General features: G+C 37.2%; 8 protein-coding genes and 4 long non-coding RNA genes across 23 annotated transcripts; 2 read left to right on the forward strand and 10 right to left on the reverse strand.

The window, feature by feature from the left end:
• Positions 1 to 8,313: 8,313 nt before the first annotated feature.
• LOC115920989 lies at positions 8,314 to 10,546 on the reverse strand. Its single transcript, XR_004062651.1, has 3 exons — positions 10,430 to 10,546; positions 9,470 to 9,624; positions 8,314 to 8,982 (listed from the first exon to the last, which is right to left on the reverse strand). It is a non-coding gene; the product is annotated as an uncharacterized LOC115920989 (long non-coding RNA).
• Positions 10,547 to 33,331: 22,785 nt separating this feature from the next.
• Positions 33,332 to 35,810, reverse strand: LOC115920990. Its single transcript, XR_004062652.1, has 2 exons — positions 35,193 to 35,810; positions 33,332 to 34,010 (listed from the first exon to the last, which is right to left on the reverse strand). It is a non-coding gene; the product is annotated as an uncharacterized LOC115920990 (long non-coding RNA).
• Positions 35,811 to 90,300: 54,490 nt separating this feature from the next.
• On the reverse strand, positions 90,301 to 125,704 carry LOC754516 (protein Aster-B). 2 transcript variants are annotated; one of them, XM_030977857.1, is made up of 19 exons: positions 125,592 to 125,704; positions 123,391 to 124,026; positions 120,558 to 120,596; positions 114,921 to 115,083; positions 107,195 to 107,279; positions 105,783 to 105,886; positions 103,627 to 103,722; positions 102,858 to 102,938; positions 101,908 to 102,108; positions 101,269 to 101,377; positions 100,423 to 100,569; positions 99,476 to 99,594; positions 98,091 to 98,236; positions 96,776 to 96,879; positions 95,956 to 96,096; positions 94,825 to 94,915; positions 93,473 to 93,586; positions 92,179 to 92,299; positions 90,301 to 90,592 (listed from the first exon to the last, which is right to left on the reverse strand). In XM_030977857.1, exons 2-19 carry the CDS (start codon positions 124,002 to 124,004, stop codon positions 90,464 to 90,466), a joined length of 2,604 nt encoding a protein of 867 aa, XP_030833717.1. In that variant the 5' UTR covers positions 124,005 to 124,026; positions 125,592 to 125,704; the 3' UTR covers positions 90,301 to 90,463. The 2 variants fall into 2 exon arrangements, with proteins under 2 accessions (XP_030833717.1, XP_030833716.1); XM_030977856.1 differs by having other exon boundaries at positions 90,302 to 90,592; positions 125,597 to 125,704.
• Positions 125,701 to 127,936, forward strand: LOC584740. The gene is made up of 2 exons (XM_784590.4): positions 125,701 to 125,999; positions 126,319 to 127,936. Exons 1-2 carry the CDS (start codon positions 125,938 to 125,940, stop codon positions 127,799 to 127,801), a joined length of 1,545 nt encoding a protein of 514 aa, XP_789683.1. The 5' UTR covers positions 125,701 to 125,937; the 3' UTR covers positions 127,802 to 127,936.
• Positions 127,937 to 129,883: 1,947 nt separating this feature from the next.
• On the reverse strand, positions 129,884 to 133,318 carry LOC115920991. 2 transcript variants are annotated; one of them, XM_030977859.1, is made up of 4 exons: positions 132,779 to 133,317; positions 132,347 to 132,489; positions 132,012 to 132,115; positions 129,884 to 131,669 (listed from the first exon to the last, which is right to left on the reverse strand). In XM_030977859.1, the coding sequence occupies exons 2-4, from the start codon at positions 132,419 to 132,421 to the stop codon at positions 130,187 to 130,189; spliced, it is 1,662 nt and encodes a 553-aa protein (XP_030833719.1). In that variant the 5' UTR covers positions 132,422 to 132,489; positions 132,779 to 133,317; the 3' UTR covers positions 129,884 to 130,186. The 2 variants fall into 2 exon arrangements, with proteins under 2 accessions (XP_030833719.1, XP_030833720.1); XM_030977860.1 differs by lacking the exon at positions 132,347 to 132,489 and having other exon boundaries at positions 132,779 to 133,318.
• A 6,013-nt stretch (positions 133,319 to 139,331) lies between these two features.
• Positions 139,332 to 156,217, forward strand: LOC763178 (intraflagellar transport protein 46 homolog). 2 transcript variants are annotated; one of them, XM_030977861.1, is made up of 10 exons: positions 139,332 to 139,410; positions 140,475 to 140,595; positions 141,160 to 141,233; positions 142,286 to 142,324; positions 144,690 to 144,850; positions 146,329 to 146,497; positions 152,403 to 152,540; positions 153,596 to 153,705; positions 154,428 to 154,641; positions 155,211 to 156,217. In XM_030977861.1, the coding sequence occupies exons 1-10, from the start codon at positions 139,378 to 139,380 to the stop codon at positions 155,301 to 155,303; spliced, it is 1,152 nt and encodes a 383-aa protein (XP_030833721.1). In that variant the 5' UTR covers positions 139,332 to 139,377; the 3' UTR covers positions 155,304 to 156,217. The 2 variants fall into 2 exon arrangements, with proteins under 2 accessions (XP_030833721.1, XP_030833722.1); XM_030977862.1 differs by lacking the exon at positions 142,286 to 142,324.
• Positions 156,218 to 158,987: 2,770 nt separating this feature from the next.
• LOC100893127 (zinc finger protein 91) lies at positions 158,988 to 165,392 on the reverse strand. The gene is made up of 2 exons (XM_030977863.1): positions 165,303 to 165,392; positions 158,988 to 161,581 (listed from the first exon to the last, which is right to left on the reverse strand). Exon 2 carries the CDS (start codon positions 161,507 to 161,509, stop codon positions 159,194 to 159,196), a length of 2,316 nt encoding a protein of 771 aa, XP_030833723.1. The 5' UTR covers positions 161,510 to 161,581; positions 165,303 to 165,392; the 3' UTR covers positions 158,988 to 159,193.
• Positions 165,393 to 166,089: 697 nt separating this feature from the next.
• Positions 166,090 to 172,007, reverse strand: LOC115920992 (zinc finger protein 62 homolog). The gene is made up of 2 exons (XM_030977864.1): positions 171,944 to 172,007; positions 166,090 to 171,122 (listed from the first exon to the last, which is right to left on the reverse strand). Exon 2 carries the CDS (start codon positions 171,103 to 171,105, stop codon positions 167,401 to 167,403), a length of 3,705 nt encoding a protein of 1,234 aa, XP_030833724.1. The 5' UTR covers positions 171,106 to 171,122; positions 171,944 to 172,007; the 3' UTR covers positions 166,090 to 167,400.
• Positions 172,008 to 178,647: 6,640 nt separating this feature from the next.
• On the reverse strand, positions 178,648 to 215,753 carry LOC763356 (glucose-6-phosphate exchanger SLC37A2). Of its 9 annotated transcripts, none has more exons than XR_004062653.1 (17): positions 215,562 to 215,753; positions 208,548 to 208,629; positions 207,484 to 207,607; positions 202,687 to 202,765; positions 201,186 to 201,398; positions 198,873 to 199,039; positions 197,691 to 197,749; positions 196,357 to 196,461; positions 195,242 to 195,332; positions 194,074 to 194,222; positions 192,863 to 192,911; positions 192,139 to 192,212; positions 191,182 to 191,370; positions 190,708 to 190,802; positions 189,955 to 189,981; positions 185,054 to 185,184; positions 178,648 to 178,792 (listed from the first exon to the last, which is right to left on the reverse strand). XR_004062653.1 is itself a non-coding variant. In XM_030977866.1 (17 exons), the coding sequence occupies exons 1-16, from the start codon at positions 215,627 to 215,629 to the stop codon at positions 185,089 to 185,091; spliced, it is 1,620 nt and encodes a 539-aa protein (XP_030833726.1). In that variant the 5' UTR covers positions 215,630 to 215,753; the 3' UTR covers positions 178,648 to 178,792; positions 185,054 to 185,088. The 9 variants fall into 9 exon arrangements, 6 of the variants coding, with proteins under 6 accessions (XP_030833726.1, XP_030833725.1, XP_030833729.1 ...); XR_004062655.1 differs by having other exon boundaries at positions 185,054 to 185,137; positions 189,955 to 189,989; XM_030977866.1 differs by having other exon boundaries at positions 185,054 to 185,137.
• A 6,154-nt stretch (positions 215,754 to 221,907) lies between these two features.
• LOC115921291 (zinc finger protein 551-like) lies at positions 221,908 to 228,503 on the reverse strand. The gene is made up of 4 exons (XM_030978630.1): positions 228,470 to 228,503; positions 227,069 to 227,143; positions 225,762 to 225,872; positions 221,908 to 223,388 (listed from the first exon to the last, which is right to left on the reverse strand). Exons 1-4 carry the CDS (start codon positions 228,501 to 228,503, stop codon positions 222,166 to 222,168), a joined length of 1,443 nt encoding a protein of 480 aa, XP_030834490.1. The 3' UTR covers positions 221,908 to 222,165.
• A 19-nt stretch (positions 228,504 to 228,522) lies between these two features.
• LOC115920993 lies at positions 228,523 to 230,212 on the reverse strand. The gene is made up of 3 exons (XR_004062656.1): positions 230,065 to 230,212; positions 229,624 to 229,695; positions 228,523 to 228,612 (listed from the first exon to the last, which is right to left on the reverse strand). It is a non-coding gene; the product is annotated as an uncharacterized LOC115920993 (long non-coding RNA).
• A 369-nt stretch (positions 230,213 to 230,581) lies between these two features.
• LOC115920994 lies at positions 230,582 to 234,657 on the reverse strand. The gene is made up of 3 exons (XR_004062657.1): positions 234,509 to 234,657; positions 233,517 to 233,610; positions 230,582 to 230,772 (listed from the first exon to the last, which is right to left on the reverse strand). It is a non-coding gene; the product is annotated as an uncharacterized LOC115920994 (long non-coding RNA).
• Between the last annotated feature and the right edge of the window lie 6,202 nt (positions 234,658 to 240,859).

Consider the following 240,859-nt stretch of genomic DNA (forward strand, 5'->3'; position numbering starts at 1 on the left):
GTTAAATCAGTGACATAAAATGATTGTTTTTCATACATATTTTTGTCTATTCTAATACTGGCCCAATGCCGAGTAAACTTTCAACAGGAATTCTTCGTTTCATTTGTGTAGTCTGCTCGTGAATTTATGCGATTAAAAGAGCGTGCTAGTTATATGGTCGTTCTCGTACAGGGAGCTAGCCTAGCCGAGGCCTGGGCGAAGCGGACTCTGGACGAAGAGCTAAACTTGATGCATGATGAAGCCGAGCTGAACTCTCATGCCTCGTGACGGGGATAATAAATTAACTATCAAGTTAAAGTTCACCTGAATCTATTGTCTTGTCTAATCAAACCATAAGAAAAGAAAAATGAATAAACACGTAATTTAAGAGTCTTACCTTTTCTACATGTATATAACTATTGTGCTGTACACGAATAAATTTCATGATTAAAGAAGTCTGAAAGATATGTCCGTTTGGGTATGTCAGAGCTATACGAAGTAGTGCTTTAGATCGTTCGCGCTTGTTACTTTGACTTTGAGGCCTCGTACCTTAAAGTTGAATTTTGATTTGTTACTAAAAAATGTCGTCTTTGCAATTACAGGATTTGTTCCGATTATAAAAATGAAAATTCCATATAATTTTAATTACCATACATCTATCTTTATTATTATTATTAATGTTCGTATCTGAATAATAGTTGAATCAAACTATAAAATAAATGTTTAAAAGAAATGAGTCTCAAAATTAAGCCTATACTTCAAGATTCATGAATTAACTGACGCCCGTTGATGGTAGGCATAAAACCATGGACCTACTTTCCATGACCACCCAGGGGAATCAAATAAAAGGAGAAGGTTGGTGGTGGCGGGGGGGGGGGGGGGGGGGGGGGAGGGGGTCTGGAATTTAACAGCATTTTCTAAGTAGGAGTTCATGTACTTTTATGAAATTCTCTAAATACATATATTGTTTCTATTCATTATTATAGCATGGATGGCAATGAAAGCAATCATGACATGACACTCCTCCAGCTCAATGATCCCACAGATGACCCTATCATCACGCATCCATCCACCAGCACATCTTCTTCATCTAATCCATCCACCAGCAGCCTTCAGCCCTCAAAGCCTTCAACAAGCTTATCTCATAGATCACAGGCATCAACCAGCTCATCTACCACTCACACACCCCTACCAACTGAAAGGTAGTGATATACATTTACTGTAATGTGTCTATTTCTTTCAAACAAATCCTCATGAATATTATCTTGAAAAAATGGGGAAATAAATAACTCTAGATAAGATTCAAGTAGAAAATTATATATATTGTACGAATAATTTATAAACAAAAATATAGAAAGTATTCAAATTATAATTCATATTCTGCAACACACTTTGCATTATCTTTCCAAACGTTCAAGGACCAAGAGACCATGAACCAGTACACCGCCTCCTGCAGCCCATCCATCAGCAGCCTTCAGCCCTCACGTCATCTATTCCAGGCATCAACCAGCTCATCCACCACTCACACACCCCTACCAACTGAAAGGTAGTGATTTACATTTACTGTAATGTGTCTATTTCTTTCATACAAATCCTCATGAATATTATCTTGAACAAATTGGGAAATAAATAACTGTAGATAAGATTGTCGTAAATGGGGAAATAAATAACTCTGGATAAGATTCAAGTAGAAAATTATATACATTATAATTTATTAATAATCAATAATAAGATAACAAATAATTTATCTGAATTATAAATCATATTCTGCAACACATTTTGCATTATCTTTTCAAATGTTCAAGGACCAAGAGACCAAGAACCAGGACACTGTCTCCTGCACCGAACCCATCCATCTCGTTTGATGCCTCACTGTTAGAGTTTGCTCAGAAAGAGCATGATCTGAAGGTCCAGCATCTCAACCGTGAGCACGAAAAGAGAATGGAGAACCTGGAGCTGAAGCAACGGTTCCATTCCAAATAAATGGAGCTCTAAGTTGTACCTTTTTTCATGATATATATATGATATAACTATGCATTTTTCATGTTTATTCCTTACATGTGTTAAAATGCATGAGAAAAGTGCATAATAATTCATGAAATATATTCAAATACCGTTTATATGTCTTAACTATTCCAAGTACTCATCGGTGAAGAAAAGCAGAAAAATTCAAATAAATCAAGCTTATTTCAGAATGACCGAGCTAGTACTGTAAAAACTAGTAAGATGTAAATTGTCAACATAAATAAAAGCTCTAGGTTAAACTATCTCTAAACTGAGCCTGACTGTATATTCTACAATATGAACTATTTCAAATGTGTCATTTCCATACAATACGACTGGAATTTACAAAGTGTTTGTATTACATGCTTGTAATAATTTTAAATGCTTAATGAATAGGGTGCCACATGTATCTGTAATATCTTTGCACTATCCAATTCAATGAATTACACTTGGATTATTATAAAAATAATAAATGAGTGCACATTGATACATTAACTCCTTGAACCAACTGTTTGATTTACATAAATGGTGTATGGAATGAGTGCTGTCTCTGTCCCTTCACACTATGCTAAAAAAGCCGAACATAAAGTAGTGCATAACAGCTCGAGACAGTCAATGGTAGACTATATTGTATATAATGGTAGTTGCCTATATCTGGAATCATTTGTCAGATTTTGTTAAGAATTTCTTGACGAGTGTAAAAAATACACCTAGAAAATACGCTGACCAAAGATTAAATCAGCTTAAATTTGACCATTACAAGAAGCAGGTTATTAACGTGTACAAATGCTCATGTACCCTCTACAACTCATTACCAAATTTTAAAAAAAGAAGCCGATCAGACACCCAGTAGTCTGATAATGAAGTCTAGAAAGCAAACAGTTTTCTTAATTTGAATGCTAGGACACTCCGACACTCCTAACGTTTCATTTCACAGATAGGAGGTACACAACATATTTATAAATCCTACAAAGGTTCACAATAGAAACTTGGCGACCTGTTACCGCCTTGAAGAATTAAGAATTAGCGTCATTTCACATAATAGATTCAAGTTTCAAGATTCAAGATTATTTTATTGGTCCATGCATGCAAACATTAAATAGAAATTTTGCTTCCAAAGGCTTTTTTACAGTGAAAATACAAATGATAGAAAATACAATATAACATTTAACAATAGAAAACTGTGTACATAAATATGGATAATTATTTAAAGTGTGCATGTGCCCCTTAATTTCTTATTGCCTACATTTAACATGCGTCATGAATTAAAATGCCTCATAATATAATATAGTATTTCTCGTCAGCTCCCCCCCCCCCCCCTCCCATCCACTAGCTCCCGATCCACAGATGGTTTTGGATTTGCAGAAAATAACATAATATAGAATGAACTTTTCTATAATAATAATACGCTAAGGCTCCGCGGGGGGCGCGACGTCTCAGCGAGCCTTTGTATTCTATTGTTTTTTAATGAGATCGCCGACCCAAGTTGGTGCGGCTATCTCCTCCTGAACCCTCCCCTCGGGGTACCCGTGCCCGGTGCCATCGTCCGCGGGAGAGTCTACTCTGTGGAATTGGCTATACTCCGCCTGAGGTCCTCCTCCGTGTCGACGTCCAGGGCGAAAACAGACGCGACATGCATAATGCAGGATATGCGTGACGACAGAGATACCTCATGGATATTCAACATTGCATCCGTAGACACACGACCGATGACTATCCGTATAAAATTGTATACACAAAAATCGGTCGTAAAAAAAACTCGAACCATATTCCATACCTTACCTGGCTTACCATGTCGCACGCAAGTACGCCAAAACACGTACATTTTCGCAGTTGCGAGATCGAGACGGAGCGTAGGGCTCGAGTTTTTGGCGGTCGATTTTGTTTTAGTAGAAGCTGAATCTAGACCATGAACCACTAAACATCGCGAAACTGCAATCAATTTCCATCACGAATTCACGATTGCTGCAATATTATAAAGTTTCCATAAATAGAGGTATGAAATTAAAGCCTATTTTGTGATGTTCTCGCCATGTTTACGTAATTTTGATAATCATTTCTTCAAAGTAAAGAAAATCAGACAAAATCACCGTAACTGACAGTGCATTGCCACTGTGTAGTGTGTGTGAGATGAGCTGAGTTGCAGTTGAAAGTGTGTGAGTTGAATTCGAGTCGAAGAGATTTGACACTTTGAAATTGTTATCTGTTGGTTTGCATCATTATTGCCGCGATTTCAATATAGTTTCGTGAATAGATTTACGAAATCTGAGCTTAGAATTAGTAAAAGTATTACTAGACTCTAATGTCTAGAGGTCTACGTTTTTAAAAGACTGTTTGATTTTCTTGTGAAAATTTTACTTTGAAAAATGATTATCGAAATTCATGGTCAAAAATAATCACAATCTAGGGTCTATTATGTTACAGTTCTTGCATCAAATCAATGCATGAAAACTTAGTTATTGAACTAGAAAAATGTTTTGTTTTTTTACATAGGCAATTATGAAGTAGGAAGCCTGAAACGTTAGCCTACTAAACAAATCTCAACAAAGTGTAGGCCTATCCTTATATGAATTAATGAAAAAGTAGCCCCAGAAAAAAGAGCCCCCGAAAATTTCCCTAAAATTTGAAATGGAGCCCCCGAAATGAAAAACTTAATTTTTTGCCTGTGCCCCCCTCTAGAATCCCGCGGATTTCCGCGGGTCCTGAGTTGAGTGTATCCCAGGTCGAAAATCCCATAGAAACCAGTAGAGAAAACCAGTACAGATTTCTAACGGTTTCTAGTGGTCAATTCTCTACTGGTTTCAATATGGAAAGTGGCGCTTTTTCCATTAGAAACCACTAGAAAAAAATCGTACTGGAACCAGCAGAAGACCAGTAGAAGACCATTAGCAAAACCTAATGGCACCATTAGGAGACCAGTAGGAATCCCAACTGGAACCATTAGGAGACCAGTATGAAACAAGTACAAATCCCCACTGGAACCAGTAGGGGACCAGTAGAAATCGATATAAAAACCATTAGAAGACCAGTAGAAAAGAAGTGCTGGAACCATTAGACAAGTAAAAAAAGAAGTCATGGAACCATTAGGAGACCAGTAGAAATCCATACAGAAACCATTAGGATACCAGTAGAAAACCCCAATGGAACCATTTGGAGACCAGTAGGAATCCCAACTGGAACCATTAGGAGACCAGTAGGAATCCATACAAAACACATTAGGATACCAGTAGAAGACCAGTAGAAAACCCTAATGGAACCATTAGGAGACCAGTAGGAATCCATACAGAAACCATTAGGATACCAGTAGAAGACCAGTAGAAAACCCTAATGGAACCGTTAGGAGACCAGTAGGAATCCAAACTGGAACCATTAGAAGACCAGTAGGAATCCATACAGAAACCATTAGGATACCAGTAGAAGACCAGTAGAAAACTCTAATGGAACCATTAGGAGACCAGTAGGAATCCCAACTGAAACCATTAGGAGACCAGTAGGAATCCAAACAGAAACCATTAGGATACCAGTAGAAGACCAGTGGAAAACCATTATGGAACCATTAGGAGACCAGTAGGAATCCCAACTGGAACCATTAGGAGACCAGTAGAAAACAAGTATGAATCCCCTATGGAACCAGTAGGAGACCAGTAGAACACAAGTAGGAATCCTCAATTGAACCACAGCATTGGTTACATTACATGGTTGACATTTTTTTGATCAGTTTAAATTCTACTACATCAATGCACTTCCAACACAGTACTCCTCACAAAATCTGCCAGCCCTTGTTTTTTTTTTTTTGTACTTTAAAAGGGCATGCTGGTCTGCAAAGTAGACACGAAAATGACAGGAGCTGGCATGAAGTTTGCTTCCAACACAATTAACTATTTTCTCGAGGTTCAGCCATTTCTCTCGCAAACGTCTGTTAACAAAAGATATCACGATCATGTTGGTTCATCTTTATCATATTTAACACTTAACAGTGTATCCTTTAATTATCTGTCAGAATATCATACATCATATAGTGATTACAATGACATGAACGTTTAAAAGCAAAGTTAACAGCTTAAATGAAAAAGGATTTTTCTTTTTACACATTTCAACAACAAAAGAAGAAATATAAAAAAAAACAATGTTAAATTGGCTAATTATTGTCTAGAAATTATGGCCAGTTTTAACAAAGAGAAATCAATCTTGAAAATTTGGAGTAGATGTTTAAAAGAGTAGGTTTGGCAATTTGCAATAGTTATCTTACGGTAGCCATCATGAGTAGAAACAATGAGAAATAGTTTTTGCTGAGAAATTTCGTTAGTAATTTTCCACCATGGAGAATAAGTTCATTTGCACAAATTTAAGTACTTCATTCATGTATATTAAATAGAGAATAATTCACAAATGATTACGCAAAGCATGATTTTGACCTGTAGATTGTCATAGTACATGTAAAAGATTGATATGAAGTTGCAGCAATTGGAAATGTAATATTGTGTACTACATAATATAAGCCTACTACATTCACAAGCAAAACAAATTCATTTACGGTCTTACTATTTTGACAAGTGCTGTGATATGCTGTTCATCAATAAATGTAACTTGATAGTACAGTGTATTATGACAAATTATGACAAATCGATAAACAAATGAAATATGGTCCATCAGGGAAAAAATTAATATTTATTTTTCGGGGGCTATTTTTCAAGCTTGCCTGCATGAAATAACATTCTAAAATTTGTTTTGCATTGAACTCTATGCAAACTACAGGGGCTCTTTTCTGATTTTCGGGGGCTCTTTTAGGCATTTCGGGGGCTAATTCGCCCCGAGCCCCCGTGTATTTTTTCACTGTGGTCCATATTTAAGAAGGGTTTGAATTTAAAAATGAAATAGATTTCATAATTACGAAAAATATAAATGGTGCATAATTCTGGAATTGAAAAAGGGGCGTTAATAACGATATTGAAATAGGGTTCATAATTCGGCAAATGAAATGGTATTATTTTGAATATGAAATAGGATTCATTATATTGACGGTTCGTAATTCCAAAAAGGATAAAGGGTTCTATTTGCATTTTCAGAATAATAAACTTTTGGAAGTATATTGAGCCCTATTTAATTTTCTGAATTATGAACCATATTTCATTTTTGGAATTACGAATCCTAGTTCATTTTCAGAATTAGGAATCCTACTTCATTTGTAGAATTATGAACCCTTTAGAATTTATAAAAATATGAACCCTCAGAAAACGACATAACAGTTCAAAGATTTCCTATCCATATGAATACATGTACTGTACGTAGGTCATTTTCGTATTGTAATCAAATTTAATGAATACGGTATTTCCTTGTTAAGTGCCTCATTACCAATTATTAAATTCACCTGTTACGAATAAATGTATTTAAATAGTCAGAATACAAATTGAATACATTACGTGTTGCTAGTACTATAGGTAGGACAAACATTATGTCTTGCCCTACCTAACAACACATAATGTTTGCATATCGCATTCTGACTATTGAAATACAATTATTCTTAATAGGTGAAAGAGATAATTTGTACCGCGGCACTTTGATTTGATTTATAACGAAAATGGCCTAATCACATTATGTTACATAGGGCTTACCCTTTACACTTTTTAAAGGGAAATCCAACCTTAACAGACAACTATACTTTTAAAAAATAGCAAATTAAATCTGACAGAAAATAAGGTGGTTATGGATTGTTGAAAGCTGTAATCACTAAACCTAAGGGCATTTTAAATTGGCTGAATCGGTAATGTCACTATGACGAGCTGCTGGACTACTTTCCCTTTTATTTCAACACACAAAATGATTTAAATATTTTTTTTCTTCAAAATGTATGATCCACGAGTGTCTTTTCTATGTAGAGGACTTGTAATAATGTGCTATTCATAATATATTTTGAGTAGTTCTCAAAGGGAGAAGGCACTTAAAATAAAAAGAGAATTTATTATATTTCATTAACAAATGGGAGAGTTGTCCCATGACTACAGGTGTAATAATAATAATAATAGTAGGTTCTTGTGTAGCGCTCATGTCAGTCAGATTTGACCCTCCTGGCGCTCCTGATTATTACCCTGGCTTTAGCACGGCTGCCATACGGCGCTCTAGCATTTCATTGAGATATGCATGTATTTAGTGATCTCATATTTATATATTATCACAACTCCCTTTATATTGGCCCGATTTATTTCAAACTTTCGCCTTTCTATTTCTCTTATTTTTCAGCTTCCATTTCAATGAACTTATTACAAGGGTTGGATTGTCTTTTAAGGCTCGTTCAGATATGATGCTGGAGTTGACATAAAGTTCTATATGCTTTACATTTCTATATATTATAATACAGAGATCACTGAATATGCGCAGTCCAAAATATACAAAAACATGTAGGTCCTTTGTTACCGTTCACTTTAGACATAAAACAAAACTGCAGCATTTTTGGAATTTTTTGGGCGGTTCACGTGCCATACCTGAATAAAGTCTTAAGTGCTTAAGATTGGAATCAATTTGTATTGCATCTACCTCATTCAATTTTTCTCTATTACCAACTTATATAATTAGCCACAGGTTTTAGGAATTGACATTGTGATATGAAGGGGGTGGGGTCGAGTATGAGACTGATCTACTACATAGCATTATGAAACAGGTCTACTTCATAAATAGTAATAACAAATTTACGCAAATACCGAGATCTTTTACCCAAAGGGTTAATATGTATGTTTGTAAACCCTGTAATTCATCAAAATGGCAAGTGACATGGATGGGCATCTCAGTTCTACATCTAAGCTATTCAGGTTCGTGGCTATAACTCATCCCCCCATCTCTCTCTCTCTTTATCTCTATAATGAAGGGGAAAGTAACCTGTGTGTGTGTGTAGACCTCATTTTGGAAATATTCCTCTTTAGCTTGGACTCATGGTTTAGATTTTGGGTGGAATCTCCTGTATAATGCAAGTGCTGCTTGATCCAGGGTACATACACGCAAAGAATTCTAATGCATGAATATAGAGCAAAAAGAAAGGAAAACAAGTTAAGAAAAACTTTTATCCATTTTAAAACCAGAATGTAAACAATGAATTAAATAATGAATTCTGTCAGAAAAGTGCAGTTTCAAAGATTTATCAGAAATATCTCTCATTGCTCACAAACATAATATAAAACATACCTTTGTATTTTAAACATTTGTTGTCAATGCAAACGTGAATCAGGATTTTTTTTGCAAATAATTATCAATACAATCTAGTTTGCTGATGAAAGTAGAATCAAAGCTCTATTGTTAAGGAGGGAAAAGAACACTGTTTGAAACTCACAAAATATGGTCGGTTATTGCAATATACCTGCAGGTTTTAGTGATCTAAAATTAATTGAATTTTATATATTTGAAACTTAGGAAAAATAAGCATTTCGAATCAGTGTCATGATCAGGGAAAAATTAAAAATATATGTACAGAAATAATACAAGTACATCTACAAATTACCGATAATGGCTTCAACTGTGTCACGAGGCTGCTGAATGCTGATCCAGGAGGTTGAGAGAAAGTAGCATTTTCTGCATGGTCTCACGTCAATATAGGCCTACTGTGTCCACAATATGCTTTGAATCCACTGTTCGGCAAAAGATGTCAAAAGATGCCTACAATTAATAAGAACAAAAATAAAGTTAAAACAAATTGAACGGTTGATGCATGTGCAACACACATACATGTAGGCCTACTACAAAATTATTTGTACAGCCTGCGGGGGAGGAATTTTGTTTACCATTTACGGGTCTAGCTGTTTATTTCCAGATGAGGGCTTCTGTTTATATTGTGCGAAACTGCGAACACACCATAAAGTGATTAAAGCCCCCTTCCCCGCTTGTCTTGAAATTAGGGTGCGTTGCAGAAACGGAGTACCGACTTAACGCACTCTTTCGGGATAAGCGCGGGGGGGGGGGGGGGGGGGGGGGCGGCGGCTTGTCTGATTATCAAGATATTTATGATTGGAATTCAAAATTTCAAAAAACGTTTTCCCCAATGGTTTTATAACACTACAGTCTATTGGGGAAAATGAGTATGGTAAAACCAGTCACTCAAAAGTCAAAGATTTTTACTTTTTGAGGCACTTCATCAAGTTCATGATCATTTTGAAGCGCAATTTTGTTAGGGCTTCAATATTACACCATATCACTGACACTGATAATACGTAGGGCCATGCATCATAGATTTAACTTTGTTAAACGATGCCTTTAAAGCCATGTGTAGGTGAATGCACAAACTTGCATCAAGATCTAACATAAAAATACATGCATGGATGGGACAGTACAATACATTTCTCATCTTTGCGGCAGGCGTTGAAAGCACTCCTAGTAGACACGATCATACATTAATTACTACGTTTCAAAACAGAAAACAGTTACTGCACATATTGCAAATAAATTTGGTAAATCTAAGACTTACCCATATTGAAGAATAGCAGGGGAAAACAAAGTAATAACAAGATTTTGTCTCTCTGCTCTGGCTCCTGTAGCTGTTCAGGATAGGAATGGCTGTCTTGTGTGTGTGTCACATAAGGCATGGTCTGGCTGGGTACACGCACACACTGCATGCACTGATTACATGTGCACACACACACACACACACAGTGTTAGTGTAGCCCAGAGAGATGCCAGCTGTGTAGCCGTTTAAAAAAGGCGGCAGTCGCATTTTGGGGTTTGGGGGCTTGTATAGTCTTGATCAATATTGCAGACCTTACAGGGCATATGTCAAGATGTTGCACAATCTGTAAAATAAAACTATTAATATAATGACTAATGACATTTTAGAGTTTCTCATCCCTGTTTTGGGGTTTTTAAATAAATAAAGTCAGACTGATTCAGAGGCGGCGCTAGATCTTACTGATTTCTATTTGTTTCAACTGGTTTTCAAATCCATTGACATATGGGCTCGATCTGCTGGTTTGTAAAGGTTTCTAATGGTAATTGACTTAAGATTTTTACACCCATGTTCAAACCATTAGAATCTACTGGTTTCTATCGGATTCTAGTGGTCTTCAAAACCATTAGGCTCTACTGGTTTTGTAAAGGTGTCTAATGGTTTGACTTAAGATTTGTGCATCCATGTTCAAACCATTAGATCTTACTGGTTTTTATTGGTTTCTACTGGTCTTCAAACCATTACAGTCTACTGGTTTGTTAAGGTTTCTAATGGTTTGACTTAGGATTTTTACACCCATGTTAAAACCATTAGATTCTTCTGGTTTCTATCGGACTCTAGTGGTCTGCAAAACCATTAGGCTCTACTGGTTTTGTAAAGGTGTCTAATGGTTTGACTTAGGATTTTTACACCCATGTTAAAACCATTAGATTCTTCTGGTTTCTATCGGATTCTAGTGGTCTTCAAAACCATTAGGCTCTACTGGTTTGTTAAGGTTTCTAATGGTTTGACTTAGGATTTTTACACCCATGTTAAAACCATTAGATTCTTCTGGTTTCTATCGGATTCTAGTGGTCTTCAAAACCATTAGGCTCTACTGGTTTTGTAAAGGTGTCTAATGGTTTGACTTATAGATTTGTGCATCCATGTTCAAACCATTAGATCTTACTGGTTTCTATTGGTTTCTTCTGGTCTTCAAACCATTAGGCTCTACTGGTTTGTTAAGGTTTCTAATGGTTTGACTTAGGATTTTTACACCCATGTTAAAACCATTAGATCCTACTGGTTTCTATCGGATTCTAGTGGTCTTCAAAACCATTAGGCCCTACTGGTTTGTAAAGGTGTCTAATGGTTTGACTTAGGATTTTTACACCCATGTTAAAACCATTAAATCTTACTGGTTTCTATTGGTTTCTTCTGGTCTTCAAACCATTAGGCTCTACTGGTTTGTTAAGGTTTCTAATGGTTTGACTTAGGATTTTTACACCCATGTTAAAACCATTAGATCCTACTGGTTTCTATCGGATTCTAGTGGTCTTCAAAACCATTAGGCCCTACTGGTTTGTAAAGGTGTCTAATGGTTTGACTTAGGATTTTTACACCCATGTTAAAACCATTAAATCTTACTGGTTTTTATTGGTTTCTACTGGTCTTCAAACCATTACAGTCTACTGGTTTGTTAAGGTTTCTAATGGTTTGACTTAGGATTTTTACACCCATGTTAAAACCATTAGATTCTTCTGGTTTCTATCGGACTCTAGTGGTCAGCAAAACCATTAGGCTCTACTGGTTTTGTAAAGGTGTCTAATGGTTTGACTTAGGATTTTTACACCCATGTTAAAACCATTAGATTCTTCTGGATTCTATCGGATTCTAGTGGTCTTCAAAACCATTAGGCCCTACTGGTTTGTAAAGGTGTCTAATGGTTTGACTTAAGATTTGTGCATCCATGTTCAAACCATTAGATCTTACTGGTTTCTACTGGTCTTTAAACCATGACAGTCTACTGGTTTGTAAAGGTTTATACTGGTTTTACTTCACAGTTCCTCCTGATCACCATTAGACTCTAATGGTTTCTTGAAAACCAGTAAAACCATTAGAATGTCTCTACTGGTTTCTACTGGTTTCTAAAGGAATTTCGACCTGGGATATATAATATAGGCGTGGGGTCCACGGGTTTCAAGGGGCCATAAACCCCCAAAAGCTCGGGGGTTACGTTCTTCAAAGTTGGGGGGGGGAGAGATCAGATCGCAGCGAGTTGAGTGTATATATAATATAGGTGTGGGGTCCACGGGTTTCAAGGGGCCATAAACCCCCGAAAGCTCGGGGGTTTTAGGCGTATAGGGTCAGATGAGCGTATTTTTAATACTTTATTTGTGACACTTGCGGGTCACTAATTGGCGTGGGGTCAATACGTAGAGTTGCGTAGTGTTGCGTAACAACTACACTGGCCTACGTTACTATATGCTGAGGGACGGAAAGGGGTACGCAAGATGAACGAAAACAATTCAACCTGTTTAATTTTTTTCGCCAGCCTACGCATAACCTACGCAGGGACTATTTTCCCATTAATACGCAGCCTAATTTCTGCGTAGTCGGTACGCCACACTATGGAACTCTACGCAGTTCCAGTGGCTTAAAGAAAAACTACCGGTACAGTTGGATTGTTTTTTTAATTTTTATATAAGGCCAAATTAAAAAAAAAACATGTTTAGCTTCCTGTTTTTTTTCGAAAAATGGGAAGGAGGAGGCCCTTTTTTTTTTCTTTTTATTTTCTTTCAAAATGGCCGCTCCGTACATTTTTCCTGACATTCGGGCTATTTTTCAAGATGGCGGCCGACAATTTTTTTTTTTTTCTTTTTTAAAATCAGAAATACATTTTAGCAGTGCTTTTCATGTTTTTTTTTCTTTCAAAAAAAAAAAATTAATAAAAAAAAAAAATAAAAAAAAAAATAGGAGGCGGCCCCCAAAAAGGAAGCAGGCGGGGACGCTGTTTTTTTTCTTTCAAAAAAAAAAAAAAAAAAAAAAAAAACTTCAAAAAAAAAAAAAAAAAAAAATAGGAGGCGGCCCCCAAAAAGGAAGCGGGCGGGGTCGCTTAACATGTATATTTCTTAATGGCCTGAATGGCAAATAAAGTTCTTGGTGGTTTTAATTTAGACAGTCTCTATATATCTATTTACACCCCCCGCCCCCCTCTAGGATCCCGCGGATTTCCGCGGGTCCTGCTAGTTTATAATTAATATGAATATCCTATTGCTATCAGTATCTTGAACATTATCATTTGCATGTTAACATAGAATTAAAACATTTCCCTGTTTGCAAAAACATAAAAATAAAGTAGTTATCAATATCCAAAATTTGTCGCACAAATTTCTCATGCAAATAAATTTACCCCTAATAACACCAAGCCAGACTTCAGAATACAGGCCTATGACTCTTACCTGCACATTTATAGAAAAGCGACCTTTACGACTGAGAAACCTCTGTGCATTGTCACCACCTGAGCTCCTTATATGAACATGCGTGCAATCAATTGCCCCTACTACCCCTGGAAACTGACAATAGTATACAAAAAAAAATGTTGCTGAGTTTGCTGAATCCGGAGAGGTGTAGTTGGAAACTGGATGTACTGTGGACGTAAATGGGCGATTTGAGTTGACACATCACTGATGATCCTGGAGAGAGATGCCTGTGAAAGGTAGCCTCATCCCCATGCATCAGTTGGAAAGTGCCTGTAAAAAACAGACAATTGAAAAATTAAAATTCCTAATCAAATATTTACAGTTGATAGATCTATAAAAAAAAAAGTTTTGAAAATCATTGCAGAAGTGGGTTTTTAATGAACAAATTTAACTGAAATTTTGCCATCATATTTTGGGGATTCCCATAACTTCAGAGAGGCTTTAAAAATTTACATCTTATAGAATCACTTCAATTTATGATTAATGCAAGTAGATCTAATAAGACAAACCTAATCACTGAAATAAATAATATTTAACGTGGCAAATTCAAATGTAGATCAATGTCTTGCCCAATCCAAAGGACATTAGTTAGTGGGACTTGGACCTCAGACCTTGTGATCTACAGTCCGGTGACATATCCACTCGACAACGACACCTCTACTAAATGCAATTATGCCCCCATGGCGCTAGTTTGGTATGTTTTATTAGGGTATCTCCACGCCAGAGCTACGGGTCAAATTTTGGATAGGCTTCTGAACTAGCGCCATGCCCATTTTGGGTTACTTTATATCGTACTGGTATAACAGAATTTCATTCTCATAAAGCCTAGGTCAGTGACTAGGGTCTAGCTAGCGCTATAGTCAAAGAAAAGAGTTTTCATAATACTAGGCCTACGGTACTAGATCTACCACTACTACTATTAAATTGGACAGGAATACCTACTGCTGAGAACACAGCATTCTTATAGAATCTGTTCTTCTTCTGTTCAAGTACAGGCCAATTAATTAAAGGTAATCTCTGATCTTGCATTCACAGCTCTGCTCTGAGCTCAGCTTCAAAGTTCAAACTACGTGAACACAACGTCAAACTAAATGTATGGGGCTGGAAATATATTTGTTTTCCTCTGCAAGTACGTGATACGTGTTGATTTACTTCGGGCCTTGGGCAACTTTTTAGTTTCAAGGATTATCGTACTATATAAATCACACAAATTTACCGGAAATATAAATCCCTGAGATTCCGAAAATATTAAGCATTACATTTCAATAAGCAGATAAAGTATCCAAATTAATGTTCAAACTTACCGACAGCATAAAATCGTAAGGCGGTCAGCACTTGCAAATATACAGGCAATGCATCTGCACGCGATGTGTGTCGCTGAAGTGCTGGAGTGAGTTCGTCCGTGATGAAAATTGCCGTTTGTTTTGTGAACCGGTATCGTTGCAAAAATTTGTTGTCGCCATAAATGTGAAAGGGGTTTTTCCTTTCCACAAGAGGTCTCTCGGGTCTCATTATTTGTTGTAATAATTCGTTGTAGTGGTGTCTTCTTCGCTGTATATCAACAAATACGCCATTGCAAAGAAATAGTTTGACCCGACTTAAGCCAGACTTAAACTAGTTGTACCCCAGGTTTAAATATGTGTACAATTTCTACAGAGTTAGACCAGGCTTAAACCTAGCTTTAAGTTAAACCTGACTTCAGAAACGCAATGTTAAACCTAGGTTTAAATCTGAGAGTTAGGCGAGGCTTAGACTAGACTTAAACCTAGGTTTAAAGTTAAACTTGACTTCAGAATACTGGCCAATATTAAAAGCCAACATCAGCATTGTCTGAAATACGACGTAAAAGGCGCTATTTCATTTTTTTTTAACGGCTTTTTCAAATGATCTAATATTTGTGGTGGTAAACAAGTATTAGAAATTGTTATATTTATGGATATTTCACCCGTCTCTGAACCGATTTTGATCAAACAAAGATGATTTTGTCATTTAAATTGTATGTTCTTTCAAATTCGACACTCAGTTTTTCATTATCTCACAACAAAATTATTTTGTGTTGCGCCCTCTGCAACAGAACTCAACTATCCCTTTAACTCAAATAGCACAATATCTGTGAATAAATAGGCTTGGCAGCTATAATTAGCATGGCAGCCTTTATTTTTATGTAAAACATTACACACATTGAACAAATATTGACTGTTGCATATATCATAACTCCTTAAACTCAACTCGACTGCTACATTCGAACATGGATCGATATAGAGTACAAACACACAGACATACCCGTAAGGTTGACGCCTTTGCATTCAGTATAGAATAGAACTCCTCCTGGAAATCCTGTCCACATAGAATCAGGTCAGTCAGGTTTGGCATGGCACACAAAGCATCGATTAGGTGATGTGAAGAGGCTGATGTTGGACACCCCAGACTTACAAGATTGAGAGTTTGAACCTACATGTATACAAACATTACCAGAGTACATATTTTTCCCTGAAAGATTGCAAATATAATGAGTAATGCGATTAAAATGTATGTGTATGGCAATGCTCAGGTGACAAATGCTCTACGCTTTATTTATTCAAATTTATAGAATTTGGATAAGGGCTGCAAACAGGTTTGAGCTTAGGTTTAGCATTATGTATACTTGTTGGTGCATGGATAAATATAAGAATTTGGTTAGTTCAGGAGAGTAGGCACAGAAAATTGTTGATGGAGCATGTGTCAAAACCAGGAGTACTGACCAATACAGCCATCATGCATTTAATTACTATTTACTACATAGTAATAAATTCAAGGAATACACATACCAGGTACCCACCTTCTACACCCAGGTTTAGTGTGGCAAATGAAGAATAAAGTGCTACGTACGGCAGGGATTTGAACCTCATACCTCATCCAGAGACTTATCCACTGGACAACATACATCTCTACATGAACCATGATTGATGCCCATTATTTAGATTGTATGTTATTCATATGATTGATTTAACTCTTATCCTGCCACAGGGCTAATCCCCCCAGTGCCAGATTTATAACGAGATAATCGGATTAACGCGATGGTACTAACAATAGCGCGTGCAAAACACTAGGCACAGTCCAATGGGCATGAACAATAACTGCTATTACGAATGTTTGCTAGCATGCAAGAAGCAGCGTAACAGTAGCGTGCACGCAGCCTCATGGCAGGCTATGAGTTAAATAAACAGAGTTGTATTTGTGTTTGTTTTATTAAATAATCACAGAAGTAACTATCGCTTTGACGATTATTTAAACACATTTTTGACGCTGCCTAATGCTATATAATACATTCATGACTAAAAGTATGCATGACACATGAATGTATTGAGTACATGTAGATTTGCTTCAAAAAGTACACTGTGATCTAGATCTCCATTCTTGTTTAGTGAGTATTGAATCTGAAGTGCTGAACCTGAAGTATACTTCGATACTGCTTTCAGACCCATCACATAATTCCAACCTTATGAATCACTTTGAACTATAAAAAAACAAAACAAACAAAAATATTTGTATCTATTAGTCTTTAGAGTACCTCAGTTAACTATTTCTACTTAAATTGCTTTACTGCATAAGTAGCAACCCGACACTCCCCTTCCACATAATAAGCTTACTCAAACATGTCTAATTAGTCCCCCTCAAAAAAACAAAATGTCTTTTCAAAGGCAAACCCCTAAAAGTGACGTTTTGTTTGCAGAACGTTATACTTTCAACTCAAGCTTTATGAGTTCTTTATCATACACTGCAGATGAAAGACCTCTTTAGAACTAGAAATATTGCAATCTGTAATGCCGCACAATGGAAATGCATCCGCGGCAGTTGCAGCAATTTTTGTGTCATCCTTGTGTTTGAAGGTGGGGCAAATATCCTCTCTACCCTCCCTGAAACAAAAGGATGACGTAGAAATCGCCCTAGTGGCTAAGACTTTTGTCAAGACTAGGAGCAGCATCACCAAAACAATATGTGTGTAGATTAGAGTATATGCATCTGCATAGAAAATTTGAAAGAAATCTGTCAAGAAAGGTGGCAGTAAGAGCACACAGAAGAGACCTATGACCTTTGACCCTATAAAGGATGGAACAATGAGGGCAGCATCACCAAAAAGTAAAAATATGTAGATGGTTCCAAGATACATCTCTATACAAAATTTGAAAGAATTTCATCAAAAATGTGGTCTGCAGAGTGCACTCATGCCATCCTTCAAAATATGTTTGACCCTAGAAAACACAGGACGCTTGTGGCAGCATCACCAAAACTTATTGGTGCGTAAATTTTACCACCATACACTTCCATACACAATTTGAAAGAAATCTGTCAAGAAATTATGCAGTTAGACCGGACACTAGAGTGCACACAAGCAGTTTCTATCAAAATATAACCTCTAACCCTATAAAAGATGGAACACTGAGGGCAGCATCACCATAAAGTATAAGTGTGTAGAGTATACTAAGATACACCTATATACAAGATTTGAAAGAAATCTCTGTCAAGGAATGTGGCAGTTAGAGCGCACACAAGAATCTGACGTGGCAGACGCGAGGGCGGCGTAACACTAATGAATTCAAATTATCCCCCGGCATAATGCCAGGGGATACAATAATGTTTCTTTGTCTGCTAAGACTGTTTTATATTTTCATCCAAACATTACACACATTGAAAAAATATTGACTTTTGCCAGAATATCATAACTCCTCATTTCCACTGCTACATGGGTACATGAATTCATCATGGCATAGATAAAGGGTACAAACACATATATTTACCTGTAAGTTTGATGCCTTTGCATTCAGTGTAGAATAAATCTCCTCTTTCAACTTTCCACATAATGTCAGTTCAGTCAGGTTTGGCATGGAACACAAAGCATCTACTAGGTGATGTGAAGAGGCCAGTGTTGGACACCAAATGTCCTTGAGCTGGACAGTTTTGACCTACATGTACAGAAAAAGTGATTCATACAGGTACATTACCAGAGTACATATTTTATTGAATGACTGTATGCAAATATAACTGGGTACCCCAATATACATGTATGTGTATGGCTATGCTCAGGTGACAAATGCTCTGATCTTTCTTTAGTCATATATAGCATTTGGACAAAGGCTCCAAACATGTTTGACCTTAGGTTTAAGGTAATACAAAGTTTTGGGAAATTTTGAAAATTGGGTGGATAGTGATTCTTTACAATTTTGATATATTTGGATGCCCCTGTGGATGTATTATAAGCACTAAAAGATTTAGACCCTAAAACACTTTCTGCTTTCGAGAAAAATTGAATATACAAATTTACTGGTGCTCCCGGTAAATTTCAAAACATTTCTAATAGCGCCTACGGCCGTACAATGGTAGCTGCGATCATGAAAATCTCAGAACATTTAGTTGTGATATATAATTTCCAAACAGGAAAAGCTAATCGGTCGATTTTAGTCAAGAAACATTGTTTTATAACTTAATTTAAATCTTGACCTTCAGAGGGTTTGTACAACATAAACAGTTTATTATTTACAATTTCATAACTTTAGCATGATTTCAACCGCGACAACGATCACTGAAAATTGTAAAATCGCATATGCTTCCAATATGTTCATTTGATCCAAATTCATGACCCCGTACCAAAACTTTGTATTAACTTTAAGTAATAGGTATACTTTTTGGTGCATGGATAGAGTTAGGAATTCAGTTAGTTCAGGAGAGTAAGCATGGACAATTACTGACGGAGCATGTGTCTGCAAACAGAACTGACAATTACAGCCACAGTGCATTAATTACTTAATACTCCATAGTGATGCATTCAAGTAATATCTGCAAACAGGTTTGAGGTTAGGTTGAGTGATAGGTATACTTTTTGGTCCATATCTACACTTATTTTCACAGACTTTTCAAAAGCTTTTGATCGTATAGACCATAATATACTTGCCAATAAGTTAATCCACCTTCATGTTTGGCCTTGTATTATTTCATAGATCTTAGATTTTATTGAACACCGTCAACGTGTGAAATAATTTTTCAGACTGGTCAACGTCTCATGCCAGTGTAGCACAGGGTACAAAATTAGGACCAATTATTTTCCTGATTAATGATGCTTGTTTTAACTCAGAAGTACCATACTTCAAGTATGTAGACGATCTGACATTAGTTGAAAGTCGTAAATTATCACAACCATCTAAATTACAAAATACTTTATCTGATTTGTATCAATGGTCTCTTCGTAATAACATGACTCTTAATCCATCGAAATGCCATTGTATGTTTATTTCTTTTTCTAAGAATATAGCTGATCAGAGACCTTTGTTTATCGGGGATGAGTGCTTAAATAGTGTACAAAAAGCAAAAATATTACCCTTCTGTGATCTAGTAACAATTTCCAAGGGATACATTCGCCCAATATTGGATTATGGAGTACCTGTTTTAACGGAAACCTCACCCAAAGTCAAATCTTAAGTTTGGAACGAATCCAGAAAAGAGCATGTAGGACCATATTAGGTGATCAATAAATTAATTATGACAAAGCTCTTGAAGTGTGTTCTTTGCAGACCTTGTCAGATAGACGCAAACAATTGTGCACTAATTTTGCTTCATCTCTTGCCAACAACCCACTTTGTAAACATTGGTTACCTGTTAACAATGATGTAGATTATTCACTGCGAAGAAGGACTAAGTATCGTCAATTTCATTGTAAAACGAACCGCTATAGAAATAGCTCAATTCCGTACCTAATAGACCTGTTGAATGCATGAATGAATCTTAATTGTCTACCTGTTGAATGGTCCGGAATCTCATTGTCTGCTTACATTTTTATATTTTTACATTTTACGTTCCGCATTCTAAATTCTACACTATTATGCTTCCATAATTACTTGAAACATCTTTTTAAAATTTATAAATGTATATTGAATGGTGATAAGGTTTTGTAGCAATCATGACATGGCAATTTAGATCAGATGGTGTTCAAGTTTTTAATTCATGTGCTTATTTTGCCCCAATGTACGAACATCGGGAAGGAGCTTACTTGTTTTTTTGTTTGTTTTTTGTTGTTGAAATATCCGACACTTCTTGACACAAGAGAAGTCCAAGGATGAGCGAGCAGATCGTTAGCTAGTGTATGGGAGTGTGAATGGGAGTGTGTATAAGAGTGTTAATGTGAGTGTTTATGAGAGTGTCCATGGTACAGGAGTGAAAATAGGAGCGTGTATAGGAATGAGAGCGTGTCTTAAAGAGCAAAGGGCCTGCTTGCTCAAGCATTGACCCACTCTTGTGTCCCCTCACAAAATATATTTTAAACCTGACTTAATTTGCCTGTTATTGCCTTACCGGTAGTCATATTGGTTATGAATTTTGTTATGAATTTTGTTATATACCGGTACTGTATATTATACTTTGTGAGAATGTCAAACCACATTTGTATGTATTATTGCCAATGGAAATTGTTCATAATTCAGCCAGATCTGGCTGCGAAATGCAATCAATACATAATTTCCGGTTTCTGCTAAAATTATCATATATTTTCAAATAAAACATTGCACACATTTAACAAATATTGACTGTTGTTAAAACATCATATTAAACTCCATAAACTCATCTCCACTGCTACATGAATTCATCATGGCAAGGATATATAGTTCAAACACACGTACATACCTGTAAGGTTGACACCTTTGCATTCAGCGTAGAATAGAACTCCTCCCGGAAATCTATTCCATATAGTTCAAGGAAAGCCAGGTTTGGCATGGAACACAAAGCATCTACTAGGTGATGTGAACAGGCTGATGTTGGACACCTAACACCTTCAAGGTTGACAGTTTGGGCCTACATGTATACAAACAGTGATTCATATAAGTACATTACCAGAGTAGATGTCTTAATTGAAAGAGTGCAAATATATCTTGGTACCCCTGATATATATGTATGTGTATTGCTACGCTCAGGTGACAAATGCTCTGGGCTTTATTTAGGTGTCATGTTTTTGCTTGCTCTCAAAATTGGAAACAAATTTGCCCATAGGTGTATAACTGGCCCTTGATAAGTTTCAGAGTGGTGTACAAGTAATATTATGAGATGAATTTGTGAGTGGGGTGATTCAAACCTTTCATTTCTGAAAATTGTGCAATAACTGAATCAAAGGTTGAAAAACGTTCCTTTAGAGTGCTTCAGTAATCTTTAACACTGAAATAATATTATTGCATAAGGCGTGACATTAAATATGTCTAAACATGCCTCTATTATCTCTGCATGCTGTCTGTAGCCGGTATGCCTACATCCTGTTTAATGTAAGCTACAATGCCAGCCTTGTCTGGCATGGCCTCGTTTATTTTATACGCTGCTTGTAAAAAATAATCTGTCACGCCTATAGTGTCTGGCATGACCTGCTTGTCTACCTTAATCCATCATGCTGATCGCGACCGGCTGTGTTTATCTATCTTTTACAAATTAACTACCATGCCTCTCGCGTCCAGCCGCGTTTCCAATCTTGTAAAATGAATCCACCAGAGAGAGAGAGAGAAGAACAGGATGGGGAAGACAGAGAGACAGACACACCGACGCACATGGATCACGCCATTGTATTCTGTGGAGCTATTAATAGCTCCATGCTAGTACACTGTTGCTGTGGAAAATAAAGCCCCCTTGAGCCTTCTCACGGGGGCTCTTTCAGTACTTACGGGGGCTCTTTTTTAATACAAATTTCCATTGAATTGGTGGTACTCATGATACTATATATGATATAACATGCAGCTAATGGTCAGATCTCCTCCCTCTGTATACAAAATTTCTGGTCCAAGCTCGTACAGTCGCCTCTTCGCCAACTGGTTTCCTTTTACTAAATTTAGCTTTCGGTTGATTTACTGGTCGAGGTTCATTATTTTCTGGGTGCCAAAACATGGTTCGGTCGGTTAGAAAAGTTTTTATTTTATTTTCAGATTTGAATGTTTTTTTGTTTCTCCTTTTTTTCCAACTCTCTCTTGGCTGATATTTCTCAGTTTTTAATGCTTTAAAGTAGATATTCATTGATTTTAAAAACTAACTTTATTCTTATTATTGCAAAGTTGAAAGTTTGATTCGACAAGGTTATCAAAATTCAATGCTTGGAAACATTCGAAGTAATGATTATTATAAATTACAAAACGCTTAAATACAGCCCCGGCATAGCAACTGAAGAGCTCTCCGAACGCTGCTGAGATGTGTGAGATCACAGTATGGACATGACTTGCACAAGCAGACGATGCCCCATGACATATCAAACATTTTCAGTGCCTGTGTTTTCATCTTCTCTTGAGTTCTTTCTCTTACTTCACTACCGTCAGGCTAAATGTATAATCTATTGCCTCACTCTTAACCCTGCGCATGTTTTTATTTTGATGACAAATGCAGCGATACAAAAATAAAGAAATCTGCAGCTTGTAAACAAAATAAGACGCCATTGTATATTCAGCTGCACACACCGGGGTATGTTCGGCGTTTCAAGAGGGAACAAATGCCGTTCTTCATTCATTCCGGGGGTTTTTCAATTTGAAAGTCTGGTTTCTTTGATTGTTAATTAGCCCATATCCTGTGTATTTACAAGCAAAATATTTTAGTTATCAGAATCGGGTCATATCCCCTTTTGAATGGTTTGACATGCCATTACATTTATATACACTTAACTCATTATAATTTGAGAAATAATAGCTTGGCAATTATGTTCATTCTCTATGGGATGTCGTCTGCTTGGGCAGTGTTGGTCCATATAGTGACGTCATTAAAACATCGTTATTTTTCCGGCGAATCTCTCGTATATCCCAGCTGCTATGGAGGTGGTTGTATTTGTATTTTTATAAATCACCCGATATGTAGTTGACCTATAACTTGTACGATGGCCATCTGTTAGCTTACCAGTTTCTAGTTATACATTAGTTGACATATTTGTGATTTTCTTTGAATTTCACCTTTAATACATGTGTTTCAACGTCATCATTTCATTGATATCTTTTTTCACCTCATAATCATCCATGGTTTGCAAGAGTGACAATTTAGGAATAATTTGATTTCATGCATTTCTATCCCATTTAGATCTAAACAAACAAAATATTCATTAATAATTAAAGAAATCTAAATAACGGTTTAAATTTTATTTTTTTTGTTAAATGCCGACCGTAGATTTTCAGATTTTTGGGTCGGTCGCAAAGGGCAATGCAACAAGTTTTTATTTTAGGCCTAATCATCAGGCATGGTAATCACTATAATTCCTAATATGTTTCTTATTTGTGTGCAAAAACTGGCCCATTATTATAACTGGCTTAACTAGAGGCTTACATTTTCTTAATTCACTATTGAAGTACATGCATGTAAACATGTATACATATAATCAGGTATAAGTACAAAAGAGAATTATCCAAAATATCAAAATATTGGCATAAATATTATGAAGTAGGCAGCAGGCATACATACAAACACCAGCCCTTAGAACTGACGAAGTCGGAATGGATTGCAATGAATAATTTGTAATAGCTGCAACCAGCTAGAATGGCTGCAAATCTCACTCTCCATCCCTCTTTTTGTTTTCTCTCCCCTATATTTCATTGGTATTTTAAGTACATAATAAGCATGGAACTTATTTGATGTCTGCATGATGGCGACTCTTTATAGTTTTGTTTAATTTCGCCTCCTTCCTACCAGTTGGCCGGTACATCAAATTTCTTTAAATTAACATTTTATTTTGCGTTCTTACTTTGATTGTAAGAAGTAATTCAATGTTTATTATTGAATATTGAACTTTGAATCTTGAATCTCGAACCCCCCCCCCCCCCCAGTAATAAAGCACTTCAAAACCGGGAGAGGGAGAGGGTAGTGGTCGTGTTGGGAGAGAGATAGACACACAGACCATGGAAAGGGTCTGAATGAATTTTTATTTCATGTGTTTGCGAAGCAGCAAACCTTGAATGAACTATTTGTTTTGCTTTAATTCCAACAGCCTATTTTGTAACATCAGATAAAGTAATTATACATACTAGAAATTGTATTCGTCATGGGGACGAATTAGGTGGTCTGTCTTCAATTCTTATGATCAGTGAAAGGTCAAAAAGACAAAAAAAGTGAAGGAAAAAATTGTTGGAGACGCCCGGACTCGAACCAGGGGTCTCGAGGTCGGGAGTCAAGTGCGTTACCGATGTACCAAAACATTTCCCATAGCGATTACACGTAAACAGAAAATGAAATTCTCAAATCCTACTTTGCAAATGAAATATGAGCATGATCCCGGCATCTGATCGAGATATAAATGGCACATTTGTGATAGCTTATTGTCTCAGCTGCAACATACTCAAAGCTCAGTGAAAACGAAGCTGAAACAAAGGAGATATTGCTTGCAAAAGACGGGAATGTAGAATCCAGTTTTGAAAAAAAGTCATGTCCTATAGAGAATACACGCAAAATGTGAAGAATACACGCAAAATGTGAAAAATTGACATGCCTCCTTTAATCGCAAAAATACGCCATGATCTATTTGTCAAAATGAAATATCGTGACGACTGTATTTGTAGATAATTGTCTCAGCTACAATGTATCAAAATTTAGAAGAAAATCGATCAACATTTACAGAGATACAATCAATTATCCAAAAATATGCTGACGTCATAATATGCAAATTGAAATTTTGAGTTTGGAGGCCATTATGATGACGTCATGAGTTAATTGAGGGTCAAATGAGACATGAAATCATATCTCCGATTCTTACTCTATCAAAATATGAAGAAAAAAAACTTGGGGTCACCTTGCATCCTGAAGCGCTACAATGGATTTTGTATAGGTATGTTTTTGCCCATGTATTACAAGAGCTCGCACGCACGGATGTGTATCTTAACGGACGCTCATCCCGTTATTAATGGTCAGAAAAAGGTGAACAAGGTATCAAAATGCTTGGAAAAATGTGTCAAATATGATGACAGAGAAAATTTGTTGATTCTATGTTGAAAAATGCCAGTATGCGCGGGAACACGCACGCATTAGTGCGTGCGAGCAATTTTTTTCAAATGCTTAAAATGACCTGATTCGTACTCTCATTTAATAGTTAAGTGATTTTGAGCATTTTGAAATTTTGACGCACGCGTACGCGCGCGTCATGACCTTTGTTTGACCTTTGATGACATGACATGTTGACCCTTGACCTAAAGTATATGTGATATGAATATGAATAAACTTTGAGTAGGCATCAAGAAGATATGATGGATAATGTGATTTCACAAAATGGCGCCTAGATGACGTCATGATAATTTGATGACCTTGAAAATGTTCCTGTCACGTCTCATGACAATGACCTATAATTGTGCCAAAATTTAATGAAATTAACTAAACCAAACTTGAGTTATCCTGGGCACAAAAAAGGGGAAGAAAAAAAATTAAAATAACTAGAAATTTAATTCGTCATTGGGACGATTTGGGTGGTCTGTCTTCAATTTTCATGATCATTGACATGTCAAAAAGTAAAAAAATTGAAGAAAAAAAATTGTTGGAGACGCCCGGACTCGATCCAGGGACCTCGAGGTCGGAAGTCAAGTGCGTTACCGATATACCAAAATATTTCACATAGAGATTACACGTAAACGAAAAATACAATTCTCAAATCCCACTTTGTAAGTGAAATATCAGCATAATACCGGCATCTGATCAAAAATAAAGGGCACACTTATTATAGCTCATTGTCTCAGCTACAACATACTCAAAGCTCAGCGTAAACAAAGATAAAACGACGGAGATATTGCTCGTGAAAGACAAGAATGTAGAATCCAGTTTTGAGAAAAAGTCATGTCCCGTAGAGAATACACGCAAAATGTGAAAATTGACATGCCTCCTTTAATCGCAAAAATACGCCATGATGCCATTGTCAAAATGAAAAATACGTCGTGACTTTATTTGTAGAGATTTGTCTCGGCTAGAACATATCAAAATTTGGATGAAAATCGATCAATATTTACAGAGATACAGTCAATTTTCCAAAAATATGCTAACGTCATAATTTGCAAATTGAAATTTTGAGTTTGGAGGCCATTATGATGACGTCATGAGTTAATTGAGGGTCAAATGAGACATAAAATCATATCTCCGACTCATAATCTATCTAAATATTAAAAAGAATTGGGGGTATCTATTAATTCTGAAGAGCTACAATGGATTTTGTATAGGCATGTTTTTGCCCATATTTGCCATGTATAAGAGCTCGCACGCACGGACATTTACCTTGAACGGAGGCCATCATGATGACGTCATTAGTTAATTGAGGGTTCGAACGGACATTTACCTTGAACGGACGCTCATGTCGTTATTAATGGTCATAAAGAGATAAACATGGTATCAAATTGTTCGGAATAAAATGGGCAATACTACGATAGACCAAAAAAGGCGATTCTAGGTTGCGTACGACCATTACGAACACAAACGTGCGCGCAAATTTGCAAAGGTGTGCCCACGCAAAATTTTCGAAATGCTTGAAATGGCCTAAAACGTACTCTAATTTGATCAAAAAGTGATTATGAGCATTTTTTATTTTGGCGCGCACCAACGCGCGGACGTACGCGTCACGTCTCATGACAATGACCTATGACTGTGCCAAAATTGAATGAAATTGACCGAACTTGAGTTATCCTAGGCACAAAAAAGTGTGGGAAATAAATAAAAATAAAGAATAATAATAATAATAATAATAAAGAAAGAAAATTCTGACGAAAACAATAGGTGATCTGTCGATATCGACAGACCACCTAATAATAATAAAGAAAGAAAATTCTGACGAAAACAATAGGTAGTCTGTCGAAGACAGACCACCTAGTAAAGAAAATCCTGCAAAGTTCTAGAAAATGTGCAATTTCAACTTTCAATTGAAAATTCCGACATGATCCCAACACCTGATTAAAAAACAAAGTACACCGTCTTTGTAGCCCATAGTCTCAGCTATAATATACCAACATTTGGGATAAAATAGAGCACGAATAAGCGAGATAGTGCTCAAAGATGAGTGTCATGTAGATTCATGATGTGAGCGAAATTCACCTTCCATAGAGATAACACGCAAATTACGAAAATTCTGACATGTCGCCTTTAATTGAAATTTTCACCATGATGACGTCATCAAAATGAAAAACAATGGACACTAATATCGTAGAGAATTGTCCCAGCTACAACATATCTAAGTTTGGAAGTAAATTAATCAATATTGACAGAAATACAATCAATTTTCCATAAATTTGCTGACATCATAATATGCAAATTTGTTTTTTGAGTTCCAAGGCCATTATGACGATGTCACGGTATATATAATGGCCAAATGAGACCTGAAATCATATTTCCAACTCATATTTTATCCAAATATGAAGAAAAAAATTGGGGATCTGTGGACTTCCTAAAGAGCTATAATGGATTTTGTATAAGCAGGGACAAGCATGTTATTGGCCATATATGCTGTGTATTACAAGATCTCGCGCGTACGGACATGTATTTTAAACGGACGCTAATTCCGTCAATAATGGTCATGAAAAGCTGAACATGGTATCAAATTGTTCGGGATAAAATAAGGAATATCCTGTCAAATTTTAGGGGTTAGGAATTATTTTTTGTTTTGCCGCTACGAACGAAAACGCGCAAAAATGCGTGTTTTGCGTGATTTTTATGAAATGCTTAAAATGGCCTGAAACGTATCCAAAATGAATTTGAGACGATTTGGAGCATTTTGAAATTTTGCGCGGACGTACGCATGCGCGCGCGTTTTTTGACCGGAAATTGATCGGACGGATATTGACCTTGATCGTGCTGAATATGAATGAGAAAAAACTTTCCGTTATGAAGATATGATCATGAGTTTAAAGTACCAAAAAAAAACACAAAATGGCGCCTGGATGACGTCATGAAGACTTGATGACCTTGAAAAGGTTCCTGTCACGTCTCATGATGATGACCTTTGACTGTACCAAAATTGAATGAAATTGACGAAACCGAAATTGAGTTATCGTAGGCACAAAAAAGTGTGGGAAATAAATAAAAATAAATAAATAATAATAATAAAGAAAGAAAATTCTGACGAAAACAATAGGTAGTCTGTCGAAGACAGACCACCTAATAATAAATAAATAAATAAAGCAAGAAAATTCTGACAAAAACAATAGGTGATCTGTAGATATCGACAGATCACCTAATAAAGAAAGACAATTCTGACAAAACTAATAGGTGATCTGTCGTTGACAGACCACCTAATAAAGAAGAAAGAAAATTCTGACGAAAACAATAGGTGATTTGTCATTGGCAGACCACCTAACTAGGAATTATTTTTGAAAATAATTGTTTTGTTGATGGTAAAAGATGTCATGATGACTTAAAATAAGAAGAATAGATTTTATTGACGAAAATTAAGGAACATCCAAGGACATTAAAGAGGGAGAACGAGAGCCAGAGGCTGGAAAGGGGGAGGGTGAAAGAGTAGAGAAAAAGAGAGACAGAGACAGAGGGAGCAAGAGCAAGAGAAGAAGAGGGAGGCAGAGCAAGAGAGGTAGACAGGGAGAGGGTGAAAGAGTAGAAAGAGAGATACAGAGACAGAGCAAGAGAAAGAGAAAGGAGAAGGGGTAGCACAAGAGAGGGGACGGGAAACCAAGCAAGAGAGAGGAGAAAGAGAGCGAGATGTGAGTAGATAGATATATAGAAAGAGAAATGTATTGACATGTAAACAATTCTTTGTCCGTGGGAGAGACGTAAACATTGCGTATACATGGGCTGGATAACTGGAAATAACTCATCGTAGATAAAATTATCATTTTATGTATTAATGCTTACAATCATGACAGGGCCCGAACATGGAAATTGTGAGTATTTTGAGAGCTGTTCTAAAGAATAAAGCTGATTTTCTTTGCAACGTGAATATATTTTTGACGAGCCGAAGGCGTATACAATCGCCGGGTTAGCAAGCTATGGTTAGGGTTTTGGGTAAGGGTTAGGGTTGGGTGTTTTATAAAAGCATAATTAATACATAAAATGACAATTTTATCTCAGACGAGGGATTTTAGATCATGAAATCATGAGAAAAAAAAGTTGGTCGAGTTGTCCACGGCTTTGGGACGGGTTGTCTAGAATTCCAAAATACTCCACATAGACATTACACGTTAACGAAAAATAGGATTCTCAAATCACATCTTAATTGTCGTTAGAATATTGCCATGATCACAACATCTGATTTAAAAAAAAAATTGTGACCTTAAGTGTAGAGAATTTTCTCAGCGACAACATATTCGAAGCTGGCAGAAAATTGAGAAAAAATAATCGAGATATTGCTCAAACAAGACTTGAATGTAGAATGCAGATTTTATTTTTACCTCCCATAGGCATGACACGCAAATTCAGAAAATTCTGACATGTCGCATTTAATCGAAATTTTCACTATGATGACGTCATCAAAATGAAAAAAGGTGAGATATAGAGAAGGAGAGAGGGAGACGGGTTATAGTCATGTAAAAATACATGAGCTGGACCAAGGGATGAAAGAGGAACTAGAAATGCAATCGTGTCACAACGATGTGCGTGCAATGACGCCATGTTTCTACTTGTCAAACGAAAGAGCAATTTGTACGAAGTCTGAAAGAGAGTGGAGCAAAATTTCCTGAAATATTAATCAAAATTACTCGACTGGGCATGTGTGGGCACTAATCTGACATATAACATCAGAACTGTATATAAACAAGTTCATTTTATATTTGTATTATTAGTAATCAGAAAAGAGTCAAATTGCAGGATTGTAAAATTTTAATATTTTTCACAAACTAAAACTGCTATTATACCAATTTCTTAACACAATTAGGCTTGTGTAGTCATATGTTATCATCTCTTTGATCTTTCCCTTTTTAGTTCAAATAAAAAGTGAAATATTAATTTTTCTTTGAGAAAAAAAATCACTACTCAATGTTTGCGGCATCGAACCTTTGATATCAAAGGTAACAGCACACCTGTAGATTCTATTGTGCGATCTTAGAAAATGCTTGAAATAATTTGTTGACAGTTGCAACTCCAGCTCTGAAGACTCCTTCATATCATGGATCCTTGAACTCATCTCCATTGTTATATGTGTACATGTGTTCGTCATGGCATGAATAAAGGGTACAAACACAAATACATACCTTTAAGGTCGACGCCTTTACATTCATCGTAGAATAGAACTCCTCCTTGAAATCCTGTCCACCTAGTTTCAGTACAGTCAGGTTTGGCATGGAACACAAAGCTTCTACTAGGTGATCTGCAGAGGCTGACGTTGGACACCTAATCTTTATGAGCATGACAGTTTGGACCTACATGGTACAAACAGTGATTCATACAAGTACATTACAAGAGTGCATGTAATTATTTAATGACTGTAAATATAACTGGGTGCTCCGATATACAGGTATGTGTAAGGCTGTGCTCAGATGAGGAATGCTCTGATAAATATATATGATTTGGATAAGCGCTACAAATTTAAGGTTTAAGGTCAGGTTTAGTAATACTGATAGGTATAGTTTGGGGTATTTTTTCAACTCAAGCTTTATGAATTATGTACCATACACTGAACATGAAAGATTCTCTTTATAATAATGTTTATTTGTCTGCTAACAGTATTATATATTTTTGTATCAAACATTACACACATTAAACATGCTTAATTAAGAATCGTAACTCGTTGAACTCAACTCCACTGCTACATGTGTACATGAATTCATCATGGCACAGATAAAGAGTGCAAACACATAGAATACCTGTAAGGTTGATGCCTTTGCTTTCAGTGTAGAATAGAACTCCTCCTGGAAATACTTTCCACTTAGTGACAGTTCAGTCAGGTTTGGCATGGAACACAAAGCATCTACGAGGTGATGTGAATAGGCTGATGTTGGACACCCAGCACTCAATAGATGATTGAGAGTTTGGACCTAAATGTATATAAACAGTGATTCATACAATTTCATTACCAGAGTACATGTTTTTCCCAAATGACTGCATATATATAACTGGGTGATATACATGTATGTGTATTTCTATGCTCAGGAGACAAATGCTCTGAGTTTATTTAGTGAAATGTATAAGATTTGGATAAAGGCTGCAAAAAGTTTGAGCTTAGGTTTATTGATAGGTATACTTTTTGTTGGTGCAAGTAAAGAATTTGGTTAACTCAGGATAGTAACCACAGAAAATTGTTGACGGAGCATGTTTCAAAAACAGGAGAACTGACAATTCATTTACAGCCACAGTGCATTAAACTACTATATACTACATAGTGATGCATTCTAGGAATATCTCCTACCAGGAGCCCACTTACTCCTCCTAGGTTGAGTGTGGGAAATATAGATTAATGTCTTGCTGAAGAACATTAGTGCTACGTACGGCAGGGATTTAAACTTCATACCTCTTGGTCTAAAGTCCAGAGACTTATCCACTGGACAATATACACCTCTACATGAACCATGATTGATGCCCATTATTTTAGAATGTGTATTATTCATTATGATTGATTTAAATAAAGAGAGTTGTATTCGTGTTTGGATAATTAAATAATCAAAGAAGTAATTATCGCTTTAATGGTTATATATAGACCGCCGGGTGAACCCTCAAAAGTGCCTTAGTTTTTGTGTTTTGTGACCCATGGTCGGCATCTACTTGAAAATAACCTCTAATGTGTAGAAAAATATACTGAAGATGATGGTGCAACTCGTCAGTAGAAAAAATTGCACACAAATTAATAATGTCCAGATTAATTTTTAATAAATATGACAAACGCCCTCTTGGGCCCATTCTGAGACAGCTGTGTATTATGCTATGTGAAAATGACTTGTATTAATATCGAGCAAAGCTGCAGTGCACTCAAAATATTCCCCTTTCCCTCTTTCCTCATTCCTTCCCCTTCTCTCCTTTCCTAATCCCCCTCTCTTTCTCTCCTTATCCCCTCTCATCCCCCACCCATTTTTCCTCATTCCCCCTCTCTCTCTTCGTCTCTTTATTCCTCTTTCCTCACCCTCCCTCTCTCTCCCTCACTCTTCATCCCATTCCCTCCCTTTCTCTTGTTTCCTTAACCGCTCTCTCTTTCCCATTCCCTCTCCCCCTCACTCTTTCCCACCTCTCTATCTCTTTCTATGTCATACCCTTCAATATATATTTCAGGGAATGGCATATCTTTAAATAAAATAAATCACAATTTAAAACAAAGTTTGTAAGGCATGTTTGACCAATTATAATCTGGTTTCACATCAAATATATGACATATTACATTTTCAAAATACATGGTCAATAAAATTGTAAGCCTGCTTGACTACATGGATACTGCTCTTTGGGTTGATGTAGAGAAATGATTCATCATCAGTTATACAACACATTGTCAATTCACATTAAAATATTTTCAATAACAAACATTCTTTCAAGCGATCACATGTATGTATGTTTTAGCAAAAATACACATAAAATATACATTATAGATAAAAAAAAATAATTATATATTCATGGATGGCAGGGTCGCAGCCTCTGCTATTCATCTTCAGTTTATCTAAATCATATTCTTTAACATTTCCAGCAGGTAATTTCATACATTTGTCCAAATGCCATTTAGTAAAAGTTATCTGCTTTATCGAATCTGGCGGAAATTGGCAAAATAGAGCATCGAAATAAAGGTCTTTACATTGAATTTCCAAAAAAGGCTTTACATTTACAAGTAATATTTTCAATAACAAACATTCTTTCAAGCAATTGCTCAAAAAGCATTACAACATGTATGTACCCGTATGTATTAGCAAAAACACACATAAAATATACATTGTAAATAAAATTTAAAAATTCATGGATGACAGGGTCGCAGCTCTGCTATTCTTCTTCAGTTTATCTAAATCATATTCTTTAAAATTTTCAGCAGGTAATTTCATACATTTGTCCAAATACCATTTGATACAAGTTATCTGCTTTATCGAATCTGGCGGAAATTGGCAAAAAAGAGCATCATAAGAAAGGTCTTTACATTGAATTTCCTAAAAAAAACTTTACATTTACAAGTAATGTGACATACAATGATTTAAATATTGTTCCTTCTTTGCCTTGATCTCATCTGTGCTCACTTGTTTGTTGTAATGTTGCAGAAGTGCCTTTAGCAGCCCGCATGGTATCCTGGTTGGACATACCTTTATTGAAAATAAATAAAAGTAAGGATCATTTAATATCATTTATTAAAAAAGAAGTATTCATCACTACAAAACCTACAGTATGAGTCGAATCTAGCATATAACTATCATCAAAATACAAATTTTAAAAAATATCTGTGCTGACTGGTTACTGTCTCTAACTGGAAGCGAACAGACTGGACATCAGTGACACTAGCAGTGGAAATTATTCAGAACTGCTTATTAGAAAACGTAAGGAGATGTCTCATATTTTTATGAAATGTTTTTTTGTGTGTAGAGCATGGAGGGCATACGGTACTGTAATACATTTTTCATCATGAATAAAAAAAGATCACCAGGGCAAGGGCAAGGCTCATTCTCCAACACAAGTGGCGTATTAATTTAAATGTGTCAAATATTGACGGGGACTGTGGGCCTCACCATGCAGAATTTTTCAAACATACAACAAAAAACCACCTTGATTGTGGAAATTTAGGGGGACAGTGGCCCCTCACCCCCCCCCCCCCCCCAAAAAAAACCCCTACCAGTACGCTGTTCTCAGACGATACCGTAATCAATATGTGGACAATAAATACCCACATTAATTATGAAGACCTGATCTGTACTAATGTAGTATAGATCAAGCCTGTCCAGTATCCAATTTGACTTGATCAACCACTTTGATCAAGTCAGCTAGGCCTCAATTTCGAGAGCATAGCCTTTTTTTTAGAAAGTAGAAATTACCCGGTAGATATTCTAATCTAGATTCTCTTTTTTCTTGATTCTAGTTGTAACGTTTAGGGCCGGGAAATAGTCATATGACATCTAGAAGTAGAAGTAGTAGAAGTAGAAGTAGACAAAGATCCCGGGTTCGACTCCCACCCAGGCGGATGACCGAGGCCTGCGTTGTGTGTTAACGTGCCCCTTCCCTTTTTAGACGCAGGTTATGTCAAGTGGAAAACACTCCGTCCCTCCGATAGGACATTAAATGGAGGCACGCTAAGAACCCATTGCACTATTCGTATAAGACTAGACCTAAGACTAATTGCAAGAATCTTCACTTCAGTATTATTTGAAGGAGGCAGATTATCTCGAAGAAGAAGAAGAAGAAGAAGAAGAAGAAGAATAGGATCAGAGTTATTCTGAACATGCTGAAATAATTAATACAATCATTTCTTCGGAATGATATAGATCTAGGCCTACCTCTTTTTTGTTGAACTTGTTGCAGTTCGAACACGGCCTCCCTGGTACACTCCTCCGCGGCCGCCCGAGGCGCCGGGCGAGTACTGCTCTGTCTGCAGCTCGAACGAGTCGAAGTCGAAGTTGACCGCAATCGCAGCAATTTTGTTTTCTAGTTCAAACCCAAAACTGACGTCCTTCCAAAGATCTGCACACTCCTTGAATTTTCTGTAACTCTTCCCACTGAAAGATATCACCTTCCTGTGAGTCGAAATTGTATGCATACAGCAAAAACCTGTGTTTTCCTCTGAAACATTCAGTTGTTGACGACAGATTACTACACCTGAAGCTCGAAATAGCGCGCGCCAGTGGTACGTGCACAACACTGCCTGTGATTGGCTAAAAAGCTTGAAGCGCTGTAACCTTTACTTGATACATGCACAGTGATTGGACAACCTCCGTGAAAAAAAAGAAAGATTTTAGGCACCTTTTTTCCATTTTTTGAGCTTATTTGCATTTTTTTCGATTGACGAGTTGTGACTATAATATCAAAATATATTCTTTAATAATATCCACTATTAAGAAAGTAGATGCCGAGCCGAGGTCACGAAACTGACGAATTTTGGGGCTCACCCGGCGGTCTAATATACTCAATTTTGACATTACCTTAAAGGTATTACAAAGTTTTGGTATGGGGTCATGAATTTGGTTCAAATTCACATATTGGAAGCATATGCATTCCTACAATATTCATTGATCGTTGTCGCGGTTGAAATCGAGTCTAAAGTTATGAAATTATAAATAATAAACTCTTTATGTTGTATGGCTCCCTCTCAAGGTCAAGATATTAATTTAGCTATAAAACAATGTTTCTTGACTAAAATCGACCGATTAGCTATTCCCGTTTGGAAATTATATATCACAACTACATATTCTGAGATTTTCATGGTCGCAGCTACCATTGTACGGCCATAGACGCTATATGAAATTTATCAAAATTTACTGGGAGCACCGGTAAATTTGTATATTTAATTTTTCTCGAAAACAGAAGTGTTTTAGGGGCTAATTTTTTTTAGTGCTTATAATACATCCACAGGGGCATCCAAATATATCAAAATTGTAAAGATTCACTATCCACCCAATTTTCAAAATTTCCCAAAACTTTGTATTACCTTTAATCCTATATAATACATTCATGACTAAAAGTATGCATTGTAAATAAATATATATTATGTATACTCGCGAAAGGGCCACCTTTGGCGGTCTTTCGTGCGCTTTTGTGGGAGCGATATAAGGTGTTGAAAGGACGATCTTGAGAGTTGACACAACTCTTGTACTATATATGCTTATATAGCGCCTAACACTTACTTTATCAGAAGTCTCTATTAAAGCGCTCTACAATAATGCAGCATTATTACCCTGCATGGCTTTAGCTTTTCAAGGAAGAAATTTCTACCCGGTCCCCATTTACTCCACCTGCCTGGAGTGCAGCACAATATGGATACTTTTCTTGCTGAAGGAAATTAACGTCCTGGAGTGGGATTCGTACTCACAACCTTATGATTGAAAGAAGAGAGTCAGAACCACTACACCATATGTCGCTTCCAGATCGTGTGCACCTAATACATGTACAATAATAGATCCATTCTTACTTTTAGGTGATTTGATGCGGTCTATACTAAAAGTAGCCAATTAATCTCCCCCCCCCCCCCCCCCCACAACAAGAAATAAAATAGTGAAATATATCAGGTATTCGTTTTGCATTTTTGTGTTTTTTATAATTGAAATTTGCCTAAAAGAAAAATGATTGAAATGAGCCAATCTGTTTAAAAATGGTAACACTACATTTACACATACATGTAAACAGAACACAAAAAGTAACTACTAACTACCCCCTAAAGAACTGCTCATAATTTCATAACCCTTAAAAAGTATCACAATGTCATCTTACCACAATATTGGTACACTTGGTATGTACATTTTGTGTGAAAATCAGAGATATTCATCTCTGTGTGGCTGAATGAGCACAGATAAAAGACATAATGGCCCAATTCAAAAGTCACAAGACATTGTTGTGTGCCTGTACATTAAGTGTTTACATTTAAAGTTGGGTGTTTAGGGCTGGTGTAAGTGTTTAATAAACACTAACACCAGCCCTAACACAGAAATGGAAATCAGCTGGATACGGTAGCTAGTGTTATCGATTTTGGAAAATTGTCATCTGCTGAACCGACCTTTGTGGCTGGTGTTAATATGTTACGTACAAATGTCCTATTCACTAACACTAGCCCCTAGGGATTAACCAAATGTTATGTCCAGTTCGGTGTTAGTGTTGTATCCCACAGCAGGCAGCGCAAGAACAACACTAATTTATTGCCTGACGAAGAAATACAAATATGTGAAACAGGTCCTTTACTATGTGATTCATATATTCTTTTGTGTAAAATTTATAAGACCAGAGAAATAAGTGTAAATTTATTCTGTGCTTTTCATGATATATTTAGTTTTGATGAACTATTTTTTTGGCTGTTTTTAAATCTTTGTCGTGAAATCAAATCTGTCTGGCAAAGTCACAGTGCCCATGGTGGTGTTAACCTATCGATATTGATATCAATATCGGGCTCTTAATTTCATCAGCAATTTTTTTTGCTTGATTTAAGAGTTCTTGACTGCTCAACACTCAACACTAACACCCAACTTTAAATCAGTCATTGTTGTGAAATAGCACATGACTGAATGCAATGATTTATGGTTTATGTAACAATGATGTTGATATTCCATCCATTTTTATTTTTAAATGGCACATGTGGTCAAATGGATTATTTGCAATTGTAAAAGAGTGCATTTTGAATTTTTTTAATACTCAGTATACTGCAATGACAATATTACTTTTGCAAATTTTAAAATATGAAGAAAAAAATTCTTTAATGTGTGCTTACTCAACCACGGATTAATGGTAACCCCTTTTTTTTACACATTGTTTTCCTATAATGACCATAGAAATATTTTTGCAAGACGAAATCTTGAACGATTGTAGGTTATAAAATTATGAGCAATTGTTTAGGGGCTTATTTACCCTTTGTTCTGTTTTTATGGACAATCAACCCTCAAATAAATTTATATTCCAAAGGGGCCCTTTCTCAAATTTACAAAAAAGAGCCCCCCTTAAAGGGTTAGTTGAGTTCTGTTGCAGAGGGCGCTACACAAAATATTTTTTTTGTAAGATAATGAAAAACTGAGTGTCAAATTTGAAAGAACATATTTAAATGACAAAATCATCTTTGTTTGATCGAAATCGGTTCAGAGACGGCTGAAATATATCCATAAATATAACGATTTCGTACCACCACAAATATTAGATATTTTGACAAATTTGAAAAAAACGTTGAAAAAACGAAATAACGGCTTTTACGTTGTATTTCAGCCAATGCCGATGTTAGCTTTTTGTTGGCATTTTCGTGATGCTTATATTACGCACAACCAGCCGGACCATGTATTGTTATTTTAATTAAAAAATTAATTAACGGTCACCGTGTTTTTTTAAAAGTGGAGCTGTATTGGTATGTTCGTATTGGCTATATTCACACACTTTGGGGTCTAAAATTAACCGTTCATAGCAATTTTAGGTTCTAAAAGGGCACTAGAAATGTCATAGATAAGAATAAGAGCAATAACCATGCACTTTGAAGGCATTTGCGGTCTGAAAACAGAACTCAACTATCCCTTTAAGATTTCTCATTCAAGATTCAAGATTCAAGATTGTATTGTCCATTATATAATACAGAAATTTGTTTTCCATTGGTGTAACATGTAATATATGAAACATAAGACAAAAACAGAGTGTCGTGTGCTGAAAGCCAGAAGGGCGTCAAGACTCTATAATCAAAAGTCTATGAGCAGGTACGGTCCTCCGGCTTTCAGCACAAAACATGACAAGACAGTTATATGACTTGTACATAGCAAGAATTTTAAATACAATTCTGAATCACATCATGAATGAATTCAGGTATGAATATAAGTGTGAATATGAAAGTAGAATAGGAGCACCATCACAATCGAAATACGAGCAGAAAGAGAAAGGAAAAGAGAGCTCAAGCCCGAAGGACTGATAAAAGAGAGAAATATAGTGAGAGTTGGTAAGGGTCCAAAGGGAAAGGGGAGAGATAGAGAAGGAGAGATGGCATAGTTTCCAATCAGATTATCATGCATGACAGAAAATACATCGCCATAGTAAAGAAGAAAAAAATCAGAAGCAGAGCTAAACAACGAATGTTTTTGACACACAAAGGTGATAAGGTGGAAAACTTTCCAACCCAATCCCTACAAATTTATTTTATTGGGTGGGTAGAGAAAACGTTAACAAATAATCATAATCGCTATTATCGCTATTATTTCGCTTAAAGCAGAGAACTTTGTGTTATTTGTGCATTATAGATGTGCATGGAATTTGGAATAAAAGAATTTCTGTATCTGGCTCTACAGGTTATTGGTACACGCAGGCGGATTCCTGAGCGGTTAAAAGTAAAACAAGAAAAAAGTGGATGTGATGAGTCTTTCATTTATTTTAGTCAATAAGCGATCTTCAAACAAAACTGATAGGGGTGGTAATTCAATGCCGATAAGACGTCGAGCAATTTTCATGATGATAGGGGCTACTTTTTGTAATGTAATTTGCTTTCTTAATTTTAGCCTGTACCTTAAAGACAGCATTCATAGAATCTTACATTTCAGTTAATGATTCCATCCACTTTATTCAAATGGTCATGTTGAGCTTCTTACTATTAGATTCATGACGTGTGTAGATATATGTCATGTAGTCACTATCTTAAGAATTTATCATTTTGAGCTCTGTCAAAAAAATGTCTCAATAATAATTATGGCATAACTTTGTAAAACAATGAATTTGTTGATAGATATATTTATTGATATTCAGCTAACTGTTCATGTAATCTTGAAACCATGATTAAATTAAAAAGGAAGACAAATAGAACAAATTAAATTGTTTTATTTGAATTTCATTTTAAACTTTTGTCCTTTTTGTTGAACTGTTTCTCATCTTCATTCTCTATTTCACTTATCTGTGAGAACATTGCTGAGACAAAAATCCCATAGAACAGTACAAACATTTTCTCTCGCGGAACCATTCTTTTATACATGCTGAAGGTATCGCTAATTTTATTTTTTCATTATAATTCCAACCTTATGAATTTGTTTTGAACTTAAAAATACAGAAATTACATACAAAATTATTTGTATCTACCGGTATGTGTACTTGTCTTTAGAGTACTTCAGTGACCTTTATATTGAAATTGCATTACTGCATAAGTAGTAACACAACACTCCCCCTTCTCGTACATGTATGCTTACATACATATCTCAAGTGAACATGAAAGACTCTCTTGATAATAATCTCCTTTTTTTTTGCTAAGTATATTATATATTTTGGTATAAAACATAAGACATATTGAACACATATTGACTGTTGCTAAAACATCATAACATCTAAAACTCATCTGCACTGCTACATGGCAAGGATATAAAGTAAAAACAAGCATACATACCTGTAAGGTTGATGCCTTGACATTTAGTGTAGAATGGAACTTCTCCTGGAAATTATATACACTTAGTGCCAGGTCAGTCATGTTTGAAAAGCAACACAAAGCATCTATTTGGTGATGTGAAGAGGCTAATGTTGGACACCCAGCACCTTCAAGGTTGACAGTTTGGGCCTACATGTATACAAACAGTGATTCATATAAGTACATGACCAGAGTTGCCCTTTCAGAGAAACCGATGAACATTGTCTGATATACATGTATGTGTATGGCGATGCTCAGGTGATAAATGCTCTGGGCTTTATTTAGGTGTCATGTTTTTGCTTGCTCTCAAAATAAGAAACAAATTTTCCCATAGGTGTGTAAATGGCCCTTGATGAGTTTCAGAGTGGTGTACAAGTAATATTGTGTGATGAATTTGCAATTGGGGGATGCAAAACCTTTCATTTCTGACAATTGTGCAATAACTAAAGAAAAGGTTCAAAAACATTCCTTGCTAATACTTCAGTTATCTGTTTTACTGAAACAACGTTACTGCGTAAATAGAACCCAACACTCCCTTTCCCAAAAATTGTTTAATTAAACAACTCCACTTTATACATATTAGCCTCCATCAAAAAACAAAATACACCATTAAGGTGAATGTCATTTTGAGAACATCATAATTTAAACTCAATGTTTACACATATTAAACAAGTCAACACAAAACGTAGTATCCCCTCGCAGGGTACAAATGGCATATATACGTCAGAACAAGTTACCTCAATTGGACTATACTATTATACTACTAGGCAAGGAAGTTAAAGATAAACTTGAGTTATGGTAAAAAAAAGAAAATGAATTCTCACAGAATCTAACGAAACTTACACTGAATGTTCAAGATTACAAATAATTGTCATGTGCCAAACAATTTTGGAAGAAAATATATACTGGCTGAGTAATGAGCATAGAAAGATAAGGAAATCAGGGTAGTACTAGCCTCGACACCATGTGTGTTGTCCCATATACATCTTTCTGTGTAAGTGATTGTTACTTTATCAAGACTCTGCCAAATTTATGATGATTTTGATGAATCCAGAACCTTGCATTACACACCATTACTTACATGCTATATGATCAACTTTTCTGATCCATTCCACACCTTTTCTTTCACAATGCAATCGCATTACCAGAACTCAAGTTTATCTTTAACCACAGTTTCACATATATAATAAGGTGTTTTTGCACATTTAATGAGCTATGACCTTTCATCTTTGACCTACATACTCAGAAATCGAACTTAGGCTGTACATGTATTTTGATACCATGTACCTTCATATTAAAAGTCATTAAAATTCATCAAACATTACTCAAGTTATCCAATGACACCAGATTCCCATATTTAATGAGTTATGACCTTTGACCTACATACTCCGAAATTGAACTTAGGCTGTGTTTTGATACCATGAACCTTCATATCAAATTTCATTAAAATCTGTTAAACAATATTACAGTTATGGATCGGAAACCAGATTCGCATATTTAATGAGCTATGACCTTTGACCTACATACTCGAAAATTGAACTAAGGCTGTGTTTTGAGACCATGTACCTTCATATCAAATTTCATTAAAATTCTTCAAACACATTACTCAACTTATCAAATGGAAACCAGATTCGCATATTTAATGACCTATGACCTTTGACCTACGTACTCCAAAATCAAACACAGCCTGTATTTTGATATCATGTACCTTCATATCAAATTTCATTAAAATCCGTCAAACATTACTGAAGTTATCGATCGGAAACCAAATTTGTTACGGACGGACGCACGGAAGGAAGGACGGACGGCAGCATTACTATATCCCCTCCGACTTTGTCGGCGAGTGGATAATAATTGTTGATCGAGCTAATATATCAAGGATAGCTAAACTCATCTCCATTATTATATGTGTACATGTATACATCATGGCATGGACATCGTGTACAACACACATACATACCTGTAAGGTCGAAGCCTTTGCATTCAGTGCAGAATAGAATTCCTCCTGGAAATCCTGTCCTCCTAGTTTCAGTACAGTCAGGTTAGGCATGGAACACAAAGCATCTACTAGATGATGTACAGAGGCTGACGTTGGACACCTATTGTCTTCGAGCACGACAGTTTGGACCTACATGTGCAAACAGTGATTCATACAATTACATTACCAGAGTCATGTTTTTATTGAATGACTGCATATATAACTTGGTCCTCCGATATACATGTATATCTATGCTCAGGTGACTATCGTATTTGCCCACGTTAAGGCCGCAGTATTTTTAGAAGAAAAAATATCAAACCGTCTGCCCGACTGCGGCCTTTGCCCAACAACTTAAAATAAAGCGGTCAAAACAGCACGTCTATTTGTACATATGGGACTACAATGACTGTACAATGGGACAGGACATTTCTAGAATACTTTCCACACATCTTACCGACAATTTTATGTTGCATTGTTGACATGAAGACGAAAATAAACTGCATAACTTATTTTTCTAACAAAATCTGCAGGTAGATCTAGATCCAAGTCCGTACCATTGCATCGCCAAAAAGTAAAAGAAGGGACTGGTCCGTTACGGAGCTCCCGAGCATTCAACGCAACTGCGCATTCAGCCAAAGTGGCAATTTTGTATTATACTGCACATCGTGGTAGGCGTATATGTAGGATAACAAATCTGCCTGCGATACAGTACTAGCTTTAAAATTGATGAAGATCTGCGAAATTACAATCATTTTTTTAGGATAGCTTCCTGTACATTAATAAGAATATTGTTGAATTTGGTATCAGCTTGTAGAATAAATAGTGTTCTACGAGAAAATTACGATTTTTTTTTTTTTTTTTTTCCTCTACGAAATGGCAAAGTTGGGGGTGCGGCCTATGCGGCGCTGCGGCCTTATCGCCAGCAAATATGGTATTGCTCTGAGCTTTCTCTACTCAATTTTATACGATTTGGGTAAGGGCTGCAAATAGGTTTGAGCTTAGGTTTGATTGTGATAGGTATACTTTTTGGTGCAGGGATAAAATTAAGAATTTTAATGCAGGATAGTTAGCACAGAAAAATTGCTGACAAAGCATGTGTCAAACGACATGAAAACCGACAATTACAGCCATATGGAATTTAATTACTACATACTACATACTGATTTATCAATACTCATTCATATTAAGTTATGAAAACAAAATCCAAGTCTACTGACCTAAAATGACCTTTGACCTTGCCATTGTGACCTAGAATTTGTATCATATGATTTGTGATACTTGATAACCCTCGGGTAAAAGTTTCATGCAATTTAAACGAACACTTTTGAAATTATGCCAAAAATTTAAAATCTTGATGTTGATGCCTCAACAAAGTCTAAGGTTGCAGACCTGAAATGACATTTGACTTTGTCACTGAAATGATGATTTCCTTAATGAGTTGTGAAACTTGATAACCCCTATGTTCAAGTTTCATGGAATAGGAATGTATACTTATTATGGGGGGGGGGGGAGAGATTGCATCGCAACCGCTTGGAATTATGAATTGTCGCTTCATGACTTTTTCCCCTCAAGTCTTACACACATTTTGATACCATTTTCGTCGAAATCAGATATATCTTTACGGTGTTACATAACAATTAGAATGTGCATGTCATCAAAAAGTGCTATAATTGCATATATTGATGTACAAGCAGAAATGTGAATACAGGTTTAGATGTATTTCTTCCTAAGTGGGAGATATGAATTGATATTAAATTGCTTTTATAGGTTTCTCAAAGTAACTTGATGTATTCTAGAAATAATACATTAGAAATAAAACAATAGATATAATAAGAAATAAAAAACAATAATATACATAACAAAATAAAATGACGAATTTTGAATGTGTAATTTGCGTACCGTATTCATAATTTATGCAAATTAACCTATGCATTTTCAAGTATCATAAAAATAATGAAACCTCATGAATCAGAGATAAAGGAAACATTTATTCAAAACATTTTCAAGATTCTTCACAAGTTTCAGACAAATATGTAGAGTTTTCTGCAAATGCATAAAATTAGCATTTTGCATAATTAAAAGTTTGCATATTAGGAAAAAGACTAATTGTACCATCTTGTTCCTTACGTAAATATCTACAAAATGCTAATTTTCATGTTCATCAGACATTCGACGGCCGAGATCATAGGGGTGGGGGAGGGGCCTCCCAGGCCACCCCCCCCCCCTCCCCCGAGTTAGTGAGGTGCTCAAAATAGCCCAGTACAGTAAGGGTTAACCTGAAATGACTTATGACCTTGACTTTGTGACCCGATTTTTGACTCACATGATCGGAGATACTTGATAATCCTTTAGTCCCAGTTTCATTGAATAAGAACTTTACTTTCAGAAATATATTACAAATTCAAAAACTTAACCTTAGGTTAAGTTTTTGATGTTGTCGCCGCCGTCACATGAAAAGCAGCGCTTAGGTCTCGCTTTTGCTATGCGGCGAGACAATGACAGACAAATTTTCCTCTAAGTCCTAACTGAACATTGGCAGCTAGTTTGGTTCTAGTTTCTAAGTGATGAGTTGACAGTGACACCCTGTGTATGATTGAGCTGGGAAACATGTTTAATCACAGTACCATGCCGGGGGGCTCTTCTGGGCATGGTGAGCGTTGGCCGGCACAGTGCCAGGTGATAGGCATATTAAAACAAACACTTAAAAACAAAAACAAAAACATTGCGGCCATGTATACAAGTACAAGAAATCATACGCGTGAGGTTGTCAAACGTACTCGTACATGGATCATCCGTGGGCTCGTCGCAGCCTTAATAAGTAGCAAACCCAACACTCCCTTCTCCCAAGATGCTTACTCAAACACATCATTTAGTCTCCGTCAAAAAAAACAAAATACATTTTCTGAGGCGACCCTTTAAACGTGAATTTTTTTTGCTGAACATCATATTTTAAACTCAAGCTATATGAGTTCTGTATCATACACTGAACATTGAAAGACCCTCTTTATCATAATGTTTCCTTGTTTATTATAAAGACTTCTGTCATTCAGTATGGTATACCACAAAGATCAGTGCTTGGTCCTCTGCTACTTATAATTATTGTAGGGTGGTCTATTTATACCCCCTAGCTCCAAATATTGGACGCCATTACAAACATTTCTGCAATAGAGTGAACAAGTTTCTCATAAGCTCTCATAATTTTGGCAGAAACCACCTTAAACATACATAGGATTTTTTGTAATCATTATATTGGAGTCATTACACCTTAACCCCCCTGTTAACGGACTGTAAAAATCTAGGTTAGCTGAAATCTGATTCTGGATTCGATGTTTGTTGTGAGTTGTGTAGACAGCAACCTGCCCAAACTTTCTGTACTAACGATAATAGGTTAGTAGTAGTATCAAATGCATGCAAGTTACCCGCCTGAGCTAGGCTCATATTCTGCGTTCTAGCCGTTGAATTAATTTTGTCAATGTCCGAAGTTTGACGGTCTTACTCTATGCTCAAAGATTTCTTGAAGTGTTGGTGTCATATGAAGGTTAAGATATATCCTACCCAAGAAGGTTTTATTAATATTATACAACTGTTTTGTTGTCCCTTATCTTACGTATTGCAATGTTGCATGGGGTAAAACTTTAAGACTTATATTGATAAACTTAAGATATGCAAAAGAAATTTATTCAGCTGGTAACCAACTCTAACTTCAGACAGCCTGTTAGGCCATCATTCCTTGAGATGAAATTGCTGTCTTTTGATGAGCTTGTGTCATTCAGTACTTTGATTTTTGTGTTTAAACTTAGTTTTGTCCTCAGGCTTGCCTGGTAAAAGACCTACTTTCCTGTAACTTCCAGATACATAGGAACAATACGCGTCAAAGTAACCTTGTGCATCAACCTCATGTAAGGACAAATGTTGCATCGTGTACAAACACACATACATACCTGTAAGGTCGAGGCCTTTGCATTCAGTGTAGAATAAAACTCCTCTTGAAAATCCTTTCCACTTAGTGTCAGTTCAGTCAGGTTTGGCATGGAACACAAAGCATCTACTAGGTGATGTGAAGAGACTGATGTTGGACACCAAACATCATGAAGCGTGAGAGTTTGGACCTACATGTATACAAACAGTGATTCATACAAGTACATTAAACCAGAGTACATGTTTTTATTTAATGACTGCAAATATAACTGGGAGCTCCAATATACATGTATGTGTATGGCTATGCTCATGTGACAAATGCTGTGAGTTTTCTTTAATCATATATAGGGCGAGGATAAGGGCAGCAAGTAGGTTTCAGCTAAGGCTTAGTGATAGGTATAGTTTTTGGTGCAGGATATAGTAAGCACAGAAAAAATGCTGACGGAGCGTGTGTCAAAAAATAGGAGAACTGACATTTACAGCCATAGTGCATTAAATTACTACATACTACATAGTAAATTCAAGGAAATATCCTACCAGATACCATTTACTACACGCAAAACTAAATAGAATATTGAGAGTTTCGACCTGCATGTACATGTATACCAAGAGTGATTCATAAAAGTACATTATCAGAATACTTTTTTTTTTAATGACTGCAAATATAACTGGATACTCCGATATATGTGTATGGCTATGTTCAGGTGACAAATACTCTGGGCCTTCTTTAGTAAAAAAAAAATATAGGATTTGGATAAGCTCTGCAAATAGGTTTGGGCTTCGGTTTAGTGATAAGTAGACTTTCTGGTGCAGGGTATAGTAAGCACAGACAACTTGCTGACACAGGATGTTTCACACAACAGGATGACCAGCAATTACAGCCATAGTGCATTAAATTACTACATACTACATAGTGAATTCAAGGAATATATCCGACCAGATACCACTTAGTTCACCTAGGTCGAATGTGGCAAATGTAGATTAATGTCTTGCCAAAGAACATCAGTGCTATGTGCGGCAGGGATTCAAACCCCATACCCCATGGTTCACTGTTCTGAGACTTATCCAATGGACCACAAAAACCTTTTCATGAACTATGGTTAATACCCATTATTTTTTAATGTATACTATTTATATCATTGATTTTAATAAACAAAGCAGTATTTGTGTTTGGAGAATTAAATCAACAAAGAAGGAACTATCGCTTTGACGATTATTTAAACAAATTTTTGACATTGCCTAAATGATATGTAATACATTCATGATTAAAAGTATGCATTATACATGAATATGTATGTAGAGTGAGTACATGGAGCTGTGCCTAAAATGAAGACACTGTGATTTAGATCTCCATTTTTGTTAAGTGAGTATTGAATCTGAAGTATACTTTACTGCTTCCAGACTCAGGATGACATCCTTATCATGTCATTCTGCTAATGTGTCTTCAAACTTTGTATAGGGTATTAAATTTAATGAATAATCATTATTGCCAATTTTATATTGAATTAAAGTACCGTGTAGACATTTTACTTAAATTACACACTTGTTTATTATATGAATTTTAAAATAATTGAGAATGAAACAAATTTGATATCAATTGAATTTGTCTGGATTTATTTTTACGAATAATGCATTATTCCACAACTCAATTTGGGTTTACTGTCTCTCTCTTTCTGTCAAAATCTTCATCAATTTTAATTGTTCTGAACGATACGTTGATGTCAGTTGATATATGATTATTGGTCCATATAATTATTTGAATTTGAATTTGAATTTGAATTTGAATTTATTAACAACAACACATCACAATAATGACAGTACATATGAACAATCATACAATGCAAAAAAAAAAAAAAAATAATAATAATAATAATACTGATACATGTATACAAGTACATAACATAAGAGTAATGTCGACTGAACAGTAATGGTTTTAAAACAATATTTTTTAGACATACATCTGCATACTATTAAATGTACAAAAGATATATACTTAAATATGCATATTACTATGTTTAGGTGAAGTTGTTAATTGGAACTAGAAGTTAGCACAAGTGCTAGTCGAGCCTAGTTCCATTCTTTGGCAAGTTTTTTTTTCTGTTAATTTGTTTTTACATATGAATGTAAAACTTGTTTGTTTTGTATTTACATATATACAGCAAAATAATACAATATCATGTAACTTTTTTTTCTTTACTAAAATGAAAAAATAAAAATAAAAAAGCTTGAGCGTAAAGCATTATAATGAAAGAAAACAAATCTTTGAAGAAATAAAATCATCAATGTGTTCATAAAAATGAAAAGGATGTATTAATAAAAATAATCATACACATGTACGTACATGCACAAATCCTGTAAAAGCTTAAGGCCGCTATAAGTGTATACATATATAAAAGGAAGACAAGTAATATAAAAGGAAAAAAAAAACGAAGGGGGTGGGATTGAGCCCATGTCATTTACATAGAAGGTAGGTGGAAAGATGTCTCCGAAAAGATAACCTTGATGTTTTTAATCTAATTTCATCTGGCAGATCATTCCACAGCTTTGTTCCTACAAACGAAATACAAAATTGCCCTTGCGTTGTCTTACATTTTGGTTGATAAAGTAAGCCACTTTCTTTTCTCCTAGTTGCATATCTATGCTGTATCATCTGACAATAATCCACTAAAGAGTGTGGTAAAAAACCTTTTACCAAATCGTACATAAATGTTGATACAAGAAGTTCATGAAGTTGAAAAATATTTAAAATGTTTAGACTTTGGAAAAGAGCTTTGGAGTCTGTTCTAAGTGGACTGAATGTAATTGCTCTCATTGCCATTTTTTTACTTAAATATATACAATTTAGATTACTTTTGTAAGTGCTCCCCCATACTTCTACTCCATAAGAGAGGTGAGGCTGTATAAAAGCCTTATATAATAACACAAGTATATTCTTGGGAACAAAATGTCTCAGTTTAAACAGAATACCTACTTTCTTTCTTATGCATTTGTTTATCGTCTGAATGTGTTCTTTCCATGAAAGGTGACAATCAATTTCAATTCCTACAAATGATGCAACAGATACCTCTTTAATATTTGATCTTGATATTCTCACAGATCCCTTTTTGTCTATTGATCTAGCTTTGGATTTCATAATCATATAGTTTGTTTTCTGTAAGTTAATTGTGACTTCATTTGCATTACACCATTCCTGCACCTTCATTAAATTTTCACTTACAATTTCTAAATCAATTTCTTTTTGTCTAGGATTAAAAGTATGAAAAAGATTTGAGTCATCAGCAAATAATCTGAAATTGAAAAAGTTTGTGGAGTTAGGTAAGTCATTTATATATAGTAAAAATAATGTTGGTCCAAGAACGGAGCCTTGAGGGACACCACATGTTATATTCAATTTCAAAGACATTTTGTCTTTATAGTGTATAAACTGTGATCGTTTACACAAATAATCTTCAAACCATTGCAAGGCTAACCCACGTATTCCATAGTGTGACATTTTTGTTTAAATCTTATTTTACATATTTGTTATTATTATACAACACCGGTTTATTAGTATCAAACTTGGGGGTACTTGTATTCAAGCTTTGTACAGGGTATTACATTTAATTAATAATCATTATTGCCAATTTTATATTGAATTAAGGTGCCGTGTAGACGTTTTACTTAAATTTGCACACTTGTTTATTATATGTATTTTAAAATAATTTAGAATGTAACAAATCTGATATCAATTGAATTTGACTGGATATATTTTTTACGGATAATGCATTATACCACCACTCAATTTGGGTTTACTGTCTCTCTCTCTTTCTTTCAAAATCTTTCTCAATTTTAATTGTTAAACAATACGTTGATTTCAGTTGATATTGGTCCTGTGAAGTCCCATGTCCCTTATAATTATGTTTAAATCTTATTTTACATATTTTTCATTATTATACAACACCGGTTTATTAGTATCAAACTTGGGGGTACTTGTGTTCAAGCTTTGTACAGGGTATTAAATTCAAGTATTTATAATTATTGCCAATTTTATATTGAATTAAAGTGCCGTGTAAACGTTTTACTTAAATTACACATTTGCTTATTATATGAATTTCAAAATAATTTAGAATGTAACAAAATTTAATATCAATTGAATGAATTTGACTGGATATATTTTTAGGAATAATGCATTATACCACCACTCAATTTGGGTTTACTGGCTCTCTCTTTCTTTCAAAATCTTTCTCAATTTCAATTGTTGAACAATACGTTGATGTCAGTTGATATATGATTATTGGTCTTGTGAAGTCCCATGTACCTTATAATTATGTTTAAATGCGATTGCTCTTGAGTGTTTTTTTTTCTTTCCTTTTTCTTTTCATATCTATGTATTTAAAGTGTCAATTTATACAGTTTTATTGTACAAAGTATATATACATATAACTATATTGTGAACCATTTTTATGCCTGCCTTTATTACTGTATGAAATCCAACTCATGGTTGCAATAAATGAATGAATAAATAAAAATGTTTCTGATTTGTTTTTGTCTCGTTTAATTGTTTGTTTTTTATTGTCTGTCATGTTTTTTTGATTCCGTAATGTTTTCAAAATTAAGTTATAAATGTATAAAGTCTAATTATTATTGTGCGAACCTACACCTAACAAGTATTACTTTCAAGTAGGTTCATTTTTTTTCATTTCCTGGAACCAAATTATTTTACATTACAATTATCAAAAACAACGTCAAAGATATTTCAATGCTCATTTCTGTTATATCATTACGTTTATTATTGTCTGTCATTGTTTATATTAAGTGAAAAGAAAATTTTAAAAAATAGATTCGCTCTGTAAAGAGCTAATACTATTACATAGTGTAATTCCAACCTTATGAATCTCTCTGGACTTGAAAATATAAAATTTACAAACAAGACATTTTGTATCTACTAGCATATAGAGTACTTCAGTTAACTTCTACTTAAATTGCATTACTGCATAAGTAGTTAACCCAACACTCCCCTCCCCCTGAAAACACATCCACCTAGCCTCCTTCAAAAAATCAAAATACCTTTCTGAGGCGACCCTTTAAAAGTATTTTTTTGTGCAGAATATCATATTTTCAACTCAAGCTATATGAGTTCTGTATCACACACTGAACATGAAAGACACTCTTCATAATGTTTCTTTGACTGCTACGACTGCTATACATTTTCATACAAAACTTTAGACAATTTGAAAACATATTGACTATTCTTAAAATATTGACTTTTGCTAGAACATTATAATTACCTAAACTCATTTCCACTGCTACATGTGTACATGAATTGATCATGGCACAGATATAGAGTACAACAAACATACATACGTGTAAGGATGATGCCTTTGCTTTCAGTGTAGAATAGAATTCCTCCTGGAAAACCTTTCCACTTAGTGACAGTTCAGTCAGGTTTGGCATGGAACACAAAGCATGTAGTAGGTGATGTGAAGAGGCTGATGTTGGACACCAAACATCATGAAGCGTGAGAGTTTGGACCTACATGTATACAAACAGTGATTCATAAAAGTACATTACCAGAGTACATGTTTTTATTGAATGACTTCAAACATAACTGCATACTTAAATAAACATGTATGTGTATGGCTATGCTCACATAACAAATGCTCTGAGCTTTCTTTAGTCAAATACTGTATTTGCACATGTTTAGGCCACAGCGCCGTATAGGCCGCAACCCTGATTTTGACACTTCGTAGACAAAATATTTAAAAAATTAAAAAACAGAAGGAAAAAAAAACAGGGGTAAAGATGCAACGCTACAAGACCAAACAAAGTCATCGTAATTTCCTCACAGAAAACATTTTTTTCTACAAACCGATACCAAATTCATAAATATCCTTATAAATTTGATTGTCGATTTTTAAGCTTGTACTGTTTTGCAGGCAGTTTAGGTATCCGATATATACTCTACCTACCACAATGCAATGCGAAATTGCCTGAAATGGATACCAAGAAAAAAAGACTTTGTGCAACAGACAGCGGATGCGCAGTTGCGTTGCGGGGTAGCTCAGTTGCTGTCCCTACCTTAGCAATGCTTTGATCTTTGATCTAATTCTACCGGTAGTTTTTGTTTTAATATAAGTTATAAAGTTTATGCACAAGAGTGAACAAAACTTCATGTCAACAATGCATGTCAGTAAGATGTATCAAGTAATTCTAGAAATGTGTTGTACCTCTGTACATTAACTGGTGTAGTCGTTGAAGTCCCATATCTATGCATATGTGCTGTTTTGACCATTCAGGGTTTGAGATGACCAAAATTTTACTGTTGTTGCGCCTATGCCACACCAAGGCTTTTTGATATTTTCTCTTCCGAAAACACTACTAGCTTTATGCCGGCATATATGGTATATGGATTTGGATGAGAGCTGCAAATAGGTTTGAGCTTAGGTTTAGTTATAGGTATACTTTTGGTGCAGGGATAAAGTTAGGAATTTTAATGCAGGACATAGTCAGCCTAGAAAAATTGGTGGTGGGGCATGTGTAAAACGACAGGAGAACGGACAATTATAGCCATAGTGCATTAAATTACTACATACTACATAGTGAATTCAAGGAATATATCCTACCAGATACCACTTACTTCACCTAGGTTATGTGTGGCAAATGTAGATGAATGTCTTGCCAAATAACATTAGTGCTACGTGCAGCAGGTATTCAAACCCCATGACCCATGGTTCACTGTTCTGAGATTTATCCAATCATGGACCACAAAAACCTCTTCATGAACTATGGTTGATACCCATTATTTTGGAATGTATACTATTTATATCATTGATTTTAATAAATAAAACTGTATTTGTGTTTGGAGAATTAATAAAAAAAGAAGGAACTATCACTTTGACGATTATTTAAACACATTTTAGACATTGCCTATTGTAATGTAATACATTCATGACTAAAAGTATGCAATATACATGAATGTGTATGTAGAGTGAGTACATGGAGCTGTGCTTAAAATAAATAAACTGTGATCTAAATCTCCATTCTTGTTGAGTATTGAATCTGAAGTATACTTAAATACTGCTTCCAGACTCAGGATGACATAATTCAAACCTTAGGAGTTGCTCTGAACTTACACAAATGAAAATTACAAAGAAAAATATTTGTAACTGCTAGTCTTTAAAATACTGTAACGATTCCTACTGAAATGGCATAACTACATACATGAAAGTAACAACCCAACACAATACCCTTCCCCCAACAAATACTTACTCTAACACATCAAGTTAGTCTCCGTCAAAAAAACAAAATACATTTTCTGAGGCGACCCTTTAAAAGTGAAGTGTTTTTGCAGAACATCATATTTTCAACTCAAGCTATATGAGTTCTGTATCATACACTTAACATGAAAGACCCTCTTCGTAATGTTTCTTTGTCTGCTACGACTACTATATTTTTTCATACAAAACTTTACACAACTTGAAAAGATATTGACTATTCTTAAAATATTGACTTTTGCAAGAACATTATAATTCCCTAAACTCATTTCCACTGCTACATGTGTACATGGATTGATCATGGCACAGATATTGAGTACAAAAAATACATACCTGTAAGGTTGATGCCTTTACTTTCAGTGTAGAATAGAATTCCTCCTGGAAAACCTTTCCACTTAGTCTCACTTTAGTCAGATTTGGCATGGAACACAAAGCATTTACTAGATGATGTGAAGAGACTGATGTTGGACACCAAACTTCATGAAGCGTGAGAGTTTTTACCTACATGTATACAACAGTGATTCATTCAAGTACATTTCCAGAGGACATGTTTTTATTGAATGACTGCAAATACTGGGTGGTCTGATATACATGTATATGTATGGCTATGCTGACGTGACAAATGCTCTAAGCTTTCTTTAATCAAATATAGGATTTGGATAAGAGCTGCGAATTGGTTTCAGCTTAGGTTAATTGATAGGTATACTTTTGGATTCAGGGATAACGTTGAGAAATTTAGTGCAGGATAGTAAGCAAAGAAAAATTGCTGACAGAGCATGTGTAAAAAAAAACAGGAAGAACAGACAATTATAGCCATGGTGCATTTCCTTACTACATACTAAATAGTGAATTCAAGGAATATATCCAGATACTAGTTACTACACCTACAACCCTGCCAATATTTGAAAATAAGAATTAGGAATTTTTAGCACGGTATGCCTTCAAAAATAAGAAATCGCACTTGCAGCGGCAGTGTAACTGGCAATATGCAGTAAATCTGTACCAAAAAGCAAATACAAATTCACTGCTCGATCATGCAGCCATTCAAAGTACGCAACTCTCAAAATCGCGGCACATGATAAAACAAGCTTAATTTGGCTTTAGCACAATAACAAATACAAATTTAAAAAAATCAGAATATTCTGAATTTTCAGGTCCTTATAACTGAATTTTTTTTGCAGAATATCATATTTTCAACCTTGAGCTTTATAACTTCTGTATCATACACTGACCATGAAAGAACCTCTTTATAATAACGTTTCTTTGTCTGTTAAGACTATTATATATTTTCATACAAAACATTCCACAACTTGAAAAGATATTGACTTTTCTTAAAATATTGACGTTTGCTAGAACATTATAACTCCTTAAACTCATTTCCTCTGCTACATGTGTACATGAATCCATAATAATAATAATAATAACAATAGGCAGTTGTATAGCGCCGTCTATATAGACAATGCTATTCCGAGGCGCACAAGAAAAATAGAAAGAATGAGAAAGTTTGGATGAGTGTCATAGTGCCAAGTACAGGTATTGTTAAAAAAGATAAGATTTCAGCTTGGATTTTAAGGTACTATGTCCCTTTTGCAGCCAACCTCAAATGCTGTAGAACTTTGCAGGAATTATGAATATGTCATGTATGTCCTATCTGTGAAATGTAAACGTTAGCAGTGTCCTCATATTCAAATTATGCAAGGAAACCCGTTTACTTGCTAGACTTCACTGTCAGACACTATTAAGTGACTGACTGGCTTTTTTTCTTCTTTGGTAATAACATACATGAAAAGAGTTGTAAAGGGTACATGAGCATTTTTCTACATCAATAACCCACTTCTTGTGATGGCCAAGATTAAACTGATTGAATCTTTGCGCAGCATGAAACGTATGACGATTCGGTAAAATTGTCTGAAAATCAAGACTAATACTTTTGGGCCCTATAGCCCTAAAGTCGATTTGACATCTAATAGTCGTTATTTTCCCACTTGAAGACATTTTTGGGGCCTGCAAATGGGACATAGTACCTTTAAAGGTCTCTAAGGAAGTTATGATTCTCAAATTAAATGGTAAATTATTCCAAAGACAAGGTGCTGCAGATGAAAAAGCCCTTTCACCACAGGCTACTCGTGTCTTTGGGATCTTAAGAAGATGCTGGTGTGATGATCTTAGAACTACGAGCTGGTGTATAAGGCATAACAAGGTTTTGTAAATAGTTTGGTGCTAATCCGTTTACAGCCTTCCATGTGAGAAGGATTTTGAATTCTATGCGCTTGCGGATTGGCAACCAGTGCAGCTTTTTGAGAGCAGGAGAAATGTGATCATATTTAGATGTCCCTGATAAAACCCTGGCAGCTGCATTCTGAGCATGTTGAAGTTTGTCCAGATTGCGTGAAGTAATATTGAAAAGAAGAGCATTGCCAATATCTAATCAAGATAAAACAAATGCATGTATAAGCAAAGCAGGGGACTTATGGTCAAGGACCTTTCAAATGCTATTAACATTATGGATGTTATAAGACACCGATTGATAGATCTTCTTAACGTGGGCATCCATGCACATGTTCTCGTCAAATATAACACCGAGATTTCAAACACACATACATACCTGTAAGGTTGATGCCTTTGCTTTCAGTGTAGAATAGAACTCCTCCTGGAAATCATTTCCACTTAGTGTCAGTTCAGTCAGGTTTGGCATGGAACACAAAGCATCTACTAGGTGATGTGAAGAGGCTGATGTTGGACACCCAGCACTCAATAGAAGATTGAGAGTTTCGACCTTCACGTATACAAAGAGTGAGTCATGAAAGTACATTATCAGAATACTTATTTTTATTGAATGACTGCAAATATAAATGGGTGCTCCGATACATACATGTTTGTCACAGTATGTGTATGGTATGTGTGTATGTATGTGTATGTTCAGGTGACAAATACTCTGGGCTTTCTTTAGTCAAATATATAGGATTTGGATAAGGGCTGCAAATAGGTTTGTGCTTCGGTTTAGTGATAAATAGACTTTCTGGTGCAGGGTATAGTAAGCACAGACAACTTGCTGACACAGGATGTGTCAAACAGCAGGAGGACCAGCAATTACAGCCATAGTGCATTAAATTACTACTTACTACATAGTGAATTCAAGGAATATATCCTACCCGATACCACTTACTACACCTAGGTCGAGTGTGGCAAATGTAGATTCATTTTTGCCAAAGAATAATAGTGCCATGTGCAGTAGGGATTCAAACCCCATACCTCATTGTTCACTTCCCCAAGACTTATCCACTGGTCCACAAATACCTCTACATAACCATTGTTGATGCCCCTTTGATTAAAATAAAGAGAGCTGTATTTGTGTTTGGAGAAATAAATAAACAAAGAAGGAACTATCGCTTTGATGAATATTTAGAACAATTTTGACATTGCCTACATGCTATACAATTAGTCCCAGAAAAAACGAAACCGAGAATTATTGATGTTTTATCATAACTTAATCACAATGATAAAATAATAAATGACACATATTTGTAAAGCTTAGATCCTCCTCTTTCATTTAATGCAACTCATATTTCACGCATGAATGATTAAAAACAATTTGAAGAGAGGAAACTAAAGAGTCATTTGGCGGGCGGTATCTGAATTTCAAAGAGAAAATCACATTTCTAGAAAGCTCATTTTCTGGAAGGTGAAAACGAAGTACAGGGAACAGGTTGAGGCATTATGGACCCAAGATGGCCGCATCCTCGCCATATCAAAACAAACGAAAAAGCGAATCACCATGACGACGGAAGGTGACCTACACAAATTGAGCAGAGCTTAAATTCTTCGTCATTAGCCATCATCCTACAAGAATGAACTAAGCGCTCGTCTTAACGCTAAGCGGATCCTCTCTATTATTCAGTTAGCCCCTCCTCTTTTGTTGGAGGAGAGCTTTTTAAGTGGCCCGAAGTTCATGCCTGTGTAATGATATGCCAACTAAATTGGAGCTATCGCAATGTGCGTGTATAGACGTAATCTTCTTATTGACAGATCCTGGGTGTATAGCTAGTCTGTGGTTCACGCATCGACGAACGGGTCAGTGCTTCGAATGACAACCAACGATTGAAAATACCGGACAAACTCTCTTTTTCACGCCACTAACCATGCACTGCTATAAGTGAATAAATTCTTTGCAGATACAATGAGACATGGTCTTCGATCGATTGATCTCCTTATTCCTAACCGATCTTTTAAAAGTAAATTGAAGAACTCGAACTGACTGTATTTTTTTTTTTTTTTTAATATTTAATATTGTATCTTTTTCTTTTTAATTGTAATTTGAACTGTTTACGTATGGTCTTTAACGCCTACAATTACCCATGTGCCTGTTGTATGAAACCTGTCAAAAATAATCAAAAGGGATTGAAGTGTACTAAATGTAACCAATGGCTTCACATCATTTGTGCTGGTATTTCCTCCCAAATCTATGATGATCCGTCAGAGGATTTCTTTGGCTGGCAATGCAACATTTGTATTCTTAAGGAATTACCTTTCTATAATGAACTGGGTCTTTCCATTAATCCAGAGTTAAATAATGTCCATTTTAATGCAAATAGCACAAGAATGGACACCTTTAGTGGTTTATACTACCATAAATTGCAAGGTAATGGTCTTAAGATTGCTCAATTAAATGTTAATAGTCTTCTCAAACATATTGAAGAAGTAAGGACATTTGTAAGATCAAATAACATTCAGGTTTTTGCTGTAAATGAAACCAAAATAGATGTATCTATTTATGATGATGAAGTCATGATTGACAATTTTAACTTGGTTCGCAAAGACAGAAATAGACAGAGAGGCGGGGTCGCCATATATCTTCACAAATCTCTACATTTTGAGAAACTAACGCATGAAACCTTAGATGATTTAGAAGCAATTGTAATAAAGGTGTATCTTAAGCTTGCAAAACCCCTCGTCATATCAACTTGGTATAGACCGCCCTCTTCAGACGTTGGAATCTTTAATTTATATGAGCTGTTTCTTAGCTTTATTGACATAACGAACTGTGACACAGTTTTAGTAGATGTAAACTGTGACCTACTGGCCAAACCTTTATCAAGTATGAGTAAGAAATATATGGATACCAATATGTATTCTCTAGTTCAAGTTAACACAAATGAAGCAACCAGAATTACAAATGCTTCTGCTACATTGATTGATCATCTCTTAACTAATAACTCCCGAAACGTAAAGAGTTATGGAGTAATTCATAATGGAATGAGTGACCATTCTATTAGTTATTTAATTTGGAAAGCCAATGTTTCATCACACCCCAGATTTATTAACTTTAGAAGTTGCAGCAAACTTATTGGTAATGAGTTTAGAAATGATATTCGCAACCAGAAATGGGAGTATATAAATCAGTGCAATTCAATTGATGAAGCTGTTGAATTATGGCAAAATCTGTTGTTACAAGTTGTTGACAAACACATGCCATATCGTTCAAAAAGAATAAGTACTAGGGGCTCTCCGTGGATGAATGCAGGTATTTATAAACTCATGAAAAAGCGTGACAAACTGAAAGGGAGAGCGTGTAAACTTAAAGATGAAAAACTCATGTGTGAATATAGAGTACTACGTAATAAAGTTACTACTGATGTAAGAAAAGCAAAGAGAAAATACTACTCTGATAAATTCTCACTTTCTAGTGCTAATCCAAAACAGACTTGGAAGACATTAAAATCTATCATTCCAAATAAGAAACGTGACACGCCAATAGTTGCGCTTAATTCAGAAAGTAATGTTGATACTGCTAATCTTTTCAATACCTTCTTTGCTGAAGTAGGAAGTAATTTAGCAAAAGAAATTCCTGATACGCCTCTCCCTATAGAAAACAATATACCATTAATTAAGAGTTTTGAGTTTACCCCTGTAACCGAAAATGATGTGTTGGGAGTTATAAACAAATTGAAAAATACTAAATCTGTAGGTGTACCGGTAGATAAAATATCAGTTTTTGTTTTAAAAGCATGTGCTACCGAGATATCACAGAGTATTGCCAACCTGATCAACCGCTCTTTATTGAGCGGTAAATTTCCTCAACAATGGAAAAGGTCCAAGATTATCCCAATTCACAAAAGTGGCGATAAGAGCTCTCCTTCAAATTATCGGCCCATCTCAATTTTGCCCTGCGTATCTAAAATACTGGAACGGGTTGTCCAAAGGCAAGTTTTGGAGTTTCTGCATGAGAACAATATTTTGTCAGCCGCCCAATCTGGTTTCAGGCCACGTCACTGAACTAGTACCACTCTCCTAAAAGTAACTAATGACTGGCTTCACGCAACTGATAAGAAAGAGTATACGGGGGTTGTATTTGTGGACTTAAGAAAGGCCTTCGATACCGTGAATTGTGATATTCTTATGAAGAAACTCAATATTTAGCATAGGAATTTCTGGCACTCCATGTTCGTGGTTTAAAAGCTACATGTCAGACAGAGTTAGTAGGACACTTATTAATGCAGAGCTTTCTTTCGAATCAGTTTAACTCTTCATCGTATATATAAATGATTTAGTAAAATGTATAAAAACCTGTCAAGTTCAGTTGTATGCTGATGATACTGTTTTATACTTCTCACATCCTTCAATAGATAGAATTGAATTAGCTTTAAACTCAGACTTAGAAAATATGTATTACTGGATGTGCCAAAACAAATTAAGTGTCAACTGTCAAAAAACAGTTTGTATGCTCATTGGAAGCAACCACATGATATCTAAAAAGAATGTCCTCAGAGTTTCATTGAATGACATCTCCATAGATCAAGTTCATCATGTCAAGTACCTTGGCGTCTTAGTTGATGAAAAGTTAAACTGGAATTTACATATAGACAATATGTTGAAGAAAATTGGTCAAATGGTAGGCTTTCTAGGAAGACTAAGGCGATTCCTAAGTGAATCGGTACTGAAATTAATATATAGCTCACTGATCCTTCCGTATTTTGATTATGGTGATGTTATTTACAGTGCAGCTTTCGGGAAATATACAAATCGCCTTCAAAAATTGCAAAATAGGGCAGGCCGGATTATACTTAAAATAAAACCTGAATCTCATGTCTCTGTTTTGGAAATGCATAACGCTCTTAATTGGCAACTCTTGGACAAAAGAAGAAATCATCATTCCCTTGTTCTTTTGTATAAAATTATGAATAATCTAACCCCCGAGTATTTAAGAAATGAATTTGAGTTGAGAACCCATTCCTACCCTTCCCGAATTGGAACCCAAATAAAACTACCCAAACCGAGAACAAATTACCTCAAAAGATCATTCAAGTATAGAAACGCAAAGGCCTACAACACACTTCCTCCTCATATCAAATCGTCCCCTAGTGTTAATACATTCAAATCTAAGATTGCAGTACTGTTACAGTAGCACATGGTCCCCCCTCCTTATCTTGTTATGATTACTTGTTTTTTATGAATTTTTTTTTTCCTTTATTTTATATTACTTCTTTTTTTCTTCAATTGTATTTACGGTTGTTCATTTATGTATTTATGTTCTGTTTTGTTTATGTAATTGTTCCGGACCCCACGGAAGACCAGCTTTCCCATGTCGGGTTAGCTGAATGTGGGCTATCCACCGTATTTTATGCATTTTTACTATGTTTTTATACGGAAATAAAAACTACTACTACTACTACTGCCATTTCATATGACATCTCAATCAGGAAAAATGAGCCAGGAATAACAAAGTTCTGTTTGTTTAAAGTAATGCTTGCATTTCTATAATTTTATTAAATGAGTTTGTTTTCACTGGCTGCCTGCCGTAGCAACAAGCAGACTTAACAAAAAATTTAACTCTGTTTCGTTGACGATCAGCCATGCATGAAGTCTTTTGTCTTCTTTGTGTGTAAATATGTGTCATTTATCAATTATAATTGAAATTAGGTTATGATAAAACATCGATAATTCTCGGTTTTGTTTTTTCTGGGACGCACTGTATAACACATTCATGACTAAAAATATGCATTATACATGAATGTGTATGTAGAGTATGTACATGTAGCTGAGCTTAAAATTACTAATTATTTAGTAAATCTCCATCCTTTGTTAATGAGTTTTTAATCTGAAGTATACTTTGATACTGCTTTCAGACCCATGATGACATATTTCCAACCTTATTAATCGCTTTGAACTTAGAATATACAAAATTGCAAACAAAGATATTTGTATGTTCTGGTCTTTAGAGTTCTTCAGTACTTGTTTTCTTTTAATACTGAAATTGTATTACTGCATAAGTAGCAACACAACACTTCTTTTCAGCTCAAAATGCTTAAGTAGCTGTGCGAAGAAATTTTATAAAATGGGCAAATCATACATGTAAGGAAAGCTTATATCAATGAGAACATGAATCATTTGCTTTAAGTTGTGTAAATATTAATTAACCACTTCTATCAGCATTTCTCAAGACCCTTCTCAGAACTTCAAATCCTGGCTTAAAAGCGAGATATATGGGTCCTGAATCATGACGTCACACGTTGGACAGGGAGCCAGAGCGCTAGCTTGGTGCGCTGTCGAGAAGCACACATGCACAGAGTTTACATGTACAAGTTGCATAGTGAAAGTGGACTAAAAATCTCTTGAATTCAGGGAACTAGACTTTAAAATTGCTTATTATGCCTTTTGTACAATGTAAGCATTTTGTTGAGATGCCATCGTATGAATGGGGATGATGAGGAATATAATAATTTTCTATGCAGTTCAATCGCTTTTGTTATCAATCCTTAGACTGAAAATCATTATCATGCCGGGCAGTTCCATTCTCGATGTATACCTTATTGTAATTAATAATTTTGCAGGTTTGAATCCAGCATTGATTCGTCTATGATTCAATCAGCTTGAAATGTGCAAAGAATGATCCTAAACTTTCCAAAACTGACAACATATATTACCCAGTGTGGGTCTAGTTCATGTGCAGTACTTTTGCCAACCGCTGCTTTCACAGGTAAACTGAGCCCTTCTCCAGCGCCCACCCGCCGACCCTCCCGTCCAGGTTTATGCGGTTAGGCTACGACTTGCCCCGCAGCTGCACCATCAACACTGTCTTCTTCTTCTCTTAGTCTTCCCCTTCCTTCTAATCTCTCCTACTTCCCCATTATCATCACGAACACTGTTTCTTACTGTTTCTTACTAAATCAAGTAGGACTTCCTCCTCAAGATCGGACATTGTGATGAGATACTTGGTGTTTGATTGGCATTTAAACCTACAATGCAGGCAGCTGACAGTGCAGTGAGGGGGGCTTGGGAGCGCTCATGCACAATAACCCAACTTGATACATCACAAATCGTGCCAGCAAACAGCAGGCTGATCAAGGGCGGAAAAAACGGGTAGCAATTTTATCACTTTTGATAGCAGATTAGTAAAATCTGTTGAAATTTTTGAAAAATATGAATTATAAAGAAGATTGTAACATTCCCTTTGCAATGATGCCAACATTATAATGGTTACAAGCAATTTTAAACCTTTGCTCTGGTACTTTAAATACCCATCCAGTTAGTATATGTCAAAAACAAAACTACCATTTCTGAGACAATCCTTTAAAACTAAAGTTTTTGCAGAACATATTACAACAAAAAAAAAACTCAAGCTATAAGAATTGTGTATCATACACTGCACATGAAAGAGTCTCTTTATAATAATGTTTCTTTGTCTGCTAAGAGTATTATACGTTATCATACAAAACATTACACAACTTGAAAAAAAATATAGACTTTTGCTAAAGTATCACAACTCCTTAAAGTCATTTCCTCTGCTACATGTGTACATGAATTCATCATGGCATGGATATAGAGTACAAACACACATACATACCTTTAAGGCTGATGTCTTTGCATTCAGTGTAGAATAGAACTCCTCGTTGAACTCCTTTCCACTTAGTGTCAGTCTAGTCAGGTTTGGCATGGAACACAAAGCATCTACTAGCTGATGTGAAGAGGCTGATGTTGGACACGGAACATCATGAAGTGTGAGAATTTTGACCTAAATGTATAAAAACAGTGATTCGTACAAATACATTACCAGAGTACATGTTTTTATTGAATGACTGAATGCAAATATACATGTAAGTGGATGGCTATATATACTCACTTTTTATTCTATTCCATTTTGTGAATGAAAAGTTATTGTAATAAGAAGTCCCATTTACAGGAAGATTAGTTGTGAAGGAAATTATATTGTTGAATTTCATAACGTTTACTTACAGGAAGTTAAATTGGTTCAAGGACGTGGTTAATGACCTTGAATTTTAAGGGGAATATTTTCACAAACATCCAGAATCATTATAGTTTATTTTCAGCTACTGGGTACATATTATCTTTGTATGACTTGTGCATTGGAAAATTGGGTAGGATTATGTGGAGTGTCTCCTTGTGATATTTGATTTCTGTTTCATTAAAGGTAAAGACCAGTTTTGGGAACGCCCCCCTCTCAAAAAATGAAATGGAAGCTCTTATTACCAATCATGTGACAGAATATGTTTTGACTAATATGTGATCATACAAATTTTGCTGAGAAACCGCCTACTAATTGATATAATTGGTAAATTATTATATCTATTTGGATCTGATAGATATTTCATTTCATTCATTCATTTATTTATTTAAACACGGAGGCCTACCTCAGCCCACAGACTGTTCTTCTGTAGGGCCGTGCATAAAAACATACAATATCAAAATAACATATATACAACATAATTCAACATAATAATGGTAACATAAATATATACAAAACAAAAATAACTAAAAATACAAAAAAAAACTAAAAATACATATGAAATATTAAAAGGGGATGGGGATTATTCCTTAAGGGCTCTTGGTTCCATATACTTATTTAGATTACGCTTGAAATTTATAACAGATAACTCACGTTTAAGTTCTGATGAGATTGCGTTCCAGCATTTCGCACCGAAATAACTGAAACTCTTTTTTTTTAAACATGTTTTTAATTTAGGTAGTACAAAATTATTAATTGAATTTCTCATATTATAATTACATTTTTTTAGTTCAAATAAATCTAGCAAGTAATTACGACAATTATGATTAGCAATTTTATACATCATGTAAAGGGCATGTTTATCTCTTCTTTTTTCTAAAAAATCAAGCTTTAACTGCTGAAACAGGGAAATTGTAGAATATCTGGCATCAACTTTTAATATAATTCGGAGGGCTCTGTTCTGGAGGACTTGAAGCTTCTTAACAGATTTTTTCATAATATTTCGCCAGACCACATCACAATAGTCAAGTTTACTTTGTAATATTGTTTTATAAAACATAAGTGCAATATTCTGAGATATATAGTTCCTTATTCTTTTAAATAGGTACAGCTTTTTAATAATATCTTTTCTCAGAAAATTAACATATTCATCCCAATCGAGATTGTGATCTATATATATACCTAAGTATTTGCAATGATCTATTTGATTGAGTTTTACATCATTAATATAAATATTAATCGTTCGATTTTTAACTTTGGTTCTAGATCCAATTAACATGACCTCACATTTTTTAGTATTGAGAAATAATTTGTTTGAATTCAACCATTTTGAAAGACGTATAAGATCAGCATTAATGACATTTTCAATAGTTTCTGTTGTTTTACCAGGGTAATATATGCATGTGTCATCAGCGTACAACGATATACTACATCTTTTAATACAATTTGATAAATCATTAACATATATGGTAAAAAGTAGGGGGCCTAAATTGGCCCCCTGTGGAATTCCACAAGTTACATTCAGTTCGTCTGATTTTACACCATTTACAACCGTGTACTGTCTTCTATCAGTCAGGTAGTTAAGGAACCATTCACAAGCCCTTTTGTCAAGTCCAATCAATTTCAGCTTATCAAGGAGGATAGCATGGTCAACCGTGTCGAAAGCCTTTTTAAGGTCGATTGTGACCATTCCAACAATGTCCCCTTTATCCAAACTATCCAACCAGTCTTCTGTGACATTCAGAAGGGCAGTCGCCGTTGAGTGCTGAGGCCTAAATCCGGATTGCTTCACGTCAATAATACTATTAGACGATAAATAACTATATAATTGATTAAAAATAAGCTTCTCGAGTATTTTTGCTATTACTGATAGTATCGAGATTGGCCTATAGTTTCCCATTTCTGACCTCTGCCCATTTTTGTGGACAGGTATAACTCTAGAGCATTTTAGCTGGGTTGGTATTTTTCCCGTTTGTATTGTTAAATTGAAAATATACGCTAAGGGTTTTGAGATGATATTAGCTACTGGTTTCAATAGAAGAGAAGGAATATTGTCACTTCCTGACGTTTTCTTAGGGGGTAAATTTTTAAGCACTTCAACTATCTGCTCTTCTGTGATATCTTCGAAGGTACATGTACAATCGTATTTTCTGATATACTCTTCAAATTGCTTATCGACAAAAGATGATTTTTCTTGCAAGGAAGGGCCAATTTCAACAAAGAATGAGTTAAAAGCATTTGCTATGTCTTTTTTGTTACGCAATTCCTTTGAATCCTTTTCAATACACTTAATTTCATCTGTAGACTTAACAGGCATTAGAGGCTTAAGGGATTTCCAAACCTTTCCTGAATTTCCAGTACTTTCAACAACACTTTTAGTAATGAATGCTGCTTTTGCCTTTCTTATCTTCATTGTAATCTGGTTCCTAAGCCGTCTAAATACATTCCAATCATCTTCATTCTTGGAGACAATAGCCCTTGCCTTTTGACAGTTTCTGGAACGAATTAATACAATGATTTCCTCTGTCATCCAAGGAGATTCGAGTTTCCGAATTCTTTTTTTTCTCAGTGGAGCGTGTTTTTCTATAACCTTTAACAACTTATTTTCAAAGTAATTATATGCGGATTCTACATTCTCAAACGTCTCAACTTCTTCCCATGATATCTGATCTACATCATGCACGTAATCATCCACATCCACTTTTCCAATGTTGCGTGAAATATTATATCTATGGCAGTTCTCGTTACATGCATTATGCTTTGATCCTAAAGTACAATAAACCATATAATGATCACTAAGTGATATTGGAATAACTCCAGAATTTGTTATTTTTTCGGGTCTGTTTGTTATAATAACATCTATTGTTGATGAGGTACGTGGTGTCACCCTAGTGGGTGAATTTATGATTTGTTCCATATTATAACTCTCAATAATGTCAAGCAGGTGTTTTGTCTGCCATGACCTTGTATATGATGCTACATCACAGTTCAAGTCACCAAGTATCAATAAATCAGATTCATGATCATCAATTGATTGTATGACCCGTTCAAACTGTTGAAATACGTCTACATTTGCATTAGGTGGCCGATACCATACAAGTACCACAATTGGTTTCCTGTGTGATACTTTGAGCTCAATAGCTATTAATTCAAGTTCATCACTCATTATATCTGTATAACGCAGGTGTCACGCACATGTGGGGGTAGTCCCATATACATCGTTCTGTGTACAGTGCTCGTAACTTTATCAAGACTGGGCTAAATTTCTTATCATTTTGATGATTTCAGAACCTTGCAGTACACACCAATACTTATATGCTAGATGATCAACCTTTGCTGATCGCTTCCACATTTCTTTCACAATGCAATCGCATGACCATAACTGGTCTTTATCTTTAATTGAAACCACTAATATACTTAGATAAATAGGAGGCAATTTATTTCCACGAGGACGTAGAGGGCGTGCGCATATAAACATTGGATTTAAAGATGGAGGCGCTCATGCCCATGTCATGGTATGACATGTTTCTGGTATTTATCTGTATAAAAGTTTAACGAGTATTCACAATGTATAGTGAAAGTTGTTTAAGTAAATAGTGAATTATGTTTGTTGATCAAAACTCTTTAAAAGGAATGCAAGAGTTGATGCACATGATGTAAATACAAGTACTTGATTTTGTTTAGACAACGACAGTAGTGTAGACCAGGCGCGGATCCACGGGCCTAATTCTTCCGGCCCGGCTATGGCAACCCCTTTGTGTAAAAACTAGATAAACTCAGTTTATCAGAAAAACTGTGTTTATCAATGATAAACTCAGTTTATCAACTGATAAACTGAGTTTATCAACTGATAAACTCTGTTTATCTGATAAACTCTGTTTATCTGTTGATAAACTGAGTTTTTCTTGATAAACTGGGTTTATCAACTGATAAACTGAGTTTTTCTGATAAACTGTGTTTATCTGTTGATAAACTGAGTTTATCTGAGAAAAACAGAGTTTATCTGAGAAAAACAGAGTTTATCTGAGAAAAACAGAGGTTATCTAGTTTTTACACAAAGGGCTTGCCATAGCCGGGCCGGAAGAATTAGGCCCGTGGATCCGCGCCTGGTGTAGACTGTAGTGGATTGAATGGTCTTGTAGTTTAATACGACTGTTTGGTTCTTTATTATTTTAGCTTCACCTGTGTAATGCATCGTGAGTGAAGATGACCTGGTTTCCTGCGGGTTCTGGACGTATAGGTGGTTCATGACCATCAGTATGCCATTTGACTTTGGGAAGGCATTAATTTCTGTACTTGTATTTCTAAATTGTACTTTGGACAATTGGTTGAAAGATGTCAACTGTGTTATATAAATGTTAATTTCAGTAATCAAATTCAGTGAAGACTGGATGTTTCCAGAAATTATTGTTTTGAATATATGTTATACATGTATGCACATTTGATAATGATTGTTAGGTTCAATCAAGAAAAAGTGTTAAATATTTAACATCTGGATGATTTAGTAAGAAATTAATATGAAACATGTGCTATTTTGCATTTATAACTGTTTTATAATGTGATACATTGGAATGATCTGATTTGTCATTTGTATTTTTCTCTGTGATTGCAGGGTTTTACTGTTCAAGCAAACTTCAAAAAATCATGAAGTACAGATCTGGTGTCCCTGAGCTTTCATTGAGTTCACTTTGCTCCTTAACACAGTCCACCTAGGGCATCTAATCCCAACCCAACCCACAACATTTATAACATCAAAGGATTATTTTGTTATTATTTTGATTTTGTGAAACACCAAATACATATATTGTACCGTTTCTGTAATGAAATACACATGAAAGAAGAACCCCTCCATCGCGTCTAGGCCCTTACTTCGTCATTGTTCTTTATCTTTGCTTGCAATCTGTATTGCCTCTTTGATTTAATTTGTCAATTTGAGAAAACCACTCGTACTCCGTATATCCTCGGTATACTTATTTGCCAACTAGAGGACACCAAGAATTCTGAAAGCGATGCAACAAAATTGGGAACAATAATCAAATTTGATTAATAGCCATTATAGCCCCAAATGAAGAAGAGGGCCAAACCTAACTTTATTTCACAACTGTAGTCACAGTTATTTCTCACGATTTTCAAGCGAGTGATGTTCTGTGTCTTGACAAAGCACCCCCTCCCCTTGATAGGTTAGACTACGACATTACAATATGTATTTTCACTCACCTTAGACTTGTTTCCTTCTTTAGCAAGAACTGCATAGAAGTCATTGTGCAAGGATGCCATGAGTAATGCAACAATCTTTAGAGAGGGCACAGAGCATATCATTTCGGCCACATCATGTGATATGGATGGTCCAAATTGTGTACCATTGACGCCAAGATCGATCTTAAATAAAAAACAAGAACAAAAAAAAAAAATAGATGGATGCTCGATTGCAAGCAGTCAAAGATGATGCCTCTACCAAAGAGCGATTTAACTAACCAAGACAGAAGAAACTGTGTAAATTTAAGTTTGATTGTAATCCATTAACAGGTTCTCAGAATATCGTAATTACAAGCTATTTTTCATATACATGTATGACCCTTTGAACTTTGACCTCATGACCCTAAAATCTACTCATTTCATTGGCTTTGCAAGATACATACATGACCCAAGTTTGGCGGTAATCTATCAATTGGTTCTTGGATTAACGCGACCACGAGAACGGGACGTACAGACGTGCGGACAACCAGAAAGCATAATACCTCCAGCTAATTTGTAGCGGAGGCAAAAAAAGTATAAATATGAGAAAACCAGAGTCCATTGCTAAAGTTTAATACCATCTCAAAGTTTGTTGATGCTTCTGTCACTCGGCCTGCATTAAGATTGTCTCTTTGAATGATTACAGAATGTGTATCGTTCTACAGTGGTCCATATCATAGAAATTTACAAGCCTATGACCCCAATTTTTGTTTGCAAAGGAAGGTCTGATAGAACATTTTGTCTGTATTAAATGCAGCATGCTAAAGAATGACCATTTTCAAAGGGCCCTAAATTATTCCCTTCATCAAAAGAGAGACTCTGAGCATCTGAGCATCAAATTATTAGGAAACGATGCAGCAAAACTGCGGTGTAGAATTCCATTTCAAGAAGATGACTATTTTCTGACCATGAAAGGTTGGTAGTCCAATAAACTTATTCAAGTAGTACTGTTCATATTTGATTTTTAATTTTTTTGCTCAAACTGTCACTGACCTGGTTTTCTCATTTTCTGCTTCTATTCATACCAACTAAATATGAGGGTGGACATCCCCTTTAAATAAAAATATTTATTAATGTATGTATGATATTAAACTAACCACATCTTTATATAGTCCAGTGAATACATAACCTGCTATGGTGTGTGCTGTCATGAATGGCCTTATTGTCAGAGATGACATTCCACCCCTCACCAGGACTGCAGTATCTAGGTCCTGACTCTCAAATGACACATCAACCAAGAAATCCATCTCCTTCCGGTTTGGGGTGTGATGACCCTGTAACATGCATTTCATGACATGGTTTGCAATGGTTTTGTCCCGGGATACAGTGAAGTACAGGAGATGCCTAAACTCTTCCTTTCTAGGCAGCACTACTTGCTCAATCAGCCTGTTGAATTCATTGTGATCTAATTCGTACAGGGAAGCAAGATGGACCCCAGCCATGTACTCCTGAAAGAGTTTGTGTGGAAAGAAGATAGTAGACTGCAGGAACGGACTGCTCTTATCATATCTAGATGACAACTTTTTCTCCTGAGACAACACCCCCACTCTGCAAGCTGTTTCCATGGAGTCTGAGCACTGTTCAAAATCATCTTCTTTGAAAATGAGGGTGTTCTTTTGTAGCCCGTTGAAAGCAACTTTGGCAACAGGTTCCATAAACTTCTCTATTTGAGAGATATATGCTTGGAATGATGGGCTGCCTAAATTTGTCATCGCCTTCTGAGCATAATGCACCTTCAAGAATTCAAACATTTCATCAAATATTTGCGAAAAGGTTCGAAATGACTTAAACTTTTCTTGTTTTTCGTCACCAAGTTCTCTCCACATAAGACAAAGCATTGCTATGTAGATAGGATATGGGGCCATATTCTCAGATATGATGTCATTGTCTTTGGTTAATTGGATAAGCTGATCTGCTGTGGCCACATCTTCTTCAAAGTACTTGTGAATGTAAACCTCCACATTCTTCTTGCTAAAACCTTCCACATAAATGAAAGTGTACAGTTTCCTCAGACTATCATCCCATCTAATCTCTGTGACCTTCCACGGGCGACTTGTCACCAACACCGGGCAAGTGGCAATTTCATCTGAGCTAAAAATGTCTCCAAGTGCAATGTTGCCTCTCTCTGAAGAACTTCCTCTTGCCTCGGTTTGATCAGTGGACTGTGGCTGGATACATTTCGACTTTGAGCCAGCTTTCATTTGCTGTACAACCTGGCCACTAAATTCATCTAATCCATCAAACGCAATGAATACCTCTTTTGGATTTGACCGGATGTACTCAGTGATCTGGCAGGCTGTTGCTGGGTTGTCCTTAGAGAGATACGTCTTGGCAATCTCACCAATCGTGTATTGCTTGGCTTCACGAAGAGGGATTACAAGTACCCACACAAACTTTGGGAGAACAGGACTGTTATTTATCCAGTCCCAGGCAATCTTAGCACATAATGTTGTCTTCCCAGCCCCTGCCTCTCCCTGAATCATGATTCGCTTGGGGAACTCTCCATTGACTTTGAGATCAAATAAATCCCTGTACTCAAGTGGTCGCTTTCGATCTCTATATCCCTCTTCCAGGACAAGGTTTGTGTACATGTCGTTGAATGGCACAATAGAATCAGGGTTGAGAGGATCAGCTCTGATCTTACAGAGAGTTGTCCGGTACTTGGATTTGAAATCATCTGCACATCTCTCGATCAGGTCAGGAGGAAGTGGTCGGGTCTGTGATCCTGGCATTGTAGCAGGTGAACCTTTAAATTTAATAATATAAGTGTGACAATTTTCTTCTGAATATCAAAATGTTTTATTTGAGGGTATTCATAACATACACATCAACATATAAACATATTTCTGATGTATTTATTGTTTGTCAACTTTACATTGTCATGGTTTTAATTCTCCTGTTTCAGGGTGTTATCTAAACCAAGATTCAATAACATGAACAATGAACCTCATAAATTACAGCTTTGCAAAACAATTCCATGTGAAATAGAAGGACCCTAGATAAATTTAGTTTTCATTATATTTTGTACAACAAAATTCTCCATTTTGAGGCTGACATAAGCCTTACGGTCACGATGGATAAAAAAAAGACTCTGTAATGGTATGGCCATAATAGTACGGTGTCAAAAGATGAGCACAACTTAAAAATAAAGGTCAGAAAGTGGCTTGGCTTGAAATGCGGTGGTTCCAAACATGAAATTGTAATCACAATCCTTGTACAGCTTTATGTAAAATTAATTTCATCATATGTAAGTGGGTCTGTAACTATACCGCCACAGCCCGTACGACCCACAGCTCACAAGACAGACAATATCTGTCTAGCAAACCTTCTGAAAAATTGTCAGAAGACCCACAGGACCAACGACTCATGGATGTAGGTCTTCTTACAATCATTTTGAGGGTTCACCAGATGGGCAGTAAGAATAATAATAACAACAATAATGATAATAATTATAATGTCAACTTATAAAGCGCACATATTCATTCTAAAAGACAGCTCAAAGAGCTCTGTAAAATATCAAAATAATTACTGGTATACAATTAAAAAACAACATAACATAATTGTACAATAGGGGCCCCAGGGGCCCCACTTACAAGCATACCTTTTTTTTGTCTCAATTTGGATCATGTTTGTTCGTCATGATTGCTATGTCTGGTGTTTTTTAATAAACTGAACTGAACTGAAAGTACAACATAATTATACAATATTATAAGATAGTGACGTGGATCCTAATAAAATGATTGGTTGAAAGCCTACACGTGACCATGCAGGCATTTATTTGGGTGAAGAATGAAGAAGTGTTTTGCAAGTAATGAGTAACAGCTTATACACAATTCTTTTTGAGACTGATAACCAAGAAGAGATTAAGATATATATATATATATATCAATCTTGTGGGGATGTTCGTCTACTGGGATGTGCTGCTATAAGTAACACTATTTGTAACAAATGAGAAAGTGTCCAATCAGTGTTTGTTGGCTGCCTGCAAGAGCAATATATTATCAATTGCAGTAAAGGCCTTCTTGCGGGCAGCCAACATGATTTCCTTCTTATTCTCACCTGTCTGCTTCAGGGCTAGGCTGCCAGCGAGTAGTTCTCCAGAGAGAGACCCTAAGCCACTACTTTCTAATTCCTCTGCAAAAAGAGCCCTGATGTCTGTGCCTGGAGGCTGTTTGTCTCTCCATCTCGTGAACACTGTCATCAATGCATCACTGGTATTTTGGCTATCTTTCTCGATTTGACCAAGCTCTGCAATGGGGAGGTCCAGGTTAATGCCCACCTCTTTGTAGTAGCTAGGTTCAATTCGCTTAGACAGCTTCAAGAATTCCTTCTCACTGACAATCCTGTAATGAAAAAAATATTTTATCAAGCATCTCTCAAATATTGTGTTGTAACCTCTAGCTATTTTACATTCCTTTTAGCACCTATCTTCATACTCTGTAAGTTTAATTCTGTTCTTGATGAGCCTTTGGGTGGAACAGACTATACAACTAATTATACAGAGGAATAAACGACTCCAGTCTACACATACTGTATGTACACTAGCTCCTACAGTTAAGTACTGTCAGTACATGCAGCTTCATACACATCCTACCTGATTTCATTAAAGTTGTTCAAGCTTGGGTATAAAGAGGGCAGCACACGGACATGCGATCCCTATACCATCTTGCGAAATTTATATGCACATGAGCGTAATACCCTTTGGCTCTGTGTTATGTTGTGATCACCAAATTGCCTACTTCGCAAACTACTGAGTCCAGTCGTGCACGTCTCATTGACCGTGTGTAGTTTAGTCTTAAAATATCAAATTTATTGATATATGTGATTAATTGAATGATTTAAAAATGCACATTATTATAGTTCTGTAAAATATATTTATTTACAATTTAATCTTGCAAGTTTTATTTGGTATTTGATGGGAATTCGAAGATTATATTATATTATGTATTACGGTCAATTTCCGTGCGTTGGTAGATCACGTTTAATAGCGAGCACGCAATACTGTACGTATACACTGCAAATGTTCATTCAGACTTCCTATGACTGCATTATGTACGATTATCATAAAACCACTCCAATGTACACACTGCGCATGAGCTTCCTTTGGGAGATTATGGCGTTGTCCGTGTGCTGCCTTCTATAAACCCAAGCTTGAACATCTTTACCCCTTACATATGGGAGGTCCTCCCCCCCCCCCCCCCTCAACATTTTTGGAGATTGCGCCGCAATTACCGCTTGGAATTTTTAATTGTCGTTTCATGACTTTTTTCCCTCAAGTCTTACGCACATTTTGATACCATTTTTGTTGATATACCTGTGAGGTGTTAAAAAATATGCTATAATTGCATATCATGTACAAGCAGAAATGTGAATACAGGTTTAGATGGATTTCTTCCTAAGTGGCATATGAATTGATATTAAATTGCTTTTATATGTTTCTCAAAGTAACTTGGTGTATTCCAGAACAAAAGAATACATTAGAAATAAAACAATAGATCGACATAAGAAATAAAAAACAATACAAAAGAAAATAAATATTTGAAAATCGCATCAAATTTGCATAAATTATCATTATTAATTACATCAAAATAACTATTTTGTGTTAGAAAAGAAGTTTCATATGAATAATAGAGTTTCAATTAACATTCAAAAAGTGGAGTCTGACAATTTTTGTCATGATTCTAATTCCCTGTATATTTCCAGATTTTATATTAATGAATGCGTATAATCATAATTTATGCAAATTAACCTATGCATTTTCAAATATCATAAAAATAATGTAACCTCATAAATTTGAGATGAAGGAAACATTTATTCAATACATTTTCAACACTCTTCACAAGTCTACAGACAAATATGTAGAGTTTTCTATAAAATGAATAAAATGAGCCTCCCAAGCTCCCCCCCCCCCCCCCCCCATTCATGAGGTGCTCAAAATAGCCCAGTACAGTAAGGGTTAAGCTACATCTACTAATAAGATTAAATTAAATGTATATTGAAACATACACACACAAGGCATAAACCTCATTAAACAGTGCCCTTGAGTATGACATACAATTGGCATGCATTTATGTGATGTTAAGCTTTAATAATAAGAAAAGTACTTTATTATCCCTGCTGCTCATTAATATTGTAGTAAAGAAAAGGAAAAAAGCTTCAAATACAATTAGACTGACCTGTCTGGTCCAGGATTGGTTTCAATATCACCAGATCTCATCAGGAGGATCACGAGCAGATAGAGAAGGCAGAATCCTTCCATGGTGCTAGATGTCCTTCTTATTCGACAGAAACTCAGTCCACTGGAAAGGTACATGAATGATAACCCCATCAAGACCTCCTGTAATTGACAAAAAGGGGTATTCTGTTTACTATGCAAATTACTCATATTATATGCAGTTGTGGCGTAGGCCTGTAATCCAGCGAAAAGTGGAAGTTACAAACTGATTCAGCTGAGGACGCAGGTTCGAAACTGAGACATGTCTTTAGGATGGTGACGTTTAAAGGTCGGTCCCCAGACGTAAATAATCATATCTGATTGATACACATTTGTAAAAACCCAATACACACACGATACATAGAATGATTCACTGTTTCTTCTTTTTTTTCCTCATCTAAATATTTGCCTCGCGACTTAAAGGGTAAGTCCATTCCAAAAGTAACGAACTTTCAATAGGAGCAAAACAATCAAACAAACCAATCAAAAAAGTTTGAGCTAAATCGGATAACTAATAAGGAATTTATGAATTTTTAATGACATGAAAAACTTTGAAATTCACAAGACCAATTGGCAACTCACTCATGAGTCTGCGACAGCATTTCCTCACTATCCACTAATTGTCGGAAACATATTCAGCTACTTATGTGTATGTTCCGCCATTTTCTAACATGATGTTTTTTCCAAATGAAGGGAGACGCCTCAACGCCCGATAAGATCGCATTTGTTTGTCGTTGCGATCAGTTGTTAATAACACAGGTCTCTGATCAGTTTCAGTTTTATTTTTCATTTCCAACAGAACAGTAATTTTGACAAGAAATCATATATACACTGTACAATTCAACATTCTTTAATATAATAATTTTACATGGTTTAAAGTTATGAAATATTAAATATACATAAATATCCAGTATGATAGTTTTTTAAAAGTTTTTTTAAGATAAACCTGTGGAAATGGAGGGATCCACTGAAAAGCCGAGCTTGTAAAATGTGGATCCCTCAAAATAATGACAAACATAATTTGTTTAACATGTAAATATATTGACTTGATAGATTACCAAAAAGTGGCAGAATAATAATACAATTATAAATCTGTAATTTGAAAAGTTGTTATGACTCATATATAAGAGACAATGACAAAGACATATACCCTTTTACCATACAAAAGAGGAAACAATGAGGGCAGCATTACCAAAAAGTGTAGATTGGAGTATAATGCATCATTGCAGAAAATTTGAAAGAAATCTGTCAAGAAATGTGGCAGTTCCAGCGCACAAAAGACAGCCACCAAAATATGACCTTCGACCCTGTAACAGACAAAACAAAGGTGGCAGCATAACCAAACACTAAAGATGTGTAGATTGTAGTAAGACATACCTCCATTGAACATTTGACCATATAAAAGACAGAATAATGAGTGCAGCAACGGCTAAATTAAGTGTAGATTAATTTGTACAAAGATACATTTCTAATTCTCTATACAAAATTTGAAAGAAATCCGTCATGAAATATGACCTGCAGAGCGCACACTATGCACCCACCAAAACTTTTTACCCTATAGAAGACGGAACCCCGGGGACAGCATCACCAAAAGTTGAAGGTGTGTAGATTATACCAAGATACACGTCCATACAAAATATAAAAGAAATCGTTTAAGGAATGATGCAGTTAGACTGCACACTAGAGTGCACACAAATCCATATATGTATGAACAAATTTGACCCACATTCGGCCAAAAGATCAATGAGTCATTTGTGTACCTCCCACACAGACGACGAACGTTCGAGTGCACTAGAGCGTAACACCAACCAAGGTACCGGACTCGTCGATTTTTATGAAATAGGGGTTTATCGTATAAAACGGGTGAGGGTGAATATCAACACCACTGTGCGTGCATGACTTGTCAACACGTACTCTCCCTCTCTCTCTCTCTGTCTCTCTCTCCCCTCTTCTTCTCCCGAAAAAAGGAAAACAAATCAGGAAAATATATATGTATGTCTAGTAGATGCAGATGCACATCACAATGCATAAGTCCATTGTCATTCCTCCGTCTAAGATGGGCGGGATCACCCTGCAATATGAATACGCGATTCCTTCACTAGCAGATCGACCATGAATATTTAGATCTGCTCATGCAGCGAGTTCTGAGTGCCATAAACCTTTTTTGTAAAAGATTGTCCATAATATCTAAATTCTTTTCATTAAATTGCTGAAAGCAACGTAAAATGTGTCTTTTCCATCGCCGGAGCCGAGTCAAATTTGATGGTAGAAATACGCACGGCTGCGAGCACGGTGTGTAAGCCTCGATCATTGTCCGCTGTGTAAAAACTTCCCTTACGCACTTGCATATATTATAGAGGTCGATGCGTAATTAAAAGCTATTTTCTATTGGATTGAAATTGGCCCTACTTTCTTGACAACCAATCAAATTATGTGTTACATCAGACGGCAGGGGATTATATACCCTATTTTTTGGCGTCCGAGACCACCCAATAACAAGTAGTATTTACGAGCATTATCTCCTTGAAGTACACAACCCCAGTGAAAAAGGCGAATTTTCCTGTGACCTCCATAGAGAAATCACAAATTGAATGATTGTTGTCCATTTTTGAAGACGAAAAGGCCTATTTTCTAGTCTACAAATCAGTTTGAAATTGGTATCAGTGGAAAGAACGGTGGAAAGACGATTTCACGTGTTGTAGACCGCAGAGCGAGACCGCGTGAGCAGATGCCCGAAATTTGTTCATATGACCTATCAGAATGCGACCTTTGACCCTACAAAAGACGGAACTCTAGAAGCAACATCACTAACATCTATAGGCTTGTAGATTATACCAAGATACATCGATCTTCGTTCAAAATTTGAACCAAATCCCTTGAAAAATGTGGCCTATAGAGCGCACACAAGAATATAACGTGGTGGACGCGGCGGCGTAACACTGCTGAATCTAAAGTACACCTGCATCATACTGCCGGGGGATATACACTAAGATTCCAGATGAAAAGGAGAGGAGTTGGGTAAAAAAAAACTCCTTTACAGAAATATGCAAAGTTGTTTGTAACTCGGTAAAACACCTGGACAGGATGGGTTTACTGCAGAGCTTTTCAAGTTTTTTTCTTAAGGATATAGGGATTTATTTAATGAGGAGTTTGAACGCAGCATATGACTGTGGAAGATTTTCACATTTTCAAAATTTGTGAATTATAACTCTTCTACCTTGCAATCTACTTAAAAACTGGCGTACATCTTTGCTCAATTTCCAATATAAGATGCTTTATAGTTGCATTGCAAACAGAATAAAACCACTGTTAGACGAAAACAAACATAAAGATCAAAAAGCCTTTTTGTCCGGTAGATACCGGTACATTGGTGAGAATATCAGAATAATTTACGACATAATTTCTTATGCAGATTATAAAAATGCTCCTGGGATATTGCTTTTTATTGACGTTGAAAAGGCGTTCGATTGTGTTTAACATGATTTTTTTATGGAATGTATTACAATTCTTTAATTATGGGGATGAAATTATAAAATTGATCAAATTATTATACTCAAATTCTGCTTCAAATGTGTTAATTAACGGTTGTTTAACCTCCCGTTTTAATATTAAAAGGGGTTGCCGCTAGGAGATCTGATTTTGCCATATTCGTTTCTATTATGCATAGAGATTTTAGGCATGTTAGTCAGAAAATCCCACAACAAAGAATACGCTGCTGATACATTTTTGTTTGCTAAAGTTTACTTTATGATTATGCTATGGAGCTGTTAGATTTCTTTTCTCAGGAATCAGGTTTAAATCTTAACATTAATAAGACACAGATATTGTGTATCAGTTCCTTGAAAAAAATGTAAATATTGATAAGACTGCACTTTTCAGGCTGTTTAAGGCATGTTCGTGATCCTCATCCCACACGAATGGAATTTTCTTGTGAAGGAGTTCAAGAAGTGGTGCTGACTTCTCTGACAGATAAGGAATGTATGGTGAGAGGTAGGTGAACATTCCTAGGCATCTCTGAACATCTTCCTTGTCCTTGGGTGAAGGCATTAGTTAATTTAATTACTCATTATTCCTAAGTTTCATTTGAGGTGTTCACACTTGTACAAGCATTGCTTTTTAGTGGACCCCTCTGTTTCCAACATGTATTTCTTAAATTTGTTTTAAATGCTTATAATTAAAATTTGAAATCTATTGAAATATAATCTATTGTCGTGATAGCTTCAACCTTGCTTGGATCTGGGTAGATCTTTGCTGTGAGATTTTCTGACTAACTTGCCTAAAATCTTTGTGCATAATAGGAACGAATATGTCATTAAAATTGTGGTGCCGTCGAAAAGGGGGAGGGAAAAAAGAGAGGGAAAGAGAAGAGAAGAAAGAAAGAGAAAAAAGAAAAAGGGGAAAGGAGAGGAAAAAAGGAAAAGAAAAGAAAGGAAAAGAAAGAAAAAGATGAAAGGAACAAAAAGGAAAAAAAGGAAAAAAAGAGAAAATGAAACAAAAGAAACTGGGGGATGAAAGAGAGAGAACAGGTAAGAGCATGAGAGAGGAGGAGTGGGAGTAAGAGAGAGAGAGTGAGAGAGAGAGAGAGAGAGGAGGGAGGGGTCGTGTTGGGTGGAGTCATCTCGTAGAGGGAGCAAGACAAATACGCATAGATTTGTTGCTGTGTCGGGTCAGCTGTGTCAGTATTCTCACTCAATCCTTGTGTACTATATCAATGCAGAATTTTGAACGCGGTGAGATGTAGGCCTATAATGTCGGTCGGTCGGTGAATGAAAAGAATGAAACAGAGAAAACAAGAAGAAAAAAGGGAAAAAAGAGAAAATGAAGAAAAATAAACTGGGGGATTAAAGAAAGAAGAGAGGGGGGGTAAGAGCATGAGAGAGGAGGGGGAGTGCAAGAGAGGGGAGGGGGGGGGGTAGTTGGGTGGAGTCATCTCGTTGAGGGAGCAAGACAAATACGGATAGATATGTTGCTGTATCAGGTCAGCTGTGTCGGTATTCTCGCTCGATCCTTATATCAATGCAGAAGTTTGAAAGAGGTGAGATGTAGGCCTATAATGTCGGTCGGTCGGCGAATGAAAAGAATGAAACAGAGAAAAGAAGAAAAAAAAGAGAAAATGAAGAAAAAAAATGGGGGGATGAAAGAAAGGGATGATGAAAGAAAGGAGAGAGGGGGGTATGAGAGAGGAGGGGTGGGAGTGCAAGAGAGGGAGGGGGGTGTTGGGTGGAGTCATCTCGTTGAGGGAGCAAGAAAGAAATGGATAGATATGTTGCTGTATTGGGTCAGCTGTGTCGGTATTCTCGCTCGATCCTCGTGAACTAGATATCAATGCCGAAGTTTGAACTTGGTCAGATATATAATGGTGGTTGGACGGCATATTATTTTTTCATATGAACTGTGACTTTTTATCCGCTGTGACGACTTCGAGAGAGACTACAACTATCATACTTGTATTTTCTCGAAGTTTCACCTGCAATCATTCACAATTATTGTCAATTGTCATTGTCATATCAGCAACAACAAAAAAGGAATTGGATGCAGAGCTTCGAACCCGGGTCATTGGTTTTCAAGCCACACCGAATAGTTGCATGAAGCGAAAGCACATTTTTGAGCTACGACGCTGACTAGTCTTGACAAAATTAATCACATATTTATAGGTCAAGGTATAGATAATTCTTAGGAAAAATAGCCCCTGGCCCCGAGTTTTTAGGTTTAAATTTGTAGATATTGGCACATTGGCATTAATGTATTTGTTGGTAATCGTTGGCTAGTTTTTTGGGTAATCAGCGGCCTACACCCCTTTCCCCCCCCCCCCCCCCTTCCAAACGAAAAAGGTCTAGCGATGCCCGTGACTCGAAGCCTGATCTGACTACATGTAGCTACACTGAACAACATTCTTCCAGATTCTTGGGTAAAGCCAACTCCAGCCTCCAGAGAGTTCCGCCGCCAGGGGAGCTCCTTGGAGTTAAAATAAAGCCAGTCCAAACTTGCCAAAGGTAAAATAGATTACCAAAAAAACAAATTACGGTTTACGAGGATCAATGCACTCCAGCAAAGCATAGAGAGTCAATGCCGTAGGCGCCTGAAGTGGGGGGGGGGGGGCAGGGGGAAGCAGTTGCCCCCCCCCCCCCAGTCAAAAAAATGGGGGGGGGCAAAACGCATTTTTGCCCCCCAAAAACACCCCCCCCCCCCCCCCCACCTTCAAAAAAAAAAGAAAAAAGTAAAGGAGTAAACATGGTTTGTATTTTTAATCCAAAAGAACGTAACAATAATAAAAACCTGAATTAAATCACATATACAATTCCATTCAAAGAAAAGGAAAGTTCACAGGAATTAAATTTTATAAACATTGCGCATACCACCTACTGTATACGGTATTTATCAATGGAGGTCTCTATAATAGCGATACGCGCATATTGTGGACATTTTGTGCGAGAATGGGAAAGCGTGTCTGTTTTTTTTGTTGTTATAGGGGTGAGAAGACATGAGTCCCTAAACGCTGGCGTACTGATGGAGGGGGGGGGGTATGTATTTCTTATTCGAAACAAGTGATTTACAAATGTTGATGTTGTGACATGATTTTCCGGCATTTTTCTCCTTTTTTTTTGTAAGTCATACCTTTTTATGCGTTTGTTGGAAAATAAGAAATTCCCAAATTACAGTCAGGCGAAATACGCTAATTTAGAAGCCTTTATGTCATGGTCTGCAAAGTGGCTGGGCTCGAGCCCCCCCCCCCCCCCCCCCCCCCTCCTATTTGAAAAAGTATGTTAAAGACAAGAAAAAAAGAAAGACGGAGAAAAAAAAGGTGACCTGCCAATGTCACAAATAAGGTTTAAAAAATGCTTATCTGACCGTAATTAAATGCTTAAAACCCCAGAGCATACAGGAGCTCCGCCCCCGGACCCCACCAAGGGTTTTAAGGCGGGCCCCTGGATGCTCATCTGACCATAATTAAATACATAAAACCCCAGAGCTTCCGGGGGCTCTGCCCCCTGGATGCTCATCTGACCGTAATTAAATACCTGATCCCTGAGCTTCCGGAAGCTCTGCCCCCTGGACCCCACCAAGGGCCCTAAGGCGGGCCCCTAGATGCTCATCTGACCGTAATTAAATACCTAAAACCCCTGAGCTACCGGAAGCTCTGCCCCCTGGACCCCACCAAGGGCCCTAAGGCGGGCCCCTAGATGCTCATCTGACCGTAATTAAATACCTAAAACCCCTGAACTTCTGGGGGCTCTCCCCCCCCCCCCCTTGGAACACGTCAATTGCCTTACAGAGGGCCCCTGGATGCTCTTCTAACCGTAATTAAATACCCGGAAACCCCTGAGCTTCCGGGGGCTCAGCCCCTTGACCCCCTGCCGAGGCTCATGCCCTGGACCCCACGCCAATTTATGCTCTACCTGATCGATAATACTCCACTTTGTAAAACGTTCTGCGGACCTGCATGTAACGTGTAAGACTGGTGGTGATGCAGATTTTTCAACTGCCCCCCCCCCCTTCCAAACTTTTTTTCTCATTACATCACAGCTGCCCCTGGTATGTGAGCCCCCTGGAATGTGAGCCCCCTGAAATGTTTGGCCCCCCCCCCCCCCCCCAGTCCCAAACTGCTTCCGGCGCGCCTGGTTAATGCTAATGGGTATCGACCTCTAGCACTGCATACATGCTGTGAGGCAGGTATTATTAGACCTATACACAAATACACACACCACACAATATTGCATAGACTGCACACAGTCATGTCGAAGCTGTAAGCAAAGTTTGACACTAGACTTACAATTTGAATTTTTAAATAAGTAAATCAGTAAGTTGCAAAAAATATATTTTACTGCTATTTAGGTGTCATCAATTGTCACTAAAGTACCGATTTTTAGTGAAATCAGTTGAGTTTTGTACAGTGGTGTTTGAAATGTTGAGAATCAAAAGCACTTACATGTACTTACAACACAGCCAGGATACTGAGGATAGTGATGCTCCTATGATGTGTGGATCAATGCATGGTAAACAAACAAAAAAGAGCAAATAGATAATCTAGATCTACATAAGGTTGACAAATGTTATTTTTAGGTGAGATATCGCCATACTTACCAGATCATAATGGTAATTTTCTGTGGCTTTATCAAGGTTTTGGAGACCACTCGTTCGTCGATCCATATACACTTCACTTGTGTGTAGAGTCTGGGATGATGGGTACCATGGAAAACAAATGCGTCGCCGTCTGACGCAATGGCAATGCAGCGAAAGTATAGACTGTCTATACTGTATAGACTGTCGGATGGTGGTCTCCTAGCTATCACGATATTACTGTTTCTATCAACAGTTGTGGCAGCTTGGATGATGGCAATCAAGATTGTAGGTCAATAGTGAGAAATTAGCTGAAAATACGACGCAATGAGTGACTGCGACATTGGAAATGTTTATATCCCGCAATGTTAATGGCTACCGGTACTACACTACACTAGTACAGTATACGTCGTGCGCGCGGGCGGGCGCCCGCTTGATTACCTCACGGGGAATCCCCTAAAATGTATGGCAGCGTGTGCCTACGCTAATCCGCGGTTGAACTTGAAGGCCCGAATTCACAAAGCAAGGTTTGAGCTCAAACCTCCTTTTGTTTCGCCAAACCTCCCTTTGTTATTTACAAGCCAGGTTTGTAAATAACAAAAGGAGGTTTGGCGAAACAAAAGGAGGTTTGAGGTCAAACCTTGGTCTGAGCTCAAACCTTGCTTTTTGAATTCGGGCCGAAGCGTTGAAATCATATAGTAGCTGAACGAGAACATTAGAATAGCTAGACCAGCCCTATACGGCGCGACGGGCCGGCTCGGGGGACTTGAACCCTTCCCCGCCTTTTTGAGAAAAAAAAGTATGTAAAGGGGGGGGGGGGGATAAGAGCACATTTTAGAGAAGAAACCAACCAAGCAAGGCGCCGACGGAAGACAAACTTTTTTGTTTGTTTTTTAATCTGCGCATATAGTTATGCAAATTTTACCGAACAGAATTAGTCTCATCAATAGCGGATTCAGGAGGGCACAGGGGACACGTTCCCCCCCCCCCCCCTCCCCCCAGTAAAAAAAAGTGGTGAAGGGGGAAAGAAAAAGGAGAAAAAAGGAAGGGGAAAAGAAAGAAAAGGGAGGAGAGAAAGAAGAAGAACAGAGGGAGGAGAGAATATGGGGAGAGGAGAAGAAGGACTCTGGGGAAAGGAGGAAAGGGGAATTAGAGAGAGGAGAGAAAAGGCGCAAAGGAAGCAAGGGGGCCGGGAAAGAGGGAGGAGAAAAAAAGGGGGAAGGAGAATAATGAGAAGGGGAAGGGGGGGGGGAAGAAAGAAAGGTGCACGATATTATAAGAAGGTGTTTTTGTGTTCCTGGATCCGCCAGTGCCGAAGAACATCGTTTAATAGATGGCCGGGTCGTTATACTGTTACAATATGGAATGTTTGGACGTGTAATTGAAATTATATTCAATATATGACGGATGCGAAAATTGATTCTCCTTGTGCGTGAGATTTGGTTTTTGGTGCGTCCGGGACGCAAAAATTAACGTAGCACTTGTGTCTGCGAGTAACCCCCTCCCCCCCCCCCCCCCCCGGACCAGAGTCGGCGGAGCCGGGGGGCATATAGCCCCTTTTTATTTCTAATATTATAGCATTTTAGTATTATAGTAGTCTGTTCCACATTCTTATGTGTGCCTCTATTACCACCTAGCTCTGATAATTAAGTGCCCATTCATTTATGAAAATTGCCCCTATTAGAATCTGAGAGGTGCTCATTTTACTTCAACCAGTGCCCTATTCTCACCTCTGATTAGTGCCCCTTCTTATTTTGACATGTCCCCCCTTAATTTTTATTTCTAGTAAGTGCCCTTTTTTCCTACTGATAAATGCGCCCTTTCCTTTGTAATAAAAGCCATTTCTCCTTCTCATAATGCGATTTCTGACATCCCTGATAAGTGATAGATGCCTCCATGAAGATCTCATAGTAGATGCCCTTTTTCATTCGACAAGTGCCCATTTCCCTTTGTATTATGTGCCCCTTTCAATTTTCAGGTAAAAGAAGTGCCCTTTACCATTTCTGATAAGCGACCTGCGAAGATCAATGCTTGAGACGATCGCGAGGGTTGAATAAAATAAGTATCAGGGGCCGATCTATCACCATCATCATCACAATCATCATCGTCACCATCATCACCATCATCACTGTCACCATCATCATCATCATCACTGTCACCATCATCATCATCATCATCATCACTGTCACCATCATCATCATCACCATCATCACTGTCACCATCATCATCATCATCACTGTCACCATCATCATCATCATCATCATCACTGTCACCATCATCATCATCATCACTGTCACCATCATCACCATCATCACTGTCACCATCATCATCATCATCATCACTGTCATCATCATCATCATCATCATCATCACTGTCATCATCATCATCATCATCATCATCACTGTCACCATCATCATCATCATCACTGTCACCATCATCATCATCATCATCATCACTGTCACCATCATCATCATCATCGTCATCAAAGTCTCACTCATGTCCTCTCTTCACAAATATTCTAATCTTCTTCGGGCCACCCTGCTGGCCGGAAAAGAAAAAAAACTTTTAAAAGTCGGGGGCCAATTGATTTTTTGGTAGGGCTTTCTACCCCCCCCCCCCTCCCCCCCGAAATATTGGTCAGCAAAAAAATTGAGTACCCCCCTTAGCAAAAAGCTAGATCCGCTCCTGGACAAATAATCAGAAAAGCACTCTCTTTCGGTTTACCTTTTCATAGGCCAATCAAATCAAGAAATTCCTTTGTTATGTAGTCAACTGTGAGTCATGAATCTCAAGATCCTAAATGTATATTTAACAAGAATGCAAAGAATTTATTTAAACAAATCAATCTAAGAGGCTATTTCAATAGCTTCAAGCGTTATCTCTTGAAATGTGTGAACATAACAATGTTTTATTATACAATCTGAACATGATTTCAATATGCGAACAATAAGCTTGTAATTGTACTGCCCTTAAGTTAATTTTTTGACAGTCGTTGTGATAGTATAATTTGTACCACATAACGTCGACTGTGAAAGAAAGGGAAGTTCTTCCCCTTTAGCAGTGAGTAAAACAGTACAGGATCTTTCTCACAAATAAAAACATTATTTCATAATACAGAAAAAAAAGGAAGAACAAAAATTACCCTCGAAGCACAATAAACTATAACTACACTGCAGCCAGGTACACAATAACATTACTATATAGTACAATAAGACCTGACGTATATGCTGTGTGTATCATATTGCACTTTTCAAATTTATTTTGGCTCTGTCACACTACATATACATAACAAAACTCTACAAATAAATCAACTTCAGAAACTGGATAAAGATTTATCTGGAGCGTAGATTTCATCTAAAACCCTCAGCACACCCTTCTGAATATGAGTCATTTCATCAAAAGGTGTAATCATAAATCATAAATAGAGAAACAGGTTATTAAGTTCATGTACGTGCATTGGAAAGCAACAAAATACAAAAATAAGCATTATGTACCTTATCCATTTTAACATACTATATATCTTATAATAATAATATACATCTTTAAATAAATTCTCCTTGTCCTTAAGTTAAAGGGGAGGTCCACCCTAATATTAAGTGGGTTTTAATAGAAGCAGGGAAATGAGAGGAAACAGTCAGTGACAGATTGAGCAATATCTGATAAGGAATAGGAAAGTTTTCAATTTTTGAAGTTGCGATCAATCAAACACAAATTGGCAACACTTGCGAGGCACCTCTCCAATTTGCTCTGTACATAAAATATCATAAGATTTCCTTTCCTTTGTTATTGATGATGGACTTTTTTTTTGTTTCCATACAGGGGTTGAACAGATACATATTTGTAATAATTATATTGAGGGTTCATGTATGCTGAAAATGTTCTTGACATGAAAATTATCTTGAAGGAAAATAACAATTTCTGATTTTGTTAGTACAGAGCAAAAGGGAGGGGAGCTCGAAAGATACATAACAGAGTTGAAAAATTGTGTTTGATTAATCGCAACTTAAAAAATACATAACTTTCTCATTTTTAATTGGAATTTGCTCAAACTTTTAATGACATGTTCCTCTCATATTTCTACTCCTACTAACACCAAATTAATATCAGGGCGGATTTCCCCTTTAAGACGCTCAGCGAAATGAACTTTTAATGACGTAGAAAAGGAGCATCCAAAACGCAAAATGAGTCATTGTTGAAAAGAACTATGTGATGGCGAAGAGAGATAGACATATAACCATACTGTTAGGACATGGAACATAGCCCTGTCAATTAAAACTTCTTATCAATTAAACCAGTTCCAATAACTGTTATAAAACTGTAATCGTGGCGGTTGATTGTCTGAGACCTAATTTGTCATGGAAATGTTGTTATCGATAACAAGTTTTTATGAACAGGGCCCTGGAAGACGCAGTGAAACCTGCCTTAGCCACTTCCAGTACAGAAAGACCAGTCTTTCACGACCAATCTGTTTTCCTTATACAGTGTTTCCCATTGAAATATGCACTATAGGAACCTGTACATAATGTCCACCTGTCTATAACAAAAATATTTTCAGTTTTCCTTATATAGTGTTTTCCATTGAAATATGCACTATAGGGACCTGTACATAAGGTCCACCTGTTTATAAAGACCATATTTTTGTTCCCATTGAAATATTCTCTGAAGGGACCTGTACATAAGGTCCACCTGTTTATAAAGACCATATTTTCTGTTCCCCTTGAATATGCACTATAGGATCGTGTGCATAAAGACAACCTAGAAAGAATGCATTTTTCTTGTATCCTACGAGCAGTCTTATTTATATGTTTCACTGTACCTCTGATCAACTATTGCTTTAAGTTTCATATCACCTACATGTAAACTGGCAATCATATACATGTGTGTCATATAAAAACTCTTAAGTCACCGACAATATCTACTATTATGCCCTTTGCGCCACAGACGGCTTCATCTTCATGCCACATTTTGCCAAGCTACTTCATGATATGTTATATGTTTACAGCTATGCCACATTAGATGTAACGAGAGAAAATTAAAAAATATACTAACTTTTATAGAGCCTCTAATGAAGACATCACCCTGCAACTATAATGCATGTTTAATAACAATTTTGGTTTACCCAGGGAAGCCTCATCAGCTTCGATGATGTTCTTTTTGAGGGCCCTGCGATTATTATAACACCAGCAATTGCCAGGTACCCATTTACACCTGGGTAGAGAGAGGCAGATGTGGATTAAAGATACTACATGTATGTCCCTTTTGCAGCCAACCTCAAATTCTGTAGAACTTTGCAGGAATTCTGAATACCGGTATGTCATGTATGTCCTATCTGTGAAATTTAAACGTTAGCAGTGTCCTAATATTCAAATTATGCAAGGAAACCTGTTTACTTGCTAGATTTCACTGTCAGACCCTATTGAGTGACTGACTGGCCTTTTTTTCTTCTTTGGTAATAACATACATACAATGAGCTGTAAAGGGTACATGAGCATTTGTCTACATCAATAACCCACTTCTTGTGATGGCCAAAATTAAACTGATTGAATCTTTGCGCAGCATAAAATGTATGACCATTCGGTACAATGGTCTGAAAATCAAACTATTACTTATTGGCTCTATAGCTCCTAAGTCGATTTGACAACTAATAGTCGTTATTTTCCCACTTGAAAACATTTTCAAGCCCCACCTTTTTTAGGGAAGTTCTAAATTAGTATTATCTTTCAAATGCCGTTGGAATTTAACCTTTTCATTTTTTTTTGGCCTGCAAATGGGACATAGTACCTTTAATGTCTTGCCAAAGGATGTCAGTGCCGGGCTGGGATTCGAACCCTCGACCCTTGGATTAAGAGTCAAGTGAATGAACCACTATACCATGATGTCTCCTTATGTAAATGATTTGTACAACATACATCTTAAATGAACGAGTGCAGACAATTTAAATCAATTATCAATATAAATTATGATTGATTGTTGACAGTAAATCAATAAATTCAATAAATTAAAGCTGTCAACTAAATAGAACATTCTATACAGTTACGACAACAAAAGATGTAAAATATGCATTTGTAATACAAACAAATTAACTGAAGAAAATTGTCATCAACGTATTTCATCCCCACTTTGAAAATCAGCGTTCAGAGTAATCGGTAACTAATTTTCATCAATGAAAGTAGTTATGCAAGTTAACTCTTGCATGATTGCTATGATGTCTAGTTTACGGCCGTCCCTCCGTTATTGAACATCGCATTTTCAATAAAGCATTACTATACAGTTTCCCTGTGCTAGCTATTGGGTGTTCAAAATTAGCTGTGGAGTAAAATAGCACCATGCATATAGTACTACTATCTTCCCTCTGATGTCACAGTCATGTTCAGTTTTACTGTTGGACATTGTAGAGTGAAGAAGCTCCTGAATGTTAGGTATGATGAATATATTACTATTTAGTCGAGTCGAGTCAAGTGGTTTAAGCACTTGACTTGAAAATCAAAGGTCGTGGTTCGATCCCCCATACAGCACCAATGTCTTTTGGCAAGGCATTAATCTTCATTTGCCACACTCAACCCAGGTGAGGTAAATGGGTACCTGGCAGGAATTAATTCCTTGAAATGCTGGAGCTCTGTAATGGCAGCTAGGCTAAAGCCGGGGTAATAATTAATGCGCCTCGGAATAGAATTTCTAGATAGACGGCGCTATAGAAGTGCCTATTAATATAAAATTAATATCACCTCTCTGCTGCTGAATGTTCAATTTACAGTGAAATAGTTCATGAATGTTGGTCATGATGAATATAATATTATTCTCTCCATAAAGATAGGAATGACTATCCTCCATCTGCCGTTTGATGTTCAGCTTTGCTGTCGAGCGTTGAAGAGTGAAGCAGTTCCTTGATGTTTGGAATGGCATCAGACGGAGAGATTCCACTGTGTAATTCACCTAACGTAGTTTCCATCTGTAAAGACAACAACAATAACAACAATACCCATTACTAGCTGAGGCCAAGGAAAAGTCATGTGTATTACAGTTGTCAGGAAATATTAGGCAAATAATTACCGTTGGTGAATGTGATGGGACAAACTATCACTTCCGAGGCGATCTGGATGTTGCTATCTTTCCGAAGGGAAGCTGAGGAAAGATAGCGTATACATTCAGATGGCCGAAGAAGTGATAGTTTGCCATCACCTGAAAACCTAAAGGTGATTATTTGCTCTATATTCCACATCGGAAACATTTCACTTCTTCCGTTATTTTAGAGCAACAAGTCATCAATTAACAGCTAGCAAACGGTGTACGAAACGAACTGTGTATGTAGCATGGGGGTGTGACTATAGTTCGCCCGTGACCAAAGTTTGCGTACTAACACTAAAAGCGCTTAAAGAGAGCAATACGCAATGGATACAATTAAAGTGCGTTGCACTGTGTAGACAGGACTTCTATCTTCAGTAAAAGTGCGTTGCACTGTGTAGATAGTACTACTATCTACACAGTGCAACAAACTTTTCTTCTCCCATCAATGATGGGCGAACTATCTTTCATCACGTTATTTACTTTTGACCAATCGTAGAGCAAGATTGTTAGTATATGGATATAAAAAGTGATAACCTTCATCTTAGACGTATACAAATCTGACAAACAGTGCGCTCTGTAAAAATTTGGATGAACAAGATTCAGTAAGTCGTAAAATGAAAAGAATACATCGATTATGATATTAATCCTTATTATTGTTTTTATTTACATAAACATTCAGAAATTATGTAGGATAGAAAGATTAAGGCATTATGGTTTAAAAAAACAAGTGGACTAAAAAATGGCCTTAAGTTGGAAAACAAGCAGTAAATCCCCTGCAAGGATTCAACCATAGACACAAATTTAGACATAAATAATCGGAACCTCACTGAATACTGATCGATCAACAAGTTGAAAATGGGGATTTATGAAGGAACATGTAAATAAATGTATACAAATTTTTATAAATGTATAAAAATTAACCGGTATATAAATGTATACAAATTTAGGGTTTGATACTGTGATAGTACTCCTAACCCCTCCGTGACTTTTGAACACACACACAGAGCATACAAGATTTCAAATGCGCGTTCAAGCCATGCAATTTACGCTGGGCCGCACGCAGTAACTGCATTGCCTTACTGCAGTACCTGTAAACAAGTACAGTATAGATTGGAATTCTGTATGTTGGATTTCTTTTAGCATTGATTTGAAACTGTTTTGAGCTTCAAAAGACTGTAAATATATAACTGTAATGAGCATAATCTCTTGATATTGGATTTATTTTCTAGACCTATTCATGAATCAATGAAAAGCATGAGATACCGGTATATAAAACAAATATGGAATGCTCTGTAATAATCGGATGGTGGAGGAAATTATCTCTCCCTCGGCCATGTTCATAACGGCCCTTCTATCAAGGGCGGGTATGAACACCACCTTGGGAGTGATAATGCCCACCATCATCCTCATGAGCAGTCAATATTTGTATACTATCTCTCTCGATGGGCTATGGCCTGACCCATTTCATACCTGTTTTATAAGTTGTATACAAAGATCCACAATGTCTCTCCATTTCTGCATCTCTTTGGCATGCATCTGTTGTTGCTGTTGTAATAACACTGTCCAATCCTTTTCAGACTTTGGTAACTCCCTGAAATAAATGGAAATATATTTCAAAAATCAATGATTGGGTTGCAGTTTTCAACATTTGATATTTTCAATACGATCGCTTAAAGGCATCGTTTAACAATGTTAAATCTGAGATGCACGGCCCTACGTGTTATCAGTGTCTGTGATATGGTGTAATATTGAAGCCCTAAAGAAATTTCGCTTCAAAAAGAGCAAGAAGTGCCTCAATAAATTAGAAATCTTTGAGTGACCGGTTTTATCATACTCATTTCCCCAATAGACTGTAGTGTTATGAAAACGCAAAATTTGATTTCGATTTCCTTTCATAAATATCTTGATAATCAGACGGACGGTCAGCTTGTAAAAATCATGGGCTCCTGGCTGACCTAAGGGTTTATAATTATCATTGCAGCATGAGCTAAATCCAGGGTTTTGTTTCAGAATCTGAGATAAAGTTACCCAATACCCAAGGTTTTCCATTGTTAAAATCCATTCTATCACAATTTGATGAAGAAATAAAATTGTTACTACTGTGTGTAACAGTAAAGTGTCATATTGTAGATCTAATCTGTTAGAAATTGAAGGGTTTATATTTGGGCAAAAGGCAACCGCCACCCCCACCCCACATGATGACGTTGTCGTCGTTGTGCCAGTACTCCTTTGCACTGAAATGGAAAGAAATTGTCTGTTTTGGGCCAGAAGGGCATTAACTCTGTAGGCCCGTCTTCACTATCTCGAGATTGCCAAATATCCAGCTATTTGAACTATCCCGATCGCAAACTATCCAGCTAATTTGCGTCTTCATCAGACCGAAGTAGCAATTAGAAGGATATTTGGTCGGGATTGTCATCCCAAGATATCTTGGGATAGTTTGCAAAATATCCCACTATTTGGCAAAATATCCAGCTATTTGTCCCGTGCATCTTCACTAGACCGAAGATTCGCAATACGCGCTAACGCTGAGCGAAATATCTCGAGCTAATTTCTCAAGGTCGAGTTTCAAGTTTCGAGGTCGAATCTCGAGATAGTGCAGACGCGATTTGTTACTTCAGGATTATTTCCCAAATAGCGGGCTATTTGGCAATCTCGAGATGATGAAGACGCGCCTTGTGTTAAAGTATATACTGTATGTAAATGCCCTTCTGGCTCCAAACAAACAAAGGGGTGATGCAATCATTGCAATGGTTGTGCTTACCCAAGTTTTTGGACAAACTCTGCGCTGGACCACACCTGCTTTCCCGATGTTCCCTCTTCCAACGACTTCAGTTGGAGGAACAAAGATACATTGAAGACACATAATACAGCCAAGCTGTAACAAACAAAACAAAACAAAAAAAGACATCAAATATTGTTCAGACAAATGGTTGAACCCCCTCCCCCCCCCTCCCCCCTCCCCCTCCCCCCTCCCTCTCCCCCAGCAAATTAATACAATAAATATCAGCCTGAAAAATAGTTGAGATTAACTCATCCATGCCAAGGGCGCAAACCCCAACCAAGAATATCATGTTTCATTAAAACTAATACATAGTTATCCTGAATAAAAGGTACATCTATGTTGAAGGTTGTTTCAATGGAATAAACGTAAGGCCGAATTTAACAATGAAACAAAGAAGTACTTGTATACAACTCTAATTTGACTCTTGAAAGGTTATATGGGACAACCATTCACAATAATAGCAGCACAAAAGGGGCTGTATCCTCTTGAGTTTTTGCTGACAGCAACGCACTACTGTTAGTTCAATGCTGTAAATGTTGGTACGTCTTTTTGCGCCTCGTAGAGAATTTTAAACACACAAGAAGGAAAATAATTTACCTCCGAAAATATAACAGTGGACCCCAGCAAATTCAACATGGACACCCAACATATAATTATTTTGAGAGAAACCTGGTGCATATATACAGATCCCAAATTTTGTGCTCTACAACCCCCCCCCCCCCCCCCCCCCCTTGTAAAATACTTGAAGGTAATGAGAAGCCCTACCACCTATTTTTCCTGGGGCATAATTCATTGTTGGTTTTGTGAGGCAACATAATAATGATGATAATAATATAAATAATATGTCATGTTTATCCAAGGTAGCCTCATGAGTATTCATACTGTTCTCCCCGAGGGCCCTGCAATCATATTATTACCCCTGCTTTAGCTGAGCTACCATGAAAATGTGCTCAAGGGATTTCTTCTTATCCGGTCCCCATTTACCTCACCTGGGTGGAGAGTGGTAAATGTATAATAACATCTTGCCAAAAGACATTACTACCTCGAACCATGCGACCCACAGTCTGGTGACGTAATAATAATAATTAAAGTGCTTATATAGCGCCTAATACTTACTTTATCAGAAGTCTCTTAAGCGCTCTACAAATAATCCCGCATAATTACCCTGGCTTTAGCAGTGCAGCTGTTACGCGCGCTACATTTCAAGGAATAAATACCACTTGATGGGCTCTACAAAATAAAACTACATCAAAGTGTATACAAATTGGCCGAGGCTACCAAACCCTACTCGTATTTGTTTGTGGAAAAAGCAAGGAATTGTAAAGCCTTACATGATAGATATGAAAGCCATGGTGCTGTGTAGACTGAGTTTAGTCTCTGAGTTTGGTTGGAACCATACCGGAGTGAGGTTAGATAGGAACCCTGCAACGAAGAAAGATGAATACTTCATTAGGAAAAGAAATTTGTTTTTATCAACTGATTCAATTCAATTTAAAACACATGACATAAGTCAAAATACTTCTCGTAAGTGTTCCTGTTAGGATGCCCCAAACATCTCTTTACCTTCCCCCCACCCCCACCCACACTTCGCTCTCTTTCTCCCCCCCCCCCCCCCCCCAGATCTTGCTCCCTCTCTCTATCTCTCCCTCTCTCATAACCACTCCTGCTCTCTCTCTCTCTCTCTCTTCTTCTCTGTCTCTATCTCTCTACTTCCCTCTCACAATACCTCCTACTCTGATCATTTGAAATGTACAAGGCTAACACTCTTAAAACCTGTTAAATTCACCAACTCTGTTTAGTACTGGATTGCGGTAATACCTGTTACCTTTTCTTTTGTCTCCCTCTTCAGATGCTGTGATCATCCCTTTTGTTCCCTTTCTTTCTTCCCCATTTCTTTCTCTCTCTCTCTCTCTCTCTCTCCTCTCACAAACCTCCTACTCTGATCATTTGAAATGTACAAAAGGTTAACACTCTTAAAACCTGCTTAATTCATAAACTTCTCTTTTCTTCTGTCTCCCTCTTCAGATGCTGTGATCATCCCTTTTGTTTCCTTTCTTTCTTCCTCCCTCCCCTTCTTTCTCTTTCTCTTTCTCTCTCTCTCTCTCTCTCTGATACACTTACATGTAAACACCTATATATTTACAATCCTGCTTGAGTACTGGATTGTGGTTGAACTTCTGTTCTTCTCTTCTCCTCTGTCTCTCAGTTTGGATGCTGTGATCGTCTCTTCTTTCCCTTCCTCTTCTTCCTCCCTTCCCTTCTTTCTCTCTCTCTCTCTCTCTCTCTAACACCTATATATCTAAAAACCTGTTTGAGTACTGGATTGTGGTTGAACATCTGTTCTTCTCTTCTCCTCTGTTTTTCTGTTTGGATGCTGCGATCGTCTCTTTCTTACTCTTTCTTTCTTCATCCTTTCCCCCTCTCTCTCTCTCTCTCTCTTAAACATCTATATATTTACGGACCTGTTTGAGTACTGGATTGTGGTTGAACTTCTGTTCTTCTCTTCTCCTCTGTCTCTCTGTTTGGATGCTGTGATCGTCTCTTCTTTCCCTTTCTCTTCTTCGGAGGTACTGCTATCTCCAGATGATCTCGAATGAACTTCACTGAAAGAAAAAACAAAACAAAGCACCAATGGAGCGATTCCGTATTAGAAATAATAACACTTACAAAGATTCGATTTTCAAGTCTATTAATCATACAATTCTATTGGAAGGCCATATTGATCAACCGTCACTTGGACTTTTTCATCATTTTGGGGGGTAATTAAATGGCAATTAGGTCCAGAACAACAGATGCCCTACTTCTATTATATCATCAAACTATGAAATAATACTCCTTATGCCCATTGACTTGGGTTCTGATATCACAATATAATATGCACAAAACATTATTTCATCAAATACTTGAACGTGTATGGGTAATGGGCTAAAACTGTTTGTCAGAATTCATTTTTCTGAAACTACCTTAAATCTCTATGTATAAGTCGCACCATATTTTTAGGACCAATAGGTTCCCCCCCCCCAAAAAAAAAAACCCTCTTCCCTTCCAATTAGGAATGTAGTTTAACTTCAAATAGTAGATCATACTCTTTATTCGCATTATGTAAATTCATGTTGAGACACAAAGACTTTTGAAAAGGACTAAAAAGTAGTATTTTGAGGACTGAAATATCCTGTACCTGTGTATAAGACGCACCCCCGACTTTTTAATTTTGTCCACGGCAAAAAGTGTGTCTTATACACAGAGATTTACGGTATATTGTCATACTGGTATCCTACTTACCTAGTTCTCTTTCTCCTTGTTTCACACCTGACTCTACGTTTCTCTCAATGAAATTCTTGACCAAGCCTAGCGCTGACTTTAGGAACTCAATCCTCATGATGAATCTGCAAAAGAGACGAACAGAAATAATATTAATGATAATAGCTACGTTCACATTGCAAACATATAAGTCGCAGGGATTGGTCAAGGCGCCTAGAAAGTACTACTATTAACCTGGCTTTAGCCAAGCTGCCCGAAGGCGATGAAGGCATTCAAGGAATAAATTTTCAACAGGTTCCCATTTACCACACCTGGGTGGAGAGTGGCACATGTAGATTAATGTCCTGCCAAAGGAAACCAGTGCCGCGGTGGGATTCGAACCCCAAGAAAGAAAATCTTGATAGCTCTTTGGCTTCATTCATACTTGCCTCAATCAAGAGCTGGTCGTGGAGATCTTGGTAAGAACATGGCAGGTGTAAACATAGAAGCCATTACAGAAAGGACCATTCACACTTACTTTAATCGAGAGCTGGTCAAGGAGATCATGGTTAAAACATGGCAGGCGTAAACATAGAAGCCATTGCAGAAAGGACCATTCACACTTACCTTAATCAAGAGCGGGTCGGGGAGATCATGGTTAAAACATGGAAGGTGTAAACATAGAAGCCGTTATAGAAAGGAACATTCACACTTACCTTAATCAAGAGCTGGTCGGGGAGATCATGGTTGAAACATGGCAGGTGTAAACATAGAAGCCATTAAAGAAAGGACCATTCACACTTACCTTAATCGAGAGCTGGTCGGGGAGATCATGGTTAAAACATGGCAGGTTTAAACATAGAAGCCGTTACAGAAAGGAACATTTACACTTACCTTCATCGAGAGCTGGTCAGGGAGATCATGGTCAGGACCTGGCAGGTGTAAACATAGAAGCCGTTACAGAAAGGAACATCACACTTACCTTAATCGAGAGCTGGTCAGGTAGATCATGGTCAAAACATGGCAGATGTAAACATAGAAGCTGTTACAGAAAGGAACATTCACACTTACCTTAATCGAGAGCTGGTCAGGGAGATCATGGTCAAAACATGGCAGGTGTAAACATAGAAGCCGTTACAGAAAGGAACATTCACCAGGGCTTAAATTAATCCAAGGCCACCAAGGCCATGGCCATGGATGCCCCTTTGATTGGCCTCAATGCCCCTCTCATTGGCCTTGGAGAATTTTTGTGCCCTTTCCACTTCTTCCTATTTGTGCTGAAATATTAGGAATGTGCCCAACAGAAAAGTGGCCTTGCCCTAAAAACATTGAAATTTAAGGCCTGATTCACACTCACCTTAATCGAGAGCTGGTCGGGGAGATCATGGTCAGAACCTGGCAAGTGTGAACGTAGAAGTAGTCACAATAAGGCACGTTTTTGTTGTACACCTCTTTCTCTACGATGTAGCTCTGCCCAGTCTTACTCCAATTCTTTTGAAACATCTAAAATAAACGGATAAGGAGCAAAAAAATGTGATTAGAGTAAGACTCACAGTTAATCGATCAAACGTTTTTATGGTAAATGTGATCAGATCACTGTATACTACTATGATACGACTGCAATCCGATTTTAGAAGAGGATCCAAATGATATCAGGTATGGGAAAGTTCAACAGGTATGATCTTCTTTGGCTGAGCTAAAGAATAAAGATAAGACAACTCTACATTGAAATTTTGTGCACGTACATTGTACATGATCATCAAAATGTGATGAGGTAAACCATGCCTTTTTTTTTTCTAATGGGAAGTAGACCATGATATTAAGTTGTTTTTAATAAAAAGCAGAAAATGAGAGCAAAAACTTAGTGACAGTTTGAGGAAAATCTTTGAAATTTGTTGAAGTTGTCATCAGTAATACAAAATTGGCAACACTGAGACATATCTTGCAAGCTCGGCTCCAATTTGCTTAACTTTCCTTTTTTTTTTAGTGGGTTGTATGAAAAAGATATTTGCAATAATTATATTTAGGGTGAATGTATGATTTTTCATAAGGGAAAATCTAAAATTTTGAGTTTATTTAGTACAGGGCAAATAGGAGGGGACCATGCAAGATACGTCACATAGCTGCCAATTTCTGTTTGGGGTTCCTGACTGACCTAAAGGTTTATAACTATCATTGCAGCATGAGCATAATCCAGGATTTTGTTTCAGAATTTGAGACAAAGTTACTGGATCTCTTTAAAAGGAGATGGCGGTCAGTTTCCAAATGCAGTAGGTCATAATTTGCTGACACCACTCTTGCGCACAGCAAACCCGCAGTCCCATCAAGAAATACCCTCTGGGTCTCCGAGAGTCTTTGGATGATGGCAATGTGAGATACTCATAACTTTTCCATATGGGGCGATTGGTGGAAATTGCAGAGGGTCTCATAAAACTGAAGGCTAAACCTGATGATTGACACCACCTGTTATTGGGTAAACACCCAAATGGTGTCAAACTCCCTGTGAGAGCCCAGTACTATGCGTCTTTAAAGCCCATCTGCACTAGTTTCGCCAGGGGCGGATTGGACCTTCCTGCAAGGTCGCTGACAGGTGGTTATCTCATCAAATCAGCTCTCAATTAACCTAAGAAAGAGAGGATCATGGGGGACCAACAGGCACTGATTAGGCATGGTTTGCTATATAGAGGGCGCACGTCGCTATAAGTAGTGCAGTGGGTCTTTAAAATCGGTAAATATACTCACATGATTCTCCTCCACACCACAAGCTTTGTAGCCAAGAGAAGTGTTGAGATGGAGCACATAGCTGAGCTTTCTTTTATCACGATCAGAGTCGTGTCTCGCCCAGTCTCCAATCTCTATGTCTGTAGGAAGAAAGGAAATAACAGTTATCAGTCAAATCTTGCGACACAACAGACATGCGCATAGATGACAGAAAGAGAGATAAAAGGAGGAGGAGATTAAAGAGTGCAGAGAGTATAAGTGGACATGTGTGAAGGGGAAGGAGGAGACGGCCAAAAAGACATGTGTAGAGAGAGAGAGAGAGGAGGAGGAGGAGGAGGAGGAGGAGGAGAAGGAAAATAAAGATATAAGAGTGCAGAGAGTATAAGTGGACATGTGTGAAGGGGAAGGAGGAGACGGCCAAAAAGACATGTGTAGAGAGAGAGAGAGAGGAGGAGGAGGAGGAGGAGGAGGAGAAGGAAAATAAAGATATAAGAGTACATAGAGTATAAAAAGACATATGTGAAGGGGAAGGAGGAGACGGCCAAAAAGACACATGTAGAGAGAGGGAGAGAGAGAGAGAGAGGAGGAGGAGGAGGAGGAAAATTAAGATATAAGGGTACAGAGAGTATAAGAAGACATGTGTGAAGGGGAAGGAGGATATGGCCAAAAAGACATGTGTAGAGAGAGAGAGAGGAGGAGGAGGAGGAGGAGGAGGAAAATAAAGATATAAGAGTACAGAGAGTATAAGAAAACATGTTCGAAGGGGAAGGAGAGGACAGCCAAAAGACAGGTGTAGAGAGAGAGAGAGAGAGAGGGAGAGAGAAGGAGGAAAATTAAGATATAAGAGTACAGAGAGTAGAAAGAAGATGAGACAGACAAAAAGACAGGTGTTGAGAAAGAGAGAGAGACAGAAAGTGAAACTGACAGAGGGATATTGAATGAAGGATGTACAATTTGTTGTTGTTTACCTGTACACTTCCTGTATTCCAAGAATTTCTTGCAGAATGGATGCTGGTTGCCGTAGAGGGCGGTAAACAGTCTATCCACAGGAATGTTGAAAGTTTCATTGATTATCTCCTTCCCTCCAAAGTCCAGTGAACTCAAAGGATCCACAACTGAGAGACACAAACAAATCAAAGAATCAAAAGCTATTGAGCCAAACTACAAAATGTTGAATACGTGTCGCAAAAGGATTAAAGGGTATGGGTATCTTTGTCTCAGATTCTAAACGAAATCCTGGATTTAGCTCATGCTGCAGTCATAATTATAAACCCTTAGGTCAGTCAGGAATCCCATGACTCTTACAAGCTGATCGCCTGTCTGATTATCAAGATATTTATGATGGGAATTCAAAATTTCAAAATTCGTTTTCCCAATGGTTTTTATAACACTGAAGTCTATTGGGGAAAATGAGCATGGTAAAACCGGTCACTTAAAGATTTTTACTTTATCAGGCACTTCATGATCATTTTGAAGTGCAATTTTTTAGGGCATCAATATATCACCATATCACAGAAACTGATAACACGTAGGGCCATGCATCTCAGATGTGTACAACTGGAAACATTGTTAAGCAATACCTTTAATACTGATATGCCCACCACGGGTAAACAAAACGCAACAATTATTCTCCTTAGAACTATAAGCTAAGAAAGATAACAAACAGTCCTTTTCAGGACTACACACCCCCAAGAAAGATTACCGAGTCAGAGTCCTTTTCAGGACTCCTCAATCCTCTCTCTCTCTCTCTCACATGGTGCACCTGCAAGCCTACTGTATAACAATTATTCATAATGCTTCCACCAGTCTCTTACATTCTCCGATGTCTTCGCTGGCATCTAATGCACACTCAGGCTCCTCCTTCTTGCCCTGAGATGGGATCGTCATGGTGATACCATCCCCATCATCCGTCTGGGACTCGTCCTTCAAAAAGAAACAAATGAAGTCAAGATTTTCAAGTATTGTAAAATTGTGACATGAAACTTTGCAAATCTGGAAACTCACAAACTCTAAATTTAGAATATATTTACAGATTTTTATGTAATAAAAGTACATGTTTACATATAAATGAGAAAGCGCAACGATTCCAATGTCATTTAATTATGTTGCAAGGGGAGGTGTTGGGGGAGGGGGGAGTTTTGCCACTCTGTTTCTCTTATTTTTCTGCTTTCATACAAAACAAATTATTACAAGGGTTGGATTGCCCTTTAACTTCTGATACCCAATGTCTGTAGAGATGGTGGCCGGCAGTTTCCCCTTGGATGGTCTTAATAAGTAGGTGGATAGTACTTGCCTTTGACCCAGGAAGTACTTCATCATAACTAAGATCTTCTGATTCTATACTTTGTGAAATATCCTCTCTACTATCCTCATTCAATTACATAAGGGGTCACCTGTCTATAGTGGCTTTTTTCAAAGGAGTGGTCTTTATAGACAGGTTTGATTGGACTAACCTTTGACCCCTGAAAGACTTCATCATAGCTCTGGTCTTCCGATCCTAAGCTCTCTGAGATGTCTTCCGTACTATCCTCATTGTCCAGGTTATCCAGACCCTCAGCCTCAAGGAAGTCCGCCGGAAGCTCCTCCCCCTGGATACCGAGGTCACTCCCATAGTTACTGTGAACCCAGCTCCAGTACTCTGATGAGGGCATCGTCTAAAAATAAGATGAAATCATGAAATTCAAAGAATTAGACTAGTTTACACACACAGATAATAGGTTGACACTGATTAAAAACATACATGAATAGGCATTTAAATACATACAGCAACACAAAAAAAGATTTTAAAAAAGAGACTTTTCAATGTTGAGAAAATGTGAATTTCTGTATTAATGTACTACCAACCCAAAGATTCATACTACATAGTTTCCATCAAAAAATTCCTGGCAACAAATATCAACAAGTCAACGCAAAGCAGAACATCCCCTCGCCGGTCATAAATGGCTTATAATTAGCAATTTTTGCATATTTAATGACCTTTGACCTTTGTCGTACATACTCCGAAATCAAACTTGGGCTGTATTTTGGTATTATGTACCTTCATATCAAATTTCATTGAAATCCGTCAAACATTACTAAATTTAATGAACGGATACCACATTTGGACCTATTCTCCGAAATCGCAATTAGGATGTAATTTGATACCATGTACCTTCATTTTAAAAATTCCTCAGTATTTTGACTTTACAGTGTTTCATACTAAACCAGTGAAGAACACATTTTCAAATTAAATATGGACATAAAAATATAATAACTGGGGCCAGTTTTAAGAAACCGTTGCAAGTACAACACTTTGGACATCCAATAGAAACACATGGTAATCTTAATACATGCGTTTCAATGGGATATCAACAAACTTGTACTTGTGATGGTTCCGTGAAACACTACCCTTAAAAATACTGACCTGCTCCAACAAAGCGTTCTGCCAGATTCTGAATAAAAGCAGGAACGACTTCTCTCTCGACATGAAAGAGGTGAAGAAAAACTGAACAAGAATAAAAAGAAGTATAAAACACAAAAAGGTTGATAATGATGGTGATCTCACATTTTCTCCGATCGTTATTTGTGAGAAATGTAGAGGTGCAATTTGATTTCAGGGGGAGGGGGGGTACTTCACAAAGACTAAGATCGACTTTAAGTTGGACATCACTATGGCAGGCCGTTCATGCCACTGTTTGCTCTCACCATTTACTGGTATTGGTCACTCACGGGACGTACAAATCTACAGAATTGACATTTTTTGATAATTCATTATTGAAGGTAAAAATATTGTCTCAAGATCATAATGGTGAGAGCAAACAGTGGCATGAACGGTTTACCATAGTAAAGTCCAACTTAAAGTCGATCTTAGTCTTTGTGAAACACTCCCCAGGTTACGTTTAGAGTACCAGCCGAGAGAACCACCATCAACAAGATTACAAATATGACGATGATGATTACGGTAAGGTCTTACAATAACATTAACTTTGAGGGTGATAATGCTTCTGACACTAAAAATCCAAAGTGTTTAATACAGCATAACTATAAAGAAAAACTGTAATTTTTTTCTCTCAAAATGAGACTTTAAAAATATGTAGGGCATATACTCTTAACGGCATTCAACAAAAGAAATCTGAAAGGACATTTATATGTGTGTTTCTTTTAAACAAAAAAAGACTAAGGAAGCATCTTACCTTCTCGCTGTCTGTACTGACTTGTATCGCATTTGGAATGAATCGTATCGTCCTCTCTTTCGTGATTGCCGTCACATCCTTGAAACGTATTGTCAACTGAAATACAGGCATTGTGAGACATGAAAATTAAATAGTTTTAACAAAAGATTGGTGAATGAAAATACACTGTTGTAACGTTTTAAAACGATGTGCACTGGGCATAATTTCACAGGAATTATGGCCCATCATGAACAGAGAATCGTTTCCAACTTGAATTTCACAGCATAGAAGCACAAATTACACTTTAAATTTGTTGGAAAGACTGTTTCTCATTTGAATGTCATAATAGAAGGTATCTACAAGTACATTGCAAATCAGGGCCAACAGTGCACACACCACCGTTTTCCTTTTGAAGACGTTGGCGAAGAGTCACAAATACACTTCCAAGCGTCATATACAAATGATTACAATTTCATTTAACTTGTCTTTCCAATCGTTTCAATCTCAAGTTACCTTGGACTTGAAGTATTCAATGGCTGAATTATGGCCTACAATGAACATAATGACCTATTATTCCAAAATATTAAGACTAGAAATGGTCTACAAATTAAATTATGGCCTATAAAAAATGCACATACCACTGTCTCCCGTTTGAAAACTGCCTCGCTTAGTCGCTTGCTTAGTCATAGTGCCTTGCCTACTAAAAGTACTATGGACATTGGCAATCTTGGCTCTAGATTTACTTGTAGGGCTACTTCTGTTTTTGGTGATTTTGTAACATGCTGGTACTATCGTTACCTATCAGCCTATCGAATGGGTCCATGTACGCCGTATGGTGGTGTGACAAAAGTTCACGCATGACGTAAGTTCGCTATCTCACAAAATTGGTAAGATTTCAAAAATCTGATATAACCAATGGAAAGAGGAACCTATAATTACCCAGATCGGCAAATTTTGCAATCTTTTGTGTAACTTATCGACAAGGGTCTGGAAATCTTTATTTTGAGACCAGATGTCATCAAAATTGTAAGTAGAAGGTGGTACCAACTGATTGTATGATAGTTTGCCTTGCAAAATATGCAATTGTCTTATATTTGATGGATCGCTTTTTGTGATAATTCAGGTGTAAACTCTCATCCACGAATTAGAATTTCACTTTTTTAATGACTTTTTCTTGAGTTGGAGCGCATTCCAATATGACATTGAATTTTGAGATCCGTTATCTCTGAAATTCTTTGACGATAAATTTTCTAGTTGCACCAATTTGTAATGGAAAACTTTGCAGTCGATTTGGTAATAATTAAACTAAATTAATTTGTATTAGACTATGAGAATTCAGGGATCGAATATCACATTTCCTAATATCTTTACAAATATCTGCAAACTTTGGTCACCCCATCATACCTTCTACATCTTTTTTCCTCAATTTGTAGTCCATTTTCTTTTTTCTGTGCCTTTTCTTTTAATTATATTACATACACACTGAAATTCTCTTTTCCTTAAAGGGAATTAACCTCTCGAATATGGAGCATTATCATGATGGTCATGGGATTGCATTGTGAAAGAAACGTTGTGGAATCGATCAGAAAAGGATGATCATCTAGCATATACATTGTAAGTATTGGTGTGTACTGCAAGGTTCTGGAATCATCAAAATGATAAGAAATTTGGCCCAGTCTTGGTATAGTTAAAAGCACTGTACACAGAAAGATGTGGACTACGCGAGACGTGCGCGATATCTATCAGGTCCAAATAGATATAATAATTTACCAAATATATCAATTAGTATGCGATTTCCCGGCAAAATTTGTATCATCACGTATATAGTCAAAGCATATTCTTTCACATGATTGGTAGTAAGAGCTTCCATTTCATTTTTTGAGAGGGGGCGTTTCCAAAAATGGTCTATACCTTTAAAGGCTATAGAGTGGTGAAGTGTGACGTCATCAAAAATCTATTTTGGGAAATTTCTCAATTTTTTTCTTTATTTTCCGTTATTAAGATGGTCATTTCTCAGCCAATACTTAACATATTCAATTGGTTTTCTATATTTGGACATCATTTTTTATGCTCTTTCGGAAAATGAAGACAAAATTAAGAAATTCCCCAAAAAAGATTTTTATGATGTCACAACTTCGGTACTCTATAGGTTAATTGGAAGCTTATAATGCACTTACCACAGTTTCCCATTTGAAGATGTTAGCATAGAAGCACAACCACCCTTCTGTGATGAACATACGCCCCTGTACAAGAATATCCTTCTGAAGGGCACAAGAATAATCTGAACACAGAAGAAAAAATATGCAGAGAAAATAATTAGATTAAAAGCCCCACTGTACTACTTATACCTACTCGCGCCCTCTCTATTAAACAAACAATGCATAATCGGTGCCTGTTGGTCCCCATGGTCCTCTTTTTTTTATATTAATTGAGAGCTGAGTTCATGAGATAACCACCTGTCCTGTGACATTGCAGAGTGGTCTAGTCCCTCCTGTACACTAGTACAGATGGGCTTAAAAAAAAGTAATTTAACATAACATTCAAAGAGTAACAATTTGATAAGACAGTAAAGAACAGTAAGTAATACATAAACATCTTGGAGATGTTTTACTACACATATAAATTGGTTGGTATTTTACTTTTTCTGCAACCAAGACTCAAACAACAAGGACTTAATAGGCAACAGTGTGCACCCCCTCATCCTCCTCGTTTGGTTCCTAACGGTACGCTGAGGAGTATACCGAAGAAGAAGAATTTTATTTAAAAAAGGAGGAGGCAGGGCATTACTATTTACTATTTTGCTATTTTTTTCCAAGATGACTGCCATGCTAAATATAGCTGGCCAAGCCTATTTATTCACATATGTTGTGATATGTGAGTATACTGATGCAATGTTTGACAGCAAAAATGATTTGTATCACTTTAGAAGCCATTTAAACCAAATGTATATCCCAGGTTTGTTTTTTTTTTTTTTTTTTTTGGGGGGGGGGGTTTTGGGGGGGGGGGGGGGGATTTTTAGTAATAAAAACGGGGCAGACGGGGAAGAGAAACACTTCATTTTTGTTATTTGGCCTTTATACAGCTACATGTATGAGCTTTACATGAAATTTGTTGAACTGCATTATGAATAATCTTATCTTAAAGATAAACTTTAGTACTGGTAATGCGATTGCATTGTGAAAGAAAAGGTGTGGAAAGGATCAGAAACAGTTGATCATGTAGCATGTAAGTATTGGTGTGCACTACAAGGTTCTGGAGTCATCAAAATCATAATAAATTTGACCGAGTCTTGGTAAAGTAACAAGCACTCACATAGAAAGCTATATATGGGACAACACACATGGTGTCGGGGCTAGTACTACCTTGATTTCCTTTTATTTCTATGCTCATTACTCAGCCAGTATACATTTTCTTCCAAAATTGTTTGGCACATGTCATTTATTTGTAATCTTGAACATTCAGTGTAAGTTTCGTTTGATTCTGTGAGAATTAATCTTTATTTTTTTACCAGTACCGGAGTTTATCTTTAAGCTACTTGTCACAAAACTGAAATACAGTATTGTATGTCCAATGGAAGTGATCAACATACCCATAAGCAGCCTTTCATTGCTTGGAATGGTTTTGAAGAGCTTTCTGAACTCCTCACACTTTGACTTGTAGGTTGAGGCAAGCACCTGTAAGAACAAGAAATATATCATGAGGTGTGTAATAAACAGAAAGAGAAAGAGAGAGAGAGAGAGAGAGGGTGAACGAGAGAGAGAGACAGAGACAGAGAAAGCAGGTGGGGGAGAAAGGGAAGAGAGACAAAATAGACAGGAGAGATTATAAGGGAGAGAGGGAGAGAGAGAGGGGGTATTGAAAGAGAGACAAACTAGATAGAGGGAGAGATTATTTAAGGGGGAATGGGAGGGAGAGGAAAGGGGAGGCAGGGAAGAAGGGGGAGGGAGAGACAGAAAAAGAAAGAAGGTGAGGGGGGTAGGGAGAAAAAAAGGGAAGAGAGACAAAATAGATGGAGGGCGATATTATATTGGAGAGAGAGAGAGGGGAGGGAGGGGGGCAGGGAAGAAGGGGGAGAGAGAAGGCAAGGGGGTAGGGAAAAAGAAAGGAAAGAGAGACAAAATATATAGAGAGATTATATTGGAGGGAAAGAGGGGGAGGGAAGGGGAGGCAGAGAAGAAGGGGAGGCAGGGAAGAAGGGGAGGCAGGAAGAGAGAGAGAGAGAGAGAGAGAGAAGGGGGCAGAAAGAGAGACAAAGACATAGACAGAGAGGCAGTGGTAAAAAGGAGAGAGAAGAAAGGGTAGAGGATATTCAAGACAGAATTAATCAGAGGGGAATAAATAGAGAAAGAGATACGTAGGTGAAAAGAAGTGTTGAGTTAAACTGTTATAAAGGGATAGAAGGATAGACACATGTATAGGTAATAATTTAGAGCATAGAAATGGACATTGGAAACACAATAGACCAGACAGACCATTCATTATTTGCAAAAATGGTGTACATTTCATTTATTTCTGACTACATTAAAGTATTCAACCAGCAGACAGGCCAGGCGAGTGGACTGGAAATAACAAAAAAGGAAAGGAAAAAGAAAAAAAGAAAGAAAGAAAAAATACCAAATGTATACTGAATTTCTATTCCTGCATGCTTTTCACCTGTTTGGTATGAAGCTCAAATTCCTCTGACATTTTGACTAGAGCCTTGAACGCAGTGGTATAACGCATTCTACAAAAATCCTGCATTACAGTACATGTAGCTCATTCTTTAATATGGTTTTCCTTGCTTTAAAGAGAACATAAAAAACACAACACTGGGAATCAAGTGGAAAAGTCAATAGTCCTGATGGATACAAATGTTTCTTACAGCCATTGAAAGCGAGAAGATTCAAGCAGCGGAGTCTCAGCAGAAATTAAAAGTAACAAAGTTTCCTGAAAACGTTGAATGCCGGAAGAACTAAGAGTTGCTCCACAACATTGAATGAAAAAATTAAAATTATTGCAGCTCGAGTCTATCAGTCTAATAACGCATTTAAAGAGAAAGTCCACATGATTCAATCTAATGCAAGATTTGAAGAGCTGCGATTCGATTTATAATGAGACCCGTTGTGATAGTCAATTAGGCCTAAACAAAACAAAGATGTTGTATTGTCCTTAATAGTTTGATACTGTAGGTACCAGCACTTGGGTCGGTCAGTCAATTTTCAGAGGTAAAGACGAGAGGAATCCATTACTTAAGCTGCAGAAGCTTCAAAAACTGACAAAATCCACAGTAAATCTGTCATGTGAACAATTTTAAATGCACAATGGGCCGAGGAGAGTAAATTATCCCTCCACACTTTTTATCTCTTCAACATGAATCCCAGCATCAGATAATAAAATAATCACAATCCATGAAGTAGAAAAGCAAAATGCTGCTGTAGTTCAAGCAATATATTCTTAACAATCCGCACATACTGTATAACCAGTGAACATTTAGAGAAGCAATGTTAGAATGACTTGTTACAGTGAAAGTAATCCATCAAAATGATTCCGCACAATGATAACATTGACAAGGAAAAACAACTTGAAATTCTGGCTTCCTCCACTCCGACATGCAAGAGCAGTTCATGGCTAGCCAGCTGGCAATCACAACATCAAGATCATTTTCTGATTGGTTAATAACGAGGCCAATGTGTAGTTTATATCATCTCCATGGCAACTAAATGATTCCTCATGCATATTCATGACCAATGGGTATAACCTCTCCTTGCAGTTGAGTTCTGGAAAAAGTGGAAAATAATTCATGAGCTTTCTTTTTCTTTTTAAGTCAATTTGGGAAAATTTGATACTAGAAATGCCCCCTGAAAAAAAGGATAGCACTTCAAATGCACTCATATTTGAAATACTATTAGAAACAGATGAACAGTTTGGATCAAACTTTCATGTCACATCCATGTGTTAGGCGAATCTTTCAAAATTTATCGGACAACTGTAGTGCCATACGTTGAGTCTGTGTTTGGAGATTGATAGCAGAATGCAGTACCCGAGCCAACAAAATGCGATCAAACGCAAGTTCTTGGAACTCTGTGTTACAACGTCGTCAATCTCCGTGCCAATTCTTGTCAAGGTGTCACAAGTAATGACCTGGGAGTGTGTTGATAAGCCAATAATTAGCTAGCCTTGGTGATTTGATGCACTGAATACCCTATTCTTTGTGAACCTGATAGCGAGTTAAATACACGTGTGGTTCATGAAAACCTGTACAACTTAATTAAAGGTAAAGATCAGTTCTGGTCATGCAATTTATTGTATTGTGAAAGAAACGTTGTGGAATCGATCAGAAAAGGTTGATCATCTGGTGTGTACTGCAAGGTTCTGGTCTTCTGGAATCATTAAAATGATAAGAAATTTGGCCCAGTCTTGGTAAAGTTACAAGCACTGTACACATATGGGAGTACGCGACACGTGAGTGAAATTTGCGCGATATCTATCCAGTCCAAATAGATATATATTAATTAGTAGGCAGTTTTCCCGCAAAATTTGTATCATCACGTACTAGTCAAAACATATTCTTTCACTTGATTGGTAATAAGAGCTTCCATTTCATTTTTTGAGAGGGGGGCATTTTGGAAACTGGCCTTTACCTTTAAAGATTACATTTTTCTCAAATGGATTTTCAAAACTATGTTTTGTCTCCTACTATCTTTTTTACTCAGGATTAAGAGTCTTTTTCTGTCTGTCTGTCCCCTCCTTCTCCCTCTTATGTTTCATTGACTAACACAATTCAAATACAAACAATACAAGGCAAATTGGCAGCATCTGATTGCACTGTAATACATTGTCAGCTGTCCAATAACAACAGACAGAGGAAAGGTGCTTAGTTGGCATACAGTATCTTAGTATTGATCATACTGTAACTGTTACAAGTGCAAGATTTATAACAGGTCACATTTACAAGTACATGTACTGTACATTGCATGTTCTAATTGTATTGTGCATCATCATGTACATGTACATGTATAAACAGACACACTAAATGATTCATAGTTACATACCCTTACAAAGTTTCCATCTAAAAGTATTCAACAAAGGCCCTATAAACTCAACCAGTCCACCTTTCCTTCTTGAGTTAGGAAGAACACAAAAACACATCAAATTTACAAAGGGAATAAATAATTTAGTTGTTAACTGTAGATTAATTATACATCAATGTCAATACATCTACAGTATTAAAATGTACATGCTTTAACAACAAAACCCGCCTACATGTACATGCACATGTATCTTCATGTACTTTGTAGTGTAGAAGTGTTGGGGTCGAGAGGATATTAGTTACTTGACCGTACATTTCATCACAATTAAGGTACAGGGTTCGATTCTCTTTCACGACACAACTACATGTACATGTATACCATCCTTTAGCAAGGCATTAATCTACAATTGCCACACCAGTGACCAGACCCAGGTGAAGAATGTACATGTACCTGGTCAGAGCACACCCTGAGCATTATGGTTGCCATGCCAGAGCTAAAGCCTGGTTGTGCCCAAATTCATTTGGAAGCACATAAAAAAATGTTACAGGTACATGTACATGCAGGGCTCAAATTATTTTTTTGTCCACAGGGGCTCTCCCCCCCCCCCAAAAGAGCCCCAGTGAGCCTTCTCATGGGGGCTCTTTTAGTACTGACGGGGGCTCTTTTTTGATAAAAATTTACATTGAATTGGTACCCATAATACTCCCAAATTCTTTGCTATTTCATCATTATCATTTATTTAAGTCAGCATTTTCCCTCTTACAACTTTACAAGTTACATGCAGCTAATGGTCAGATCTCCTCCCTCTTTACGAAATGTCTGGTCCAAGCCCATACAGTCGCCTCCTTGCCAACAGGTTTCCTTTTACTAATTTTAGTTGTTTGGGCAACCAGTCGCTTGTCATAATCCTGCCCATATTTTGAATTTCCTAATTTTTTAAAAATTGAAAAAGTTCCTGGGGCTTTGCCCCAAGACTCTATCCGTAAAGATAGAAGTGGTTCCCAATACAACCTTTTGTTGTACAACGAATTGGGGAGAATGTGAGTTATGCTCAAAACTTCTAACAAACACTCCCGTGGACCTTTTATTATTTACACAATTTCTCAGAAGTTGCTGTCTGCTGCCTCGAGATCACTGGAGCAAAGAAATGTAACTACGGTATCCCTATTCACTATCAGTGAAGGATTAATCCTTTTTATGAAGACGGATTCTTGACCAGAAGTGCGTTTTAAACTGAATAATGGTGGCAACAGGCGGTGTCTCACAGAAAAATCCCTTAAAAATCCCTTGAAAAATCCTTTCAAGGGAGAATTTTCTTCCTTCGTTAGAGGATTTTTTATGGGATAATTGATGACAGACAGCAGGGTAACTAAAATCCGGATTTTTGGCCTCTGGGTGACACCGCCTATCATCTGATTGAATGTTGATTACAGTATTGATTTCGTAATCTACTAGTACTACTGAACGAGATGGAATGCCTACTATGAGGGCTTTTTTGTACTCTTTAAAAAGAGCACACAATAGGGGCACTGCAATTTAAATTTCAAGGGATGGATTAGAGTTTTTATCGCTCACGACGGCTATGTTAATCAAGGAGTTTTAAGAGCTTGAGGCCCAACTGGCAACAAATTATTTCAAGCAACTGCTGTTTTCTAAGGTTGCACAATAGAATCTACATGTGTGCTGTTACCTTTGATGTCCGAGGTTCGAAGCCACCAATATCATTGGAAAGCTTGAATAGTGTTTTTGTTCACAAAGAAATATCGTTTATATCTCACTTTTTATTCGAACTAACATGGGGAAAATCAAACAGATGATGAAATATGAATACAAAAGCCTTACTGTTTCCAAAATTTGCTAACATTGTATAACAGCAGTTTAAATTTGTGAAAAATGGTAAAATTTTACAATCCTAAAACCTGCCATTTGACACTTTTACGATTACGTCCGGCTCACGAAAATAAAAAGTGCATTGTTGATTTACAGTTCTTTATGATGTTATATGTCAGATTAGTGCCCACACATGCCTAGTCAAGTAATTTTGATTAATATTTCAGGAAATGTTGCTCCTAAGGTAAGCCCTGTGTACTGCTCGTATTATCAGACGAGTGGTAGCGAAAAGTAATTATCATTACAAAAGCATATTTCCCTTTGAAAGTGGCCCGTTAAATTGCTGCTAGGCAGGAATCTTTTGTCTAAGTATCTGCAAGAGAGATCCAGTTAAGCACATGCCTGACATATTTTCTCCTGGGGGTATCAAAGATTGTACAAAGGAAAATGAGCTAGATATAACTCCATCTCTTAAAACTTCATGGTATAACCACTGCTGACGGCCGCACTGCACTGCGAGCTTTCGTTGTTACTCATAGATGTGTAGATGGGAGATCTTACACATTTTATATGATACAGGAAGATCTTGCGGCGAATAAGCGTACATTACACGTTACAATATGGCGGCTTGGATACCGACAAATTCGAGCGAGAAACCATGCACGCTAATCTAACTTCCATAGTTCCATTTCATTGGTTTAAGCTTTGAAAGTTGAAACTTAATATTGTGTGAAAGTTATAACAGAAAAGATAATCTTTATTTATATTTCCACAAGGGCGATTTTTAATTGTGCAATCGCCCCCGTGAGAAATCTGATGGAGGCGATTATGTAGCTCACATGTATTTTGAGCCTTGGGTACATGTACATACATGTATGTACATCACAACAGAATATGTTATGCAAAAACAAAATACAATGTATCGTAATCATTATTGTGCTCAATGAATTTCTTACCTGCCTTTCCTCACTAGGTCCTTCTGCCATTTGTCCTTTATTTTCTCTCCTTCAATATATCGCGCAATTTTACTTGGTTTCTACTTTCTGCGGCTAACTAAAACTTCAATGGATCTCCTCTGTATAAAAATTAAACGCTGTTCGCAACAACTGTCGGAACAGTAATGCTTGAAATAAAGTAGACAAATACCACCAAGGCACACCAAAGTCTATGGAATAATACATGCAGTCACGCGTGACACAGTGTGAGACTGTCTACTTTCTTTCAAGCATTACTGCATATAAATTTGAGAACATCTACATTGTATATGGCATACAACGATCTTCTGCAATGGCTCGTGTATTACGGCAATTAAACTTTAATTAAGCTGCAATAAAATTCCAATGCAATTCTAGTTTCAGTGTATTTCCTCATTGTATACACTCTTCCGGTGCAAAAGCACTTTGCGGTTTTGAAATAAACACCATCCAAGTCTCATAAACAAAATGGGTCTTTCCTGAAAAACATTTTCAACCCCATGAAGGTAGTGCAGTATTTATGAAGCAAATGTAGTCCAGCTAATGTGTTTCAGAATTTAATCACAGAGACGGAGCAAACTCTTCCACAAAATTTTTCCAGAACGATGGTGAAATGTTCAATGTAACATGTACGTAAAAGGTTAATTGCATAAAGTACACTTAGAAAGACAGAGCAAGACCTCTCTCAAGAAATGTTTGAAGGATAATAAACAAACAACAAGTGTAATCCATGTCTTTATGAAACAAGTCAGAAAGATAGAGAACAACCTCTCAAGAATAATACAGTACTCTGTATGTGCCTTGACCATCCCCTGGGTTGGATATGTATGCAATATAAATGTACATGTAGCTACTGCGTTTGAAAATGATCAAAATTGGCAGGTAATACCCTCAAATGACACCCTGTTTCTCAAAAAAAGGAGATAAAAAGCTCAAATTAAATAAATTCTTCTCCAAAGATTATAGGGTCCAAAATCCATCTGTACATGTACCTAAGACTTTGCTAATTACACAGATAACCTGATCATTTCAAACTACAGCCAAGGGTTGCATAATTGAATACATGAGTGGAAGAAGTTCCCAAGTCCGTCAAAATGTGTTATTTTTTCAGTTATTACAAAAAAATATCAAGATGACTTTGATTGAGGGATGTTTTCATCTTCACAGAATCATTGATACACAGGGAAAAAATTAATATTTAGTTTTCGGGGGCTACTTTTCAAGCTTGCCTGCATGAAAATAGCACTCTAAAATTTGTTTCGCATCGAATTCTATGCAAATTTATGAGGGCTCTTTTCTGATTTTCTGGGGCTGTCTTAGGCATTTCGGGGGCGAATTTGCCCCAAGCCCCTGTTTTTTTTTTTTCACTGTTGATACATATCCAGATCCTTTGAATTATAATAGTTGGAGAGCCTTCAGCACCATGCAGGGTGGAACTGTGCGCTATATAAATATCCAATATTATTATTATTATTATAATGATAAATTTGTCTTTACTTACACTGTACCAGGGAGATGATTTGGGTTTCTTTTTGGCCGACTTGGGCGAGCGGTCTTCACGGCCAGCAGGGGTTTGGTAGTCTGAATAGGGGGCTTCACCAGGCTTGAGGAACATGGGCTCCGACTGGGACGGGTGCATCGGGTCAGGGGTAGAGCTTGCCCCTCTGTGGTGGGAGAGAAAGAGGGAGAGGGAGAGGGGGTAGAGAGAGAGAGAAGGAGAGAGAGAGAGAAGGAGAGAGAGGGAGAGAAAGAGGGAGAGCAAGAGAGAGGGAAGGAGAGAGGGAGGGAGAGAGGGAGAGAGAGCGAGGGAGGGAGAGAGAGAGAGAGAGAGGGGGAGAAAGAGGGAGAGAGAGAGAGAGAGAGAGAGGGGAGGAAAGAGAGTGAGAGATGAGTAGACATGGAAGTAGAGAAAGACAAAGAGATATTTGGTATTAAAGGGAAAGATGTAGAAAGGGGAATAAGAGAGGGAGAGGGAGAGAGAGGGAGAGAGAGAGTGAGAGAGAGAAAGAGTGAGACCGAGAGGAGGGAGAAGGGGAGAGAGAAAGGGGGAGGGAAGATGGGAGAGGGAGAGAGAAAAGGGTGGCGCAATGGGGAGAGAGAGAAAGAGGAAAGAGAGAGAGAGAGAGAGAAAGAAAGACAGAGAGAGAGAAATCAGTCTCTGATCAACATATACAACTCTTCCTAGCAAATTCGCACTTTTAAAAATCAAAAGTATAAGACTATTCCTGCTATTTTAACAACATACAAACATCTTTCATGAACTTACCCCCTTAAAAGGGGAAAAGCGGTTGTGACTCACTTAAATATTCTGTAACAAATCTCAACCACACTTGAAAATGTCATGCAATTGAAAGTAATTGAAATGTAATTAACAAGAAAATACAACGACACAAAAGGAAGTTATCTAGAGTGTGGATCACTTTCATCAGACGTAACTTTATCAGTAAGTATTAAGAGCAATTTCCTTCATGTACACGCCAATGTATAGAGTACTTTGTTATTGTATGACGCTTTGTGACAAAATTAGGTGAAAGTTGATATGAAGCATGGGGTGTGGCGACTGAAAAAGAATTATAATGTAAATTAGACAAGATACATATGAAATCTGATTGCAGATCGCTTTAAAGTGTACCAAACTACCAATGACTTAAAACATGTTTTGCTCTATACCGTATTTGCCTGCATAAAGGCCGCAGTATTTTTGGAAGAAAAAATATTTAAAAGTCTGGGTGCGGCCTTTGCGCAACAACTACAAATTCAGCGGTCAAAACAGCACATCCATTTAGCACTACAATGACTACCATATTTGCCGGCGATAAGTGTTTTTTGGAAGAAAAAATGTCAAAAAGTCGGGGTGCGGCCTTTACACTACAACAAAATTCAGCGGTCAAAACAGCACATCCATTTGAAAATATGGGACTAGGATGACTAGACCATGGTACAGGACAATTCTAGAATAACTCCACACATCTTACCAGCAATTTTATGTCGCATTGTTAAAATGAAGACGAAAATAAACTGCATAACTAATTTTTCTAACAAAATAAAGAAGCAAATACCGGTACTCTTTTTCTACTTTGGTTGATGTAATACTGTATTAAGTCTGAGAGATAAATTTTCTAGGATACTAATCATGTAAGCCTTGAGACTTGTCTAATAACAATCAAGAGCTTACAACTAAAACCTCTTCACATCCTCAAACACAAAACATGCAGTGATGTTCACTCAAAAGTTAAGGTCATGGTTTTTATTAAAGGTAATACATCGTTTTGGGAAATTTTGAAAATTGGCTGGATAGTGATTCTACAATTTTGATATGTTGATGCCCCTGTGGATATATTATAAGCATTAGACTACAGGGTGTACATGTAAATATAAGAAAGTTATGAATTTTTGAAAGTAGTTCTATAATGTATATGTACCTGTATGGGCACTTTAAATTGGCTGAAGCAGTAATGTCGATGTGATGTAGTGCCAGACTACAAACTGTACTTTCCCATCTGTTCCAACATATAAAATGACTAACATTTTAATTTTTCTCACATTTATTGCTCAGGATGGTCTATTCTTTTTGTATTGTACATGTATATTTTGAGTACCGTTAGTGCCCCATGGGAGAAGGAAACAAAAATTAAAGATATTTTTGTACACATGCAGCAACAAAGATCATTGAATATTATAAAATTATGCCTCCAGTTCATTTGAACCAAACTCATGACCCCATACCAACAATTTGTATTTACTGGTAGTGTTTATGAGCTACAGTATCTACACAGAGTACATGTTAGTACCGTACATGTATGAGTCATATTGCTCCTTATTCCTTGGCCTTTCTTAGGAGCCCATTCTGGAAGTAGGGTTACAGAGCAGGGATATCTCCATATTCTCATATGTATGTCTCACATGCAAAGCTAGAGCTAGGGTACGGGGCATGACCCCACAAGTGTGTTTGTGAAAAGGCTCAAATTCACAATTTTGCCTTCACCATTTGCTGGAAATACAGTGGGATCCAATTAATTAATACAGGCAGCCAAAACCGTACACAGGAACGGTGAGCGATTTAGCTCTTGAAAGCTCCAAAAGCGTTCTGGTTAAAAAAAATGTTTTAAAACCTTAAAGATAAAGACCAGTTATGGTCATGGATTGCATTGTGAAAGAAACGTAGAATCGATCAGAAAAGGTTGATCATACTGTATATTGGTGTGTACTGAAAGGTTCTGGAATCATCAAAATGATAAGAAATTTGGCCCACAGTCTTCTAAAGTTAAAAGCACTCTACACAGAAAGATGTAGGACTAGGCACACATGCACGACACGTGTGTTTATCTCTCACAGTCCAATAGATTAAATTTATTATTATTATAGATAAACTAATTTACCAAATATCAATCAGTAGGCGGTGTCCCGGCAAAATTTGTATTAGTCAAAACTTATTCTTTCACATGATTGGTAATAAAGAGCTTCCATTTCATTTTTTTTAAATTGGGGCGTTCCCAATACTGGTCTTTACCTTTAATATCACTGTGAGAAAATCGCACTTTCATAGTACTACATGTACATGTATTGTATGTACAACACCAAATCCTAAAAGTGCTCCCGAGAACATAAAAGTATAATTTTACACCGAATACAGGTCAATTCCCATTCCATATTAAACACAGTGCTTCTTTTGTATTATCCTGCACATTGCCAATTTTTGTACGGTATACATGTGTATATCTGACTTGGTGAAATGTATTGCCAGCATGGCCATGCACTATGCTATTAAAGTACAAACACATGTAGAGTATCTTTTATTTTATACTTGGAATGGAGTCAGCCAAAACACCTTGAAACCTTTTAACCACAAGTTGGCTACATGAAAAAAATTGGCTATACAGTCCACACAATAGACACAACCCACCAGATTATTATTTCACAAACTGTACATGCACTGTACATTGAACAATGTACATGTAATGACTATAATGTAATTACTTGGAAGTCATATATTTGTTAATTATACCTACTATAAAATTAGTATCTGTACCAGAATTAAGGAAAAAATGTCATCATAAAAAGGATGTATGTTTGTGTAAATATTGCTTGCTACTGCTAGTTTTTAAAACCATGATAACTATGAAATTATAACATGATTAATGCTTCCTACTACATGTAGCCGCTACTTGCTACTGCCTTCAATCAGCTGTTATAACAATCATTACACATCATCAAGATGGCTATCATTTCTGGCACCATTCACTGTTTAGTTAAAGAATGAGCTTCTACAAGAAATTTGCAATCATTTTGAAAACTCAATTGCACATTATTTCATGCTACTATCTTCGAGCAGCTGTTTATAAATCACCACAAGCCATCACAATAGCCATAATTATTCAGTCACCATACATGTACCGCAATTTTAGTTGAATATTTACCAAAAATGTTAATCCACGATATTGTGCAATTTGATTATCGCTGACTAATTGATACTACATTTACCTGAAAACAGCTGTTTAATCCCTACTGGTCATTACCATGGCCATAATGACGAAAAAATACCCAATCACCATGAAATTGTGAATACTATAATTTCAGGATTTCAAGATATAATATTTACCAGAAAATATCAAAAAATAATAATCTTGAAATCATTTTTAAAAAATCATCTTGAATCGAATCATTTGTTGGCAAGGGACTCAAACAAAACCAATCACCATATACTGTAATTTCAGGATTTCAAGATTAATATCTTCCAGAAAATATTGAAAAATAATAATAATCTTGAAATCACAACAAAAATAATCTTGTTTTCACCAAGTGTCAGCAAGCAGCTGTACATGTACCGGTACTGTAATTTCCGGATTTCAAGTTTAAATATATTCCAGAAAATATTGAAAAATAATGATAATCTTGAAATCATTACAAAAATCATTTTGATTAAATCATTTGTGGGCAAGCGGCTGTCTAGCAAAATTTAGTAACAGCTGTCACTCTATTCCTTAAAATTCTTTATTCTCTATTCTTTAATCATCGTTCATTATCGATCGATAATAGCTCTATTTACACTGCAAGCAACAAACTTTTTTTTCCTTCACATTCCAGACTTTTGTCAGAATTTTTTAGGCGAGTAACCGTAAACGCAAATTTAAAAAAAACACCTCTAGAGTGTTGTGTTGGCTGAAGCTCCACAGGTTTTCGTAATTAATATAATTTATGCTCGCGCTCAAAATACCAGTGAACTATTTTGGTTTTTGGTCACAAGACTCTCTACCCTTCAGTGTTTTAATGCATGCAGTGCATAAACCATGGTTTTGCAACTTGGTTTTTCACCAGTGTAAATGAGTCTCAAATGAGTCTCGAATGAGGCAGGATATCATCGTTGGCTTGCTGTAAAAGCCTGTAATGCTACTGGTAATCCTTGGCTTTGCGGCTTTAGGGTTTCACCAGAAAATTGCTAAAAGATATGCTGCAGTTGAGTATCATATTAGGCCTGTTTTCATCAGCTCGAGATTGCCAAATATCCCCCTCTTTTAACTATCCCGATCGCAGATTATCCAGTTAATTTGCGTCTTCACCAGCCCGAAGTTGCAATTAGCGGGATATTTGGTCGAGATAATCATCCCAAGATATCTTGGGCTAGTTTGCAAAATATCCTGGTATTTATCCGGTGCGTCTTCACCAGCCCGAAGACTCACACTTTGCGTGAACGCTGAGCAAAATATCTCAAGCTAATTTCTTGAGCTCGAGTTTCAAGTTTCAAGGTCATACAGTATCTTGAGCTGATGAAGAGGCGATTTGTAACTTTGGGATTATTTCCCAAATCAGAAATAGCGGGCTCCACGTATTTGGCAACCTCGAGATGATGAGGACATGCCTATTGTGAAGGAAATATCTGGAAGCAGCAGGGAAAGGTAGATTATAATGTAGAAAGTACATGTAATTATTGGTGTAGTCTAGTCTGCAAGCTGAGACTCTAATTTGACAATTGACCACAATTCATACAGCCTTGAGCAAAGCCTAGATCTGTCAGTTTCTGGCTGTGTCAATTACGTGTACGTGTAAGAGCAGCTTAAAGTACAGTACAGAGCCGACGTATCTTTTGTTCATTTGAAATGCAGAATGATAAGGAGCAGAGAGTTTTAAATCATTCCCTTACCTTGGCGGTTCACTCTTGATAGAATCATCTTCCTTGGAACTAAATCAAGAAAAGAAAAGCGAAAAGAAAAGAAGAAATTATGAATAATTCATTAATATCAAATATTGCAGGAACATTAATCAACATTCAGTACAGGAACCTGTTCCTTTCAAAAACAAATATGTACATTTAAATCAATATTCTGGCTTACTCCGTTTTGTTCATGCCTTGGGGCGGCATTCTGAGAAAACGAAAAAAGATGAAACTATTGTTTCTTCAGTATCACATCATGTACACTGTTCATATACATGTACATGTAGGCACAGTTACATGTATCTTCCAATGACAAACAGATGTACCGGTACAGGTAATAATTAATTAATGATTAAATAAATCCCCTCACTCACTTCATTCTCTTTTTCCGCCCACTACAAATGAACATTTAGAAAGATGCTACATGAAATCAATGGCCAAATCCACATGTGTGCTTTCAGACTGTGTACCTCCGTCATCTGGACAACCAATTTTTTTTCTACAGGTCTACAATTATTAACATTGGATAAAAATAGGGTACAAGTTGGCAATATCGCAGGGTAAAGTCCACCATTATTAGATAGGAGATGGGAAGATAAGAACCCTCTGCTTTTTGAAATAATATCATTAATTAGAGATGATAATGATAGACAAGCTAGTTAATATTTCATTGATCATCCGTTAATCTTGCCTGGAAGTGCAGAGTGACAATTTTTTACACAAACTAGTGAATTATTTTGTACATGCACTACATCAGAGTTGTACATGTACATGTATAAGTGATATACATGTGTAAGGTTTGATGGGAAATAATTGGGAAATAAACAAATTAGAGGGATTTTAGCATAACAATAATACTAGAATAATATGAAAAGTTTCAGTTTTATCAAAGAATGTAGGAAAGTGATAATAACACCTGTAGTTGAGAATCTTGTGAAACCTGGCCTCTGTTTCATAAAACTTGTGAATTGACAATAAGTTACAATGACTGTTATAAGCTACTGAAATCATGGCATTTGATTGGCAAAGAGCAAATTTGTCATAGAAAATTTTTCATTTGTTATTGATAACAAGTTTTATGAAACAATGTCCTAGACACAAGCTCACATTAACAAATTGATTGAATGGTTCACGTAGTACAGTGTACATACATGTATGACATGCAATACAGTACACACAATAAACTCATTGTACATGTATGAACAGTACAGTATGTTTTACCTTAAATGTTGCTAAATCTAATTTCCTTGATTTTCATTATGAAATTAACAAGTGCACAGGTACATGTACAGTGCATGTGTGTTCTTTATGAGTGGGAAGGGGGGCACTTGCCCCCTGTATCCACCAATGAATATATCCAGTAGTTTGGACCAACATGTACACAACCATACAATTAACAACTACATGTACATTATTCACACCCTTACTAGGTTTTTTGAATTTATTTAAGGATGTAAACAACTGATTTGTCCTGGCAATATACGTGTATGTTTCTTGAGAATGTTACATACATGTAAGAGCTCTCATCTTTAAAAGTCAAAGGCCCTATAAATTCAACCAGTTTACTTTTCCTTCTCGAATTACAAAAATACAAACAACAACCAAGGAGTAATGAATACATGTACAGTAATCTTGTTCTTCACTGTAAACAATGTACATGTTCATGTACATGTGTACATGAACATACATGTAGGCTTAACTACAGGCGGCACTGTACACAATGTCTATTATGATCCATAACACTATAACATGTATGCCCAGTTTCCCCCAAGCTGATCCTAGACAAATATTTCATGTAATTAAAAATTTCCTGATATTCCATGTAGGGCTGCGACGAGTAGTCAAATGCTTGAGTACCCACTCTGTTGACAACTACCATATAGGCCACACCCCGACTTTTTGATAGTTTCTCTTCCAAAAATACTGCGGCCTTTACGCCAGCAAATACAGTACTCGAGTATGATTTGTTGTACTTGAATATTTGGCCGCAAACATTTTTTTTTAAATAAATAAATCCCGGTCACCTGGCACTGTCCAGGCCGACGCTTACCCGTACCAGGGAGAGCGCCGGCCGCCGGCATGGTACCGTGGGTAAAAATGTTTCCAGCTCAATCACTGTCAACTCACCACTCAGAAACTGGGACCAAATGTCCGGATTTCTGTTTGGACTCGGAGGTACAGTCATCTTTGGTTTTTAAAACAGCATTGTTTACTATTACTATTATTATTAAAATCGGCGCCTTCAACTGCAACTCGAAGTAAAATAGCGTGAGTTTTTGGAGACGGACCTGGCATATTTCTACTGTAGTAGTATGGTGGTGGCCTTAAAAGAGATTAAAAAAATTTAAAATGCCACCACCATACACCACCTACGAAAACTCACGCTAATTTACTTTGAGTTGCGGTTGAAGGCGCCGATTTAATAATAATAATAAAAGTAAACAATGCTGTTTTTAAAACCAAAGATGACAGAATAATCCATTTTCCTCCGAGCCCAAACAGAAATTCAGACATTTGGTCCCAGGTTCTGAGTGGTGAGTTGACAGTGATTGAGCTGGGAAACATTTTTACCTGCGGTACCATGCCGGCGCTGCCTCCTGGGCACGGGTGAGCGTCAGCCTGGACAGTGCCAGGTGCTGGCAAAAAAAATGGTGTCCGAGTACGAGAAGTCGTACTCGAGTAGTTGTTAACAGTGCAAGTACTCGAGTATTTGACTACTCGTCGCAGCCACAGTACAGTACATGTACATATGTATGTGCAGCTTTTAATACTAGTGAAACTGTACTTGGTAAAAACCAACAAAAATCCGTCAGAAATTTACCTTCCATCTTCCCCGCTGGCATTAAGCATAGAACTTGTAGGCACCGTGCATCCTGATAAGGACCCGAAGGACTGATCATTGAGAGGAGATCCAGGCAGAATCCCAGTAAAAACAGCTCCACTCATGTCTGAGGATGACGATGATCCTCCCCTTGGTCCAGCACCACCAGATCCAGGTCCCGCTGGACTAGGACCAGGACTCAAGCTGCTCAGGTAGGACATACTGGGCGGGGAAGACGGGGATTGGAGGACAGACATGAGAGAAGGGGACTGATGCTCCCCTCCTGACGATGAGCTCCCGCCCCCTGCCCCGCCCGTTTGGCTGCCATCTCTACCAGCTGCCAAGGGTATATCAATACCCCCACTATTTGACGATGATGGCGGTTCATGAGTCTGAGACTGTGGCGTAGAGGGCCGAGAGTCTGGCAACACCTGGATAGCCTCCTTTGAAAAGGATGAATTCCGACTGACTTGCCCTTCACTGGCTTCAACCGGATTTGTACTGTTTGGACTGGATGCAGGAACGTTGGCCAGGTCTATTAAACGATTTTGGCCGACGCTTCCAGTAGAGTCTCGTTTTGTAGAGCTTGGCCTGCTCCTCTGCGGGTTCGACATTCTGAAGTTTGGAGTCAGTTGCCTGAAAATGGAGTACAAAAATTACTTATATTTAGCTGCATTTTACACATCAAATTCAAAGTGTTGTATTTCTCACAAAAAGAAAACTAAATTCAAGATGTAAAATGAACGCTAAATTTTGTCAACATGAAACTGCTAACGTTTTTTGTAAAGATAACACAATGTCTGGGTAAGTACAGTACATGTGTATGAACATTACATGTACGTACAGATGCCAAGTGTGACATGCAACAGAGAAAATTAATTTCTGATATATGTTCATTCAATAATTATCGGAATTCTTGTTGGAAATACATGTAGTGTTGTGGGTTGTTAAATTTGTGATCAATGAGTGAATCGGCGACAATGAAACCTCCACGAAAATAACTGCTCATACAATCTTTTAATTTTTGTTTGCAATTTCAAAAATGACACCACCGCCACTTTGTTGTGAAAATAACAGTTCTTGTTCATAGTCTTACAGTACGTCTAGTCTTACTTGAATTCAATGAGATCTTTTTGGAAACTTAATCTTTTGAATATTAAGGGCGCTGGTCCGAGAGTAAGGATATTCTGCATGAGCAAGGATATTGTCTCTGTAAACGCGGACAAACGCATCCTAAAAAAAGGGATTCCGCGATGATGCTCCTTCATGCATTTCACATTCACTTTGCACTGAAAGTTTCACGTTGTGAACGATATATCCTCTGATCATGGGGGCATTTTATTACGCACAATCCGTTTCTCACATTTTCAGCGCGTGGATCAGAAACACTACACACCCCCCCCCCCCCCCAGAGCACCAAAGAAAAAAATGTCTGCATTTTTGTGGACGATCATTATTTTTTTTATGTTTAGGACGTGATTTGTCCGCGTTTACGAGGATTATCGTTGTTGATGAGGACGATCTTAATTCTCGAACCAGTGCCTCCACTCTCTGTACTGATGAGGAATTCTAAGTCCGATCGTGTGTACGGGCTGTAGGCAGGTAGGTCTATCCAAAAAAAGTCTTAAAATAGACCCTAACGTTAGATCTAAATAAAACAATGAGACATAGGTCTAGACTAACTCACAGAGGTTAAAATGCGATCCATCAAAAATAAGGTACCCGGTAGACAAATTCATAACTTGCACAGCAAGATATCATAAAATCAGTCTGTACCACTTATTACTTACAATTTTGAGGATATCTGATCTAAAAATGAAGATTTCCGGTATTTTCGGAACAGACACAATTTTTTATTTTTTTAAATGACCGTAAAATTTGCTGATCTTTTGTCAATATTTTCAAAATTTCACACCCGATTCCAGAGAAAATTCCCACTTTAAGTAATTTTATGTTCCTCTTTTCAATGGTGATATCAGATTTTCGAAATCTTATCAAGTTTTCGAGATAGCGATCTATGGTCACACCGCCGTACATGCTCCCTACACTGAATTAGCTGTGCACACTAAACAAACTGTTTTGCTGTGCAATTTCCCAATTGCCAGCGAATAAACCTTACAAAGTACAATTTAAAAAGTAAATAACACTTAGATACGACAATTTCGTTAATCTATTGTGAACCATACTGATTTCTTACATACCTCACCTATTGAAATCTTTCTTTTGAGTCCATGAATGATTTGTAGTGAGGAATTAGCGGAAATCCTACATCCGTTTTTACGAAAAATATTGGGTTTCTTCAACGATAGGCCTTATCGCAAATAGACTCACGCAAAGGACGATGGGATTGAAAAGGGAGCAAGAGCGCCGCAAACGTGTGATCGCGACCATGCGAACAATAGCAGCCGACACACAGTACGTACATCGCACGTTCGCCCATTCAGCTTTCAGCTTTCAGTTTCACTTTTCAGCTTTCAGCGTTCAGTCTTACTTTTCAGCTCGTGATATTTTGTCTTGCAAACTCACTGATTACATTTATTCTACACGATGGGTGGTGGAGACAGATGTGCTGTCTATGGATGCAACAATGACCGAAGATATCCAGAAAGGTAAGATAGAGTTTTGATGTTTAGTTTACACTCGAGTTTTGTGATGACAAAGTGGAAGGCCCTAGAGTCTACAGTGGAGTGGAGAAGGGAATCGTGTCGGGACAGCTACGGCGTTGTTACTAACAACAACAGCCTCTTAACATTTTTGTCTGGAATTCGGAATTGAAGTTTTCTGCAAAAATAAGTTGAACGAACAATGAGAAAATTAGTTCAATTGACAAGTTAAAATCATAATATAGACAAATCTATGTAATGATGGTAATAATGATGATTATTGATCTATATTATAATTTTTGTCTTCTTTTTCTTCTCTCCACAGATATGTTGTGAAGGACCATGTTAACAACCTAAGGTTTCACAAGTGCACAGATCCCCGGAACTACGCCCAGTGGACCAGGCTACTCAACCGAGACATGTTCCAAGTAACTTCTTCCACGAGAATTTGCAGCAATCATTTTCAGCATGGACAACCCTATCCCGATAACAAGCACCCTTCATTGCACTTGAAAGGTTACGAGGCGCAGCCCAAGACTCCCAGCCGAGCTCCACCAAAGCTACGGGATGACAAGGAAAACGTACCACCGCAGCCAAGTCGTCGAGACAAGAAGTCCAAGTCCGTCGGAGTCCAGGTCAACCCCACTGATTTTGACATCACGCAGAGCAGCGAGGAGCACAACTATGCCAACAGCAACACTTCTCCGCAAGTCTTCTCGCAAGCTCATGTCAACGACATTGAGACTCAGCTGCACGAAGCCACATCGAAATGCGAGGTGTTAAAACAGACTGTGAATGACCTAGCGGCAAAAGTCACCTCACTGGAAAAAACTCTTGGTGCCAAAAAGAGGTTCGGAATCGAGGACATTTCGTCATCTGATGATCTAATCAAATTCTACACTGGAATCCCCACGTATCAGCAATATAAATGGCTTATGGAGCAGGTGCATCCTCGTGCCGTCACACTGCACTACTTCAAAGGAAAGTCATCACTTGATGATAAAAACTACCAAGTGCTGAACCACCAGAAACCAGGAAAAAAGCGATCGCAGTCCCTCGAAGATGAACTACTAATGACTTTGATGAAGCTTCGTCTCAATCTCCGAGAAGAAGATCTCGCATTCCGGTTTGGAGTAAGCCAAAGCACCGTTTCACTAGTGCTTTCAACCTGGATTCCTTTCCTGAGCAAGGAGCTTGAAAGTTTCATCCTTTGGCCAAGTCAAGAGGACACTCACAAGTACTACCCGAATTGCTTCAACAAATTTCATGGAACTGTACGCTGTATCATTGACTGCACTGAGATTCAGATCGACAGACCGACACTGGCAGGCTCACATTCCCAGGTGTACAGCCAGTACAAAGCACGGCCAACGTTGAAGTGTCTCGTTGGAATTACACCAGGTGGGACCATCTCATTTGTGTCAAAGCCAGCAGGGGGTAACACGTCAGACAAGAAGTTGGTAAAAATGTCAAACATCATAGACAAGTTCGAGAAAGGTGATACCATCATGGCCGATCGCGGATTCAACATCCAGGACCTCTTGTTGGAAAAACAAGTGAAAGTTGTTATTCCACCCTTCATGAGGACAACGAAGGCTACCAACCAGTTCACCGAGTCGGAGGATGTCCAGACAAAGACGGTTGCTAATGCTCGTATACACGTCGAACGTGCTATAGGGAGGATGAAGGAGTTTGGCATTCTTCAAGGTCCAATTCCCCTGACGATGATAGACCTGATGGAGTCTGCACTTGTGGTGTGCTCTGCAATCGTGAACATGCAGCCAATGCTGGTACCTCTGAACTCGTAATGTGAGGTTCACTTCAAATGGACAGTAAAGTCAGAAAACAGAAACCCAAAGGCTCTTTTAAGAGCCAACACATGACAATATTTGTGATATTTGCATCAAAGTGAAGACATTGAAATATATGTATGTGCACCTAAATTTCTTGTGTGTCTTTTTATTTAGATTTGTGATTTGCAGAAATTGAAAAAGATAAGAGAATATAAGTCATTTACATGAGGGCGAACGTGTGAAGAATGAGAAAGGAGAGCTGGCAAAATAAAAAAAGAATAGAAGAAAAAAAGGCTACATTACGAGCAGTATGAGATGGAGAATAAAAATGTGAAAGAGAATGTGATTGTGTTTTATAGAGATAAACTGTTGTATAATCAATGAATAATATAAGGCCTGAAAAAAAAGATGTTGTATTTGCCCTTAAGATTCCAAAATATGTGTCGGTCGGTCGGAAATCTTTTTTTTTTTTACTTTAAAAAAAAAACTCTTTGGCTGATATTTCTCAGTTTTAAATACTTAAATACATTTTTTTCTTCTAAAAAAAACATTAATTTTTTAATTTTTTTTTTAAAGCCGTTCATTGATTTCAATTTTCTTTGGTCGGTTGCAAAGGGCAATACAACATCTTCTTTTTGGGGGTCCTAATTGAGATACCCAGCTAGCAATGTAGTAACCAAAGTGGATGAGGGGGGGGGGGGGGTTTGGTCGGTGGGATGTGGCATTCCCATAAGTTTTCTTGGCACATGCATCTCTTCCTCCTCTCCTCTATACTTTTCTCAACACGTACTTCTCTTCCTCCTATCTCTTCTATACTTTTCTCAACAAGTACATCTCTTCCTCCTATCTTCTATACTTTTCTCAACACGTACATCTCTTCCTCCTATCTTCTATACTTTTCTCAACAAGTACATCTCTTCCTCCTATCTTCTATACTTTTCTCAACACGTACATCTCTTCCTCCTCTCCTCTATACTTTTCCCAACAAGTACATCTCTTCCTCCTCTCCTCTATACTTTTCCCAACAAGTACATCTCTTCCTCCTATCTTCTATACTTTTCCCAACAAGTACATCTCTTCCTCCTATCTTCTATACTTTTCTCAACACGTACATCTCTTCCTCCTATCTTCTATACTTTTCTCAACACGTACATCTCTTCCTCCTATCTTCTATACTTTTCTCAACAAGTACATCTCTTCCTCCTATCTTCTATACTTTTCTCAACACGTACATCTCTTCCTCCTATCTTCTATACTTTTCTCAACACGTACATCTCTTCCTCCTATCTTCTATACTTTTCTCAACAAGTACATCTCTTCCTCCTATCTTCTATACTTTTCCCAACAAGTACATCTCTTCCTCCTATCTTCTATACTTTTCTCAACACGTACATCTCTTCCTCCTATCTTCTATACTTTTCTCAACACGTACATCTCTTCCTCCTATCTTCTATACTTTTCTCAACACGTACATCTCTTCCTCCTATCTTCTATACTTTTCTCAACACGTACATCTCTTCCTCCTATCTTCTATACTTTTCTCAACAAGTACATCTCTTCCTCCTATCTTCTATACTTTTCCCAACAAGTACATTTCTTCCTCCTATCTTCTATACTTTTCTCAACATGTACATCTCTTCCTCCTATCTTCTATACTTTTCTCAACAAGTACATCTCTTCCTCCTATCTTCTATACTTAGCTCAACACATACATCTCTTCCCTCTCTCTACTATTCATTACTAAACAAGTTGTATATCTGAATCAATTTTATTTTCCTCTGAATCGTCACTCATTGCGATAGTTTTAATACATTTTGGAATCAAGATATTTCTCTCTTTTTATCTCTTTCATAAATTACAAAACTTTCCATACCTAACAAAAATGAATAGATACAAGGCCATGAAAGATAGTTGTCTTAAATTGAACATTTACTTTCTTTCTCATACATATACATTATGAAAAGAAATCAGTATCATGTACACAACTTTACAGATCATAAAAATAAGGACATGTTTATGCTTCATACATGTACAAGATAACAAACTTCCAATTCATCTTGAAAGTGGAGATTTAAATTATGAATACTGTTGATTTCTGAGACAACCTTTCTTAATATCAATAATTTCTCCCAATTCATTTTCGGAAAGATATTTGGCATTAGTAAGATGTGGAAATTCTTCAAATGTAGATTTAACATCAGAATTCAAATAGACAACCTTTTGTTGCGCAAGTTTAAAGACTCCTCTACACATTTTTAGTTTTGAAGAACGGGCTAAATTTCCATCAAATGAGGAAGTACGGTTTTAGCTGGCAATAAACAACAATGGGTTTGCATGGCACCTCAGATCTAAACAAGTGTTTAATTTCATGAACAGTATTCAATGAAACATGAGAAGGTATCAAACTTGACGGGTCCGTTTACATGCCTTCAGTTTTGAGGAACACGTGTTGCATTTCCATGATGACTTCCTCCGCCTCAGGAACGGCTCTTCTCCATGGATTCCAACACAAAAGTAGTGGAACCATCTGTCGCATGAGTCACAACCAATACTGTTTTTGTCCTCATCGTGTGGTGACTCCTCACATTCGTCATTACAAATGCCACATGGAAAGTTGGCCTCCTTGATTGTTCGAGCTGGTGCATCAAGCTTCTCCAACATTGATTTCATTGTTTTTTGCACTGAATTGTTAATCACAATGTCCTTGACTCGGCCGCTAGCAAATTCCGACACAATCCCTTTGTGAAAGAATGTGTGGATCTTGGGTAGGATGTTCTCCATGTACTGATCATCGAGCAAGATTCTCTCCACGTGTAGATTGTTGACCTTAGCAATTGTCCTTACCACAAAGTCACACCACTTTTTTCCAGACACCCACAGCTGCAATTGTACCTGGGCGAAGTAGGGATGACGTCGATTGAGATGGTTGGTTCCATTTTCGCTCACAAGGCAGCTTCCCTTCTGTGTCACATACTCAGTTATTGTGGATCTTCGCTGTGTGTATGGATTTTTGACTTCTAGTAGCCCTTCGCCACAATATCTACAAGTGACGATAGCATCAGGAGAGGCAGCAATGTATGGAAATTTGGTACTTATCCATAAGCCTGTATCCTCACACTTTGTATTGGAGTTCTTGCATTTGAGTCGATGGTAAGCAGTGTACTGTTTGACAGCTACCTTTTCCTGGCTCTTTCCCCATTGAAGGGCTGAAGACGATGCTGATCCATAATATCCCATCACTCGTGCAACTTGGGAGTGGCCATGGATAGTACCATTTCTCACAGCTGCTGCACAGTCCCCAGCAACACTAGCAGTTATGCGACCAACTCTGTGTTTCTTCCAAAGATTCGATTTCGCCTGTTGTTTTGTTTCTCTTATGATGACCTGTTGCTGGTGGGTACTTATTTCCATAAGCTGGATGTCTGAAAGATCTTGAAGAGCCTCTGCCACAGTCAAAGGGAAATCACAAGAGACTACCTCTTCGTATCTGTCGACCTCTGAAATGTTCGGCGTTGATTGTAGTTCATTGGGCTCCCGCTTGGTGTACGCTAACAAACCACAGTTCCCGTTTGTGATGGAGGCGAGCCAGTCTAGGTCGAAATCATTGATATTTCGCCTGGCACGATGGCAATGGAGTCTAGGGTCAAAGTTCGAACGATAAGGTCTACTATTGTCTAACTCTTGATGCATAACATCCTCTTTCATTGCCACAACTTTAATGTTCTCAGCAAATTGAGGTTGATGGAGAGCCTCTTTCATCCTCTTTTTTGGCGGAAGGCCCCAGGCTTTAGGCTGTGACGTGCAGGATGCGTTGCGACCTTCCTCCACTACTTCTGCTACAGCAAACAGGAGAGCCGCAATGTGCTTGCAGGTGGCCTGTACACTGTGAGAGAAAAAAAATGAAAAGAGAAAAGAATTACTTACAAAGAATATTTTCTCTACCCATCCCTTTTATTGTCATGAAGTCACAAAAACTTGTTACGAAAATTAATTAATTATTTAAAAAATGTTAAATGTATAAATGATGGAAGCATTGGGTAAATTTGAGGCAAAATCTAGGGTTTGGTTTAGGGTTAGAATGAAAATGAAAATTAGCTAAGAAAAGAAACTTCAATATTTGGATCAAGATTCATGCATCTGTGAGTCTAGTCAACGTCAACTTTTGTGGTGATTTATTCTCAAGTTATATCTACATTTTATGTAACTGCATTTTTTAACAGCTTACCCTACGCAACAGTTGCATTCAGCTGTGCAGATTCTTCCCGTCTCTTTCAGCAGTACTAGCCATGTCGAGTATGCCGACTCAGAAAGCTTGACCTGAGGAACGACCTATAAATTGTGAAATAATAGGAATGAAGAAAGAACATAATAATAATGATGGCATGAGTCATTACTTCTTCCGAATATGAACTGGTTCATAACTTAATACATAGTCATACTGTGATTTACTAAGCTGTATTTCTCTTTTACCAATTTCATCATTTAAATTTTATTTTTAAATATGAATCTATTCTAGACCTCTACATGTAGGTCTATTAAAATAATATCACTGATATATACCTTTCCTCGCACGAAGCAGTAGCAAATCTTTGGGTTGATGCCATGATATTGTACTGACTGTACATGACCAGACATGTAAAGACCTTTGCCCAGCGCAAGAGTTCTCCTCCCTTCTGTTTTTACCAGTCCAATTCTGCGGTTTCCTGTGCAAAGAAACAAATAAAAATAATTCCTATATGAATAGACTAACAGTAACATGAGTAGACTAGAACCTAACAAATTTATGACAGTTTAAAATATTATGCCCATGAATTGATGATGATCAGATTCAGAAATGAGACGTGATGCTCCCACAATCCACATTAGATTGCTTCTAGTCCAAGATTCCGAATCTTATCATAGATTTCATATTTATACTTCAGTTAAATACATATTTTTTTAAACCATTTATCCTTTATTGAACCTTTTGATGTTTAAAAAAACACAACTCACCAGCTTTGATGAAACTGTCAATGTGGTCACGGGATGTGTCAGGCAGATTGGTAGGACCATCTTCCCAACCGTCTGTAAGTGTCTCTGGTCTTGGAAGTCGTATTAAACCATCATCAAGTATCAACTTTTCCTGCTGACACTTTAAAATCTCTTGCTCAGCTTTCTGATCAGAAGGCTTTACCTGCAAATCAAGCTTTTCTGCCCAGTAGGCTTTTTCAGCAAGTTCAGCGTGTTTTTCATCATTGACTGGTACGCGCCTATCCCTCAAAACTTCTTCAGTTCAGTGGCTGAAAGCTGTAAAAACCTACGAGCTCCATCCGCCATTATTGCAGTGAAGTACCACAAAACAAAGATTAGTTCTGTAGCTCTGGGTATGAGTATCAAATCGGTTACAAACTGCGGCTGAAAGAGCAGTAAATTTGATTAAAAATAGCTTGGACTTTGAGTAGTACTACACTAAACGTATGGCATTGTATGGCTTCCTGAAAGCGGGGATCGTGTTTGCTCCCTTTTCTATCCCAGAGGCCTTTGCGCGAAGAGCGCCCGCCAGCGACAAAGGCTATTTGCGATAAGGCCTATGACCTTCATAGTTCTTCTCGTTGTAAAATCTCGTTAGTTCATCGCGAGATTTTCAACGAGACAGTGAAGAGCTAAGTTTGCTTTTCATTAAAGTACAGGAATGTCGGGGTGGGGTGCACTCAGTTGTATTCTTCCAATGGCGGATCGAGGGGGCGGGGCCAAAAAACAGGTAACTTTAACATTTAACAAAACAAAAAAAGACGGGCCCCTCCCCCTGGCTGAAGGGGAGGGGGGAGGGGTATTCAGTAAAAAAAAAAAGTGCAAAATAAAATTGTGCTCCTCCCCCCCCCCCCCCCCCCGCTTATTCGCCGCTGAATATTTTCTCACGTATTGGGCCCCCTATTGCTCTCTTGCCGCCGCGGCTGGATCCGCCCCCGTGTTCTTCCATAGTGACACAGGGGGTGGGGGGATGACAAAGGGAGAGGGGTTGCATTTGAATGGTGAGCTGTGAGTATTCGTAACCATATGAAAGCCCCCCCCCCCCACCCTCTATCTCTTGATCATATCTCAGTGTTTTTTTTAATTGAAATCATTAAAGTTTGAATTTGAATTTAAATCCCATCCCATAGTCTTGTCGGCCATGCGCATGAGATCGGGATCTACCGGCGATCAAGATTCGACTTCCATTAAGTAAACACATAATGCCATGCAGGCGCGGATCCAGGATTTTCCAATAGGGGGGGCCGGAAATTTCAAAATTGCGCAGACCGGTTTTTTTCAAGGTCATATTAGAAGCACCATACCGGTACAACTTTTGACATTTTCATCGGGGGGGGGGGGGGCTATGGCCTCTTTCCCGAAAAAGTAATTTTCTGGTTTCACAATTCGGCTAGTGAGCGAAGCGAGCGAGCAACAATTTGAGCATAATATTGTGAAAGTGTTATTTATCACCAAAATAAACGAGAAAAGATATCAACAAACTCATATCACTCCCCCTCCCCCCCCCCCCCCCCCCCATTACGCGCGAAGCGCGGAAGCTTTGCCCTTTCATTAATTATTAGAGAAAGAAGACGATTTGTTTTACCGTTCTCGACTCGTATTCCTTGTCTGAATTCAGTTTTCCGCCTCCCGCGCGAAGCGCGGAAGCTTTGACGTTTCATTAAATTATTAGAGATAGAAGACTTTTCGTTGTACCGTTCTAGACTCTTAATCCTTGTCTGAATTCAGTTTTCCCCCTCCCGCGCAAAGCGCGGAAGCTTTGACGTTTCATTAAATTATTAGAGAAAGAAGACGATTTGTTGTACCATTCTCGACTAGAATTCCTTGTCTGAATTCAGTTTTCCCTCACCCGCGCAAAGCGCGGAAGCTTTGACCTTTTATAGTTTAAATTGAATTATTAGAGAAAGGTAATTCGTTGTACCATTCTAGACTCTTGATCCTTGTCTAAATTCAGTTTCTCCCTTTGAAGCTTTGACGTTTCATTAAATTATTAGAGAAGGAAGACGATTTGTTGTTCCGTTCTAGACTCTTAATCCTTGTCTGAATTCAGTTTTCCCCCTCTCGCGCGAAGCGCGGAAGCTTTGACGTTTCATTAAATTATTAGAGAAAGAAGACTATTCGTTGTACCGTTTTAGACTCTTAATCCTTGTCTGAATTCAGTTTCTCCCTCCCGCGCGAAGCGCGGAAGCTTTGACGTTTCATTAAATTATTAGAGAAAGAAGACTATTCGTTGTACCGTTCTAGACTGTTAATCCTTGTCTGAATTCAGTTTCTCCCTCCCGCGCGAAGCGCGGAAGCTTTGACGTTTCATTAAATTATTAGATAAGGAAGACGATTTGTTGTACCGTTCTAGACTCTTAATCCTTGTCTGAAATCAGTTTTCCCCCTCCCGCGCGAAGCGCGGAAGCTTTGACGTTTCATTAAATTATTAGAGAAGGAAGACGGTTTGTTTTACCTTTCTCGACTCGTAGTCCTTGTCTGAATTCAGTTTCTCCCTCCCGCGCAAAGCGCGGAAGCTTTGACGTTTCATTAAATTATTAGAGAAGGAACACGATTTGTTGTACCATTCTCGACTCGTATTCCTTGTCTGAATCCCCCCCCCCCCTCCCGCGCAAAGCGCGGAAGCTTTGAACTTTTATAGGTTAAATTGAAATTATTAGAGAAAAAAGATGATTCGTTGTACCGTTCTAGACTCCTAATCCTTGTCTGAAATCAGTTTTCAGGAAGCTTTGACGTTTCATTAAATTATTAGAGAAAGAAGACGATTCGTTGTAACATTCTCGACTCTTAATCCTTGTTTGAATGCAGTTCCCCCCCCCCCCCTCCCGCGCGAAACGCGGAAGCTTTGACGTTTCATTAAATTATTAGAGAAAGAAGACGATTCGTTGTACCATTCTCGACTCTTAATCCTTGTATGAATTCAATTTCCTCCCGCCCGCGCAAAGCGCGGAAGCTTTGACCTTTCATTAATTATTAGAGAAAGAAGATTTGTTGTACCATTCTCGACTCTTATAACTTGACTGAATTCAGCCACCTCCCCCCCCCCCCCCCCCCCCCCCGCCCTTCCGCGCGAATCACGTTGACGTTTCATTAAATTATTATAGAAAGAAGACGATTCGTTGTTCCATTCTCGACTCTAAATCCTTGTATGAATTCAGTTTTTCCCGGCCCGCGCGTAGCGCGTAAACTTCTGACGTTTCATTAAACTATTAGACAAAGAAGACGATTCGTTTTACCATTCTCGACTCCCAATCCTTGTCTGAATTCAGTTGCCCCCTCCCGAGCGATGCGCGAAAGCTTTGACATTTCATTAAATTATTAGAGAAAGAAGACGATTCGTTGTACCGTTCTCGACTTGTCAGAATTTTCAAAAATGTTTCTTTGTCTGCTCCTTTTTCGTCCTATGTCATCTTACTGCCCCTACCGCCCCTGGCTACGTGCCTGCTTTAAAGGGAAAATGAAACAATCAGGATTGTGATGGCACACAATTAGGTTAGTAGAAATGAAATGGAAAAAAGATCTATTACACCAACCATGGATAAATCACGGCCGGGAGCGTCACAATTTTGTGTTATCGGGCGAGGGCCGCGGCCGGCCGGGGCGTAGCGACCAAGCGAGATTTTGCAATGTTGAATGCTGAAATTATGCATTCTAGAAAATCCCTGAGCCCAATATGTACCTTCTTTCCGCTATATTTCTTTCTAGCTATATTTCTAAATTTCCTGGGGGACGTGTCCCCCTATCGGGCCCAGGATTGCCGCCCCTGTCCATGATTACTACCAACATGAGTTCAAATACAAGCACAAGCGAGTTGGTATGAGCTGAATTCAAATGAAGGGCAATATAAGAGTTGTGAAGCGGCCCTACCGTTAATCTAAAATTTGACTGTTGAGTATATAACTTGTGCCCTTTCAAATTTCTCACTTAAGAGTGATGACCTTTGTAGCGCAGGGGCTGTTCTTAACGTTTAACTTTGAATCCGCGGCTCGAGATTTTATGCGGCCGGCCCGGCCCCCCTCTATTCAATAATTTCGTTATCTTTTCTCTTCTCTTTTCTTTTCTCTTCTTTTTTTCTTTCTCTCCTCCTTTCTTTTCTCTTCTCCTTTTTTGTTTCTCCTCTTCTCCTTTCTTTTTTCTCTTCCCTTTTCCCTCTTTTTTCCCTCTTTTTTTTTCTTCCTTTTTTTTGCGCCGCCAATAGGGGGGGGCCGCGGCCGTTTCGGCCCCCCCCCCCTGGATCCGCCACTGCCATGGGTGGATCCAAATCGAGAAAAAAAGACATTCTGTTAATACATATAAAATCATTGATTTTGATGTCATAATAACTACAAACAAAACATTAAAATAGCAACAACAACAAATATATTACAAATCATAACATTGAATGAAGAAGATAATAACAAAAAGTTCTCCCTGCCCCACCCGCACCTTGCCCAGGAAACCTATTCTCCCGCCCCTGTGTATTCCCCTTCCTACCCCCACACTGCTCACCCCTCCCAACCCCTCCTCCCTCCCAAATTACTTGATTTGAATGGGGAAAACAAAAGGGCGACCGAGCGAGTTCCAAAGTGGGGGGGGGGGCACCAACTAAAATAGGGCACTTACAAAGAAAAATCTCAAACCGAAGATTTACCATTTTTTTAGACATTATTATACCCCTACATTTTGGTGACATTATCAGGGATGATTTCATTATTTGTTTCTCTTTATACATCATACAAAATACTTTGCAGTTGGGTGTGATGGTCTGAATAGTCATTTGCGAGCGAGTGAGGAAAACATTTAAGAGGTCACTTTATGTTAAGGCTCAGTACTAAAAATTGCAACATATAAGGAAAAAACAATCCTGATTGGGTAATAGCATATTCTCACAACGGAAGACTGAACAGACCTTTGATAAGTAAACATTATATCATCTATTAATGCGAGCGTGCGTGGCGAGCAAGCTTTAAGGGAAACTGTTCTTAGTCCCTTTAAATTAGGGGCACGTTTGATGATGAGAGAAAAGAGGGACCCTTATCTAAATGTAAAAGACACTTATTAAAAAAGAAAAGGAGCACGTGTCAAAGTACAAAGGGTAGTTATCAGAGGTGAAAATGGGACACTCCTTACACTTGAAAAGAGGCACTCATCAAGGATGAAAAAAGGCATTGAGAATGGGAAATGGGCATTTATCGACGGAAAGGGGGCAACCATTAGATTTTAATAGGGGCATTTGTAAGAGGTGAAAAGGGGCATTTATGAAAAGGGTATGGGTCCCTTATTAGAAAGGAGAAGGGCACGTATCCTTGTTAAAAGGGAAGTTACCAGAGGTCAAAGGGTGTTTATCGCATCTGAAAAATGGCACTGACCAGATATCACAAGGGAAACTTATGATTATAAAAAAGGGGCACTTATAATAAAGGAAAATGTGCATTTGTTGAAAGAAAAGGGTCAGATTTTAATAGGAGCATTTTCTGTATGTGAAAGGGGTCTTTTATGAAAAGGCAGAAATAGCTCTTATTAAAAAGAAAACGAGAATTTTTTTTTAAAATGAATAGGGCACTTATCAGAGATGAAAAGGGTCATTATCGGAAGGGGAAGGGGCACTTATTAGAAGGAAAAAAGATAATTTATTAGAAAGGAAAAGGGGCAGCTAATAAAGGTGTAAAGGGGCACTCATCAAAGATGAAAAGAGAATTTATCAGGAGAGTAAGGGGCACTTGTCAAAATAAAATGAGCATCTCTCAGATTTGGATAGGGGCAATTATCGGAGGTGAAGGGTCACTTATCTGAAATGAAAAGGAGTAACTTCCCGTAGCTGAAAAGGGGCACTTACTAAAGGTTAAAATGGACGCTTATTGCAAAGGAAAATGGAATCTTGTTGTAGGAAAAGGGGCACGTGCAAAATAAAAAGGCACTTATCAGAGATCAAAGTAATAGGGGCACTTGTCAAAGTAAAAGGGGCACCGTCTTACAAAGTCAAAGGGGAATTTTTTTTTTCTATATAAAAAGGGGCACTTTTGGGGTACTTGAACAAGTTGGGGAACTGCCCCCCCCCCCCCCCCCCTCCCCGTGAGGGCCGCTTCTGGGGAAACACAAATATTGCCTATAGGCTTATGAAATTTAGAAACAGTGAGTGTGAGGGTAAGAGGGCATCTCACATAGATAATACACGTAATTACAAATAATTCGTGTTAACCCATTTTGTCGTCTCGCTACATCTAGTACCCCCCAAAAAAGTATAGACTCAAAATCAAAAGGAAATAACCGAATTAGTTCCCAATTTCAGGCAATGCATAAAAACAAAAACAATATACCAATAAAAGTGCCTACTTGTTAAACTTTTTGAAGTGAAGCGCTGATGAATTACGTAAAAGTGTTGACTTGCATCTAATTTATCTTGTTCAATCTGGTTTATAGTATCATATTCGGTTGGCGGTATATTTCTTTTCCTATTTAGAAACAGTTAATTATAATAATAATACCCCCCCCCCCTCCCCCCGCGTCCAGTGAGAGTCGACAAACCATAATCTCGTAATTTACGAGACTACACGTTTCTCGCGAGAGATAAATTCCTGCAAGCGAAGAGCGATCTTGCTCTGATGGCGGATGACTCTGACGACGAAAAGCAAGGAGTATGTACAATTCTTTTGTTTTATCACCAATGTCATTGTCGTATTATGATCATCTTTATTCTATGTACGTTCTGAATTCATGAAATTGTGTTGAATTTCATTAGATTCGTAAAAATTCAAATTTAACTTGGCGTGGGGCAGACAGAGACTTGCTCCGTTGTGGCGGCGGTAAGCTGTGGCTCCATTTCGCACGAGCGTTGCGTTGCTAAACAACGCGATGTCGCTCGTCGGACTGAGTTGAGCTGAGCAGAGATTAAATGGATTGCAATTGATGAGCTTTTAAATTCAATATTGTCAAAGTCAGTTCATTTAAAAATCCGGAAAGATCCAATAATACTGAATCGCTATTCCTGTTGACCAAATCAAACATGTTATTGTCTTTATTGATTCAGAAATTAGGGTCTAGATTCTATAGTAGTCATTTTCATTCATTCATCATGCCATGGCATTAATCACATTGTCATTTGTCAATAATAAATGTCATGATTCTTCTGACTGACATGTCCAGTGTCCAGGCCATGGGATTGACAAATGAATGTGTTGACAGCATTGTGCCTCATTTTGTGTGCCTCATTTTGTGTGCACATTCATACATGATGTTGAATTTAAAAAAGAAAAGACAAGCAACAAAACAAGATAAAATAAGAGTCTGCTTGCTTCTGCAATATTTTTTATGATATGAGAGTCAAATAGTAATCAAACTGATCAGTAAAACAGTAGGGGTGCTGGTCTGAGAATAGGGATCGTCTGCAAAAACGAGGATAACCTCTAGACTATTTGCATTTTCAATCAATGAACTGAATTTGCAGAGATCTTTTTATAAACTAATAAAGGAGTCCAAAAAAATTACCTGTAATATTTTTTACATTTCAGACTAGAATCGTGAGTAGAATTAACCTACTTTCGGATGAATCGCTATAACCAAGTTCCTTTCACAGAAACAGTTGCATCACTCTATTACCCGTGTAGCCCTGGGCAGCCTCAGGATTTGTTTAAAAGTAGTTGAAAGTTGTCTTTATCTGTTGTGATAGATGGTGTTCCTTTTTGTGTCTTTGATATTACAGACTAGAATTGTGAGTAACCAACCTTATGATGAATCGCTAGAAGTTCCTGACGCAGAAGAAGTCGCATCCCTCTACTCCCCCAGCCCTCGGCAGCCAGGTGCACTGCCAGGTGGACTGCTAGGTAACGCTATTAAAATCTTATTGCATGTCACATGGTCTGTTCAGAGCCTGAAGAGTGTGAAGCAGGTGTTTAAAGATAAAGTTTCATAAAGCATTTTTTCAATGACAAATTACAGAAAATCAGTGACAAATCTGCTGATAACCAATCAGAAGCACGGATTTCAGAAGTTTATAACAAAAACTGTCATTTGTCACTGATCACAAGTTTTGTGAAACGCCCCCCTGATCAGGCGATTGCATAGTGACAGAAAAGTTGTGGAATCGATCAGAAAAGGTTGATCATCTAGCTTAATTATAAGTATTAGTGTGTACTGCAAGGTTCTGGAATCAGCGAAATGATAAGAAATTTGGTAAAGATACACGTACTGTACACAGAAAGATGTATATGGGACTACGGGATATCTATCCAGGCCGTATCGATATGATAATTTACCAAATATATCAATTAGTAGGCAGTTTCCCTGCAAAAATTAGTCAAAACATAAAGTCGATCTTAGTCTTTGTGAAACACTCCCCTGAAGAGGCACTTGTCTATTCTGATGTTATGTTTCATTGGCTTATCCAGGTCAGAACAGAGGCATCTCACCAGCCATGACGGAACAGAGTGATGACTTTGAGACAGGGCCCATGGAGAACAAGGTAATTACCCAAATTCACTCCAAAATTATTCAATGTTTACCAGGGGAAAAAATACACTTGGGCTTGGGGCAAATTCGCCCCCAAAATGCCAAAAAGAGCCCCCGAAAGTCATAAAAGAACCCCTGAAATTCGCATAGAGTTCAATACAAAACAAATTAATAAATAGTTTTGTTGTTTTCATGCAAGCAAGCTTGAAAAGTAGCCCCCAAAATTGTGTAAAAATTTTTTCCCCTGAGGTTTACCAAATTTGTTTGGTTAATTTCCTAAGTGAGTCTTTCTTCTTTAGGCAGTTTCATATTTTCTACTTTTTTTCTGGAACTATTTTTCTTTTCAAGCAGATTTTTACTTTGAACTATAAATCAGAATTTTTCAAACATCTTTCAAAGCTGTCCAATGCTAAGCTGATCTGAGCTTGTTTCTTTTCAGAGGAAATGGTCTAAATGGACCAAATTATTTGTGCTGGATGAAAGTAGGCATTGGTATCCATATACAGTCAAACTTGTCTATAGCCACTGCCCAAGGGAAACAAAAGCAGTGGTCTTTCTAGACAGGTTCCTTTAGTCCATGTTTCAATGTGAAATCGTTTTCCATGGAAACAAAAATTGTGGTCTTAGACAGGTGGTCACTAAAGCAGGTTTGACTGTATATTATTATCCATGCTCAGTTGCTGATACATTTTTGTAGGGAGATTGAACATCTTTTTTCACTTTCTTAAGTTCCACATACTTGATAAAAAGCATGCTTTAGCAACCACCTGTTTAGAAAAGACCACCAATCTAGAAATACTGTATTTTGGTGTCCTTTAAAATGATACTTTTCATTGAAATAAGTTAGACAAAGGGTATAAATGACACCTGATTAATTTGTTTCCCTTGGGCATTTTGTCTTAATTATTGGGTATTGGTATGAGTCTGTATGACATAATAATTTGGGGGGGGGGGGGGATCGAGAAGCTTGGGACAAGATCGAAATATATGTACGTCATGTACTGTGTACCGTAGTGTATCATGTGAGACGTTCTTTATGTATCTGTATGTTTTTGTTTTGTCTAGTCGCCTGATGTTAACCTAGAAGAGAATGCACATCTGGAGGTATTTGGGGATATATAAATCAATTAATTAATAGTTGTGTTGCTCCTAACATCATTCAAAAAGCAAGCAATTGTGTTCCTTTTCACAGTTCATTCTTTCAACACAAAGCAGAGCTTCTCACTAACTTTTTTTGTAATGGGGACCCAGATTGACCTTTGCCAATCCGTATGCATGAGCCCTAGTGTAAACACTCATGCTTTCTTAGCGGTCAGATAAAATAACCAACCAACCAACTTCAAAATCTTAGGGGTCCAGACATATATTTCGGGCACCCATGTATCACACGCCTGTTTATAGTGTTGAATCCCGACATACAGTGTGGATCAGTGTGGAGAATTCTATGTTCTGTAGATTAGTACATACAGTGTACCTTAATCTTAATTTTGTAATATTATTAGCAATTTTGAGGCAGATTAGAATTGATTTTTTTTCTAAAAATCATTAGGTTTTTCAGCTTTGCATGCATGCTGCTTTTTTTGATTGAATTACTAATTAGAAGCTACCTTCTCCATTTGTAGAGAAAGCAAACTGCTAATTGTAGAGTCTGTAGTACGGTGTAGACATGTTTTTTAAATTAAAGTTATCTTGAATGATAATTATCATTTCTACATGTATTACATTTACAAAACAAAAATTGAAGGATGTTTAAGAAGTTTGTTTTGGCAGAATATCTGCCATTTTATTGTCTGTCATAGGAGTGACAGCTTTCTGAAAACTAAAAAATTGATGTGATAACATCATCTTAAGTGGAGTACGCATATTCACAATGGCTTTGCATTTAATTAAGCACGGCTCATTGCCTCAGCTACCATATAGATTTGACCCCTGTTGACCCGTAATATGGAGAGGTGCGGAAAATGAGATTCTAATTTGCTTTTGTGCAATACTGAAAGGAACATATTTTGTATTCCTTTAAACTTGTTCTACGTCCATTCAACCCTCCATTGGTATAAGTTCAATTTTCATTGGAGTGGGTCTTTATAGATGTCTATCTCAAAATTAACTGCATGAACGTTTATGAACATTTCAAGGATGTTCCTTGGTGAACTTAATTCAATTTGCTGTGTTGTGTTTTGCTCGTCAAATAACTGACAAGTTTGTTCATCTTATTTAGCCTCGAGAGAAGTTCTTTCTGCTTGAAGGATTTCTTTTGTTGTTCTCCCATACTAACATTTCTTGACCTCCTGTAGAAATGTAGAAACCAAGGCTTTAGAGCTTGGAATGCACATGTACTTCAAATGTGTGCACATCACATCATGGGACAGTGAAAAAAATATACATGGGGGCTTGGGGCGAAATAGCCCCCGAAATGCCCCCAAAAGCAGAATAGAACCCCCGTAAATTTGCATAGAGTTCATTGTAAAACAAAGTTTAGAATGTTATTTTCATGCTGGCAAGCTTGAAAATTAAGTAGCCCCCCCCCCCCCCCCCCCCAAAAAAAAAAAAAAAAAAAAAATTTCCCTGTCATGGGATATATAAGAATGATATATAGTACACGCTGTTAAATTTTGTGTGATTAATTTTTCGCGCTGAGCGACCCCAAAACATACTAAAGCTATCCAAAAGCCCAAATGCAATCCTCACCTTGGAGCAAATGCCACTGGAGTATTTCACAAAACTTGTCATCAGTGACAAATGACAGTTTTTGTTTATATAAGCTAGTGAAATCCCTGCTTCTGATTGGTTATCAGCAGATTCGTCACTGATTATTGTCATTTGTCATTGGAAAAAGGCTTTGTGAAACAGCTCCCTGCAGTTCAATGTTTCACTGCCAATAAAGGCCAGAAAGGAAAGAAATGTTTCAGATTGGTTGAAATAGAAAATGAAAAGCATTAAAGGTAATACAAAGTTTTGGGAAATTTTGAAAATTGGGTGGATAGTGATTCTTTACAATTTTGATATATTTGGATTCCCCTGTGGATGTACTATAAACACTAGAAAATTTAGCTCCTAAAACACTTCTGCTTTCAAGAAAAATGGAAAATCAACACTTACCAGTGCTCCCGGTATATTTGGATAAATTTCTAATAGCGCTTACCGGTACAGCCTTACAGTGGTAGCTGAGAGCATAAAAATCTCAGAATATGTTTTGTCATATATAATTTCCAAACGAGAATAACAAATCGGTCAATTTTAGTCAAAAAACATTGTTTAATGGCTTAATAAATATCTTGACCTTGAGAAGGAGCTATAAGAGTTTATGATTTACAATTTCATAACTTGAGACTCAATTTCAACAGGGACAATAATCACTGAATATTGTAGGATCACATATGCTTCCAATATGTTCATTTGAACCAAATTCATGACCCCAAACCAAAACTTTGTATTACCTTTAATCTTGATTTGATATCGATTTTTGCAGCCCATTTCCCAAGCCCAGCAGCCTCTAGCTTTGCAAAGACCGGAGGCTTCCGATGAAGATGATGACGATGATGACGACGATGATGATGATGACGATGATGACTCTGGATCCAGTGACGATGAGGAGGATGAAGAGGACAATGCAGGGTCTAGGTTAGAAGGGTAAGTCTGGTTGATGTAGACTAGTGTTCCATTTCAACAGGATCAAAGGAAATTGACCGTCTGAAACGAAAGTTCTCCACATATTTTCATTAAAGTGTATAAGTCTTCTGAAAACAAAATTGTGTATGGGTAGAATAAAAGATTAACCTCATAAAACTTTCCCTGGCATTCTGTAGGGAAATGGTTAAGGAGTATGAAGAAGAAAAAAGGATTGCATAAAACCCAGGGTAAGTCTGGATAATGAAGACTAGAGACAGGGGTCAATGTCAACAGGGGTCTGATTGTCCACTGCACTCTATACGATGCGATTTTGGAAGGATTTTGGAAGAATTCGATAATAATAATAATAATAATAACAATATTTATAAAGCGCAACATATCCATCTCTAGAGATGCTTAAGGCGCATATAAATAATTTAAATTAATATTCAACATACTTAAAATTAAAAAAATATTAAATGTTAACTTGCATTAGATCATACAAGTTCATGGTGCCAAGGTACACACAATGTGGCACAGTGTTATTGTTTGTTTCGCAAAAAAGAACATTGAAATTTAACAATATGCATTGAGCATCAGGTGAGTTTTAAGCCCAGTTTTGAAAGTAGAGAGAGTGTTGGCCGTCTGAATAGAGAAAGGTAACTTATTCCACAAAGAAGGAGCTGCTGATGCAAATGCTCTATCCCCCCAATTTCTTTTGTTACGTATTTCTTTAAGTCTAATATTATGTGATGAACATAAACCAGAACGACCTGCGGAGTGTGGTGATAGAAGGGATGAAATATATTCTGGAGCTAGATCATTTAGTGCACGATAGGTTAAGAGTAGAATTTTATAGATCACACGCTGTTGAACAGGGAGCCAGTGGAGAGATTTCAAGATAGGAGTGATATGTGATGATCTTCTGGTGTTAGTTACAAGGCGAGCAGCAGCATTCTGAACTTTTTGCAATCGGTTAATTTGGTTGGCGGGTAGCCGAAAGAGTAATGAATTGCAATTATCAAGGTGCGAAGTAACAAAAGCATGTACTAACTGTTGGGTGGATTGAGGTGAGAGATATTGCCTAATTGCACGGATATTACGAAGATTACAATTGGCCAGTTTAACACAATCCCCCCAATTTCTTGTCACTTGAAACATGGGTTTCAAGTGACATGGCAGAATAAGGACATGTGTGTTAAATCTTATCATTTCTTATCATTTCCATCAAGATGTTTTGGTTTATTGCCATGTAATGATTGTTAGACCTTATGGATGGTAGACGAAATGGGCATTAGACAAACTGGGAATTAAACTAAATGATCGATATACCAAATGGGAAGTAGACTAATTGGAGAACAGAACATGCGGATAGTAGACGGGCTGGGTGAAGACCAAATGGGAATAGACTACTAATAAGTGGGTAGTAGACTCACTGGTCCTACCTCAAAGTAGGTAATTCACTGTATGTTGATCCACGGTTGTACCCTTCAATACAGAGCTTACGATCCTGCTGAATACGAGAACCTGGCCGTTACATCGGAGATCAAGGAACTGTTCCAGTATATCACCCGATACACACCGCAGACCATTGAACTAGATCACAAACTCAAGCCTTTCATCCCAGACTACATCCCTGCTGTCGGCGATATTGATGCCTTCATCAAGGTAATGTTGAACATCTTTTGAATGCAATTTGCCACTCTCCACCCAGGTGAAGATAATGGGTACCTAGGGGTGTTTTACTAAGACTAAGATCGACTTAAGTTGGACTTGAACTATGGTAGGCCATTCATGCCCACAAGTTGCTCTCACCATTGGTCTCTCAATTATGATCTTTAGATCATTTTTTATTTTTTTATTAGATCGACTTAAGTTGGACATGAACTATGGTAACCCCAGTCGTAAAAAAATTAGGAAAAAATAGGGGAAAAATAGGGGGAAAATAGTCCCGAAAATATGTTTTTTTTCTATTTTTTCCCTATTTTTTTTAAAGGAAAAAATAGGGAAAAAATACTTTTGGAAATAGGAAAAAAATAGGTTTGAAACAATTTTTTCTATTTTTTTCCTATTTTTTTCCTATTTTTCAGACCTGAAAATAGGAAAAAAATAAGGAAAAAATAGTGTAGAAAATGGTGAAGAAAATAGTAAAAAAATAGTGATAACTAGGTGCTAGTGGACAGTGAAAAATAGTGAGGAAATAGGAAAAAAATAGTGAGGAAATAGGAAAAAAATAGTAAGAAAATAGGAAAAAAATAGTAAGAAAATAGGAAAAAATAGTAAGGAAATAGGAAAAAAAATAGTAAGAAAATAGGAAAAAAATAGTAAGAAAATAGGGAAAAATAGTAAGAAAATAGAAAAAAAATAGTAAGAAAATAGGGGAAAATAGTAAGAAAATAGGAAAAAAATAGTAAGGAAATAGGAAAACAAATAGTAAGAAAATAGGAAAAAAATAGTAAGAAAATAGGGGAAAATAGTAAGAAAATAGGAAAAAAAAATAGTAAGGAAATATGAAAAAAATAGTCAGGAAATAGGGGGGGGGATCACTCATCCTTTACTTTCATGGATTTCTCAAGCACTACCATCTCACACATCCAGTCAACGACTCTGTACATTCAATTAAATCATACAGTGCAAACTTGATATAAAGAGATCAGTTATACCTGAAATGACAAGGTAATTTAACAGCTTTTGGGGGTTAAGATTTCTTGGTTGCACATGACCTCATTGTCAAAAGTTTCCACTGTAGAATAGTCACCCTACTCCTACAGCTCTTTTCTCTGCATCGATGCACCTACTCAGTTTGCCAAATTCACTTCATCCTTTCAGTCCAATCCATTCAGTAGAACATTTAAAATAGTCAATGGGTATATGGAAAATGTTATACAGTCCACTCCTATTATAACGAACATGGATACACCAAGATTTTATTATCAGGCAATTCTCATCAGTCCCAATTTTAAACAAACCAATGTGTTCAGTAACTTGAGTATAACATGATTTCATTTTAACAAGGAAATTGGCTTGGTCCCGAGCACCTCGTTATAATGGCAGTGGATTGTAACAAACAAAAATAATAAAAGGGAATGTGTCAAATAAAATACATGTAATTTATTTTCGAGAGGTAAACACAATGACATGAGTTTAGTATAGTATGTGTGTTCATATAAGCAAATAAATAAAAGAACTTAACTGATATTTACAATCTTTGGTTAAGTATTGTAGTGTACATGTTGTAGTAATAGAGTTGTTCATGGTTTGCTATGATTACTCTAAAAAAAAAACAAGACCAGTGAAAAAAATACACGGGGGCTCGGGGCGATTTAGCCCCCGAAATGCCCAAAAGAGCCCCCGAAAATCAGAAATGAGCCCCATAAATTTGCATAGAGTTCAATGCAAAACAGATTTTAGAATGTTATTTTCATGCAGGCAAGCTTGAAAAGTAGCCCCCGAAAAATAAATATTAATTTTTTCCCTGAACAAGACAAATGCGACTGCGTCTCCTATATGCCTCCGCCTTAAAAAAATATCATCCACCTTGAATGTAGCTTTCTATTTTTGTTCAAATAAAGTATTCAGGTGAGTTTCAGGACTATTACTGAGCCGATGTGGATATGCCAGGCGATCACAAGCTCTCTCCCTCATTAGTAACCAAATAAAGCAGTATTCTGGACATGAGAGTGTTGTTTTCTGTCTCTTTTATTACAATTTAATTGCAAAGTGCTCTTAATAATGTAATCACATTTTCAAACCTCAAGAAAATCATGACAAATAATTTTTTTTTCTCGTTATTTACAAAGATAACAAAATAAAATAAATCATAAAACAGATTTTTCAACAATGCATGCATGCTCTATAGTACAGTTGACATGTTACATAATTTTCTCAATCTCAATTGAACTATCAAAATTTTAATACAATCATCATAATCTAGAAACACTTACTACAAAATCAATGACATGTCATGTCATTGAGATATATATAAACAAGAAAATGACAGACTTACATGCTACTATTTTCAAATAGTTTTACAAAGTATAGGCCTACCATCATTAATTACCATGTATCATAAGTAATGGTCTTATGGTCCTTTATCTTCACAATATGCAGGCACTCATTGTGTACACATACATGTTGTACTTGCCTATGAATCTCAATGATTAGACATAATAATTACATAATAAAATGGAAACAAATACTAATGTAAAGGATACAGATGTTGGTCATGCTGTTCACAGGCATCGAATGGTGGTTGTACGTTACATGTACATTGTAGCTTGATTAGTTTCAATGGATCTGTAAAGATATAAATGAAATGTGAGTTAGGGGTTAGAATAATTATGCATTGGTACATTTATGAACATGCAATTAATACTTAGTACAAGTATTTATGTATTTCATAATGAAAAATTCAAAGGCACAGAACATGTGTGTACAAAAGTATGATAGCAAAAAAGATGCCAGGCTGACGACGAACGGATGGTGAAACAACGGAGTCATCAAAGAGCTGTCAAGGTGCATGAAATGTAAACCACTCAGGTAGGCAATTAATTAGAGTTATTTTATTCTTAGATATATTGGGTGAACATACATAAAATAAAACATAAAACAGAGAAAAGAAAATAGTAAAGGGACAATTTGTTGAAGAAAAAATAAAAAGGAAAGAGAAAAATAATGTAGATCTAGGTAGAAATTGTGCCACCTGCAAATTATTGTTCTAATCTAGCATAATGATGAGGTAAACTACTCTAATATTTTGATGTCAGATCTTAACTAACAAACATGAAATAAATAAACCCAAAAAATTATCAACAATAGATTTAGATTTCTACTTAGTAAGGACATACCTCGCAGACACATGCACTCTCGGACTTGGAAGACTTGCTCTTCTTCTTGCGTGGTGCTTTAGCAGGTTGTGTTTTCTGATTCCTAGAAAAATAATTTGAGAGATAAAATTTAGCCTAAAACCACATCAAAACATTTATATCATGCAAGGCAATATAATTGACAGACGTAGTAATGGTACAAAATCTGAAATTTCTATGTGGATTTATTGTAATCACGTTTGTTTACATTCACTCATTCACTAACAGACACTACACTGCACTTGGAGATGCACTAGGCCTACGTACACTTCACTCAGAAGTTTTGTAGTCTAAGTTACAACCTCAGGCTCAACACTACATGGGAATATTGATACGTAAAATAACATTCTATAGGCCTACTATGTCTATGAAGTAGCATTATATTCAACAACAGACACAATAAAAATATATATATCATAATATAATTAAGTTTCAGAAATAAACGTACCTTTTCAGCTGTTTTCTGGGGCCAGTTCCGCTCGTCGATGTTCCGTCATTCGACAACAAACTCATTTCTCTACGAATGGGACTAGTAATATTTTGAACATTTGTCGGGCTCATTTTCTTGGGAAGAATCACTAAAATGGGATAAGGAGGCATCGGAGTATGAGGAGTCACTATCTCTTGATGAAATTTCATCGCTAGAATAATTGCTGGAAGACATTTTGGTGTGATTTGGAGACGTTTGATGAACGAAAATCAGCAATAGTCCGATGCGTACAGCAGTGCCAGTGGGGAAAAAAAATAACGGGTAATTTTCAAATTACGTACTTGCGTACTGTCCTCTACGTTGAAACTTTGCACACACATAGAACGGGAATATCTCGATCGAATACTTTTTTTCTATTAATAAAGGAGATTTTTTTTGGTTGAAATTTCTATGTGTACATTTTCTTTTTACACATGGTTTATGTATGGTTATCTTTGAGTGCACTAGTCACTACTATAATTTGTAAATAAAATCAAGAATATTAATAAAGGAACAAAATTGAAATTTCGTACATTTTCTTTTTACACATTGTTTATTTATGGTCATCTTTGAGCTCACTATTCAATATGTGACCCCACAGCTAAAACCTAAAAACCACCAATAAGTCGCAAAATGAACAACAGAGATAATGGCAGGAGAAGCGGGCTTTTTGAATAGGATGCCAGTCATAAACAATGAAAATATGCAAGTTTAGAAAATAGACAAAAAATAGTTTACAAATTTGTATCATGTCATAAAAAATTTAAGTGCAAAAAATAGGAAGAAAATAGTACTCGCAAATAGGTAAAAAGAAGTCTGAAAAAGATAAAGGTGAAAAAATAGGGAAAAAATAGTCTGAAAAAGATTAAGATGAAAAAATAGGGAAAAAATAGTCCTATTTTTTTCATATTTTTTTGGAGAAAATAGGCAAAAAATAGTCTGAAAAAGATGAAGGTGAAAAAATAGGGAAAAAATAGTTTGGTACTCGAGAATAGGAAAAAATAGAACTATTTTTTTCCTATTTTCTTTAAAAAAATAGGAATTAAATAGTCCACAAAAGTTGAAGGTAAAAAAAATGGGGGAAAAATTGTTTGTGCTTGAAAATAGGAAAAAAATAGGACTATTTTTTTCCTGTTTTCTTAAAGGAAATAGGAAAAAAATAGTCTGAAAAAAAATATAGGTGAAAAAAATAGGGAAAAAATAGTTTGTACTTGAAAATAGGAAAAAAATAGGACTATTTTTTTCCTGTTTTTTTATAGGAAATAAGAAAAAAATTGTCTGAAAAAAAATATAGGTGAAAAAAATAGTTTGTACTTGAAAATAGGAAAAAAATAGCCCTATTTTTTTCCTATTTTCTTGAAGGAAATAGGGAAAAAATAGTCTGCATTTCCAGAAAATAGGGAAAAAATAGGGAAAAAATAGGGAAAAAATATATTTTCTCAACACACAAAACTACTAGGGAAGTCATTCATGCCACTAGTTGCTCTCACCATTGGTCTCTCAATTATGATCTTTAGATAATATTTGTTCCTTCAATAATGAACTGTCAAAAAATGTGAATTATATAGATTTGAGACTACGATTTGAACATCCCCTGAGAAACCAATGCCAGGAATGGTGAGAGCAACCAGTGGCATGAACAGCCTGCCATAGCTCAAGTCCAACTAAAGTCGATCTTAGTCTTTGTGAAACACTTCCCTGGTGGGAAGGATTCCTTGAAGGCTTAAGCACCATATTATAATGGCTTGGATAAATTTTGGGTCATAATATGATGGTTAGAAATAGACATCTGCACTTCAATCCTCCACTAAATTTGCATCATTCCTTGGCTACGAACATGTTCAATTATCATGCTAAATATATTACTCACTGCGGATGTAGTATCAAAAATAATATCGCTAGTGAAATATATTTTATCACCTGACTAAGTTATGCAGCGGCGCATGAAACGTCGTGATCTTTTAGATTCCTTGTTGACCATACATTGTCAAAGGAATATCACTAGCGATATTATTTTTTGATATATATATATATATACAGTCAAACCTGTCTATAGCGACCGCCCAAGGGAAACACAAAAAGTGGCCCGTAGACAGGTGGTCTTTGTAGACAGGTTCCTTTTAAGGGAAACAACAAATGTGGCCTTTGTAGACAGGTGGTCACTAAAGCAGGTTTGACTGTATCATGCTTGTTATCTTGTCATTGTAGCTTATGGTTTCACTGTTTTATTCAACGACAGATCCCTCGACCCGATGGTGAAGAAGAATCTCTTGGTCTTACGGTCCTGGATGAACCCTGCGCCAAGCAATCTGATCCTACAGTACTAGACCTGCAGCTGAGGGCCATCTCTAAACAAACTACGAGCAAGGCTATGACGGTAAGTATTGATTGACTTGCAAGAGGGTATGGGGAAGAGAGAGAGGTAGGAAGACACAGAAAAGAGAAGAGAGAGGGAGAGAGAAAGAGAGAGAGAGGGAGAGAGAGGGAGGGAGAGAGAGGGAGAGAGAGAGAGAATTAGGAGGTAGGAAGACACATACAAGAGGGATGGAGAGGAAGAGAGAGAGAGAGAATTAGGAGGTAGGAAGACACATACAAGAGGGATGGAGAGGAAGAGAGAGAGAGAGAATTAGGAGGTAGGAAGACACATACAAGAGGGATGGAGAGGAAGAGAGAGAGAGAGAATTAGGAGGTAGGAAGACACATACAAGAGGGATGGAGAGGAAGAGAGAGAGAGAGAGAGAATTAGGAGGTAGGAAGACACATACAAGAGGGATGGAGAGGAAGAGAGAGAGAGAGAATTAGGAGGTAGGAAGACACATACAAGAGGGATGGAGAGGAAGAGAGAGAGAGAGAATTAGGAGGTAGGAAGACACATACAAGAGGGATGGAGAGGAAGAGAGAGAGAGAAAATTAGGAGGTAGGAAGACACATACAAGAGGGATGGAGAGGAAGAGAGAGAGAGAGAATTAGGAGGTAGGAAGACACATACAAGAGGGATGGAGAGGAAGAGAGAGAGAGAGAGAATTAGGAGGTAGGAAGACACATACAAGAGGGATGGAGAGGAAGAGAGAGAGAGAGAATTAGGAGGTAGGAAGACACATACAAGAGGGATGGAGAGGAAGAGAGAGAGAGAGAATTAGGAGGTAGGAAGACACATACAAGAGGGATGGAGAGGAAGAGAGAGAGAGAGAGAATTAGGAGGTAGAAAGACACAAAAAAGAGAAGAGGGAGGTAGAGGAAGAGAGAGAACGAGTGAGAATTAGGAGGTAGGAAGACACAGAAAAGAGAACATATAGCAGCATTTAGCAAGGGTCTCAAAATCATACATATCAGACGGAGAGACAAAGAGAAAGTGATTGAGTGAAAGAATAATAGAGAGGACTGTCGGAACAGTAAATTTTATCCTGCTTTTCCATCGTTTGTCCCATCCAGGTTCGGAGCATCCAGGAAGCGAGCAAGAACCCCAAGCTAATCAACAATTGGATAGAAAGCATCAGTGATCTACACAGGTCCAAACCACCACCTACAGTGCATTACACAAAGTAAGTACCTAGCTTGTAGAATTGATATATTTTCATAGGTTTTTATCAGTCCAATGATAGGCTTTTCCCATTCTCTGAAAGAAAATTCCTTACATACAGTGTATGTATTACTATGGTGTGATGTGACAGACTAAATCCACTTCACCCTCATTAAACAGGAATGGTTTGATGCATACATATTCATGAGAGGGAGAGATAGGGAGGTAGAGAGAGGGAGGTAGAGAGAGGGAGAGAGAGAGAGAGAGAGAGAGAGAGAGAGAATTTTAATCGGTGAAGGTGGGGGAAAGGGTGGATTTTGACTGTTTGGTACTCATGACTAGGAATTGAAAATACCTTAGAATTTGCTTTTGGTTAGGAGTATTGTTGATCAAGACTGGCAAGAGCGTTGTTGGTCCAAACTGTTGGGCAGGTCTTTTTTTTTGGAGAGGGTCTGTCAGGACGTGTTGCTCAGGGCTGTTGCTGATGGAGACGGTTATTACAGAATGTTGAAAACTTTAAAGGCCGGGTGTACTAGTTTGGCTGGGAGGGATTAGACCACACAGCATGGTCAATGACAGGTGTCTATCTCATCAACTCAGCTCTCAATTAACATAAGAAAAAGAGGATCATGGGGGACCAATGGTCACCGATTAGGCACTGTTTGCTATATAGAGGGCGCAAGTAGCTACAAGTAGGACAGTGTGGCTTTAATACAGCAGAATTTGTTCATTTCTTTTCTACAGGACAATGCCAGAGATTGATGACCTGATGCAGGAGTGGCCTGCTGAGTTTGAGGAACTCTTGAAGACCGTGGGTTTACCTACAGCGGACATTGACTGCGATCTGAGTCAGTACGTGGACATGATCTGTTCGATCCTGGACATCCCAGTATACCAGAGCAAGATCCAGGCCCTGCATGTGCTCTTTACGCTCTTCTCAGAATTCAAGAACTCACAGGTAAGTCTAGAGGAAAATGCACAACTTTACATCCAGCTAAATACAATTTTGGGGAGTATTTTGCATTCATTTTAAAGGCATCGTTTAACAATTTTAAATCTGAGATGCACAGCTCTACGTGTTATCAGTGTCTGTGATATGGTGTACTAGTGAAGTCCTAAAATAATTGCATTTCAAAATAATCAAGAAGTGCCTCTTAAAAGTATATATCTTGAGTGACCGGTTTTACCATACTCGTTTTCCCCATCAGAGTGTAGTGTTATGAAAACCGGAAAACGCACTGTATGACAATAAATATGACAAATTAAGAATTGCTGCCGAGCTAGCGCCATGAGCATCCCTGGACGGTGTGTGTGCTCTATAAGTTTACACTATTATTATTATGATGTACAGACATACATACAAATATGATAAGAATGATATGTTGCTATACATGAATTCTATATTATATTGTTTGATTGCATATTATTGTAATCGCTGTGAATATAGTGTACTATGAAAATCGTAACAGATAATAATAATAATAATAATGATAAGAATGTTTGCTTCTTGTTTTTCCGCCTCTACAGCATTTCCAGAGTCTTGCGGAAGAGAACAAGCTCGACAACGCACTGAAGGGAGGGGCTGAAGAAGGGGATGAAGGGGATAGATTAGTTCTATGATACATTCCATCCACCATCTAAACCAGGGGGGTGTTTCACAAAGATTCTAAGTTGAACTTATCTCTAAGTTGGACTTAACAGTTATGAAAAGCCGTTAGCATCATTGAAAATATTTTGTAAAAGTTATTTCAAAAGTCCTATTCAAAATGCAGAGAAAAGGCAATTTTAAGGCTACAAATGGCTCTCCATAATGTTTAAGTCCAACTTATAGTCAAGTTCGACTTAGGATCTTTGTGAAACATGCCCCAGGGCCCATAACACAGAGGTCTACAATCATTTGCAAAATGGCTATGACCAATCAGCAATCGGAATCGTTATTTCAAATTTGCAATTGATAGGAAACCCTTTGTGTTACAAGGCCCTAGGGGTGGTGTTCTTAAAACGATGCTATATTTTTATAAAACAATATTTATTGTCATAACAAGTCGAAATATGGACATATCATTGGTTAATGTCTGCATAAAGCTGGCTACGTTGAAAAAGACATCCGCAAGCACTAATAGTTAGTGTTAGTGCCAAGCAATTTTAATTTCTTATGACAATTCATATGTTTTTCATTCACATAAAAGATAACATTGTTTTCAGAATATGGCCCCATGGACCTCTTGCATAAATGCCTAGTAGTAATGTATAAACACCCCATTCAGACAGGAAATAATTCAACGGATGCACCTGTTAAATTTCTTTGAAACAAAATCCATCTATCGCGTGTCGAAATGAAACACGGATGAAAAGTCTGGCCACTATTTAATTGGTGTTCATAGACCCTTCGGTGTGACGGACAGGCCTAGAAATTAATCGAGATCTATTTACGTTTGTGTGTCAATTCTTTTTTCCTGACGAACTATCTGGAATTTGATGGATAAATCCGGTGTGAAAGGGGTATCAACTTTTATTTATACAAGGGTTATATTGTGAACATGTGAAATAATAGTTGGCAGTGCATTTATTGCAAGTAACCTTTGTTATTTATTTTAAAAGAAAAAAAACACCTTACGAAAATGTCTATCCTTGTCATCCATGAAAATATCTGAAGGTAAGAATCTTAGCAAAGATATTTATTGATACGATCGGCTTGAATGAACAGTTGTGCATCATTTATTATGATGGGATTGATTATCAACTGCAGTTTTGCATGAAGATGTTTTCACAAAGCCTTTTTTCAATGGCAAATGACAAAAATCAATGACAAATCTGCTGATAACCAATCAGCTTATAACAAAACTGTAATTTGTCACTGATGACAAGTTCTGTGAAACGCCCCCCAGATGTAATTTTTCATTGCAGTGAAATCCGATTAAAATACCAATTTGAGCTTCACATTCTGTGGGGGTTTTCAATTCCCTGCTGTAAAGTTTATGCGAGAGGCCCAAAGCAGATATCTGTATTTATGTACAAAGAATAATTATAATTATGATAGTGTTAAGTTAAAATGTTTTATGTGATGATATCTTGACTCTTTTCAGGCGCTTGTGTAAAAGTTACATTTATCCTCAGTTTATGAACACGTACAAGGGCTTAATTACTGTGATATCAGTCTTGTCTTACAAGGTGTTTTATAGGTGTTGTGGTCCACATTTGCCACACTCCACCCAGGCAAGGTAAATGGGCCCCGTCTTACAAAGAGTTGCGATTAATATCAACCCTTTGTAATATGGGGCCCAGGAGTGACAATGTGCAAAACATGAGCACTATTTAAGACTCCACTATTGTTGAAACTGTTATGATCATCACACTCAAATAAAAATCATAATATCTGCATTCTCATTAAATAATAAACCAGAGTTTCTTGACACTCGTGGCTCTTTTTTAGCAACTTTACAAGTTAATAGTACACCTGTAAGTTTTTTAATTAGTTCATAAACAAATACTAATCATGGCATGTCTTTGGATCATCAAGTTTACACCGGCACCGAGATTAAACGAATAAAAAATTAAGATATTCATCAAGTAAGTTGTAGATCTGACATTATATTATTTAATTGTAGTTGTGAACATAAATTATTCCGAGGCTTTTTTGTAGCACATGTCCGTATAAATAAACAGCAACATTCAATTTAATCCTGTCTGTAAATTTTGATCTCGGTAATCTTTCATAAGCTGCCACATGTATATTACAGTCTCGTGTAATGATAATTTGTTTCATGAATGGTCTCTTTGCTATAATAAAAGGTAGACGAGTCTCGATTCATCTCATTTACTCCTAGTACTTGTGTCTTTCATTATCAAAAGTTAATGTAGATTACTTGGAAACAATAGAGAAATGAAAAGGCACAAATGTAGATATGTTTTGTCTTTCTTCCTCCATCTCCCTATCTTCACATCTCTTTCACATCCCCCTCCATCTTCTTTTCTTTTGATGTTGATTTTCTTTTTATCTTTCTCCATCTCATCATTTATCTCATCTTTCTTTCATCTCCCTCCATCTCTTATCATTCATAACCATCTTACTTTCCACTCTTTTACTTTCATCTTAATCAGTCTCTTTTCTCCTTTCATAATCATCTATCCTCGATCTTCCTCTCTCATTCTCCTTCAGGTACCACGCAACTTTTCTTTTCTCTGTCTTTTCCCTTGTTAACTACCACTCCATTATCTTCCTCCGTCTCGTTTTCCTCCTTCCAAGCCATCGTAAAATCCCTGATTATATGAAACTTGCTTAACCTACAATTGCTCCTCAATCAATGTCCTACTTCAATCCATACCAAATTCTAGCCCTACATCTGTGACAAAATAAAGCCTAGAAAATTTGTCGACGAGCAAACGTTGCATTACCCCACTCGCTATTATCTCTCAAGCTTATCACCTCTGTACAAATCAATACTGTGCAACGATTCTTTTCAAAATGAAAGGTAGATTCTTTAATTTATAAATTATAATTATTGGGGTTTCAACTGTAAACAACACTCGTCCATACGAGTAGAACATAAGCAATATATATATACTAAAATATTTACAAACAAAAATCCAGTTTAGGAAACCAATAGCCATGAAAATATTGTTTTGTATGTCCACTACATGCATGTTTATTCAAAATATGGGCTTCAAATATTTAATCTGTAAAGAGATTTTGCAATTTTTGATATACATGTACTTTCAAAACTAACATAAAAGTGACTTGTAAGTAATGGTAGACTACTCAACACACACGTATCATACCTGCCAACCCTTACGAAAAATCCAGAATTTTTTTTAATTAATAGAGTTTTAAGACCTGAAAATTCAGAATATTTCAATTTTTCAAAATTTGTTTTATCATCTGCCTCGATGTGAGAGTGAGCGTATTGCGTTCGTTGAATGGCTGGATGAATAAGCAGAAAATTTGTATTCGCTTTTTGGTACAGATTTACCACGTATTGCCATTCTTATTCTTATTTTTGAAGGCATACTGTGCTAAAAATTCCTAATTCTTATTTTCAAATGTTGGCAGGTACGACGTACCGGTATGTGTGCGGCTGTGCGCATAGAAAAAGGGCACATGCAGAACCCGGCCAAGTCAGACTTGGGTCCCACTTCAGCAGTTTTCAGTTTTTAGAGGTAGCTTTTATGGATTATAGCATGGTAAACTGCTGCAATTAAAAAATAAATTGCATATTAAATTGAATATAAGACTTAACATTTCTGTACCAGTATTTTATAACACAGAGCTTAGTGAATAATCTTCAGACCTCTGACTCTTTGCTGTGCACGTTTACCGGTACTATACACTGACAAGTTATGAAAAGAAAGAAAAAAATCATGCTGCAGTTTATCACTTCATATTCCAAAGAGCCTAAGAGGGCGGATCTGGTAAAAGACCTCTGACCATGTTGGTAGGCCCAAGGGGAAGAAAGAAAAAAAAAGGAAACACTTGCAGTGAGACTTTGCCTCACCCAATCCCTGATGTGAACCTAATAACCTGGTATTTTTTCAAGTACAGTTTGGTTGTACTTTTTCCTTTGCTTCTTCCTTTTCTTTTTAACAAGTTCTCTCTTCTCCTTTTCCTGAGTTTCAATGGTATTTATCAATATCGATTGAGAGTGATCCATAATTTGGTGCATTTTCAAGGACTTGAGCGAGTGAAAGGTAGATGAACATATCTCACATATAAGAAGGACAGGATCGGAGTGAGTGGCAATGTGCTCCAACAAGGTGTTTTGAGAGGAATACATGGCGTCGCACAGGGGGCATTTCAACTGCATGGCATGTATAAGCATATGGCTACTCAACTGCTCTCTGGAAGGGAATGACAACCCGTCGCATCGGTCGCAGTTGTAGTCTGAATGCACAGAGGCCTTGTGGATCCTGAGCTGCGATAGCTTAGAGAACTTCTTACTACACAGGATACATGGAAAGGGTTTGTCCTCGACGACACTTCCCACAGGTCCTGAGGCATTGATATTTACTTGCCCACTTGCTACAGGCATTTGTCCTTTGTCAGCCAAGGGCTTCTTGCTCTTCTTAGCTTGCCTACTTGGCGCAGGCATCAGTTCTTTGGCTGTTGAAGACTTTGTTCTTCCTTTAGGTTGTCTACTTGGTACAGGCAGCGGTTTGTTGGATGTTGAGGACTTGTTGCTTCTTTTAGTCTGCCCACTTTTCACAGACTTGTGCTCTTTAGATGGTGAGGAATTAATGCTTTCTTTAGGTGATGATGACCTAGGGCCTATTTCCTTACTTCTCAGAGTCTCTGCAGGCTTATCGGATATGTAGCCATGTACAACCATATGTTTCCAAAGGCGCTGTGGACGAGAGAACCCTTTATCACACAAACTACAATAAATACGCTCTTTGACTTCCTTTTGGGGGGACTCATGCTTTCCTTCTGCCCCTGACGATTTAGGACTGTATTTCTTACGTCTGGCAGCCTTCAGAGCCTTCTTGGATGCACAATCACTCACAACCATGTGCTTCCTAAGGTAACAGGGACGAGCAAAAGACTTCTTACACACACTACAATGAATACGCTTTTTGACTGACTTTTTGGGGGACTCTGTGTTTCCATTAGATGTCAATGATTGAGAATAATCCTTTTCTCGTTTCAAGGACCACCGCTGGCCAGAGTGTGTAATCAAATGCCTTCTAAATTCTTCATTTGATGTGAATGTCAACCCATCACATAATACACAGCTGACGTTTGAATGTGCGATCATATGAAATTTGAGCTGATTAGGGCGTGAAAACACCTTATCACAGTGATTACATGGAAAAACACCCCATTGCACTCCCGCACCTATTGCACGTTTAGGAGCTACAGCACTTGGTTGCCCTTTTTGTAGAGATTTTGAATCCTTGGATTTTGAAAGGGACTTGGTTCTCTTTTTTGTTGCTGATGATGTGGCATCTCGACCCTTCTTTGGCTTCTGGAATGAAGGAGACTTGGTACTCTTTTTTGTTGCTGATGATGTGGCATCTTGACTCTTCTTTGGTTTCTCAGAATGAACGAGCAAATGTCTCCTCAGTGCAGCATTGGATGCAAATGCCAACCCGCCACATTCATCGCAGCTGAAGCCTGAATGTACGAACATGTGCTTCTTCAGCTTAGCACTGCTTGAGAACCTTTCACTGCAGAGACCACAAGGAAAGCGGCTGTCCTTCGCAGGGCTGATCTCAGGTGCTGACACAAGACTACTCAATTGCCCACTTTTAACCGAGTTTACATCCTTGGCCCTTCTCTTCAGTGCTGACGTTTCTGGATCCTGTTCCGTATGTCCAGCTGTCAGATCCTCTGTGGCTGTCAGATCTTTGGTGGAACTGGTAGACTCCCTGCCCCATCCAGGTGCTGATTTGGGACCCTCTTGCTGATTTCCTCTCACACCAGTTACTCCTCTCCTGTCTCTTCTACGTCCAAGTATTTTGAATCTCCAACCCACAGTTTCCTCATTATCGCTCCCTTCCTTCTTAGCTTTCTTTCTTGGCCTCTCTGAATTTTCAGAAATCTCATCGATTAAGGAGGTATACATGTATGGTGGCAGTAACTCTACGACGGGTCTGCGACTGTCGCCACGATGTGTATTCTTGTGTCGTAGGAGTTGACTCTCAAGCCTAAAAGCCTTTGCGCATGCACTGCACTGGAATTTAGTTTCATGGCTAGGAGTTCCGACATTCTTACTGCTCCCAAGGACTTCTATCTCGGACACCGTCTGAATTTCAACGATGTTCGAACAACCAATTAAACCAGCAACAGAGAGGAATTCCTTTTGGGATTGAGATGGTTGTAAGGGGTCCATTTTCTTTAAGATTTTAATTATCCTTGGTTGGATTATATCTGCTTTGGTCTTGTTTGTGTGCTCCACTGATTCCTGGATCAAATGAAGAAAAACATATAAACAAAGTTTGAAAAATGTACTTCTTCCTTTTCCTAGCATTACTAAGTTCACTCTTACCCATCCTCTTAGAACTTCTTCTTCTTTTGATTATCATTTTCATTATTATTACGGTAGTAGCATTATTATAATTATCATTATCATCATCAACATCAATACATCATCATTATTATTTTTATTAACATCAGAATAATCATCACAGCCATTATCTTAGCTCTTCCTCAAGATCATATATCCTCTATGCCATCATGACGATGGCGATGCACATGAATTCATTTACACAAACTGCATGGGTAAGCAAAAGTACACAATATGTGGTAACAAAAGAATTTGCGTTATATAGAGGAAAACGGCGCTCATTCTTATTAAAAGATGGAAAAGGGTAGTGATACATGTGGTGCTTATTAAAATGGCTACTGAATGTATCTTATCTTGGCCACACATAATATAGCTGCATTACTATCCTGGCCATGGGTGTCGATCCCGGGGGGGGGGGGGGGGGGGGGGGGGGGGGGGGGGGGGGGGGGGGGGGATGGGGGGGGGGGGATGGGGGGGATATATCCCCCCAATATTTCAGGTGGGGGGATGGCCTGTACAATCATCCCCCCCCCCCCAAATAATTCACCATCAAAAAACAAAAAAAAATAAAGAGAAAAATTAAGGATGAGAGCCCGATGAGAGTAGTTGATGGTTATTACTCGCAAGATGACCATCAATATACACATTTTGCTATCTCATTTTCATAATACATACATATATACGAAGTAAATAAGACAAGAATAAATTGAATTCTCGCTCATACGGCTTCATCAGGAATTGATGAATTTATTCAATTTGTTCATTCAACAGCATCATAGAAATGCAGTGCGCCAAATGCAAAGACGCAGCATCAAAAAGCAACGAGCTAAATGTTAAGCGCGAAGCGCAAAAATAGCAATATGCAATGCACATCAGACAATCCTGGACAGTGTAAACATAGATGAACTCTGTGACGATTTTTTGATGAGATTGGAGACAAGGAGAAAGATTTTTGGACATTAGTATGACTTATAAAATAGTTCTCTAGTTGTTATGTTGTTTTCGTTCACCCTTTTTAAAATTCACGTCATTGTATCTTTATTTTTGTATTTTTCAGTCATTTTATTTCCTGATATTTCCTAAAAGATTTTTCATTTTTGGAGAAAGATTATTATGTCACAACTTATTTGTAACACAAATTATTTTCAGTGGCGAAACTGAATTCAGACAAGGATTAATATAGAGAACAGTACAACGAATCGTCTTCTTTCTCTAATAATTCAGTGAAAAGGGCAAAGCTGTTAGGGGGCAACTGAATTCAGACGTGAATTACATGTAAGCGTAATAATCAAATGAAACGTCAAAGTACACGATACAACGAAGCGGCTTCTTTTACGAATAGTTTAATGAAACGTGAAAGCTTCCGCGCTAAGCACGGAATGGGCGAAAAATGAATACAGACAAGGATTAAGAGTAATAATTTATTGAAACGTTAAAAACGGTAGGGGGGAACTGAGTTCATGAAGGATACGATACAACAAATCGTCTTCTTTCTCTAATGTGAAAGCTTCCGCGCTTCGCGCAGGAATGGGCGAAAATGAATTCAGACAAGGATTAAGAGACGAGAATGGTACATAGGATCGTCTTCTTTCTTTAATAATCTAATGAAACGTCAGAAGGGGAAGTGGAACTTGATTCAAACATTAAGGATTAAGGGTCGAGAATGGTACATCGAATCGTCTTCTTTCTGTAATAATCTGATGTAACGTCAGAGCTTCCGCGCTATGCGCGGAGGAAGGGGAACTTGATTCAAGCAAGGATTAAGAGTTGAGAATGGTACATCGAATCGTCTTCTGTCTTTAATAATCTAATGAAACGTCAGAGCTTCCGCGTTACGCGCGGAGGAAGGGGAACTTGATTCAAACAAGGATTAAGAGTCGAGAACGGTCCAACGAATCGTCTTCTTTCTCTAATAATTTAGTGAAAACTCCCCCTCCCTGCACGCAACCCCCTAGGGACCGCGCTTCGCGTGCTCACTACCTCGTGATTACTTTGATCCATTGCCGAAAATATTTTGGCACCTATCATCCCCCCACCCCCCCCCCCCCCCCCCCCCCCCCCCCCAACCACGGATACAAATCGACACCCTTGATCCTGGCTGTGTATTAAGGTACTTAGTAACATTGTGATGGTTGATTTCACAAATCTGTTGAATCAGGATGCAAAACACGTAAAATTATGTTTGTATGTATGGATTATCCAACTACGATGCCCCAAATCCGAAATTAATTCACGCAATATGAAGATTTTTAACAAAGTTCAACAGGTTTTCGAACGGGCGTCGATGTGCGGCGCTTCTGAATCTAAATTCTCCCAACCATTTTTGAATTTTCCCAACCGTTTTTCCATGAAAAAAAAAGACATAAAAACAGGCTATAAAAAATCTGTCAACACTTAAATGTCTGGAATGGAATGTAGACTCTAGAGCCTTTTTATTGCTTTGTGAGATTTCCATTCACGTAAAATGTAATTAAATTGTAATAATATAGGGTCTAGACTAGTTGGGAGAATTAAGGAATCGATCGAATCAGTTTTTCCCAATTTGTACCATGAATAACGGTCCGTTTTCGCTCAAATTTTCAGATTATCTTTAATTGTACATCTAGCATTGATGAAGTCACTACCTTAGCACCACTATCTCTCATCTGAACAATGTTACAAAGTTACTGTTCTATTGATTCTCAACATTTCAAACTCCACGTCTAGACCTACCTGTACCTGTACAAAACTCAACCGATTTCACTTAAAATCGGTACTTTGGTGACAATTAATGACGACTAAATAACAGTAAAATATAATATTTTCAACTTGCCGATGTTAGAAAGAATATTTATATCGTGAGTCTGTCATACTTGCCGATCAGCCACATCGTATTCATTGTTAGCAATATATGTGCAGTGTGTGTATTGTGTGAATTGCTGCCTCTCGACAAGTATACAACGCTAGAGGTCAATACGCATTAGCAATGACTGGAGTGCCTGTACACACACTCCAGCAAAGCATAGAGACCTCTAGCACTGCATACTTCATGAGAGCTACACATGTAGAGGCAGGTACACACACCACACACACAATAGAACCAATGTGGCTAATCGGCAAATTTGACAATAGAAACATGTACTCCACAGCAAAGCATAGAGAGTCAATGATAATGTGTATTGACCTCTAGCACTGCACTACGTGTAATAATAGGCAGCATTCGGTACATGAATAGTCAATACACTCACAACACACAAATACACATAATCATGCCGATCCGGCTGATCGGAAAGTTTGACATTAGACTCACAATTTAAAATTTTAAATTATTCTTTCTAACATCAGAAAGTTGAAAAATTTGTATTTTACTGCTATTTAGGTGTCATCAATTGTCACTAAAGTACCAATTTCGAGTGAAATCAGTTCAGTTTTGTACAGTGGTGTTTGAAATGTTGAGAATCAATAGCACAGCTTTTAATACACAGCGAGGATAGTAATGCAGCTATGTGTGATCGAGCCTAGCTACTGCAGTATATTCACGTAATATTTTGTAAAACCTGCTGCAGCTACCGTACTAAACTGTTATCATACATATTAACAACTCAATATTGATGAAAAATAACAATGAAATCAAATTTACCAGTTTCGTTTATGAAATTTTACTCGAGTTTCCGGTAATTCTAGCAAGACTTCTGCCGACTTTGCACCTCCTTTCTCATAATGTAGGTGGCGCCCTCGATCAATCTACGTACGCGTCACGCACGACGACAAGCACGCTATGGCGCGCCATTTGCCCAATAATTCAGATAAAGAAAATTTATTTTTAGATTTTGTATAATTGCTTTTAATAATCGAGTTATTGCATTTCGACATAAAAATGTATATACTATCAGTCTCGGGAACCGTCCACTCTACCGTTTCTCCCTCCCCTCCCCCGAGTCTATTTCTTATTCCCATCTGCAGGCGCCTCTATTTTCTATTACTCTCCAGGGGCGCGGATCTATAGGTTTTTGACCAGGGGGGGGGGGGGGGGGGGGGGGGGTTTGACCCAGTGGTGGATCCAGGATTTCCCAAACATTGCAACGTTTTCCTTTTTTCACTTGGCCGCCCAAGTGGGGGGGGGGGGGGGGAGGGTAGTTAAACCGCCCCCCCCCCCCAGATCTGCCCCTGCTCCCTGCTACATGAGTAGTACGTGATTGGGGAGGGGGTAAGACTTTCAGAGTATGAAGCGACACTACTAGCTTTATCTCAGCTCACTCTCTTTCTGTCATTTGATCTTCCTGCTCCAACCCTTTTCTCTGTTGGTAAAACAAATGTGATTTTCTTTTCCAACTCTCTCCTTCTCTTGGTAAAATATGACAGTCATTTTTGCCCCCATCTCTCTCTCTCTCTCTCTGTAAAATAAATTCATGATCATTTGCATCTTATTGATTTGTATAAGGTTTATTAATTTGCTCAATAGTACATGCATATACATTCCAGTAGATAATGTACATGTATTTTACTTTAAGATTTGCTGGGGAAGAACTCACTGTGAATCTGTGAAGTACCAACATTTATACAGAACTTTTGGAAAGAAGTGAGGAATTGACATCAATAATTTGTGACAAAGTTGCAAATTTATTTTTGTTAGATAGCGATCATCTTCATATTATGAAAAAACTGTCAAATCTCTCCATAATTTTTTGGGTCAAAATGCATTAGCCCAAGGATAGACCTTTTTAAATACATAAATCAATAAAGTACTAGGGCACCGTTTCATTAAACTTCCTATCAGTGTTATCTATTGCCTTTCTCTAATTAATTGCTCACAGCCAATGGAATGCAATGATTTCAGTACCTCATCGCAATTATTGCAACTTGTTGCTGATACCAAGTTTTTTAATGAAACAGTGCCCATGTCATTCATCAGTAGATATATTATGTGGATGAAGGTTTATCGATAGGTGTTCCAACATTTGCTCTTGAAAAAACAGATCCGAGCTATGGATTGTCAAAAGAAGTAGATTAGTGTTAGGGTAGAATTTGGGTTTCAGGTTTGGTTAAGGGTATAGGGTTAGGGTATTGGGTCAAAAGTTGAAGTTAGGAATTAACTTAGTATGTAGGAAATTACTGTGGAGCAATTGAGGCAGGAGAAAGTGTCGTACATGTGCAAGATATAAATTATCTTTAATCATAGTCAGACCTAAAAATATTTTGAGTTTTTAAAAGTGTATGATTTCTTTAATTCCCTCGTCTGGAAAGAATCCAATAACACGTCCGCGTTACCAAGAAATACATTCTTTCACTGAACAAACTTAGAGAGGTCCCAAATGTTTATACAGTGTGTCTCAGCAAAGTTTACAAATGGAACAAGTATATCATAACATACATTTCAAAACCTTTTCAGGAAATTATCAAAAGCTCTGGATAGATTAGGCTCTCTTTACTATTGATGTCATTTGACAGAAGGGACCATAACTATCCATAATTATGTGGGGAGACTTTTCTAAACCTGTAAACTTTGAAACCTTTTTTTCTCTGAGACGCCCTGTAAAACCATTACCTCCAACCTTAAACACAGAAAGAGGTTGTGGGTGCCACTTTGTGAGTTAGACGGACATCTTGGTTGTTACCTCTTAAAAGATCTCTTTCTATTGCTCTTTCTTCTTTATTTCTAATTGTTTACATGCTATCTCTTTCCTTTGGAATTCTTTGCACTTTTCTGTCTTTCAAGTTGCACTTTCATCTCGAAGTTGTCAAAAATGGTACATAATTTTGTGCATCTTTAAGGCTTTCAAGGAGTTAAAGGCAAGCTCGCATACATCACATATGTTTGGGACCAGATCAGAATGTCTTGCAGTGTGATTTGTCAAAAGCTTCTGAGAGGCAAACTGGGCACCACACTTGGGACATTTGAATTTGTTCGTGTGTCCAAGCATATGGCTCTTCAATTCTGCATTGGATGAAAAGGTCAAGCCCTCGCACTTGTCGCAGTTGAACTCCCTACATTTCAACTTGTGAAAATTCAGTTTGCAGAGTTGCAAGAATTCTTTACCACATTGATCACAATGAATAGGTTTTGTTCCTACTGCGCTAACCAAAGGTTCTGCAGCACTTACAACTGGTTGCCCACTTTGTGAGCACTCTGAATATTTGGTCCTTGAGGAGAATTCTTTTGTTGTTGTTGAATGTCCATGTTGTACAGACTTAATTTTCTTGTCTTTAGAGGACTTGTTGCTTCCATTACGATGCCGACTTTGAACAGACTTCAATTTTTTGTCCGGCAGTGTCTTTGTTCTTCCTTTCGATTGTCCACTTGAGGCAAGGTCAACTTTTTTGGACATTGAGCTTGTTCTAGATTTTCCACTCTGGACAGACTTCAGCCCAGTGGCCACTGAGGAAATCATTCTTCCTTTAGGATGTCCACTTTGTACAGACTCCAGTTCTTTAGGTGTTGAAGGTTCAGTGTCCCCTTGAGGTGCTGATGCCTCGGAACCACGCTTCTCATGTCTTGCAGACTGTACCTGCTCATTATGTAAACCGATAAACAAATGATTATTTAATTCCGAACTCGATGAGAACACCAACCCATTGCACTTATTACAGCTTAACTCTGTATGTAAAGCCTTATGTTTCCTCAGCTGCCACGGATGATAGAACCCTTTATCACAAGCTCTACAAAAAAAGTGCTTGACCTTTCCCTTTGTACGAGCCTTCCCGCCCCACCTAGGTGCTGATTTGGGACCCTCTTGCAGATTTCCTTTCCCACCAGCTCCTCTTTTCCTAGTCCCACTGCCTGTTTCAACATCAGGTTCTTTTATCCTGAACTTCCATCCAAATCTTTCCTCTCCTCTGCTGCCTTCCTTTCCACTCTGTACCTTCTTCACTGTATTTCCAAAGCTCTCATCACCGCTCTCCGAATCTGACCGTTCTCGCTTTGGAACAGGACGTCGACTTTCAAGACGGTGCAAATTTTGGTGCCTCAGGAGTTGACTCCCAAATGCAAAAGCTTTACTGCATGTTGAACACTGAAAGGGTGTTGTTCTGTTATAGGAATTACTGGTCTCAGGTATAGCATCAGATGTGGCTGCGGAATCCAGTACAGGGCTACATCTGCCGAGTTTCATACACCTATGCAGGGCCAATTGCTTGGTGTAGTTGTTAGAAAGTTTAATAAATAACCCACAATATTCACACAAATATCTACGACGACGGTGCAACTTTTCGTGCTGCAGGAGCTGACTCTCAAATGCAAAAGCTTTACTGCATGTTAAACACCGAAAGGGTGTTATTCTGTTGCTTGAATTACTGGTCTTAGGATTAGCATCAGATGTGGCAGCGGAATCCAGTACAGGGCTACATCCGTCGAGTTCCTTACACCTATGCAGGGCCGAGTGCTTGGTGTAGTTGTCAGGAAGTTTAACAAAATAACCACAATTTTCACACAAATGTTTAATATGTGTCCTTGAATTGGAGTTGCCCCAGAAAGAATTCATCTTGCACATGTGCTGTTCAAACCAAACTTGGCGGGCAAAATACTTCTTGCACCATGAGCATTGAGGATGCTTTCCAATCGTACAAGATGTGTTATTATTTTTAAGAGCCATCTTGTCTTCAGGAACGTAATCAGGTCCAGACAGAGTAAACAAGCGTTGCTGCTGATGCCCCTGAGAATCCCCCTTCACGCCAGTCTGCTTAACGATCTCTTTTGACTGCTTTAGTAGAGACAGGACGGATTGCTTCTGAGGACTAACATCGGGTTCTTGAAGCACACCCTCTATGGCAGGTGATCGAGAATTAGTGTTCTGGATAGTCTGCTTGATGTTCACTATAGATTGGGACTGCTGCAACTGATCAAAAAAGTTTTTCTGGCTACTCTGCAAGATTCCATCTGTGTCTTGAGCAGCTCTCCTTACCTTCTGCAGGCACAGGATAGATGGCTTCACTGGAGGACTAACATTGGGTTCTTGAAGCACACTCTCTATGGCATGTGGTCGAGAATTAGTGTTCTTGCTAGTCCACTTAATGATCTCTTTTGACCGCTTCAGTAGAGACAGGGCGGATTGCTTCTGAGCAGCTCTCCTTACCTTCTGCAGGCACAGGATAGATGGCTTCACTGGAGGACTAACATCGGGTTCTTGAAGCACACTCTCAATGGCATGTGGCCGAGAATCAGTGTTCTTGCTAGTCTGCTTAATGTTCACTATAGATTGTGTCTGTTTGTGCAGGACTATGTGCTTCATGAAGTTGCCATGCCGTGCAAAAGAAACTCCACAATACTCACACAAATATGTATTTATCAGTGCACAAGGGTTGGCCTTGCCAGATTTCTTCTTGCACTTGTGCTGTTTAAAGCTCTCAAACTGGCTGAAAAATTTCTTGCACCAAATGCAACGGAAAATATTTCCAAGTATGTTAGTTTTGTGGTCATCTCTAAGAGCTGTCTTGTTTATAGAAGTGTGATAAACGCGTGTAACGGGATGCTGTTTATCCGCCCCTAACAGATCACATAAAAGAAGTGACTGAGAAGTACCCTCTGTAGTCTTCCCAATGCTCTCTGTTGGTTGCTTTAGTAGGCATGTGGTTTCATCAAATACATTTGCCGTGGTATGAAGCTGAGAATCAGTCTTCTCGCTAATCTGCTTGATGTTCTCTGTAGATTGGGTCTGCTGCAACTGATCAAAAACGTTTTTCTTGCTACTCTGCAAGATTCCATTTGTGTCTTGAGCAGCTTTCCGTACCTTCTGCAGGCACAGGGTAGATGGCCTCACTTGAGGACTAATGCTGGTTTCTTTAGGAGCATTCGCCATGATATGTAGCTGAGAATCAACCTCGCTAGTCTGCTTGATGCCCCCTGTAGTTTGCTCTAGTAGGCACTGGATAGATGGCTTTTGGACACCAACATTGGCATCTTCAAAAAGATGCCATTTGTAATGTTCCGTAAGTACAAGGCGATTTGAAAAAAAAGTCCTAGGCCTACACAACTCGCACATGGGAAGTTTCTTTGAAGGTTGTTGCTTTGAAGGTGGTTTCTTTGAAGGTTGTGCTGAATATGTGTGATCGAGCAAGAAGCTCAAGGACTTTGTTGAGGACATACTGCCCACAGGTCTGTTGATAGGGTCATCTAGAGCAGGTTTTGGATTACTTAGTTTCGGCAGTTCTGGTAAGGAAATACATGTAGGACTTTCCAAACCTGGTTGACATTCCGTCACGGTTGGGGCGGCATCGCTGCTGTTTCTTTGATAGACATGGTCAAGCCCTATTGCATCTACGACCTGAGTTTCAGAATTGGGGTTAGTTATTGACGGGATGCAGTCCAAGGGATCCTCAATGACAGCACGGGACTCAATAGGAAGTTCCGTTGTTTCTGATAGTCCACATGCTTCATACAGCTCCCATTCTTCAGATGCAAGATCAGAGTTCATAAGAAGAGTATAATTTGAGCCTTCGTCGGTAGCCATGGTTACTTGGTATGAATCTGCAAGAAATGAAATGTAATGATATAATTATAAGGATCTTGCTTGTATCTAGTGCATAATTTTGTGCCCTGTATATGTATGATACAACGTCCCAATGCACTTCCAAAGAGCTTTGGAATTATCATGCCGGCTAATATACATGTAGCTCAGTAGCCATAAGGCCTAAAATAAAAACTTGTTGCATTGCCCTTTGCAACCAACCCACAAATCTGAAAATCTACGGTCGGCATTTAAAAAAAAAAAATTTAAACCGTTTTTTAGATTTTTTTTATTAATGATTACAAAAATATGTAATTTTGTTTGTGTAAATGGGATATAAATGCATAAAATCAAATTATTACAAAATTCTCACTCGTGCAAACCATGGATGATTATGAGGTGAAAAAGATATACATGTATGATGACGTTGAAACACATGCATTAAAGCAATAAAAATTGGAAAATATTGGCCCAAAGAGGGCGACAAAAAAAAAACTTTTTCTGACCGACCGACCCATGTTTTGGCACCCAAAGGGCAATGCAACAAGTTTTTATTTTAGGCCTTATCATGCAGCACATGGTGCATTTCAAGGAATAATCTTAGTACAGGTACCAGGTACTCATTTAATATTCACCTCACCTGGATGGAGTGTGTCAAATGCAGATTAACATCTTGCAAAAGGACTTTAGCGTTGTGGAAGGAATTTGAACCTGTACCTTGTGGTTCACAGTCCGGAGACTTAACCACTCGACCACAACACATCTGTAAATCAAGTGATTAATCTTAAGGTAAATGTGAATCTTTGTGGAAATATAAAATGAAAAGTTGCTCAATACTTACATCCCTGCTAGACATGTCGTTTTCCTCACATCTGTCCTTCTTCAGGAAGACCAATAGAGATCGTGGCTAGCCTGTGTCAACGAGACCAAATTACAAATGACATGAGGTATAAAGGATTCAAAGGAAAAGTTCAGGTCCACCCTCAGGCTTTAAAAAAAAGATGTTGTATTGCCCTTTGCGACCGACCAAAAATTCTTGAAATCTACGGTCTGCATTTAAAAAAGTTTAAACCATTCAAAACTTAGAAATATCAGCCCAAAGAGGGAGAATTTTTTTTTTTAAAGTCACCAAAAAGAAATTCCAACCGACCAACCCATGTTTTGGCACCTCTAAGGTATTACAAAGTTTTGGGAAATTTTGAAAATTGGGTGGATAGTGATTCTCTACAATTTTGATATATTTGGATGCCCCTGTGGATGTATTATAAGCACTAGAAATTTTAGCCCCTAAAACACTTTATTTTTCGAGAAAAATTGAATATAAAAATTTACCTGTGGCGTGCTCCCAGTAAATTTTGATTAATATCATAAAGCGCCTACGGTCGTACGATGGTAGCTGCGACCATGAAAATCTCAGAATATGTAGTTGTGATATATAATTTCCATTCAGGAATAGCAAATCGGTCCATTTAGTCAAGAAACATTGTTTTTTAGCTTAATTAATATCTTGAGGGTCCCCCTGGATCCCCCCTCCCCCTCCCCTCCATCATTGACATCTTTTTGTAAAAAAAAAAAAGTCCCCAGGGGTGTGGGGCCAGTATTTTTTGTTTAATTTTTTCCAGCCTAAGTTTGTGGACCTAATTCCCACAATTCATGGGTTATGCCTTATGGCCCCCAGAAACACTCTAAATTACTCTAAACTCTCAGTTATAACTCAATTCTTCTTCTTGTAGAAAAACACTTCCGGTAACGTTTTAAAGTAAACTCACCAGGGCAGCAACTTTACCAGAAAATGCAGAGCCAGTACAGAGCAGAGCTGCGAGAGAGATGTGCCCCTGACTTGAGTACGGTTCTCAGGTTTCTACGAGTGGGTAGCTCGCAGCTGCGAGCCCAGGCCCGCCCCGGAGCTACGGGCAGCATCGATCCCACAGACTGGAGACTGATCACAAGTGAGCGGGGAGCCTTGTCGCTGCACTGGGGAAGGAAAAAGGTATTAATCAACGTGCTGTACGTGTCTTGTCCGTTGTAGTACTTCACTCTAGCTCTGACAGATTATATTGATAAAAATGGGGATATATATCGGCTCTCAGTCTACTCTATCTAGCTAGGATATATCGCGCACAACACATGTCATCAACTTGTCGACAAAATTAATCAACAACCCCATAGCCTAGTTGTTGTTGTTGTTGGCGTCTAGATGGCGCTCTTCAATCTTGACAGATTATCTGCGCCTTTGGTGCTTTTATCTTTTCGTACTTGATCTCAAGGCACATTTTTACTGGTGGTGGTGGCGGGGGGGGGGGGGGGGTTCTGCCTTTCCAGACTCATGTTTTCGAGTTAAGATATGGCTCACCTGACTTAGCGAAGTGCTACTGTGCAATATTAATTATATTTAATTTCCCTTCACCATTATAGTCTGACTTTCCAGACTCATGTTTTCGAGTTAAGAGTTGGCTCACCTGACTTAGCGAAGTGCTACTGTGCAATATTAATTATATTTAATTTCCCTTCACCATTATAGTCGTGCATTTTAAAGATGCATCCTCAATGATTTTCAAACATTTCAATCATAATCATATACTCACAAAGGAAAACGCACTATCTATACGAACACGTCAAATCTGTTATAGCTTTAATATAATAAGAGGACTCTAAAATCGGTTAAATTCCCTAATAATTTTACTAAATCCTAATCGTCTTTGCATTCATTCCCTTTTTCTCTTTCATCATTTCTTGCATTCCTATAGTTTCCGCTGAAACCTAATTACAATTAATATAGTCCTAATTCATGTTGATTAATAATGTGCTGATAATAATTTAATTTGCATTTCCCTAGTCTCAACTGATGTATATTATTACTCCTTTTTTCTATTAATTCCTTGAATTCGTTTTTTGTGTGACATTTGGCTAAATTCGCCAAAATTGTCTTCCATGATTTTAATGCATGAGGACTCCCATTGCATGAAATTGCCAGATTTCTTTATAAACTGAAGACATGTGGTTTGTCAACTCTTCCTTAATGTATAAAATGTCTAGTTCTAATTTTTCTATGTTTTCTTTCAGCGCTCCTTTTTTGGCGAGATTGTCTGCTATTTCGTTTCCTCGAACACCGCAATGGGATGGTATCCAATTATTTATCTATTTTTTTAGAAATTTTGTACCAAATATCGTGCAACAAGGGTACGTATTTTGAACTGCTGACAATTAATGAATCTGTTAAGAAAACAACTGATATTCTTACAATCTTCAAGCCTCTCCAGGGTCATGCAACTATATTATGTTTGAATGAAAACATAACTTATTGTTATGCCCAATTCTGGTATATAAAAAGCAGCTTCAGCGCTTTTGTCGTCTAGTTTAGATCCGTCAGTGTATAATTTTAAATAACCGTTTCCATCCTATGTCTTCTTTCTAATACACAGTTCTACATATCTGTAACAGAATTTTTTTTCTTATTAATAATTGTGTGATATTGGGCGCCATATCACCAGAAAGGTTTGATTCAGTTGCTCAACTTTAAAAACAGTACGCGCTCTTTAGATAACAATAATTACTTGACATGGTTTCCAGAAACGTTGCTCAAAATACCCGCATGGTTGTAAAGTTGGATGGTGGCTGTCTTTATTTGACAACAAGTAAAATAAATACTTGTCAACAAATAGATTTCTTCCATTAGTTGAGCCAACAGTGTCTTTAAATCGTACAATTGAAAAGGAGAACAAATTCGTAGCCTATATAGCCATAAACCTTATTGTACGAAGAGATAGAGGGCTAGGATCACAAAGTAGCAATTTTTGGACATAACATATGTCATGCGTTTGTTCAATGTCAATTAGAGCATGCGCTTTGGAATTTGCGTTTCCATTCACATTTGATATTATTTAAAAAAAAAACAGTTTTGGAACTAGTATAATCTATTATTATTCTTTAAAAAAGGAAAACCAAATTTGAAAAAAGGTGGAGAACAAAATATTGAATGTATTCACTCGCATGGTCGGAAGATTGGATATTTAAGCTAAAATGTATAAAAGACAGTTTACTGATCAATTTTACTTTCAAGTTCATGTACAATATTTTGGCAATGCCAAATAATTGGTTTAAAATATGGAAAGTAAATGCCCCTGAGCAATGTTATTATTGTAATCAACCAGGTGATTGTATGCATATGTTCTTTTCTTGTATATGAAGTCATCAAGTTTTGTAAAGATCGAAGTTGAAAAGAATATAAAGAAATATTTTGTGTCTAATTTTAATTTCGAACCACGTCATCTATTGTTTGGTATCGATTTTAATTCAAAGAGGAAAAAAGATGTTGATATTATTTTTAATTATGCACTTTTCAGTATTCAAAAAAAGCTTTGTTGGAAAAGAATTTAAAAATAAAAGAAAACAGAGATTTCTTTATATTTTGTTTTACCTATTGAATTATCGTTTCCAGATAGAAGAAAATATTAGAAAACCATGTATATCCCTCCAGAAATGGAGGCAAATGCTGAACATGTGAAAACGATTATATTATGAGGAAATAAAGAAGACCAGAAATGGTTTTTACCCCGCCCCCCCCCCCCAATAAAAATAAACAGTGTATCCAAGTTTGATGATCAATATTATAGAGCTACAGCTTTTGGTACATGAACAGGAACGAAATGAGAGGGAGAGGCATATAGATCGAGAGAGAGAGAGAGAGAAAGCATGGGAGATAAACAATCGGAAAGAGAGAAAGCTTGATCGAGAAGAGAGAATTAGAGAGAGAGAGAGAGAGAGCGGAGAGAGCTTTAAGGTAATAATACAAAGTTTTGGTATGGGGTCATGAATTGGTTCAACGAACATATTGGAAGCATATGCGATCCTACAATATTCAGTGATCGTTGTCGTAGTTGAAATCGAGTCTAAAGTTATACAATTTTCAATAATAAACTCTTTTTGTTGTATAGCTCCCTCTCAAGGTCAAGACATTAATTAAGCTATAAAACAATGTTTCTTGACTAAAATCGACCGATTGTACCATTCACGTTTGGAAATTCTATATCACCATTTTACGGCCGTATAAGCGCCATTTGAAATGTATCAAAATTTACCGGGAGCACCGGTAAATTCTTACATCAAATTTGTCTCGGAAGCAGAATTGTTTTAGGGCCTAAATTTTCTAGAGCTTACAATACATCCCCAGGGGCATCCAAATATATCAAAATTGTAAAGAATCACTATCCACCCAATTTTCAAAATTACCCAAAACTTTGTATTACCTTTAAAGAAAGGTGAGAAAATTATAGAAAGAACACAAGACAGAGATAGAAAGAAGGGGATGGGGTCACTAATTTGCTATAGGTTTATTTGTGCATACATATTTTATACCATTAATCAGAACAATTCTCTCACATACTCGTAGCATTTTTCAAGAACAGAAAACAGAATTAGGCATGGATGTACACTTGAACAACTGAGACTTTTAATATAATTCAACTTCAGTTTTATTTGCTCAATAATAAGTACTATTTACAGTTGAGTAGCAAAATAATTAGTCATTCTTGCAATAGATTTCTTCGTCTCATAATATATCCATCAAAATCAAGGTTACAATAACATACACATCATTTATATACGCCACATTTCGGATAAAGAACAAGTCCAGGCTGTTTTGTCCCATACATTACCAATAATATCAAAAGTGTTAGTATACGTGCTGCTGTATCTCATGAATTGTATGTAAAAGCTCATGTAGTTTTAATTGGTAAGCCCTAAAAAGACTTTGTCAGATTTCTTTGGTTTTAGATGAAAAATAGGAAGATACAAGCAATCTGAAGCTGTTGTACCATTTTTCCCTCTTAAAGTGAAATATTAACCAAATGAGGGGTAGAAAATAATTTAGATTCCATCTCGAAAGGTAAATTTAATAATGACAAACAGCACAACACTGACAGGTGTGTGTAAACGCTATAAATGCCACTTGGTAATGTATGGGGCAAGACAATGACCAAATACCACTGACTTGACCTTAAAAAAAGCAATATTCACTTTTGAAAATCTTTCACATGTTACAATGGTAAAAAAGAAATTTGTAAAATGATAAAGAAAATGACATGAAGCAATATACGTTTATAAAGAGAATTTGCTGCACCGCACAGCCATGAACTCACATTGCTCAATATTGATATAAATTGCCTGTAGGGCTACTAGCTCTTGACCTGTTTGAAATTTAATAAATTTATTCCCATGGGTACAATTTGAAATAACATTTTCACTCTTTATAACATGACAAGGTAAATTTGGAATAAATAACATGTCAAATGAGAAAGACCATTTACACAACATCAAACATTGTAAAGTGTTAGTAGGCCTGAGGTTTCCCTCTTTTTACACCTGTAATTTATATATAAAGGGTAAACTACTAAATAATTAGATTAAAACAATTTAAATCAAAGCATTGCCTCTGCATGGTAAGAGGCTACATTAGTCAATTGCACAAACCAATTAAAAAAAATGATAAACTGTATATAATTGCAATATCAAATTATTGTATACAAGTATATTGCAGTCAAAATATTAACATAGCACAACCCTATACTTATTCTGCTCACCCATATCAGCCAACAATAAAAAAAATAAGAAATGTGTACCCTTAGCGGGGCTCTGGGCCCGAAGCTAAAGCAATTTGGGCAAAACAAAATGAAATGATATGGGCTCTGGTTAACCAAACTCTGACAGTTGAGCTACGGTCACAAAGGTTTGTACGAACGATGCGTTTGTATGCCGGATCTCCGTTTTTCCATTGTCTTTCCGAATTTCCATTGTCTACGGCATTTGTAGCAGTGTTACTGGCTATACACGGTAAATCTGTACAATAAATCGAATACAAATTCGCTTGATCGTGCAGCCATTCAACACACGCAATACGCAAACTCTCAAATCGTGGCACATGGTAAAACAAGCCATAAATAAAGAAATAAATAACAAATATTTGGTCATTCAGAATATTCCAATTAAATCAGAACATTCCCATTAAATCAGAACATTTGGCAGGTTGGCAGGTAATGTAGCCCTGCATACATTTATATCCCATTGGTCCGAAAAAAAATCCCTAGCCTAAACTAAAAATTAAAACACAATAACAAAGAAAGGATTTAATGCAGCGTGACATATAATACATGTAGTAAACATCTCTAAGTTGCTATATTATAGTCAAACTATGAGCTTTAAGCATTTCTTGTACAAAGACATAAGTAATTTAAATACACTCCCAGGGAACTATAAAACGTCTTGTTAAGTAAACCTCTTAAAGTTGCTCATGCATGGGTTTATAGAGGGCAGCACACAGACATACGCAATGGAGTGTATTACCCGTTGGCTCAGTGTTATGTAGTGATCACCAAGTTGCCTACTTCATGAACAACTATATACCCACACATGAACATCTTTAACATGTACAGTATAGGATCAAAACTACTCTAGGATTCGACCCTCATTTAGGGAACATTTCAAAAAGTGATGTACGCGGATGATGTATGGTGCTCAATGTGACACCCCCTCCCCCTCCCCACCCGGATGTATGAAGTCAAACTAAAAAACAGGTTTACAAATCATGTGTGAGTGTGAGATTTAAAAAATGGCAGCAACCATGGCAGTACTTGTCCTCCCATCTAGCGTGTATGGTCCGTGGTGTCAGTGATCATCCATTAATCCGGAAGACTCTCTGTGGGACACAGTGAGAGGGAGAGAAATGACAACTGAATGACCATGGAAGAGAGAAAGCATGGAAGCAGTGGAATGACTCGAGATGAATATATGGGTAAAACTAAAGTGGTCATGAAGATACAAAGATAGCCAACTATATGCATACATGTACATATAGATGTACAATCATACTTGCAGTATACTTACTTTGCTCCATACCTTTCTTTCATTTCTAGCTGATCATTAAATTTTAATTCAATATATTTCTATTAACTCATCCATGTTTATAATCAAATAATGATGAAACTTCCAAAATAACTATCTTATACATGTATGTATTACTTAAAAGTTGGTGTCACAAACCAAAATTTGGGTATATTTTCTATTCAATCTTGTATAAAAGTGACTGTTTCTTCAGATTTTGTTTTAAAGATTAAATAATGGAACCTTCGCATGCTGAACTGCTTTAGATGGGGTGCCAATTTTTCCCAAAATGATTGTTAATGCATAATGAATGATGCTTAGGTGCAAGGATTTGTAGCTTATTCAATATATGAATCCCTTTCACAGTTACAAACCAGTCATAGACAATTACAGCAAATCTGTAAAACTGTTTACAATCTTACAACAGAAAACATAATGGATTTCACTCTATAACTACTGACAAAAACATGCAGCACAACAGTGTCAAAGAAATTCAGTAAAAAGGCAAGCTGATTATGGCTATGTTGACCACATCGACATGTACTAAATGAACATGATACGTGCCTGGTGGATGATAGTGCAGTTTACAGAAGAAGGAAGGGAAGGAGGAGGAGGAGGAGAAACGTTGGATGAACAAGCTTTACTCTAGTCCTTCGCATTTAATGGACAGTATATTTTGATAGATACTACTCAAGAGTGCATTGATATGACAGAAAAAAATTGATAAAAGTTATCACAAAGCCTTATATGTATATAGCAAAGAAGACAAAGCCTGCAAAGCAATAATTGGAGGAATACAAATGGTTAGTTGATGATCATACTGAAAATTACAGAAGGCACAACATTAAACCTTTATCATATAATAATACAGCTTGATTATGTATGTTTGCAACAACACTGGCAAAGCAAAATACAAGTGGATGTATATCATCTGGAAGAAATACGGTTACGGATTATTAAACATGACTGAAAAGATAAAGTTAGAACTTACACGTAATATTACCATAAAACAAGGTATATGTAATTTTCTTGCTACGTTTCTCCACGTACTCCCTGTGGTATTATTATTCGCAATATAGAGTACCGAAGCTGTGACATCATACAAATCCATTTTTTAGAATTTCTCAATTTTATTCTTCATTTTCCAAAAGAGCATCAAAAATAATGTCCAAATGTCGAAAACCAATTGAATATGATTTTGATTGATTGATTGAAGGATTTTATTGATAATTATCCATTCTCGCAGTCCAAAGACTGAATTGCAATGGTTACAAAAGTTTACAATGTATATACATGATAAAAGCAATTATACAATAATATATTAAAACAGTCTAGGCAATCAACATTGAAATTCAAATAAAAGTGAACAAATGACAATTATAATGGCAACTATCATTAATTTCAATTAATAAGTATGAAATTCTTAACTTGAAACATTCTAAAAATATACTATTGAAATTAATCATTAAAACCATTACTATTACGAATATGGCATGCCGAAGGGTTGATTTTTTGTCATTGGTAAAACATATTGGAAATCTTGAAATTGGATTTCATGATGGATTAAGAAATAAAGTGAATTACATTGCAAATTCGCGAAGAATATTCAAATTTGTTGATAATAAAAATATTAAAATAAACATATTGCACTGGCTAAATACTAGGTGTTCGGTGTGAATTCATTAATATTCAGGTATTACTCGTTCTTTAAAATTCAATGCTATTACTATACATTTTAAATCACAATTAAATATGAAATAATTGAAAAAATTGATTTAAAAATTCAATGATTAAATACCTATTGGCTAAGTACTAGGTGTTCGGTGTTAATTCATTAATATTCAAGTATTACTCGTTCTTTAAAATTCAATGCTATTAATATACATTTTAAATCACAATTAGATATGAAATAATTGAAAAAATTGATTTAAAAATTCAATGATTAAATACCTATTGCACAATTACTGGCAAATACTCCCCACATTACATTTTATATTACAGCAAGGTGAATATCAGACATACAAAATTATTGGCATCAGAAAAAATGTTCGTTCAGAGTCCTTACCAAGTAAGGAAGAGTGCTGTGTCTCAGTCTTTCTGTTCGGCATTTAAAGTCTCTCAATCTATCACTGTGTCTCAATCGTCGATTCGTGCTCTGCATCTCTGGAAGCCAGTCGCGAAAGTGCTTGTATAGCGATTCTGCGAACCTTAGGCACAGATGTTCCCTTCTGTCAGAGAGGGATTGTAGACCTGAAATCTTGAGGGCATGTTCATAGCTGTGGAATCGATCATGAAAAATAATACGGAGGGCTCTCCTCTGGACTCTCTCGATATCATTGGCCTGTTCAGATGTAATGGATGAATTCCAAACTGGAACACAGTACTCAAGCACAGGTCGAATGTAGCACGTGTAAATTGTGAGTAGATCTTCCACAGGAGCGCGATAACGCTTTAGGGCCCGAATAATGTAGAATTTTCGCGATGCCCTTCCTGTGATATCACGAACGTGGCTGTCCCAACGTAGGTTATGCTGCAGTATGACACCCAGAAGCTTGAGCTCTTTCACTTCCTGCAGAGTTGTATCATCTAGCTCAAGATGCAAAGGTGGAAGTTCGGTCCGTGAGAAGGACACTCTCATCGATTTGCACTTTGACGAGTTGATGCGTAGACCGTTATCTAAACACCATTGATAGAACAGCGTTAAGGTGGAGGGCATCATGTTGCAAGACCCTCGTCTGCGGCTTTCTGCGAAGGTTATGTCATCGACGTATTTCCATCTGGATATACCTGCTGCGTCTGTCAATGCGTCATTAATCAACGCTAGGAAAATTGCTGGCCCAAGGCGAGTACCCTGGGGTACACCTCCAACTGGAGTAAGGGAAGATGAAAGTACTCCGTTGTATCTTGTCATCTGTTCTCGTCCATGAAGAAAGCTACTGATCCATGGCAGCAGGGATGGTCGAGCACCCATTGGTGTCTTTTTCAGCTCACAGTACACTTTCCATGGATGAATCTCCATGACACTTGAAGGGTTTATGGGCTGATACGCTGGTAGTTGTTGTAAGTCTAATGGGGGAACGTTTGCTGAGATGTCAGTAAAGTGATGATTGATTGCATTAGCAATGGCTTGGCTATCAGTTATTTCCACTCCAGGAACCCTGATAACATTGAGTGGTGATGAGTTACTAGTCGCAATTTTAACAAATTTAAACCATGCACTTGGGTTCTGGTTTTTCAGTCTTTGGATCCGATTCTTGTAGTAATCTACTTTTGCTTTCTTGATTTCTCTTATGACTTTGTTCTTCAAACTGGACCACTCGGGACTGCAGCTACTGAAAGCAGCCTGTCTGCGCTTGATCAGTTCTTTAACCACTGGTGTGATCCAAGGTTTGTCCTTGCAGTGGACCTTTACTTCTCTTGATGGGAAGAATAACTCAATGGCAGAATTGAGGTCATTGTAGAAGTTGTCACACTTGGTACTGACATCATCTGCATTTGTGACACTAGACCAATCGTGAAGAACAATCCAATTCCCGAACCGTCTTATGCCAGATTCCTTCATCGGTTGAATGGTTCTTGATGTGGTACGGTTAGCATGTTTCACCAAATAGACTTTAGGCAGCCACTTAACCCCTCTATGATCACTGCGGCCCACTGGAGACATCAATTCAATAGAGGAATAGAGGCTTTGCATGTTAGTAAGTATCTTATCAAGGATTGCGTCTTTTCGTGTGGCTTTGTCAACCACTTGTTTTAAACCATGTCCGTTGGTGAGTTGACTTAGATTCAGGCGATTTACATCCCCAAGAATGATGATTCCTGCTTGTTGGAATTTAGCAAGAATATCATCAATGGCCTGTGATATGTGCTGGATCAGCGAGTCACTGTCAGGGTTGTTGGGGGGACTGTATAGCGTTGCTACGAAGATGGAGGACACTGAGCGCGGCAGTCGGTGAGGGCGCAATTGAACCCATACAATCTCATGATGTGATGGTACCGTAATGAGACTCATTGGTGTTGGGTGCATTTCATCTCTGACGTACAGTGCCACGCCCCCTCCACGTCTTCCAGTCCGATTCTTAGAAAACATAGAGTAACCGGGAATGTTATACACTTGATTAGGTATTTCATCAGTGAACCAAGTCTCGCTCACCGAGATGATGTCAAAATCACCTTCTGTAACAACAGTTGTAAACTCATCAAATTTGTTGTTTAGTGACTGTGTATTAGTCATGTACACTGAAGGCAAGGTGACTTTCTGGTGGTTTAGCTGAATTTTTACATTTGCACATGTTCTTTGATTGCGCTCAGTCCATTGAACTGTTGATCGATGTGGTATAATCCTAACTGGAATCTTTCTCTTAATGTGCCTACCAGCTCTCCGGCCTCTTCTTTTCTTCGAAATTCCACAGTCTTGTATTGTTAAATGGGTCTCATCAGATAGTTTGAACGGTGGGCTGCGTAATGACAATAGCTCTGTCCGTGAATAAGATATCCTCTTGACGGCAGTTAACCCTTCTGCTGCCGAATCGATTTCTGGCTGCATTTGGGTAGGGTACTCAGTGGCTGGACTCCCCATTGCTAGCCCGACAAAGTTATTCACCACACCGCACAAAGTAGCAGTTACAATCAGGCACACAAACCTCATAGCGATAAGTTAAAAATACTTGTCAGTTTAATCGAAGTTCTCAGCAAAAACTTACTTCATTATGTCCATTGAAAAATCAAGAACATGAAATGTGACTTCTGAAACTATTTAGACTGCTAAAGTAGTAAAACGTGATGAAAATTATGGAACAGATCGTTGTAGGCGTCAGCATCAAACAGCGCCATCAGAGTAAATAGATATCCTATAGGAACGCAGTGTTAAGTATTGGCTGAGATATGACCATCTGAGTAAATAGATATCCTATAGGAACGCAGTGTTAGATTGCTCTGGTTCGTCGGTTCGTAACATTACGAACCAGAGCAAAATAACACTGAGTTCCTATAGGAAATCTATTGAATATGTTAAGTATTGGCTGAGATATGACCATCTGAATAAATAGATTTCCTATAGGAACTTTGTGTTATTTTGCTCTGGTTCGTTGGTTCGTAACATTACGAACCAGAGCAAAATAACACTGAGTTCCTATAGGAAATCTGTCACATTCAACGTGAGGAAACAACTACAATTCCTTGTTATTGCATGTTCATGGCACAAGAACAAGCCTTTAAAAGTAAAACCAGTTTTCAAGTAGACATCTACATGTCATAGAAAAATCAGAACTCATTACTGGTCAGATTACTTTCAATTAAAGACATTCAAATGTAGTGTATTAAGTAACACAACTCGGTATAGTCACATTACCAGGTTGGCGTTCAACAATAAGGGATAAAGCAACGTCGATCTGGCACTGCTCAGTGGCTGCCGGGCTCACGATCAATTGGGCAAAAAGAATTCCCATTTTCGGTTTAACTTAATCAAATTTGGAGTGGACTTTAAAAGATTGTAATTATTATTATTACTTTAGGCTCATTCAGATATGAAGAATAAAATGCAGCTTTAAAAAAACGAAACGTGTAAATGAATGGCAGTTAAACACAACAAAAGTCCTATGCGTATTCAGCAAGCTCTGTGTTATAAGAAGATACAGGAATGTGCAGTTTACCTTATCGTATCTGAACAAGACTTCCAATTGTAGATACCTGGTAGTAGACATTTAGCCGTAGAGGGGTCAAACTCGCTACCCAAAAGGACTATTATTCATAAGGACCGCTATCCATAACACATGGACAAAATGAATAGTGATCCTTTGTGAATAGCGGCCCTTATAAATAGCAGTCCTTATGAATAGCGAGCAGACCCCATATAGAGTGAACATATAACAACTCATTTATTAGTACGGTACAAGTGGACATCTAGGTGTATATTTATGTAACCAAACTAATTAGTGGTAACACAACTTACAACAGAAGGTAGTAGACATATAGATTGAGTGTATGTACATATAACAATTCATTTATTAGTACAATTAAGTTGACATCTAGGTGGATATTAAAGTAACCAAACTAATTATTGGTCACAATGACTTACAAGTGAAGATCACTATTAAAGAGTCTCCCACGGGCCTAAAAATCAGGGCCCGCTAAACTGGTCTCTGCGTAGAGGGCGGTATTCCTGTTTGAGAGGGAAAGGTGGAGTATGAGAGGGGCGGAGTCTTCCGTCTATGGGTTAGAGAAGGATAGGATAGAACAGATGGGTGAGAAAAGAGAGAAACAAAATAGGAGCTATTTAACTAAAATTAAAATCATAAAGGAGAGAGTTGGTTAGGGGAGCACAGTCGCAAACATTTCTTGATAATCGGCAAAACACAAGGAACAAGAGCACATTAAATTTTTCAATATTGGCCTAAAAGTACTTGATTCACATTCAAGTTCAACACTGTGAGAGTCAATTTTTTCAGAGAGTGTTTGTGACTGTGTTTTGGTGAGGGCATGCTTTGCTTTGTGCTATAAGAACCGGAAATGAGAAGTTTTTTTGTGCACTATTTAACATCATCATTAAAGAAATGCAGCGGTTTTGCCAAATCGTATAACTGAACTAAGAGATACTAATAGTCAACCATATTCTGGAGGAATAAGGAGGATTAAGATTGAAATGTGAAAGGGGTATCAGTATCATAGAGAAAATATAGATGAGTTACAGAAGCCAAATACCAACCAGGTCCAATTCACATTCATGACAACAAACAAATTAAACTTTGAACATTTTATAAATAATTGTACGACCAATGGAGTTAATTGACACGATGGCGAGTCCACAGAAGCTGGGCTTGCACTGGCAGTAAAGGAACCACTAGCATCTGTTTAGGTAGGGGGGCTGGGTACCAGTCTGTGAAAGAGCATGTGCAATGCAGTGGCATTACACATGTCTAGTACCAGTAAAAAAAAAAAAAAAAAAAATCAGCCCCCCCCCCCCAAAAAAAAAAAAAATTGGTTCTGTCATCTGTGGCCCCTTAGTTGGTCCCATGTCTAAGGGATGCATTTCTAGTTCTAAAATGCTAGTTACAAAAAAGAGCAATACAACCAAAATGCAAGATACGCACACAAATTAACAAAATGAATACAATAGAAAAAACCTGTGAAATAAAAAGAAAAGGTTTTCCTGAGAGGAAACAAGTAAATTAATTGGAAACATACATGTGTATAGTCCCACACAACCATTTTTGTACACAGTGCTATTCACTGCATGTGATTTTGATCAAGATTTTAATCAGTTCTTCTATAATTTTTATGATCTGATAAACTCATTAACAAGAAATCATATCTGTACAACAAAAGCTACAACAACAAAAAACACCACAAAAACAAACAGAACAGACATGCAAACTACAACAACCTGTGGTTCTTGAGTACAAAAACCTAGAGTTTTAAATTCAATCATAATGTAGTAATTATTTACTATATCTCATTTCTAGAGGCATGGCTCTGCACTTTTTAAAAAGTGGGGTCATGTAAAAAATAAAAAAGGCAAATAATGGACAGGCCCCTTTAAACCTCACTGTATTGATTTTGATATTTTGGGGGTCGTTTATAATTTATGGAGTCACTCATTTGCCAGGTGCAAAATGCTCTTTATTCGCTCAAAATTATTAGCTGACATCAAGCTTGTCATTGTTCAAAGAAAATAATTTTAAATGATTCACCAAGATTGTGATCGAGAAAATACTGGTTTTTATTTGGTTCGCAGGAAACTTTCAGAATTTTTTTTGGGGTGAAATCCACTTCCTTCCATTCACGTTCATTTGGAGACTGCGTACAAATATTTAATAATAATAATAAAAATAATAATAATAATAATAATTATATTAATAATAATAATATTTTGCTCAACTTTTGTTGACACACAATACATGCAGAAGAAAACATGAACCAAAACAAGTTTAAACTGCAGAAACATATTACCTGGCATACATGTTTACAAATATCTTTTATCCCAGAAAGTATGTGGGGAGAAAAACATAAAGACAATTACATAAATTGTGTACTGGTTATAATGCTGGTACATACAATGTATAATGCAGGTACGTGTAGGGCCTATATATGCTGGTACATATATACATGCGCTGCTTGTATTCTACATGTCCTGCCTTTCTTTTCTTTCTCTTTTTTTGTTGCCATGATATGACAAGGTTTTATTATGACAATTGTTATCATGATATCATTTACTTGATTCCAAAGAAATCGTTGTAACAAATTTTTTTCTGAATTTGTCTTGTTTTTCAGACCTTGTATACTGAGCCAGAGGCGCAATGGCTCAGTGGTATAGAGCAGTGGTCTCGTAACCAGGAAGTCCCGGGTTCAAACCCAAGTCTATGGGCTAGTGCCCTTCGGTAAGGCATTAATCGTCATTACCAAGTCCCTCAAGGAGGACTTACCGATAAAGCCATCGGTCTCCTTTATAACAAGGGAGATTACTTGGCTAGATGGAATTTGTGATAATGAGGTTTCCTTGTACACATAAAGTAGAAAGCATAACAGCCACAGAATACATTTAACTAGTATAGCAAATTACTGTAAAACAATTTTTTTAAAATTAGCAACAAGAATTAGGGATGTTTGAAGTTCACATAAAATTTTCAATTACACAAGTCTGTGTTCATGCATCTTCTAGCTTGTTGAAATTATATAGAATGAGAAACTCAAAAAATTAGCTTACTGACAACTCAATAGAAAACACAATAATAACAGGGGAAAAAAAATACTTTAAACGTTTCGGGGGCTACTTTTGAAGCATTCTTGCATGAAAATAACACTCTTTAATTTGTTTTGCATTGAACTCTATGCAGTTTTTTGGGGGCTCTTTTATGACTTTCGGGGCTCTTTTGAGCATTTCGGGGGCTAATTCGCCCCGAGCCCCCGTGTATTTTTTCACTGAATAATAACCATAACTGTTTCTTATCAATCACTTTACCAAGTACAGTGTAACTGACCAAAACGTTATACAGTACTTATATTGCCCTAGTCACTGGATTCTGTTACGATCCTGCACTTTACAGTGAACACTCACCACTCCCTTTGGAGCATACTACACTTGGCAGGGATCAAAAGTTAAACTTATCTCTAGGTTGGACTTAACAATTATGGAAAGCCGTTAGCATCTATGAAAATATTTTGTATAAGCTATTTAAAAAGGCATGAAATGTTGATTCAAATCATTCATATCTTCTATTATCAAGGAGATTTCATGTGCTTGATGTGGAATTTATAAAAATTCTAAAATACTTGAATTTTCACTTTTGAATATATTTTATTTTAAGGCTACAAATAGCTCTCCATAATTTTTAGGCCCAACTTAGAGTTAAATTTGACTTTGGATCTTTGTGAAACACCCCCCCCCCCCCAGGTCTCATATCTTCCACATTGAAGCAATTCATTGCATTGTCTAACTAATGGGCAAGTTTGAAATCATACACAAAATCATGAGCAGAATAACAATCTAGAGCTACTATCAAATTAACAGAAAAACTATGGTAAAACTTTGAGAGAAAAAAAGCTGCACAGTGTATTTGAATATGAGGCAATGCATTCTTGGTAAATATAAAGAAAATAATTAAAATGCACTTTATATAGGTAAGAAAAAGGGGATTTGATCAATTGAACAATTTAGGAAATCGTCTAAAAGCTTGTTAAATTCTAACTTTTTGAAAGACTACCTTAAAACATTAAGAAAAGAATGTGCAGTGTCTTGGTATAATTCTTGGTATAAATAAGAGACTACAATGTGCATATAAGAAATTACAGGGTGATTATAGAAATCAAATATATATTTAGGGAAATTTCTTCAGTTTTAAAAGCTTGTTCACATGTGCCAAGGTACAACCCTGCAGTATTCCGTAGTGGGTTTATTTTTTGTGTACTAAATGAATGGGGAGTGGGAACGCAACACAAATGGCTGCCTGCAACAAGGGTCCCATGCGTACTCGCTTATCTGTGTTTTGTAAGATACAAAAATGTGAAGCACAGAATGCTGAATAGAAATCCTGCTGTATAATACAGCAGTGGTTTACCAGGGCACACATGCAGCCTAGGGGAACAAGTCTTAAGAAGGGAAAGAGAGCCCTTTTTTAATCCATGGGAGAAAAAAAGGAAGACAGAAAATAAACAAATATAAGCATTTCAAAGCATGCCACTGCTTTATATACACCTGAATAAGTTTGGGAAGACTATACAAATTAGTCAAACCGTGACAAAATTAAGAAGAATGACATCAATTACAATTGCAAATACACCTATTAGGGCTAAACACCATGTTTATCAATGACAAAAATTATGACACCATGACACCAATATTTTGTAGGCCATCACAGGCGTGTACGAGGTGTGTGGGATGGAAAGGCTGCAGCCTGCCTTCCACAGAGAATTTTTTTTTAAATACCATTATTTTGGTAGTGAGGTGCTTGAATAAGCTCATATTCGCCCACCAGGGACCCCGTTTCACAAAGCCTTTTTTCAATGACAAATGACAAAAATCAGTGACAAATTTGCTTATAACCAATCAGAAGCAAGGATTTCAGTAGCTTATGACAAGAACTGTAATTTGTCATTGATGACAAGTTTTGTGAGATGGGGCCCAGATGTGTAAATATGCTCATATTTGGGCAGCGAGAGCCTAACTATGTGATTTTTATATCCTATCTAATGTTCTTTAATGATAAAATGACATTTTTACCATAATAAAGTGACATTTTTTCACTTGCTTGCAAAATTGAGAAACTTTAAAGCTGATATTCATGCATAAAAAAAATAAGGGACCAGTCCCAAAGGAAAAATGTACCCAGATACCCACGTTACACATGAACATGATATAAATGTACCGTAATATTAAGAGACAGAGTAAAACCGTCTTCCTGAAGTTCCTTCCAAATAAAAGTTTGTGCAAAATTTGCAAAGTCTCTACTTTGCAAAGTTGAATCATATTTCACTAAATTTTACCCTGTTTCTTGGAGTAGCGTTGAAGGTCTAATAACCTTAACAAAATGCGAAATAAAAGGGAAAGGAGTGGAAAAAAAAGAAGAAGAAATTATGGATTTTAGAGGATATATTCACAAAAATGTTATGTAGATTATCTAGTACATGTACGTATAGTATACCATAGTGAATTGAGAGAGGTGGTTGTGACAAGCGCATCTAGGCGTACACAACATGGGTCATAGGTCAAATCATGGAGCTCCAAATATTTCCCTCACACGTACAGTCTCTATTGGAGGGGACTCATTTTGGAGCTTCATGAAATGCCTGACCAATCAGAAGCAACTTCCGGTGACGCAACTCTCTCTCTCTCAAGTAACTACGGTACATATGACCAGGATTTGTTTTTACTCAACCAACCCCTTGAGAAAAAAAAAAGAAAAAGAAAAGGATTTGGGGAAGAAAAAAAATGGCATCTAACAATATTCCCCCCTTTTAAGTAAGAAAATTGTGAACAAATAGGGGAAAATAGGGAAAAATCAGGAAAAATCAGAAAAACAGAGGTAAAATCGGGAATTAAAAAAAAAAATTGGTAGAAAAAAAAAATCAGAAAATAAAAAAAGAAAAATTAATAAATCAGGAAACTGATTTAAATTGGGTAATTATCAGGCCTGATATGACCTACTCACATCAATGTCCTTCATTCACACAACTATCATTTCATGCCGCAATCTTTGAAAGGAATCTGTTTATTATATTGCTTTCTTAGCTACTTACCCATCAAAATCATTGGGGGCGGTGTTTAGAGGTTGGTACACGGTTGATTTTCTGCAAAAATTGCGGACTTCTTTTATGACCTGCCGAACCATCAGCTGTAAAAGAAGACAAATTTTTAGTGAAACTCATCACTAGCCCTACAAACAAGCCACTTGCTTGTAATGTTTGGTGATGCTCATTAGCAATATTGCAACTTATGTTTATTCTAAAATAAATTTAAAAAAAAATCAGGCCTTGTATGAACCTGTACAGGGTCAGATCTCTTACGTATATATCTTTCTGTTGGAAATAAAATAAATATGAATTGAATAGCTGCGATATAAGATGAGCTTGAAATCAACTCTTTATAAGAAGGCCCCAGGTTACCATGTATAAACAAGAAACAATATTATATTTATCATCATAGTAACTATATGATCTAACATGAACATACGGTAATATGATAATAATTATCAAATTCATATATTAACTTACCAAAGCTCCAACTATTTCTGCAGCAGCCAACATGAGAAAGACTTTATACCAGCCTTCTGCATCATTGTTAGGGTTTAAAACACCAGTGAGAAGGGGGCCTACAGCTGCCCCTATAGTCCCAGTACCATCTATGATTGCTGAGACTGTTGCCAATGCTTTTGAATTGCCTTTTAAAGATGGATGTGTACCCTATTCACAATGAAAATTTAAAAAAAAATGCAATAACAAATTATTAATTCTGTTATATTAAACAGTGAGAAGTGGGCCCATAGATGGCCCTATAGTCCCAGTACCATCTATGATTGCCGAGACTGTTGATAATGCTTTTGCATTACCTTTTAAAAATGGATGTGTACCCTATTCACAATGAAAAATGAACAAATGCAATATCACATTATTAAATCTGATATATTAAAAGTGACACAGAAGTGGGCCCATGGCTGCCACTATCGCCCCCATACCAATCTGTGCCATTCAATGGGGGCAGACACAAGTTCTAGACAAATATTCCATTTCTCTAGTCATGCAGCAAAAACATACCTAAAAATTGTGGTCAAGTTCCACTTGTTGTAGGCTTCATTAGACAAAAGGTCATGTAGAACAGGAGTTGGTATTTTGATTTGGTTTAGGATAAGGTTTATGTTTAGAGTGTTGGGTAGATAAATTATTTGTCCAAGGTTGAAGTCCTGACATCGGTAAGTAACGTTGCATGCGCCATAGCAACTCTCCCCCCCCCCCCATTTTTTTTTTTTTTACAGGAATGCAACCTACACACACTCCTTTAAATTGAGAAGAAAGCTACTTGATCACATTACACTCACCAGATCTGAATATTGAAATACAATTATTTGTAACAGGTGAATTCAATAATTTATATCGAGGAACTTAATTTTAAATTTGGTTACATTATGAAAATGGCCTATTGAGAAGAAAGCTACTTGATTACATCACACTCACCAGATCTGCTGATACTGCTGTTGTTATCAGAGCATATGGTCCATTTACAAAGAACCCTGTTATAGCCATCAGTGCTGAAAATAAAAAGTGTGAAGATTAACAAATAGTTTGACGAAACGTAACAAGATTACCAGTACTATTTAAAGCCTGTCTGCACTACTTGTAGCTATGTGCGCCCTCTATATATCAAACAATGCCTGAGCAGTACCTGTTGGTTCCCCATGATCTCCTTTTTCTTATGTTAATTGAGAACTGATTTGATGAGATATCCGACTGTCAGTGACCATGCAGGGAGGTCTAATCCCTCCTGGCCAAACTAGTGCAGACAGGCTATAACCTTTGTTTTTCTGCTGCGCAATTTGATCTGAAGGATTGAGAATAGCTAGGTAATATTGGGTCCAAAAACAGTCAGACCTGTCTTAGTGGCCACCTCTCTAGCAATGCCATCTGCCTGTAGTGGCCGTATAACAAGGTGTCTAATTCTTCAAGTATGTGACGAAAAAAAAAAAGAAAAAAAAAATCCTGATTTATGTTTCTTGCGAGTGTGACATATTAAAGCTTAGATCTAAAAGTATTCAACAAAGGCCCTGATTCAACCAGTCCACCTTTCATTCTGGAGGTTCCCCCAAACCACAAAAGACATCAAATTTACAAGGGGCATGAATAATTCAGTTGTGAATAGTATTTGTATAAAAATCAATTAAACAAAATGTTATATACTTACTTATACTGACTGTAAAACTAATATATCCATATGCATTATAGACATAAACCTGGAAGGAAAACAGAAAGGAACTCAAATTATATCAAGTTTAGTCATATATCCACAATATTAGATCATTTCTTTGGCGGGTGTTGGTAATTGTACTTGAAAACAACATCATTTTCGTTGTTCTTTAAGCCTTGGTCACAAATGCCATTACGAACTGCTACGAACGCCGTACGAATGGTTTTCACACAATGGAAATTCGGGAAGACAATGGAAAAACAGAAGATTTGTACGAAATTATCGTTCGTACGAACCTTTGTGACCGTAGCATTAATTACATGTTGTAAGTTATAACCAACATGGCCTCATCAATGGTCAAACCATTGATGTTCATCATACAAGTACTAGATAATACTACAAAGATAGCACAGGAAGCATAATCAATATGTGCATGGAAATTGATATACATGTATAATCCATGACGCAGTCCCAAAAGATGAGAAATGTATTTACTCACAATATTTCGTAACCCATTGGAGAGGCTTAGTTCAGTACTGATTAACAACAATAATGAATACAGTCAAACATGTGTAAGTGGCCACCCGACTTTAATGGTCATGCATTTTCATCTCCCACAGGTAAGACATGTGTGTTGTAGAACCTGTCTAGAAAGTCCACCTGTCTACAGGGGCCACTTTTTCCGTTTCCCTCTGATGGCCTTAATAGACAGGTTTTTTATCTTCCATGAGAGAGGAATGAGTATTGTAAAACCTGTCTAGAAAGGCCACCTGTCTACAGTGGCCACTTAACAGATTTGACTTTAATTTTGAATACGAGACACTTCATGGTCAGCTGGTGAAAGTAAAACTGTCATCCTTACTTGAAGATGACTTACTGAAGACAGGTTTTATCTCCCACTAGAGAGGAAAGTGTATTGTAGAACCTGTCTAGAAAGGCCACCTGTCTACAGTGGCCACTTTTTCTGTTTTTTAGACAAGTTTGATTGTAATTTTGAATAAGAGACAGTTCAGGGTCACCTGGGACCTGTTTCACAAAGCCTTCTTTCAATGACAAATGACAAAAATCAGTGACAAATCTGGTGATAACCAATCAGAAGGAAGGATTTCAGTAGCTTATAAATCTGCCATTTGTCACTGATGACAAGTTTTGTGAAACGCCACCCTGGTGAGAGTAAAACTGTCGTCCTTATTTTGAAGATGACTTACTAAAGGTGCAGCTATAATTAAACTGATGAAAGAAACGGTTGCGCTGCAGTCAGCCATGTCCGATAGGAAACCGGCGAATATTCCCCCTAGGATTCCACCAACGTCAAACAGAGTTGAAAGGTCAGCTGCTCTCTCATCAGTCACATGGGCTGTAAAGTGAGAGGATGGAAGAGAGGGAGAGAGGGAGAGAGAGAGAGAGAGGGAGGGAGGGAGGGAAGAAGGGAAAGAGGGAAGAATGGGAGGGAAGGAGAGAGAACAAGAGAGAGAGGGGAGAGGGAGGTAGACAGAGGAAGTGGGAGAAAATGAGAGAGAGAGAGAGAGAGAAAGAGAGAGAGAGAAAGAGAAAGAGAGAAAGGGAGAGAGAGAGAATAAAGTTCCTTTTCCCACACCCTTTTATCAGTCCTATTGTAATTGAAATTATATTAAAAATAGGAAAGTTGTGAAATTGTTGTATTTGTCATGAGAGGAACACAAATTGGCAACACTGTGACGTATCACGCATGCTCCTCTCTAATTTGCTCTGTACAGAAAATTTCATTAACTTTCATACAGGAGTTGTATAAACACATATTTGCAATAATTATAAGGGTGACCATATGAATAAAGATTTTCGAGGGGAAAATGCAGATTTTTGAACCACTATTAAACATACATACAGAGCAAGATGTATTTGGGGGATTGATTAACTTTAAATTTCATTTAGATCCTGGGCATTGTTTCATAAAACTTGTTATTAAAAAAAAATGCTAAATTTCTATGACAAATTAGCTCTCAGCCAATCAGATGCCATAATTACAGTAGCTTTATATAGAGTGGTGAAGTGTGACATCATCAACAAATTATTTTTGGAATTGCTCAATTTTTTCTTCATTTTCCGGTTATGAGCCAGAGCATTATAACACCCATAGGAAATCTATTTATTCAGATGGTCATATCTCAGCCAATACAGGTGTGTACTTAACATATTCAATTGGTTTTTAGACATTTGGACATTATTTTTGATGATCTTTCGGAAAATGAAGAAAAAATGGAGAAATTCCAAAAATAGATTTGTATGATGTCACAGCTTCGGTACTCCATAACAGTCATTGTAACAAGCTTGTTATTGATATCAATTTTTATGGAACAGAGCCCAGGTTTGATAGTACATATATACACAGTGACTCACATGTTGAATGAATGTACGCAGGTAACCAATACAGGAATGTGTAGCTGACTAGTTTGGCAAAGAAGAGACAGAGGGAGAACTCTATCACACCCTAAAAATAGAAACAAAACATTAATGATATTAGTAGCGAATTAGTTTCTATGTTTTATATTATAAGGCCCTCTGATACTTACATGTACAACAATCCCCGATTACTAATGGGTCTACTCAAGAGAAGACAAAGTACATGTATATACAAAACAAGTCTAAGATGAAGGGGAAGTCCACCTGATTATTAAATTGGTTTACATACATGTAGATGTAGAAAAATATGAGGAACAAGTCAGTAAAAGCTTGAGCAAAATTTATGAACTTTGGAAGTTGCGATGGATCAAAAACAAATTGGCAATAGAAATTGAAATTATTTATTAATAAAAATTTCATCCCAGCCAGACAAAATACATACAGTCTATTCCAGTCACGACTAACATACAATAATATCTAGGTACACAAACTATAGTTTAAGCACATACAAATCAAATAGTCAGTATTTGCCTAGACATTTGGAGAGTTAGGTAAATGTGATGTTTAGGATCAAAGTGAGAAGCATAGGTCAACTGTTTCGGACTAGTTTAGGATAATTTCTCATGAAATAAAATCTGTTCATCAGAACTCAAGTTTAGCTTCACAGGCCCTTTGGTATTTTGGCAAATGTTTGGAGAAAACAAGTAGAATAAAGAATATGCAAACAGTGACAGGTAAAACAGAAAACAATCTTATCAGTACTCTGGTAACTATGTTTAACTTGAGCCCTGGTTATCGGAAATAGGATACACAGAAACAGTCCTGTGCGGGTTATACCCTCCAAAACACTTCCTTTATATGTTATTCTTACTAGAGTTGGGTTCACATGAGAGTCCACAAAATTAAAGTTTAGCTTTAGGTGTTAAAATTTGAGATTTATGTGTCAGGTTAGTCAGTGCGATATCGATCACTAGTATGGGCACTGACTAAATTTTGTGCACTGGAACTGCCCTATTAAACACACTCGAACAGTGCATTATTTGTAAATTATTTGCGGGAGCCTCTCAAAGCTCATAATCTGTTTTCTCTTTGAGAAATACGGATCCACTCACTGGAATTTGAAGAGCTCCCCAAAATGTGATTGCCTTTATATCTTCTGGTTTAGCCTGCTCCTCTCTCCTCGAATGAATTGCTTCTCCATCATCTGAATATTCATTCTAAGAAAGAAAATAAAAAAGGAAGGGAAAACCATTATAAACAAAAAGAAAGTGTAAGATTAATCTTCTTCATCTTTGGAATATTCATTCAAAATTATCGTAATTGGAAACGCTTCAGGATATAAATGAAAGGAAATACAGTCAAACCTGTCTATAATGGCCGCCCAAGGGAAACACAAAAAGTGGTCTTTGCAGACACGTTCCTTTTAATAGTACATGTTTCAATGAGAAACTCTTTTCAAGGGAAACAAAAAATGTAGTCTTTGCCCGGCCCCCCCATTCCGAGAACGGACGGACCCCATGCGTGTTACCAAAATGTCCTTTCGTAACAAAAGAAAAAGGTCGACCCGTATTGACTCTACACACCGGACTTTTGCTGAAAAGGGGGGGGGGGGGGTGCTGAAAAAGGCTTGTATAACAAAAGAAAAAGGTCGACCCGTATTGACTTTACACACCGGACTGTTGCTGAAAAGGGGGGTCGCTTGGAACACGCATATGCATACCCTAAATAACACCGAGTGGGGGGGGGGGGGGGGCCGGGAGTCCTTGTAGACAGGTGGTCACTAAACCAGGTTTGACTGTATACAGTTATATCAATCATAGGAGCCAAATACTGTTTCTCTTTCAACTTCGACATCCTAACAAGGTCTGTGTGTCATTTGAACAGGGCTATACTGAAACTACATCATTTTAACATCTTAATTTGCCTGTTAATTTAGTCTAAATGTCGATGGACTTTCATGTATTAACACGCACAAGAAGGTCATCATAATCAAGTACATGTACGCATGATATAGCAATATATACAATGACATAATATAACAAATAATATAACAATTCGGAAGCAGCAATCAAAATGTGAATTACCATCCACACCCATAGTTTACATATTTGTACAGTTTACATTAAATCTATTATTGGATTGTTTTTTTGGCAGGATGTTCCATAATGGGTTATTTTTGGGTAGACTTCCTTTTTTGAGATTAACTTACTTTTGTCCAACCATGATGTCACCTCAATCAATATTTTGGATTTGAGAATCAATCAAGACAAATATTTAGAAGTTCACTATCACCGTACCATAATATTTTGACAATGAACAGGTGAAAAAGAGTTGACAAGCATGTGCCCATGTCTCATGCAGGTACTTATTTACTTCTTTCAGTATATCTGGTGGTTTCTTCAATTTTTTGCTTCGATAACGAAGAAATGATATCATTGATACTTACAGGATCAGGGGATGGCACTGGTAAACTATTGGTTGGCTTGCAGTCAATATCAGAAGGATCTAAATAAAGAAGAAATAAAAGAAAAAAGAGGGGGGAAAAATCAGATTAATTCATTATAGCGCAGCTACATGTACTACCAGTATAAACACAACAACAACAACCAAAGAGAATGAGACTGCCAGCTCAGGGGGGTGTTTCACAAAGCCTTTTTTCAATGACAAATGACAAAAGTCAGTGACAAATCTGCTGATGACCAATCAGAAGCAAGGATTTCAGTAGCTTATAACAAAAACTGTCATTTGTCACTGATGACAAGTTTTGTGAAACACCCCCAGGGAAGCAGTGTTTACATGTATGCAGACAAGAAGGAATAGAAATTAAATGTCTGAACAAACACTTGACCATTCCAAAGCTAGCTGAGGGAAGGTTACGTCTTTTCATGATTGGTCAGTCATTTTATTGAGCTCCAAATAGTTGACTCCCATAGAGATCGTACATGCGAAGGAAACATGTAGAGCTTCAAAGAGCTTTAAAGGAGGCGTGATGGCTCAGTGGTAGAGTAGTGGTCTCATTACCGGTAGGTCCTGGGTTCGAAACCCAGTCCATGTGCTAGTGCCCTTTAATTAGGCATTAATCCTCATTACCAAGGCCCACAGAGAGGACTTAAAGCCATAAGTTTCTTGGCTGCTCACTCACAAGAATGCAAGTTCTTTTGCAGTCTGGTAAAACAAACAAATCAACCAATAAAAGATAGCTTCGTAATTTGACCTATGACCGCGGTTACACACGTGCATACATGTATGCGCATATTACAACTATCTGTCTTAAGTACGCTCTGGACCATTCCATTCATATCCTGGGGGGTGTTTCACAAAGATCCTAAGTTGAACTTATCTCTAAGTTGGACTAATAGAAAGCCATTAGCATCTTTGAAAACATTTTGTAAAATTTATTTTAAAAGGCATAAAATCTTGATTCAATTCATTCATATTTTCTATTATCATGGGAGATTTCATGGTCTTGACGTGGAATTTATGAAAAGTCTAAAATACTTAAATTTTTACTTTTAAATATATTTCATTATAAGACTACAAATGGCTCTCCATAATTTTTAAGTCCAACTTACAACTTAAGTTTGACTTAGAATCTTTGTGAAAAAGCCCCCTAGAGTGGTTTACTTACAAACTATGAGGAAGAGGAAGATGATGACCCCCATCCCCCCGATGATGAAACCGGGAACGACGAAGGACCAGCCCCAAGCTTTGTCCACGAATATCCCTGCCACCAGAGAGCCTAAGATGTTCCCGAGGCTGGTGTGGGTGTTCCAGACACCCATAATCAGTCCTCTCCTGTTTGGGGGATAATTCCAAATAATAATAATAATAAAAATAATAATAGCTGACATCTATAATGCGCCTAATACTTTGTTTCTAGGCGCAGCACATAATATTACCCTGGTCATCGGATTCAGGTTTACCCACAACACAATGCATGCACATTTTCCACTCCCTGGGGAACATTCCAGCCTGTCGCCATTTTACAAGCGCCACTTGCTAATCCAACCACATTAACTTTCTCATCCTACCGGGTACCCATTTAGCACCTGGGTGGATAGTGGCAAATGTACATCAATGTCTTGCCAAAGGACATTAGTGCCGCGGCGGGACTTGAACCGAGGACCTTGCGATTGACAGTCCGGTGACGTATCCACTCGACCACAACACCTCTAAAAATGTGACGAGGGATCTAGGGCAGGAATTTGGGGTACCTTTTTTATTTGAGTTACCTCTCAAATTTTGGATGGGCACCCAGGTCCCCCAAAATGATATAACAAAAAACACCTGCTAGATCTACATGTTCCTATAAACATGCTTACATTTGACCATTTATAACAGCAAATTATCTCCAGGGCCTTTGTCTTGTAAGAGTTAATATCAATTGCAACTTATTTACAATTGATATCAATCACAACTATGTATAAAGAGATAGGAGTCTGCAAATTTGTGATTAATTGGAGGACTTGCGATTGATTTGGATCAATCGTAACTCTTAGCAAGAAGGGGCCCAGATATACTTGCATACCTTGGTTAATATCGGAATATCTCACATGACATTATATTTATCCATATTTGTTGATGTTTAGTGCTACTTTCATGCTTGTGAAGGTAAAGGGGTAAAAAAAAGAAAGGGAACAAGCTTGCCACCATTTCGATTCGTGCAGGCTGAAAACAATCAGGTTGAAAAAAAGAAGGGCTAAAAAAAAGATTGTCCCAGCTCTAATAGGACCTGAACATCATCAAGACCCAGTTTACAGGCACAAACCCTCGTCACTCACAACATGTAACAGAAGGCACAGAGAGGCTGAAAGGTGAGACTACTGTAGATAGAAACAGCTCTTGAAATCCTAACTATTAATATCTTATGAGTAATGATAAATCAACTATCCATAGAATTTTGCACATATATCATAACATATCAAAAATGTTGGGTGAAGCAGTTCACCCAATGTTTAGTTACTTTTCACAAAAAAGGAGGTAAGTGGGCATTTTAGGCCAGATGCTAGTTTAACATAACACACTAAAGCAAATAGTTGACAGGAAAGCGTCTCCTTGAAAATCCATGTCCATGTACATGTACAGCTACATGTATGAAACAAAAGTCCTCTGGACTGAAACTTTCAAACAAAACTTTTCAGTTTCTATACATGCACAGAAATGAAATTACACACTTCAATTTCAACTACTAATTTTGTTTTAAAAAATCAGTTCCTTTTGTGTAAGTGAAAGCACAACTTTTCCTTTTCATGTTTTTCACTGCTAATTACGTTGACTGTGTAAACTAAACCATACATATGCACTTCGCCTAGCACTTTGATTTGTAGGTTATGATATCACAATTTCTTTCGATTATTGATTTATCATGACTTATGAGTCATTAGTCATTATTTAAAAGGTTAATAGGTTGAGCAGTCTTCGGCTAGTCTCACATGAGGCTCTCCTATGCTTGTGTCAAGTTAACTTTATTTGTAAAAAAAAAATAGAAGATACTGCTGGCTGCTTGCAGGAAGGCCAGTACTGCCACTGACAATAACCCTTAGATTTGAAATTTTCACTGATGTCAACAAAATTGTTGAAATATTTTTTCTCACCTCTTTTCATAAAATGATTGTGCCAATATGATTTATCATTATTTTCATTATCATTATTATTAATATCCTTATAATTATCATTGTTGTTATCAATATTATTATCATTATTATTATTATTCTCATTATCATCCTTATCATTATTAGTATCATCACTATTATTACAAGTCACGTTATGCATGAGCACGTACCTCCCTTTCCCAAACCAGTTAGCGACTATCGCCACCACGCTTGGTCGTCCGGTAGCCTGAAATAGACCACCTATGATCTGCATGACAATGATGATGGTGATGGTAGTGATAATAATAATGATGATGATAGTGATACAAACAATCCACAAAGTACCTTACCTTCCTTTTCCAAACCAGTTGGCGACTATCGCCACCACGCTGGGCCATCCGGTAGCCTGGAATAGACCGCCTATGATCTGCATGATGATGAAGTAGTAGAAGCTATGGATATTCCAGAAGTAAGCCATGCCGACCATCGCCGTCCAGAACCCGGAAGCGATCATCCCGAACGACAGGAAGTAGCGCAAATCCACGCGCTCACCGATGTGACCACTATATGGAATATCAAGAGAAAGATGGATACATTAGAAGTTCTGGGCCCTGTAACATCTTCAAAAAAGTGATTAATTGCATGTTCTCAAATTGATAGCATCTCATTATTCAATCGCAACTTTACAATCAATAGCAACTAAAAAGTCAATTTAAAGTAGAGATGCAATTACTTGCTGCAAGATTGGAGTTACGTTACATTTTCTTACTATCGTTGTAGGTCAATTTTTATGTTACAGGGCCTTGATCATGTTAACCCTATCTAGCCCGGGGGGGGGGGGGGGCCTTTAGAAGCCCCCCCCTCCTCGACATTTTTCGCGAAAATTAAAAAAAAAAAAAATTCTTGTACTGAAATTTTGTGACTTTTTTCTTTCGAGTCATGCGCATCTTTTGAAAGAATTTTTTTGAAAATCGGACCTACCATTACAAAGTCACGTGTCCTTTTGTCTTTGCATGTCAGCCCGAAAATCGCTCATTTTTGTGATTTGTGTACAAAACATAAGGAAATCTCATTTTTCAAATAAAGAGATAAAAAACATTGGTTATTTGGTCTTGTTTATAGTTTAGGTGTTTATTTTGGGGTCAAAATAGTTGAATTGTAGTTGGAAATGAAATAAAACAACAAAAACAAAGAAATACATAAGAAATTATCAAAACAATAGATAACATAAGGAATAACCTGGCTCTTCCAATTTTGTTGGCTGTAATATTATTATCCCAAATGGTCTAAATAATATATGTAGTGAAAATTAATGTTTAAATATGAAGAATATATGATTTATGGATAAAAATGTGAATGTTATTACCATATTTGCATAAATTACCATAAATATGCAAATGAGTGAAATTTTCACAAAAATATGAAATTACCATAGTATTCTATACACTTCACTTGACATGCATGCAAATTTTTGCGGCGATAGGTCATTTCACGGCCGAGATCATAGGGGGGGGGGGGGGGGGGGGTGGGGCCTTAAAAGCTATGCAGTTTCAAAATAGCCCGGGCTATATAGGGTTAAGACTTTTAAATGAATATGCCAATTTCTTTAAAGTATATTATTTAAATGAAAACTATTACCGGTAAAAAAATGATATATAAATTATTGAAACATTTTACATAGAATTATCATTAAAAACATAAATAAATTTTGGATTAACTCTGTTTTCATTGTCGATATACATGTACATGTAGGTCATAATATTTGGGAAATAACTCTAACTGCCAACCGAACGAAAAGGGTTGGCTTTTCAATGACCTTTTAAAAGTACACTTAATCTACGAGGTGTGTACCTTACAAACATGCCAACAGCGTAGGCAAACAGGTAGGCATAGTCCAGACTCCCTAAGAGTATGTTGGCATTTCCACCACCTGAAAAAACAACAAATAATAACAAACAGGTGTTTACAGTATGTACTGTACGTACTACAGGTATTATGGTAAATGAAATTCATTGTATTTAAAGGCCCACTGTACCACTTGTAGCTACTTGCTCCCTCTATATGGAAACAATGCCTAATCGGTGACCATTGTTTCCCCATGATCCTCTTTTTCGTATGTTAATTGAGAGCTGAGTTGATGAGATATATAGCCACATGTCAGTGACCTTCCTGTGTGGTCTAATCTCTCCTAGCCAAACTAGTACAGACGGCCTTTATAATGTATCCATTATCAAAGGCCATTTAATAAAAGAGGAAGTTGAGTTCTGGTAAATAAGAAAAGAAAAATTTTGAAGTTCCTAAATTTCTCTTACAGTATGTTAGTTTGGAAAATCATAGCAGAAATGTCCTTTGAATATAGGATTTCAAGTGACTTGATAATCAAAATGATAAGAAATTGCTGAAAAGTTGCAACCAAACATAATATACACTGTAGATTCAATTATACATGTACACATTTCAGTGTGCTGAGCGTGTGATTTTCTGCAAAGATTGATTCAATTGCTCTACCGTAATTCATTTTGATTTGATTGTAATACATTAATCAACCATTGCTGCTTCCAGACATTTCTTTACAATGTAATCCCAATACTCGTTATGATCTTTTAAGTACACATCGATCCATACAATGTAAAATGATAGAAAGTAATACATGTAAACAATTCTAATTGAACTACTTTACATGTAGATGTATGTATGTTTGTTTGTTGTGAATCACGTATAGGTACCTGCACGATATATTTCTCATGACTTGCACAAACACAAACTGAAACTCATCATCATGAACAGAAACAAAGCATTTTTAAATACTGTCCCTAAACTACACAATGTACACGTACAGTCATTCTTAAAACTACAGCCAACTCAATAATTTGTATTTTCGTTGAATACATGCAGATCTGCATTAAAACATGTACACATGAAGTGGATTTAATACCAAATCATGGATTATAATGATGACTTATGAGTTTTAATATTATAACCATCTTCAGTACATTCATGCATACAGGTCCCAACATGTACATCTCTGTTTATTTTCAATCCCTTAGTAAACAGAATGTAGTACTGTTTGACATAACAGCCAAGGCCAAATTTAGTGTCAAAAACAGAGTAATGTGAGAGAAGAGTTTCCTAAAATAATTGGAACAAGGTCAGTGCTAATCACATGAGCCAACTATGACAGCCATTCAGATTTTATCGTGCTAAGTGTTGCGCTAGTCTGCAGTCATTAAACCCTTTCCACTTGTCATACATGTAGACCAGTTTGTGTGCAGTTACATACATGTACATACATACAGTACAAATTAATTAGACTGGATAGTCTTTGTGTAGTTGTCGATCAATAGATCACCATACATGCCAACATTTGAAAATCAGAAATCTGTACAAATTATGCTATTTAAAAAAAAAAGAGGAACAATCCTAACTCTCCTATTCAATACTACAGACAAATTTGTACAGGAAGAGGAACACCTGCATTAAAATGATAATTATCTTCTCCCAAAAAGAGGAATGTTCCTCTTTAATCTGAACAGTTGGCATGTATGGATCACTACAAGCCTATTTCATGTTTACAATATAACAACATAAACACATTTTCTAGTATTCGGGTATGTAGTCAACAGTTATGACAAATTAAGCAAGACAAAAAGTTACATGGTGATTTTACACAAACCTGGCGCTATTGCTATTAGCCTGTGAAAAAATGATTTGCATACATTTATGTACAATTTGCACATTTGTTTACAAGTACAAACAGTGACCGACTGTACGATGGGCCTTAGAATTAACGCTGACACATTGGCCTAATTTGCATGTGAGCCTAAACTGTCTAGTTTTGGCCTCTGTGTACTAAAATTACTGGTAGCCTACAGGACATGTACAGTACTGTAGGCCTACTGTACTTGTATGATAGATACATGTATATGGCACAGAGGATAAAAAGTTTTTTGCTAAATGCTTTTGGTGATGATTTTGTTTGTACACAATGCAGGTACTGTCCTACATTGTACACGTAGTTGGCAAACTTTAAAAAGCTAGCCTTTTAATAATTAGATTGATTTATATAGTGCAGCTACTACAGTGTATTGTAAGTATACTCAGGGACATGCTATACTCTACTGTGCTGTTATGAAAACAAAACTCCTATAACGGTGCTACTTTACAAACACACATTTAATAAGATTTTTTTCTTCAAACTATTCAAAAGCTACTGAAACAGTGTGTCTGCAACAAAACTTTGAAGCTTTGAAACTTTGTCTCCTGACTATTACTTTGACCTATCATGTTGTGTATTCATGAATGGAGAAAGAAGGGCGTTAGTTCATACATAGTTGTACATGCACCCTTATGGCTCTGAACAAACAATATCTCTTCAGAAGGAACTTTTGGCGGTAGTCCACTTTGGCTGGCAAAATTGGCAGGAAAACAGTTGGCTTAACCTTGACCTGTACATGGGGGGGGGGATGCCTCTAGAATATATTACAATAAAAAGCAATTAAGAAATCTTAATCTCTTGTCAGCTTCAAATCAAATCCATATCGAAACCCATACTCCATGAAACAATGCCCTGTAGGACATAAAAGCATTTGACCTTTTATCGTATTCCAAGAATGAGAAATCACTTGATATGACCACTAGTAAAATACGTTTTTCAAGTACCCCTATATTCAATTTCAAATGGCCATGTACCGGAACACAGCAATTTGTTAGCAAAATAGTAATATGTTTACTAGTGCTGTAACATCACGGATATCTCCAATTCCGTTTAACCGCCTGTCAAAACCGGACGGTTTTCGGTTAAACGATTTATTTAAAAAAAAAAAAATTTTTTTTTTTTTTTTTTTTTGCCGTGTGAAAAAGCTGGAAGGTGATTTAACTGAAGGCGCCGATTTTTGCTTGTGAACTAGTCACAAATAATACTAACAATGTCGTTTTAGAATAATGTGTGAGATCATTAAAGTAAATTAAAAACAGTAGAGGACCTAGGATAGAACCTTGTGGTACACCATGTGTTAAACTTGGATGAATATATATTGAGATCTATTACAAAGATTACTTTCAAACCAAGATGACAGACAAATTGGAGTGTTGTTCTAGTTTCCAAGTGGTAAGTCATCACACCGATTACTGAGCTGGGAGACATTGCCAGGCATAGTGCCAGGTGGAGGGGCATAAATCGAAAAAAAAAAATAAATAAAATAAAATAAAAAAAACGGGAAAACGAAACCGTCCAATTGAAAACGGAATCCACCATGGGCGGTCGGATACCGGACGGTTAAACGTTTGACCACAGCACTAATGTTTACGTTCAGCTGAGTTTTGTAGGTTTTCATGATGGGACTATTATAAGTGCACTTCAGTTGTATGGCAAACACATAGAAGTAAGTTTAATAGTCCATAAATGGACTGTTGGTGTTTTTTTGTTTTTTTTTAAGGTTCAAAAGGGGGGCAAAATAAAGGGAAGATTAAGAAATGCTAATGGAATTATTAAAAAGCTATGAAGTAATATGTCTTGAATGAGCTCTGAAATGAATTTTAAAGATTTTAAAGTTTTAGGTGGTGATCCGTATCATCTCTACCCGTCAAAAAGACTTTCAGTTTCAGTCAGTAGAATAGTTTTAAAAGGCTCGTTCTCATATACAGTGTAAGCAACTGCCTCTGTTTGTTTGTGTTCTGTTTTGTATATAATGACATCTAGGCGTGATGACACTTTCAAGTTCCTATATAGATCTAATAATAAAGATACACCTGTATGTTAGATATGAATAGGCCTTTAGTTGCATGTAGCTCATTTTTGTTTCCCATTCCAACTTGCCTGACGAGCATATCTAATTATCTGTATGTTATACAGTACATGGAAGATACAGACATGTGAAGTTCATTATAAAAAAAACCCTCAACAGTTACTGCAACACATGCAAATGAGTTTACTGAGAATTGGAATACAGGTGACTTTGGTGTGACTTCCTGGGCCTACATGTACCAGCACTCTTGTTCTAGTGTGTAAGCCTATACAGTGGGGTCATTCATACTGTAAGCCTATACAGTAGGGTCATTCATACTGTATAAGCCTATACAGTAGGGTCATTCATACTGTATAAGCCTATACGGTAGGGTCATTCATACTGTATAAGCCTATACGGTAGGGTCATTCATACTGTATAAGCCTATACAGTAGGGTCATTCATACTGTATAAGCCTATACAGTAGGGGCATTCACACTGTAAGAAAAAAACATGGGTTTCTCTCACATTTGATAGCTTGTTCCAAAAGTTTTCTAGGCAACTATATATGTAAACCACAAACAACTGAATATAAGAACCCACCTCTGGAATTTTATTTTCAAATCCAAAACTCCATCGGTTTATTGCAGGGTAGGCTACATGTAAATGCTTGCTTTCAAAACACAGGTAAATCATTTCTGAATTTTCCTCGTGTGACTCTTCTCACTTCTGTGCTATCACATGCAGAGCAAAGACGAGCCATACATGCGCACTACTAAAAAAAAAGAATTGGCAAACACATACTGATATTTAAGGGTTAATTTCAATTGTGTAAATGAATGGTAGTTTAGAAAAGAAAACAGTGTTTTAAATTGTTTTGTTTGTCAGTGTAAATGATCCCTTGTACATGTATGTGTACACTTACCAAAGGGGGCCCAGCAGCACCAGCAGCTATCGTTAACATTGCTGCTGTTACTCTCAAAGATGGGGAAGAACGGGATGCTAGCATCATCGTCATCGTACTTGGAGCAGTTTGAGTGCAGAACACCCTGAAAGATGAATGAAAATATGTTATGCAGGGGTGATACTGGGCACTAACAAAAAATTATTCAAAAAATTCCCCTCAACCACGCCCCCTTTGAGTAAAAAAAAGGAGGATTCGGGGGAAAAAATGGCATCCAACAACATTCCCCCCTTTTGGATAAGAAAATTGGGAAAAAATCAGGGAAAATATAGAAATCAGGGAAAATCAGGAAAATCAGGATAAAAAAGGGAAGAAAACAACAACAACAAAAGTCAGGGGAAAAAAAATCTGGAAAAATTAAAAAAAATCAGGTAATTATCAGGCCTGTATAAAGTACCGGAAATCAGCATTCCTAACTTCCTTTTATGAAATTTTCTTTACTTTAAGCGTGATGAATTCCAATGTTACTTGTTACCAGTAACTTGCCACTATGTCCATCGATACAAACATGTTGTCAGCATGTTACTTATATTGCAACAATTAACAATTGAGAGAGAGAGAGAGAGAGAGAGAGAGAGAGAGAGAAGGATGAGAGAGAGAGAGAAAGGAGGAGAGAGAGTGAAAAAAGAGGGGGTGGGCGAGAGAAAGAGAGGTACAATGTAGGGGGCAGGAGGAGAGAGAGGAAGAGAGAGAGTAAAAAGAGGGGAGTGGGGGACAGAGAGAGAGGATAGAGGGGATGAGGAGAGAAAGAGAGACGGACAGACAAACAGCTTGAGAGGATGTAAGTGAGTCAGAGAGAATAAAATAACAAAATCCAACATAACATCTACAGTGAGGCAGGTTAAGAATGTTATTTTTCTAAATGTAGTACATGAAGGGAAATGAAACGCCCAATCTCACAGCACGGGACAAGAGGAACCTACAGGATGCTGATAGTGTCCTAACATCCTGCAGGCTTCAACAATGTATAAAGTATAAGAAATAAAGATAAACATACATGTAGAATGTCTGTTAAATACACTCACCTTTACAACCCCAATAGGTTTTCTTGATAGATGGTATGTGGTGTAAGCTAGGAATGTCAGTACCAGGATGTACCCTTTGTACCTGCAAAGGAAATTAAAGAAAATCTTCAGTTCTAGTAACGATCAATAATAGTAATAGGTCCATTAATATCTGAAGTAGAGCTACTATATACTGTACCTGTATACTCTACTGCGCTTAATACAGAGTATAATTATTACCCTGGCGGTAGCTGAGCTGCCATAATAAGGCGCTGGAGCCTACAGCATTCAAGGAATTTCTTCCTACCGGGTACCTATTTACTTCACCTGGATGGAGAGTGACAAATTTAGATTAATGTCTTGCCAAAGGACATACATGTACTGTAAGTGCTGCATTGGGACTTGAACCACACAAAAAATGTGATCCGAAGTCCTGTTAGATATCCACAAGACTGTGACACCTCTAGACCTAAACAAAAAAGATGTTGAATTGCCCTTTAGGTGCCAAAACATAGGTCAGTCGGTCAGAATTTAAAAAAAACTTTTTTCTTCTGTTTTTTTCTCCATATTTCTCAGCTTTGAAGGCGTGTATATATTTTTTTTCTTCTAAAAAACAGAAGACAAAAAAAAAATACAACATCTCTTTTTTGTAAGGCCCTATGATAAATAATAACAGTATCATACACAATGATCTAACACAATAACAAAATGAACAATAATAGAAAGAAACTCCTTAAAAAAGAGTTCTGTAATTCAAGTTTAATTATTTACATCACTTGTTTTAATATACATGTACTACTAATATCATAATTCAACTTGGTATTCTAACATTACAAGTACCGTTTATTCCCCTTAACAATATTTAGTGCTCATTTGTAACCATTGCATGTACTGGTACATGTACATGTATATAACGTGCAGTTCAAATGTCTATGGGGCCAAGTCAAGAGAAAATGTTGAAAACACTTTTTTCTTGTCAATAGTGGATCTTTCATTTGTTTGAATGATTGATCTGCAAGGAGTGCCAAATGATTCTGAAAGAAAATGTGTATTTGCTAAGTAAATACACAAGACATTCCCTAAAATGTTGGGACTATTGTCAAGGACATGTTCATTGTCCAACCTTAAACCTAACTTTAACGCTGTCTCATGTTCATGTATATTATCCATGTTTTCACTATTTTAATTGTTTCTAACTGAATACTGTACAGTGTACATAGCCTTAAAGATATCAACAGTAAAACCATCACAATCAATTCAGAACACTCTTTAAATCAGTTTTCTCAAAATGAAGCTTACTGTGTACATTATTCAGTACTTTAGTATTGTAGAAGTTTTTTCTGTATACTGTATAAAAAGATTTCATTACTACATGAAACTTTTTTAGTAATGCACTACATGTATTAAAATGTAATTTATTATCATCAAGTATCATCTACATGTACATAGTGCATGTACATGTTGCAAGTAATAATGATTGGCTTCAGCAGGATTTATTTACTTTGGTGGGATCTGCATACAACTACAGTGTAGATCAAACAAGTGAGAGTATCTGATCAGAACTTCTGTTTACCCCCTATACCAATACTACACCAAAGAAAAATCAAACACTCATGTGTTATATAATGAAAGGGGCTTCCAGAGTCAGTTTAACAAATTCTTATGTTTAAAGGTAAAGACCAGTATTGGAAACGCCCCAATTTCAAAAATGAAATGGAAGCTCTTATTACCAATCATGTGAAAGAGTATGTTTTGACTAATACATGATGATAACAAATTTGCCGGGAAACCGCCTACTAATTGATGTATTTGGTAAATTAGTTTATCTATTGGTGTGTGAGAGATAAACGCTCGTGTTGTGCACGTGTGCGTAGTCCCATATACATGTACATCTTTCTGTGTACAGTGCTTGTAACTTTACGAAGACTGGGCCAAATTTCTTTGCAGAACCAGAACCTTGCAGTACACACAAATACTTATGCTACATTGTAGATGATCAACCTTTTCTGATCGATTCCACAACGTTTCTTTCACTTTCACTATAACTGGTCTTTAATACTCTTTATTCAGTTGATTGCATATGTTCAATGGGCCAAAAAAGTCTGTTAAGAAGATAGATGAGCCCTAGCTGGCTACTTTTCATGGAATCCTACTTTTTCCCAGTTTGCAGACACGAATCCAGGGCCACATTTCACAAAACATTTTTGTTTTGTTAACAGCTACTGAAATCTTTGCATCTGATTGGTTCTCAGTCTCACCAGATTTATCACTGATTTTTTATTATTTGTTATTGTGTAACGGGTCCCACCTTGCGCAACAGATTGTATGAACTAAGAGAATATATGCCGATTGTACTGTCTTTTTAAATGCACCCCATAGGTTTTGCACAGTTTTATTTGACACTGCCAGAAACTGACAGAACTAGGCTCTGCTCAAGACTTGATAGAATTGTCTTTAAGTGTCAAATCAGAGACTGTGCCTGCAGAGTGCAGACTAATTTCATCCTATTGCAATCATGTATATTTGTTCGCGTTTTTTCCTCTTCAGTGTTCCACTCTCACTTATTTCCCAAGCATATTGAATACCGGTATACAAGAGATACAGGATTTTTTTTTTTTTTTTTTTTTACATGTAGAGAGTACCAAAATAATGATGCATCCTACAACTCAGAGAATTAGCCTGCCAGAATCCCTCGTCAACGAGTATCAGTTAAAAAATACAGAAAGATGAAAAAATGCACAAAAGGTAAACACAAAAAAGGGCAAATTTGAAGAATAGAACTCTACCAAATTGAGTGAGTTTTTTTTTTTTTTTGGGGGGGGGGGGGGGGATTAAATTATTGACAAAAACAAATTTTATGCTGAAAAAAAATCAAACTCCCTCTAACATGAAATGGTATTCTGTACACCGGCCATTGTATTAATACTGTGGGCATGGAACAAGGACAGTGTCACTTGATCAGCCATTGTTCCAAGATTGTGCTTCTGCACTTTCAACCCCTGAAATCTGTCAACGTTATCATGTGACGGTTCATGTTTCAGGATATTTCAACAACGTCATATGACAGTTCTGGTTGTAAACAATGTACCTACACTTACTGTGGGGACTTCCCCACATTCTCTTGGTGATATTTCTTTGGGTGGGTCACAAGTTTGTATTAAAGAACAGTGCAATGCTCCATACTTTACATTAGTGTTCATACATAGAGAGCTGACCAAACCATGGACATTATATACTGCTGGACCAAATCATTTTTCACATTCATACCGGTAGTCTACATGTACATGTACATGTATGCATAGATTTTGTCATCGGAAACCTTGACCACAGGGGAAACCCACTTTCTCTGGAAGCTTGGTATTAGATATGATCATGTGATAGTGTTGACATGTGATCATCATGTGATCATCATGAGGAGGACTCTGAGCTTAAAGACGTGGCTATGGTCACTACTAATGCTATTGTCTTGCTAGGGTCAATTCAACCATTGTCTGCTGAATTCCAGATAAAAAACAGACTGGTCTATGGCTTTAAGGGTTTGTGACTAAAGACGACAGTGGAATTAGAAGAAAGTGGTATACAGGAAATTACTGGTACATGTACAGTAGTCTTTGCAAATCAGCCATTTCAATAGTTATTTAATAGTCTTTTCGATCAAAGTCAGAAAGTGATACAGAATAAAGTAGTCTTGTTATCAATATCAGTATTGTTTCTTAAGAAAAAGATAATTAATTATTAAATCCAATACACTATCTAAAGAAAACTTCAATGCAAAATAAAACAGATTACACAATATAGCCACAAGCTATTAAAGGCATCTGTACATTTAGACATTAGATCATTTCCAAAGGGGCTCAAGGAAACATACGTAAAATGTACAAGCCTACAATAATTCATTCATTTTCATTTCATCATTTCATGATCATTTCACAAATTGATTGAAAAGGGAAATGGCATTAAATTGGCTTCCTTTCAAATTGTCCGTCAGTGAATGAGCTATCACGCTAAAGTACTGTACGTTTAATAGAAATGAGAGAATAGGCCCAAAGCCAAACACTATTAGACAATGCCAAGCCTCATTAACACAAATGGTCATGGTACATTGTATTCCTTTTCAAGTTCATATGGCACTTGTACATGTACATGTAGCCTCATGCAGTACTGGTAGTTGGAAAGCAAACATCATTCAGGAATAAAATGATTGCAATATATTCACTGAGATCATAACCTTAGGAACCAGAGCACTTATAACACCGAGTTCACATAGGACTATTTATTCAAATGGTCATATACAGTGTAGTTCTCAGCCAATATATTCAATTGGTTTTCGACAATCAGACATTATTTTGTATGTTCTTTTGGAAAATGAAGACAAAATTGAGAAATTCTAAAAATTGATTTTTGATGATGTCACACTTCACCACTCTATTCTGTTTATGAGGTCTGGGGCGGTATTCTGAAACCTGTGTTATCTCTAATATTGTTGTATCTTTGAAGATAAGATAAAGTTGGTATTCTGAACATTGTTGTAACTTTTGTGTTATCTTTTGTTGTATCTTTTCTCTCATCTTATTGGCCGCGCCTGCGCTCATACTTTGGTGCGCTTGTAATTGTGCGTATTATTAATAAAGTGGCATTTAATTCTCATTTGCATATGCGCACGGGAGATAATATGTCGAGATAATTGGTATTCTGAAAGTTGTTGTATCTTTTATCTTATCTTATCTTGCATGGAAATTTACAACAATATTTACAACAGATAGGGGGTTGTTGTATCTTTCGTGGTGATATAATGGCGGCAATATTTTTTGCCCAGAACCAACTTCGTGCCAATAGACGGGTTAGAAGAAGATTGTGTGTTGACCGGAAACATCACAGATGAGAACTTTCTAAGATATTACATGCTAGGATAGGACTATTTTAATGCTCTCATCTTAACCAATATAGTGAAAGCGTGATTTGTCTTCATGATCAACATTCAACAGCGCATAATGATGACGCGCGTAATAAGTGCTCAAATAACTAATTACGCCCAAGATTAGTATGCGCTAGGCGCATCTTCAGATATGGCATAAAGTATTCCTATTGGTTGATCTACTTATCATGCTTATATAAAATAGATTTTGATTGGTAGGGTCCATAAAAATGGGCGTGTCATCAATGGTCAAAGATAAGATAGAGGCGGTCCTTCAAGAGATAACACAGGGATAAAACAATGTTCAGAATACCAACTTACAACAATATTAGCGCTGTGTTTTCTCTGGAAGATACAACAAAAGATAACACAAAACTTACAACAATGTTCAGAATACCACCCCAGGAATCTGTAGCAAAGGGTTGTTTCTTTCAAAAATCATGCAGCCTTCTCAAGTTCTCATCCATGTCTGTTTGTTTACTTAAGAGCCAATGCTCTAAACGTAACATTAGGCCTGTCTTCACTAGCTCGGGATAGCCAAATATCCTGCTAACCTGATCGCAAACTATCCAGCTAATTTGCGTCTTCATCAGCGAGAAGTTGCAATTAGCAGGATATTTGGTCATGATTGTCATCCCAAGAAATCTTGGGATAGTTTGCAAAAATATCCCACCATTTGGCATAATATATTTGTCCGGTGCGTCTTCACCAGATTGAAGACTCGCACTATGCGCGAACGCATAGTTTCAAGTTTTAAGGTCGAATCTCGAGCTGATGAAGACGCTATTAGTAACCTCTGGATTTTTTCCCAAATCAGAAATAGCGGGCTTCTTGGCAATCTTGAGATGATGAAGACGCACCTAGAGTCTGCATTTCAAGTCTGACACGCCCATCCAGATAACAGGGGGTCTGTAATAGGATTAATAGAGGGCTTGGCCTTGGCCTTACGATGGGGATTAGGGCAGGAGATTGTGTAGGGGGGGGGGGGGGGGGGTGTGGATGTCACATGAAGGCAGCCAGAGTAAAGGAAGTCAAAGTGGAGGGAAACTTCAAGAAGTTGTTTCATGTCGTAAATGTATTGCATTGTAGCGATCTATTCATACATTCTTATTATCATATCAATATAATTATCATTATTACAGTCTATATTTTATTATCATCATTATTAATTTATCATCATCACTCTTGTTGTTGTTGTTGTACTGTATGTGTAGACCGTAACCAAACTATAACAAGTAGTATCAATAAGGTCAAAACAAACACTGTCACTAGGTATTACTTTATTATGTTCCTCTTCCTTGTGGGAAAGAGGAAAATCACCAAATTCTTTATTTGATCCACTGGTGATATCAGATTTTTCTAAATCTTACCAACTTGTTTGAGAGATATGGAACTGTCTGTGAATTAAGGTTACACACAGGAATTATGATCACATCCCCATATCTGTACAGGGTCTACATACCATAGTCATTCCAAAACCATGAAGGAACAAAATTGTAAAAAATATTGAGAAAGCCACACATCGACCGTGGCCTTCACTAAATATATTTGGAAGTTCCCAGATATTATTGTTTAAAAAAGAAGAAGCTACATTCTAACATTGTCTACTACATTGCATGTAAAATTAATGAGGGAACAGACAAACAAGGGGCAAGTTAACTTTTGAAACATGTCAAAAAGAATGACAGTCACAGGAAAAACTTATATTATGATTATGAAAATGATGTTATTCTTGCTCCGATTTGTTTGAGCAGTTGAAAAAAATTAATATCAGTAGGGGTCTAGAGTCTAGATCTAGCCTATCAGGAATATTACAAAATTAAGCATTTAATTAAGGATAAGATAAGGAGTATAAAAGACATTCTTGTTTGATTTAAAAAACGAATCTCAAGTTGCGCAGACATAGGGTCTACACGACACGTAGGCCTAGATCTATACGTAACGATATGGCTCCCGATCTAATGAAGTACCCAGTACTCCACAGCTGACCGACCCGGCCGCGCCCCGTCAGTGCAGCGAGCAACGCTTGGATAAAATTAGAGCAGGTTAGTTTACGTAACGTTCCTGATGTAGCTGTAGAATAGCGTCAGGAAAATAAACCATACGGACAAATTTCTTACCAGAGATCTCTGTTCCCACATTTAGGAAAATGCTTCACAAGATGATAACCCAATGGAATACGAGCCATTTCACCTCAGGAAGCGATTCGTCAGATTTTCCGACGAATTTTCTTGAGGCTAGTTGCCTCTCTCGTAATCTGCTCAAACAGCTTGTCGGTAGGCCGTCGAGTTGGATACGGATTTCACACATCCGAAACCACCGTTCAATTACGTACATCAAATCCAAAGAGTGTAGGGGGGGGGGGGGGGTGCCAGGTTAAAATGTCAAAGCTAAAGTACCAGATTATATTATTTCTCACTTTCTCTGTTTTTACCTTCCCCCCCCCCTCTCTCTCTCTCTCTCTGTGTCTCTCCGGCTTAGGATGAGTTTCTGGGGGTGGGGGCGGGGGGGGGGGGGTGCAGCTAGAGATCGGGGTATTGTGTACTAACGTTATGTTGAAAATCGTGGGGCCTTTTTACTGAGTATATTTGAGCAGTTTCGATGTCATATGTTATGTTTTTCCAATTTCTCACCGATTTTGAATGTAATTATTTTTTCAATGGCATGCTTTTGATGTCTTTTTTTATTTATGATTTTAATGTAAACGCAATATGTAAAATCCCAGATAAAATTTCCATGTCATTATTGGATGAAATAAAATTGAATTGAATTGAATTATAAGAAGGAGAATCCAGCACTTTAATTTGGGAAGGAAAAGAGGGCCCATATAAGGAGGGGAAATAAAGGGCACGAAGAAAAGGAGCACTTGTCAAAGTAAATGGGGCAATTGTCAGATTCGAATAAGGGCAATCATTAATTAGAAAGGAAATTAGGCACTTGTTTATGTATTAGGGGCACCTATCAGAGATGTAAAGGGGCCCTTATAATAAGGGAAAGGGGCACTTATAGATTATAAAAGAGAAAAGGGACACTTATACGAAGGGGCACTAGTCAAAGTAAAAAAAGGTTGTTATTAGATTGGAATAGGGCTATCATTAGAGAGGAAATGGGGCTCTTAAAACTAAAAGGGGCACTTATAAGGAGGGGGAATAAGAAAGGAAAATGGGCCATTTGGGGGTACAATTGTACTTGAAAAAAGTGAGAGGGCACCCGTTTGATATAATTACTACAACCTCGTGATAACAACTGCTTTGGGACGAACGAAACTTCCTCGTTATAAAGAACCTTGATACTTGGTACTAAAAAAACTTTAAAAATAAGCTTTTAAGGGCCATTTTATTACCCTATAGTACTGCCCTATAGAAATCATGTTTGGCTTGCAAAATATGTCATTACCAGGTACATGTATGAACAATTGAATGGGTGACGAAAAATGCTGCTAAAATTGCTTAAGGTCGATTTGAAAAAAGAAATAAGGTTGCCATCATGTTCAGGGCTAGAAATATATAAACTACTCAAAATTTGGAGCAGATAAATTACGTTCTTTTAACAAGTGTGTGTTACATCAGTGTTCTTTATGAGGAGGTTTGACTGTATAAGAAAAAACACTGTAGGGCATGGAAAATATTTAACAACACAATTCAGTTCCAAATTTCAATTGCAAAGAAAGAACTTTTTATTGAGTTCACTCCTGAGGCAAGGGTGTCTGCGATGGCAAAAATACATTAACAAAGGCAAGAGGAATGCAACGTTATCCACATAAAAACTTACATGCACAAGAACATTGTATCTGATTTTCTGTCTTTGATTTAATACATTTACGAGTAATGTCGTTTTAAAACAGGACATATCAGAGGTGGCAATCTAGATATATTTATCTATTCAGTGCAACTGCAATACATTTATTCAAGGCTACTTTTAAATATTTTGTTATCTTCCTTAATCAGTCAAAATCATAAATTATTTGTCAGAATCTGAGAGCAAATTTGCTTTTAAAGGCATTGTTTCACGAAATATATTTAACAGGACCATTCAGCACATTTCATTTACAAAGAAAGTATATTTATTGAGTTCACTCCTGAGGCAAGGGTGTCTGCGATGGCAAAAAATACATTAAAAAAGGCAAAAGGAATGCAACGTTATCCACATAAAAACTTACATGCACAAGAACATTGTATCTGATTTTCTGTCTTCGATTTAATACATTTAAAAGTAATGTTGTTTTAAAACGGAACATATCAGTGATGGCAATCTAGATATTTTTTTATCTATTCAGTGCAACTGCAATACATTTATTCAAGGCTACTTTTAAATATTTTGTTATCTTCCTTAATCAGTAAAAATCATAAATTATTTGTCAGAATCTGAGAGCAAATTTGCTTTTAAAGGCATTGTTTCACAAAATATATTTAACAGGACCATTCAGCACATTTCAATTACAACGAAAGTACATTTATTGAGTTCACTCCTGAGGCAAGGGCGTCTGCCGATGGCAAAAATACATTAAAAAACGCAAAAGGAATGCAACGTTATCCACATAAAAACTTACATGCACAAGAACATTGTATCTGATTTTCTGTCTTCGATTTAATACATTTACGAGTAATGTTGTTTTAAAACAGGACATATCAGAGGTGGCAATCTAGATATATTTATCTATTCAGTGCAACTGCAATACATTTATTCAAGGCTACTTTTAAATATTTTGTTATCTTCCTTAATCAGTCAAAATCATAAATTATTTGTCAGAATCTGAGAGCAAATTTGCTTTTAAAGGCATTGTTTCATGAAAAAATATAACAGGACCATTCAGCACATTTCAATTACAAAGAAAGGATTTATATTGAGTTAACTCTGGCTGAGGCAAGAGTGTCTGCGATGGCAAAAATACATTAACAAAGGCAAGAGGAATGCAAAGTTATCCAGAAAAAAACTTACATGCACAAGAACATTGTATCTGATTATCTTACTTTGATTTAATACATTTAAAAGTAATGTTGTTTTAAAACGGAACATATCAGTGATGGCAATCTAGATATTTTTTTATCTATTCAGTGCCACTGTAATACATTTATTCAAGGCTACTTTTAAATATTTTGTTATCTTCCTTAATCAGTAAAAATCATAAATTATTTGTCAGAATCTGAGAGCAAATTTGCTTTTAAAGGCATTGTTTCACGAAATATATTTAACAGGACCATTCAGCACATTTCAATAACAAAAAGAAGTAATTTTTTATTGAGTTTACTCCTGAGGCAAGCATGTCTGCGATGGCAAAAATACATTAAAAAAGGCAAGAGGAATGCAACGTTATCCAGAAAAAGAAACTTACATGTACAAGAACATTGTTTCTGATTTTCTGTCTTCGATTTAATACATTTACGAGTAATGTCGTTTTAAAACGGGACATACCAGTGGTGGCAATCTAGATATATTTTATCTATTCATTGTCACTGTAATACATCGATTCAAAGTAATTTTACATATTTTTTTATCTTTCTTAATCAGTCAAAATCATGTGATGTCTGTGATACGCTGTAATATTGAAGCCCTAACAAAAATTGCTCTTCAAAATGATCATGAAGTGCTTCAAAAAAGTAGAAATTTTTGAGTCATCGATTTACCATACTCATTTCCCCCAATAGACTGTAGTGTTATAACAAAACTGTTTCTGAAATTTTAAATTCCAATCATAAATATCTTGACAATCAAACATGCGATTGGCTTGTAAAAGTCATGGGATTTATTTCTGACATAAAGGTTTATAATAATGATTGCAGCACGAACTAAATCTAGGATATTGTTTAGAACCAGAGACAAACTTATCTAACACCCTTAAAATGACTCGCTAATATTGCCTCGGATTCTGTAATAAAATCCTGGATTTTTCCCATGCTGCAAGCGTAATTATAAACCTTTAGGTCAGTCAGGAATCCCATGACTTTTACAAGCCGATCGCCTGTCTGACTATCAAGATATTTATGATTGGAAATCAAAACTTCATTTTACTTTTTCTTACGGTTTTTCTAACACTACAGTATATTGGGGCAAAATGAGTACCGTATGATAAACCGGTCACTCAAATAGTTTTACTATTTTGAGGTACTTCATGATCATTTTGAAGCGCAATTCTTTATACTGGGGCTTCGATATATTACACCATATCACAGATACATTACATAAGGGTACATTCCCTGATTGGGTTGTGATTATGACATAATTATGTCTATAAGGGAGTTTACAAATAGCACATGGTATAAATGACCCCAAATATCCACAGATCTTTTACACATGGAGAAGTTCCACTTTGAGCATCTTAGAATAATAACTGCCAAAGTCCTAGATGTAATTCATGAATACGTTTTGTTTGACCTCTTGAAAAGAATACATCCACCTGTGTATCATAGAATGTACCGTTGGTGCATAAATGAATAATGTTACATAACTTTCATGAGCGCATATCCAGTATTCATCTCTGTGGGTTTTACCATTTTGGTACAAATGACCTTTATCTGCCCATGCGCAGATTGTATCTGTAAACTCCCGTATTTTGTGGAACAATTTGCTTAACCACTTGACTGCGGGCCACGTACATGTACATGCCCTGTGCGCACCACGTAGATCTACATGTACGTGGTTAGGGCATTGCACTTTCAAGACCGTACCACTACATACTAATTAGCACTGCAATGATGTTATACAGGTCTTGAACAGTAGATGGCGCTCTTTCAAAAAAAATCTGGCCTTTTCGTGTACAGTGTACCCTTTTTGAACAGTACAAAAATGCTGTAGCACAGGGGGTATGCCGCGCGTTTTAAGCCAATAGCAGTCAAGTGCACGGTTAAGTACATCACATACAGACTACATCATAGAAACATTTGCTATGTTCTTTCCCATCACAACATAAAAATGAACTTGTATAGATAAAAACACACAGAGTGATAATTCTTCATTCTTTTTTTAGAATAAAGTGAACAGTAGAGTAATACCGGTACATAAATATAAAGAGTCATGTTTACATCACACTCCAGCTTCATGTGCAAGTGCACTCACTGTCACTGCAATGTCAAATACTGTATCAAAACAATTTTCATAAACAACTATACCATGTGAGTCAAAAAAAAGTTTACACCTAGAAAATTGCTAATTATTTTTAAAATCATCTATGAACAGTAAATTATTATACATCTTTAATATGAAAGCGTGTTTTATCCCTAATCATTTGGTACCATTTTTGTGTGGTATGTGTTCAGGCTTGGATGAACAGGTGGCATTGTTTGCGAGAATGCAAAAATCTTCTAGGTGTAAACTTTTTTTTGACTCACACTGTATAGGGATCTTTTACATAGTTTCCTAAGATAATTATGATCATGTACAATTGCTTGTATTGGAGTGAAAAAATGAAATGAAAACGTAAGTAATTTAAGAATTTGCAGATATGCAACAAGGGATACGCTCTCGGCGGTCTCGCCTGCATTACGCAATTCTATATGATAACAAATTGAGGTTGGGACATTATTTATAGGCAGGGTGGCGCATAAGGAGGGCCCTACCCCCCCCCCCTTCCCCCCCCCCCCCCAAAAAAAAAAAAAATCCTCTGAATATTATATAATTAGCATTTTGAAGTGACTATTGACTAAGAATCAGAAGAAGAATTATTTACTATTATTTGTACCAAGATTGATAACTTTAATGAAATATGAGCAAATAACAATGATTTATTCATTGTCACATAAAGTTGTAAAAACATAATCCAAGTGTACTGACCTAAAATTGCCTTTGACCTTGATTTGTGACCTTGACGTTGTGTCATATGATTTGTGATACTTGATATCCCTTGGGTACAATACAAGTTTCATGGAATTTGAACAAATACTTTTGAAATTGCCGGTATGCTAAAAATTCAAAATCTTGATGTTGATGCCACAACAAAGTCTGTGGGCTTGCTTGTGACCTGTGTCATGTGTTTTCTTGTGAGTAATGACTTCAGATTCGGAAGAAAACCACTTTCCACATTCAAAAACCTTGTCGAAACCAACCCTATGATGTTTTATCTAATGGTGCACAAGTGGCCTTCATTGGATTTTTTATTTATTTATTTATTTATTTATTTATTTATTTATTTATTTATTTATTTATTTATTTATTTATTTATTTATTTATTTATTTATTTATTTATTTATTTATTTATTTATTTATTTATTTATTTATTTATTTATTTATTTATTTATTTTTTATTTATTTATTTTTTTTGGGGGGGGGGGGCTTTTAGATTGTAGATCATTCAAAAGTATTTTTTACCAGTATGTGTATACATGTACATATGATCTTTCAGGTGACCAAACTATCTAAACTTCTTTTTTATTTTAGAGCACATCTTTCTGTCTTCAGGGCCAACATTTGAAAATAAGAATTAGGAATTTTTAGCACGGTATGCCTTCGAAAATAAGAAATCGCACTTGCAGCGGCAGTGTAACTTGCAATACGCGGTAAATCTGTACCAAAAAGCGAATACAAATTCGCTGCTCAATCATGCAGCTATTCAAGGCACTCAATACGTGAACTCCCAAACCGCGGCAAATGATAAAACAAGCCTAATTTGGCAACAAAAAAAATAATGAAAAGATAAAAAATAAATAAATGAAATCTGGATTTTTCGGGAGGGTTGGCAGGTATGTCTAATGGATGGTGAATGCTTCCTCTGAACGAAATCCCTCTCCACATTCACAAACCCAGCCTATTGTAAATACCAGCATGATGCCTCCTTAAATGATCAACAAGCCAACTTTGATGATAAAAGCCTTGGTTACATTCAGAACATGCAAACGGTTTAAAAACTCCTTTCCCAAGTCTAATGGTGTTAGACCCTGAAGGTAGAATAATACTTGATTCTTTGCCCTCTTCTGCCTCACATTCTCTTGCAGTGAGGTTTGACTCGGGTACATCATTGATCAACTTTGCATTTTCTGTACAACTTGCACCATTCTCAGATTTGCTAAGTCTTTTGTCATTTACCGGTACACTCTTCTGTCGATTTTCATTCAGTTCTTCTCTATCAATTCCTCCTACGGGAACACTCAAAGACAACCCTTGTTCAAGGCTATTCTTTATGCCATTTTCTGAATTGCTGAGTCCCTGCCTTGTGCTATTCAAACAATCATGTGGGTTAACATTGGGTTGTTTTGTCTCACATCTAATTGATAGAGCAGCATTTAGAGGTAAAATCTTCACATATCCAGAACAATACGGCCTTTCTGCATCGTGTACCGTCTTGAGTTGGGTCAGATCCATCCCTCCAGGAATTTGGTTCTCACATTGAGCACACTGATTCAACTTCTTTCCCCTGCATGTTCTCCTATGGCCGTCGAGTTGCTTATCGGTTAATATATCCCCGCATTCACAGGTCGTTTTGTAAATGCTCCTGTGGCGTATTTTGAAGTGGTACTCCAGATCCCTCAGTCTTACGAAACCTTCCTGACATTGAGGGCATTCGTAAGGTCTCTCTCCTGAATGTATCCTATACTTGTGTTCTTTCAGGTGATATCGCTTAGAAAACCTTTGACTGCACATCGGACATGCGTATGTCCTAGGAACGGGGACTTCAACCTGAGCTATAGCTACGTCAGATTTTGAAGATGGAGCCACGTTTGCTTCACTGCCTTCTTCACTCTCAGTTATTTCCTCTGCCTTGATCTTTCCCATCCCAACATTACTGGGCAGCTTAGCATGCTTACTTCTACCGTGTTCTGAGTTCCTTTGCCTCGATTCCTTGACGACATTTATACAACCCCCAGAAGAAACTTGAGATGCAGCCTGTACTCCCTCTGCTTCTTTGACAGAATCTTGTTTGGGATCTACAACCTCAGTCTCCTCCCTTGGTTGAGCTTCCAAAGTCCATTGTTGTAAACTACTTTGTTCCAAGGCCATGTCTCCTCTGGAACAGGGACCTGGTGAAAATGCACAAATCGTTGACAAGATGGCATTTTTTCATACAGGGTAATAATAATAACAATAATAGTAACAGGGATAATATTACATGTACATAGGACCTCCAAATAGACATCATTGGCCAGTTCCCAGGGGCAGAGCGCCTAGAGGGGGTTCAGGAGAACAACGTCCCCTGAAGCTTCTGCCTTCTGATGGACTTGTAAGGGGTTAGGAAATTACCATGTGACCTGTAGTGGGCGGAGTGCTGAGACAAGCCGGCACTCTTTGCTTGGCCCTCTCACAGGTGAGTTGACCAAACTTGAACCACTGTTATGTTTAGTAAATATTAATATCGTTATGCTAGAGATTTGTTATGTACATATGTGTATTGTGTCAGAACGATTTCAGTAGTTATTTTGATGTATCATGTGGGTTGATATGATTATATTGGAGACGAGGATTTAATGTTAAACTGTGTGATGCTTAGCGCTTTGATTTGTTATATGCATTTACATTGTAGTACATGGTTATGTACACTAATAAGTTGAACGCGCGGTACCAAAATTGGGTGTAGTGCGTGCGCGCTAATGTTGTGCCTGGTCCCAGAGCCAGGACCAGGACCAGGGTACGCTCTAATTGATGTGATGAGTATAAGTCTTGGTTTAGGAATGAGGTCAGTAAGAACGGTAGGGAGCATAGAAAAGAAGTGCTTATAATAGAAGTTGAGTGTTTAAAAGTATTGCATGTTGTTTGTATTTTGGTTGCTAAGCTAGGGGATATTAATTATGGCACTTCAAACAGTGAAGATCGAACTTTGTCTGACTATGTATTTTAGGGTTTCTAGCGCCCTCTATCATTGTAAACCTTATTTCTCATTTTGCAGATTGCTATAAAAGAATATTGTTACATGTTAAATTGAGATGGAATAATAGGAGTAAGAGCAATGTTTAGGGTTAGACCAGGAGATTATTGGAGTTTGTTTGGAAGCAAGAAAAGTATGGAAGATAAATATTTGAATTGGATTGGTTGATGAAAGTTGTATTTGATGCAGATATAAGGAGATTTATAGTTTCCAGGATTTATCAATGTTTCAGGACTTGGGATATTCTGATATTTAAAAGCAGAGATATTTTGTCTTTGTTCCATTATTATGATATATTGTTAGTTTCATTATTCATTCTTTAATATGTGCTTACTGTGAAAAGGGGGAACCAGGATAGCCCTATTTAAGTTTATGTTATTAGGATATTTGCATTGTCTTAATATTACAATGTACAAGTTAAAGGTATAGTTTATTGAACAAGAATTAAGTAGTGATATTGAGGTCACATGATAAGGTTATTAAACCTAGCTTGGTGTGTTGGTTTATCCAAATATGTGAATGTATTGCTTTATATGAGGTTTATATTGACTGTTACTTCCAGTTGTTTAAGTATTTGGGTCAGGTATTTACCTGTGTTAATGTTGAGAGTTTCAGCTACATTGTACTGTGGCAATTGGTTTTTAAAGGGCAAATTTACTCGTTTAATATTTGATAACATGACTTGTTTTGGGGAATGCATGATCTCCATGATTATCGGCATTAGTGATATGTAATGTGTCTGTTACTGGTTACTACTAATAAAGACTCTTTGCTTGGCCCTCTCACAGGATTTGTCTGTCATTGATTTCGAGTTCTCGACCACCTCACAGACTTAAAATGTTCAAGTTCTATTGGATTTAAATACTCAAATATATTTACAAAATAACAGAATATCATGCCTGTAACAAAAACAAAAAATAATAAAATAATAACTAGATGGATCTGATCCGATGATGAAATGATGTCTCCACCATAGAGCCATTTTACAAACCAAAACAGAAGCAATTTTTGAAATTCAAGTTTGATTGTAATCCATTAACAGGTTCTCAGAATATCCTGATTACAAGCTATTTTTCATATAAATGTATGACCCTTCTATCTTTGACTTCATGACCCTAAAATCTAATCAGTTCATTGGCTCTGCCAGATACATACGGGTACATGTCCTGATTTTAAAAATCATCTTTCTGCCGGTTCTAATGATAATGGGTTCGCAAGCTATTTTTCATTCATAATGAGCCTTGTGGCAGCTGACCTCATGACCCAACATCTAATCAGTTCATTGGCTCTGTTAGCTACATACATGACCCTAGTTTGGGGGTAATCCATAAATCGGTTCTTGAGATAACGTGATCACGAGAACGGGACATACGTACGGATGTATGTACAGACAGACGAATGGACAAGCCCAAAACATAAATGCCTCCAGGCTCCAGCTACTGCCTCCGGCTACTTTGTAGCGGAGGCATACACATAATAACAATAATTCAAAGAGGTAGAAGAAGAAGATGAAGTATTAATTTGTCCTTACCAGTCTGTTGATGGCAAACCTCTTCCTTGGGTTCTTGTTTGATGAAGTAAATCTTGAATCCATCACTTCTCTGGAACACCACCTTCTCTTCTTTGTCGATCAGAAGGCTTCCTATGACAAGAACACATCACACACACAAGAAAAAATGCATGAAAACATTTGGAAAATATATAAAATCAAGAAAGAGGGACTGCAATGTGAACAAACCTAAATTGTATTTTTTTAAATCCCATACTTGGCATATTTCACATTATGGTGTTCATAAAGCACGTCCATGACTTTGGCAGAGATTATTCTAAAATGCACAAAGTGGGACTACTCCACGTGCAACAGATCAATGGATATTTGGGGCCATTTGTACCCCGAGCTAACTACAAACGGGTCTATTCTCTCTGGGTTCCCAACCTACGAACACCATCTTAAAGCCTATCTGCACTAGTTTGGCCAGGAGGGATTAGACCTCCCTGCATGGTCACTGACAGGTGGTTATCTCATCAAATCAGCTCTCAAATAACATAAGCAAAAGGGGATCATGGGGGAACAACGGGTACCGCTTGGGCATTGTTTGCTATATATAGAGGGTGCAAGTAGCTACATGTATAAGTACAGGGATGCCAGTTAGTTAGAATTTATGAGAGGGCCTGTAAATCACCTAGAATGAGCTATTTTGTACACACTGAAAAAGCCTAAACTATGGTCTGAAAATACCTCGCCACGGCCTGAATTCAAGCAATTGCCTGAAAACTGGCATCCCTGTAAGTAGTGCAGTGGGGCTCTTAATTATGATAAGATAAGATAAGATATAAAGTGATAAACCATGGTTGTTGTTTTGTTACATATGTTTAATATAATAAATAATAAATAAATAATTAATATAATTAACTTGAGCTCTTTTCATAGGCTCTGTAGGAAGATACAGAAATATGAAGCCCATTACACATCAATGGCATTATATATAAACAAAAACTATCATGGTTTACTGCATCATATCTGACACTATGAGCATGACGGACAAAGAAAGAGGACAAAATATACAGGTCCTCATTCTACCCTCCACAATTGCTGTTGTAGACAAATGAACATCCCTTGACTGCTATTATGTAAAAATGTGTAGAACAGGTGAATATGCATGTGACACCTGTTCTACACATTTTTACATAATAGCAGTGAAGGGATGTTCCTTTGTCTACCACAGCAACACAGAATGAGGAACTGTATATTTTGTCCTCTTTCTTTGTCTGTCATGTTCATAGTGTACATGTAAGTGATGCTCCAGGAAATGATGAGAACTTTGGGACAATGATTACCTTCTTGTCCACTTTGTAGCATTGGACATTGGCTGTCACCATCCACATAGTCATCTTTCTCGATTTTGATGACAACTGAAAAATAAAAATCAATTTAAACATAATAGCATATGATTACTTTTAATCTCGGTCGAGAATCAAATTTCTACTTATATGCAAAACTCCCCTTTCAGCACCCTACGTACTATATCTGACTACAATCCGATTTTAGAAAAACTTGCAATAGCATTTGATGTGAACATTAAAACTTCAAAAACCTTAGTTACCTGAAGAATCAAAAGTGTTTTGAATTGATGACAAATTCATATCAATGCGAAGGGGAAGCCTTACTGATCAAATATAACAACTTCCCTCTTCAAAATATTTGGGGCCCGCAGTAATCAACTCTCAAAAATGTTAATTTTGAGATCCATATTTTCTGTCTTTAACGGTCCTCCGTAGAGCGCCAAGATTCGTGACGTCCCATGTGAGGAACAGCTAGCCACAAAATGGCATATTAGGCCTTTCCATGATATCTCCACATGTATATGATTTTTCAGCAAATTATTCGTGTTTTTCAAGAGAAAATCTTTCCATCTATATATAACTTGTCCATAATTGTCAGTTGTCGTCAATTTTCTTTGGGTGATTACTTTAATGATCAAGGATCTGGATAATCATATGATTAGTAATCTCTGAAATCCAATGGATTTTGATCAAGCTTCCTTAAAGAAGGAAACACAAAACCGGCTCAGAATTGTAGTGACATCTGGGAGTCGTTTAATGAAACAATTAGTTGGTGGTTTTCACTGACTAATATCATGTTCACCGACAATTTAGTCAGCGCTGACTAAATTTAACCAATCACAGGCCTGGAAAATAGTCGGTGACAAAAGAATTGTCGGTGAACATGATATTAGTCGGTGAAAACCACCGACTAATTGTTTCATGAAACGCCCCCCAGGGGATCTAGGGATTTGAAGCCGATTCAGCTTTTATTCTGACTTGAAGGCTTAAATGCACTAAAATTCCAGTTGTTAGTATTCCTATCATTACTTAGAACTTAAATGAAAAGGATGATGTTGATTTAGATTCCCAGATCTAATATAATTGCCATTCATTCAAATATCGGATCGAAGGAGGATCATTTAGTATGTGGTGGGCTTTAGGCTACTAGGCCTACTTCTTTTTCGAATTGAGGATTATCATTATTTATGATTACACGATTATTAACCATATGGATAGTATACAAAATAGGCATTGGGCTATAACTGGAAATTAGACTTAATGACCAATAGACCAAAATGGGTAGTAGACTTATTGGAGATTAGACCAAATGGTGATTAGACCAAATGACTTTAAGCTTAAATGGTCATTAGACCAAATGATAAGTAGGTGTAGAACATATGGGAATAGACCAACTGGTTGTAGACCAAACAGCAATAAACTCATACATCATGACAAAACAGTCTTACCTTCTTGTTTACAAATTTGCACAGACATGGAAGGCTTGAAACAGAGACCATTGTCCATTGCACTGTCCATCTTTTCTTCTTTGATTTTATCTGGAAAAAAAAAAAAAAAAATCATTCACAGTATTAATTGAACTGTAAAATACATGTACACTGAAATGCATATCGATCAAGAATTCTGAAGAAATCATTCATTTTTTATTATTGTAAACTCCTATTGACCATATATTTCTGGAAAGCTGAGAGTGAGACAATGGAGAATCTAAATCTTTTTGAGAAATTTATGTATCTCATTTAATATGCAAATTATATGCAAATTTTTAATTTCTAATTCAGAGATAATTATTATAAAGGAAATTATAAGGAAATATGTAATAGCAGTGATTTCCTTTTCTGGGCATATTTATTACTTCAAACACAGGTTCCAACAATAAATTTGATCCAAAATAGGATAAATTGACCTGCAATCACCAGTTCGTTCAGTTGCACAAGAGTGACTCCATGGAGGCAGCCATCTGTACACAAATGCTCTGACCTTACTACTAGGCCAATAGATGGCAGCAAACACATTAGTGTCCTGTCAGTTACATCCAGAGGTCCATTGCAAAACTAAAAAGTGGTCAATTTTGACTATTTTCATAGATTTTCAGCATTCTACCATAATTGCATCAGTCGGAGAACAGGAGGAGGGTTTTACAGTACGATATTATAATAAAAGTATATTCACGAATCAATGTAAACATGAAACTACGGCAACATATCAGTTGTTCTGATCAACTGGTGTCTGGTTCGGTAGTAGTCCAGAATCTGGCCGATATAATTTTGATCTCCACCGTACCACAACAACGCAATGCGGCCTCCCCCTTCTTACTCGCTACCAGCCAAAGATGGCGTAATCCTTAAATTAGGATGCAACTTTTTTAAACCTATATAGACCAGCCAGCCATCGCGAGAAAATCGGGAGGCTTAACGTAAAGGCCTTGGGCCCGTTTCTCGAGGCCTTGGGCCCGTTTCTCGAAACCAACAACAAGACAGTCATAACAATTTCCTAAAGTAATAGACAAACTGATAAACAATGGTACACTCATGGTGTATGACACATACCTGATTGCCCAGAACTTTCTAGAAACACTTCATCCCCCTGGTGGTAATATGGTGCGTCCTCCACTACGTGACCTGAACAAAATGAACATTTATGTTTTTGCTTGTTAAGATAGACAGACACGAAAGGTAAGAAAATTATACAAGTCGAGGGTTCAGTGACACAAAGACGTAACTCCATATTTTGCCAAACTGAGTATTTGATATAAAAATGTTCTGAAAAATGTCCTAGTAAAAACATAGACTTATCTCCTTAAGGCCCAAGTGCTCAGCAACAACATTAACCACTTTTTCTCACCTCTTGCGCATAGTTTTAACCAGAACCTCTCAAGACAGTGTATATTTGTATACTATAATACCAAAAGAACTGATTTGAAACCGATGACTCATGTCATATGTTACTAGAATATTTAATTGTAATGGGGAAAAAAGGAAAATAAATACCATGCAGAGTTTCCATCTGTGGCACTTGAAGTTGAGCCTTTGATTTCCCTTCTGGTGGAAAAGTAAGACAGTATTACGATTTATGACGACATGTTACAAACCGAGTCGCAAATTCTAAATCAAATAACTGAGTCAATAGAAAGGTAATTTTCCGTTATAAACTGCAATTGAAAGTTGTAAACACCATAAGATATATACAGTAGGTTTGCGGGTGTACCATGAGAGAGAGAGAGAGGGCTGAGGAGTCCTGAAAAGGACTCTGACTCTGTAATCTTTCTTGGGGGTGTGGTAGTCCTGAAAAGGACTGTTTGTTATCTTTCTTAGCATATAGTTCTAAGGAGAACTATAGATATATACATGTAACCATGAGATATGTATGAAACGAAAAACATCACCTGCACTTGACTTTGATAACGGCAGGTGCTGGAATAATTTTGATTTGTTTCTTATAGTATGTGAATTCATGTCAAAGCTTTAAATATAAATATAATAATAACTACTTACTTTTCTTTGGGGCTTTTCTCTCTTTTGACCTTTTTTTGATAAGCCCAGTTTCAGGATCTGGTCTATTATAGACCCACACTGAATCCTTTTTGCGTTTTTGCTTGGGTTGATCGAGTCCTAGGTCTTGAGCAAGTTTCTGGCTCGCTGCTTTGAATTCTGCATCCCAGTCTTCTGATGTCCAACTCTGACGACCTTTTTTCTTCCCTACATTAAAGCATATCACAGAAAGTGTGTTACAATAAAAGCACAATTCACTTTAGTCTTTAAATGAATATGCTGTACCCGTAGGTTTTTCTGTTCAAAGGCAACAAAAGGCATTCTTCAAGAACTACAAAGATCATACTGACTAACAGATTTCGCAAATACGATTTGTCATCAAATTTGATAGCTTGTTCTTCACAAATGTAATTACAAATTATGATGATGATGATAATGATGATGATGATGTTGACGATGATGATGATGATGATGACGATGATGATGATGATGATGATGATGGTGGTGTGGTGGTGGTGGTGACGAAGATGATGATGATGATGATGATGGTGGTGGTGGTGGTGGTACGTGATGATGATGATGATGAATTGATGATGATGATGATCATGATCATGATGATGATAACTATAATAATAACAATAATGATGATAAACATCATCATCATCACCATCATGTGGGTTTACATGGCGAGATTGTTTTCTGTTTTTTCACCTCCACAAATAAAGTTTGTGTGAAGGCGCTTTAACTTTCAGAATCATCATCATCATCATTAAAATATCAATATATATCAACTAAAATAAAAACTATTTCAAGTGGAAAATCCCATAGGAAAGTGAAAAGTATGCCGCAGACCTGCCGCAGACCTGCCGCAGATCTGCCGCAGACCTGCCGCAGACTTTTAGTCTGCGGCAAAGAGTATGCCGAAGTATGCGGCAGAAAGAAATTTTGCTGCAGACTTGCCGCATACCAGTATGCCACAGGAACAGTCTGCGGCAGATCTGCGGCAGGATGAAATTTTGCTGCAGACTTGCCGCATACTAGTATGCCACAGGAACAGTCTGCGGCAGATCTGCGGCAGGATGAAACTTTGCTCCAGACTTGCCGCATACTAGTATGCCACAGGAACAGTCTGCGGCAGATCTGCGGCAGGATGAAACTTTGCTCCAGACTTGCCGCATACTAGTATGCCACAGGAACAGTCTGCGGCAGATCTGCGGCAGGATGAAATTTTGCTGCAGACTTGCCGCATACTAGTATGCCACAGGAACAGTCTGCGGCAGATCTGCGGCAGGATGAAACTTTGCTCCAGACTTGCCGCATACTAGTATGCCACAGGAACAGTCTGCGGCAGATCTGCGGCAGGATGAAATTTTGCTGCAGACTTGCCGCATACTAGTATGCCACAGGAACAGTCTGCGGCAGATCTGCGGCAGGATGAAACTTTGCTCCAGACTTACCGCATACTAGTATGCCACAGGAACAGTCTGCGGCAGATCTGCGGCAGATCTGCGGCAGGATGAAATTTTGCTGCAGACTTGCCGCATACTAGTATGCCACAGGAACAGTCTGCGGCAGATCTGCGGCAGGATGAAACTTTGCTCCAGACTTGCCGCATACTAGTAAGCCACAGGAACAGTCTGCGGCAGATCTGCGGCAGGGCGAAACTTTGCTCCAGACTTGCCGCATACCAGTACACCACAAGAACAGTCTGCGGCAGGTCTGCCACAGGAAATCCCATTAAAGTCTAATAGGGCCAATTGAAACCAATCATCTCATGCATATTCATTATTACTTTACACGTGTGACAGAAAAATACATTTATCATGATTTGTTAAGCAAATTAAGACAATGCACATCATTTTTGTGATTTCTATTTTCCTTTTGCCATTATTAACCAATAGATTATTTTGTCTGATCATGTTACAATTACATTCACGTTTAAGCAATAGATATATTGATTACTAACGAAGAAACTATGATTACTAACCAAGAAACAATATACATATTTAGTATATATATGTGTACGAGCCTGTGTCACTTTAAATGTTACTCTTGAATACACTTCAAATGATCAATGTGATGAAGTTAATACAATTGAGAATAGAATATACCTAATTGGTAATATCGATATCTATTGGTATTACCTAATTGGTAATATCAATATTGCCAATATCGATTATAAAGTATCAATCAGTTTATCACTGGTTCTTCTACATGCATACTTTATTGCCACGTACTGGATATGAAAGAGTATGCGGCAGGTCTGCAGCAGGTCTATATGAGATATGAATATTCATGATGAAGAGTCTGCGGCAGGTCTGCAGCAAGTCTGCGGCAGACCTGCCGCAGACTCTTCATCATACTGAAAGAGTATGCGGCAAGTCTGCAGCAAGTCTGCGGCAGTCTGCGGCAGACCTGCCGCAGACTCTTCATCATACTGAAAGAGTATGCGGCAGGTCTGCAGCAAGTCTGCGGCAGACCTGCCGCAGACAGTCATCTTTTTCACATGCAAATTAGTTTTGCCGCAGACTTGCAGACCTGCCGCAGACTCTTCATCATACTGAAAGATTATGCGGCAAGTCTGCAGCAAGTCTGCGGCAGACCTGCTGCAGACTCTTCATCATACTGAATGAGTATGCGGCAAGTCTGCGGCAGACCTGCCTCAGACTCCTCATCATACTGAAAGAGTGTGCGGCAGGTCTGCAGCAAGTCTGCGGCAGACCTGCCGCAGACTCTTCATCATACTGAAAGAGTATGCGGCAAGTCTGCAGCAAGTCTGCGGCAGACCTGCCGCAGACTCTTCATCATACTGAAAGAGTATGCGGCAAGTCTGCGGCAAGTCTGCGGCAAAACTAATTTGCATGTGAAAAAGATGACTGTCTGCGGCAGGTCTGCCGCAGGAGTATGCGGCAGGCTCATTTCTTTCCTATGGGATGTCATGCACGATATACCTGCAGACATGCTGATAAAAATATGGGTGAAAATTCTTCTATAAATTATCCTGCCCTCAGCATCGACTTCACTCGGTCAAACGCGTCAATCCAACTGAAAAAAATTGAAAAGAAATATATAGTTAGAAATGACATGAGCATGCTTGCAAAGGTCAGTCACATTTTCAATCAATCCTGCAGCTTAATTCAAAGAATTTATATTTCTATCACATGTCATATGGTAAAATTGTAAATAACTGTTATTTACGGATGCTACCATGCAGTGGCGGATCCAGGCGCCCCCCCCCCCCTGGAAAAAATGTGTAAAAACAAGCGTTAATTTTACCTATTTTTTTTAGATGCCCCCCCCCCCCGGCACTCAAGGGATGGGGGGGGGGGGTGCAATTTTTTTCAAATTTTCAAGGGTCAAGAAAACATAATTAATGCTCACTACCCCAAAATTTCAAATTTGCCCCCCCCCCCCCCCAAGAAATCCTGGATCCTCTTCTGCTACCATGTTAAGATTGGGAGAAAACACTCTCCTAGCTGGTTCAACTATATATTTATCAACAAATTCATTTTACCAACAAACAAAAAAATTATAACTGTGAAATATTCAAACGTGAACAATAACAATGAAGATATTACAAAAATATAAATTTAATACATAAAAACAACAAATTCGATATATATTCTCAAAAAGATCGATCTTAATGATAATTAAGGGTAAGGGCATATGATAATATTTACACACATGATGTACATACATGTACACATTCTAACGGGAAATGAAACGATTGCAGTGGTGTTTTTGTTGAGCTATGGAGTATGGTTGCAAGCCTGCGCCCGAGAAGACAGGTGCAACCCTTTCGAGAGAAGCGCTTGCATGCACACCGAGCACAGCCGAGCTCTAGGCCGCTGAAGGAAAAATCCAGGGCCCGGGTCACCGGTCGCTGCCGCTGCCAGCTGCCATAATAAAGTGAACTTGTCTTTTGTTGTAAATGTAATCTCACCTCGATTGTTGTCCCTATTTTCACCGATTTTTAACATTCTACCATGCCTGTCTGTGGATCGGTGTAATGGTGGTGTACCCTCGAAGAAGAAAAAAAATCGGCAGATGGCCTGGTAACTTATGGTGCCAGATTCACTACGTCCTTTGTTTTTATTTTTCTTCTATCACACTAGATTGAACGCATCGTTCCCAAACGTACACACACGTACACATGCACAGCAAGCGCGCGTTCTCTCCCACTACACTGCGGTCAGTGGTTTTTCCACTGATGCGATCTTGGATCCCGCCCCCCCCCCCCAAACTCAGTGTTATTTAGGGTAGGGGTGCTTTCAAAAAGAGGGAACGAGCATACGCGTACCCGGTACGCGTATGCTCGTTCCCTCTTTTTGAAAGCACCCCCTATCTGAGGACTGCCAACATTTCCGAACCCCCCTTTCGCAGGCTTTCTCTGCCTTGGAGACCCCCCTAAATACCGGAAAATACTCAATGTACCCCCCTAAATTCGGAATAATTTCTCAGGAGTCCAAAGAGATGAGAGAAAAAAAGAAAAACAAAGAAATCTCCGGGTGAAAAGTCCAATACACCCCTTTTTTTTTACAATTCTCGGACCGGACTTTGTCGCACGAAAAATACCCCTTTACCGGACATTTTGGTAACACGCATGCGGTCATTCCGACCCCGGGGGTGGGGTGGGGGGGGGGGGGGGCGGGTCTTGGATGCGATCCCCAAAGTTCCGTCCACACGATCGGGATGGGATGCACTGACCTCAGTGATATAGGATGAGAGGATTGGTAGGCTAGGTCTACTTTCAACGTTGAGGGCAAGGGTGTCGATTTGTATCCGTTGTTGGGGGGGATGATAGGTGCCAAAATATTTTCAGCAATGGATCAAAGCAACCAAGGGGTAGAAGCGTGTGGCAGGTTGCACCTCCTCCCTAAGCGCGTAGCCAAGGGGTTGGGTGCAAGGAGGGAGGAGTTTCCCCTCCCCCGCGAAGCTTTGACGTTTCATTAAATTATTAGAGAAAGAAGACGATTCGTTGGACCGTTATCGACTCTTAATCCTTGTTTGAATCAAGTTCCCCTTCCTCCGCGCGTAGCGCGGAAGCTCTGACGTTTCATTAGATTATTAAAGAAAGAAGACGATTCGATGTACCATTCTCGACTCTTAATCCTTGTTTGAATCAAGTTCCCTTCCTCCGCGTGTAGCGCAGAAGCTCTGACGTTTCATTAGATTATTAAAGAAAGAAGACGATTCGATGTACCATTCTCGACTCTTAATCCTTAATGTTTGAATCAAGTTTCCCTTCCTCCGCGCGTAGCGCGTAGCGCGGAAGCTCTGATGTTTCCATAGATTATTAGAGAAAGAATACGATTCGATGTACCATTCTCGACTCTTAATCCTTATCTGAATTCAGTTCCCCCCCCCCCCTTCCGCGCGAAGCGTGGAAGCTTTGACGTTTCAATATTACGCTTAATCCTTGTCTGAATTCATTTTCGCCCATCCCGCGCTAAGCGCGGAAGCTTTCACGTTTCATTAAATTATTAGAGAAAGAAGACGATTCATTGTATCGTGTCCATGTCTGAGTGCAATTCCCCCCGCCCTCCCGCGTGGAGCGCGGAAGCTTTGACGTTTCATTTAATTATTACTCTTAATCCTTGTCTGAATTCAATTTCGCCCAGTCCTGCGCGAAGCGAGGAAGCTTTCACATTTCATTACAATTTTAGAGAATGAAGACGATTCGTTGTATCGCGTGCTTGTCTGAATTAAGTTCCCTCCCCCCTACCGCGCGGAAGGTGTGACGGTTCAATAAATTATTACTCTTAATCCTTGTCTGTATTCGTTTTCGCCCATCCCGCGCGAAGCGCGGAAGCTTTACCGTTTCATTTAATTATTAGAGAAGGAAGACGATTCGTTGTATAGTGTCCTTGTCTGAATTCAGTCTTCCACCTCCCGCGCGAAGCGGGAAAGCTTTGACGTTTTATTTGATTATTACTCTTAATCCACATCTGAAATCATTTTCGCCCATCCCGCGCGTATCGCGGAAGCTTTCACGTTTTATTAAATTATTAGAAATGGCCACTAATTAGGCCCATTAGTGACTATACAAAATATATGCTCTTCCTGGCTATTTTAGAATGTGTCAGTTTGCAACAGAAATGGAGAAACGCGAATTTGTTGAAAATCATGTGATATCACGAACATTTATAAATCACTTGTATGAAATTGAAAATAAGCCATGGTTGGATTTTATGGGGCCAGTGACATAGGCTTACATCAGCTTTTAAATGAAGAAAAAAAAAGTTGTGACATAATAATCCAAAAATGAAAAATGTTTTAGGAAATATCAGGAAATAAAATGAGTGAAAAAAATAAACAAAGATACAATGACGTGAATTTTAAAGAAAGGTGAACGGAAACAACATATCAACTAGTGAACTTTCTTATAAGCCATACTGATGTCCGAAAATCGTTCTCCTTGTCTCCGATCTCATCACGAATTCGTCACAGAGTTCATCTATTGTACACTGTCCAGGATTGTCTGATGTGCTTTGCAGATTGCTACTTTTGCGCTTCGCGTTTAACATTTAGCTTGTTGCTTTTTAACGCTGCGGCTTTGCATTTGGCGCACTGCATTTCTATGATGCTGTTGATTGAACAAATTGAATAAATTCATCAATTCCTCATGAAGCCGTATGAGAGAGAATTCAATTTATTCTTGTCTCATATACGGTTGTCTCATTTACTTCGTATATATGTAATTATGAAAATGAGATAGCAAAATATGTATATTGATGGTCATCTTGCGAGTAATAACCATTAACTACTCTCATCGGACTCTCATCATTAATTTTCTCTTTATTTTTTTTTTTTTTTGATGGTGAATTATTGGGGGGGGGGGGGGGGGGATGATTGTACAGGGCATCCCCCCCACCTAAAATATTGGGGGGGATATATCCCCCCCATCCCCCCCGGGATCGACACCCATGGTTGAGGGAGTGTTATTTTATCAGCTGATTGGACGCGCCACACGAAAACGGTACAGAGGCTGGACTACCAGCAAAACGAGGCACCGAACGGTGTTTGAAAAATCATCCCCCCCCCCCGGAAAAAAAAAAAAAAAATGTTTACAAAAAACACCCCAAAATCACCAAACACAAAAAACGCCCAATATCAATGCCAATGACACATCTTAGGACACTTTTATTCAAAATTGCTTTTGGTGATTAATTTATTTTGTTCACATTGATGTATAATTCACATGTCGGCCTATTTTGTAAAAGTTGTACTTTTTTGTATTTGTATTTCTTTTGTTTTGGTTAATAATCGTTTGTCATTGAAATTGTATTTTTGTTTGTTATATCGCTTGAGACTTTAATGGAAAGCGCTATATAAGAAACTTTTTTTATTAATATTATTATTATTATTATTATTATTATGTTTTTTTTTCTTCTTCCATTTTAGACTTTCGGCTTTTGGATTTTTGTCCCCCGCCCCCGGCCAATTAAAGAAGCCTACTTTAGGATATATTTTGTGCCAAATGCCCATGTGAACTCCCCATCGGATAACAGCGAGTCAAAAATTTAGGATTTCCCTCGTTAATTACTTAACTATTCATTTATTTCATATAGTATTTTTATTTCCTTTCTTATATTGCCCTCAAATCACCAAATTAAAAAATGGGATTGGGGAGAAGGCACTTTCAATATATATATATATATATATATATGTTTGATTATTTTTGTGTGTGACGGAGATCCCCATCTGGCAACCCTGATACCAGTACAGTATAAGCAAAATTGACTGTGAAAAAAAAAATCCCTTTCATTATTATTAAGTAGGCCTATTGCAGAGCGGGAGAAAGGGGAGGGGAGGGACCTGCGTAGCAATAATTTCATTTGGGGGATGGCGGTCTGATAACGATGCGAAGCGTGTGCCCTAGGGGAAGGAGAAATGTTTCCCCTTTTGCAGAGGCTCATTTTGTCGATATACATGATATATTTTTGCTGTTTGTATATAAACCGTGTTATTTTTCTTTGAAATGAGTTTAATTTAAATTAAACAAAACAACTATTAAAGTGTGGGTGTGATGCGCAAATATAGTTGGACGGGTTAGGCAACAGTTTTCCTTGCTTTTAATAATTAGACCATTTATTAATTTAATACATAGACAAATAACACTCGTAGACTGATTGAAATCCTGACCTATACATGATGCGTCATAAAAAAAAGTATAAAGCCAACTTGCGAGGGCTATATAGCAAAAGCGAATTGTTCAATCATCTCGATTTCGAAATTACTTCAACCGTCAGGAAAACAGAATTTCACGATCTTTCAAACAAATTGTGCTTGTTAAAATGAAAAGTTCATATCAATGGATGGAAACTGTAGATACTGTAAATGCCGTCATGATATAATTTTTAATAGAAATTTCATCTTAAAAAAATAACATTATTTAGGTCTATTTTGTTTATTGTGTACATGCATCGATATTTTAATTCTGATGTGGCCTTTTTGTTTCCAAAGTGACTTTAGGTGATAGTGTTTCGAAAAATGGATCGTGTCAAAATATCACCCTGACAGTAAACTTTTTGTATTACGATACCCTTCATGGCTCTGTGTTATAAACAGTTGCGATTAATCGCAAAGTATTTGCGACTGATATCAATCACAACTGAGTACATAAGAGACAGGGGACTGCAAAGTTACGATTTATTAGAGGACTTGCGATTGAATCGGACCAATCGCAACTCTTTATAAGACGGGGGCCTGGTCTGCGCAGTGAAGCTACAGCTAGGTATTATAATTATCGACCACACCCTTAAAACCCAAGATTCGACTGAAAAACATTTCAGTCAGTGATTCAGACACCTTTGACTATCAGTAACATATAACAATAATATCTTATTTAGTGTGTTGAATACAAAATAATGTTGTACTATATAACAAATGTCATTTTTGTTGGCTCGCTTGCTTATATACCACTCGCAAAATTTAGAATCGAATACGCCTGTACGTATGTACATGTCAAATGGCGAGTGCCAGAGTAATGCAAAGTGAATCTACTGTGTTGAATTTGGATTGGGGTGAGCCGAAGCTTATTATTTCATAAAAGGGTGCCGTGGTAAAAAAAAATAAAAAAATTGAAATACAATGATCTAGTAAAATAAGATTGCTCCCCCTGAAATAAGTCCACACTACGTGAATTAAATAAACGACGAGAAACACTCTTCAACCAAAATTTGATAGTAACCCATACCTCATGGATAATATAATTTATGGCACCCAGAATTCTAAAGATAACGATGACTAACTGCCAGGGTTTGTTTGCCGATTTAAAATCGACAACAAAAAAAAAACACTATTTATTGAGTATTGCATTTTGAAAAATGAGGATGTCCACTCAAGAGAAATGTGCGTAAACATTAAAATTGATAACCCTATATTTTTCATGGCGCTCAGATTCCTATTCACAAATTTGACATAATTTACTCGCCTTTTGGTGATTATATGAAATGACGACGGAAATTGTAATGTAATTCCTCCTTTGTAAATTTCGGGCATTTTAAGTTTAGGCCCTATGTGAAAAATGAAAACGTCTATACTAGTGCAATATTTTGTCAGTTATGAAGAGTTGATTATGTTTATCTCGATTTGGTAATCTGTATTATTTTGTATTGTATTTATTAACATTTATTTCCTTCACAACGGTACAATATGAAACACAATGTATATATAAATTATATATTTCTTTTTGTGTTTTAAATGATATTATATTTCCTTCCTCATAATTTCACATAACAGGAAATTATCAAAATAAGCAATATAAAACAAGATCTTTGATACAAGACACTTCATGAGTTACATCAATCAATGAACATAGAGGAAAAAAGAAGAAAAAGGTCTTACATGTAACATTGTATAATCAAAATAACAGTAGAGGAAGGTTTAAAGTTACATATTACCATCCTGTCACAACACTCTCACACCAACAAACTCATAACACCCCCCCCCCCCTCTAGCCCACCCACACCACACCACACCCCTTTCACACACATAAACACACATACAAACACAAACACACACTGCATGCAACCTGTTCCGGAAATTTCCTTCCTCATAAAATTCACATTACAAAAGAATTATCACAGTATGTAATACAAAGATCTACGTAAGATACAAAAACATTTTATGAATGTAACATTTGCATAAGAAATATTTGCATATCAATCGTTGATAACAAATGCATAAACAGCTGAAACGTGAACCGTATCGACACACCATAACAATAATTGGTATTGGAACGGGAATAAGATAGTTCTGAGAAATGCATATCTGTTTCGATACCTAGTGA

This window comes from Strongylocentrotus purpuratus, unplaced genomic scaffold (genome assembly GCF_000002235.5).
Source record: "Strongylocentrotus purpuratus isolate Spur 01 unplaced genomic scaffold, Spur_5.0 spur5_scaffold_1, whole genome shotgun sequence".
Lineage (NCBI taxonomy): Eukaryota > Metazoa > Echinodermata > Echinoidea > Camarodonta > Strongylocentrotidae > Strongylocentrotus > Strongylocentrotus purpuratus.

Coding starts and splice junctions, on each gene's coding strand:
- LOC763178 (XM_030977861.1), top strand. CDS start 139,378: ATGGCGGATGACTCTGACGACGAAAAGCAAGGA. Junction 142,325..144,689: donor AAGAGAATGCACATCTGGAG/GTATTTGGGGAT, acceptor CGATTTTTGCAG/CCCATTTCCCAAGCCCAGCA. Junction 152,541..153,595: donor CTACGAGCAAGGCTATGACG/GTAAGTATTGAT, acceptor TGTCCCATCCAG/GTTCGGAGCATCCAGGAAGC.
- LOC100893127 (XM_030977863.1), bottom strand. CDS start 161,509: ATGGACCCCTTACAACCATCTCAATCCCAAAAGGAATTCCTCTCTGTT.
- LOC763356 (XM_030977865.1), bottom strand. CDS start 215,629: ATGGCTCGTATTCCATTGGGTTATCATCTTGTGAAGCATTTTCCTAAA. Junction 197,750..198,872: donor CTTCCTCTTCCTCATAGTTT/GTAAGTAAACCA, acceptor TTCTTTATTTAG/ATCCTTCTGATATTGACTGC. Junction 192,213..192,862: donor TAGTTTTACAGTCAGTATAA/GTAAGTATATAA, acceptor TTTTATTTTCAG/CACTGATGGCTATAACAGGG.
- LOC584740 (XM_784590.4), top strand. CDS start 125,938: ATGGGTGGTGGAGACAGATGTGCTGTCTATGGATGCAACAATGACCGA. Junction 126,000..126,318: donor GACCGAAGATATCCAGAAAG/GTAAGATAGAGT, acceptor TTCTCTCCACAG/ATATGTTGTGAAGGACCATG.
- LOC754516 (XM_030977857.1), bottom strand. CDS start 124,004: ATGTCGAACCCGCAGAGGAGCAGGCCAAGCTCTACAAAACGAGACTCT. Junction 101,378..101,907: donor AAGTCTTTCAGGGGTCAAAG/GTTAGTCCAATC, acceptor TTCTTTTTGAAG/GACGAGTCCCAGACGGATGA. Junction 99,595..100,422: donor GGAATACAGGAAGTGTACAG/GTAAACAACAAC, acceptor TTCTTCCTACAG/ACATAGAGATTGGAGACTGG.
- LOC115920992 (XM_030977864.1), bottom strand. CDS start 171,105: ATGGCTACCGACGAAGGCTCAAATTATACTCTTCTTATGAACTCTGAT.
- LOC115920991 (XM_030977859.1), bottom strand. CDS start 132,421: ATGTCTGGTCATGTACAGTCAGTACAATATCATGGCATCAACCCAAAG. Junction 132,116..132,346: donor ACTGCTTCGTGCGAGGAAAG/GTATATATCAGT, acceptor CACAATTTATAG/GTCGTTCCTCAGGTCAAGCT. Junction 131,670..132,011: donor GAATGCAACTGTTGCGTAGG/GTAAGCTGTTAA, acceptor TTTCTCTCACAG/TGTACAGGCCACCTGCAAGC.
- LOC115921291 (XM_030978630.1), bottom strand. CDS start 228,503: ATGTATGAGTTTATTGCTGTTTGGTCTACAACCA. Junction 227,144..228,469: donor TGCTGTTTGGTCTACAACCA/GTTGGTCTATTC, acceptor TTTATTTTTCAG/TTGTCATCAAAATCGAGAAA. Junction 225,873..227,068: donor GCTACAAAGTGGACAAGAAG/GTAATCATTGTC, acceptor TTCTTGTCATAG/GAAGCCTTCTGATCGACAAA.